Source organism: Labrus bergylta, chromosome 8, assembly GCF_963930695.1.
Source record: "Labrus bergylta chromosome 8, fLabBer1.1, whole genome shotgun sequence".
Classification (NCBI taxonomy): Eukaryota; Metazoa; Chordata; class Actinopteri; order Labriformes; family Labridae; genus Labrus; species Labrus bergylta.
Genome location: NC_089202.1, coordinates 16,329,325 through 16,615,928, shown reverse-complemented (window position 1 = coordinate 16,615,928; position 286,604 = coordinate 16,329,325). Strand labels below are relative to the sequence as shown.

Here is a 286,604-nt window from a genome sequence, read left to right as displayed (position 1 = left end):
CTTGTATTTAGCTGAATGGAAATTTTGTTGTCTGATGTGATTTTTTTTTCTTGTATAATTGATTGATCATTTAGTCTATAAAATGTATTAACAATCAGTTAGGCTGAGACAGAATTTCCAGCATGGCAGGTGACGCCCATGAGCCTCCGGAGCCCCCTGCAGTAACAGACGGTTGCTGCACTCAGGCTTTGTCCTGTCCTTAGACTAGCTTTGTTCACACACACTTATTCCATCCAACACTCAGACTAAATAAACAACAACACATAAGCTCTGCGATTCTACAAAAAGCAGAAAGAAATGTCGGTTCCTCTGCTGTCCTTGTCGCTCTTATTTACTGTATCTGTACTGAAGTGACACCTTGAGCAGTCTGCACTGTGTGTGTGTCTGCATATTACAAATGCAACTAAACACAAAGGTATCCACCCACTCAGTATACGCTTTTGAAATACACAAGATCAAATCTACAGAGAAGTTACACTGATTGACAAGCAAGTTCAAAAGGAGCATTTTATCACTCTGCTTCAAATGGAATATGTGGCTCTGTCCTACATTCAGGCAACGCGTGTCTCTTTTAACTCAAAATTAATTTTAGTCTGGCAGGGAGGGAAACATTTTAGTGTACAATAATAAGCCACCTTCTATCAATCATGCAGGAGATCCTATCAGGATCCTTGTAAAGGAACTGGAGATCTAATCCAGGGAGAAACTCTGGTGTTAACAGTGATTTCAAACTCACAGCAGAGGCACCTCGCTGAGACAAATCCTCTTAGCCACTAAAGACGAGGCTATAACGCCGCTCCCTCCACAACAGACGACAAAACAGAGTTTTGTGTTTCATTCTTGAATAGTCTCAACCGTGCTTGTTCGGGTGAATTAGCCTTGAGAAGCGTGGTAAAGCTGCTGCATCAAGAGCAGACGGTCGGTCACTTGTCAGTTGGAAAGCTCAGCAGTGAAAGATGTATTCAGACAGTTTATTGAAAGGTCAGGAGTGTAACATGAGGGGGGAATGGAATATGGTGATGTGTATGTTTTTACTTCTCACCTGGAAATACAGACTATGTTTTTCCTCAACCTCAGTTTTTACCAAACCTCTTCATGTCAACGATCTTTGAAGTGAAAAAATTATATTTTTATTTTTGATCTTTGATCTTTGATAATAAACCCATAACTAGAGTAGTCATATCATTGTGTTTGTTGGAATTATAGTAAAATATTAATGTTTTCAACCCCTTGGAACCAATACCAGCACCATCCTTTGAGAACAACTGCTTTATATTTGCAAAAACAGACAGTTGGTCTGGAGCCTTTTGAATTTTTGAAAGTTTCATGTCTTTGTAGTTTCTTATTCATTATAAGAGTAGGAGCAGTTATCAAGCTATTTTCAGTCTGCAACCTCTGAGTGAAGCAGGGTACACACTACAAGATCATCAGGACGGTTAGGAATTTTTTGGGGGGAATTTTTTACTAACCTCAAGTTCGCATGCCCCCCTCTTCACGTCTTTATCCAAAGTGTAACTTTATACTTTTAGCTTTATGAAGTTTAAATTAAACGTAGTCCAAAAACACAAATTATTCTTGCCTGTCGTCCACAATGTTTGTTTACTCCAAAGTCACATCTGACACATGATACAAACACTGACGCATTAAAGTCGAACAAGAGAAACATACTTGAAGAAGAGAATATGTTTACCGCCGATGTATATAATTATAATTTACCTGACGTTTTTAATCACAGCAGCACATACAGCAAGCGGCTCGTCATGGCGGCCGCCTCGACAACACACGTCCCGTTACAACTATAAAATTACAGATTTATCTGTGGCTTTCATAACTGTTGGAAATGTTCATAGTCATCGTAATCAACATTGTCAACATTTGTCATCATCTTTTGGACTAATTTAGAAATGTTTTTCCCTCCTTTTGTTTAATAAATCAGCAAGCTTAGTCTCTATGTGGCATTCTTCAATATTAGCCACCAGTCCTAACACCCAAAAGGCTTAATTAAAGCGTCCTCCTGTGTCAAGTCGCTGCATTAGTGTTGGCTCGAGAGGTCACGAGTTCAAGGACACGGTGAGGATGCTGGAGAGGAAAATGATTTCTTACATTCCTTGACATGCCACACCTTGAGAGCACTTTTCAATTACAGCTGTACAGTGTCTGCATGTGTGTATGTGAGTTTACTGTAAATATGTGTTTATTTTTGTATGGGCCAATGTCCCTGTGTATTGTATGAGTGTGTGTGTGTGTGTGTAGGAGGGGCAGTTCAGCATGCATCCTGGCACGAGGGGTTCCTGCCCATCAGGACTTGACGAAGGGAACAGATGGAGCTCTCTGAGGTGTGCTCTCAGCCCGGAGTCCCCTGCTTCAGCCCTGCCAGTCTACCACCCCCATCATCATCCCTTCAAACACTCCATCCTGTCCGTCCATCCAGCCCAGCTGCGAACAGCCTCTGCAATTTCATCAGAGCACCTGGTCATTCTTTTATGGTAAAGCCACAGTTGACGATCCCATGAGAATATGGCTTTCATGAAATGTATAGCCTGCAGTAATACAATACAAAATAATAAAACCGGCTGATCATCTGAGTAATATGCAATATTGGTGGTTGGCCAGCCCCACTGTGCCTAGTGCTACAGCTGCTGTAATTGTACTAAATTAAATGAGTGTTGTAAAATGATATGAGAGCTGCTTGGCCTTGGAACGAGTGAGTGCCAGTTTCACTTCTTAGTATTGATTCAGACTTGTTTTATTTTTTTCTTACAGGATCGTTTAGTCTACCATACTTTAGATTTATGAAAGTTTATTAAAAGGTTTTCTAAAAAACACCCCTTAAATCTGCACTTATGAATTTTATTTTTGTAAAAAAAACATTAGACCTTAAGGCTGTATGCACAGAGAATGAAGTGTTCTGTTTTCCTCTATTTATTCATTTTCCTAAAGCTCTTCATTGACTCTTCAAGTTTTGTTCTATAGATACTAGATACAATACTCACCTTATTTGATTCTAGATACTAGATACAATACTCACCTTATTTGATTATAGATACTAGATACAATACTCACTTTATTTGATTATAGATACTAGATACAATACTCACTTTATTTGATTATAGATACTACATACAATACTCACCGTATTTGATTATAGATACTAGATACAATACTCACCTTATTTGATTCTAGATACTAGATACAATACTCACCTTATTTGATTATAGATACTAGATACAATACTCACCTTATTTGATTATAGATACTAGATACAATACTCACCTTATTTGAACCCTTTTTTACATTTTTGCTAAACTAGTTTATGCTCTGTGGATAGTAAAACAAAGCTCAGGCCAGCCTGCATGGACAGGAGGGGATACAGGGGTTGCCTGAACCCTCCTTTGAAATCTTATTGACCACCCCCAAAAAAATAAGATCAGTACCCCAGCTGGTCAAAAAAATAATAATTCTGGATCCAACCCTGCACATGGGCTCCACCACCTGCTTTGGTATCATGTCTAATGTTTCTTTGCCCTGCATGTTTTTTACAAGGCATTTAAATATGAATGACAATTATCAAAGGCAAATCCAGTGTAAAAACACAGGGCTGGCAATTAAGTGAGGTAGCTGTCACACACAGGTTGTGGTAGGCATGGCAACATGAGCTTTAACTTTGGATTCATCAGATGAACAAAAACACAACACCCCCCGAGGATACTAAAGGTCTGTTTGAGCTTGTTAATAAACTGTTGTTTGCAAAGTTTGCCATGTCCATTTTTAGATTCATATCGTATCAAATCTTTACAGTTTGTTTTGCAGCCTATAAGTGTAAAAAAACACTTTATTTCAACATATCTTTTACGAGAAGAAAAACAGGAAAACAACTATTTAGTATAAGATTATTACGTTTTTTAGCCTCTGCCTGTATATGATTTATGTAAGTTACTAATGTAAAGCACCGAGCAAACAGTTTTGGAAACACACTCATATTTGCAGCATCATATTTTCTTCTTGCAGTGGGTGTGGATGTGTGTGTGTGTGTGTGTGTGTGTGTGTGTGTGTGTGTGTGTGTGTGTGTGTGTGTGTGTGTGTGTGTGTGTGTGTGTGTGTGTGTGGTGAACAGAAAGATTATGATTGCAAGCACACATCCACTAAACACCCGTGTAGTTCCTCTTACGGCTGTTACATGAAGATTAATTTTCTTTTCTTTTTCTTTTTCTTTTTTTTAGCTTTATCTCTGTTTTCACCTGCCTGTTAAAAAAAAACTCTCAGTTTGTTTTTCTTAAGCGTGAGAAATAACTTGTAAGGCACCATCTGTCTGTTTATTTGTCAGTTTTCTTCCACAGGCATATTCAAATCAATACACTATATAAGGTTTTAATTAATCTGCAGACAGCTCCTGTATGTTCTCTTACAGATAAAGAAAGGCAAAAGCAGCGCCTGCTTTTTTTAATTTCCCACCATTGTTTGTGTCTATGATTGCATTTCTACTGAAGTATTGTGGTGCTGCTGTTGTTTCCTTCAAATGTATTTATCCAGGAAAGATTGAGCGCTGCTTTTTAACATCACACCTCGGAGACGCTCCACACGGTGCACCCTTGAGTAAAGCTGCGATGGTGCAGTTGGGGGTTGAAGACCTTGCTCAAGGGCACCTAATGAGTAGTTGGGGGCAGGAGATTATTCGCTCCCCTCCTGCTCCCTGAGAAGTTCAATCTGGTGACCTTCGGCTCACAATCTTCCTTTGCTAACCTTGAGGCTACAGCCACCCTCTGTTGTAGGAAAAGACGCAGAGAGCGACCTAGTATAGTAAATGCAACCCAGCGTACAAACATTAAGGGGTTTTCCAGGCTTCAGTCTCCCGCCGAACCCTCGTGTGAACCGAAAGGACAAAGCCAGTCTTTTTTCCACATCCTAATAACCTCCATAATCTGCCCAGTTGTTTCTCATTTATTATTCTTTATCGATTTTCATCACCATCCCTAAACCTCCCCCCGGCCCGTTCCCCAATGAATCATTCTCATTCTCCTCCGTCTCTCTCTTTCTGTGTCTCTTACACACACACACACACACGTACACACACATACACACACACACACACACACACACACACACACACACACACACTGGAGCTGATGTTGCAACTCCCAATCGATTCAGTGCCCCGAGCATATGAAGTACGGTGCTATTTTATTTTCAGTATAATACATCACAATCATGCATGCTAATGGTTTATTGTTTTGCAGACTGGGCTTGTACAGAATTCATTCTTTGGCTGGTTTATTGTCAAAAGTATTAATTGCAGTTTGCTCTGCTGAGATAACTCACAGTTTTTAACAGCTAAGTTTTAGTTGACAAAAAATGAAACTTAAACAATATGGGAAAGGAGACGAGTAATAGTGGATCAACCCGTCTTCTCCGGCGAGGTATCTTTTTGTGGAATCTGTTCAAGAAAGAAGCTGAAATGCTTAAAAAGGGAAACTTCTTCAAACAGGTGTTACTCCCTCTGTTAGCCATAAACTGTAAGAAACAGAATAATTAATTGTAGAAACTTACATTCTGGGACACCAGTGGACTAGTGGTTAATTCCAAGGTCCAAACTACAGTAAAAACAAATAAAGTAGGGTACAATCTAGGGCATGGCTACCTGTGGTTGACAGGTTCCTACCACAGTGGCCTATCAACCAGAAGATGTAACAATATGTTTCATCTTGAAATGTGTCTTGAAATGGGGAAAAGGAGTTTCTGGTACGCTGCTCCGGCGGCCTGGAGTCTCCTGCAGGATGATCTGTGTCTGGGGGAGCTGGTCTCTTTAAATCATTTTAAAAGTAGATTGAAGGTGTTGGAGGAAGATGCTTCAGGTTGTAGATTATTTGACGAATGCTCTGTGACTCAGAACATGTTAAACTGTGTTTGTAATTACTCTGTGTTTCATATCTGTAACTTTTTGTTGTTGCTGCTGCCCCTCTTGGCCAGGACACTCTTGCAAATGAGATTCTTAATCTCAGTGAGGTTCTCCTGGTTAAATACATTTAAAATCAAAGATCAAAAATTCAAATGTTCATTTATTCAACCTTAAAGCTCAATGAGTCATTCAGGAATGCCCTCATTTTTAATGATGTCCAAAGTACAATTAAACAGAATTAATATTCACAAAATAGAACAAACACAAAAACTGGCAACAAAACAATTAAAAACAGTTTCATAAAAGGCAGCGTATTTAGGTTTAAATGGACCCATTGGTAGAACATGTGTGAACATTTAATGTCAAAGTGTCCCCTGTGAATGCAGCAGAGAAGCGAATAACAGATTTCCCATGGGATAGAGCACCAGCCAGTTACTAGAACCTGTTTCGATCCTCTCATCCAAACATGATCTAGTCTGGTTCCGAAAAACTGTGATGAGGAAAACAAAGTTTTAAATCAGTGGTTGACGTCACATTGTCTACAACCTGAATTTCTTCCTTGAATTTTGCTGTGTTATTGGTGCAGCCCAACTGGTGTTATCAGTTTTTTTTTCCCACAGCGGGGTTCAGGCTTCAGTAGGTCAGGTCTTCTTCCTGAACTTCCCACCACTGTGTCATTTCTAATTTCCTTTGACCAGACTCTTGTATCGTGGTGATCTCTATCTGTAGATACAACGCCTTTAAGGGATTAATAACTCTGGAGATGGAGGCGGTGATAAATGACGCCTTGATGGTCCCTTGTCTGAGATGGAACATAATAACTTCAGTTCCCTTGTTGCCATCATTTCTCTCGCTTCTCTATGATTCTATTAAAAGCTCTGTTACCTTTCCTTAATACTAACACACATTTTAAAACTGTACACATTCTGAAATATTAGTGCCTTTTTGTGAATAACTCATATCCTTTATAAACATCGCACAAAAAGTAAGCCTCTCTTCATTATAAGTATCAGTTTCAAACATTGTGCACTGTCCCATGCTTTGATCACACTATTGTCTGATTCCTCCAAGAGCTGCAACAAACTTACACGGATTGACTTATTCTGGCTGATTATATAATGCATTCCTAAACTGTGAGGCAGAACATATTCCTGAAAGCAAACATATTTGTCAAGGCAATGATATTATCCAACTCCATCTCCCTCATACTTGTATTTCTCATGTCGTTTTTTTCGTTTGTTTTACGTGACACACATTGCAAACTGACAATAAAACACTTGAAATACAATCTGAGCTGTCAGGTTGAGTCGAATTTTTAGAGATGAATCAGATTTCAAGACTCCTACGGATATGGTTTATCTCAGTGAAGATCAATTCTTTGTCTTTCAGCCTTTTATAAACCAGGAATGTGAGTGTGCAAGCCAAAAACATAATTGACTCTGCACTCCAATGAAATCCTAAAATACAGCTGAAGAGGAAGAAATAAGTGAGTGAGTCAAAAATTAACCGGTGGCTTTATGTAACATGCAGTGACACTGACATGTAAAAATACAGTAGAGGCATCAGGATTGGGATAACACACATTTTAAGAATGACGTTATGAGAATAACAAGGAGGGCCTTATGAAACATCCAACTCATCAATTGAATTATTCATAAATGCATAAAACCGTACCATAAGCTTGATGATTGCATTTCAGATTAACTTAATTCAAATAGTTGTAAAATCAAATGCAGACCAAAGTCAAGTAAGGAAGAGCTTTTGGTTACACATCTTTCTGTGAATATCGTTTCCAAAGTGTGTTACAGGTGTAATATGGACTAAAACTAGCCTATGTTATATTTTTGGTTGTTAAGTACTTGCATCACCCCAAATTCCAACAGTTATCACAGCCAGAGATATCCTTCATTTCAAACTTGTAACAGGTTGTATCTTGTTGCGGTGGCCACCATGACAGAGTCGCCATGACAGACATGACATGTGTATTGTTGCCATGGAAACAGCAAATGTTACGTCAAATGCCGCTGCATGTGGAAGCAGGAACTGCTACTGTAGGCTGCCGTACTGTTGCTGTATGTGCTGCTGTGATTTTAAAAAAACAGTCACGTAAATGATTCTTGGATATACAACGTATTAAACATATTCTCTTCCACAGTTTCGCCCGTTCATTTTGACTGCGGTCAACTCAGAGGTCGTTTTCATCAGGGTTGGGAGTGGAGTAGCAGAGAGAATCACTCCCATGATTCCTCGCCAGCCTCGATGTCATCTTTTTTGGGGGGTGGTTTTATGAGATCCCCCTAGCTGCGGGAATTCATACAAACAATAATGCATTCATAATGAGCTATGATTACACGCACAGACACATAATCCTTTCTTATGCACTATACTGTATAAACAGTCAAAAACATTTCGGATGTAGATATAATGAATTACTGGTATTACATGGCTTTGTGAAATATTAGATTCTGATTGGTCATTTGCCTCAGTCTGAGGTCTGATTTTCCTCAAGCTATGAAGAACAGACCTTTAGAAAGGATGAAGCTCTTATCACAGACTTTAGGACTAACTATATTCATATCAATCTGCAGGAAGAAGTTTTGATTCACTTAATGTCAGTCTGTCTGTTGTGGTATAAAAAAAGAATTAGAAGACTGTATGGGAAGATGGGAAAAAAAGAACTGAAGGCAAAGACAGATGTCATGGCACAAGAAGTACAAACCTGACAGGATACAGTACTGTCTAAAAATTGGTGACTGGAAAAATAATGTCAACAGACTCTCAAAGCAGCGAGGCAGAGAAACTCAATCAGGTGCTGCGATTATTCATGCAGTCCTGTTTACCTTGTCTCACTTCACCATCAGTGGAAATGTTCTGTTAATATGAGTAATAACTGCAAAGTTAGGTTTGTTGTTTCAATGGAAGAAAATGGTCTTAATGTCCTCTGGATGCTTTTTACTCATAAAACCTCAACAGTCAACTATGGTTTGAACACACGGTAACTAAAAAATGTCCTTGTTGTAGTTTGGCATCATACATAATATTCACTACAAAGTATTTACAATTATTTTAAATACTTAAGAATGCATGACACTTTACTCAATACACTAAAATGTTACGATGTGGCATGTTACTGTATAGATTCATCAACTCGCACACCATTTAATTTCATTTTGTCTGCATGGACTGTAACAGCTTACTACAGTATGGTTGATTGTTGAGATGTGTATAGCTAATCAATATTCATTATGAGCTCCATCATGGAAGTCAACTTGTCAAGAGCACCCGTAGGACACTTGAAATTATAATACATTATTTTTCACATCTACAGTGTTTTATGACTGTTGGTGTGTAGCATCAGAAATAATTATGTGTGTTTATGAGTGTGGTCATAAAGCGTTATGAATACATTATTACAAGCTCTGAATGACCTCATAATTCACTATATATATGGGCCTGATACATTCTTTACCATGATGCCATCTCTATTAGAAAAGGTGATTTGTGACATGTGTTTTCCTCCCAGAAGATTTTGGGGAATGTGGAGAAAGGAGGAAAACTTTTAAATATGTTAAACAGGAAAGAATAAACATCTGGCCTGAAACCTGACCAATAAGGATTTATTAAAACATGCAGATTTATTTTACTTAAAGGTCACATATTATCTAGTCTATTAAAGAGCACATATTACGATCTTTTTGGGGTTCGTATATTTAATCTATGTACCTACTTTTGTACGTTCACAATAGCTAAAGTCTGAAAAAAGTGTCTGTTTTCATGTACTGCTCCTCCTGGCTTCCTCTACGCTCTGAGTCCGTCAGCTACGCTCTGCTGAGCCCACACTGTTAGACCCCACGTGGGCCAAGTCTGCTCTGCCGATCCGCTTGGTCAGTTGCTCAGCACGCTTCGCGGAAATTGAGCTGCAGGGCTTGCCACAACGAGCCAATGGACTTAGATCAGTGATCTCACACTGACAATGACGCCGCACTGACAATTTTTTATCGAGGGGGGCTAGAACCGAGCGTTACGTGCGGCTAATGCTACAGCTAACAGGAGGACGTAGGAGAAGCCGCGTTTCCGCGTACTTTGAATTTTTGCACATAGATGTGCCTAAACATGCACAGAACACTTGGAGAACACACTAAAGGGCATATAAAACCAGAAAAAGCATAATATGAGACCTTTAGCTAGTGTCAGAGCTCCCCAAAACATGACTGTGAAGTTTCTTGACAAAAATCCACTCTGATCGTGTATTTGATCATGCCTATAAACCCCTCTATTTCAGCCCTGCTCAGAACAGACTGTTACTGTGTCTGTAGCTTTAAATGTAAATAAGCTGTCTTTGACCACGCCCCTCTAGGTGGGCTTGGGTGGCTTGGGCTTTCATTCACTACGCCCTTTTGTTTGTGGTGAAGGCAGACTAAGAGGGCAGAACAAACACCTAGCTGAGGGAGTGTCACCCACCTGGGGGAGGGCTATACTGCCCTTTGTGATGTCATGAAGGGAAAATACAGCTCCATACAGCCTGTTTGAGCACATATTTTCTGAAAAGTGGACCAGGCAAAACATGGAGAGGAGGGACTTTTCTCATAATTATGGGATTTGTTGACAGGCTAGGGACACATAATAGAGATAAAGAACATGGTAAAGTGTATTTTGTATAATATGTGACCTTTAACAAAAACATGTTTTATATGACATGGGAATACATACCTGAGCCTGTTTGTACTTTGTACATGCAAACAGGTTAATCAGTGGTTTGTTTGCCCTATAGACCGTCTCCTGGCTCAGTCCCCTTACACCCATACAAACAGAGAAAACAGCCTGGAGTACTTATTAATCCCCCCTCCCCTTGGTGTATCATACTTTTTAAACAGCCAAAATGTTTAAAGCACTTACAGCCGCTCTAATGTGTTTGGAAAACATCCATTAATGGCCTTAAAAGTTGCTGAGTTGGGATCTGAAAAGCACACAGAGCTGTGCACGGTTGAGACGATAAGCTCAGTGAACATTGCAGTGCACTACTACTAGACATATGCATGATTTATCAAAGATCAAATAATGATATTTACCCAGGAGTAGTCAGCAGATTATGGAGCCCGAGTGTGTGGGAATGACTCATGATGGGGTTGTAAAACTGCAGCAGAGTACTTACTCGCCACACAGTTTAGAGGATTAAGGAGTGCCACAGACACACTCGCTTAGACGGCTGTGTCAACAAGGGAAGCGTCTCCCAAGCCACTGGCTAAATCAATGCATCGCACGCTCTCCAGGACGCTTTAGAGGTTATGTAAATGAACGAGGCCGGGATGTGACATTTTGAAAGCCCTGGATGGATCACCCCTATTAGCGAAGGCTTTGACGGATCTTAAAAGGTACTTTCCTGTGCCGTGATGGAGGTTTATTCTACTCTCTCACTCCTCTTTCAACGTGATTTGTGGTCAGCGGGGTCAGCGGTGAGTACATATAAAACAAACACAGATCCCTGCTGTAAGGGAGTCTACCTGTGAAATGGATGCACAGAGCGAAGAAGCTGTCAGGATTCTGCAGGCAGAGGGAGCGAATAACTGATTCTGCGAAGCATCAGAGTGAACAAATGTGTAGAAAAAAAAAAACGGGGTCACTGAAGCAAAGCCCTCTCCAGGTTTGTTACACAGTAGTAGTTCATAAAAATAAAGCCTGTTGTTCAACAAGCTGTTAATATTAGGAGTCTATCCAGTTGGAATTTCCCCCCCAAACAATAATTGGTTGTATGCAAAATGATTCTGATGCAAGCCAACATCATGAAATGATAAAATGTCACAATAACTTTCCCCATTAAAGGGTGAATATTGTTTGCACAGAGCGAGTGACACATTAACCTTCGTATAAATTGGTTGCAGCACTTAACTGATGAGATGACAATAGCTTTAAAAAAAAAAACACATTATAGTGGATGAGGCTGCAATTATCTGGTTAAAAGTCCTTTAACAGAATGATTGAGGGAATAATGGGGAGGTTGATTGAATTCTGACAAACACCAGCACTCAATTAGGGCTGGAATGTAAAATCACTGATGCTGCCGGGGCATACCGCTGTGATTTCCTGCAAATGATTACTTTTTTTTCTTTTAAACAGACAGTGCAGGTCTGGGACATGGGTCCACTTTCATTCAAAATGTTGTGCTGGATTTAAAGACTGAGAAATTGTACAATACATGTTGCTTACACCTACATATTATAAGTAACCTCTGCATTGATAATTTCATTTTTTACTAATATTTATAATATAATGTGTGACATTCTGAATATTAAGATAGCAAATCAGATATACCCTATTTCTATGTGCTATGTATTTGTGATTTACCATAAGGAAAAAAAAAAGTGGGAAAAATCAGCATGATACGATACGAAATGACATGTCACAACATGATATGATATGTTACAAGACAATAAGAAACAATGTGATGCGATTCAATTCAACACATCAAGACATGTTCCAGTGAATTTTTCCCATACGCTGTATGCAGTTACCTGTCTTCACCTTTGTACTATTAACATAGAAAAGATACAAAATGTTAAAAGAGCTGCAAATAATATGCACATTGTACAGAAGAGGTACAGCACAGGAAAAAAAGTCTATCTGCACGACAACTTGATTTATTACTTCAAATAAATAGCCTTGGAAAGGAATCCCACCTGTGTAGAGACTTTTGATATTGTGAGAAAATACCTCTTGGCAGGGATGTGAAAGATACCATTGTGCTCATTTAAGAAGAAAATCTGATATTTTGAGGTTTTAACAGGGCTATCAATGCCAAAGAGATGGTAGGAATTGTTACTAATTCGCAGGCAGTAGCAGACGAGCGGCACCAATGCTAACAATGCATTATTAATCCAACTGCAGATCTACCTGGGGCCATACAACGCTTATTCATTTTTTAAATATTTCATTGTTTAATCATTTTGGGTACTTAATTAGCTATTAGAGAAAAGCACACTCCTCTCCTTTATATTGATTCACTGGAGCATTCAGCAATTAATAATTCAATCTTCAAACATTTAAAACACATGAATAATTTCTTAACACGTGCTTGAAAAAGAAGTCGAGTGCATGATATCATCTATTACGGATAAATGATAAACGCTGCGTATACTGTGCAACATCCTGCACTGAATGTAACCCCTGTTATTACAATGAGGGGTTTCTGCAAACCAGCATTGTCATCAGTCCTCAAACAGCAGCAGAGCTTCATAGTAATCATTTTGAATTATAAATATAGGACAAGTCATCATTTATGAAATGCTGATTTCACAGATGCCCAAATCAAAACTATGCTGAAGCTTATGGTCTCATATATGTGCACAGAAAAATATGATTTAATTGTTGGAGTGGAAAGTTCAGCAACACAAACTACACGAGCAGTCATAAAATACCAGGGGACTTGAACATCTCTGCACACTGAACAAAGAGAGAGAGAGAGGAATCGCAGGGGATTTCCTGTTGCTTGTGACAAAGGACCTTGCTTGTGACAGAGTCATGAATATTTCAAGTGTGCACAACAGATCAAAAGTGAAAAGGTGTGGCAGGTGACATCAAAGTTAGATGTGCAAAGTTTCTATTCCTCCCAGAACACTGCTCTTTGTAGCTCACCCAACTGAACCATGTACAATATATTCTTTTTTTCCCTTTTTTTGTTTGAATCACTGCATTTCTTTGTCGCTGCAAATTCCCTTTGTGAACTCTCTTCATTTGGATCTTTGATTTTACATACTATAGACACCATTCGATGAATTATGTACACTATCACAACTATCACACAGGTGAGGATTGTAACCCTTGTTCTATGAGCAGCTGCTACCCCCCCCCCACACACACACACACACACACACACACACACACACACACACACACACACACACACACACACCATCCATCTCTATAGGCCTGAATACCTGTTCTGCTCCACAGTGAAAGTGGTCCAACCTGTACAGATCATTAGAAGTGAAATTCTGCGTGAAATAGAAAGTAGATATTCTCCTTCCCAAGGATGCACAAAGTGATGCCATCAAGCCCTTTATTATGTCGACTATTCAATGAACTCCGATCCTTGGGAGTCCTTGGCAGCACATCACACTCACTAACACAAACTCTAAATCATGGGAGGACGTTTGATAGTCAGGTAGAGACCAGCGTCTTAACAAACACCTACACCCACACCTGTTTTACCTAACACTAAATGTCCACTAACGTGGTTTGTTTCCAAACTTCATTGACTGAGTGGGACAATCACAACAGATACAGCTTGTTAATGGTAACCAATTCTTATTTTCTTTTATTTTCTCTGTGAAAATAAGCCACAGACACCCACACTGGGGGGTTTGGTCTCCAGCTCCTGCAGCCACATGTCCGATTGTCCTTGGGCAAGACACTTAACTCCAAGTTGCTCCCGCTGCTTCGTTTAGCAGCGTATGCACGTGTATGGATGGGATCAGTTACTTCTAATTGCCACTTTACAACGCAACCTCTGCCATCAGGGTGTGAATGTGTAGGTGTGAATGTGTAGGTGTGAATGTGTAGGTGTGACATGCTGCATAAAAGCGTTTTGAGTAGCCAGAAGACTAGAAAAGCGCAATACATGCTCAAGTCCATTTACCATTTTACTACAGTATGTTAAAACATTTTAACACACCAACGTACCTTTGCTTTCATTCATACAGTTTTTTGTTTTTTTCCAAACCATTGGTGGTTAAAAGTGATATCAGTTGCCAGTTTAAAAACGGTTTGGACTCATTTTCGAGGAGGCTGTACATTTGAATAATGTCGCACTGTTTTGGTAAAGACAACAAATGTTGAGTAGAAAGCTTCTTGACATATGAACTACTTCCTGTATAGACGATGAACTGTCTCATCTTTACTTTGCAAACTTGTTAGCTCACTTTCGTTGTCAACTGGAAAATAAGTTTCAAGTTTTTTTAAAAGACATATTTGGGCTTACTCAGCAGTTTAAATTGTGATTCAAGTTCACTAATTTGAACTCTTCAGCTAACACACACTTTGTCAAACCAATCTGCTGAATGTGCCAATGCCATTGGGAATAACACGTTTTCAGACCTGTTGTGTTCAGCTCTAAAGTCTGGCTCATATTCTCCCTCTACTTGTTGTCCTGGGGTAAACAAGCACCTTTGCGCTCAGTAAGACAGAGAGCTCCCTCAGGCATTTTAACAGTATTCGGCCAAATACTGACTTTAAAACTTGTGCTGTACCTCCTCTGTCACCAATGACATTTTGCATGTTCACCGGAACACAAGCAAGACAAGAATACACTGTGAGAAAGCGTCCATTATGACTCTTAGATTTCAGCACCACGGACAGTACCACAACAGGCAACATTTCTTTTCAACTTAGAACAACTTTCCTTCTCATAGTGTTAAGTTGGGTACACACAACAAGATATTGTGGCCGATGTTGGTCCCGATTCCCCCCTTTCAAACAATCTTAAACAAAGTCTTGATTTTATAATGGTTCTGAGGATTACCTTGAGAGATGTTCTTGTGATGTGAGGTGTGTTAAGTGTTGTCTGAGTTGCTTGTAAGGACGTCTGGGCCACCCGGTATGTAAATCATAAATATTAAACATGTTCAATAATTAGGGTCTGATCTCCTGTTGTGTGGGGAGGGAAACCCCAGGACAGCCAAGCTTTGAACAAAATGATAGCCAATTGGGAAGCAAGCTGACTGAAATGGGAAATGTCCCGCTCATGTGTGCATCATTCCCACCTTTTTATGTTTTGCTTTCTAACTCTGTTGATCACTTTGAATTTCTTTATGGTGTGCTATAAATAAATAAAATAAATACATCTGCCTAGCCTTGCATTGCCTATCCAGAATTTAACTTCTTTTGAATACATTTTTAGTTAAAAGTAGTACAATCACACTTCCTGCCGGTTTTCCAACACGTTTGTTTACTCTTAAGTCGCAATTGACCAAAAGAAGTCCAGCTTCGAGAGTAAGTGAATGGAATCTGACCAAAATAGCACAACCCACACTATCTGTCTTCTGTATACTGTCTTCATGTGTGGGGTCTTTAACATAGTGTGTTGTTGTTGTTGTTGTTGTTTAGTTAGACCAATATTTGCCACACTGACCAAAGAGAAGCAGCCTTCACTCCAGAGAGTTAAACTTGCACGTTACCTCTGCTTGGCCTTTTATAACCCTTTCTTATGAGTGCTTTAATTGTGGCAGTTGGAGGCTTTTCTTGGATCAAGGGCAGCTCAAAGGCAGCTATCAAGACATCTGAAAGCTTTCCTTATCATACTCCAAAACCTTATTTTCTGTTCTGCCTGAATTCCAACTAATGCCTTTGTTAATTGTTCCTTTCTGTATCCATTTGGGCTTCCACTGTACGAAAAAAACAAGAGAGCTTCACAACCACTCCTTTTTTTAGTTTTCTAACATTATGAGCCCTGTTGTGAAAAACTGAGCATTCCTCTTTGCAGACCCCATTCATAAATACACCCTCATATCTCAATTACACATTTCTCTGGAGGACAATGGAGTCATATCAAGGCATATCACACAAATCTCTATTGGCGACGTCTGACATCTAATCTAATCTCGTCCTCCCTCCATTTCTTTTCACTGCTGGTTTAACAGACTATTATGCTTTTAGCATTTGTGGCTTCCTGTGCACGGACCCTCCTGTATCTTATTGAGTGACCTCCCATCCAGGCAGGATACTTTTCACGGAAACGGATGTCAAGATACCTCATAAACCTTGTATGAGTAATTTATAGTGTCGGTCCAGCATCTCTAACAGATCAGAGCTTTGCAATGACGCCAGTGGACTCATACTTTGTTTGAAGGAGAGACATTTTGTCCTTAAAAAAAGAGATGCAATTAAAGGAGATAAGGGAGGAGACAGAAACATAACCATAAATCCATAATACAGTAGTAGCCTGGAAATATTGATCATCATGTACATAGCAAGTGAAGTAGTTTTCTGCATTTGGATGTGTTGAGATTCATTTTTGTGTTGGGGAATCTTTCAGTGTTCAATCCAAAAAAAAAAAAAAAAATGTTCTGAGACGTCTCTTTACTGCGATGTTCTCATCTCTTGCTGCAGGCGAAGACAGCAATACACCACGTGTACACCCACATGCATCATCTCAACAGCATCCCCTTTGGTGACAAGTCTATTCCCACAAGCCTTATCCAACATAACGCTTCCCCTCGAAATAGCAAGACTGTTAAAGGAGGGGAGTACTATTAATATGTAAAACCACACATTTTAATCGCTTATTTTCAGATTAAGCTAATCACATTAGCAGAATCTATTCTTCTTTTTTTCTCCTCCTAAAAGGGCTCCTTTAGGATCTATTAACGTGAAGCCATGTTTTTTCCTCAAGGCTAAAAATTTGAGAATTATTTATTGATTTCAGTCGAGGGGCCCTTTGGGTCGGGATGACATATGAGTCTGTGCAACCTGCGCTGCACAGTAATACCTGTGCTACACACAGATGATGAAGTCATGCGTTCAAAACTACATTAGCATGGCTTTGACCAGTTTTACATAACGTATCCCATGATACTGCTGCTCCCAGAGGGACGTGAATAAAGCTTCTGCAGTATCTTCCCGTGTTCTAAATATCCCCTCTCAACTTTTTTTTATAAATGTGCAGTATTTATCATTTGGAATTCCACCACATAAAGCCTCTGTGTTTCACTGGGGGGAGGGAGAGGGAAATGGCAAAGGGAGCACTGGAATAAATTATTCGCAGACAAATCTTTTATTCCAACACCGAGCGCAGAAAACAAGTGTGCCAGCTCCCCCAGTAATTCAAGAGGTACTTTTCTTTTGTTCTTCCCTTTGTTTTTCTGTGCGAATGTGGAAATAGAAGTTGCTAAATAAGGCCCCTCCCATTTCCCAACTCCCCGACGAGCTTTGTCAGTCTTTCTCTTTCACTTTGGCAGCCTCTCTAATGCAATAGATCATTACCTGTTGTCTGCTCTCACTAACTTCTACGTCCAGGTCAGTTCCATTATTTAAATTATAAGTGACAGAGTCCACACTGGAAGCTGGCAGCAGCTTCCCCTCTGGTGTTTATTAAGTTTGCCAATTGAATAAATTAGCTTGTTGTGGCCACATAATTGAATTGACCTTCTGAAATAACAAGAGGGATGATTCTGAAGTGGCACACTGGGCGTCACACCTTGTTCCACCCGTGTGACCCTCTCTTTCATTGTTTGGACTGGATGCCTCTTATTAAGGCTTCATTACTGCCACACTATCAATATTTCATCCTCCATTCTCTCCAGCTGCTTTGGTTGCTGGGAAGATGACAGGAAGAGAGCAGGAAGGACTGGGTCAAAGGAACGAGATCGCAAGAAAGGGATGCAACATGCGTCACTGTGAAGAACTGTTGAAGCAAAACACGCGGCTCATGGATCGGGTTACCTTTAATGACTCACACAGCTTTATTAATGTGTATCATTACGGGATCATTTTTCCTGCATGATATGAGGAGCTTCCAAACAAAATCCAGAGCGAGATTCTGCTTATTAGGCCATTTGTTGCAATGGAGGCAAAAAGTGTCAACTACACACCTTTAAACAGTTCACATATTACTCCATAGAAAAACCTTTAGTTATGTATGTATCAGCAGATGAGTGTAACATTTTCTTGTAGCTACGACAAAGTAATTTTAGTTCAAACACTAATTCTAAAACATTTTATTTAAATATTCAACTTTATTTTTCAAAATGCACACATCATATTGAAATCTAACTGTCAAGTTGAGGCATTCTGGGACCCAAAAAAACCAGAAACAGTTATAAAGTTATTTACTGAATGATAGTTGAGGTGAAGGCAGAGATGTTGATTTGAAGTGGTGGTGGATAGGAGCTGAGAGCACGTTAGGGTGAGGCATAAGACTTGAGATTCCAGATAATAAGATGATCCTGAGACAAGGAGAGCAAAAGTTAGTTCGAAGGTCAAAAAATTCAGAATTAGGTTTGGCACAGCACAGAACCACGAGGTGAACTGAACCTTGTTTTTAATGGTGGTTTCTTTTCATCCAACTATCCATGCAGCTGTCACAGTAAGCATGGGACGCCACCGCCAGTCATGGAGAGACCACAAGATGGCAGCGCCCAGAAAGCGGCAGTAGGAATTAGTTAACTAAATACACACATCACTGAATGAGACCTGGGACCCATCCACTCATCAAGTTCCTGCGGTATATATATATATACCCGGCTATACACACCAGTCTTCACCTGATTGTTCAAATGTGACGTGTATCGTTTGAACCATCATCAAAATAATCAATCAAGATTGTTTCCATAAGCTTGATTTAATGAGAAGGAAAACTAAGAGTTTGTTATATATGATGAAAATCCAGAGTATAAAAGTAATCCATAAACAAATTCTAAAATAAAATGAACTAAGATGTTGTTAGTGATTTGTTTCCCTTGTTTGGAAATGTATGAAAGAGGACATATTGAATCAAGCACCAGAGGAGGATTGTGACCCTGTAAAAACCTGTTCTCTCAGAACGGATGGGGGGAGTCCATGGGTGGAGATACCAGGGGAGGGGAGGGGATTTATTTTACCAGAATGAGCAAATTTAAAACGGAGCGCTTTTCTCTGTGTTGAAAGACTTTATTTTTACTATTTGTATTTCACATTTTGTGTGTCGGTAGACACTCGGGTTACCCAAATATATGTTCAAAAACACTATAAAAGTGGATTTTTCACAATATATGTTTTGAAAATTCATCTTGAACATTCATCTTGTGAAGAAAAATGCCTGATGAACCGAAAACAAGTATGAAGAATGAAGTATTAAACACATAGACCAGGGGAAACCTTGGATTGGGACAAAGACTGTGGGCTGAATGGAGCAAAGGCTAGCCCATAAAGTCCAGTCCAGACATTCATTTAACCAATCCACTGCTTTTGGATAAATAGATATCATTGAGGTTAAACACATTTGTAGAGTTGGAATAAACTTTATTTTTTTCCATTACCACCAAATTGATTCACACTTGAGCTTTTTGCACACAAACCCACCAGGTCTAACCTTTAACTGGAAATATTATTTCCGGTGAATGCCAAAAAAGCTCAATAATAGTTAAAAGCAGAGAAGCAGCTTTTGGGTAAAACTCCTCAACTCATAGAATAAAAATCTGTTCTTTTCTGCAGTGTGTTCACTCTCCCTGCTCAGTGTCTTGATCGTGTCGAGTCTTGCGTCAATCTGAGCAGTACCGCAGTTTCTTCAGGTACGTTTCGAGGCCTGTCTTGTTCTTACACCTGAGGTTTAAGTGCATGCTTGAATTATTGAAGACCCACGGGTGCGTACAGTACAGTACGGTAAATGATGCATAACCTGCATCATCCACTCCAAGTTAAGTATTTAGAAAGTTATATTCACAGCTAGAACATTGTACTGACTCTAGACAGGAACACTTAATTCTAAAGAATGACCTCTTTAGCTTGTTTAATCAGAACATAAAGACTTGAGAAATAATCCTCCGCGTGTGCTGTGATGAGGAGCCAAAGTATGTTTTGTACAACATCAAAATGTGCATGGTTGTGTGTATGCGCCTGTGTTTGCTCCACCCTATAGTGTGTGTCTATCTTCTGTATAGTGCTTTCTTGTACATGCATGTGTACGTGTGAGCGTGCATGCACAAGATAGAGAGAGAGAGAGAGAGAGAGAGAGAGAGAGAGAGTGAAAGATCTGGAGATACCTGGCATCGCTGCTGCTGCTGCCTCTGTTTGTTTGGCTCCGGGCTTTCAGACTGTCAGCGCGAGGGCTGTGTAGTGAAACAAAACATCCTGTCATCTCTGTAACAAGTCTAGCCGCCGGGACTCAACACACACACACCTCGGTGAGACAAGATGCTATGGCACAGCCTCGAACTCTCCTCGTTCTGGCTCCAGCAGTTGACACTTTGGACCACAGCCGCTCTGGGGGTAATGAAAAGCTATGAAACACTCTCCAGTTGCAGTGGTTTTATTTTTTTGAGTGTGTTTATTTTAAGCTTTCTGCAGCTCCAGCCATTTTTTGCATAAGTGGGTTACATGAGGCACATGTGAGCAGATTGTTTATCATGTCTCGTACACTTCAGCTTTGAGATAAAGAATCAAACAGAGGAGGAGGTGAAAATGCCTTTACACTTGGAGTTGTTTTTTTTTCCCTACTCCTCCAATTCCGAGCCAACTTTCATGTTGTTTGTCTTCCCCCATCTGTTTTCTAAACGCTGTGCTCCTGGAGGCACATCAGCCCCGGTCTGTAAGCTGTTACAGACGGGAAGTCAAGCGCCTCTTTCAATTACTCTCTTATTGGCTTAGACCTCCCTCCGGACAGGCCAGGCCCAGTGTCAATCCTGCTCGTAATGAGAGGAGATCTCTCCCCACGGAGGAAGTGTCTCTTCGGGTTTACGTTATGTGTCCTCCTGCTCTAACACGACAAATAGGAAGTGCATGGGGTTTTGTGTGTGCAGTGTATGTTTTTTGAGAGTCTCCTTTCTTCTGCAATTGTCTTTTCCATATTCACAAAAAGTGCACTCTTTTTCCAATCATTTATCAGAATCAAATTCATGACTGTGCTTGTTTTTAGAGCAAAAGCTTTGACCCTTTTACCTGCAAGCCAGCTGCTACTTCAGCTAACTGCTGTAATAACACATTTATTGCACCAAAACCTTTCTCCCAACTAAACTTTATGCTCTTCCCCAGGGGTTGCAAAAGTGTGTAATGTGCATGTGTGTATGTTAGTGTGTGTCCGGGGTGCTAGCGTGTGTCTAGCATTTCCCTGCCAGACAGCTGTACACCAGCCCAGTGTGAAGGTCAGAGTACAGCCCGGCTAGCAGCAGGAGATGTCACACCAGGACAGGCCACGGCAGCCATGCACAAAATTGCCTCAACAGATCACAGCCCTCCGCCCATCTGCCGTGACGCCAGATTGGGGGGTTGCAGAAGGTTGAATCCTGTGGTCGAGCTAATAGCCCTCAGTGAGATTCACCACTGTGGCATGGAGCGATTTGTAAATGAAGTGTTTGTGCCCTCAGAGATTTGTGCATTAATGGAATACTGTCGAAATGGCCTGTGATGGTTATTGAGTCTCCACCAGCAGCATAGAGCAATTACATGACGGCGCAATGATCACTAATAACTCTTTATTTATTCATGGATGTTCACGTTTTGTTTATAATCATAGTTAATTACTCTAGCAGTTAATGTCCACTGGGTCACATTACATATTGATGTCATGCCAACTTTGACAACATTAAAAAGCCACTGAAAAAACACAACAGCATTGTGTGATACAGGTTCAAATCAATCATTGTGTGCAGCTTCAAAGTTTGAGGGATGTGTTTTTATGACCAAGAAATATTGTTATATCGGTTTTTGTAAACCTTCCTGATATCAGGCTCAAATGAGTATGGATACACACAGATATTTACAAAATTAGTTCAACGACAAACCCCCCCCCAATTATGAGGAAAGTCCATCTTCTCCGTCTTTTGCCTGCTCCACAAAAATGTGTGCTCAAACAGGCCGTTTGGAGATTTTCTCTTCATGACATCACAAAGGGCAGAAACCCCTCCCCCAGGTGGGTGACACTCCCACAGCTAGGAGTTTGTTCTGCCCTCTGAGTCTGCCTTCTCACTGTAAACAATTTAACATGGTGGAAGAAAGCCCAAGCCACCCAAGCTCTTCAAGGGGGGCGTGGTCAGACACAGCTCATTTGCATTTAAAACCTGTGCGTGAGCAGGGGTTGTATCTACAGCATTGTACTGGGTTTTTTGTAAGGAACTTTATAGGCATGTTTTGGGGACCTCTGAGACTTATTTAAACTTGTCTAAAAGGTGTATATTATGTGACCTTTAAAGATAGTCTCTTGCTAGCCTGTATGGGCTGAGCATATCAAATATGCATGACGTAACAACAAAATGAAGTCAATCACTCAATCGATCTTTGCACTAGCTAATACTACAGAGCTACCATTAAGTATAGCATGCATAGCTTGGAGAACTAATAGGGGCATCATTGCCAATGTGGCATGTGTGCTAAATGCTAAGTATGATATGTATTGCAAATAATTGAGTGACTCACCACTCAGAAACCAGCTGAAGTCAATATTTTCAGGAGTAAGAGCTTCTGCTTCCTCCACTGATCCTGACTCAGACAACTCAAACTGTTCAGGGCTGCACTTCGCTGATACTCACACGGGCCATTGCTGTGCAGATGAGCCAGGCAGATGTCAATCACAGTGTGATCCTCCATGCCTACAATCTGGTGGAAAGGTTTACATGGCAAAATAAGTAGTTTTTAAACTAGGTTTTCTAATAGTTTTGATGGTTTTGGCTCAGATTTTCTTGGTTTCTATTTGATGTATGTATGTATGTATGAATTGTTAGCTTTTCATAGCAATATTTCTGAAGGCTTTCAATCAATGCATCAAACTAAATTTCTATAGCGCCAATTCATAGCAAATGTTATCTAAAGACACTTTTATAAAAGAGCAGATAAAAGACCTTACTCTTTGCTTTAAATTCAACAGCACTGCATCCACAACGTACCACCTACTGTGACAGCACAAAAGCCAGATCTGCCAAAAGTGAAGAAAAAATATTTCATATCCATCAGTTTCAAGGAATAGTGTTCAAGAAATTCAACCACATAAAGAGGTGGTAATAGTTTTGGGACTTCTGTAGTGCAAAAACATGACAAAAAAAAAAAAAAAGGAGGGCTTTAGTCTCAAAGTGTTTCAACCGAAGTTGAGTGAAATTTTAATTCAGCAGCACATCATTCACTTTCAAGAAACATGATTTGAATGTGTAATCATAAAACTCTTACTGCACATGCAGAATGACTCAACTGGACTGACGACATGGAGAAAGAACTGATGTGTGCAGTGCGGGGGACTAAGTTTCTGCGTCAAAGTTTAATTACATTCCTATAGTGTGGAAATTACGAAAGTGCTGACCTGTGGGAGAAAGTGATGGCTTGCAGTCACACTGCATAGAATATGTATTATTATTATATACAGCTTTGAGATTGGTTGTTGGGGGGGGGGGGGGGGGGGGGGGGGGGGGGCTGAAGAGAAAGTCTGTGAGCGAGCGCCTTCTCTGTCGGCAGTTTCTATTTCTGTTTCCGTTGCTTGTGGCTGATGTGTCCCATCTTGGAGGAGTCAATCTTCCTCACAAAGGAGGAGCCTGCCTTCCCCGGGGACATCGTTTATTCATGTATCAGATTTATTTTTTGCTGCCATGGCCTCCCAGGATTCACACCGCATTTATTACAGGGGGGGGGGTAATGAAAATTGAATTCATATGGCGAAGCCCCACATGCATTGTGTGACTCGGGTGCAATGTGAAGGTCTCCTCCCTCCACTGCAGCGGGCTGTATTCAGAGCTTGGAAGTTAAAATAAGAAATCTCTGATTGAAAACAAAACTCCAAAGTAACTGGAAAATGGTGTCAGATTTGGAGTTAAAAATGATTATTTAAGGATGCAAAGTTTGTCTTTATGTTGTTTTCCTTTGCAGCTTGCCGAGTGGGAGAAACTGATGGAATTGCGGGAAAAACCTCAGCTCCAAACAAGAAATTCAACCTTTCCCAAATCTATACTATATTGTCATTCGTGAAGTTTAATATGTTCTGAGTGAGAATCAAGAATCACAAATTATACTACGAATTGTTTTGTCATGTCACTTTTAAAATGTGCTTTAGTCTTTTCTTGTGCTACGTAATGCACAACAGAGAGACAGAGGAGCTAAAAGAGATACAACAAATAGTTGAAAGCAGTGTGATAGCAGAAGAAACATCTCTGAGAGCACGAGCTAATGTTCTACATCTGAGGAAACATTCTTTTCTCTTTTGTTTAGGTTTGACTGGCAGCAGCTTTCTTGAATAATGGTTTGATTGACACCCGTCTGTGGATGTTTTGTTCTGTTTCTTGTTTGAACATAATGATACAAATTTAATTAATTTCCTTTGAATTAAAAATTAGTTGTCCTTTATTATCAAGGTCATTACACTAATGTGTGCAGATTGTATACAGTCATTTGTACTCAGTGTGGGTTTACTCAATGTTATTTTCTTGCCATCTAAAGAAAAGAAAAGATCTGCAATATTACTCATCAGCCTTGGTTGTAGATGTTGGTTTGCAGTCTGTGTTAAACCACCACAAGCAGCTAATTAGTAATCTGACGCTAATTTAGCTAGCAAGCAACCATCCCATTATGATTGGTGCATTCTTGTGTGTGTGTGTGTGTGTGTGTGTGTGTGTGTGTGTGTGTGTGTGTGTGTGTGTGTGTGTGTGTGTGTGTGTGTTTTTGTGCTGCAGCTCAGCCTCTGACTGAACTCAGAACTCACAAACTGACTCTTTTTTTTCCTCAACTCTTTCTTATATTTCCTCACATCCCTTTTCTTTTTGAAGCAGATTCATAAGGCCTCGGGATAAGCAGCAACATTTCAGTCGATCGACACATCTTTGACTCAGTTTGTGCAGACCCCTGAGACTTTGCAAGTTTGCACCCTTCCATTGACTTAAAATGACATTAGCGTAAAAATGTTAACTGCAATCCGACCGAGTGCACCTTCATGCTAGTCTAACTCACATGGTAAGTAGACTTTAAGTTGGTTGGCCATGAACTTATCACAAAAAAACTACAAATCACAAAACAGCCCAATCACAAGAGACCTAGTGTAACAAGGGTATCTGGGACATGGATCAAATACTATACAGACATATGCAGGTAGTCATGTACAATACTTTGATATATGAATGCCAGTTCAACCCAAGCAACCACCTCCAGTGATTAAAAATTAAGCCAATGAGGAAGTCCAAAAAACTGTAGTTCCTTAAGTGTCCACTTGAGGCTGACTACAAAAGCCTCAGAAAGTCACATGCACACCCATTCTAAAATGCATTCTAATATTGCTGCCTGTTTAAAAAATTAACTAGGTCTGATTGGGGTGTTGGTGGCGCAGTGGTTAGTGTTCGCGCCCCATGTAAGGAGGCTATATTCCTCCAGGCAGGCGGCCCAGGTTCAAATCCAACCTGTGGTTTCTATTCCACATGTCTTTCCCCACTCTCTCTCATGATTTCCGACTCTATCCACTGTCCTGTCTCTTCAATAAAGGCAGAAAATGCCCAGAAATAAATCTGTAAAAAAACTAAGTCTGATTGACTCGTTTCTGTATCGACACACACTGTGAGGGGGGTGTTATTTTTCTAACTCATCTGTTTAGATTTTATTAAGGATTAAAGATTTTTTCATTAGAGGGGTTGATGCTGATGTGAATGTTGCAGCTGTTTGTGGAGATGCTTCAGGCCCACCTCAGCTCAAGCTCTTTGCCTTTGATAAGGTTGACTTAAAGTTAGTTTGAGACAGCATTTCCAGAATGATGACTGCCATTGATGGCTTTCAGAAGACCTTTTCAAAAACAAGTGGGTGACATCACTGAAACTACGTCCATGTTTTATACACTGTATGATCCAACAGTGGTCGTGTGCTCTATGACTCCCCCTTTTTCTCTTTCCCCTCCATCCTAAAAAAAATAACAGCTGCTGTTGCTGAACAGATTTTTTTTTTGCTTCCAGCTCTTTATCTGTGAATATAAAAATAAACAAGAATTTCAAAATGAAATGAACACCAATTTAAAAAGCACATGATAGATGAAAAAGACATTGTAAGCCTTTAAAAGGAGCCCGCCTTACACAGTTAATCATTTAATCTACAACAATTCAGAAAATGCCAAACTCATTCTTAGTTTTATTTTTGTGAAGAAAAAAATATATCAAAGCATAAAATCGAGAATTGTTGTTAAATTGTCAGATTATGGAGTATCAGAAAGTAATGGGGAGCAACCAGCATGCTCAACTTAACACATCTACATACTCCCGGATTTGAAGTCAGCAGGATTCATAGATTCATATAAAGTGACTGAAAATATAGTGAGGCATCACATGGAGACGTGGAGTCAGGAACCTTCAGTCTCTTTCCTCCGAGGAGTCTTCATCTCTCCTGCTTCATCGTCCTCCCTTCCTGTTCCACTCAGCCTGATCATTTGTCTCCTTTACCTTGAGTATATTTTTCCTTCATCTGTCTGTGCGATGCTTTCTCCCGCGCTGTCTGCCTGGCAGGTTGGCCTTTTTAAATGACCGTTTGTCATTGAGGGAGGCGTCAAGTTTCTTTCGCTAGCCATTTGCCCGCAAGTATGGGAGCAGAAAGGACAAGGGAAGGAGAGAGGAGGAAGAAGTGGGGGAGTGGTAGAAAGAAGAGAGAGGAGGAGATGAAGGGGGAAAAAAAGGAAGTGGGAAGGACAATTTTAAGAGAGAAAATAAATCCTGCCTTCGCTTTAAATGACTCTGCGAGGGGGCATTTTTCTGATACGACACCAAATTATGAAAGGTAATCTCTCGTGTGAGTGTGCGACACGGCGATAAGTTGGGCAGGTGGAGAGGAATCCTACATCCTTAAGAGCAGGAGTAGAGTCTGCTGATTTTATCAGACATGGCTGATGAGGCCTTTGCTGTCTATGGGGTTTTTTTTCTCTCTCTCTCTCTCTCTCTCTCTCTCTCTCTCTGCCCCCTCCTATCTCTCTCATTCTCTCATTTCTGTCTTACAAGCTCACTGGGCCTCACTGCTGACATGCTTCAGCACGACCACTAAGCACATCCCTACCGTGGGGTCTAGAGTTCACACTGCTGACAGTGCCAATTCATTAGTGTCCACTGACGCACAGCCAAACTCTAAGTCATAATGCCTCCAGGCATTACATTTGACTTTTTCTTCTTCTTCTTCTTCTTCTTCTTCTTCTTCTTCTTCTTCTTTTTCCTGCTTTGGTCTGTAAGATTAAAAAATCCATGTGCTGCATTCCCTGACATTGAGAACATAAATCAATTAGGTGGCGAATGAATGAGACTGACAGTAAAGTCGCCCGAGCATCAGAAGCCACGACGAGAAAAAGAATACCCCACACAGGCTCATTTGTGTGTGGCTGGCTTCCTCTGAGCCTTTTCAACACTTTAATTAAATTGGATCTGCCTCCTAATTATTCTAATTGATAAATTATAACTTGATTATGTCACATTACAGCTCTGTAAATCTAAAATGCTCATTTGCTTGACAAATGCAGCAATGTCTGCCGCATTTGAAGTGATCACGGGATGGCCTTGGTCGCACTGAGGGGAATACGCCGAGCATTGAGAATACACATTTATTTTCAGCCGCTGCTCAGGGTCGGGCAATTATTTGTCTCCTTTAATCACTGGAAGCCAGTTAATTAGGGCTCTTTTCATTTTATTTCAGTCACTAATCTGGGAATTGAGGGTCCAGACTTTATAATGCACATGCTGTAATTAAATCCAAAATACATTACCGCCCTTTTGTCTCTTTGTGCTCACTTCTGGCTGGGAAATGACAGAACCCATGGGTTATGTTTCCAAAAAGGCTCCTGTTGGAAAGACATCAGGTGGAGTCTGATGATGGTAGATTTGCTGAATTGAATAGAAGCTCCTTTAATTGTTTAGAGTGATACAAATATTATTAAATGTGAGAGGAAATATATTGAAGAGTGTCATTGCTCACCTAATAAACTATATTCAATAATTATAGACTATATACTGACCTTAAAAATAATTCAACACAGCCATTGTGATGTCACCCATTGGTTTGTGAAGTATTGTTCGAAGCAGCACGTTGGCGTTTTGGCCATCTTATTTTTTAAAGGTAAAATATTATACAAACTACACTTCACATATGGTTATCCAACACTAACATGTGTCCCTAGCCTGTCTACAAACCCCCCAATTATGAGATAAGTCCATCCTCTCAGTCTTTTGCTTGCTCCTATTTTCAGAAAATGTGTGCTCAAACAGGCCGTTTGGAGATTTTCCCTTTGTGACATCACGAAGGGAAGTAACCCCTCCCCCAGGTGGGTGACCCTTCCACACCTAGGTGTTTGTTCAACCCTCTGAGTCCGCCTTTTCACCATAAACATTTGGGCATGGTGTCAAACACAGCTCACCTGCATTTAAAGCTACAGACACAGAAACAGCCTGTTCTGAGCAGAGCTAAAATAGAGAAGTTTATAGGCATGTTCAAATACAGGATCAGAGTGGATTTTCGGCAATAACCTTCATAGTCATGTTTTATGTGACCTTTAAGGGCCAAAAGTGACCATATTGTTATGATGATGTGGATACAACCACATTGGAGGCATCTTGTCAATCACAAGTAGCCACGCCCTAAAGTACATACTGCCTTACCTGTATGTGGATTTAGCTCAACAGGAACAGTGTTTACAAAATGGACATCATGCTGTATTGAGAAAGACCTCAACAATTTACACAAAAAATACACATTTGTAAAATTTTAAACAACGTAGAAGTAGGTTAACTTTTACATCTGGTTTGATTATTCTGTTTAGAAAACAATGTGAAGTCTCCCCCTGGTGGAGAGAATTCAGGTTTAGAAGCATATCTGCATTGGCTTCACTTTTGAAGCCAGAGGCTACATCCACTTACACAGTCCTAATTCAGTGCTAAGCTAACAGTAGTAAATTGGATAATGAGCAATTGAGAGCCAATCAGCAGTTAAGCAAAGGGATGATGGAAGTTGTTTCCTCTGCAAACAGACATTTAAAATAATAATTCACTGAGCAAAAAAAGCTTCCCCCAAAGATGCCCGCTCGTCTTGCAGCCACCTTTGACCAACCACATGACCCTTTGCGTGACCTCTAACCGCCTGCATCCATCAGACACTGAACACAAAATGTGTGTGGGTTGCAGCTTTAAGTGTGAGTGTGTGTGTGTGTGTGTGCTGTTTGTGTGTGTAAATAACAACACTGAGAGTGACACACAGAAAGGAGCAGTATTGGGGGTTACAAACCCGCTGAGACCTCATTAACTAGGGAGCTCTAACCACTTTGTGATACTGTGCAGCAACATCTGCTGACTGATGCATGGGGGCCGGAGCGAATGGACAGGCACTCTGTTATTTAAAATGTTTTCACTTTAAATTCAGTCAGAAACAATCTCCTCTTTGAGTAGGTGCAGTTGAGTTTGTTTCTCAAAATGAAGCCCTGAAGGAAACAGAGCCAAGGAGCAACAAGGTTAGTCAAAGTGCTCTTCTTGGTGAAGATACATACACTGGAATGTAAAAGGATTAAACTGCCAGGATAGTAAATTAAACAAATAATAATTAAACTTAATGTAGGCTAAATTGGTGGGCTATATGACTGTAGCAATAAGTTAGCACTTACAATAAGAGGGCAGAAATGTGCTGTCGTTCCTTGTGTAAAGGACTGTTTGTCTGTAGGTAGATCAGCTCATTTTAGGGGTTGTCATATGTTGCATAAAGGATAATGTATTTGAATTTATTTATTTAATAGGGACAATGCAATTTAACATAATTTCAATACAAAGCATGAAATTGATGTGCTGCATAAAGAGTATATAGTTATTGCTAATTTCCAACTCGTGTCCCCAGTTGGGCCTTTGTGTAAACAAACAGATTACAATGTACAACATTCAGTTACATAAAACCCCATAACACTCTATGAGGATACATTAAAATACATGTACAACAATACAAATGCTATAAACCAGTTTAAAATAAAGTTTGAAGATGCTAATTAAAAGTGGGTACAGCTCTGGCTTGCTTTGAGCCAGCATTTCACCTGTTTTGTAAAAGATTTTAGGTCCAAGATTAATTTTATTCCAGGTGGTAATGTGTTCCAGAGTTTACAGCCTTTGATGGAGAAGGCTGATTGACCAAACGTAGATCTACGGTGTTGTATGCTACAGTTTCCATTCAGTGTTTCTCGTTACCCTGTTTCCATCCTGTTTTTGAACATATCTGGAGAGAGGTTCAGGGGCCAGATTGTTGATACATTTAAAAACAAGTTTGAGGAAACATAAATGCATGACGCTCTCAAAACTGAGTAGATTGTGTTTCTTCAGGATGTGACAATAATGGACAAAAAAACAGACAGGTTTTTTGTCCATTATTTTCAGGGCCTGGTTGTATAGTGATGAAAGGTTTCTGATTGTAGAGGGGGAAGCTTGTGACCAAACTGTCATACAGTATGAGAAATGAGAGAAAATCATTGAATGCATGAACACCTGTGCTGCTTGAGTTGGTATGTAGTGTTTTATTAATTTAAAGCAGTTCAGGTTGTTCTTGATTGTTTTTGTGATTTTATTAACATGTTTATCAAACTTGAGTTGTGGATCTAAAATGATTTCTAAGAACTTAAACTCACTAACTTCCTTTATTTCTGTATTCTGTATCTTAACGTTAAAACTTCCAAGTAAGCACTTTTTCCTAATGGAGAAACACATTGAAACTGTTTTACTCTTGTAGCGCTTCCTATGTATCAACTAGTCGGAGATACAGCGCCCTGGGTTCTTCTCTTAACTCTCGTTAATCTTATTACTATTATTGCTCCTTTAAGTTTATATGTCCTGTAATTGAACCTACCTTACCTTGCTTCCTTGTACACGAAATGAATTAAATGGCTCTAGTGTGATGACATGTTTTACCTTTAAACACTGTAAACGTTCGGTTTTTAAATATGCTTATTTATTAAACCGACCAAGAGGTGAATATGCATTTTAAAGTATTTATTGACAATTATCCATGTATTTACTTTTTAGTAAATGAAAACAAACAAAACACACTCTCAGCACTCATTTAGAGTATCAGAAAAACTACCACGAGGTAAATTAAATGATAGGTAAGTACCCTTTAGACCTGACTAATGGCACTCTTGAGCCACCATACAAACACTCGTATGATACTTATCTAGTTGGTCATCAAAATACCATGAGACTATTTAAACTGACCAGAAGAAATAACCAGCTATTACTAGTTCACTTTTAGTGCTTAAATCCGTTAGAACACACTAATACACTCTTAACACTTTAATGTGGGCCAACACAAAAATAACAAAAGCCGGCATTAAAATAAACAAAAAACCCTGTTGCAGGCCTGAATTGAGTTCGATGCAATGAACTTTGGCGGCACGCCGTACTCACTCACCCACGTCGAACAGTCAGTTCAACGTTAATCCAGAAAAGGCGATAAAGAAGAAGACTGGTCCAAACCCGGTTCAGCCGTGCTGAAGAAAAACTCCACTCTCCGTCAGTGGAGGAAGAAAAGTCCGCAGCTCATCTCAGTGGCCATGAAGCAATGTCACCAGCCGCTCTCAGCCGTGGCAATGAAGAACAGTCCAGGAACAAAACAGAAAGGCAAAGCAGGAGGGAAAACACTCCACTGTCCGTACATTCACTAGCACAGAATTAGCATTTGGGCTAACAAGCGGTAGCCGAGGAGGTTACAGTTAACTTTCAAACAAACATATACTAAATAAAACTGGTAGCTGTTTAGCACCTTACTAACGTTCACTTTATCCAACACTTACTCAGTTATTTAGCTCATGGCTACTCAGATAGGAAACACACCGCAGTGGTGTGAGGAGAGCTCACGTTCACCCCGCTTCTCTCGCTACTCTCTCTTGCTCTCGTCTTCTGTCCCGCCCCTCGACCAATCATAATTAAAGAAATGTGAGGTGTCTCTAAATTGACCCATTAGAGGAAGGTAACAAGAACACACATAAAACATACAAGATAGTCTGTCTTGCCTCGTGTTGAGGGACGTACGTTTCAAACAAACTATCCAAATGTGATTTTCTTAAAGTGACATCGCTAGTAACATTAGTGTTTCTACTAAACTATGACAACATTACTTTCTTAAAGTGACATAGCTTCTTTTGTAGTAACTGCGGGGTTTCTACTACGATGTATATTTTAACTTTAGTTTACTTGATTTTGACTCTGGGATTTATCCCTGGGTTACACTCTGATTCAAAACAAGATCGTTGCATTCCAGCCACTGATGGACATTGCAAAGGTGGTCAGTTAGGATCTCAGCTGCCTTGCTTGGTGACTTAGCAGGAGCATATATGACTGCTTCATCTGCATAAAGCTGGTAGCCGGCTACTGGACAGGATTTAGGCAAATCATTTATAAACAGACTGGAAAGCAAAGGGCCAAGAATTGACCCTTGGGGAATACCTATTTTATTGATTAAAGGAGAGGATTTTTCTTGGTCAACTTTCACACACTGCTCTCTATTCTGAAGGTAAGACTCAAACCAGTCAATTGATTTTTTCGAGAAATTGAAAGATGGTATCTTAGTCAGAAGAATGTCATGGTTGACAGTGTCAAATGCTTTCTTTAAGTCAAGGAACACAGCTCCAACAACATAACCACCGTCAAGTGAATGCTTTACATTCTCAATGAAAAAACTATTTGTAGTTTCTGTTGAATATTTTGGTCTGAAACCAGATTGTTGAGGATGTAAGAGTTGTTTTGTCTCCAGATGGTCAAAAACCTGTGCCGCCACAACCTTTTCAAGTACCTTTGACATTACAGGGAGAATAGAGATAGGGCGATAGTTGCTCACCAAATCGCAGTCACCTGTTTTAAAGATTGGTGTAATGACTGCCTTTTTCCAGTTATTCAGAAATTTACAAGTTCTAATTGATAAATTAATGAGATGAGTCAGAAGTGTAATCAGTATAGAGCTATATTTTCTAATGAATTGAGCATCCAAATTATAAACGTCATTAGCCTTAGAATTTGATAGTTTCTTGATTACTTCTGCACATTTTTTTTCAGTTATCTCTTTAATACAAAAGGAATCGGATGATGTTATAAACTCTGTGTTATTTGTGAGTGTTGAACAGTCAAAACATTTTGTTAATTCCTCAACTGATTTAGTAAAATACTTGGGCCTTTTCCACAATGGCCATTAGTTTTTAGTTCTTTGATTCCTTTTTGGCCATGTGATTTATTGGTTAAGTTGTTTAAGTGCTTCCAAAGGGATTTGCTATTGCCTTTGGCATTTCCTATAAGTTGTGTGTAATATGAAGATTTTGCTTTGCGTAACTCCAGGACTACTTTGTTTCTTAGACTCTTGTAAAGAAGATGGTCGGTGGTAAGTTTAGAAGATAGTGATGTTTTTAAAGCAAGATCTCGTTTTTCATGAGTTTATGCATGTCATTATTTAACCATGGTGGAGATGCCTTCTTTTCTTTACATTTTATTTTTTTGTAGTATTTTGAATATAGTGTCATTAGAGCTGTAGTCATGGAGTCACAGCATGCATATTTGATCCCAACTAATATTCCTAAGGTCATTTTCAAATTGTGCAGTTTTGGATTTAGGAATGACCATCTTTACCAGGTCGGGATTATTGTTACCAAAATATTAAAGACGTCTTTTTGTCAATTTCCTGACTGTGAGAGTCATATTATGGTCAGACAGACCAGTTATTAAATTATACGTTTTTGTATAATGAGCGGGTTGTTATCATAAAAAGGGAACCCCAGCCGCAAGGGAGGTCAGCCAGGGGAGACCACCGCGACCAATCTACACCGGGGCTGGATGTCGACCGGCTGCCACAACATAGCACTTGCTTAAATATCAATTATACGTTCATAAGAACATTTAAGTTGGATTTAGATTTGTCCAAATGGTGATATTTCCAGAAAATAACTATAACATGTATGTCACAGAACATGATCAGGCTTTATCATGCTCTAATTACATTCCTCATATTAACTGTGTTTGCGGTCTTTTATTTAACTTGTGACAAAAGTCCTTTCATGTGTTGAGACTCCTCAGCAGCACCGTTTATAAAACTGTGATCCAATGCCTTTGTGCTTTAACATTGAAACCCCACGGCATAGAAATGGTGGCCTAGTGTGTGATTTTCGTAACATTGCTACAGAAACAAGAGAGGGACGGCATGTGAACAAAGAGCGCAAGCTTTACATACACACGCACACACACATACATACACACACGCACATACACACACTCAGCACTGTTTTACAATGATGTCATTTCAGCCCTGTTAATCTATGTTACTACCTCCAGTGCCAGATCAGCCATCTATCTTTGTCCTTTGCACCCTCCATAATAACTGCAGTCTATAGTGGTTGCTACCTAACTTTGGACATTAGCATGGGTCATGTAGAGCTGCTTTCACTGACCTATACTGCTGTATAATTTATTTCTAAGGCTGTCTTCAACATACAAATACAAACGTATCCCAGCTTGGCTTTGTTTCAATCTCCACACTGGCCTTGGAGAGGATTCTACCTTCTTAGTATTAAATAATAAACCATTAGAGGTGGAATAATTGAGGACATATAACATTTCACTTGAAGGTTGTGTTTGTTAACAGTAACTCAGAAGAAAGCCGAATATATAAGTTTCTGCCATCAACCTTTTAAATCAAAATACAAGGATTTTGAAGTTAAATTTACTGGAAATTTTTAAACCGACACAAAAAAAGTAACCAACTGAATGCGCTGCATGAGTCATCTCTGACTTTTATTCATGCTTCTGTTTTGTGTTTGGTCGCTGATGGAAAAGTATTTCCTTTGATGGCGCAGGCTGTGATTTTCTCAGAGAGGACGGCTTTCATGTTAATTATTCTTTTTTGCATATTGACTGATCCGTCTACGCTGCTGATGACAGTGAATGAAGTGATTGCACATGGAATTCAAGTTTTTTCAGTGGGATGTCATGATTTATAATCTGCAGTGTATTGAGCTCGCAATTATGGAATTTGTCATGAATGACTTCTGAAAACGGAAGAGTGGAGAGACGTCTGGATGCAAACTCCATCAGCGAAAGAGATGAATCCAAATCAGGGAAATCAAATGCCTCCGCAGTACTCTGAGACTGGATTTCGTCTGTTCCTCCCCAAGCTCGCGCTGACAGCATAAATCTCACTCGATGGAGTTTGAGGCCAAGGACAATATTGAATAACCAACCGCGGCAGAGTGACAGATTGATCTACCGTGAACATGATACAGATGTAACCGCGCTATTCATCTTCTCACACTGTCAGTCTATTAAGATGCAAGGTGTGTTTGCCATGCCCTGGTAAATAAGCTTTTATTGCATCGAAGCCTCAGGGACTCATCTGAATATTTAAAATCTTTGGAAGAATACACTGATTTAGTGGCTTTGAACATCCCCCCCAGGGTGCTGACAAGAATTTATGAAAGTCAGATTCAGTCGGTCATCGATCATCTTTGAAATGACAGAAAAGAGATGTTGGGTGATTGGAAATATGAAGAATGGCCATTTGGATTCAATTAGATTTAATATTTAGAGACTACTATCTTCATCAAGAGTAGATGTTTTTACGTTGCAAATCAAATTGTCTTCCAAATGATGATGAAAAATGTATTATTTTTGTGGAATTCTTTGAGAATCAGAGCCGTTTTCAAAAATGGTCTCTTTTGCATTTTTTGGTTTTATATTCCAAATGAAAAGTTGATGCTTAAAACTTGTTTTGCTCTCTGGCAAAATATCAAAAAATGAATTTTACAGGCAGAGTGGGTTCAAAGCAATATCAAAAAAGAAGAACTCAATCTATCATCAGTACCTTATGTCTCTGAAAAACCCACATGAGCTGAGGTGGATATTGATCATGATAGCAGCACACACCGAAAATCTGTGTGAGGTCAAGAAAAAAAGATCCCTCCCCGGGACCTCCAATTCCCACAATCCCCGGTTAACCCGAACATCAGCACAAAGTGAAGCGTCTCTCAAGGTCAGAGGAGACGCCTCTACCTACATAAATCATGAGAGGAGTCATCACAAGAAAAACTCTAATGCCCATAAGCGTCACTCAGCTTCAGTGTGTAAGCATTTTTTTCTTGTTTTTTTTCCCCCTCACAAAAGCATCTAACAGATTTTTCTTCTTAGGATTTCTTTTGCTGTTTTTCATGAGTCATCTGTTTTTTTTTTTTTTGTCTTCATGTTTGTTGCAGGGTATCGAGTACAGGTGCATTTGCAGGCCTTTGTGTGCAGCTGTTTCTATCTTTTTTATCATCTCTGTGTGTTTGCTTTGTATTAAAAGCTCGCTGAGTGAATATTCACCTCGCCTCCAGGAGCGGGCTGCTGTCATCAAAGTGTGGGGGACTGTCTCGGAGAGGGGAAACTGAGAAAAATAAGCCAAAAATTCCATCTCTCGTTGTAGAAAGATGGTGGGTGAATTGTCTCTTGTGACGGACGATTGCAGCTTCTTCAACATAATTTCATCCCAATTCATTTATTAAGCGTGAGTTTGTACTATAAAAATTTTTTCCTATTATAAGTTAAATTCACAAACTCATGTCTGAGCTTTAAATTTGTGTCACATCTCTGAAAGGTCATCCTCAAGGACATGATCTTTTTTTTTTTTGGAGATTGGAGAGTTAATGAAGAGTTCTTACCACAACAAAGGAAACATTGTACAAAAAAAACACAACAACAACATGAAGACCAAAAACTGACTCCCTGTTAATCCCAGTCATTTTCAGTGACAGCTAGGCGTTTTAGTTTTTAGCAAACCTTACTTAAACAAAGAATATTGCAATTGTTTTCATCATTTTTTTTCACTACAGTCAATACAGTCACCATTTAAGACAGTTACCTTGTCAGAATGCAATTGTATTTATTTAGTGCATATATTGCTAAACTCTTTTGAAATGAAGAACACTGTTGATTTACAGACCTTTAGATTTCATGCTTCCTGTACAGCCCATCAAGTCTCTCTTTAGGATAAATCTTATATAATGTCTGTTAGTCACCTCTTAAATAAACCTATAAATGTACATTTTTCGTTTTGTAAGGTTTGTTCACAAACAACCTCACACATCATTTTCATTGTTTTCACTTCTGGACTGATGCACAAATGGTGCTTAGGCACATTGTTTCCCATCTTCTTTTTTTTGTCCATGTGACTCCTTCACCTAAAGCCATCTCTGATTGTGTGAAAAAGTTATAGTTTAGTAGTTATATTGAGAATCAAAAAGTCATTTTCCCTTCTCACACTGCTGAAGAGGAAACACCATATCTCATTCTTAGATATGAAGAGTAGCCTTCAAAATAAAGTGTACTTTTTTGATGAGTCTGAATTGAATGTATTTATTTAATAGGGGCAATGCAATTTAACATTGTTTCATTACGGTTTCAGAAGTGGGTACTTTCAGCACCTGCTTGTGTACGGATGCATGTGTCTGTACTTCTGCATGCTTGGATAAGGTCCCATCAAAAGAACATGCCACAGAGGTTGGACTGGGAACAACATTTCTACCTTCACAAATTAAGACTGGACAGGCCTGATCCACAGAAACAATACTCTTTCATCCTCCCCACAAGCTGGTGTTGATAGACCACTGAAGTTAAGTTTGTAGCCTTTGGTTTTTCCACTTTGATTTGATCATTTTCCACTTGACCTCTGACACTACATGGAAGGATCAACTTGAAGGAATGGGGAGAGAAGACTATGGTCAGTACAAAAGTTTTCCTAATACTGGATGTGGACTTGTGGTCTATTATGTAGACCAGCCCATTCATGTGGCATTTCCAGTCCAAGACCAACCAAGCGTGTGTGTGGCTCAATGTAGTGTTTTGATAATATCAATGGATTTGTTTGCAATTAGAAACATGTAAAACATCATCATTGTAATACAGAATCTTCATCTTCGAGAATACAAGTTGACTTCTTAAACATGATTAATTTAAGATAACTTCAAACTTCTTCTCTCAGCCTGAATAAAGCAGTCTTTCCTTATATATGTATTGCTTTAATATTCCCAACATGGCTCTTCTACTCTGTCCTGCAACCAGTATTCACTCATCTTCACGCCGAGGTCTAAGTCTCTCACAAAGGCCCATTAACGTTTCTTTATCACGAGTCTTTCATGCACCTTTTGAGAGAAATGGCTAATTAAGTAGTCGATACCTCTTGCAATTCCTGGAAATTTGCTTATTATTGATCCATCCGTGGTCTCTCCTGCTGTGAACCAGATGCATTTCTCTATTGATCCCATATCAGACTGCGCAGTGTACCGGCATAGTATTTTTTTTAAATCTCAGGCTATTACGTATTGATCCCTGAAAAACTTTCTTCATTTTTAGCTCCAAAATACATACAAGTTTAGTTTGAAGGGGGAGTCATTCTCAGCACAAAAGCAATATCAGAACCACAGGGGCTTTAATGGCAGCACTTAAAATGAGAAATGCACTTGTTTCCATTAATTCAGCACAGGTACGAGCACAGTGTTCCTGCTTTGCATTAGTATAAAGGGCATCGTTGGCTTGCTTGACTCCTTCTTAAAAAAAATCCTTTCCTCTGTCATTGCCAACATCATCACTTTTCTGAAGCCTGTTTGAAGTGTACCAAGTTTCAACAGCCACCTCAGTGCTAATTCATGCCTGATTTACAAGGTTTCTATATATGGCTCCTACTTCAAGGTGCACCCATTGCGGTTTTGATACAGGAGGTGCTTTGTTGTTAGGAAACAGAGGGGTGGGGTGGGGGGTGGGGGACCAAAAAACAAAAACAGGAGTCTATTTCCGTCGAGCGACAACCCTCTGCAGTCTTGAGGATGTCAGAAGTTGAATTTACAAGACAAAGGCGGTGAGTGCTCTGCCGACATGCTGCAGCTCTCTGCTGACAGACGGAGGAGAAATAAACGACAGCAGCTCAAAAGGGAAACGCACTCCCTGTAATCTGAAGTATGACGCTTAGCAAGATGTCCAGCGTTTCTAAATGACAGTCGCAGCTTTGTCACTTTTCTTCTTTCTGCGGTACCTATTAGCCGTGTGTTCAGTGTAGCCTTGGTGTGTTGTTTTTGTTGCATTTCTTCTTCGACTCTATCTACACTGCACCAGCATTTGTTTCACACTTAAATTCCAATTTATCAGCCGAGTAAACAGCCGCAGTGTTTGCTAAGCTCATAGTAATGAGGGGTAAGAAGCTTTCCCAAGGTTAACATGTTTAATCCGGCCTTCCTCTTGTTTTAAACACATTTGACTTCAAGTGTATTGTAATTATGTTATCTTTAAATGTAGTTTTTAAGAGTGCAATGACCTTGAACCACAGCAAGAATTCAAGTTTTCTTTGATTTCTCCCTATCCCTAATTCAGGACGCTGTGATGCACAGAGTCAACATAAAGTAGTTGAATAACTTGTGTCTATATAAGAAAAGTCCCTATGTGTGAATATGTAATGAAGTTTTACAGAACTTCAGCATATGAATATGTATATTTTGAATCTAGCAGAATTTGGGGGGATGTTGAGCACAACATTGTTCTTACACCGGGGTAACTGATGGAGTGTCGGCTCTTTATTTATTCATAAGCAAACAAGTGAAACATTGTGTGAGATACTGCAAGAACGTAAATGTGGCTTTCTGTCATCAGTATCAGCAGGTGGTCACACAGAGAGAGGGGGGGGGGGGGATTCACACATATATATGATAATTATCACACAGATCTGCAGTCTTCTGTCACATTGAGCACCACATTGTGAAGATGCAATTATACGTTCAGATGAGCAGTGAAGCTTTTTGCTGCATCTCCAGATCTGATTGTCTCTACCTCCGTGTTCATCAGGCATGCAGATGCAGAACTAAAACTCAGGATGTTCCAGATGCTGAATGAGATTGTCATTTGAAAAAATAGCAAATAAAGTTTTGCAATCATGCTTTTTGCATCATCCTTTTTGGTATGACCTTCAGTTTTTCTTGCCACAGCCATCAGCCACACTCACATTCACACCTAAGGCCAGTTTGTTTTTTTTGTCACCAATCAACCTAACAAACATGTCTTTGGATTGTTGGAGGAAGCAGGAGAACCCCGGGGAGAACCCACTAATGCACAGGGAGAACATGCAAACTCCACACAGAGAGGCCTTGTCCGATGAGGATTCGAACCTAGCTTTGAAGCAACAGCGCTAACCACAACTCCCTAGTTTATCTTATAATGATAATAATGCATTAGACTTATATAGCGCACTCAAAGACGCTTAACAAAGAAACACAACAAAACAAAACATTTAGAACAATTCAAATAAGAAATAATCTCAGAGAAGGAGGATGAGAACAGAGTTTGTTAGTGGTTTTAGGCGATGTTGAAGAGGTGAGCTTTTAGGGATTTCTTGAAGGTGGAGAGTGAGGGGGAGTCTCTGATGCTTTTTAAGGAGTTAGTTCCAGAGGGTGGGAGAAACAATGGAGAAGGCACTGTCCCCCATGGATCGATGGTTAGTCCTGCGGGAGGGGCGGGGGGTTAGTGTCAGGAGACCTGAGAGTGCAGGTGGGAGTGTACCGATGGAGGAGCTCAGGGGGGAGCCGGTTTATGGAGGGCTTTGTAGGTGATAATAATAAGTCTGGAGTGGATACACGCTGGGGGATGGGGAGCAAGTGGAGGTTATGAAGGACGGGGGTGATGTCATCTGATGAAAGATGCTATATAAATTAAGTTGAGCTTAATGATGTTTGGCACCAAAACATAAATAGTATTTCTAGAATGTATCTTCTTTTAAAGTGCCAGTACACTCAAATGTCAAATCATAAACTTACTTGGTTAGAATAAAGCCGTACAGTTTATGTTAGATGAGACAACTTTTGGAGATTGATTGTTTTCATCAGAACAACTTTACCTGAGAAGTACTTCCTATGAGAAGGTTAATTTAGGGCTGTGTCTGAAATCAAGCCTTCATTCACACATTCACTTGTCCCTTTGCAAACTTGCAAATTTGTATGTCTGACACTTATCAGTCGTCAATCAGCTTTAACACTGGCAGACGTGGTGTTTTAAAACTTTTTAAAAAACATTTTCGCAGTGTGGTGTTGTAACCGTCTGTCAGGTTCTGTTTTATGTCTTAATTTAGACACAAAATAAAGTCAACAGTAAATGTAGAGTGGGGGGTGTTTCACACAAACCCACTGTGCTCTGTGAATTTTCCTCAGCAATAGGATTAATGAAGCTTTCATAATTCTGGATATAAATGGTGAGGTGCAAAAAATGAGCTTTAACATTTTTCAATTTCAATAAAAAACATTAATTTAAAACCCAATTTATGTGTACGGAGTAAAAAAGATTGTCATGACTACGTACCACTAACGGTGAATTAAGTTTCACTTTTTCCTTCAATGTTGGGCCGATCTGACCCTCAAAAAAAAAAAACTTTAATAAACAGATTTCAATTCAAGTCAAGTTATTGAAATTTCAGTTTCTTATAAGAAAAAAAAGCTTTACTTGTGTTTAACCCAGTCAAATACAGTATGCACTTGTATCTTTCCCTTTTTTTGTTATATTTACTCGACATCACTTGGAAATTGTTGTGAGGACTTAGGGACTCCATTCTCCACTCCTGTTTTAGTTTTGAGCCCTTTTTTCCACTTCCTGTGTTGGACTTGTATGATTCCTTATGAGAGATGTAAGTGCCTTTTTTGTTTTGCCTAAGTTTTATCTTTATCCATCCTATGATGTCCATTTATCATACTTTTAGATACTGTATGTTTGTTCTCCACAATGTTTAAGTGTTTTTCTTACTATATATATATATCAATTTAATTCCCCGTATATATTTTGTCACAATTAGTCTTTGCAGTCATCGCTTGTCATGCACAGCAAATTAAGGTATCTGACATGCTGTACTTTTAGAATCTGGAGCTCACTGGGAAATGAACATGGACGTAAAGTCTGTGTTATTCTTTGCCAGGTATACGCATTCTTATTGAATGTAGTCATTTTTATTCCACTGGACTGTTACGCCAGCCCTTTTGCAGAATTCACTGTGGGAGAGGATCTGGAGCAGGGATGGGCGGTTACAGAGAGGTTTTTGACTGTCTATTGCTATGCCAGAGAAGAAGACATGGTCAATGAAAAGAATCCCAGTGTCACAGCATCATTCAAAACTATAACATACCATCTTAATATCATTAAGAAAGGACCTTTGCTCACAGAAATACACTTTATGTGGCTTTCTGGCCCCTCTCTCTCTTTATCTATCTCTCTCTCTGCATAAGTGACTGAGAGTCTGCAGTCCATACTGTGCCCAGGTGATGAATGGCCAACAGTGGATAAAGTACACAGCAATAACCTCCAGGCGATCCAGAGTACACTCGAGTACGGGCCGGCAAATTTATCATTCAATTGTCAGAGGATTCTATCAAGTGTGTTTTCTCCCGTGTCTTTTGATTTATTTTACAATTTATAAAAGTCACTCCGAGTCAGCTTTAGACAAGTGTCATTGCAGCCGATACACAGTAAACATATCCTGGGAAAGACATGTAGTGAGCCATGAGCAACAATAGAACCTGACATTTTGAAAAATTTCAATTAATAAGGCAAAATGTACAATCCATGCATACTGTAACAAAGGAGCATGAGTGCTGCTTAGGCCAACAGTGTGCTACAAACTCAACACATGACCTCGCTCCCTCTCCTCTTTCGGCTCAGACAAGTGAAATGCGTGGGTTTGGGCGCCGTGGTGTAGGAGGCACAAACCCTGCTGAGCCCTGTGGGCTACGAACACTCATCAACACATGGAGTGCACTTCACTCTCTCCACCAGAATACACATGCTTTCCCCTCCCCACCATTACACAAATGAGTGTACAGCGGTGGAAAAGTTGTCTCTGCAAACCACTTGTTTATTTCTCTCTAGCATACTAATTGTTAATCATTTTCTTTTTAATTGTGGTGGTGGACCCGGCCTCTCAATCTTGCGATGGAAGGCCTCCCAAGGCTTGCCTCAGCGTTAATGTGATGTTCAGTCTCATGGGTTTAGTCTTCCTGTGGCAGTCTGTTCCCCCAGCAGCCACTGAGCACAGCATGAGGGCGGCCCATGAGGGACATTACCAGGCAGGCCAGCCTCTCGGATGCGTGATGTGTAAGCTGCCTCTCGCTTGGAGGCAGGGAGCACTGGTTCTCAGTCTTCGCCCGGCTCTTGCATCTCTCTCTGGGGGCTTGGCAGTGCCCGTGTGGGGGTGGAATTGATTGATGATGCCCACTTCGTTTAACACACTGTGGAAACCCAGCAGCAGATGGGGATCTACATGTTTCGTTGAAATGCTAAACAAACCCGGGTCTTGAGGAAGTAAGCAATGCTGCAGTGTTTCAGTGTTCTGTTTTACATTAAACAAGTACCATCCAATACGGCTCACGTCAGGAGAAGATTAAATAATTGTATAATCAAGAAATATCACACAAGAGGGAGTGAGGTTGGACTCAATATCAGAACGGCTGTGATTCAGTCACAGTGAAGATTATCACCACCTTGCTGATATTTAGTACAACACCCTGAACTTGTGATATTTCCTACTTTCTCCAAGCTGCATAAGGTAATTTAACATAACAAGTATGTTCTTAAAGGAAGTGTTCACACATCCAACTATTTCATTTAGTAGGTACGTAGGTTATTAAACTATCACATTGACAAGAAAAAAGATTCTTCACACTACTCTTGCTCGGCAGCACCAATTTCTTTTAGAAAAAATCCCAACGTTTCATTCCCTCTGAACCTTTGTCGAACGTGTTCTCAAAACTTGACAAGGATTCAGCAGTACCAAAATATTGTGATTTTTTTCTAAAAAACATTGCTGATGCAAGAGTAGTGTGCGCATTTTTGCCTTTTGTCCAATCAGTCAAAATTAAGTGTCGTAGAATGGTAAGTATTTCATTAGAATTTGGCTTGATTGTTTTTTATATTAATAGGATGTCAATAACAATATCACATTGAAAGGTGTCTCATCTGTGTCTGCCCGACCCTTTGTTTTATTTTTTCTAAAAGAATATAATATATATATTATTATTAGTATTATTATTATTATTATTATATATATATATAATAAAATATAATTTATAATCTGGTCTGAATCAAACATCCAATCAGGGTTAGCTTGCACGTGACTAGCCAATCACAGCGACTCTGTACAAACCTTGGATCGTATGGCTTCAACGTGCATTGGCGGTTTTTACAGTGCTCCTGTAACCCTGAGCTTGGTCCCCCCTGTGGCCCCTTCTCAAAAATGAGGATCATGGGGATAAAATTCATTTTGATGATTTGCACTGATGCAAAAGTGAAAAGTGAAACAATTGAGGCTCAACCCCAGATAAATTAATAGAATGGTCACCCCTTTCAATCCAACAACCATCAGACATTTTTTTAAAGCACAATCTCAATAAAGTGGTCTAGAACCGCCACGGTCTACGCATCAGCTCTTTCTCTTTGCTTCCCTCATTCATTCCCTATATCTCCTTCCCTCAGTGAATCTAAGAGTACAACAGCTTGTGCGGCACATATAAGTTGCTCCTTTTTAACCTTTTTTCGGATGTACATTGACCGGCTGTCAGTGTTCCTGTCCAACATAACCAGCTGAGTGGAACAGACAGTTACAGTGATAACGGTTGGCGTGCATGTTTGGTCCGTCATTTGGCGGGATGGACTTGGCAGAGTGATACGAGGTAGCATAGGGAGAGGCGGAACATTTTTTTTTCTATTGGGTCATGTTGCTTACAGCCACTTTGACTGTATTCAGACCTTCAAGGGCGGAGTGATACTCAAAGTTAAAAGTACTGGAGATGTTGTACTCTATAAGCACTCATGGAATGCCTCTTGTCCAATCAGATAGCTTGGTTGTAACTAACTCCTACATATAGTAGCCTACACTTTCATTTTTGAAGGCATGCAGACCAAGCTTCGGTGTTTTAAATTGAGGCCAATGCGGAAGTGCATAAACTTGCAGTTCCTTGAGTGTCCACTTGAGGCTGGCTACAAAAGCCCATGAAGTCAGATTTAAGAAAAACATACTTTTACATCAGAAAATAAACAGCCTGTTTTTTTTTGTTTTTTTTAAATAAGGCTGAATAGCCCATTTCTTGATCAGCACATACTGTATACAGGGGTAAATGTTTTATAACTCATCAATGATATATGATATCATTGATGGCTGATCTGACTGACAGGCAGGCTCGTTGTAGCTGTTTGTCAGGGGGCTTATCAGAATCAGAATCGAGTTTTATTGCCAAGTACATTTATGGCCCTCCTCAGCTCCAGCGTTTTACTGGGTTGACTGAGGAATTCCCAGGAAAACGACAACCAACAATGGGCTTCATCAGTCCGCTTCAGAAACCAATGGGTGACATCACTGAGACTACATCCATATTTATACAGTCAAGATAAAGTCATGCAGCCTCAGGTGACTTTTCCCACACATTTCAAATGCATTAAGCATAATATAATGCATGAGTATTTACATGCAGGAGTATTCTTATAATGCAGTAACATGAATATTATCACTCTGTCGTCATGTCATGTACAGTATTATACAGTACTTCTGCAGAAATTGCATTTGTGTTGTAGGTCACAACCTGTTAATTCTGTAGAAATTTGAACCCCAATTTCCTCCGCCGGTTCAATTTGATGCATTAATCTGATTGGCTTTACACGAGTGCAAAATGTGAATGACTTAAACATCCAGTAGTTATTTTCATGCAAAGGGGGAGAGGAAGGGTAGAAGGAAGTTATTTGTCGGTCTGGTGAAGTGGGAGGAAGTTCCATTTAATTGGATTTTGATGTGGCCAGTTGTCATGGCACCCAGATCCCATCCTTACACATGAACTTATGTGCATGTGCCGGGCGGTATATGTATGTGTGTGTGGATCTAAGATGGTCGAGTGAGTGAGAGACAACATGGTGAATAAATAAAGACAAAAAGACAGCCAGTTGGGGACCCAAAAAAAAGGAAAGAATTATCCTACAAAATGAGGAAATGAGCTTAAATAAAACTGTTAAGCATTGGAGGTATAGCCCATAGTATCGATTGAGAGGAATAAATGTGCTGGCCATTTGTCACAACCAGCTAAGGCTACAGCTGGTTAAGTGGCCACAGATCCCTTCACCAGTGGCAAGTGAAATCACAGCCAAGTGGTTTAGTGCATGTGTAATGAAGGGACACAAAGTCCATCTGCATCTCAGTCTGCTTTGATGCTTTGATGTGGCATGTGCTCCATCTCCATTCATCTCCAAAGGCGACTCTATAAAACCTGAGATTAGCAAGACACACATCATTTGTCTGTGCCGGATGTGGAGTGAAAAGCACAAAAATCCTGAGCTTTTTTTGTTTTAACCCTTGATTAGCTGGTGACGAAAACATTCCTATTTAAAGTGACAATTTGTAGAAGTAACCACCTAGAAAGTTACACAACTGCTGCCCAGTGTGTCGCCTCAATCCAATGGAAGTGTTTTGCTCTGTAGATCAAGTTCAATTTCAGCATTAACATTATCATTACAATGGGCCATGGCTGACCTCTTAACACTGTGTGTGAGGAGCTCTATAGCCAGTTATGAATAAGACTGACATTTTCCCAGATGCCTCAACATGAACTAAGAAGAGCAAACAAGACCGAGCTCCCCTAACCTTCAGCGAGGTGATCTGGCACTACTACCGCCCGACGTCCCTGACGCCCAGCCACTACCATCGGACCATGTCGTCCCTCAACCACCGCATAGACACAACTTGACTGGTTGGAACACCAAGGGAGGTGTGGAGGTGGAGGGGAAACAGTGCATCCAGGGACAGCTTTGCCTTGCATGGTTTGAGAGACTGGCGCTAAAGTGAGACACATACAGGATATCTCCTCTGAAAGTCTCATATCATACCTTTAAATTCTGACACATGGCATCTTATTAGGTGGACTAGTTAAGGTTCTTACAGCTCCTGATAAAAAAAAAACGTAGCTTTTTCCAACACTAATGAGATCTCTATATTATAAGTTGTAGTCAGTTCAACCAAAACAATAAGCTAAAAAACACTAAACCATTCAATACAGCCAAGGCATGAGGCAGAGTTGGGTGTTGGAAGGTATCATAATTAATTCACAAATTAAAAAAATTTAAAAACAATATTGCTCTGTATGAAATATCAGTTGTTTCACAGCTCAGATTCTACTTGTGAAATCAAATGTATACGTTTCATGTTACCAGCTTTATTTTCACATTTTTTGCTCGTCTAATCGTCACGCAACAGATGTATTAGATGCCAAGACTAGGCTCCTTATGTTTAACCCTAACAGCTGCATTAGCTTATATCATTCCTTTCTTTGATGGGTCATTTGTGATCTGAAATGACTCAAACCCTGACGAGCCCAAACACTGAAGTTAATTAAGCTCCGAGCAGAGGGGTGAGGTAAAGTCTATCATCACTTGAGCAGAAAAAAATACTAGAAGTAAGTGACTTCCTCCAACAAGCACTGTGTTGAATTAATTGGTGGTCCCAGTGGACACAAACAGTCATTAGTCTATAAACCCAGCCAGTTGCAAAGGGTTTTAGGAGTGACACGAGGCCAGATTAAGCATCAATCCTGTGAAGTACCAAAGTGAGTCACAGCTGAGTGTGAATGTAAACACTAATATTGACATGGGGAGCTCTTGTAGCTTAACTGTGCAAAAGAGAGCTCTAGCCAATCCGGTCGCATACACAGGCACTTCTTTTGAGGACACCTAACATCTTTCAAACAAGTACCTGATGCTTTTTTTTGAGAGTGAGGTGTTTGATTATGAGAGATGTTTCCAAAACAGAGAGCATAGGCCCTCCTAAAATAATTCGGATGAATCATAATTTAACAAGGTGGAGGAGGTTTTTGAAAAAAAATAAAGAGGTTTTCTGCATTTAATAATGGACCATGACTGTGTTCATGGAGCTAGCTTGCTGTACCCCATATCTTTTAAAAAAAAAAAATTCAGATCTGATCATTTCTGTGACTGACAGAAATCAAAAATAGATAAGGAAGCACCTCAGTGCTGCACGCTAACACTTAGATCCCACGACAGTGCTGACGAGATTCTGGAGCATCCAAATTTAGTCGAATGAAATCCGGGGTTAATTACCCAGGATGCAACGCAGACACTCAAACATCTGCCGGAGAAAAAAAAAAAAAGGAGACTGCACGGTGGCTTGCATGGAGAATTCATTTGCTCCTCGAATAAATAGACGGGAACAGTGAAATGAGTTCCCGACGTCTGAGTGGAGAAGGAGCATTAATTTGTTTTCTGACCAGGCTAAAAATAATGTGGAATGGAGAAAAAAAAGGAGGAACAATTATAGGCTGTCTGCCTTTACACAGAATGAAGTGTTTCATAAAAATCTTTGGCTTTTTTATCACTTATTTGCATCAGTGAAATGCTAATAATGGTTTACAGTACTTTTTACTGTATTTGTTGTGGATAAACATTAACAAGGGTATGCAGCTAGGCTAACACACATACTGTAGGTTAGGCTACTATTAAGCTATGAGCTGTGCAAATATTGAAGGTATTAACACACAGAAAAGAGGCTTGGAGCCTTTTATAATCACATGTTCTTTATGCAACCAACTCAATTTGTCATGTATTTTGTCACTCCTTTTTATTCTAATTGATATCATTGCTTACCGTAAAAGTTTAAATTGGCGCTCTTTTTAAAAAAACACTGATGTTTTAAGTTCCAGGGGTACAAGTCAAAAGCCCCCAATGCTGCCAAAGCAGCATTATCACCTGATACTATTTATTGAGTTTAGACTTGTCATGGTGCGTTCTTAAAATGAGCACACATTGTTGAGGGGATTGGGAGCACTCTGTCAGTCATTTTGAGAGACAAGACAAGTTTTGTGGGATAGGATTCCCAATTCCCAATTCATTATCAGGTTTCAGAGGCGAGTGAGCCACCTTACTCCATATAACTTCAATAAGCTGATGTTTTGAAAATACATTTGTTAATATTCTATTTATTATCTATTTATTTTTCTCAGCCCTGTCTAATAGAAATTGCTTTTGTGTCAAACTCATGTATACCAGTAAATATGTTTTGGGAAAATTCAGTGTATCAGTATGTAGGCTAACGAAGATATTTTTCATCTTTCATCAATTTTGCAATTTACTATCCCTATATCCATGTAAATAATCATGACTTCAGTCATATTGAAGTATATTGTTTTCATATTGAAAAAATAAGAACATTAGCTGTAACCTAGAGACACTAGGTTTCATTAAAGTCTATTTAAAACCATTTGTTCCTAACTTATACTTATACCAAACTGCCCAGGACTGATGTTTGATCATCCTGCAATTTGTACACTTTGTAACCACCACACCCATGACCTTCCAACTGCAGCACAGTTCATTTATGTGGCGTTTTATTCAAACTAATAAAATTGTAAACATTATCCATTATACAAAATGTTCTGTAAAAAGGAATACCAATATGAATCTACAAATTAGATTTTCCATGAAGGAAGTGTATTCTTGTCCTTCCTTGTTTGTTTATATAAGTATGGAAAGGTTTCAATGTTGCATACAAATTTAAAAGTCTGTACTTCAAAATCTATAGCATGTTCTGCGAATGTGGTTCCCCGTTAATTGCAAGGCCATTGCTCTGTAGGCAACCCTGCACCATCTTTCAAGGCTAATCAAAGCCCTGCACTCTCCTCTAGTCTTCTCCACAAACCTGAATATGGGCTGTAAACAGGTACAGTACATGAAAGTGAAATCCTCTAATGAGGAGTTTTCCCGGCTGTTAAACTGTGAGTAAAATCATTTGGCTGGATGCCTGATAAGCTGCTGTTAATTGTCGGGGTGGAGGGTTACCTTGAAAACACTCTTCAACTCTCACTTCACATTAGTCCAAATAACGCAGAAAGAACGAAACCAACTTCACTCCAAAAAACTTAAAGACAGGATCCTATGGGAGGATCTGTGCACCATTCATCTTTAATGTATCTCAACTAGTGCTCCGAGGCTCTGAGGAGCATCGATGGAGAACAGACCAACAGAAAGGAGAATGGGAACGGGAAAAAGGAGAATATGGAAGGAGAAGAGAAAAGGACAAGGGGGCAGCTTACTGGGGAATAAGAGGATACTGTGAATGATTGATGAGCAGACAGGGCTGTTGGGTGTGTTCGCCGAGCAATAAAAATGGACTAATCCATCCTTTTCACTTCCTGAGGATCATAGCGGCATAGCCATCACGAAGCTGGAGGGATTTTGGGAACTTTCCTGTCTGTTCACTGACCAGTTTTCAAGAAGCAAAAACAGTCGACGAGTTCAAGCCAAATGGTATCCATCCACTGGAGTCCCTCCATCACTTTTTTCAATCACATTTCTTTTTTCATCCTTTTCTTTTCTTTCCCCCTGCTGTCTGTCTGCCGATCTCTTTGTCTTACCGTACCTGTCCATCTGACTGCCCTTTGGTTAATTTGCCTGGATCAATCTGTTCTCCTCCCAAAAAGTCCACACTCATCTCTTGTGTCATTTCCCCCTTGACCACCCACTCTCACCAGTGTAATTTTCTCTCCAAACTCACCTCCATTCATGCTGCATCCTGATTACCCATCTCTCCCTCCACTCACTATTTCTCCATCAGCTGCCTGTTGTGTGTTCTTTGCTGAACACAGAGTGACCCCTATTGGTGGAGGGCGGACCTGCAGGCAGTAATGGCACATCTTTCTCTTCTCTAGGGGACATCAAGCGTGAAATCAGCCTGGCATTGGCTACACTCTGACAGAACCTCTGTCTCGGGGCCATATTTGCCCCCTTCTCTCCCTCCTCTCACTCGGGAAGTAGCACCAGTCTGCAGGTGGGGTTAGTCTCCTTGCTTTTTAGGAATCCACAGTGTTTCCTACTTTTCTTTTATAGCTTCTGGACAGCTGACCCAGTCATTAAAAGATCTATAAATCTGAAGCTGGCAATCAGTGATCACTTGAGTAAATCTTTTAGACACAGTAAAATACATGTACTGTTTCAGACTCTTTTCTTGAGTTGGGTTGGTAGGCTTTGTAATAATATTACAACATTCTGAAACATGTTGAAATCATCCATTGTCAATTATTTCTTGTGTAAATCTATTTGCCAAATACACAATACATTATACTAGCATAGCATTACTATTCACCCATTAGCCTATTTTACCTGGTTAAAGGACTAATATGCGACTTTTTGATCCAGTAGCTTTCGCTCTTGGGCACAGCATGAAATCAAAACAACTCGTGCTGCATTGTTGTGTTAGCATGCTAATGCTAGCGCTCTTTAGTTTGCTCCTAGCTTCACACTGCATGTAAATTTACACGAAAAGTCTGTGATCTAAAAACGCTTATGTGACATTCAAATAAGCAGTGAGTACAGTATGTTATTCTTCTTTTCTCTAGTCCCTCAATTAAACAACATTTATACTCGAGGGGATGAGCCGGCCGACAGTCCCGTCCACGTAAACACGGTGTAGATACGGCTCGGAAAACATCACAGACAGCGGGACTCGGGTGTCACACCCATTGTAGACAGTCATGACTCACAGAGTTATTTTCAGAGGATATACTTGATTTCTGCTACATTTAAGTGTGAAAAAGCACATATTCTTCCTTTAATAAACTTTTTGTTGGTTTTATCTAAAACAATGCACTGTGTCTCTTGATCTGCAAAAACTGTGACTACTGAGGTTAAGAGTGTAATACTCTCCACTGGATTCAAAAAGGAGTCTAAACTAGCTTAAAATGCTGCTAGCCAAAACACACAAAGCTACAGCTAGCAGCCTCATTGTTTATCATTCCACAAAGGAAGTAAACTTAGGAAGCATTCAGTCTGGCTCTGTCCAACAAAAATGATTCAGGATGACATTTTTGTTTGTTGGTTTTTGTGATCAGAATCTTAATGCCTTTATTGCCCTTGCACAGCTGCACAGTGACAGTAGTTGCTTCCACTTAGTGGTTCGTACATACAATATAAAAGCAGCATCATTCAGTACAAGATGTAGATAAATAAAGATTTAAATACAATAAAAAATAGTCAATATTTTACTATGCTTAGGTCTATCTACTGTACGTAGTCACTTGTTATTTTGCACTCTGAATAAAGAGCATTGCGGGACCGGTGGCCTATAGAAGTTAGATCAAGCCCCATACGAAGGCTGCAGTCCTCTAGGCAGCCGGGGTTTAAGTGCAACTTCTGACTATCTTCCGGCATGTCCTTCACCAATCTCTCTCCCCGATTTCCTACTCTACCCACTGTCCTCTGAAGTAAAGTCCTCGAAACATCCAGAAAAAATCTTACAAAAAGAAAACAGCATTACACAGCGTCAATATTAATCATCAAACTTTTGGAGATGAGTTTATTTCATCTCAAACACCCTCATTGACAAAACTGTAAGAAGTGCTATTTGGCAGATCAGAACAGAGCCTAGCTGTTTCCAGTATTAATGCTAAGCTAAGCTAAGCAAATGCTGGCTTTATTTTCATATTAACTGTACAGACAATGGAGTGATATTGATCATTTATCGCAGGGGGATCATTTTAAAACTTCAATGAGAAACTGTACTCTATTGTTTTCTGTGGATCTAAAAAAATGTCGGTCTTTCTTCACCATTTTTTTTCCAATCCATCTCTCATCCTCCACTCCTAGATCAATTTCTCACCTCTATTGCACTATAATTTAATTATTATTCAAACTTTAATTCACAGTAATTACATGAGACCCTACTTTATAATGTCATATATTTGTTTCATCTATTAGTTACACTTAAAGTACTAAAGAAATAAAACCAAAAAATGACCAAATAGTAAAATGATATGTCATTCTTTTTTTTCTACTTCATGCTTTCTTTATTTCACCTTATACCGCAGAACATTTCACAGTATCAATGCAGAAATCTAGTGTTATGCCCTTCACACATGCTGTTGAAACAAGTGAGTGAGTCATCTGAAGACATAAAGTTAATATCACCGTATTTATCTGCTGATGCTCTTGAAAGTCAAAACAGAGAGGAGTGAATCATCTTAAATTTACTAAACGCTTAAGTTATGTCACAGCCGACAGAGATCTTTTTCTTTGAGATGTGGAGCGCGGATGTGCTGGTAGAAAAATGTCCTGAGTTCGACTTCAAGTTTAATTTGCTGCACAGCGAAAGTAACGAGTAAGACATATGCAGATAGGATGTCAATATGAACTCTTTGTCTTTGCTTTCATCATCCTCTAAAGGCATCGTGACATTGCCGATTTTGTTGAGGGGATTCAGTACAAGGAGGTTTTTCTTCAAACGTTGAAAAGAGGTGTGGGAAGCACCTGGTTTTGTTTGATGAAATCATGTACAACAGTCCTTGTATAAGGGAGGAATAACTAAAGTATCACACAGTAAACCATGAGATATTTCACCTTTTAAAGTTTACAAGATTGACTCTGCAACAGATCAACACTGGGATTTAGGGATACGAGTGAGACAACAAAATAAAAAACTCACAAGCTACCATGAATTTCCACCCACAGGTCTCAAGCGTCACTGACATGATTTGAAAAGAATGTTCCTATTTTCAAAGCATAGTGTTGTTGATGCATAAGATACCTTAATAAAGACAAGAACCAAAATAATAGTTTTTTCACTTTCCACTGCAGGGGCGCGTACATTTTTTTTGGGACAGGTGGCCAAACAGTATCACTGACTTATGTAGGGGGGCATGAGGTTTTGTGTGCAAACACAAGTCTGAGTGGCACTCAATTACCATTTCTTTCTTGATTAATCACATTTACTTTAACCACTATCATTAAGGAATAAGACGGCAATGACATTCTTGTATACGTTTTTCCTTGGTTTAATAGGAAACACAAGGTGGTGACATTTAAATCTTCAATGCTTTTTCTTCAAGGACTCAAAGAGAAGATATTTCTCCAAAGTCTCCAACAAAAGAAAATGTGCTACATTGAAATGCCACAGAATCTACTCATAGACTGTTGAAACAAAATCCAATGATTTGAACGTAAGTCCCCCCTGACTGCACAGATAGCCAGTGAGTGGTAACTGAGGAAGCCAATCAGAAATCAGGGGTTGAAGGGGTCTATTCCACACCACGCCACCTCTTGAAAGTTGTACACCTCTTGTAGTTTTTCTTTTTTTTTTCTTTTTTTTTTGTGCTCAGGACTGAAAAAACACTTTTACATATTGCCTTTCAAATAAATTGTCAAATTGGTCTTACACTTCCCAACAGGCTTTTATATCTGTGGAGGCCAGTTATCTTACATGAAGACAGATTCTGTAAAGTAAAGTAAAAATAACACCTCAGACATCACTATTTTAAATACCTGACTCTGCAACAGCCAATCATGATCTGCTCAGAGAGTGTATTTGGTCATCAGAAAAAGACTGCCCCCCCCCCCCTTTCACACTCTCAATTACCTCCCATGATTTATTTCAGATTTCATTTGATGAGACTGACCCTCTGCCCCTGCCACACAGGAGACTGAGTCATAAACGTCAGCCCTGAGATTCTGATTTAGGGAGATCCGAGCGATTAAAAGTTAATTGTTGAAATGTGTCAAGGTGGCTTGTTTAATTATGGCGAACGAGGCATTTCATTTTCAGCCCGACTTAAAATAGCTCGGCTAGGGGGGAGGCTAACACTGGCTGCAAGGCTTGTCTGTTTGGATGCAGCGCTGCTTTATTTACTTTGCAGAAGAAGTCACTTGGATGACCCCTGGGGAAGATAATTAAGGTGGAATCAACATTTCATGCCGTACGTGATGAGCGTATCAAGACAATTATGCTCTCCAGAAAAGAGACGGGGGGGCTTGAAGTAGGAGAAAATGCTGATAACCAATGTTATGCGGGTTTAAATTGTGAGGTATAACCGACAGTTTTGAGTACTGAGATGCAGCTTATCCCCGGGCTGCTGCTTATACAGGATAATTAGGTGCAACGCAAAAGCTGGAGGAGGTAGCTGGTGGAGTGGGAGTGCACGGATTCAATCAGCCTGTATTTTTTTTAACGTATTGTTAAGCACTTGAGCTATTTCCCACTTAGTTAGTTCCCCCACAGTCACAGGGGAGCTAACAATATGCTCTACCCATCTCCTTTAGATTTGTCGGGCACATATTCATTGCCATTGATTTATGTGTCAGGTCAGAGTCCTCCACTGGCTTTAATGTATTCCATCATTTCCACTGTATTCAAGCAGAGGAGAAGCCGTGAAATGCTTTCTTGCCTCCCGCAAAGTTTGAACTGGGTCGCAGTAAAGACCCCGCGGGCCATTTCTCTTTGCATAAGTGCTGCTTTCATGGCATGCCAGTTACACAGCAGATCCTTGAGCATGGATCATTTTCATATAAACTGGTGCCCCTTTTCCCCCCCGTGAATAGCAGAAGAACATGTTTTACTATGAGACGACAACGACACACACAGAGTCATTGAAGAGTGAGATACTGGACTCAACCAATAACACCTGTCGCAGAGATATAGTCACAGCAATGACATGATAGTTATTTTCCATACAGACATAGTAATGTTAGTTTTATCCCATTTTTGAAGTGACAAATTTTAAAATAAATGGCTTTGTGGATAAACAAAAACCTGGGATAATTAATGTATTGATGATCAGATCATTTCATGGATAATTTTTGGTCTACAAAATGTCAAAAAACAGAAATGTCCATCTTGGTTTGCCAAAGTCAAAATCTTCAAATGCCTTGTTTTTTCAAACCACTATCCAGACCTCTGTGAATATAATGCCATAAAACAAAGGGAAGATGCATTATTGTAGAAGTTTGAACCAGGGTCTGGTTGTTTCAGACAGATCCAATAGGATTAAACCGAACGGATAAGACACAAATCTTCAAATGAGGTTATCAGATAAAATCAGGTAATCCAATCCTGGCGTTTATCTGGTTAAAAATCTCCAGTTTGTGATGCTGAAAACTTTTGAGTACGATTAGGATTACTTTGACCCAAAAATATGGATTATACTGATCCCATCAGAGAACTGGATCCAGTCTGGGTTAGAGGGAAAATGCAAGAAAACTATTAAATTGGTTTCAAACATTGTTTTTTTCAATTATATTATTTGAACTACAGTGCTGTGTTGCTTCAGAGCTAAAGAAGTTGTACTGTAGGTAAGCATTAGTATTGTAAGAACTATTATGTATTTTGTCCCCATTAAATAATTCAAATAGCATCAGTGGGGAACTTCAAATACTTCATTCCAAGTAACAGTGAGGATCTCAGTTTGTGTGGAGTTTGGATTTGGTAATTTTTCAAATGTATTATGTAAATATTATATGTTTCTATATCAAGTTGATCCAATCTAGTTTCTTATAAAAGTAAGCTGAATTTCATGGTAGAGGAAAATAGTAAATTTCCTAATCGGGCCCCTTTTTATCCAGATGAAACCCTTTTTGAATAATCAGGCCCAAAGAATGTTTTGCATAATTTATATAATTATCATCTATCAAAGAGCTAATTTAACAACATCAGTTTTTGTCTTGTCATTACAGCTTTAAAAAAAAAAGATCCTCTGCTGAATCCTGGTCCTTTGTGACTTTCTGACCTTGTTCAATATATTTGCAACATGCAAGTGCATGTACATGCAGGTATTCATTAAATAAATGAATTCAAATTCAGAATAGGAGAACAAATACGAGACAAATACGAGTCTATTTGGGCCCTATAGCAAAAATCAACCCTCCAACCAGTATTCATCAGGGCAAGAGTCAGTTCTGTCACATGGGAACCCCTTAGGGCATACTGTCATTGCAAAATGTGCACATTTTCGGCTGCTGCTTTGGCAGTTTGCAATTTGAAGTTTTTTATTTTATCATTGTGTCATACATACATTTATATGCCCAGCCCGCATGGGCTCACCATAAATAAAAATGTTCCAGGATCAGAGTGCATTAAGTAGACTATATGTCATTGTCAAGAAACAAAAAGAGAAAGCAAAAGCAAGTCAAACTAATTAAACAGAATATCCTGTCTTGTTTTTCAAGCTTTTGAAACAAAAGCCTGCCTTCCTGTTGACAATCAGCACCTCTGCTTGCATTATCCAATCCAATCCAACTTTATTTGTTAAGCACTATAAAACAACCACAGTTAACCAAAGTGCTTCACAGAAGAATAAATAAAATACATAACAGCTCACATGAGATAAAAGAAAACTACATGTGAAATACAGAATCAATTTAAAAGACATAAAACATAAATGAATAGGCACGCAAAAAAGAAAGAAATCAAATAAATAAATAAGTCGACGTCTTACTGTGTGTCAAAGGCCAGGGAAAAGAGATGGGTCTTAAGAAGAGATTTGAAAACAGGCAGAGAAGAGGCCTGTTTTAACGTCCTGAGGTATATTGTTCCATAGTTTTGGAGCAGCAAACGCACGGCCCCCTCTGAGCTTCCGCTTGGTTTTAGGCACCCTCAGGAGCAGCTGATCAGCTGACCTGAGAGAGCGGGTGTACGGGTGTATAAGCTCAGAGAGGTAGAGCGGGGCAAGACCATTGAGAGATTTAAAAGCAAATAAAATCATTTAAAAATTGATCCTAAATTGTATGGGCAACCAGTGGAGTGAGGCTAAAAATGGGGGAAATGTGGTCATATTTACGTATGGCATTTAAATACGTGCAGCTGCATTCTGTACCATCTGGAGACAAGCGATTGAAGGACCCACTAACCTCCACATACCATTACATAAATAAGAGTGGCTATAGGACTCCCAAAGTGTACAATGACACACTTAGTGAAGCGTATGTACCTGATTGTGACCCGCATGTAAGCAATGCTTTTAACCCTCTTGAAATTGAGAAGTTTGGAAGTTTGGAAAGCAAAAAAAATGAATGTTTTTCTTGTGCATCTCTTCTTTTGAAATATAAATGTTCAAGTCTCTTTCAAGTATCACTCCAACTCCTCTTGTTTGGGCCTTAATGCTTCATATCATTCTTTAGTATAAATAGTCCTGAAAATAGACTCACCATAAAAGTCCTATTTGGCATGTATAATGGCATTAAAACATGAACACACCCACACTTACACACAATCAATATAATTGCTAAACAAAATTACGGGGGCCATGGGGAAATACGTATTACTTTATGCGTGCTGTAGTCATTTCACGCCTGATGGACTCTCACCTTTAACCGCGTGTGTGTGCGTGTCTTTGGGTGCCGTTTCAGGCGAGGGTATTCTAATAAAAGAATAATGGAAGCATTCTCCCTTTTTAATTGGACATTGTTAGAATGACATATCAATCCTGCTGCAGAGATGCCCTTTCCATGTATGCTGTAATTGAAACGTTCCCTATTTCCTTCCTCTCAGTAACGTTATATACAGTACAGGCGATGGAGCCTGCTTTTGTCATGTGAATCTGCACCCCCTGCATGGATGTTTATTGTTGACTCTGCTTTTCCTGAGCATCGTATCAGTTCGTTGGTTTTTTTTTTATTCGTCTTCCTGCTAATATCTTGATTTTCATGTGATTCACTCCCTCTGTCTTCTGGATCATTTACGCGTTGTGCATATAAACACGCTAATGTGCAATTTTCTTTGTGTTCTCATTGATATTAGCAATACTATTACCATTAGTGATTCATCCGCCTTCATCGTCATTGTTGTCTGCAATTTTACATTCTGAAAGCTCTGATTTCCATTAGCATTTTTGCAATTATCCGGAAATTCTATTAAAGTTTCTTGGCAATAAAATGACAAGAAATGATCACCCTATTAAGCCCCTGGAGCTAAAAAAAAAAAAAAACATAATGTGCACAGTATTGTATGGTAATAATTTTCATTAGAGGGAGAAAAGAAACAATGAATTACTACCTGTGTTTAACCACTCAAAATTCCATTTCAGGTATTCATGGCATGAGGCTGACGAGCCAACTGAAGCCGAGCAAATAAAAGCTGGCAGCAGCTGGATGAATGGCTGCATGTTTGGGTCATGATAAGGAAGAATTACATTTTTACACATCACTGAGGAGAGGAAAACAAACGCCTGGTGTGGGGTTAAAAGCTCCTCAAACTGCTGGAAAAACCAACCCAGGGAGGGGATGTATGGGGGGGGCGGGGGAATAAAAATGAAGCATCGTTCCCGCTTAGTGGTGCAAGCCTTGTCCTCAGTGGAAGATGTAAGTGATTTACAGCTCATCAAAATCACACAATATTGTTCCCAATGCACACATAAGTAAAACATAGGTGTGAAAGGTACTGTTTCAGTCTTTTGTGGCGTTCTTAATGGAGCAATAACAGTCTGCTGGCACATTCAGAGGACTTCATTCATCATGAAGAGAGGGATAATATGCTGTAGCTTTATAGTACAACTTGTGATTATCCATATGATCTAATTCAACAACTCAAAATGATTTACAGATTCACATCTATTAATTTAATCAGGCTGTCTGACACACATGACCTCAAAAAGTCAACGTGTTTAATTTCTGTATCTCTTAAACCAATCATAAAGCAGCAAGGCCAAGATGGCGGTAAGTTACATTCTAGTAACAGATAAGGCTGATAACATTAATGAAAATATTTATATCTCTTTTTACCGCACCTTGGAAGAGCAAAATGCCTGCAGAACATGGAAAAATGTTACGCTCCTGCGGGAATAGTTTTAAGACTTGTCTTTGAGAGAGATGATGCCTGATTTTGCTGAATGATTCAATTAACAGATGCAAATTTTCTCATTTTTTTCAGTGTTCACTGTGTCTTGATTTTATTTCGCTCTCTGTTTGCCCTCGATGATTTACAGTAAGAGTTTGTCTTGTTTCAATCCCATAGGCAAACAAAAATTTGAATAAAGCATTCTACTCATATATATCTATATGTATTGCAAATGTAAAAACTTGGAAACTGACATGTTATGTATGTAATGGTAATTTTTAGAACATGGTTCTTTTTTTATTATAATTTTACAGCATAACCAGTAAGTCAAGTATTTCAATAGTCACATTTATTCAAGTCACATTCATTTATAAAGCACATTTACAAACAGCAGCAGCTGGCCAAAGTGCTGTACAATGCATTAAAGAAACAATAAACAGGAGTTTGCCACATTTATTAGAATAAAGAAATAAGAATAAAGAAAGCAACAGGTAGAAATGACATATTCAGGACCAGATGGCTCAAATAACTTTATTTATTTATATAGCACCTTTAAAAACACAAGTTTACAGGGTGCCTTGACATCATGCCAATGTATAAAAATACAATTTGAGGCAGGACTTAAAAGAGTCAACAGAGGGTGGCAGACCTGACGGAAGGGGGGAGGCTGTCCCACAGTTTAGAAGCTTTGACTGCAAAGGCACGATCACCCTTTGAGCTTGAGCCGTGAGAGAGGGACAGCCAGGAGGCACATGTCGGACGATCAAAGAATAAGGGCTAAGGAGGTTGGTAACGTACAGGGGACCAAGCCAAGTTCATTAGAAGACAGCATCTTAGGCTCTGAATAACTGTGATGAGATGAAGCATGGATGCAGAGATAGTTGCAGAAGAGGGCAAATCAGGGGCACAAGGCCTGCTGCACATTATCTGAGCCAGTTGGCAGCTGTGGCTCCTGCAAGAGAGCCCACACCCACTGGGTGTGAATCAGAAATCTAACAGCTAATGGCAACAGTCGCCCCATGGTAGCACTACTGACAGCAAACTAATGCCCACACACACATAGTGGAACACAGGAGCTGTCAACACCCCACCATGACCCTGTGGGGATTCACTGGCGAGAAGAAAAAAAAGAAAAAGGAAAAAAAAAAGTATTTATTTTTCCATAAACCTCATAGATACACTCAAGCGTTTGTTACTTAAAAAGGGTTTTCCTTTTTTTTGTCCTGTGATATTCAAAATGTTCAATCACATTTAGAAGTGAAAATGGGAGCATATCTAATAAGTCTGGGAAGACGGAGTTAATATAAATTATTATTTCCGGTTCTGACATGACTTTTTAGTGAGTGGTTTAGAATGGTTTAGTGAATGGCTGACAAATTAGAGGATTCATATCGTTTACATACTCTCATGACCTCATTACGGGAATGTGCTTTTATGTTTTCTCTTTTTTATTCATGTTTAATCTTTTTATCTTTTCACCCATTCATAATAAAGGGACAGACGTTGTATTCACATGACCGTTTAAATCTTACTTCAACATCTCATCTCCAAATCTGTTTGCGTAAAAAGACCACAAGGAGTTTCATCATGTAGTGTACACTCTGGGCCACTAGAGGGCCACAAGCACTTGTGCTTTTATAATTAATTGCAAGATGATTTATTTGTGTATGATTTATATCTATTGTCTTTAAATACATCAAAGCTTGGTGATTCAGACATGTTTGAGTTGTGTTGCTTCTGCTAAGTGTGAGGATGATGTCACTGTGGAAGATTTGATTGTCATAGAAGGATGGGTCAAATGAACTTAAAGGCTATTGTAGGCATTTTAGGAAACAGTAGTCAGTGTTTGACCCTAAATCCTGCATCCTAGACTTTTCAAATTTCAACACTTGTCTATTGTAAGTCCGGAAGGGTTTCATTATCATGTAGATACAGGAAATCTTTCCTACCGAAGGCCATAACTCTGTACAACAGCTCACCTCTTGCGAGCAGAGAACTGTCATCATATCTGTCTCTCCATACTGTAATCTGTTATGTACATGTACAATTTACAAATTATCCCTGCACTCAAATTCACTTCATTTGTCTGTCTTCTCGCCATTATATTGAATAGTTTGAGCTGATAACATGTCTACACTCCTGCACTTAAACATATGTATCACTGATTGCACAGCTCTGGACAGCTCCCTACTTCAATACTGTTCATTTACAAATCTGTTTTTGCACATTTATATCTACCTCCAGCAAAAGTATGTTGTATTTCATTTGTCATATTTAAGAATAGAAGTAATGTTAAGTTAAATCCTGGATGTATATATTGTCATTCTTAGTTTTTATATTTTTAGTGCTTATTTACTTTGTATTTAATATTATATTGTTTTTATTTGCTAATATTGTGTGTTTGATAACCTGCTGCTGTAACGCCACAATTTCCCAGTTTGGAATCAATAAAGTAATTCTATTCTATTCTATAATATATACGTTTGTAGAAAATCAAAAATCAAACCCAGAACTATTTATTTACTCATCTTCATTGGTTCCCAACCTGTGGTCTGGGACCCCCTATGAGGCAGGCGTGAGATTCTGTCTGCTCTGAGGTTGTCAAGATTAGATTTAAAAATTGAAACTAAAATCATGATCACATTTAATAGTTTATATAAATGCCATACGGGTGTAGGCCTCTTCCACTGGGATGTTAAAGGAAAAACTTGTTAAGATTTCACAAAAAAACAAAAACATTCATCAATTGTAAAGGTTCTAATGAAAACATAAAATTGCTGTTCATTTTTAACAGAAATGTATCTCTTGTAATCGTGTGGATCCACATAAGATGCAAGTAGAGGGGGCTCCAAAGAACAAAGGATGAGAACCACTGTCTTACTGCATATCTTGAGTTTCTACTAATCTATTAAATTGTCATTTAATCAACAACAACAAAACCACTGACCCTGCAGGCTGTCATGAGACAAACACTGACTACAGTGAAGAGATAACTGAACAGCAGCCCACGCAGATCTACGCAGTATCTCCAGCATTCAGCCCCACAACCAATTGTCTCTTATCGGCAGGTTAAACATCAACACTAGGCACGACGTCCTGAGGGAAACCAACATCAGAGCAATCAAGCAATGAAAGCAAGAGAAGCAGTCAACAAACAATTTCACCCATTTCACTCAATGAAATGGAAAAACCTGCATGATAAATGAATAAAAAGGAAAAACATTTTATGCTTTAGCTTCTTCTAGCTGTAACTTTTTTTGATTTATTGAAGTACAGAAGCTGAAATAAGAAGACCAAACTGAAAAATTCCTCACAGTACTCAGAGGAAACAGGCATCCCAGTAATCTATCTTGAAAAACCCAGTAGCACCCATACTTCAACACAAGACCATCAAGATTTTCAGTTTTGACAGTGTTGTTGCACAGTGTAGATATTGTGAGACCGAATCTCCACAATATGAGCGAAACACTTTGGCAGAAACTTGAGCTTCTTTCCAAGAGATCCCAGCCGAGTGCATTAATCATCACAGTCTCCCCTCCAAAGTGAAGACAGGGAGCAACAGCTGGGGGAGAGGAGCTCAGCTTTAAACAGTACAGGCTGCAGGAGGTTCAGCCATCACTTCTTGTTGTGGATTCTGACATCAATAGTAATGAACACCTTGGAGCGTTGCCTGAATGCCTGAGCATGAATTGTATGAGGCTGGGCATTGGAAGCCCTTCTTTGTGTGTGTGTCTTTGTGTGTCCTATGGGCCATATTTGTGGGTCTGTTGGTGACCACTTGTAACATGCGCATTATACCTGTTTGTCCTCTTATGTGACTGTGAGTGTGTCCCTTTGTTAGGGCACATATGAGTAATATGCAGAATAACAGGTAGACCTAAATGACCTGGGCTGACGGGAACAATTAATCAGAACATTGTTGTTGCACTTGTTTGAGGTCGGGGCTTCATGCTGAGGTTACACCTGCAAGGGCTGGAGCGCTACATTTTCACACAATGATTTTTCAATGATGTACGGCTGGCTGGACAACAGGATGTGTTTTTTTTATAGGTTGTTAGTTAAAGGCAAGGTTTACTCAAAGTACTGAAGAGAACGCTTAATGTGTGCAACAATTAAGTCCAAGACAAATCCCCCCCGACAGAACTAATGAAACGACATTGCATTGTATCACATCACACTGCATTATATTATACTGTACTGTAATGTAATGTATTGAATCATATATTGTCGTGCAACGTCGTACCATATTAAAACGTATCATAGCATATCTTTAAGTAGCATGTTGTATTGTATCATATATTATCATATCCTATTTTAGTGTATCAAATCATGTCATAGTATCACATTGTGATGCACCATAGTGTATGATACAATATCATGTATCATATATGAACAATTTGTAATATAGAGTATAATCAGGTAAGGTATGGTATCAAGTTGTTTCATATCTTACTGATTGCACCATATGACACTGTAACGTACTGTGTTGTATCACTGCGTATTGCAGTGTATTGATTTTATTTTATTTTATATACTTTATTAATCCCCAAGGGGAAATTAAAGGTTTTTCATGAGCGACATACTACTCACACACATAAAGGCCCGAAATATATTGATATGTGCACATACAGCACTAATGGAGAATGTCTCATTTGTTGAAACTAAACAAAAGTACCTGCGTGGCTGGATGCCAGAAAGGTCAGTAAGAAAATCTGCCTTTTTTTTACCAAACGACCAATCGTTTACAGACGGGATACATGCCAATTCCCTTATTTGATCACTCCATGCTTGACCTGAAATCATTCCAGCATTATGTAATCTGCTCCTGTGCTATTATATCTGCTCAGGGGAGCGAGAAACAAGAAGGAATACGAGCGAGGCAGATGTGAGGATGCATGGGACCTGTCTTTGAAGAGGACATACACTACTGGAAATCTGTAAGTGCTCTGTTCTGACACAACCGACTGATCATTGAAGTTAACAGATACAAAACAAAACCAACTGAAATACAAAAAGGTTTTAGATTTTGAACTGGTCAGTATTTTCTTCAGACGTCTTCATTGTAATCTTAACCTGTATTATTGAATTATCACATTCTAAACACAATACTGGTAAATGCAAAAGCAGATAAAAATATTATTTAATCAAAAATGTCTTCATTTAGTTAGGTCGACTCTTTTCCTTCAAGATGTGTTTCCTCGTCTTCTCTCTCCTTGCATCACTACCTATTGTAATGTGGAGGCAATAAAGGGAATTTACATGAACCCATGAACTGATTTGCATTAACTTAATATTTTTTCTTAGGCTACTTCAGGGCAGCAAGGGAAAAAAAACAAGCACAAGTATATTTTCTTATCATTATGAGCTAATACAACCTGTTGAACTCAAGTCCAAATGTAACTTTTCCTCGGTTACGTTTGGGTCTTCACTTATTCCGGAGAAATATATCTCTTTAGCCAATAACTTGACGTCAAAAGGCTAAGGTTGCTGTATGATGTTACAACTACAGAGTCATTGTATTTAAGCTAGCACACTGCATAGCCCAACCAAACTCACAGTGCACTTTTTTTTTTTTGTTGTTCTCACTTTCATTTCACCACTTGATCAATATGTAGCTGTGGTATTCATCTACCAAACAGAAACAGAGAGAAAAATGTGGAGGAAAGGTTTCACAATCATTTGATGTCAGGAAACTGTTGTATGAGGCGCCGGTAGCCTAGCGGTTACTGCACGCCCCATGTACAGAGGCTTAAGTCTTCGAGAGCGGATAGACTGGGATCAAATCCTACTTCTCCTTTCCTGTATGTCGTTCCCTACTCTCTCTCGCCCCAGTTTCTAACTCTATCCACTGTCCTATCCCAACATTAAAGGCACAAAAAGCCAAAAGATAAATCTTAAAAAAGACAGAAAGAAAACAACTGCATGATTGCACAACCTTAATACATAAATCTTCAGAGCTATTTTAGTGTATTCTATTCTTAATCACCTGAGCATTGTTGTCTAAATTTGATTTTCAGATTGCCTTGTATTTTTGACAGTTTTTATTGTTCAGACACATAAAGCATGTTGTATTTTTTTAAACACATCCGATCTCATCAAAACACCCGGTACTTGCCATCGAGCCCCAGAAAGAAGAGAAAAAAAAGATGTTAGACCAAACTGGGATAATAGTCTGAACTTTAAACCACAATCACGTCTTTTAATTCATCTGAATCATTTAAAATAAAGCAACAAAAGAGTCAAATATGGGAACTTTAAATCCTTTTCTAGTAAGGTAGTGAGGTGAGCAGTCACTACATTGCCATGCAATACTCACATCTTGCTCGGGGAATTCAGTTGTCACCAATCAAAGTACATTTGATTAAACACTGTGTCAGAATCTTGGCCCTCTCTATTCCACTGCTCTTTTGTCAAATCTGATATCAATGCTTTCGCCACCCAGTCACTTTTAATGCCCTACCTCCTCTGTACTCACACAATGTCGAGGTCTTTGCCTGCTGATCTATGTAGGACAAGCAGCGGGGTGTCTGAAGTAATAAATGAACAAGATGAATGTGGGGGATATGTTCATTTTGAAGCCTCCTGTCACTGAGAGTTTGTCGTCCGGCTGCACAAAGGGTGGAGCCGTCCTGCCTGATTTACTTTAGATTCAAACCATGGCTAAATTGGAAATCGTGAATCACTCTGACACCATTGGTCCAAGATGGATTACTCCAGTTAAAGGCTGCCTTTTCTTTCCCGTTGGTTCTTTTTAAAGAAATCATAACAAAAAAATTTAATTCTCTGACAGACGGCTGACCCGAGCAGTAGACGAAAGGAATTACAAAAGGGGAGGCCAGGGCTGAGGCACTACAAAGCCGGTTTTATCAGCACAGCACTGCCCCGACCACATCCAAAAAGCTCTCAGCAGTACAATGAGCCTGGCTGAATATTTGATCAACTGTCGCAGGTTTAACAAGCCCTGCCAAACTACACCTGCCTGGAGGAAAAAGATATGCCTTTGAGAAGGGTAATGCCTCCCCGCAAGCTGTTAAGGAAGTAAGCGTTTGATGTTCACAATAGCCAATCTGCACTAATCTCATCCAATCTTGGGCACTTGGATTCTCAGCGAGGTTTAAGATTTGCATTAGGGAACAATAGCTTCAGTGGATGCCAGTAATGCTTTCCAATATAATCGAGCCGTAAATTAAAAACAATACACTCCACCGCAGTCCACTGTAGGCTAAAAGGAGTGTTTACAAATGAAATTCAGTAAAATAACTATAAAACTGTCTATCTAGCCAGTTGTGATGTAATAAAATGCATTTTTTACACATAAAAGATTTGGATGGCTCACTCGTACAACGATGAGAATTTTGCAGGTTTTTGTCTCGTTCTTGTCTTTCAATCGAAGCTCCAATATGTGTTTGTGGATGTGGATGTTTGTGTGGAGGGGTTCACCTCCAACTCATCGTTGCTGGCTGCAGCTCATTGCCCCGCAGTAATATCAGGCCTTGCAGACACCTGGGACCGTCGGTGTGGGCCCTCAGAGGAGGCAACCGCCTGGCAACTGGCCCTGATTACTTTCTCCACTCTCCGGAACTCAACCCTGTATATGCCATTAACCAGCTGCACGCAGTGTGAACCCAGCTCGACCGTGCCATTAACCCTGTACACAAGGGTTGTTTACACACACACACACACACACGCACACACACGCACGCACACGCACACGCACGAACGCACACACACGCACGCACACACACACACACACAAACACACACAACACATAAAACACATAATACCTCACAACTTAACCACCTGCTTACTGAAGCCACAACTAACATTTTCCACTATCCCTTGGTGGGAGCAGTCCAGTGGGGGAAAATGGAGGTAGGGTGACATCTAGTGGACAAAACCAGTATAACCAGCCATAAGGAAAATTCAAAGGTGCAGATGCATTTGCAGTCATTATTTGAGAAATCCTATGTGGGAAAATGGGGAAGATGACTCACACTGAAAAGTTTTTTTTTGTGTGATTTCAGTAGTTGTCAAAATCTCGTACTACCAAACGATAGGGATATTGTGTTGGTATTAATCTTTGAGTGTCTATGAAACTAGCTTTATTTACTTTTGGTATATGGCCCCAGAGACCCCTCTGTTACATGTGCTACAGTAGACACTAGATTTTTATTTTTCTAAAAGTCCTCTATTTAACATGTTAGTTGTTCTCCCTTATTTTTTCCACAAACTACACATTTTATGAAGGAAACAAAATATAGGAAATTATCTTGTCTAGTGTTTTTTTATTGCTCATTTTGTTGCTCATTTTGAAGGCGGTCGCACCAGAAAATCCTCCGCTATTAAAGAGGACTTTCAAATATAGAGTGTTGGCTCTTACAAGAATTCTTATTTACAACAAGTAAACGAATATAACTAAATAAAAAGCTGAACAGTTAAATATAGTTAAACTGTCTTATTTAATTAGATTAAGCCTTTTAATGTTGAATTCTTTATCAAGAGTTGACAGAAGTAACTCAATTATTATAACCCATTTAGGTCAGTTTATTAATGCTTGTCCAGAACTCTTATCTTGTAAATATCTGAAACTATGACTACCAAAATGAGTGGTTCCACATTTACTGCACTTTATTTTACAGATGTACGTGTTTGTGTAATTATTGTATTTTTTTTTTTTTTTTACTAAATATTTCATATGCTATTTGTCAGATTTTTGTATTTTGCCCTCAAGCACTAGAGGGCGTCCTGTCCCTGTTGTGTTGTTTTTTTCTGTGTTAGGTATTTCTAGTATAACCTTCAATGAGAGGGGAGGGGAGATTGAGTAAGAGTCGACACATCGAGATCACATTACAAAATAACAAAGCTCTCCTTACTGTCTCACCATTTCTACTGTAGCCTCCTTCAAATCCAGTATTTTACGTTTTTCTACAATCCATTAGGTTACATGCAGGTCCTTGATAATAATAATCATGTTTTAGATCATTTTGTAGCCTACGCCAAAAATATACAGATCCCTAAAAACCAGCCAGGATTAACATAACAAAGATATGCCTACCTCAATTTCTGTTACACACCTGCAAATGAAAATAAAAAGTTGCGTCTAGTTGACAGCTGTTAGAAAAAGACTAGATTCAGATTGGCATTATGATTTGCATCGCTCCCTTACAAAGGTGTAGCCTAAACATTACATGATTCTTTTTGTTTTTAGTTCATTTCAATAATATTTTTACAGTAAATTGTAATGATAGCCTTATGTGAATAAAAATATTTCATGTTTTGACGCTCTTTTTTTTAGCTGTGATCTGATGCATTAACCTCACAGCAAATCAACATTATATTACCATGCTTGTATTGTGTCAAGTATTCTGAAATTTGCCTGGAGGGACAACAACAAAGAAAAAACAGGAGTCACACCCACCAACATAAAAAAAAAAAAAAGAAAGAACAAGCAAAGCAGCGTGGCTGAGTGACAGCCGAAGGAAAAGGGAACACTTATAATCTGATCTCTGATATGCAAATTCTTCAAAGCTCAGCGTGTGTCCGGCAGGCAGGAGGAGGAAGAGAAGGAGGGAAGAAACCTTTTCTCTCTCTCTCTCTCTCTCTCTCTCTCTCTCTCTCTCTCTCCAGGAGGGAGGTGCTTACTCAAGTCGAAACTGTGACAAAGTTACTGTAACCCACTTGGAGACGTGAACAGGAGCTGTGGATGATTTCTGATGACAGATGGACCGAGAAGAGAAAGAGACAGACAGTGAAGGTAAACTGTCGGTGGGATTTGTTTAGGAGGAATGAGCTGTGAACTTACCTGAGCGCGAGCGGCAGAAGCTCCATTTGTAAACATGTACCTGTCACCTGTATCACGAAGGCTACTGTAGATTTAGCTCAGGTGAGATTTAGCCTGTGGCTCAAATATTTTCATACTAACACGTATAGCCTTTCTACAGCCTACCGTGTGAAAAGCAGTGCGTTTCTTCAAGTTGAGTTCAGTTATGTTTATGTTTAGAGGATGACAGTACAGCTGAATAGAGGAGCAAACTTTACTTAAAACAGGCCTAGTAATGGGATAGGCCTACGTTGGTAGACGAATAACTTTTATTTGAATTGTTACTCCTAGTCATAAAACTAATGGAATGACTTTTGACAACAATCCGCAGTTGAAAATGTCAACATGGTTACAAGCTCCAGCTGTACAACTCGTATAGGATAGTGACCTTAAAGTCTGTGGATCTGTTTGAGTATTCAAAGACTACAACAATAGACCTATATGCCAGGGTAAATTTGAAGACATGTGTCTATTACAGTCTTTTTAACAATCTTAAGGCAGCAAAACAGAAACAAAAAGTGAAATTTCATTCTTTGAAATATTATTTTCCCTCAGTCAGTCAGTGAATATCAGCTGCATAGCACCTCTTAAAAGATGCCCATTTGCTCCAGGATGGATCAGGCACTTCCCAGCCGGGGCTCCGGAGCTTCAGACCAACACGAACCAGACAGCGAGGAGCTGCAGCTCCGAGTGGACTTCTTCAGGAAGCTGGGTTACTCTTCAGAGGGGGTGAAGGCTGCTCTGAGAAAGCTGGGCCTGAACACAGACACTAACTCGGTGCTGGGAGAGCTGGTTCAAAGCGGGACCAGCGCCGCTGACAGCGAAGAGCGGAGCACGGGCCAAAGCGACCCTCTGATGCCTCCCAGTTGGGCCCCCGGACCCGGCAGAAACACACCACAAGTCCAGGACTGGAAGACTGCAGATGCAATATTGAGGCCAATTGTTATTGACGGCAGCAATGTTGCAATGAGGTAATTAAAAAAATATTATTGGAAAATGAATTGACAATTTTAGTCCTGAGTCATTGTTATCAAAGCTGCTACTTTTTCTACTCAAAAAGCCATCCCATTACCCGCACAAGAAGCTACACAATAAACACAATAGACAAAACACTCTTTCTGTGCCTGTGAACAGTAAAGCACCTGTTAAAATAACATGTTTTAAGCTGTCATCACTCATTGTCATGTGGATATTCAACTCTGACCCTTAAACATGCATTTTCCTCCTTGGCCGTGTTTAAAAAGGGCGTTCACCACCCTGCCTGTGCATGTTTTTGTAAAGGCCACTGCTACAATATGCAAATTCTAGGCACACACCTCCAAATCTCCACCTCGCATTAGATATCAGGTGTAATACATGAAGTTCAGAGTAAGTTATAGCCCAAGGGAGAACATTCAAAGGCTTGCAGTGTTTGCACAGATCAACTGAATTTTCACCGCTCCCTGTATCATATGTGTATATCATATATGTATTCTAATGACTTAGTAGTGCTTACTTTTTTTAATCCTCTCTCACCTGTCTCTTTATACAGTCATGGCAACAAGGAAGTGTTCTCATGTCGAGGCCTCCAACTGGCGGTTAACTTCTTCCTGGACAGGGGTCATAAAAACATCACTGTGTTTGTTCCCACCTGGCGTAAAGAGCAGCCCCGACCTGATGCACCCATAACAGGTGAGGGTCCAAGAAATGCACAACCAATGAGAGACATGCGTCAGGTTATTTTAGCCGCACCAACCTTTCCCAGTCTTTGCAGAAATTATCTTATCGGCTAAAACATAAGCAATATGAGACCAAGACCTCTTATCAGGTGGTCCACTTGAAACGGCATTGACCTGTTCTTTATTTCCATTTGTCCATTTACCCTTACTATAATAAAAAAAAAGAGTAGGGCTGGAAATCTTCCCTGTCAACTAAATGAATACCTAAAAGCCTTAGCCTACTCTAAAGTTAAGAAAACACTCATTAAACAGTCCAAATTGAGCACAATTTATTTAACATGGCTAAACACTAGCTAGGTCAGTATAAAACGCTATTTAGTTGTTATTTGAAACCTTTAATCATGTTCTTCAATGAGGAAACTGATGGCTATTTAAAATGCTTCTGAAATGTGTAGCTCTTTTCAATGTGCATAACTCTGCAGGTAAATGATGTTGGTTTGCCAAGTGTAGCCAACGTTAGCATAGCTAGCACCACCAGCCTTCAGTTGTCTTTGCAGCTTAACTTCCACATGTCTGTGTTGAATGTGTTCACGCATTGCTCTCGTTGAGTAGTTATATGCAAGTTTAATCTGACACAACACATGCCAAACTTTATTTCCACTTGTAATTCTGGTGCAGACTAGTGAGGGTGATATCGCATATCCCTGAGTCTGACATTCAATGCTGACTCTGACTGGATTCATTTCAGATGTGCATTCAATTTAATGCAAATCCAAGCTATCACCTTCAGTTTATTATAAATCAAGTCTATACAAACACTTCATATCAGGTGAATTACTTTACACCCTACTGTTTTTAATCCAGCTAACTGATAATGATGTTATCAGTTGATGCTCTTTCGGTCTCAGTTCATTGGATGTATACCATTGCTGCCTACTTCTTCTGTGGTTGTGTGTAAGGTGTTCATGATCACATTTTTTCAGCGCCCTGAATATATCCTATCTCATTGCACATTTGCTAAATTGCCAATTCTGTCATTTTTTTATTTCTTAGCTGGGAGCAAAATTGACAGTTCTCCCCAGAAGCAACTGGTACCATCAAAAATAAGTCCATCACAATCCTCAGTGGATTTTACTTTTTTTTTAAATTATTATTATTATTATTATTAAAGGTGCACTATGTAGATTTGGTAGTGAAAATTGGAGTAGTGAAACAATTCTATGCTATATTTTCTGAAATAAAGACACAAACTTTATTCAAAGGGAAAAATGGATCCCTGGAACGCTGTTTGGAGCTAAAAAAGCTACCAGGAGAGTTACGGTTTCACTGGTGCGGGCCCACCATAACTTCTCGCTTAGCATTTTAGCTTCAAAAAGTGTTCCAGGGACCAAATTTTCCCCTGAGGACAGTTTGTGTATAGAGTTATGAACATTAACCACAGAATCTGTACACTTCTCCAACTTTCACATTTCTCTACCAAAACTCCATAGTGCACCTTTAAACAACGATATATATCAGATAATAATTACAGACATGCTTTATTTGTTAACTTTACAAGAGTTGGCAGAGAGCATACTTTGCAAAATGTTGACCTGTTCCTTTAATTCGCCAGGAATCAGTGCTCTATTCCCATAAGTTATCATTTCTCCTTCAGAGCTCCTCTTTTACCATGAAACGTGATACGACTGCTGCTTGAATGTCCTCTATAACTGGAGGTATGCAAAGTCCTGTATACGTAATTCATTCTTGTGAAAGACATGAGATAATATTTCCCTTCTGTCAGATGAAGAAGTACAGAACTGGTGCCAAACCTATGGGGCAATACAGTTAAGATTGTGAAACTGAGGTTTACCCAATTGACCACTGAGTTAGGTTTCAGTATTAAGCTAAGACAGCGTCAAGTGTAGGTATTCAGTGTAATGATGGTGTAACTGATAGTAGTAGAAAACAATAAAGAGCTCCACATTTCTGGCAGCTGAGTCACATGTTTTTGGCTGTATCTGAACAATCTAGATTGATATCATTCCCAGACTTCATAGTCTCTTGGAGAAACAGAAGCTGTCTTTCATTCAGCCTTAGCGTCATGTTTTCATGCTTAACTAACCTCTGACAGCTCCAACAACAAATATATAATGAAGGGTGGAGCGTGGGTTTACAAAGTGATGCATCATTCCTTTTAGTTACTGTGCAACCTGGGTGGAGCTATCCATAGGTTCTATTTTCATTCTGCAAACAAGGAAGTAAAAAAAAAGAAAAGAAAATCAGCCTCCAGTAGATTGTTGGAAAGCCCCACCAGGAAGTGAAGCTGTGGGGTTTTTTTTTCTTCCACACCTAGTTTACTTGAAGTGTGTGGTTAAGTGCTGACAATCATCTACAGGAGGAGATCATCTAGAGCCAGGGGCGAAGTGAGGACAGAGCAGACAAACAGAAGCACTTGAATGGAAAAGTGCTTGTAAGTGTTGAAAGTTGATTTTCAAAGGAACGGCTCTACAACATGTTGTGATAAACAAACACAAACATACTGTATGTCTGTGTCTCTAAACTTAAACACTATGACAAATCACAGTTAAACAACAAAAGTCTTACTCGTGTGTGTTTGCACTTTCAGATCAACACATCCTTGCGGAGCTCGAAAAACGTAAAATAGTGGTCTTCACTCCATCACGGCGTGTTGGCGGTAAGCGAGTGGTTTGCTATGACGACCGCTTTATCGTCAAGTTGGCGTACGAGTCAGAGGGAGTGATCGTATCCAATGACACCTACCGTGACCTCCAAGGAGAACGACCAGAGTGGAAGAGATGCATCGAGGAGAGGCTCCTCATGTATTCCTTCGTCAATGACAAGTAAGCAATCTGTTCTTCTGTTTGAGGCTGTGATTGTGGTGAAGTTGTTGCATAACGTGTCTTAAGGTTGTAATCATGGAAACAACGTTGTAGAGTTCACATCTGTTTCCTTTTTGTCCAGGTTCATGCCCCCAGATGACCCTCTTGGCCGCCATGGCCCCAGTCTTGAAAACTTTCTGAGGACAAAGCCACTGCCTACAGAGCAAAAGAGGCAGCTCTGCCCTTATGGTAAGATATGACTAACACATAGCTCTAGAAGAGGAACCATTCTGCTTTCATTCTGTCAGTGATTTTGGTCGGTGAACTAATGTGGTTTCCCACATGAGATGACCTATAACGTTTGTGTGTGTGTCCATTTTTTTGTTTTCAGACAAAAAGTGCACTTACGGCATCAAATGTAAGTTCTACCATCCTGAGCGAAATAACCAGTCGTACCTGTCCTTGGCTGATCAACTGAGAGAAAAAGCCCAGATTTCTACTGTCAAAGAAGAGAGAAATGCCAGGTCATCACCCAAGCAAGTTCAGGCTGATCCTAAACCTACCAATAATGCCTGTTCCTATCTTCAAGACTCAGAGTTCATAAAAGGGAGAGACCAGCAAAGTTCTTCATATCCCAGTCTGGTTAGTGAAAATGCGCTGCTGTACTGGAAGGACCCTAGAAAGAGTCCAAATCATAAGCCATGTCCGGTAACAGGAAGCCAGTGTCAGAATGACTGGTCAGGGATGCACCAACTGGCCAATCCTTACTACACCAACATCTCTCAGGAGTACCTGGATTCTGGCCTTGGCTCTTTAGAGAGCCAGTATTCGGACTTTTCACATTGCAACAATACCTCCCAAAGGCTCAGGGCCCAGCAGCAGAGTGCCCTCACTGGATCCTGGCATACCTCTGTGCCTTTAGAGAAAAAAAACAGCAGCCAATGCAACAGGTGCTGTTCCCATGTAGGGTCCTCAGCTCTTCAGCAACATCATGGGAACCTGGAGTCAAAGGGTCAAACCAAATACCACACCTACCCTTCTCACATGTTCCAGCATGGTGTACCACACCAGCAAAGCCTCCCAAACCATCACAATTACCATGGGACCCCAAATCATCAGGAAAACTACTGGTCAGATCCATTTCAGGGGCTGCCCCAAGCCAGGTCATCATGTAGCCTGCCGCCCTCGATCCACTTCTCAAACTCCCACAACTCCTGCTGCTCCTACAAAGACCATCAGCACCCATCCTGGGGCCAACAACAAGCTTCTTCTGCTGTGTTTGACCCGCAGAGGTTGGAACTCCGAAAGAATCTGCAAGCCATCTTCAACCCAAATCAGGTGGATGCAGTCATGGAGATGTTTCCACATCTGATGGATGCTGAGAAACTGGCTGCAGAGATCCTCAACCTGAAGGCTCAGAGAGGGATATTCTGATGATTTCTCTGAAAAAATTATGTCTTGAGCCTCCTTGTTTAGTTGGATCTAAAATGATATTTGTGTTGAAACAAAAAGCAAAAAGACACTCTCATAGTATGTACCATTGGTTGGTTCCAAAGCCAATCATTACTCTGTAATATGCCATTATAGAATTGTTATTTGTTTGGCTTGAGCTATATGCATTTGTATGACATTGTCGTCAGTTGTGGCCATGTCATCCATTTTTTGGATGAAAAAAGCCTCTAGACCAGAAGTAATCACTTGGTTAATGGTTTTCTAGAGTTTTGACAGTTGATGCATATTGTGTCAAATTTTGTATATTTTAATCCTTGTCCTAAAATTAGTTCTCAAGCAAACATGATTCTCCGTGTATATAGTATATAAGTTTTACTTTTGCTTTCCCTGTAGTTCTCCTGAACTTTCTGCTGTTCATTGTAAACTCTGAGAGGTGCACTTACATTCCCATCACATGGGATTTAGAGTAAATCCTAACCGAACCAGGAAACTCACAAAAGACTTAGACACAAACCAAGAGTATTATTGATAGTAATTCAGTTTTTGTTTTGTTAAAAATTATCCATACAAACATTATGTAACTCTCTATAAACTTGTTACTGTTCAATGAATGATTATTCAAATGTACCCAGAACTAAGTTCTCATGAACACTGGTAATTTATGGGGTTGTAGAAAATCCCTTGTAAACATACACTGTAAAAAGTCATGTTCAACCTGTAAAGAAGAAAAAGTCACTAAAAATTAAAAAACTTTTAGAAATGTTAAATGTGTGTTAGTTCTACTGATATTTGAGGTCAGTGTTGTGATCTGTCTTGTGAATGTCTTAGTCATATGTCTCCAAAGTTTATCTGGAAATGAGCAACATGACATTTACACTCATTCATTTTTTTTCTGGTAAAACTGGGGCAAGCCCAAGGGTGTAAAAGACATTTTTACCCTCCATCTCATGTTGCAAGCACAAACATTTTTTTCTGGGGAGGGGAAAGGTCAGTCTGTGCACGTGTCTGTGTGCTGTTGTTTGGAATTCATGGCTTATCATTTTGTACAGATATCTGGAGTCCATAAGATGACCTAAGTGAGTCCTGACTTATCTTCTAGCGCCACCATTAGCTTTGCTCTAGAATTCAGTGATCCATAATAAATACAACCATGGTATTATAGAAGAGCTATTCTGGTTGGTGAATAGCAAATTACCTGAAAAACTAACAACACTGCCATCAGCTCCCAATGTTGGAAACGTCTATCATGGTGCTATAAAACATGTTTTGGTTCGACCTGTTTTTTTATTCCCATGGTTATCATCATAAGTTTTTTTTTGCTTTTTTTTTTTACCAAGGCTGACCGTGTGCTGGAAATTAAGCATTTCCCTTAGTCTAAGACATGTTAGCTTGTTTTGGGAGCAGACTTACGTATATACCATCTAAGTTGACAAAAGAACATCAGATAGTTTCTGCATCTCTTACATAAGATCCCACTTGAAGCAAAGGAACTGATTTTTTATTGTATTTTATTGTGATTATCAGATAAGTCATATGTTGGGAGCCCCTGAAGGCCAAGGTTAGAAAAAATGTAAAAGCCATTTTTCAATCCATTACCACAGTTTGTAAATCTGTGCACATAGATTTTGGGTAACCTCTCAGAACCCATACCCAGGGTGTTTTTCAACAGTGCACACAGCTTTGCAAACTTCAGTCATGAATTTACAAGCTGTGGGCACAGATTTGGTGTGGAACTGATTTACAAACAGCTTTTTATTTTTTCTTATCTTAGCCTTCATGGGCTCAGTACAAATGGCATACATAACTTTGTATGTACAGTATGTCAATACAAAGATGTGTTGCATTACAATAAGGTAACTGTAACTCATGTTTTACACTCAGTTTTCTGGTGCAACCAGTTGCCAAGCTCGGTTGTCTGTCATTCTGTTATTCCCAGGCCATCAGTAGTTTGTGGAATGGTACAAATGCCCCATAACCAGGTTTGCTGCAAAGGGAAGAAACAGAAAAAGCAAACGTTAAAAAAGTGGTCGTGTTTGGAGTTGGCTTTCAAATCAAATCTTCTGAGATGTAATGAGCTAAACTCTTAACGGAAACTCAACAAAAAGCTTTTGTATTTTTTACGGTCAAACCATTTGAAGGCTGCATTAGTTCTGTGTTCATGGAGAATCCTGTTTTTTTTTCTACAGGAAGTCAGATCTGTCATTGCTGCAGGCAAATGAGTTCACACCTCAAGTGCACACACACACACCACTTCTTAAAAGCTGTAGCCTGTCAAGTTTACCTCAACCTGTGTTTTGCATATTTCACCTCAATCACTAAGTGCACAGGATTTGCGTAGGTATGTCTGGAGGCATAGTTATAGGGACTGTGATGTAATGTGTTCATTCTCAAAGTGACTTGTATGTAATGGTATGTTTTTAACCCAGGCACTGGAAGTCATACTTTTTTTTAAACAGATGAGCCTGGACAGACCTCATTCAGACACTGTATAGTAATATCTTAAAATTCAGCTTCTGTCTAATGAGCTCAGGGTTACATGTGGCTTCTATTCACACAGTAAGAAAATGAGATCAGTCACCATTCAAAGTAGCAGTGCCCCCTGTGGCTGCCGTCATTCATTCCGTGATGAGCTGTCTGCAGCTCCACCCCAAGGTGGAGATCTGCCTCCCCCTGCAGGTGGCCCAGGAAACGGATAGTTCCTGTGCTGATCCTTCCATTTGGCAGCATGATCCTGACACGGTGACCCAACTCCAGGTCCATGGGGGAGTGTGGTACAAAAACCCGGTGAGGCGGTTTCGATGCCCTCCATGATCTACTGGAGGAAGAGAAAAGATTCAGTCAGTTACGATAGAAAGATAGAGAAGATGACAGTACATTTTATAGAGCTTTAATCAGAATCAGAATCAGAAATACTTTATTAATCCCAGGGGGAAATTTGTTAGTTGCTCATAACACCAAAAATCAGTAGGAATTATAGATAAGTTTACAATATAAAATAAAAATAGAAATAACAATATAATAAACAAGAAGTACCAAGTGAGAGCAATAATAAAAGTGGTAATAATGATAATAAGCTATGTTCAAGCAGGTAATTGCAAGTATAAACAATATTTATAAATATAAATATACACTGATGCATTAACAGTGTAGATATTACACAGTTCATGTATAGATATTGACCAGTTTTCAGCAGAATGCAGATTTAATTGGCTGCTTTTAAAATATAAGTGACGATACATGATATGTTGAAGATTTAAAACATCTGAAGGGAAATAAGAATGAAATAAGATGTCTTAAAAAATCTTTAACCTGTGCAGTGTAGTTTGACATATTTGGCGTATTTATGTTTTCCGATGGAGATTTGGATCAAGAACGTCACTGCACTTTTACAACTTTCCAGTGTGGCCTGGCCCTCTCTGAAAGGTTATACAGTAGGTAACATGCACTGCTCTGTGTGTGTTTCAGTACTAGACGGTCTAGTACCGAAACCTTGCTAATAAATGTTTGATTACAAGTTAGACAGTGTGCAGGAGTTTACTTTTAAGTTTGTCTTGTGAAATGGCTGCGCAAAGGTGTTTTATATTTCTCTATCTAAGGTAGCAAAATCCAACTAGGTAGCAAGACTTATTACATTTCAGATCCCATGTGTCCGCACAAATCAGTAGACGTAGGTTTTTCTTACCAGTTGTTGTACTAGCTCTTGTAAGTCAATTTTTTGTCTTGCTCCTTGGTTTTTTGTTCATAATAAACATCTAAGATAAAACATGATCAGGGAGCTTTGGTGGAGCAAGACTAACGTTTTCTCATGTTTCCTGTCCTTATGCTAAGCTAACGATCTTTGCGATGTAGTTTGTATTTGCTTTACTGATACAAGAATGGTTTCCTCGTACGATTCCCTTGCAAACCTTTCCTTCAAGGGCTGTACCTGGCGCCAGAAGACGAGGAGGAGGCAGGTCTGGAGCTCATCGTTGAATATGTGGAGAAGTGGCTGCCTGTCAAACTGCTGGCGTACGTGAGGCCTCTCGTTGACAAATCAGATCCTCTGCGCTGGTACGTAATTCTTGGGAGATTCCCTGTTCATCGGAGAGTCGTTAGTACATGTCATTATTTAATTCAGCAGCATTGTTCAGTTAAAAACTGTAGTTTTTTGCGTCATTTACTTGGACACTCCTGATATACTTCGCCATTGTCCACTCCTGACCCCCCCTGATCGTCAAAACTGCCCACTTTCACCAACACTCCACCCTGAGAGGCCACCTTAGGAAAAAGCCATCAGTTATTCACTGTATACACACAACTTTGTCTCTCACTAACACATTTGAAAGCACACCTGATTGTGTAGCTCTTCCTGTTTTCTCTGCAGATAAGCAAACCTCCTTTCCCATGATGCTCTCTCACAGGCAAACCTGGTCTTGAGCGACAGTATCTCCTTCTCGGTTTTGGTGAGCCGTTTATGAAGGGCTGTAGTGCGGTCGGGACTTCCTGGTATGGATATAATCCCTTTACTCCCAGGACCTGACAAAGAAAGACAAATGAGGTAATCACATCGTATCTCTGCTTACACGTGCTGGGATGGAACAGCAGATAGAGCAGATAGACCTTTGGCTCCATAAACAAGATAAGATTACACAGATTGTTGTTGGTTTACATTCAAACCTGATACTTGTGATAAATAGACTTTCTTTTAAAGTATTATGCGAGGCAGGTGTCCATGATCAGGAATTTATGGATGGCATGGATGCACCTCATCAGGCGTTATCCTGTTTATAACACCATTACTGGTTTAAGATCAAAATTAACTTTATTGTCCCACAAAGTGAGAAATTTGTATTTGGCTTTTCACCCATGCTGATGCTATAAAAAGACAACCTTCCACATTATATATGAAAAAAATAAGACCATTACAAAGTGTGTTTCATATGATTTTTGCGATTGAATATAGGGATTTTAAAAGGTTGTAACTGTTTCTCTGGTAAATTCTGAGGGTTTGACAAAAATCTGAGATTGTCACTATTATCCAATAAGGCATGTGATTCCCCAAACCTTTTTCTTTTTTTTTCTCCCAAATAATTTCAAGCCCTCCCAAAACACATCAACATAGAACAATATACACTAAACACACCGTCAGTCACAATCTAATCCTTGCTAATAAATTCAGATATTTTTAGAATTTATTTCAAACAATGGCTGCAAAAATTACAGAGGAGCAACTTCAGTGTGTGACAACAAACGGATCAAACTTACGAGCAGCTTTAAAAGAGGAAGCAATTCAAATTGATACTGAAACGTGGAGCTGCCAAATTTGTGACATCTGGTGCAGATTCATTTTCAGCTATTAGTTTACCTGGAAGTCACAAAATTGGCCATGCTTTGCAGGCAGAGAAAAATGGAGTGCATTATTTTTGTAAAGCCTTTAACAGTTTATCAGTTTCTCTCTCTCATCAGCTTCATCCTAATCATCAAAGTTGTCATATTCTCCAAACAATCTAAAGAAATATTAAAGCCTCTAATCTTCTTTATGAGACATTTGCTTGTAAAAAGTTGCATAAATTGTAGAGAGGCTTTTGCTACAAGCTAATACGTACCATTTAGAATGGTGAACAGACAGTTTAACTGGAACGACCTCATTGGTATCCAATTGTCAGGATTTAATTGAAACCTTACAGCCAATCAGAGTTGAGTATTTGCCCTGACCATAGTATAATTTATAATAACAGGTCATTTTTAGGGTAATTGAATTGTCATCTTTTTTTGATGTCCCCACAAAACCAAAAGGACAAAAGCACATTTGAGGCTCATGAAGGTAGGACACACAAGCCTGTCTAAACACATTTAATCCAATTAAATAAAGTCGTATTAGCTGCATGCTTGTAGAGGTTTTACTGGGTAATGTTTATCACTGACTTTTTATCATCCTTACCCACAAGCTTTCTCGGCCGTCGGCTCGCTCCCTCAGTAATGAATTGTTGCCTTGGCAAGAATTTGATTGCATTATATGGACAGACCTGCAATGCAAATAAACATGGCGTACATTCACCATGAATAAAACAACCCTCAGAAAAAGCTTTACATGGATGAGTTACCAGAATTTAAATACAAATGATGAAATGTCCCAAAGCATACACTCACCCACAGGTACCTGCAGGTGCACAGGAGCCCCTTGAATGTCCATGTGAACACACTCCAGAGGATGTATGCCGTCATGTTGAAGCATGTTCACCTCACATTGTGGTATGTCTTAATGTCAGCATATAAAGGAGTGAATGGTTGTAGCTGAAAATATATTAGATGGAAACGCTGGAGTGGATTGTTGACCAAAGAAAAGGATGCTGCCACATATAAAAAGACAGATTTAAGAAATCTATGGAAACAAGGATGAAAGCTTACTATTAGAGAATGTGCAGAAGGAGGTGAACACTGACATTCACCAGGAGCTCAGATGAAGGATGGGAGGAGGCGATCCAAGGTCTTAAGGAAATGATAACTTCCATTTCGGCCCGATTGGTCCATGTCCTAGTCCATAGTGAATGCTAACGTGGTGCACAGGGCTCACCTGTTGCTATGCATCAAGGTCTGAGTGAACACTGCAGCTGACGAATGCTGGGTTGGTAAATCTCATCTAATCTTCTTATCGTGTATTAACACAGTTCAGGTACGTCCAGGCTACTTAATTTGGTCTACTGAGCCTTATCTATAAACAATGTGAATACGATTCCACATAGAGTTCGACTGTTAGCCTTGTTAAAGGAAGGAGGTTTCAGTGTCAGTATCCATCTGTCTGTCTGTCCTGGGACACATTGAGCTGAAGTAACACACAAATGTAAGGCTGAAGATGTGCTTCTATAAACATGTGTTTTGAAACAGTGATAACAAGACTTCAGTGTAGACTCTGAATTCTACCCAACTAACTCTTTACTGATCTTAAGAACCGATTGTGATGCAATTTTTTTTATACTATCCTCAAATGCCTAATGTCCTTAGAATGTATTTAACTTAATGTTATTTAAGCCGGCCATCATGTTCCATGATATATTGACTTTTAACATTTATTTAAGTCTTTTTAATATTTCTTTCCATCAAACTTTGGTAAATAAACATATCATACATTGATTCAAAACTATTTAGACTGTCGAAACATTAACAAAATATTCCATTCTGTATGTTTTATTAAGATTTGTTTTTCTTTTTGGGGGGGTGGGATTTGTTTTCATTTGTTAAGCAACATTATTGAGGAATTTGGTTTACTGCAGTTTGGCTGCAGTATTTGCTAGTGTAAACAAGGGAAATATACTGCAACAAGAGGACACAGTTTACTGATGCAACATTCAGTCTTATTTTCCTCCTTGTTCATCAACCAAGCTCGACTCTGCTCCCACCTCAGTGAGATTGTTTTATTTTATTTAAACAGACTGATTCTTTTCCTTGCCCCGTCTCTGAGTGCAACTGCAGTGCACCTCTTGGACAACTTGCATTGGTTGACAAGCAGAGATTGGATGGCTTTTCAACACTGAAAATGCAGCAAGTAGTAGTACAAGAACAATCTTATTCCCAAAACTGACTCTGAAGAGGCCAATATTTCAGTTTATGTTGATTTTGGCGCCCCCTGCGGACAAAGTAGCACATCTCTTTGCTCCTCTTGCTCTGGACATATATAAGCGTCATAAGAATAGAAAATCCTTAATTCTTTTAACAGTCAGAATTGTAATTTGCCATTAATCTTTGCTGTGGAAAATGTAAAACAGAAAAAATACATTTTAAAAAAGACTGTTTCTTCAGTGCGCTGTAACTCACTTTTTCTGACACCTTCCCTGCAGCAGCATTAAAAGGCATGTAGAATGATGTACAGAAAGTTTCGATCTTGGCACTTATGGTCTTGGTTGCTTTAGCATCAATCTAAATTTCAGTCTGTTTTATAAGCAGTCTCAAAACTTCTCACTGGAGCTTTAAACAATCATAGCCAGATTGGTTAACTTTTTTAGAGGGGAATCTTTGACAATTTTCAGTTTGATGGCTTCAAATAATTTAAATGTTTTCTTCATTTTTAGAGCAGTAACTGTCATGATTTGGTATTATTTAGTTTTGTATTTTTAGTGTTTAGTGTTTCTCTATGTTCTAGTGGGTTTGGTTCATTCTTGAGTTCTGTGTGTCTTCAGTGTTTCATGTATTTATTTTGTAGTTGTCCTCAGTGTTTCTTGTGTCCATTCATTCCTCTCAGTGTTTCTTGTGTCCATTCCTTCCTCTGTGTGTTTCCCTCCATTGTGATTGCCCTCATTGTCTTCACCTGTGTTATTAGTCTCATCTGTGTTTAATTACCCCATATCTATTTAGTCTCTGTGTTTCTTCGCTTTTGTGTGAGTTCATTGTATGTGTTTGTCGGTGTCAGTTGTTGGTTTATCTGTGGCTCCTTGTTTTCTCCTGTTTGGATTTTTGGAAGTGAGTTTTTGTTTGATTAAATATTTTTGTTGATTCTGCATCTGGGTCCTCCTCTTGGTTTTCCCAATCTGTGACAGTAACAAGCTGTGATGGAGGACTCCATTTGTTTTCTTATTCTCCAAAGGACCTCTTTCGTTGGTTTAGTATTTACAAGACAAAACATTCAGCTGATGCAAATGATTTCATTCCAAGTCTTACAGAATGTTTCTTATGATGTGGTTTTTCACATTATTGAGAAGATCCGATGAGCTGAAACAAAGGCGTACACACACTTAGGACTCTGGACTGTCTGTAACAAACATCGATTGTACTGTTTTGAATACACAAAGTTCTGAGATTTAAATCAACTTTTGTCTTGATTGAACTGATTGTGAAGAAACTTGTTTACTTCACCTTCCTATGTTAGTTGCTGGCCACAGACAGGATTACTAAGGACATTTTTTTTTTTATCTTTCAATCATTGTATCACCCAGGAGAACAAGTTTGAAAAACATAAGTCTTTAGTTTCAAAGTAAAGCTGAGAATTTAAGTGAAACGTGAGCCTATACAGGAACCATTAAATGGGTGTGGAAATTCAGCCTTTACATGTGTAGTTTCTGTCCAGGCTTTGCTGTATATATCTGATGTCTGCAATCAGTCTCAAGACCTCACACAAATATACAAACAGACAATCAAACAGTCATAAAGAATTCAAGCTTCAGGTAATGAAAAGGATGTCTCTGTTATGTGCACTTTATAGTCTCTTATTTGTGATGTGAAAACATGTTTTCATTGTTTTGGACTCATAGACAAGAGTGTCAGTGTAAGGGACTTTTTGAAATGCAAATGATGAGACTATAAACATGAAGATACTTCTGCAATCTCATGCATACTCTAGTTTGGTAAACACACATTACTTACAGTGTACAGTAGTAGTTTGATTTTCTAATATTATCGGTTTATTCCATCTATTCTGTGATGCACCTGTGCGTAACTGATTTCTGTAACATACATTTCCTCGCCAAAGGAAAATCAGAAGGTTCCTCTATAACCTGTCTCGTATTGTGACCATGAATTTCATCAACATGTACAAGCTTAGAATACTGACTTCAAGGTTTAGTTCATTATGAATACGTGTGTCTGTATGCACATGTATAGCTTGAAATGTTTCTACAAAACTTGGACATTTTACCCTGTCTTTAAATAATACTTAAATGTGTGTGTTGAAAGAGTTCATTTAAAAAAAAAAAGCAACTTCACACCCATCAGAAGATGCAGAGATTCTGTGAGCCCTTAACTGCCAACCATTCACACACACATGTATATGAAGAGATTACAGTATTTCTTTAACTTTTAAGACACGTGATTGATAAGAAACATGTATACCTGTGTTCAGCTCCACTGGCTGCCTAAAGAAAACGAGACAAAAATAGACAGGGCATCTCTGTGCTAAATATAAGGCATGAATATGTGATGAAAACCAGAAATGTGACCCAAGGGGATCTTTCTCAGAAAAGAGGACCAATGGATCACCCTCAATGCAATCAATGTCACATCTGGATCTGTAAAAAAAAATCAGAGGAAAGTCGAGACATGCACAGCACACTCTGCTCCCTGTCGGGGTTTTTTTTTTTCACTTTTGCTTAAAAAAATAATTTAAACCAAAAAAAAAAAAAAAAAAGGAAGGTTGCATAGTCGGTAAGTAACTGGCTACACACTTGGCGAATTTAGAAAATGTTGCTGACCACTACAACAGGACGGTTTCAACTGATTTTTAACCTAATCCTCCTAATGCACAGATGATACGGCCAGACCGCGAGACCACACACATGCCGTTTGTAGTAAAGAGTTCACAGTGGCGATTCCACTGACACGAGATCCCACAGGACCTTGATCAAAAGCTTAGTAAATAAAATGTGTTTTATGAATGATTTAGTACTGAGTTACTACCCAGTATGAGGCCCCACTTGGTTCTCTATTAAGTTTTATCATACTCTATAGAATTGGACGACAAGTAACTCACTATCTACCCATTAATGACTGGTTAACTATGAGTTAGTTCCTCATTCTTTCCCCAGTTATTATGCAAAAGTCGAGCCAAAAATCATGTAGTGTGTAACCAGCCTAAGTAGGTGTTAATATGAAATGTCCTCTTTGTGTTATTGTAATATCTCTTCACAAGTGAGGAAGCAGAAACAGTTGATAAGGACTTACAAGGAGATTGTCCCCGTCTGTTAAACTGGGAAAGGGTTTTCTTCATAACCGGTATTCAGCACTAATAACTCTTTTAACACTCAGTTTGGTTAAAGGACACAATTGACATTTTTTAAAACTCTGATTAAAGCTCTCAGCTGCTTTTTGATTTTGTTTTACACCTGATATAATATTCACCCCTCCAGGGAAAGCAAAGATGTCCAGACGAGAAGACCAAGTCTTATATAGTACATATACTTTACACCATTATTATGTATTATCCTAACATGTAGAGCTTACATTGTGTCTTTAGAGAGTTCAACAAGTCAGTAAAATATCTCATTGTAGGCACTGTTTAAAGCCATGGTTGATTTACCAGGATTATAATTTTAGAAACTAACGTTTAATTTGTGTTTACTGGCAAAACTTAAAATGAGCCATATCCAGCAGATAAACTGTGTTTCATTTTATTTCTAGGCAGCTTGGACAGAAAGAAAAAAAAAAAGGAAGGACTTCTGTCACCTGAATTGTGCAAGTGCCTTTTGTGTTGTGCCCAAGAATTCTACGTTCTTTTTGGCCACAAAGAGCTAATTGTAGTCTTTCGGGGGCTTTATGGCCAGCAGCGAGAGGGGGTCTGATTTCACATTGTGCTGAACAGAAACCAGGAGTTTCCCTATACAATCAGCCCCCACAGCGCACTGAAATCTCAACCTGAGCTCTTATAGGCCAGCGAAGGCTTAATCCACTGAGCTATTTTAGTAAACCTGTGATTGCTGGGTGCACAGTTTGAGTTTGCTTTCATCAAAGCGACACAAGTCGTGAGTTTTAACGTAATACATTCTTTTACACAGAGTTTATGCACATTTGCATGGTATTTAAGAATATGTGGATAGCTCTGGGTCAAAAAGGTTAGAATTTTATTCATTATTTTATCTGGCATAGTTTTACAAACTTTAGGAGTTCTTGAACATTCAGTACACTTTTACTGAATTACTGTGCTCATGATAACCATGTTATTTGATCATCTCTTTTGGGTTGACCAGATTCAGGTCCAAATCACATTTCTTACCAGTAAAAATGGGATATTCATAAAAACTAATAGTTCTCAGCATTGATGAAATGCTCTGATTTTTCCTCTCTAAACCCATTTTTCTGAAAATGATTGTCACAGGAGTTCTGCAGCATCTTTTAGACGCACCCAGCAACAGCAGCTTTTAGCCTCCTCCTCCTCCTCCTCTCACTGGTAAAGCGGAGCAGGTGAGAGTTTCCACTTATTAGGTTGTCACTACAGGGCTGTGGGTAGGAGGCGGATGGGGGGAGGTGACAGCGAGCACTAGAGAAAGGGGACGCCAGACAGAGAGAGCTCATTCACTTCAACCACAGCTGACTAAAAAGCCCAACGAAGAGCCGCACAGGTAAGTGGACTTTAGTCGAAACATTGCTGATTTCAAACGTTTGATTTTGATAGCAGGATGTAAATTCAGCTAAATGGAGATTCAATATTATTGCACGGAGAATCAGAGGAAGATGTCGGTCATTAACAGAGGTACTATTGTAGGCTGGATGATATGGCAGATAAAGGCTTTGGTATCTGTTATAGGTCTCTGACTGTCGTTCATCACTAACAGATGTTTTAGTGAATGTTGAAATTGGCCTAATCAAAAGTAAAGCCAAGTATTTCTTCTATTTTCAAACAGGCTGATCATTCTTCTTATTTCTCTTTAAAGATATAACTTAGAACTGAGCTCTTTTTCAGTCAGAAGTCAGACTCAGGGTGGTCCTATGTTGGCTGATTACACATTTATTCCCAAAACATAACTCTCGTATCATATCCACAAAACATAGACACCGTGTATTCATATCAAATTGATTTTAAAAGATCAATAGACAATAACTTTTCTTAAATTTCTACCTTTTTCACACCTGGTGTTGTTGTCAAGGGTTCTGTGTCATATCATGTCACAAGTCCTGTAATTAAATCTTGAGCATGACTCATCAGTTCCACATGATGCAAAATGTTCATAGAGAGTTTAGGTAACAGGCTCGACAGGAACATGTGCAGTTTGCACTACGATGATTTCACACTTTTTTTTTTATGTTATTGTCCATTGAATTAAATATTCTCTATGGAATCCATTTTTTCCAAAGAAACTCTGCATTTTGACCTGGAACCCAAAATGGCTACTGTTGTCACTCAGTTTCCAGGGTGTAGAGCCCAAAGGACCCCGGGCTGGGATCCAAGGGAGAGGGGGAAAAACAACCTGTGCTGCTCAGCGGTCCTCCCAAGGGGACTGAACGAGGAACAAACACTTTTTAATTGAGAGCGCTGATAGACCCTCAGCACACAGAGACACTAGTCATATAATCCTAGGTCACTTCAGAGGACTTATTTTAGTACGAGTGACCTCACTAGGGAGTGACCATTGCTGGAAATTTGCTTATCCTGCTTTAGAAAGTTTTCACAAAGAGTAAAAAAAAAAAAATCCAAAGAAGGGTCGAATTTCATCTTTAAAGCTAAAATGTGTCAACCTTCTGTAGTGAGTGAGTCATCCAAACAATTATGAGATCAGTTTCACCAGAACAGTTGGAGAATTGTTAAAAAGAGGAGACCTCAAATGACTCTCACAGATCACAGGAACTGCCAGGCGTGTTACAATGAGTGGGCACAGCTGTAATTCAGGGACCAGTTCTGAAACTGTTCTGAATTGTGCCCGCAGCAACTTCCATCACAAAGGTATTTTGTCACCACTTAAATGCACGGAGATATTTCTCTCTGGGTCTATTTAATGTTTGTTGGTATTACAAACAGAGCATCTGTCTGCAGTCTAATTAACAGTGACTGTGTTTGACTCTTGTCTTTCCCTCTTGTCATTTTTAGAAATTGTCTCAGGCTGGAAAAAGAGCTCCCTCTGTTTCTGCTAATGTGATGATGGCCTCCACCTCTTTGATAAAAGAAATCGGTATGACTGTTTTTGTTCATTTGAAATCACTTTCCATCTTTTTTTTTCCTCCATCGCCTGCCAATCCAACCCAACAGTATTTCTATTGCGTCTCTAAGATTAACAGTATATACAGCATATTTCCTTCTTTTTGCCAAAAAGCTCCAGCAACACTTGTAGTATGAAGATCAACTTTATTAACAAATTAGACCGACGCGTTTTGGCTTGCCTGGGACCACATTGAAAAAAAGGTTTTAATTGGAATAACAACTGGAGGGTGGACTGACTGGCAAAATATGTCATATGTACAAAGTAGACAGAGGTTATAGTTAACTGTTATAGTAAAACATTAAGACAAATTTGGGTCTGTTTAAGCACAGTCAGATTTATATATTGGGAATTTGCTGTTCTCTTTTGCAGGATGACTTTGCTATTGCTTCAGGTCTCTCTCAAACACATTTAAACAGGCCAGTTGGCTGTTGTAGGGTTGAAACCAGAAATCACCTGTTTTATTTTTCACCCAGTGATTAACATTTTTATTCAACATATATCAGCCTGTATATTTTAACAATGTAGGTCACAGTGCACAGTGGAAACTTTCATAAAGTGCAGTACATAACAAGTGAGTAATAAATGAAAGCAGAACCATTGACACTCTGGGACTTCATTGTCAGTGTCCCAAAAGTAAAGATGAAATACTGGAGCTCTCTCATGAATACATGAGTCACAAACGTTGGCATTGATACTGGGCTGCACATGGGCTTCACTGGCCTGCAAGAGAAAAGGTGAGGGATCATCAAAGATTTAAGCGCTCATTGTGTTTGGAGAATTTAATATCTGTCACAGAATTCATGATAATCCAATAGCTAGGCATTCAGAAATGTAAACATCATTGTGATGCTAGAGACTCAGACTCAGACAACTTTATTTATCTTAAAGGCCGATTTGGTATGTTGGTCTTCCCAGACCTAGATACATTTACAAATAAACATCAGGCAGGCGTGTAAGAGAAATAAATCAGTATTAAAGGCTGCAACCAGGCAAAGTGCAGTGTCTCACAATAAGTCTTCATACTACAAGCACAGCTGGAATTTCTTCTTCTTCTTGACTTTCTGAGAATCTTGGGATAACCAAACTTAACTTGCATTGTCTGAAACCTTGAGTGCAAAATTCAATGGCAAATAATCCAATATTCGATATATATCATTGTCTTTATCAGGCTGACCATCATTGCAATCTCTGACTGGAGCCATGCCACTAGTGTGGCTGAAGATAAGAATATTGGTCTACCTGTTCACTCAGAAGCAACACATTGCAGTTTTAATTTGAAGACCTTTAGCTAAGACACAAAAATGGCATGGTTGCATTAGAGGAAGAGAAAATTGTTGAAGTCGGTTGGCTTTATCCTGGGAGAAACATGGATTTCTGTTCAAAATGTAATGGCAATTCATTCATAATCTGTAAAGTGTTTGTATTAGACTCCAAATTCCCTCATAAGCGACACACTGGTACTTGAGTATAATCTAAAAGTAACATTTATCAGGAAATGATTCCATTAATTATTTTTATGTTAACCAATGCAAGGCAGATGGCATTCCCTTATTTACTAAGAAATACCCAATTTGGTTAAAATTAAATGTAATGAAATTCCCATTTTTGGGTTTCATAATACATGTTCCTCTTGTGTTTCCCACAATGCCAGGCTGCAATGGTATTCTGCGCCTCCTCATTTTTGGAATACTTCTTCCATCAGTATTAGTATCAGGCCAATCTTCCACCGTTATGATGTCCACTTCTTCCACTGGTGCCTCCACCGCCATGCCTTCCACCACTATGACCTCTGGAGACACGACCTCTGGAGGCACAACCTCAAAGCCTGCCCCGTCTGCTATGATGTCCACCACCACCAGCCCCGCAGCTACATCCTCAGGAAGCCAAACAGCCTCGACCAATCAGCCTACCAACTCTGGAGGTACAAAAATGATCACCACCACCCAGTCCGCTCAAACCACAAGCACCTCCAGAGACTCACAATCTACCAACACAGTCTCTATTTCCTCTGTAGGCTCAGCATCCACCTCCATCCAGTCTCCCACCACCACCGCCTCCTCAACAGGCTCAGCATCCACCACACAGTCCCTCCCAAGCCAAACTTCTTCTGCCAATTCTGCATCATCATCACCTGTCACCTCTAGTTCAATCAGTGCTACTAATTCAGGAACCGATTCTGCCTCCTCTACAGCTGGTTCAATGACCATGGCCCAGTCCAGCACTACCATGATGGCGTCAGGCTGGACCAGTTCAACCAACTCTATGACTTCAGGCTCTGGATCCTCAAACACAATGATGCCCACCAGTCAGCCATCAACCTCCATTGGTATGGTTTGGTTCAACAAATAAAAACATGTTTCAGCTTACTTTTTAGACTTTTTGTCCCCCATGAAAATAAAATAAAATGATTTTCTTCTTTGGGCTTTCCTTCTGTCTTTCTGCTGCAGGTGGCACATCTGGTACGAATTCTTCAATGGGCATGGCAAGTCTACCTTATTAGATGGAAGAATATTTCTTTGCATTTACCATTCCATTCTCTTGTTTTCTCTTGTGCAATCTTTTGAAATCTCTCTTCAAACACAGATCAACTGCCCCTCATTCGCCTGTAACTATTCAGACTGCTACTCCATGTACATGAGTCAGAACACCACTTCATGCACTCCTGGTTACTGCTGCGAGGTGAGAGAAGGCAAATGACTACAGCAAAACCTTTTGAACCAACTCAACGTTTTAATGTTTTACTCCTAAAATCTATAATATATGTGCAAAACTGTATTACATGGTAACATCTCAGAGCCAATGGATTTAGTCCTAATAAGATTCAGCTCAGGGGAGTGAAGTTGAAGCTGCACTTGGCCAAAAATAATCGCCGGCTCATCGGTGCCAGACTGTTTTTTCATGCTTAACTCAATGTTTATAGTCCAGCTAGTAAGTAGAATTTTGAGAGGCTACACCTGAAATCAAGTAAGAGACCACTTCTACCATATCATTGTTAGTTACACTTCCACGCTAGTAGGCTATAATAATAATAATAATAATAATAAATTAGATTTATATAGCGCTTTTCTAAATACTCAAAGACGCAATGTTTTCCCTGTTTGCTACACGGCCGATTGGTCCCTCTCCCATCCCTTTTCCTCTGGAACCAGAGCCCGCAGACATTAACAAATGTTAACCACTCATGTCAAAACCTCTGACGCCAAAAATCTTGACCCAGTCCAATAGATTCTAAATTCATATGCAATCTGTGTATTGTTCATATACATACATTAGCATGTTACAGATACACAGACTAATAACCAAATGTTGTAGTGTGTTAGTGATCTATATGATTGGTATTTGCAAGTAGGCCTTACTATCCTTATATATCAGACTTTTGATGTCTGCTTGTATGGAAAGCTCTTTGAACATGTATAAAACGCTCAAAAGTGTTTCTGTAGATTAATCTTGTTGTGTAGTGCAATGTCTTGTGATGAGGTCATTTACAGTTTGAAGGATTGAAGTTTTTATTTTATTATTGTGTCATACTTAAATGCCCCGCATGGACTTAGATGACACCATGAGTTAAAACCTTCCAGGATCAGAGTGCATAGTAGGTCTATTCATTGTCTGGCAACAAAAAGAAAGACAAACCCTAATTAAACAAAATATCTTGTCTTTCTTTTCCAAGCTTTTAAGACAAAATTAGCAAGCACATTAGCATACATCAAACTTAAATAGCCATTCCGGTTTTTGCACATCTGCCCACGCCAATATTTCAGGTTTTTGACAAACTATTTCATGAAACAATAATTCTCTTAAATCATCACATTTTGTACAATGCAATTACATTTATTCGTATGTGTCTTTCTGCGAATGATCAGCTGATAAGGCAGACGGACATGTACTACACTGTCGGCTGCAGCGCCTCCTGCTCTTACAGCTGCTTCAACTCCTCGCAGACTAACTGTACTGTGAGCTGCTGCAACTCCACAGGCTGTCTCAATGGCACTTTTGCATCCATGATGATGACCACAACCCCAGGTGAACAGACTCCTCTTACAAATCTTTTCACAGCTCTCGTAACTGTTTATAGAAATGCACATTTAGTCTTCGGTTTGCACGTTTTTCGACATTTGACTTTTCTGTTGTTTGACTTCAGCAATGACAACCACACAGAAGGCAACACCAATGGTTACGACCACAGCCAGGCCCCAAACAACAGCAAACAAAGTAAGGATGAAAAGATGCATGTGTGAGTCTGTGCTGGCTTTTGTCTAACTGCTGCTGTCAATCTCCATTAATTGTATCTATTCTGTATACAATGTTGACTTTGAACCATTTCTCAGTGGTCACGATAACCTTCAAATGATTTGATATTGTGATGGAATAATAATTTGCCTATGTGTAAGTCAGCTCTGATGTAAGTTACATGTCATCCTTCCTTTGTGTGTGTGTGTTTTTTTTTCTTCAGGGAAACAAATGCAGTCAGGGTAAATGCACAGGTACAGACTGCTACAAAACTTTCAAAAACCTACAAACGTGCTCCTCTTCAGAGCCACACTGTCAGGTGAGAACTGCTGTAAACAAAATATGAAAACTTAACAAAAATGTCATGTACATTTCGGCTGACAACACAATACAGTTCTAACAACATTAATATCAACATATACGAATGATTAAAATGTATAAACCTTTGGAGACCAGGTGCACTTTTTTATATACCTGCTTTCTTTTTCATTGTTCATTACATCTACGCAGTCATTAACCCCCATGCATGGTCACTTTTTGTATCAGAACACTCTGAGCCATAAGTCAGACTAATAATTTGTCATTTTAGCAAAGTGTAAAGCTACCACAAATTGGAAATAAATTGAAAGTTTGCACAAGCAGCAGATTCTATACATTTCTAGTTGTAACTCCCTATTCTAAAACACTATTCTGTGACATACATGGGTTTTTAGTCCTACTCATTTGTTTTTATTGATTTATGAAAGTTGTCTCACTTTTTTAAAATCAAAAACATTTATTTTGACTCCTGTCATTGATGAGCAAAAAAAAAAGACCCAATTCTGTACTTTCACTAAGGTTTCTTAACTTGTTCTCTGCACTTTATTATTTAAAAAGCATAAGAATAGCCTGACTGAGAAAGGCTTCCTACAACATGGAATATCATATTTAGCTTTTACTAACCACTTGCAGGTCGGTAACTGTTCTATCTCACTCACTGTTGCTTTTGCAGCTGAAAAAGGAGACTGTGGGTACCTCGCTACAGTGGACCGCAGGTTGCACCACCAACTGTTCAGCCCAAACCCCATGCAAGACCTCCACAACACCTCCTTGTCACCTGGAGTGCTGCAATGCCACGATGACCCCCTGCCTCATGTTGAACGGCACGCTGAATGTCCCCAACTTTGCCACAAGAGGGCCTCATCTAAACACAGAATTGATTGCTTCCTTGCTTTGCCTGCTCGCCCTCACTTTGCTGCTTTAAGTGAATGAGTTGACGCTTGCTCAGCAGCTGTGTGGGTCATTAGGTAAACAGAGCTTTGTGTAACTCAGTCTATCCGGGAAAATAAAAGCTTTTTCAGTGCAGAGGATTAACACTACTTCATTTACAACCATTTATCTCACTGTCCTTCAAATATGATATTATTGTATATATAAGGGAATATGGCGAATCGTCTTTTAGAATGTTGATTTAGGTTCTCGATTTTTTTTTACTTCCCAAAACATTTTGATATTTGGTTCAAGGACCAGTAAAAAAAAATGGCTTTGAACAGTATTTATAAATGAAATCAACATAGAAGTTAAAACAAGCCAGAGGCAACTCAGTCTTTACACCACATCATATTTAGGGAGACTATAACAGTCGTAATTAAAAGAGTCACAATCTAAAGAATCGTTTTATATTGCTTAACAACTTGTAATTTGTTCTAGCCATGACCTTGCCCATTGCTTTGATTGAATTCTGAAAGAAAGCCAAACACTGTTTCAGTGCCTTGCCGTTTTGAACAGATTTGTACACTCTTTTCTTTTTTGATGGGTGAGTGAGCCTAAACAACACATTTATATTATCAAAATGTCTCCATAGAATGACCTTTCTTAAAGCCATTGTGAGAGTGACGCCGATGTGACTCTATATGCACTTTATGAAACACAAACGTTGAGCTGTTACAGGGTGTTATGAAGGTTTGCTGTAGCATTTCTGTAGATGCAGTCAGAATTACATGTGCAATTTAATACATTTAACGACAAATATTTTTTTGTGAATTGTGATTTGGTTGCAGGTCTATATTGTGTGGTTTACAAAGTGCGTTTTAATGTATAATAGTGTCGTGTAAATGTTGAATGAAATCAGATTTGTTACAAGCTGTTCTAGTTTTGTGTACTGTATGAATACAATGAGTGTCTTTAAATGAAATACAGCTAATAAAAATATATAAGTATGAAGGGTAGGGATTTTATCGAGTCATATATTTATATTAGAGTTGGGATAGAAAGTGGTCATGAGGAGAGAATATTTCTAAAGGCCTAGCAAATGTTTCTATAATCTTCAGCTAACTGAACTAAGTGAATAAGTCAGTTCTTCCTCATATTTTCAAGACTTTTTAGGAAGGGAAATAAACACATGGACTCAACTCTACTCAAGATTTATTTAACATGAGTATTTTAAAATGTACTTTGTCTTAAATTCACAACATTTTACGGGGGGAAATACAATTTTTAACTCTACTGCATTCATTTCATTGGCAGTAGCAGACCATTTAAAAAATAGAAAATGACTTAACATAAGATAAGGTTATTTGATATCAATACATCGTGGCTAAACCAGTTGTTCCCTAATTGTTTGGCTTTGTGACCCCTTGTGAAAAAAGCCTTCCGTATTTCAGATGTATACCACCAAGAGAAATTTTATCCTTGAAACATTACAGAGTTAAAACATCTATAATTTTTTACACAAAAACCCCCATGGAAAATTACACCAAGGTTGACAAAAGAACATGATGATGACTTTAAATGTTTATGTCACATTGTCGTACTTTCTCATGCCTATTCATAACTATTACAGATTCATTTTGGGGTCCTTTTGAGAGGCCCTCTAAAGGGTCATTTCCAGCTGTACGGTCCAAATTAGCTTAACTACTCTCAGAAAAAAATGCAATGTGTTCACTGATTTATTAATATTGACAATTTAACGTCATTATAGGATAATAGATTAACTACATGCGACACAAGAACTTTAACTCAAACCTTTAAGGTAAGCTATATTTGGCTATTGGCAGCCTCTTAGTATATGTGGTTCTACTTTAGTGTGCGGCTTTTACTTTTGACAGACCTTTTTTTAACTGCTCTAAAAAAAAGCATATTATCATTAGCCTGTATAAATAAATAAAAAACTCCCAAATCTCCTCGTCAAATCTGGCCTCAACAGAAATGGTAGGGCCAGAGGTGCTGCTTGTCCCTAGGCAAGGCAGGCAACTGCTTGGGGCCCCAGGTCATAGGGGGACCCCAAGGGCTGACAAACTTTCAGCCACAGAATCGAGGAGCAAAATGTGTGCGCAATGACAGTAGGAAACCTCCCTAAGGGGGCCCCATCTGACGGCACACACTCTAGTTGTGCTGCTAAGCATTGCATGCATTATCTCTGGGAAAACCAAAGTTTGTTTATGAAAATTGAGGTTTTTAATGGGTTTTTTTATATCAATATTTAGAAAATATATCTTTTTTCACATTTCACACTTTTTAATCAGAGTCAGATTATTTGTCACATACTGTAATGGTAATGAATGCTGGTTGGAGGGGCCCCCTGTGAATAGTTTGCCTATAGGGCCCCAACAGACTCTAGAATCAGGCACTCTGACTATTATAACCTACTTCAGTTCATCTGGGTCAAAGTGTCCTTGAGCTTTTTAGGTTAATGCCAAAATAAATCTAGGCTAAAATGTGTCAATATCTATGTCAGTTCCTCTATTTTGGTCTGTCGCAAATGAGCAAAGGTTACTGGGCTACAGAACAACATAACTGACCAATGAATGCAAAGTGCCACATTTAGGCTATTCGGCTCCACTCTTGACAGCCAATAGAAAAATAACGTCCTGTTGCTATAAAACACCCCTGAAACCATTTGACCTCATCAAACTTCCCCGAAAGCGTCTATAAAATTGTGTAATTAGTACGGATACTGCCCTTTTGTAGGCGCTAATCCTCCTTGGAGCACTGGCCTAAAGCCTAATCCAAACAAAACCGAGCTGATGATGACAGCCCAGGTGTGACGTCACTCAGGCAGCACGCAACGATTCTGAATCAGTGCGTGGCAGTCAGACTGGGTCGGGCGGAGGAAGAAGAAGAAAACATCTGGACCGAAAAGGGAATAAAATGTCGGATTACAAGGGACTCTCTCCTCCTGCTGTACGTTCAACTTTTACTTGAGCTAGATATCATTGTCCTGTACTCAAAAACTCCTCCGGGTACTTTCGTGTGGGAACCGAAGTTGTCACTTAGCCGTATACGAGCTGTCATCGCCATGGATCAATCCGTCGCAATTCAAGAAACTTTGGAAAGGGAAGAAAACTGCGTCATAGTATCCTTTGAGACCGTCATGCATTTGGTTTGAATCAACGTCACATCAAAAGGAGAATTGCCTGATTCAAACTACACTGAAATGCGACTGTGTTGAAGACTGTCAAAGTGCTGAGACAGGCCTGTATGATTAAATCCTCCTGCCACATGGTTTACTAATCTGTAAATGTGTTGTAGCCTTCAACCTCACTAGGATTGTCATTTCAATCCAGGTGATACATTTCTTTCCAGTTCGTGTTTTCACAGCAGTAGTTTGGTGCTCAGGATAGTCGGGTGTGACTTCCCAAAAAAACATGGTCCAACATTTGTAGGAAGACCTTTCATCCGCAAGATGGCAACTTTGTTCCACCAGCTGCTGCAGCTGCTCTCTCGTTACACACAGTGGAGAAGGATGCAAAACTATTTTATTCTCATGAGTAAAAGTCACAACACACATGTGTTTGTTCACTTATGCATAACAGTAGGCTAAAAGTCCTGATTGATATATCCTTAACATAGCTGTGAACATGCTGTCCAATGTGATGTCCTCTTTGATGACGCTGAAGAGAGCCGGCTGCTGGGATTGGTGGAGTCTACAAAAGAAAATGCGTACGTTTTTTTTTTTTTTATAAATTGTATAAATCAGCCCCCCTTTTTTTGTAGCACTATGTTTGTGTTCTAACTTTTATAATGAGGTCAGTGTCAGTCACATCTTCTACAGACAGGATATCATCACAAACTGCCATGAAAATGACTACAGAGTTGCAGCAACCTGTGTGACACAGTCACCAAAATGGCATGCTGTGTAGAAACTGTACTGCAGAGCTGCAAGGCTTTAAAACTGCAGCAGGTCTTTAGTGTTTACAGTCCTGCAAGTGCCTTAAAATTGAAGATAAAAACAGTTGAGTCAGAGTGCCAAGAAAATCAGGTAGAACATTATTTCCGAAATGTTTGAATTTAACATACAAAAATATTTTGTAGAATCTTTATTTACACCCATCGGAGGATGGCTATTACTGCTGACGACGTGTCACTGGAGGACATCCTACCCATCTCCCTTGAGTTTTCTGTTGTGGAGGGTGAGCTGCCTTCTTTTCTTTTCTTATGATTAAAAACAGACTGACAGTTAAATCACCACATAATATCATGTTCCTTGAGTTAAATATAGTTTCCAGTAATAACAGCATGTCAGTCATTTCTCTGAAGTGCTTTCACACATTTCTCATGCTTCTCCCTTTGTAGTCTCTTCCCCAGAGGAGCTTGCAGTTGTGGGTGAGTTGCCCTCATTTCCAGAAAAGCTCAGTCATACTGTGATGCGTAACTATATTCAACAGAAGGGACTGAAATAAGCGCCCTTTTTTTCTTTTTCTTGTCTTGTGTTCTTTAATCCGATTCTAGGTGGTGATACCAGGGTGAGGGTTAGCTTCCAGGACGAGGAGCTGGAGCTCAGACTTCCTTTTGGGTCTCACTCGCGGCTCTTCCTCAGTGAGGTCAACAGAGCGTGGAGTGGTAGGTCAGCCCTCAGAGACATGACGCCCAGCTGTCATCGCCTTTATTTGGGATTCTTGCAGCCTTGCAGAAAAATCCGAGAGAAAGTTTGTGGGGGGAGAAATATATTTGGTTGTGTTGCATTTTACTGACAAATATAGCACTCTTCAAACTGCAAATAAGCAGTAAAGGAACACAAACATGGACAGTATTTCATCATAGTAAAGGATTAAAAGTAACATTACAAAAGTCACATCTGTACATGTTAGTGTAGTAGTGTATTTAGTGTCTTAATACACTTTTTTTTTAGGTGTGGAAGTTTTATATCTGGGGATTTCCTTTTCTCTGAACGTAGCAGGAGGGAAATTTTGTCTGAACAACCACAAAATATTCTCGTCCAACAACCCATTTGGAAGAAACCTGCTCAGCCAGTCTTAAGTGTCCTTGAGGTCACATTATGTTGCAAATAATATCATACTTTCATTCTTGTAAGTTTGCCCTCCGTTAAAAGGGAAGATGAGTTTATAAGCTGAAATAAAAACACAAATATGTTTGTGATACTCTTGTATCTGTAGCTGTTGGGATTCAAAAGTTGAATCAGTTTTAAAACTTACAAACGAGTAGCATCACTTCACCTGTCAATGACTGGCTGTGCGTGACACATGGCTGCTGAAAAAAAAGGGAGGGGCGGAGAGAATGGGTGGAGTTTGGATGTGTTTGTTGAGTTTGTCTTTGTCACAGAAATTAAAAACAGGCTTAAAAAGCACGAGTAACTTCCTCTTCAGTTCTTCTCCTGAAGTTCCCACTGTATCCTGTTCTTCTGAATGGAGCTGTTCACTGAAAGGTTAGAAGAGCATCGGCTTTGTTAGGAATGTGTCATTTTCGCCTCTGGCTCGCTATTCTTTTTTTTTTTACATGGGAAACCCCACGTGAGCATGGACGAAGACAGATGTGCTTTATTTTTTTTTCAACGGCACTCTAAGATTAGCCACAAATGTCTTTAACTAGTGATGGAAAGATTAAAGGAAGTGGCACCTGCTGTTGTCAAAAAGAGGAGTGTGAAAAAAGGTAAAGGTAAGCAAGCACATGTGAGCTCTCTTTACTGCACTGCATCTGGAACTTTTTGTTTAAACTAAGAGTGTAATACGAAGTGTAAAGGTGGTATTACGAGTGAACAGTACAGATGTTTATACAAACAAGACTCCTTTATAAACAGGCAGAATGAAACTGTTGCCGGAAATGTTTTTACTATAAACTATCCTGATATATTGTAATTTCCTCGCTCTCCCTCTGTCTGCCTTTCTTCAGATGTGTGCAAGTCTCCAACACAGCAACCCAAATTTGAATGGATCAGCAAGTACCGAAGAGCCTCCAGAGGCCAGGGAGTTGTCAAACAAACCCTTACTCCCCTCGGCAACACCATTACCAAATTAAACCAGCACCGGAAAACAGGTTTGACATCTTATTTCTATTTGTAGACTTTCACAATCACTGTGTCCATATCCACAAACTTGACTGCATTGGAATAGGTTCATGCAGTGTGTAACAGGAAATGCTCCTCGTTGCTTTAGTGTTTGCTCTGTTCTGGCATAGATACCACCACCCTGATAAAAGTCGACTACAAAGGATTGCATAATGAAACTGGGTGGTTTTGCAAGTGCCACTTCCTTTGAATGCAGTTTGCCAAACTTGCATACGAATTGTTACAAATTTCCCCTACAAGTCTTCACGACACCAGTGACATCTGAGCAGAGCTGACAGAACAGGAGCATGTCTAGAGGTGTGTCCAGGGGTGGCCCCCCTTGAAATCTCATGGTTACCCCATGTGCCACCCCAAAATCCTAGACTAGGCTATTTGCCTTGCCAGAGGTGGGACTTATGTTGAAATCCACTATTCAGGCTGTGTTTTTTTCTCCATTTTTAAAATCCTTTAAATTGTGAATTTTGAGTCATTGAAGAACTAAGCTTCAAAGATGTACTCCTATATGTGTTGCCATTATCTTGTACTTAAAAGTCGATGTGATTAGTGCATACAAAAGTGGTGAATAATTGCTCTTCATTCATGTTTGTGCACAAACTTGAGTTCACCCCTGCTCAAGTCAGTGCCCCAGTTGGGCAAAAGTCTGGCCACGCCCCTGCGACACAGGGATAACATTTGTTATGGCTCCTTTGAATTAGATTCAAGATTCAAGATTCAAAATGTTTATTGTCATGTGCACAGTAGGAAACATGTTTCCCTGTACAATGAAATTATGTCTTTGCTGTCCACAATGAATGCCAACAATAAAATATTAAAATTAAACATAAACAGTCAAATAATAATAATAACAATAATAATATATACAATGTAAGTGTGGCATTTAGCCGTGCAAGCCAACATGGCTGCCAAGTCAGCCAGCAAGCCCGACAGTAGGTGGCAGAACTAAACTGAGCAGTCTTAGCCGTCTCTGTGAGCATTAGTAATAACATAAGAGCTTTGCCAGCGAACGCATGTGTAACAATGCCTGCAAGGAAAGAAGATAAGTGAACTTTGCTTTGTTCAACACCGTTTAAGGTGCAGCCCAGGGGCACATAAAATGCAAAACCAACAAGCAATGTCAGGAAATGGTCAAACTTGGAGGATTAAAACAGAATACACAGCAAATCAATGGAAATGTAGCCTATACAGGGATTTTATCATTATTTTTATGGAAAGTGTAATGCAGTTTAACAATTCTACAATTCACTTAGCAGACACTTTTATCCAAAGCAATGTACATCAGAGATTATCCATTCATACACCACCACCAAAGCAGAGGGAGCAATGCAGGGTTAAGCGTCTTGCCCAAGGACACATCGGACATGTTGCTCAGCTGGGGATTGAACCCTTGACCGACTGATTGAGAGGTGACAACTCAACCAACTGAGCCATAGCCTCCCAATTTAACTGCTTTGATAGGCTACTGCTGGACAAAAGTAAGATCCCCTTTATTTTGATCCTGGACTGCGTGACTTTTAACAATACTTGGTCAACCTGCTGCTTCTTGGTGCAGAATAAGAAGTGAACAATCAAACAAGAGCCAAAATATTAAGGACTTTAAAAAAAAAAGCCCAGTAAATGAATCAAGCTGTCGGCTAGTCCAAGAACAGGCAACATGATTATGTATGGAGTTATGGTGTAAATGCACAATTTGTATGCATTTTATGTCAGCATGATCTCTGTGTAATTAGTCCATCATGTTGATGGATCATTTCAAACAGATTTCATGCAGTTTATCATCAAATTAGACATGACGAAGGCTTGCACGAAGCAATAAGGGACACTGCCTGCCACCTTTTTTTTCAAAGTTACATAAGATCAAGGCTGTTTCCTTTTTCTTTTTTTGTCTGTCAGTGAGCTTCATTTCCTGATTCCTGATTGTTAATACTGATGTGATGAAGCATTTTCCGGGTGTGTTTTTCTGCACAGTTAGTGTCGTTGTGTTGGTTCAGCCTTCCTGTCTGCAGCAGAGCAAAGTAAACTCCTCCTCCGGTTAGCATGGGCTGGTCTCAAACCGGACTGGACATTGCTCTTGTGCACAGAATGCGTGGGAGCGGTGCAGGGAGATGTCTGGGGTGATGAGAGACTCTGGTATGTGAAATACTCAAACATTAGTTGATTTTCGAGGTGGTGACAGAGAGCGCCATTGCGTCACTATTTAGCATCCAGTCCAATTATTATTATTTTTTGTTAGCTTCCAAGCTAAGGCTAGTAAGTAGTGGTTGTTCACATTTTAAAGAAGCTGACTTTAGCCAAAATTAGCAAGAGAGTCGGTGACCGTGGGGCGGAATAATGGTTCCGCCTGAGATATATATATATATTTTTCTTATTTGTGTGTCTTCTGTTGCCTTTAAAGTCAAGCTCCAGCTGATGTTAGCCTACGTATGCTAACATTAGAGAGGCTGCTCATGATGGGAAGTGTCCGCTATGTGACAGAAAACGACACACCTGTTGTGTCGGTGTCGTTACAACGATTGTTTTTGACACCCATTTGTTTCCCCGTTTATTAAATTCCTGTTTTTTTTTGTTGTTGTTGTTTTGCACTTGAGGCAATGTGCTGTTTAGTTATCTGCCTGTTCCCCCTCCCTACTTAGCATGTTAGCTTTAAATCAGCTGTCAATGAAAAACTTTCTTCCGCCCGCAAAGTGACAGAGAGGAGCTAAAGTGTGCTCTGCTTTAAGAGAAACCTCTCTGTTATTTATGAACTTCAAACCCAGACACGGGTTTTTTATTATGATGATGCAGTTTTAAATCTACATGTAAGACAGAACTTAAAACAATCGTCCCCCCCTCATGCAGTTTTATCACCTGTAGTTTTATATCATCATCATCATCATCATCGGGGGAAGTTGTGCAATGTTGACCTCTGTGCAAAGTAACCCCTGTTTTAGTTTTAATTCAGTAGTGCATGAATCCTGATATAACAGGCGTTTGTGCTGACTTGCGATCAACCACAGATAGAAAGATATATTGGTGTGTGAAACTGAAGATAGTAAGTGCAACTTCCCCCAGCTGTGGTGTTGTAAGTGAGTTAAGCTCATAAGCTGTAAAAGTAAAAGTAAAGCATGTGTTGGAATGTAACATACTCCATAAGTAATGTTGAATAATACACACAGGACCCTCATGTGGTCAGGACCCAGGATCAATAACAGATGCTGGTTAGGTGCAGTTTGAGATATTAATATTTTCTTATTAAGCAGGGCTTAAGTCACCACCAGTCTGTGTGTTTATTTAATTGATTTTCATTGTGAATGCACTTAAAGACTCTTTGCATTGTAAAGTACAACGTGTGTTTGATTACTGTTGTTCCACCTTTACCGATGCGGTGTTGTTCACTCTAAAATGGGCTTAAACTTAAAACCCAAATGTATTCCTTGTTTTGTAGGTTAGGTTGGATAACTCTGGAGACAATTTGACAGTTACATGTGGAGTTTTTTTTTCTGTGGGCAGTGAAGCTTTCACAGTTTGGTGTCGGTTTTATCGGTCAAACAAAGAGCCATCTCCCTTTGTCAGTTTCCTGTTCAAACAAAAAAAAACAGTCACTGCAATAGAAATGCAACATCATTTCATGATAGTTAAAGTAGATGCTGTGTAGCCTAACCTTTTATGCGTTGTTATTCTTTTTTTTGTTTTATCAAAGCCGACATTTTGACATTTTCTGAGAGTTTGTTACACAAGTTGCACAGTTAAAGTTTGAGTGATAAGAACATTCCTTTTTTAAAGCGAAGAGGCTGCAATAATGTTGACATATTTACTCATGATATCTGTGTTTAGATCAGTAGATGTCAGCAGCATATTCGAGCCATGGGTTGATAAGTTGAAAGCTCCATACATTTCAGACTAAATCTGTCACACGTGTGATCGCATTTTAAGTGATGAAGTGGAAATCAAACTAACAAAGAGAGGTCATGAAAGTAAAAACAATTACAAGCAGTCTTGCTAGCTTGTAAAAAAAAATAATCTAATGGGACATTAAGCACTACTGTTGCTCAGGTGCACTCGTAATAATGTATCCTGATTCCTGCTTTAACTTGAAGGAGTTTTAGTTCCTGCTCATAGAGCCTGGCTTTGCCTTTCAGAGGAGCCAGCTGTGTTGCCTGCCAAGCTCCAGGAGACAGGGGCCATGCTGTCTCATACCTCACACTCGCCCATTAAATCCAGCTACTTAGGATGCAATAACTGTAACCAGCTGCAAAACACCGCTTCAGGCAATTAGACACAACAACTGAGACCTGACTTTGCACTTTTTATTGACTTGTGTGTTACTGTGCTTTTTTGTTATTGTTCTATGTCATCATTCATTTATTATCTATTATAATAATTTGAGAGTTGGAAAGGGGTTGTTCAGGGCTGGGTTTTCTCAGTAGCCTGTCATTACTAAGGGCAGATTTTCAAAAATGTTGATGCCACTATCTCCCATCAGTAAAACTAGCTTCCTTCAAACATGATATTTATCATTCAGAGTGCACGCAGCTCTGACGCACATGGCATCAGATCTGTGTTATAATATTTACCAGTTAACTCTCTGTGATGAATATTAATAACACTTTGTTGTTATTCCTTTTCTCTCCTGCTGTTCTCAAACAGAAAAATCCTCGGACAAAAAGGGAAATATAGACAAGGAGAAAGCTTCTAACAGCGTCACACAGAAGTCCAAAGCATATTCCAGCACAGAGAGGTAAGGCCGCTTGTTAAATTTCACTCCTGGGAGCTTTCAAAACCAGAACTCTTTATTCAGGCTGAATGCATGAACTTCTTTTAATTCATTTTTGGCCCATTAGCAAATAATGTGGTACGCAACGATTGGTGAGAAGAAGTGTCATGTCTTGTGTTCATGTTGAAACGTGAAAGAAAATGACAGCAGTGTGTGGAGTCTTACACCGTCTCTGGGAAAGTTGTTCTATTTGTTGAGGTGTTCCAGTGACATTTCAAGAAGAGAGGCTAAGAGCAATCTTTTTAATATATCAAATCTCATAGCTCCTTTGAGAACAGGCATGAATAATTACCAACAAATAACGAAAAACCGCGGGCATCAAAATCTGCAATTTGCTAAATTGTTAGTTGTTGTTTTGGTATTGGCCCTTATTTTCACTATTGATGCATTTCTATATAATAATAATAGTCTTTATTTATAGAGCACTTTTCAAAATCAACTTACAAAGTGCTCTACAAAGACAACAAATATATTACTACCTCATCCTAACATTGAGCGTTGAACTTTTATCTTCTTTCTGTTGCAATCGCTAGCACATCTGCATATGTTCTTCCTGTGGCTTAATCAGTGTTAACATCTCCGTGCTGCGCAAAGGATTGTTGGTCAAAACTGGCTTGTTGCTCTTATTGCACCATGCTGCAGATGTATCGAGGCACCCTGATAGCTTTAGCATATTGTATTTGACATGTATGCATTGTTACATAGATCTTTATCTAGCATTCTTAACAGTATTATATGAGCAGTAGATGTACCCTACTTGCTGGGTGCATGTATGTATTTTTGATGCAATCACTTTACATTAAGATCAGTGAAATAGTGTGAAACTACTGGTAGAAATCTGAACATTAAAGCAGGGTTACACTTTCAAAAATATTGCTCCTTAGGGCTTAAAAATATCACAGGTTAGCTCACAAGTTAAAATAAAATATATTTCAGTATTACTGAGTATCATTGGGTTATTTTTGAGATTGCACTGGGTAAAGCCAAAAACATTTGCTATGTATTTAGTGAGTAAAGTAAAAGTGCACCACAAGATAAAACACAATTAAGATCAATTGTGTACCCTTCTCATCCAGTTTTATAATTATACTGTGTACATATCTGGAAGCAGCTCGGTGATGAGGGTTGATTTAAAATGCATATTTGTTCAGTTGTTTAACCTGGAAGCCACTGCTGCCTCTCTTGGAATAGAGCCTATACTCTGACATGGACGTTAGTTACAGCATATTCCTGGACGATTACAGGCTCCAGGGGTATTACATTTCGTACTCTCCTCTTAGCCGCATTCCATATTGACGGCATAGATATTGAGCTTCTTTGCAAAGCCAGAGTTTGTCACTGTAGTGATCTACTACTGTACATTAGGCTGTTAGTCTGAAGCCGAGTGTGATGTCTCTTTAATGCCATGTTTTTATTATTAGCTTCTTGCAGCTGCATGGTTGGATGCAGATGGAGCTCAGTATCCTAAATGTCAACAAGGATTTCTACATGTCGACACAAATAGAAAAATCTATCAAATGCTCAACCTACTGATCATTTTTTCCCTCTGAAATTGCACAAGCGTGACCCCGTTTCTATCTTTGTCTGTCTCCTCTCCCCCCGCGTCTAACTGTTACTTCTTCTCTCCCGTGTTCAGCCAAGCCATCTCCAGTCGAGAAGACCGGGATGACCTGGTGCGCTCCTCCAGCCACACCCCGTCTAACAAATCTCAGATACTGGCCATGCCGCAGTTTGGCCTGCGAGACAACCTCATCAAGTGTGAGCTGCTGAAGAATGAGGACCTCTACACGTACTTGGAGGATTTCAGGTATTTTATTCTAAAATGTTTGTTTTGCCCATTTTCTATTTATTTATTTTTTTGTGCATGTTTGGCACATTGTTTCAAAAGTCACAGATTTTTCAAACACTCATAAAGAAACAAAACATATTGATTCCCAGTCTTGTAAGCTGATAGTTTTTCTCAATATGAAACAAAGTTAAAAGTGTTTAGGAAAAGGAATGAGAAAGCATTTAACCCAAACCAAAAAAAGGCCTCTGACCAGTGCTTTATAACTGCATTATAGGGATTATTCTGTTCACAGTACTTTGCAAATAAATCTTAGGCTTTAAGTTTAGAAGGCGATTCAGGATATTTCCTACGACATAGTAATGTCTCTGCTGTCCAGTTCCAAATATGGAACCGAGTCTAAAACTTTTTTTTTGAAGACATTTTGTGCAGGAGAAGTGTGTGAGCCCACAGTGTTACTGTGAGTGCTGTTTGTTTCATAGACGTGTTATGTAAAAAGAATGAGTCAACATCTGTGGGTTTGTATTTCTGTGTACTTAGCTCTTCTCTATATCAAGCACCACTACCTCAGATGCCTTAAAAAAAAACCCAGGGGCACTATCATGCTGTGCCTCAGATCTTCAGCTCAGTTTTTATTGTTGTCCAAATTTAATATAAAAGGATGCATTTTTATGAGTCAGCATCATGAACCACACTGCCTCCTGCTGGTAGATCTGTGCCTTGATATGTACACCCTTGCTTAGAGTAAAGAAAATAATTAAAATGAATATTGATATGAAGGTGAATGGAATCAGTCATACAGTGTACAATAGAAAAACATGTCTACACAAACACTTGAAGGCCGCCCCCCCAATATAATGGTAGGGGAAACACTGTATACTATATATGTACCATTAGTATACACAAAAGCTCATCCAGAATTTGTGCAGGTACTTACCTTTTCATATGTGTAAATACCTTTTTTAAATGTAGGAGGTGATGACTGTATTATAAGCTGGAGTAGCGGATAAACCAAAACGGCACATTTTGCTTGGGCACATGCATTCCCTGCTTTCATCTCATATTACAGTCAATTCCAAGAATGTGAAAATGAAAATCCCTGCTGACCTGCACATATGGGGGAAAAAGGCCTAGATAAGCAACTCTCTAAGATATTTGTTGTAAGAGAGCTTCAGCATCTTTCTAGTGCAGAGTGAAAGTCAGCACACACACAGAAGAGCTCCTGTGAGGCAGCTCTATGGAGGTCAGAGAGGAGGGCTTCCTGCTCATTTCTGAAATGCCAGAATAAATCTCAATGACCCTCTTACCATTTTCTCACAATTATGACGCTCTTCAACGAGCATTAAAGCTCCAGAGGGGCTGCTGGATGGTCAACTAATACCTCTTTAGAGCCTCTTTGCATTGTGTACTCCTCTTGCAGGCAGGGGAGTTCTGAAGCTGTTCTGACAGAGTATACCAGCTCTTTAGATGAATAGTCACATCGCTGCAAAAAGGTTGTGCTTTTCAACCTACATGTAACAAAATGTCTGCATAGGAGCTAATAGGTACTGCAGTGAAGCATTAATATCTTTTTTTTTATATATATAGAAATGGAGGTCATTGATTCATTATTTTAATTCCCACTGGTGTGAATTTAAAGTTCTTGAAAAGGCATGTTTGCTGCAGACCCTCACAGTCAGCAGGATAAACTCAAAATAGTAACCACTTGTTCAAACAATCTGTGACCCTGTATTCCTTTCCTGTACGCCCAGTCCTGATCTCTCCCTGTTCCATCTAGCATTTTCCTCGGCACGTATAATGTGAATGGACAGATTCCGAAGGAAAGTCTCCGTCCTTGGCTGAGCTGCACCCTCAACCCCCCGGACATCTACTGCGTGGGGTAAGTCACAATCACCTTGTTGGGGAATAGCCTTGCCTAATCCCATTACAATGAAAGAGATATACTACTAGAACCTTTGAGAGGTGTACGCATCATTGATCCTGTTTTAAGTAGGAGAACAAGCCCACCCACAGATTCAGCTGCAAGTGTTAACTAATCCTGCCTACATTTCAGATTGCTACTTTTGGAACAGTTTGACAATACCATGAAAGAACTGGGGTAAAGCTTGAACATGTGAGTCAACCTCTCAAATAAGTTTCATTGTTTGTCCTTCTGGGCAGTTTTCAGGAGCTCGACCTCAGCAAAGAGGCTTTTTTCTTCAATGACACCCCAAAAGAGCTGGAGTGGACGAAGGCTGTGACTGAGGCTTTGCATCCAGATGTCAAGTATGCCTTAGTAAGGAAGTCTTTTTTTTTTTTTTTTTTTTTTATATTTACAGCACTTCTTGACAAATAATGAGTATTTTTGACTGTCAATGTTATTGCACAGACTGCCAGTGAATGCTTCAGGGCACTGTCTTTTTTCTTGTCCAACTCGTTACTCAGTATCACCCCGATTCTTCATACAAAAAGCAAACAAGATATTTTAGGAATGAATGCATAACATTTTCCCAGTGGCAAATATACGTTTTTTGAGATGTACATGGTTGTGTTCAGCAGTTTAACCTTCACAGATTAAATTAAAAAAAGATCCAATGACTTAAAGGAAGCAACTGGCATTGCAATAAAATGTATACTCTTCTTGTTTGTATACCCCGTACTCTGTGTAAAGGACGTGTGAATTGTTGTTAGCACAAAGGCTGGTACCATATTCAGTTCTGATCAGTTAAAATATATATGTATACTATATTTGAAACTGCAGGCAAATTATATGTTTAGGAATATGTTCATGTTACAGTGAAGTAGCAGGTACCTCCAACAGGTTCTGTCTATGATCCATAATAACTGTCTACTTCAATCTATATCATCAAATTACAAGGATTATTTCACAGCATCATCCTATGGAACGGTCATGATAGCCCTGCATATTTCAGGAGCCATGTTCGTAATCACATTTATCTTTCTTTCTCTTTTTCTTCTCCTTACTTGCTTTCGTCTTCTTCTTTTTTTTTCTGAGAGTGCTGACTCGGGCTTAGTAGCTTCTTCATTTCATGGCGAGGCTGTTTTCTTCAAGTCTTCGAAAGGATTAGACGATTTCTGTAATTTAAGGAGCCAGTATTATGACGTGTCACCTCTTCATCCGCAATTGTTGCTGACTAAAGCACACTCTGTTGATCTGCAACTGACACTTATTTTCCTAATAACTGAGTGTTAGCTCGTGTAGAACTGTCAGAGAGGCTTCTCAGACTCTTTCCCCCCCTCCCCCACGCCCAACAGCTTCATATTTAGTATATTATTTTGCTTCTGTTTGTCTTGAAGATAAGACAGGCTCTGCAACGTCTTGAAATTGAAATAATTCCGTTGTTCATACTGCAGTTAAAACTCAGTAAAAATGCTGATGGAAGAAGCACAGCACATTATGCCTTCTTTATGTGGCTACAGGGGTATTGGTACCCCTCTTTGCTACCAATCAAATAAAAATACCCAGCATATTTGAAGGTTCAATAACTACTGTGTCTCTTTCTTCTTCCTCATATGTCAAGACATTTGTTAATTCAATCCTCCTCTGTTCCAGGTAAAGCTGGTGCGACTGGTGGGCATCATGCTGATCTTCTATGTGAAGAAGGAGCATGCAGAGTTCATCTCTGACGTGGAGGTTGAGACTGTGGGAACTGGCATCATGGGAAGGATGGTAAGGGCTGATAATGCAGGTCTTGTTTGTTCATGCCCAGCTCATGGATATGCTGTTGTTTTCTAATGATGTTTTCTTCTAAACAGCACTGAAGTGTTGTGCTGTTGAATTCTATTGTCATAGTTAAAATATCCAGTGTGACACATTGTGTACATTTTAGCTGTGTGTTCGTTCACAGCAGTGCAGGAGCAGCAGCATGCCTGGGGGTAAAAACACTTTATTGATATAATAATAGGACTCAGTAGTCAAAGACTGTCAGACATTGGCGATGGACAACAATATTGTGGATCCACTAACACCTCCACCTCCATCAGAGAAGCAATGATCAACCTCCATGCTAAAAAACGAGCTGCACAGCGCAGTAACACTACGGAGAAGATGTCATTCGTCCACGTCTTTTCCTCTTTGTCATAGCACACACAAAAAAAATTATGTTTTTAACTACTTCCCTTCTGTGGTGTTATATGAAATGTCTTTTGTTTCTGCAAACTTAAAGATGCCTTGCATTCATTGGGAGCACCTCTCCTGAGGTAAGACGTGATGTAGAAAGAACGACGCCGACGCAGCAACTGTCCGCTATACGACGCTATGAGAATATTTGCCTTTATATCAATGCTATGTGTAGTTTGATGTATTAACAATATCGACAAAAGAGTGGAGAACAACATACTGAAGAACAGAAAACGTAACGCACCTGGTGAATTACTTGCACTGAGATCGTAGCGGTAGCATGCATACACACTATTCAAAAATGTGGCTGTTTGTGTTCACACATACAGCTCCTCCGGCAAATATCAAAAGTGAAAGGTGCGAAAGCCCTATATGACTGTAATGTGCACAAAAGTGTTGTTCAAAGTCTTGTTCATCCTTCAGTTTTCTCTTGAATTTAGAACGCATTCATTCATGAGGCTCTGTTTCCCGTAACTCCCAACTCCATTCCTCATGCAGTGTAGCATAATAAGTTATTCTTGTCTAGTTTTCTGGCCTTGCTTACTTAGCAGTCCCTGCAGCACAGAGCAGATGGCTGGCTGTGACCAGTGGGGCCTTTTGTAAGGTTGCTCTATCCTTTCCTGCTTGAAAGAGAGACTGGTTTTATGGAATGCACCAACGATCCTCTGAAACATGCAGAGTATTAAAGGTCTTGGTTAATATCTGATTACTGTCGGGCAAAGGAGCATATAGGTTTCATAGTTGTGCCGTTTCAATGTTTCTCACTTCATCACTTTCTCCCTTTTATCTTTTCAATCACTCATTTATTCACAGGGAAACAAGGGTGCTGTTGCAATCCGTTTTCGCTTCCACAACTCTGATATCTGCGTAGTCAACTCTCATTTAGCCGCCCACATCGAAGAATATGAGAGACGCAATCAGGACTACAGGGACATTTGCAGTCGTCTCCTGTTTCGCCAGCTTGACCCTACCCAGCCTCCACTCACCATCATGAAGCATGAGTATGAAACCTGTTGTGTCATCATTTACATTAAAAGTCATGTCCCAGCAACTCAATGGAAGATTAAGGCCCCGTGTCCACCTAGTGTTTTTTATGAGCGTCAGCGTCTTTTTTTCAATGGTTTTCAAAATGTATGATATTCCCTGTAGTTTTGCCGTCTTACATACATTTAAAAGTCACTGAGTCGTGTCGGCCTTAGAGCGGCGTTGGTCAACAGACTGTTGTCATCGAGACAGAACGGATGTGCAGCGCTTTTCTTTCTCAGCACACAAATGCTTCAATCTATCGCTCCTGAGCGGACAGCCAACGCTTTTCTGCCAGGGAAAACTCCTCAGGTGGACACGGGGCCTAAGACTTTCTGAAGAAGCAGAGTAGGGTTTTTTTGGCGCAACCTCACCAACTCCCAAGGTGCAGGCAGAATGAAAAGGCTTGAAGAGGTCAAAAAGCTCCAGCTGCTCTTGTTCTTTAAAGCTTTGAAAGACTGACACGTTTCAGCTTGTGGCCTTCATCAGGGACATCCAACAAGCCGAAACGCGTTGGTCTAATTAAGGTTGTTCTTTAAACCAAGTGTTGCTGGAGCTTTTCGACCAGATTAAGACTTTGTCAAAAAAAAAACCTTGAATTATAAATCTGCTTTGGCCTCCATTGTTTATTTGGATTTATGTTTAGGATTAGTTTGCTTTGTTGTGGCCGAAAATGATATTACAAAACATTGTTCGATTTCAGCCTTGAACTATTTGATCACATTCAATTTATATCTTTATTTTTTCTTACTTAATTTGTCTTTGCTTCCTTCATTAGTGTGGTATTGTGGATTGGGGACCTGAACTACAGGCTCAGTGACGTTGAAGTCGAATATGTGAAGGAGCTAATCAGCAAGAAGAACTTTGAAACACTGCACAATTACGATCAGGTGATATCAACGGTCCCTTCTCTTCTGCTGTTAAATTAGTCTTTACTCATAATTCATGTTGATGAGTGACGCTTACCTGCTACATGTTGTCCTCAGCTCAAGAGGCAGATCAATGAGAAGGCTGTGTTTGTTGGCTTTGTTGAAGGAGAGATTACTTTTCAGCCAACCTACAAATATGACACCGGCTCTGACATGTGGGACACAAGGTAACTTCGTCTTATGACAGTGTGACTGTGGAAATCATGGTGGGACCTCATGTTAGGGGATTATGCTTCAATGATACTAGTATATTCATGTTTAAGAGGAGATCATTTACTAAGGTTATATTTAACTACACCTGTTGTTTTTTTTGTTGTTTTTTTTTGTGACACACACAAAGTAAATCCTCCTCATCCTTCACTCTGCCCCCTCCTTACCATATTTAATGTCAATGAAAGCTTTCTAGTCTACAAACAGTCCTCTCACTATTTACATGCTGGTCTTATACGAGAGGGTCATCTTTCTACATGCTCTGCTACCCTAAAATAACTTCCTTTTAATGGAGAGTGTATTACAATATGAAATCTGACATTGTCACGAGAAAGTTCCCTTCATTTTATTTTGTTTAACCATGCACAGACATGTTGTAAAACATCTGTCATTTTGCCCCATTGCTGATAAAAGACATTATATAGTACAATATGTAATACACATACTTTACGACTATTCTTCTGCTTTTAGTGAGAAATGCCGCGTACCTGCCTGGTGTGACCGTATCCTGTGGAGAGGGAAGAATATCAAGCAGCAACATTATCAGAGTCACATGGCTCTGAAGACCAGTGACCACAAACCAGTCAGCTCTGTGCTGGTCACAGGGGTAAGCACTTTAGCCTCTATCCTTAGTATCACTTTGTTGTTGTTTTGTGTTTAGATTCAGTGGTAAGCCTTTTGAAACTCAAGTAAACATTTTTTGAAGTATGTGAGGGAAGAAGAGATGATCAGTAAATGAAACGTGCATTGAAATTGAACTTAGTCATCATTTTTATCTAGAGTTATTATTTAATAGTTTTACAGCACAGATGCCTTGACACATTTCTTGTCTATCCCTGCAGATTAAGAGAGTTAATGCTGACGACTATAAGAAGACCTTTGAAGAGATTGTTCGCAATATAGATAAAATGGAGAATGAGTGTATCCCATCTGTAACCCTGTCCAAGCAAGAGGTAACGATTCCTATCACTTTCTGTCACATGCAGTGTAACAAGATCTTTAAAATCTCTGTCGAATAACGTGCAGTAAATATTCCTCTGATAATGTTACTCATGTCATTCAGTAAGTAAACCACCACTAATGAATCTGTGTATTGATCTGGGGCTCTGAGTCTAATCTAGCGCTTTACAGGATACATTTACCGGTCCATGAAACAGAGAAGCGTCCTCCTCATCCAGCCTAATGAAACTTTTTTCTATCCTTTCAGTTTCACTTTAAGGACCTGAAGTTCATGCAGCACCAGGCAGAGACACTGAGCCTCTTCAATGACGGGCAGGTCCCGTGCCAGTTTGAGTTTATCCAGAAGCCGAATGAGCCAACGTACTGCAAGCCTTGGCTCACAGCCAACCCCCCAAAAGGCTTTATCGCTCAGGGTGAGTAGGAGATTAAGTAGAAAGAAGCACAACGCAAGCTATGGGGCCTGATCTTTTTGACTCTGACTTGAAATGAGAAGATGACATTTCAGCACAGATTAGAGATGTCTTGATGCTGTCCTCAAACAGCACTACCTCACGAAGTCAGCAGTAACCCTGTCACAGTTTTACAACTCACTGGTGATGTAGCTAGTACATCATGGGATATGACTGTCCAGCCACCTGTTTACTTTGTGTGTTCATCTTTCTCTACACCTAGGTGGCTCTGTGGACATTGAGCTTGAGGTGTTTGTTAACCGCTCAACAGCGCCTGACCTTAACTCTGGAAAGGAGCAGATAGAAGACATCCTGGTGCTCCACCTGGAGCGTGGCAAAGACTACTTTATCTCTGTGGCAGGCAACTACATGCCCAGCTGCTACGGCACATCCATTCGCTCTTTGTGTCAGCTAAGGGAGCCCATCCAAGACATGCCGCCGGAGGTCCTCCGTGAACTGGTGAGTGCTTGAACGTGGATGGCGGCAACGGTGTCCTTGAAATATCTCCTCTCTATTAAGGATTGGCTCTTCTCTTTTTGTTTTCTGCGTCAGGTGGAAATGTCTGGAGATAAGAATGCAGCAAAAACTGAAAAGCCTCTTGACATTCCTAAAGAACTGTGGATGATGGTGGATCACTTGTTCCGCAATGCAATCAAACAGGTCAGGAAATATGATGCTGAAATTTCTCATTGGGTGTTATTATAAAATCTATAAACACTGTTCTTCTATTTAGTTTTTTATTGGTGCCCTTGTTCTCAGTACATGTCGTGAAAGTCATTATTTAAAGCTGTTGTAATCTTTCCGACTGCACAAATAAACACAAGTTGAAGAACACTGCAGGAATTAAACTAAATAAACGTTTTCAGATTGAGGAAACCAACTTACTGGTGAGACTCTGCAGTTGAGACTGCAAGCCAAATAACTCTTAGGAGGTTTGTTGAGACTTAGAGGAATTAATATTTTTAAAAGCCTTGATTCAGGTAATTCTCACACAGGATTGTGCTTTTTAATTTTAATTGAGTTCATCTCAGCTGAACTGTGGATGAAACCATAAGAGCATTTTTCTGTAGGCCAAGTGAGCCTGTTTTTTGATGTAGCTAATCATACTGCGTTTGTTTTTGTTTTTTTAACTGACTGAAATTAATACTAATGCTTCTTCACGATCTTCAAATTCAAACTAGTTAATTAGAATGTTGAATCACCATTTTCTATATAGTCATTTTTTTACTGTCCTTTTATTTGCAGGAAGACATTTTTCAGCAACCTGGGCTCCGGACTGAGTTTGCAGAAATAAGGGATTGTCTCGACACTGGCATGCCAGATTCTCTCCGTATCCTTCTTTACGTTTGAATAACCATGAGTGAAAAAATATGTTGAGCTCTAAGGAAAATGTTGTTAATTATTACATTGCCGTCCATGTTTTTTTTCTGCTGGTTTGTCATTGAACTCTTCTACAGTTGGTTTTATACAAAACAGTAATGAGTGGAACAGAGGTGAGATTTTTCAGACACAGAGGGAATAATCATCCATATCAATCATAATCTGCCCTTTGTTTCCCCTCTTGTTTTGAACAATGCAGCAGGAGAAAGACACAGGACCATTTGCTACAATTATCAGATGATGGAGATATAAACTGTTGAATTAAAGCTGACTGTTGGCACTTTGCCCTTTTATTTCTGTGAATTCTACTCTGTATCTGTCAGTCTCATGGTTAAACTTTTAAAAGTGTGTAAGAGTATATTTCAGTCTTATTTTGCACCGACTACATTTAAAAAAGAAGCAGTTTCTGCTCCAGAGTCAGTTCCTTGACTTTTGTTGACCTGCAGCTGGAAGCAACCACTCAGTGGCCGAGGCCTTGCTTCTCTTTCTTGATGCTCTACCAGAGCCGGTGGTTCCCTTCACCTTTTACCAGCAATGCCTAGAAAGCTGTTCCAGTGCCAGTCTGTGTGAGAAAGTGAGTTTAATAGCCCACAGCTGATAACCATTAGTCTTCTTGCAAACGTGTCAAATTACACAATTAAATCTTTGGATTTTGTCATATTAAGGTGATGCATTTTGTCTTCAGGTTATTTCTATGCTACCTCAGTGCCATCAAAATGTGTTCAACTACTTAGCTGCCTTTCTGCGTGAGCTGTTGAAGAATTCGGCCAGCAATCGGTTAGATATCAACATCTTGGGTAAGAAATCAAAGTAGTTGCACTTCCTAATTGTATTTTGTTGCTTTGTGCTTGAGTCAGCATGATGAGTAAGTGAGGAGTCACTAATAAATAAAGCAAAAAAAAAAATGAAATGAATGAAAATCATGTTAATTATGCGGTTATGTTTGTGACTCATGGACAGTTTGAACTGGCTCCCTTTGTAATACTTTGTGTAAATAAGATAGTTTTTGTAAGCATTGGAAAATGTTTACCCCACATAGATGACTAATTGTTTTCATTATTGAATGTGTTGCTAATGCTAATAGAAAAAGTACAATTAAGAAGAAGAACAAATTGGTAACTTGTTGATAAAAATTATTTCCCTTTTTTTCTGTTTAGCAACCATTTTTGCCTCCTTGCTCCTGAGGTCACCTACAAAACAGGATCTTGCAGAGAAGAGGAAGACTCAGGAGTTTTTTCAGCACTTCCTGACACAAGGCTCCTCTTAGACAGAGGACTTCTCCCTCATTTTCTCCACGCTGAAGCTGAACACTAAAACTGTACAGTCCAGTATTTGAAATAAACTGTTATAATTTCATAAATTCTTATTTGGCTCTTTGTATAGATATAGAACAGCATTATTGTAAGGGACATTTCTTATCTGATATTAGTTTGTTTCAAAGAAATGTTTGTAATCTGTTGATGCACAGAGTTTATTGTATATTGTTGAACATCTGTAGAGTCCTAACAAGATTTTAATGTATGTATATTTTATTTAAAAAAAAAAAAAAAAAGGATAATTTGTACATTAATGTTCAGATTGCAACAGAATATCACTTTTCTACATAAAGCTGTTGGGAAGAAAAAAGGTTGTGTGTCTGTTTTTATTTACACTATTCTCCTTATTTGCAGATTATCCAGAAACATTATAAACAAATAAATAAAAAGGAAAAGAATAACATCTTGAAATATGATTTTTTTTTGTTTGTTTCATTAAGCGTAAGAATAATAAGTTTCCCATAATTCATCACGAATGACGTTGTCTGGTATTCTAGGGAGGGGATATAAAGAAAGTGCTAAACATCAGAGCATAGGGATAAGGCTAAAAAAAAAATTACACGCAGGTAAATATAATTTAATGTCATTTCCTTGAATTTGGTAAACGCAAGCGTTAGAATGTATTTTTTTATTGCGACATGAAACACGCTTTCATCGCAAGGGAGAGAGGTAAAGCCAATTGTCGACATAAACGCTGTAACGTTACAGGCTAACTCACTAGCTTAGCGGTGAGCTACATTGTTGCTAACTAGCGAAGCTATGCATGAGAAGTGAAATAAGGGGGGGAGAGAGAAGAGTTGACAAGCAGCCGACGTTCAAGCTTCAGACAACGATGGTTACTGTAATGTCGACTTTGCTATCAAGACGGAACACGTTCGGAAGTGTGAGTAACGACAGACGGCACAGTTTGTATTCAACATGAGAAAAGGAAATGTGATATCTGTGTAGTAACGCGAAGCTAGCGACTTTTATCACTGAGGCTAGTGAAACGATTTGACCAATTCTGTGACTTAACATCAGGCCAGTAAACACAGCTTTTTTTTAAATCAGATTTACAGATACTGCTACTACAGGTGCATGGACAGCGGTTTTTGTTTTGTAAACTGACTTGTGTATGGTCAGCTAACGAAAGCCTTGTTACATCAACATTATGTAGAAGTTACCTCGGCATTGTCGTGTTACCGTGACATGTATTCATCATTACGGTGTTTTAAACAAAGCTAGCCTGGTGAGTATAATGTTCTGGTTGATCAAAACGCATATCCGTCAACACAGCACTGTTTAGTCGGCTCTCCAGACTGCTGTCATAAAATCAGAAAGTTCTAGATGTGCTCCTCTGTGCTGTCCTCTAGCCATGTTTTTAGACATCAAGCGGCTACATTAACAAACATTGCTGGGCACGATTACGTTTTGCAATACAGGAAATGATCAACTTCACTGGATTGACATATCAAAGCCTCTTTTATAGACATCTACCCCAAATCATTTGAGCCCCCCCCCCCCCCCTCTCCTGCAGGTATTGATCATTATCCGAGCTGTAAAGAACATGCCTTGACATGCAGTGCTTGATAGAAATATATGTGTAAATGGACTTGAGCTTATATGGCGCTTTTCTAGTCTTCTGACTACTCAAAGTGCTTTTACACCGCAGGTCACACCCACCCATTCACACACTGATGGTAGTGATCGCTATATAGTATCATCCATCAGAAGTAACTAATCCCATTCATACACCGCCACTGAAGCAGTGGGAGCAATGCAGGGTTAAGACTGAAGCAGTGGGAGCAATGCAGGGTTAAGTGTCTTGCCCAAGGACACATCGGACATGGGGATCGAACCCCTCGACCTTCCGGTTGAGAGGCAACGACTCTACCAACTGAGCCACAGCCGCCCATGTGTAAAACATTTTGCCCAGTGTCTGAGCCTATCTCTTTTAACTAGATAACATGTCTATACCATATCTACTATATTACCATATCTACTATATTAGTAATTGGGCTGGAAGGTATAGATGGATGTTAACTGTATGTGGGTGTGGATGTGTATACGCATTTGTGTGGGGTTTGTTTTTGTATATGTGCATGCTGACAAGCCTTGAAACTTTTTAGAACTGTCAACCCAATATTAGTTATCTCTTATTTTATATTGAAGGCCTTTTTCGGGGACAGGCGTGGGAAATTAGCGGTCGCTATAAATGCTGTGTTGCAGTGCATTGGAAAATAGCTTTTCAGTTCTCCATGTATACTGCATCTGTGCCTGCCAGATATACCAGAGAAAAATCATTGACTGTCCGAACTCTATTGCTCACTTGGGACTGGTTTGCGCCCTGTCCCAGGAGTCAAACGCATGTAGAGAAGCAGCATTTAGGTTTTAAACATCACATATCTTGAACCACCACCCTGAAAATGTGAGCTCTGCTGCCTCATCTCTCAGCTCTTTAAATTCAGGCTTAAAATCTTTCTGTTTGCCATCACTTATATTTAATTAAACCTAGGACTTATAATGCAAATACTTTACTGCACTCTAACTGCTTTTTCATTTTCCTCCTTCTGTTATGTTTTTGTAACCCACATTTTAGCTCGTTTCTGTCTCCTTTTTTATTTTTTACTTTAAACTATAAAATGCTCCTTTTAGTCTCTTGTCTTCAAGCGCATAAAGCTGATGCGAACTAGTTTTAATGTTAAGCAAAGGTAGAAAAGGAAATAAATCATTTATGCTTTACCACCTATTTTTCAGGCTGTAACGTTTACAGTGTGAGTGTGCAGTCCTCCTTGCCAAGGAAGGAGAGGCACCAGGGACCATGAGTGAGAATGGCCCTCGTTCAGAGGCCACTATGTATTTCGAGGTGGAGGTGGATTCTCTAACGCGGGATGACGATGAAGAGGAAGACAAGATCCACTATGACAAAGACGATGACCTGATTCCTGAGCCTTCATCGTCTTCCGGGCGTGTTTATGACCGCACAACAGTGCTCATTGAGCGGGACCCCATACGCCTGGATGAGGAGGGTGAAGAGGAGGGTCACTGTGGAGGGGATGAAGATGGGGTCACCTTCCTCACCGAAGGGGAAGGTGATGGAGATGAGGAGGAGGGCTCTCTGGCATTTATGCATGACCCTGATGGAATGTCACAGGGTTATGTGCATCACACCATTTCACCGGACCAGATCCAGTTCACAATAAATCCAGGCTCCACCCCCATGCCCCGTAATATAGAGGGGGCGACCCTGACGCTGCACTCTGAGTGCCCTGAGACCAAGCAGAGAGAGGTGAGCCTGCAGATACCTTTCACACTCAATGTTTAGTGTTTACATGGTTACAGAATGAAACACAGATTAAAGTAGAATGTGGTGAACTATATTTGTTCCTTGATGCTTGGTTTGGTCTTTGTTAAAGTAAATGCTTTGTTTAGTTTGTAGAAGCTCTTCAAGTTTTACCAGTTAGTTGCTTTAAATACCAGCTGCTGGTTTGGAGATTATTCTAACATGTAGTGGTTTTACACTTTGACACATCTACTAACAAACAATATGTTAAAGCCTTCTAAGGACTAAGTCAAAGATGTTGATGTGCTGTAGGTCTTTTAAAATGAGCTTCCCCTGCAGCTTAAGTTGTCGCCTCACTGCAGCAAGCAGTTCAGCCCTCCATGTCTGATGTTTCCACAGCATTTTCATTCAGTTCTAGACCTTGGCTTAACCCTCTCACGGTTTAATCCGCCTCCTTTTCACATTCACATGGTGAATGCCATATTTTGACACCTGTCCCATCCTCATAAGTAGAACTGGACTATTAAACTATCTGACACAAGGTGTGCTCTGGAAAAGCAGCTAGTGGTTTTTCTTTGTGAGAGGCAGGGTGTTGAACGACTGCTGGGAAGTACTGAGTAAACAGCTCAGACGTGTGTTTATTCAGTTGTTTTAAATGTCAGACGATACACACTTTATTAACATTAAGCATAATGGCACAGAGGGTCTGAGCAAAACACAAACAATAATTTAATAATTGAACAACATCAATTTCCTTTATGTTCATGTTAGCAAAGAAAATACACTGGCCCCATTACAGAGGAGAAAAGGTAGAAGAATAGAAGTACCGTAACTGTCTTGTGTTTGCAGCATGTAAACTACTGCCATCGTATAGACTGAAGCCATAAGCCCAGTTCATTCTGTTGGTATTTCACTTATATGGCTTCTATGGATAGATGTTCATAGTAGAAGCATCAAGGTTTGAGTGCTGTAATGAAGTGTGGTGATTTTTTTCTTGGATGTTGATAACAGAGGCTCCACAAGAGAGCAATTTCTCATCAGTGCTGTTTTTAATCCCAAAGTCAGTGTTTGTGACTGAAAATAAAACAAGCTCTATTCTAGATGAACCGATCACTTTTGTTAGTTTGTGTCCGCCCACTTTTCAAACACTGGGAATATGTTCTCTAGTGGTTATCTAACAACCAAAAACGTGAAAACAAACTTGTGCGAAGCATGACACTAAACATGACAGGACTCCAAAAAACATTATCACGTTAAATGTGTGGCTTCCTCTGACTCCTAGTTCCCTGTCCTCATTTGCCTATGACTCCCTTATCTGGCTGCCTGTGGCTGTGATTACTGCCTATACCCAGGTGTGAAGTAGCAGCAGCAATGTTTACATACATGTGCACAGACGCATCAAATTGGTGACAACATTTCCTATTTCACAAAGAAAATGATTTGATTTTGATTGTTCACCCCTCTTAATTAGAGGAATAGAAGAGATTGTTAAATAATGGAACAGCTGTAGAAATAAACATTGTTAGATTTTAAAGTGAGAGGATAAAATCCAGCAACATTAGAACAACCAAATGTTGCAACACTATTATGGTGACTGTGAGTCACAAGGAAAGGAAAGGCAGTTCTCTGCGATGTATCACATCCTTTTTTTAGTGAAAGGTCTTTGATTACAAGAGGTTGGGATGCATGGTGCTGTCTTGAATTGAAGTAATGTGCCTGCAAGTGTAAACAAAACAAAGAATGGTATGGGGAATGAAATGGAAATGAAATGGAAATGATATGTAAGTGTGTTTGTGTGATTTCTTTGAAGTTGGCTAGTATTTGTTAGTGTTAGTGCTCAACAAGAAGCTCAGTATGAGTTTAATCTGTATGTTATGTTGGAAAGATTTTCATTTGATATTTAATTGTTGTGCCTTCTTTGACACTCTTGTATTTTTATGGCTGAATTTGGGATGCTAGTGTTTTGATGGTTGCATAAGGCTCAGGATGGACATCTAAAAGTACAACAAACTGCACCATTCACAAACGTTATACTGGATTGTCAAATAATATCACAGATTATGTAGTAAATGATGACTGTCAGTTGCTTTTGATGTTAGTTTGAGCACACTATGATGTGCAAACATGAATGGCATTTGCATTCATTCAGTGTGTACTACGTAAAAACAATTGTAGCCACCCTGCCTTCTGAAGAGCATAAGAGAATTAAGAGAATTCAAGAGTTGCTATTTTCTGTTAGCAACAAAAAGGTGTGTGGAAAAAGCATGCTCCTCCTAGAGATACAACAGTATGTACCCTCACATGACCATCTAATTTAAAAAATATATAGTGGGCTTTTTCACTATGCTTGCTGGAGAGCGATGCGTACATAGCTGTCTTATAATAATCTAGCTAATGGGGAGAAGAGTCACGATGGTGTGGGAGATAAATACAGTACCACGCTACAAGCTTTAGCAGACTTCCCACTGTGGCTTTGTGCGAATGTTTTCTTAACAAGTGACATCTCCCACATCCTTAAACGTCAAAATGAATGGCATTTGATTACCCATCACTCAGATCACTGTTTGTTGTTGTCGTCTGCTTTGTATCAGCCTTCCTATCAAACAGATGCATAAAAGCTAAGCGGTTTATTTATGATATGATACAAATTGAAGTTTGTGTCCTGAGTGAAGCACTGAGGCTGCTTGGTTGTATGAACAATGTAGGGTGTTCAGTCATGTGTCATTATGTCATTATTTTTTAGGGGTGCATTAAATAATAATCAGTTACAATTTTTTTTAAATCGATAATCGTTTTGTAGTCCACATTTTTGTAAATGTTTCTTGTTGCATGGTGGGTTCTAGGACAGGCCTAATTCAAAACAGAAAAAAGTAGCACGAGCGCAAAAAGAAAATAGATGACAAACAAAGCGCTGATAAAGGCTCTGTGCTGAAACGCGTCCGTTGTTGATCCATACGCTATATCCACAAAAATATCCCTTTAATTAACCCCCCTATGAATTCACAATGAACAAAAAGTCCCAAACAAACAAAATATGCATTATGATCTACTGAAGTTCAGTTCAAATTGTCTTTTTAGTCCACAGAAAAAGAAGGACTTTCCCTTTGCGATTACCGCTTTACCCCGCTAAACTAATTACGTTTGATCATCCAGGACAGAGCAGCATAACTAGATGTTTTCCTATATTTTGGATGATTATTTTTTTAATAACTACAAAATGGAACAACCTTATAGGGAGAAATAGCTCATAGCGGACGGACGAGCGAGATTGAGCGAGTGTGTCATTACGTACAGAGGAGAAAGATGAAACAGACAGACACTTAAATTGTTCACCTGTTCTATTGTAACTTAATTTACCAGAGTAAAGTGTGCTCTACACTGCAGACTGTAGTGTTTGTTAACACAATGTTGCTGTCAAAACAGCTTCAACGTGCGATGAGTGCACATTGATGTCTGCATGTCCGCTCGCCACACTCACTGCTCTAATTATAATTAAGTGTTAAAACGGTCATAACACGTCTGTGTGAATTTTTATTTGAGGTTTGCTGTCTGTTGAAGTAAGAAATGTCATATTTGACTGTTAATACAAAGGCATCTTACTAACAATTAGTAAAATTCCAAAGATTCAAATTAATCAATAGATACAGTCGGCATCGTGTCATAGTTGGGGGCGGGGCCTCCCGTGGGGGAAAAGAATCACAGAAAAAAAAAGAACTACAAAACGATTACTCGAGTACTCGCTTTAACAATGGGAAGTGTAATCGATTAGAGAAAATTTTGCATTTCTGCACCCCTATTAATTATGTTTAATCATGCTTTGCTGAGTATATTACGATTCAGAAAATTTAAGACAAATGGTTCAAAACTGTGACAAGACCTGATACCATTAGCAGTAAATATACAGTCTTATCTTGATTGGCAAATTGATGGGTAATTTGGGGGATTCGCTTGTAGAGCTTGCGAAACACAAATGTCCTCCTCCTGATTTTGTGTTCAATCACAACAGGTCTTTTTAAAGAGGAGAAAGGACCCTTTTTATTCCCAATGTCCTGGGGCTTTTGTGTGAGAAAAAGAGCAGGAGACTGACACACTGCACTGGAGATTGCTGTTGTGAAACAGAAATGGATGGGAGGTATTGCATGGTGGGTTAGTCATCACTATTGTCCTCTGTGCTCATGCTTCATCTGCTGACGGTTGGCTGACTCACTGAGTTAAAGTTCACTGAAAGGTTACACTGACTCAGATGGTCACTTCTTTGTATGGCAAATTACTGCATTTAATTAACTGACTTCCTCACTGGCTTTTAGAGTACTTACAGTGAGAGATTATAACATTCATGATTATGTGACTGACATTGTTATTGTTTTCCTTCAGCCATGTTGTGATGCTGTTTTCCGCCTCCCCGTCTTTCTCCATCAGGTGAAGCGCTATCAGTGCATGTTCGAGGGCTGCACGAGGACTTACAGCACGGCGGGAAACCTGCGGACGCACCAGAAGACTCACCGGGGAGAGTACACGTTTGTGTGCAATCAACAAGGCTGTGGAAAAGCCTTCCTCACATCATACAGCCTCAAGATCCATGTCCGCGTTCACACCAAGGAGAAGCCGTTTGAGTGTGACGTACAAGGCTGTGAGAAGGCCTTCAACACATTATACAGGTAGGCTTTCTCTCAGCCTTGTTGCTGTTTCTTTCTCCTTATGATACTGTTTCTGTCACTATTATCTCCACTGATGGTTCTTTTACAAATCTCCAGTTACCTAAATATGAATCGCAAAATGTAGCACATAAAGCAGCTCAGGCTATTTGATGAAGTTGATGTTGCAGCAAGTTTTCACATGGTTGAAGGATCTTCTTTTTGGTGCTCTTTGGATAAAAGTGTTAGTATAATCGATGTGGTCACCCTTGAAGCCACCTAGAAATATTGTCACAGACTAAAAACAGCTAGAAAACTTGAGTACGAGTGTGTTGGTGAGTGCCCTTGCGATGCTCCATCTGCCGACAGCAAAGGAGCAGGGAAAAGTAGCTGCAGCTACATCAAACGTGCTTAATACTCAGAAATAACACATAAAAAGGAAAGATATCAGAGAAGCATAATGTTTTATCTGATTCTGCTGCGTCCTATAGCTCTTTCTCTGCTCACCCATTCTCCCCAAACTAAAAATCTTGGGTAACATAGCGCCAGTAAGAAAGAATTGACTTAATCGTGTACTTTTCATTTACCACAGCAGCTGTTTGGTTCCTTTTACTTTGACATTTTGCGGATTTAGGGAGTTTTGTAATTAAGCATGTTGAGATCGATAGCTCAAATTAGCTATATTGCTGGCCGCTGCCAGCTCAGCAGCCGAGGCATAAGGCCTGCCCGTCAGCGGCGGTGAGGACGAGGAGTCCAGGCCGCTCAAGCTGGGGTGGACTGGTAGTGTCGGTGCTCTCACTGTTTGCCTATGGACACAGACATAGAGTCGGTTTACTGCAAGGAATTTCCAAGATCAATTCTGGAAGAAATCTCAGAATCAGTTGGGGAAATGGCCTTAAGTGTTGAAGTAAATATGTCTGTAAATGTTTTTATTACTATACTATACTATTTCTACTGCTATATTGTATATTTTGGAGAAACTGTAACGATCGAATTTCTCTCTGGGATTAATTAAGTATTTCTGATTCTGAACTAGAGGACCTTAGTGGGAGTGGCCTGTGGTGCTGTGTATTCTTGGATTTGGTGTCTTTCATCCACATGAGCCAAAAAGACACTTTCTGCCTTTTCTCGGCCAAGAAGGCATCAACTTCAAGATTTATTTCACATTTCTATTACACATATGACCCAATGTCAGTACAGATTCATGTTTCAACGGGTGAAGTATCCCTTTAAGTTTATTTGGACTAAAGCATGGCATGGTCTTTGGTGCAACATAGTCACATTTGAATGTGGTTGTGATCTCAAGCAGTCCACATCCGAGCCCTCTGGCCTGTTTTGGTTCAGTTGCTATGACAACTTGTCTGGGGCTTCATGAAGCTGTGCCACTGCCATCAACTTCCTGTCAAAGGCTGTTACTCAGAGCACCCAGCTGATGCCACACATGGGTGCATTCTCTCCTTCCCTTTCTACTCTCCCAATCTTCACTGCCATCCAGAGAGAGAGAGAGAGAGAGAGAGAGAATTAGAAGAAAAACAGGGAAATTACCAAAGTGCACACTCTCTGTTTTCATCTAAAATTAGATTAAACCACCATTTTCATATTCCTTTTTGTCTTCTTTTAAGACAATTGCAACAGGAATAAAACCATGCTGTTGAATGCCAGAGTACTTAGTTTGTTTCTCTCTGCATGTGTGTAATAAAAACATATTTTATTGCCTCCACAGGCTGAAAGCACACCAGAGACTTCACACAGGCAAGACGTTCAACTGTGAATCAGAGGGCTGCACAAAGTACTTTACCACACTCAGCGACCTGAGGAAGCACATTCGCACACACACGGGGGAGAAGCCATTCCGGTGAGCATTTCATCAATGATAATGTTTTATTGTTTGCTTGACTACAAAAATATTGTTTTAGTTGGATTTTTTCTTTCAAACTGTATCCAACTGTTTTGTTACAGAGGCCAAGTAAATCAGTGAGATGAACTATGAAGCTAGTAGTCACCTATCTGCTGCTTTTATACTCGTTGGCTTAATGTCTAAGGCTCTGGTTGTTATTACTGTAGAGTAATTCTTGTTTTATGACATGTTTTGTGTTTCACTTTTGCCTGCAGGTGTGACCACGACGGTTGTGGTAAAGCGTTTGCTGCAAGTCATCACCTTAAAACACATGTACGGACACACACAGGTACTTCTCGTTAATATCCCTTTTTTATGTAACATTCATTCATTTAGGGAAGCTTGAATGGAGACATCATTCTTCCTTGACGCCTTCAACATTATGTGGGTTTTTAAGATGTAGTGAATATAGTTGTTGGGAAGCTCTTATGTGTTTGCTGTCAATTTGTGTTTTATATTATTATGATCGATTCATTTTACTGTTAATGTCATTTTTTAATGTGTTTACTTATTAGTTTCTGCTGCAGTTTGCCATTGAAATATTGCTTAAATGTAAATGATTCATCTAGCCGAATGCCAAGCTCACTTCTTTCTTTCTGTTTGCACTTGTTCTGTAGGGGAGAAGCCATTCAACTGTCCGAGTGACGGCTGCGAGAAGACTTTCAGCAGCCAGTACAGTCTGAAGAGTCACATCCGGGGCCACGACAAAGGACAGACCTTCAGCGTCACTCTCACCCATCCGCTCTCTGAAGTGAGTCACAGCTCCAGTAACAGCAAGTTCTCAATGTGTGCAGGACACTTCAGCTCGCTATGTTGGCACAGTTGTCAGAGTCTCTCTGCGATCCTCATATCATTCACACTTTCCAAACGTGTGAATATTTTATGTGAGATATGTTCCAAGGGGGTACAATGTTCCCAGTGATGTTGGCAGGATTTCTTAGATAATTTAATTTACATGTGATGTGCTGTCAAAATAACAACATATCAAATTATGTTACAAAAAATTGGCCAGCTGTATGTCTACACTGTAATAGCCTCAGCAATGCTGGGAGTTGTTTGAAGTGTCTTTCAAAATGACCCACATCAGAACAAATGTATTTTATACATATAAAATCTTAATTTGAATAACAACATACTGTAAATTTCACATCATTTGCCCATTTTGTTTCTTTGTGTTTGAGTTGCATGACTTGGCTTGATTCAATAGAAGTGGCTAGTTCAATAAACTCATGTTCATCTCTTAAATTCAGGATGCAAATCACTCGCTGTGCCTCAGTGACTTGAGTCTCATTTCTACGGACTCAGAGCTTCGAGAAAACATCAATAACGTAAGTCTGACCATATTCCTTTTCCAAACAGGAAGTAGACATCAGAATGAACTAGCGCTGGGTGAATTTTTATCAGTAAATCAAGTTTGTGAAAAATCAGGATTAAAAAAAAAAAAAACATTTTAAAATTGAGATTTGCTCTTCAATTTACTCTGCCGCTCTCCTTGGGTTCCCAAAGTTCACAATCTCGCCACTAGTTAACTTCCTACAGAGTGGCCCCAGGTATGTGCCACCCAGCCACAAGTATTTTCCTGAAGATGCTGTGCCCTAAAATTGCACAATGCACTTTTAAGTTTACGGCTTGAATTTTAACCCTTCAAGAGAAAAACATGGTCCTTTATTAATCCTCAAAGGGAACTTCAGTTTTAAATGTTATTGATAAAATAAAAGCATAACTTGTTTTTAGTCATATCTTTGTCATTTATAATTTGTATGTTTTATTCTGAGGTGAAAATATCTGCCATATCACCCAGCACTATGTTGGACTGTCAAGACAGTAGAGATGTCAATGAACAGGCAGCTTTTTCGACTCTTCTGTTTAATTGTTTTAGTAGGTAATAAAGATGTGAGGTAGAAAGATAGTTTCGTGCTTTTATTAATTGTTGGTTTTGTTACAGGCTCAAAATCTGGACTTCAACACTCCTGTGAAAATCTTTGAGCTCATGTTCCAGAGTCCTGAGAACAGCGTCAGCCAAGATGATGCCCATACACATGGTCAGTACATTTCCCATCGTAACAGTCAATATACTTTGAAATATATCCGTTAAAACCATATCAAATATCCCTGTTTTTTTTTGTTTTTCATTTCCTCAGAGGGCCTTTGTGAACATTTCAGCCTTGAAGCTTCTACCCATCCTGGAGTGACTGATGCCTCATCCATCATCTCTTTCACTTTTAGTCCTACATCCTCGACTCACTGTTCCAACACAACTGCAGTCAAGGAGGCTCCTTCCCAGCTCAGTCAGAGCTCTCCTCCTGAGGCCTCCCCCCCTGCTTCAGTCACAGCCACTGTCAGCTCCAAACAGCCTTCACCTTTCATGACACTAACCGGGCCCCAGCAGATCTCTGATATGCCGGCTCAGGCTTCTGTCCAAGCATCAAAACATGCCACCCCCCAGCAATTTGTTGCACTTCAACCCACATTCCTGCAGCCAAACAGTGCCACCCAGACCACTCCTCTACCGCAATCCATCCCTGCTCCTCCTCCAGTGACTCCAGTACCGACCACCACAGCACCAGGAGCTGCTCCTGGGCCTGTTGTTGTTGCTGCAACAGATGCTCTGGCAGTTGTGGCTCAACCCGTGCCTTTGGCCAACAACCCTGTCCCCAACTCTGGCCCTTGTTTGCCATCTACCCCTGCCACCATCACCATCGCTCCCACCCAGAACCTGCCCGGCCTGGTTATGTCTGACCAGAACCTGCAGTGGATTCTCAGCAGTGCTGCCAGCAGCCAGCAGAACCCAGAGCAAGCAGTGAGTAATGCTCCCACAAAGTGTTAGCATAAGGATGTAGTACTAGTCCGTTTAAAAGCACATTCCTATTTCATGTGTTTATTCTCCTAATCATAAGCATGTTCATGTGAGAGGATTAGAAACGTGTTGTGTCTTGCACTTAGATTGTTTATGTAAAGTAAAACGTGTTCAGCGTGGACTCAATATTTGCAGTTTGTGTGGCAAAGGAATTAGTGTTTGGTTTTTATCAGTATTCACTTTAATTATAGAATGTATTAGTGTTGTTGTCAAGACCACACTAACCGAGACCGGAGTGCTCTGAGACCAAAAGAAGACCAAGATATTTAGGGTTTGAGACCGAGTCAAGACCAAGAATGAGGCAGGGCGAGACGGAGACTGAGCCAAATATAACTGAAAAATCATCATCTTGTGTGCAGTGGCCGTGTCACTCATTAAGACAGTAATACCGGGAGGGGTGCAGCAGTAACGGTGGAAAACATTCTAACTACAAATGGATTGAAGTTATTTTCGTTGTTTTAGACTGGGGCTTTATCCTTCTAATCACAGTGATGACATGGAGAAATAGCCTATCAGAGGTGGTCTTGAGTCTGCCCAGTCTGAGACCGAGACAAGGCAGAGTAAAAATGCTTTCAGTTCTGAGGCGAGACAGAGTCTTTCAAAAAAGTGGTCTCGAGACCAGTCTTGAGACCAATACCCATCACGAGTACTACAACACTAGAATGTACTACAACACTAGAAAATAAAAGTCTATGAAGCCATTTGATTAAAATTGAGTGCTAAGCAGGAGCTTTAAACTTGCATTCTTTCTAATGCCCAGCAGGGGGTGACTTCACTTACGTCAAAACTAAGCCAGAAACTTGATGAAATGACACTCTTGTTAGTTGATTAATACCTCAGGAAGGATTTCCATGGCATCTCAATCACTTCAGCTTTAAGTCTTCTTCAACACAGCGCCCTCATTTAAAATCAACAATAGAGCTGGGTATGCATTCATGCTGGGATTATGATTGACAAAGCAGTACCACAGAGACCTTTCAGCCACAACACAGAGCAACAATGCTTATCCATCCATTTATCTAAACTGGTTAACATCTGGTTTAAGGAGAGAAAAAAAGCATGGAAACTACAAAAATATCAAATTGTAAGCAACAAAACACAAGTTGACAAACCAATAGTTGATATCTCTGTGGCTACCTTCATTTCCGTTTTACAGTATATTTTGTCTATAGACCGGTCTCGAGACCATTTTGAGTATATCAATCTTATAATATTACCCATTTTTATAGTGCTTGAACTGTGGTGTTTAATGTTCACAGGCCCATCAAGGAGCTCCGAAAGTGGAGAAGGTTTTCTTCACTACAGCCATACCAGTGGGAGGAAACGTTGGTAAGTGAATCAGTAGTGAGTTGTTGGGTTTTTCTTCATGTTGAGGAAATTGGCCAAAAGGCTGTAATGAAGATATACAAATTTTCTTGCCAAAAACATAATTAATTTACAAAGTTTTCATTATTCTAAAATCCTGTTAGAATTGATAAAAAATCTAATCTATAATTGCTAGAGCCTTCGCCACAAGCCTTACAAGCAATAAAATGTGTGAAGCTGAAAATTTTACCCAGTATTTAAAAAATGTCTAAGAAATGACCTCACACTAAGCAAAAGCACAACAGCACTGACAAACCACTTTATGTTTAAGAGATCTAAGGGTTAAGGAGCTTAAATCAGAAAAAATCTTGTATTTTTTTTTTTTTTTGCTTTAACTTGATCTATCCGTCACATTCTCCACATTATTAACTCTCATCCACTTTTTGACAGTATTTAATTTTCTTGTGAAATGCTTGCAGGTCGGTGTCACGGTAACTGATTAATTCGACCAACTTAACCGCTTTTGTTTCCTTTTTTTCTTTCCAGGAAACTCGGTCCAACAGATCGGCCTCAGCCTGCCTGTCATCATCATCAAACAGGAGGAATCCTGTCAGTGCCAGTGTGCCTGCAGGGACTCTGCTAAGGACAACAGTTCAAAGAGTGCCTCCTCCATAGTTTCCGCCACAGCACAGCCTCCGTCACAACCCCCTCCTCCCCCACCATCAGAGCCCACAGAGCCTCCACAACGTCCCTCCACCTCCTCTTCCTGCCTCCCGGAGTCTTCCTCCAAGGTGGGTGAGGTGAGGCTGGACCCCCCTTCTTCATCTCCTTCTCCTTCATCCTCCTCAGCTCAGACTCTCTCCACAATAGTGAGCAGCACTGCTGCCAACCCTCCCTCGTCTGACGGGTTATCCAATATGGATGTCTCGGACTTCCTCTCTCTGCAGAGCCCTGACACGGCTGCCAACATCGAGGCTCTGCTGCTGGTGGCTGAGGACTTCAGCATGGCCACTGACGGCAATCCTTAGAAGAGACGCCTTCTGAGTCTGGTACCATGTGTTTGTCTGTTGTAACCATGCAACCACAGGCATTAAATCCACCCACACCTCCAGTCCTTCTCCACAGTGACAAATCTTCTTTCTCCCTATATGGTGTGTGCATTAAAGCCCTTATACCTGCAGTGCATTCTGTTCTGTATCACCTTGTGCAACATGCACAAACATGAATAACTTTTCTGTTTAGTCTCATTGCAGTGGTTGAGTTTTTAAAAACAGGATTAGTTTGCTCATTGAGATTTAGCAAAGTTGATGCTATTTCAAGCAAGGAAAAGGCAGTAGATCCTTTTGTAGAAACAAAATCAATCTGTATATATATTAACCCAGGATATCCACTCTGAATTTATCAACAGAAACGAAGGAGTGTTGACCAAGCACTGATCACTTAAGAGTTCCATTTTCCTGGCTTGAAGGTCGCACACACCTGAGCAGGAAAACACAAGAGTGTCTATATATCCTTGTACTGTACTACAGGTCGTAACAAATGCTCAAAGCTGGTATGCAGATGACCAGATTGCACTGTATATGAGAGGAATTTGCTATGATCTTAACAAGAATCTCTCCCAGTAGGAAATTGAAGAGGATAGCCTCATGGCCCCTCATGACGATCATACAGTATGAAGTGATTTCCTCCTTATTTTTATTTCCTAGGAAGTAGTTGGTCCAGAAAATGTGATGACTCTTTTATACTTTGACAGTTATTTACTAATTAAGAGAATAACCTGTGACCAGATCTGCCTGTCTTTTAAAGTGAAATTAAGTTGAGACATCAATAAGTTGCCTATAACTTAAACTAATTTAAAATTGTACATGTTAATTTATTTAATGCTTGATTCTTTCATTTATACTGGTAATATTATCGTCAAGATAACAGAGAAATCTATGATTAATTTATTCCAATCACTTGTATTTTTTAGTTGCGTGTTTTATGTTACTGAATTTGCTCTCATTTTGTAAGAACGGAAAAGCAAGTTGGAGGAAAAAAAAGGCACCTTTAGTCGACTGCACAGTGAAGAAATTTATCCTTTAGGATCTGCTTGTTTGTATTAATCGCCCACAACAAACCGGCGAGGAACTACTGTCATCATCCCATGTTTTAAAGGGTTTTGACCCCTCTCAGGGATGCATCGAGTCATAACTGTTCCTGATTCCTTTAATTTGTTACTCAGACAGAAGGTTTCCTTACTGGATGCCCCACACTGGCAGTAGCCCTACGTTTTGCTGCACTCTTCCCCGTTTATTGCACACAAACTTGAGTAATCCGACAGCATATTAGCTGAGGTGCGGCACCACTACAGACTATTGTATACAACTGCTGTAAAGTAGCATTTAAAGATGGTGTCCTGGCGACAGTGTAAATACATTTTTGTGTAAAGAAATGTGTAGATTATTCTAGAATTTGTATTTTTGTATAGACTTTTGAATTACTAACTCTCAGAGTTTGGAGCTAATGTATCCTTGCATTCTTCCCCCGGTCACATGTATGCAGATGAGTTTTTGCTGTGTTTAGTGGAATAGTTCTTCTAGCAGCTGGGCTTTTGTACAGTCTATTGTTACGAAATATGTAACACATAGCCTCCCTCTAAGAGTATAATTTAGCAGTATTGTTTTCACAAGGGACACAATGCAATGATGATAGAGTGAAGGCACCATGCCCTGTATGCTAGAGTGTAGAGCGACTTGGCCTTACAACACAACTTTTTCTGTGAGCCTCCTTGCCTTGACAGTCTCTGCTTCAGACTTGCCATTGACATGATAACATGCTCATCTTCATCCAGTTGCATGCAATCACTTCAGCAGATTACTTAAAGAAAAACTAACAGAGACTGAAAAGCTTATGGTTAAACTTGTTTTTTTTCTGCTTGGATATGGATATGCAGCTATGCTACAGATATAATCAACCACATAACAGATGCAGGTGATGTGATCAAAACCAAACTCATGTCTCGCTTTTTTTTTTTTTTTTGTACTTGTTCTTTATGCCATTATTTCAGGGGGGCATTCCCTTGGTTCATGGGTGCCAAGATGGCAGATAACTATGTTGTGAAAGGCTCGGGTCATGCATTTTGTGTTCTAGATCATTCCACTTATGCGGTATAGGAAGCTACCAACAATCACCTTGGTAAGGCATTCAGTTAAACTACTGCCACGAGTCAAGCTCATTCATGTCTAACATCGAACATGCATACTGTCACTGAACACAACTATGCAATTTTAAGTGTGGCATTCATGTGTATAAATACTGACTTCAGGACAGACAGATTATTTATTCCCCCCCCCCCCCCCTCCATTTAACTGTATTCTGCTAAAAATGTGTATGCAGAACTCCAAAAGCAAATGTGGCTTTTTCCAATGCATTTACGTTAATCAAGTTTTCTTAAATTTCACAATCCGATGTCTGGACCGATGTTATTTGAAAGTTGTATCGTAGTAACCCCTTTCATGTGCTGTTTAAGACTGGATGTGTTTGAAGGAGTACTTACTGAATGAATGATTCTGTTTTAAGAATTATTTTGGTCAAATGTATGCAGCTTCTTTTTTTTTTCTGTTATGCTTTGTACATCAACATGTTTCATTGGGGTTCACTCCACTTATGTAATGATCTCAGCCTTTCACATATTCTAATTAGTCATGTGGGTAATTTGTTGGCTCATCTTCACCAATGAAAGTCAAACTTGCAGACGCTGATATTTTTTTATTTGCGTTAACAGGCAGAGAAATGGTTCTTGGACCCGTATCCCAGCGTTGTGTTTTTTTAACTTGACCTGGAAAGGTAGTCAGTGAAACACTGATGGTGACATTTGTTTGGAAGCACATTGAACAAAAACGTACAGCTGGAATTATTTTTTGGGGGGAAAATGGAGAGTCAGAGTTTTTGCCAACATTTTTCCAAATGGGCGATATGGAAAATGTAGAGAAGAAATGGGGGGACTATATGCTTCCAAAGGAATGTCTTTACACCCAAAGAGTGAGGAATTGTAAAGGATTTGTATTTTTTAAAAGAATGTATAATGTGAAAATGTTTGCTTATGCTTGTTTCATATAAAGTATTATAAGAAATAACTTTCTGAATTGAGAGCAATATAATACTAATAAAACCTTATCCTTGTCACTGAAACACTTGTTCACTCTTAATTTTTCATCAAACTTCATTAAATTTATTTAATTATAAAACATAAAAAAGGAAACAATAAAAGAAGCTCGTGTCTTTCTGGTCACTTCTGAGGTGGTATGGACACATCCAGGGATGATTTCCTCTGTGGAATAAAACCCAAGATTAACTTTCAGAAATCAGCACCAAGTCCCAACTGTGCTGTAGTGAGTAAACGAGCTCACCGCTAGAACATCAGTGAGATCCTTCAGGTCGATCAGGACTGTGTTACAGAGATGGATCTTCTCAGACAGGGTCGCCAGTCTGCTCTCCACGTCCTCCAGGTTCTGTGGAGGACAAGAAAACATGTCGCTTACCCTTCAGTTTGGGCACTCGGTAAAATGTTCAAGCTTCAGATGTTGGCTGACCTGTGTGACCTGTGAAACGTCCTCGTCTGTCCGCAGAGTCAGACTGTCTTCAGTACAATCTGTAACTTCAGAAACAGAATTAGAAAAGTGGAAGCTTGACCACTATGCTGTAAATGCTCATGTGATGTGTGTTTTTACCTGAGTCTGAGGCCATGACCATAGACATATTTCTTCCTGTTAACGCTGTATTTCCAAAGTTGATTTGTCTAACTGCGTTTTAACGTCGGGGTTCACAGGTGATTTAAATTCCACTAATTAATGTGACGTCAGAAGGGTAGACAGGTGACGTAAACGACTATTTGCGTGTATGTTTTTACTGAATGAGAGAGATGGCAGAAAAATGCTTTCCCGTACATGAGGTTTTATAACGTGAAATAATGTATTTAATAGGAAAACTATTTTACACTAAACTTGATAAATATGATAGAGCATTTAAAACGCCTCGAGGGTTTATTGATAAACAAGAAAACACTTGGGTTCTGTTATTGACAGGGTCTCACCAAAAATATCAACTTTTGTGTTATTTGTATGTACTTTCTATTAGTTTCAGAGTTTCAATGTGCGGTTTTACTTCATTAAAAACTCCAGGGTCGTTTGGTGTGCATTGTAATGTTAGGCCTATATTTCTTATGTTTAGACGAAGCAGTGTATGGCTGCTGGCCCTTTAAGAAAGTTGGCGTCATTGTTTGGGGGCGTAACCCGGAAGACTCCTGTTATTTCAGCAGGCTACAGCCAAACATGCTCCAGCCCCGGCTCTGAAATGACGAGCCAGCTTCGGTTTCATGAGGTCTGTCTTTAGTATTGCAGTTAAATTGGTCAAATCGAGAGGAGCTCACGGTTCAGTGTCAGCCCAGCGCCTCGGAGGAGAGATGTGTAAAGAGCTGAAGACCAAAGTGCTGCGTTTACTGCCGCCGACCTCCAATGGGCCGTCTGTTCATCAGGGCAGCCAAACAGGTCAGAAACTACACGTGGGTGCCTGATGTAGCCTGTATTGTTGAATTTGGCTGATGGACTGTGGTGGATTTTACCTGGTGAGGGAATATTGTCATGAACTGTTTGGCTGCCGGTAGTGACACAGACAATACTCATTGCTCAGTGTTACATCAGATTCCTGTTTTTCCTGCCGTCATGTGTGACATGGACCTGCCCCACTGAAAGGCAACACCTACACAACACCTGTAAAGAACTCAGTTCAGTGTCCAATGAGACAGTGAAACTCATCAAGCTACTAACAGCTGTCATCAGTGCATCCAATTAGCATTTATAAGTCAAAGTCAACTTTATTGTCAATTTAAAAAAAATATGCCAGACATAAAGTTGAATCGAAATTGCGTTTGTCTCCGTCCCGCGGTGCAATACAACCAAAATAAGGTAAAATAGATAAATAAAATGAGGTACAAATAAGATAAATAATATTTACAGCAATAAATTCTAAATTGGGCAAAAGGTACAAAATGGTAAATAAAATGAAATTTAAAGAAAACGTGAACTTGTGCAATGTGCAGTAAACTGATTGTACTTTTGAGATGTTAGCTTCAGAGAAAGCTAAAGTTTTCAGTCTGCACTTCATATAGATTATAGATGCTTGGCCAAGCTTCGGGCAGATTAACCATATCCTTTAAAGAACAGAATAAAGATGTAATATAGAAGACAACTGTGTAAAATACTCCTCTCAGTGAAAGGGACTGAAATATATGTGCGCTTCACAGCAGCTGAAGTATTTGAATCATGAAAATAGACACTATTTCTATTTCTAACACTTAAAATGTTATCTTTACCCTTTATTCTCTAAGGTTACTGATGGAGAAATCCCAGGGATTAGATGATTGTCTTTGAGGAGACAGCATAGTTGATTGGAATAGACTAAAGGCTGCACAGTTCATCATGATATTGTATTTTGTTATAGCAGATGCTGCAGGAATTTTATATACCGTGCAGCCATTGACTTGATGTAGAAGTGATCACAATCAATCAATCAATTTTAGCGTCAACTCATAACAAGTGTTATCTCGAGACACTTTACAAAAAGCAGGTGAAATACCTTACTCTTTGTCTGTTAACATTACAAAAGAGCAGGTAAAAAGACCTTACTCATTGTTATGTTACAAAGATCCGGCCTATCCATCATGAGCACTTTTAGCAAAGCAGCAAAAGTTACAGTGGTAAGGAAAAACTGCCTTATTAAAAGGCAGAAATCTTCGGCCGGATCCCCGGCTCATGACGAAACAGCCTTCACAGGCCTAGACTGCGCCGGGCTTGGAAAGGGATAGGGGGAGAGATGGGATAAGATGCAGGAAGAGGGATACGGAGCAATGGGGTGGGGGGAGGCAAGCCATCCATGAACAATCCGGTCGGGACAAGAAGCGTTAACAATTCTGATGCATTTATCTTCAAAAGTAATGGACAAGCGATTACTAGGTCAAACTAGTTAACAAGAAGCAGCTTTTTAGGAGAGTGGCCTAAATGATGTGAAATATTGCGACTTTTAATGCCTTGAATTGGGTTAACTTCGACATCTCCTACACTTCTCTCAATGCAGCTCAGATGTTGCCACCATCTACTGATTTCACAGGAAAAGTAGTACTCTCCATCAAGAGGTAACAGACTGTACATGTAAAACTGGTTGAGGGCCCTTTAGTGAGCATTTATAGAGCCATTGATGTCGAGTGTTAGTATCCACCTCTGCTAGATCATCTCCTTCAGCCCTCACTCACTACCCTCAAATCCTACAATATAAAACTCACCAGTCTGAGGCAGTGTTATGGATTATTATATATGTTTATGAAGCCTTGATGTTTTATCGTCATGTCTGTTGCGATGCATGATGCCTCACTGAACTTTGTCGTGTTTGACCTGCAGACAGTGCTGAAATCTTGAGCTGCACAGTGAAGGCTCTGAAGGAGGGTCACGTGGTCGCTGTGCCCACCGACACCATCTACGGCCTGGCGTGTCTGGCCCAGAACTCTGAAGCCATCAGCAAAACCTACGACGTCAAAGGCAGGAATGGACACAAGCCGCTGGCCATCTGTGTGGGAGAGATTGAGGATTTCTATAAGTAAGCACACGTGTGGGTGTCTGCTGGTTTACCTGCCGAGCGAGAGGACGGGATGCTTTTTGATGTGGATTCTTTCTTTTAGGGGTTTTGAAAAGTGACTTCTAGAAGCTCATATAACAGAGCAAAATATCGTGTTATACGTGTTGTGTTTAGGTGTCAGTCCCTCAGACGTGTGATGGATTTGCTGTAGGCCTTCCGTGTTGCAGAGATATGAGTCATAAGAAGAGGAGTCACACTGAGAAGAGGCTGACTTCCTTTTTTCACACCAACAAGACACAAATCTGCATTTTGAGTGACAAGCACACCTCCTGTCGCACAAATGCCCATCTTTACATACATTATTCTGACTTATTCAAATAAAGCTCCTTATTGAGGAAAGTGTTGATTCATAGATTAGTCTTTTTAGTCTATAAAAATTCATGAGGGAGAGTGCCCAAAGTGATGACATAACATTGCATTTAATATTAAATAGTCTACTAATCCAACGACTGTTCAATGACTCTCTTAATTGACAATGTTAAATAGAAAATCCTGACATAAAAGTAGCTGGACCTTTTACTAACAGGACTTTTTTTCGGATTTCTGCTATGATTTTTTTTTTTTTTTTTTTTTAAACATGTAATCAAATATCAGAAAACGTACCCTTTTTGATCCACTTATATATAAAAGTTGTAGACACATTTTAGGACTTGTGGTGATCGTGTGTTTGAGGCCATAGCACCAATCCTCTGGGACTCCCTGCCCATGTCATTACGACTTTTTGACTCTGTTGAGTTTTTTAAAAAGCAGTTAAAAACATTGATGATTAGACAGGCCTATGGGTAATCAGGTCCACCCAGTCCACTCATTGATCGTGTTTTTATGATATGTATGTTGTTTTTTGTTGATGTAAAGCACTTTGTGACCTTTGTCTGTGAAAAGAGCTATATAAATTAACTTTACTTAACTAAAGTATTTCTGAGTAGGTCACAAAATTATACAAAAAGGAGAGAAAAACTTTCAAATGAAAAGATTACAGTGCATGCGCCACAAACTCAGAAACGCAGTTTCTTACCACCAGTGTTGGGTAATGTTACTTTAAAAATGAACTGGTTACATAACAAGATTACTGCGATTAAAAAGTAACTTCTTATGCTACTGTGCTACCCACAAAAATGAAAGCCCCTCTTAACCCACGCTGTGACGGCACGTAGCCGACTGTACGCCTTTGCCGTCATTGCACGGCCTCTCTTCCAGTCAATAATCTTGAACTCTGCTGCCCAATAACAGGAATGACAGACACAATATAAAAGTCAAAATAATGGGAATATTTCCACTAAGTAAAAGCTGCCCTCTCTGCATGCGCGCTGACACATCAGATTGCTGACTTTCTGCTCATGCCCAGAGGACGAGAAACAGAACATTGAGATGCTTTTAAATTTTTCTTTTCTTTTGAGGCGACAAAGGAAGAGGGAAATGCAGCAAATATTTCACTAACTGATTACCCTTCTATTAACAGAATACTTTACTTGCTGAACTATCGTGTTACGTTACTCGTTACAGCAATCTAAGTATTCTTAAAGGATTACTTTGTAACCTGTTACCTCTTAACACTGTTTACCGCACATGATAATGACTTCCTCTACTTTACCAGAATGTTTGAAAGCACTGCTCTACATGACCTTGTTTCCCTGCTCAGGTACTGTAAGGTGACAGTGAAGACGGCGCTGTTAGGGGACCTGCTCCCGGGTCCTGTCACTCTGGTGTTTGAAAGATCGGAGGTCCTGAACACCGATCTCAACCCCTTCACCTCAGTAAGCAACACCCACATTAAAGGACATATTGTTGAGTGAATGTCGATCACATGTTCTTTACGTGTCCATGTGTGTGTTTATCAGCTTGTAGGCGTCCGTATCCCTGATCACGCCTTCATGAGACGCCTCTGCCAGATGTGTGGGGAACCACTCGCCCTCACCAGCGCAAACATCAGCTCACACACCAGCACTGTGGCCGTACATGTAAGTGTGTGGGAGGAAAAATAATTTAGGCAATGTTAGGATAGGGTTTTCCAATGTTATTTAGTCCCCTTCCTAGCTCGTAGATTCAGTTTGGAAGCGTGTTTCTCTTCCTTGTATCTCTTTCTCAATAAAGTCAAACTAGTTGTAATTTTACTCTTTAATGCTGCTGTTTCTTTCTGTGAAGGAGTTCCAGGAGCTCTGGCCGAAGCTAGCAGTGGTTGTGGATGGAGGACCAATAGGAGACGAGAGCCGCCTCGGATCAACAGTGGTCGACCTGTCAGTACTCGGCAAATACCGCATCATCAGACCCGGCTGGTGAGTTCATGATGTTCAGCTTTCACTTACTGTAGAGACATGTGACATTGTCATAATAGTTCTATCCATGCAAATCATTCAGGCTAATTATATTTGAAATTATATCATTTGTAAGCAACTTTTTAATCTATCGTTTAACATGAATGTCATTTAGGTCAGATTGTACTTCCATGTAACAAAGCTGCACCACACTGTCCCTACAGAGTGAAGGTTCAGATGTCAGTCATCAATAGGTATTGATCAGAACGATCTGTGTTGACAGTGATGCAGCACTGATGATATCTGATGCAGTCACCATGGCACATCAATAGAATAATTATTTCTACATTTCCAAACATTTGCCTTCTCCTAGTTCCGCACACTACACACTGATTATAAATAAGTGTTAAGTATGTGTGAAAGGAAAAAAAAAATCAACTGAACTAAGTTCCTCCAAGGCCTAGAGTATGCTATCAGCAGTTTGGAGAGTGATAGTTGATGCCAGGCAGCAACCTCCGGGGTTGGAAGAGCAAAATCCTGCAGTCCGTCGAGTGTCGGCTTGAGGCTGGCTCCATGAAGTCGCATAAACACCACATTAAAAAAAAGCCTGTTTTTCTTACAGCAGACATTAACACTTTTAAAGCCTGGTACAAAAACGATTGTGTTCTGATTAGTTATTGACCTCATGGGCACACATGACCTTCGTCGCATTTTTCGATCCCAACTTTCTATGTCCCTGAATTCCGACTCTTAACTGCTGTCCTGTCTCTACAATAAAGAAATCAAAAGTAGAGCCCGGCCGTGTATCGGATGATATTAGCATATCCACTGACTATAGGTATCAGCTAAATTTCGCAGATATGCGCCGATATTTAGATTTTTTTTCACCAGTCAAATAGCATTTCATTTGAGCATCGCTTTATTACACTAGCATTTCTCTTCCTGGCTGTCTCCAGCAGAGGGTGCTATACGGATTACAACAAGCATTATCACTCTCCAAAGTGTCAAGTGGTGATGCATGTACATGCGCAGTTATTTTCCAGTTTGTGACGCTCTTTGCTTTGTTATATATCTATTCCACACGTGCTTGATATCTGCAATTGATGGATCAATACAATAAATGTGTATATATCTAAATCTAAAGATTGAAATAGATCTAAGAAAGATATCGGCTATTATATATAAATCGGTATCTGAGTTTTTCTCCCTACTATCGGTGTCCGCCCTACTGTTAATACAGTGTGTGGATCCTTTCTTGATTTTTTTTTCCTTCAGTTTGATTTTTGATCCATCTCCTGTGAAAGTTTTTTTTTGGGTATGTGTACCTTAAACCTTATTCTGTCTTCAGCCAAAAGATCACACAGATTCTCACATTTTGCCATTGTCCAGACTTCAAATTAATTTAATGTAAGACGAGCGAATAAACCCAAGACTGAAGAGTGGTGCGACCGTTCCTCCAGGTTTTTCTCATCTCCTGCATGGCTCAGTCATTTCTGTGCCAAAGGTTAATTTCTCAGAAAGATCCACCTGCGTTCAGCACCTGCCAGTGTTACGGCTTTCTGCTGTGTCATTAAAAAAAACACAGTCGTCCATCAGTGGCAGGATGATCCGTCTTCTGTGCCTGCTGAGATGAATCATGTGCAGACTTGCGATTTGAATATCATGACCACAGAAAGCAGGAAAGGTTTTTTTACAGTAACTGCTTAACCAAAAAATAGCCACAGTTAATGTCATGTTCTCTCCACAAACGATGCGCCGCCCCAACCTTCAAACCTCTCACATCTGAAGTGTGCAGGAGAGTCGCTACATTAAACAAGAAATGACTGTATGTTCTCTTTCCAGTGCCCTTTCCTCTACGGTTGACGTGCTGGAGCATAAATATGGACTGTCAGAGGACCCAGGGGAAGCATGATCTTTGAACTTTGCGCACTCCACAACGCACACTGAGACGCACAGCCGACTTCCATCCCCGGGGTTCCTCTGAAATGATGTGTCCCTTTTTCATGCACACATGGAAGAATGATTGTCCCGGGAAAGAACTGAACTCAGGGAAAGTCGAAGCGTTAAAACTTCTGATGGTCGATGGTGGCTGCTCTGAGGTTTGGACTCTCTTCTCTATTTTCCGCCTCGATGTCTCTACTGTCATGGGATGAATAAAGCTTTTTTATCTTAACCATTTCTTCAGAAACATAGAACTAGTAAAGCTATTCGGTTAGGGAATTGTTTGCATTAAAGTTAAACTGTAAGAATGTGGCAAACCTGAGTTAACGATGTTTTGAGTGTTTAATTGGATGTAATATTTCTGCAAAGGTTTGAGTTGTAGTGGTCACACATATTTCTATAGCCTGAATAAGTCTTGGGAGATGGGAGTGTCATCAATAATATATATATATAACCTATTTTGTGCCCAGAAGTATCTATTCAATTATCAATCCCTTGTTTTATTTTACCTAAGTCATGTAAAGTCGGTTGCTTAATCTAGAGAACATAACATCTACAAGATGCAAAACAATGTAATATTTCAGGGTAGGTTTGGATGAATTGTCAACAAAAGTGTTGTGTTCAAATGTTCAAAGCTGTAACATTTGTTTTTAAATTCTGGTCTCCTGGTGTAACTTTGTTTTATGGCTTTTACAACCTTGGCCCCGCCACAATAAAAGTTTTTCCCGCCTTTTCACGGGCACATCAAACTATCTGAAACGTTCTTCTGTTTAATTTCTGAAATCATCATTGGTTTTCCAGCAGTGTGTGAAATACAGAAAACTAGCTAAAACTACTCTGAAGCCCCCTTCACACCCAGAGAAACACCAAAGAGCAAAAACAAAAAATGTCTGTCTTTTACTCAAATGGACAGCAGGATTTCTTCAAATCTTTTAAGCAGAGAGCCACAGTCAGAGGAACCTTTTTGTTCATGCAGTCACATCTTAAGCTTTTAATATCTGATTCATTCCTTTATTATTATTTTTTTCCTTTGAAGAAGAAGGTAAGATGCCCCTCCTCCTCCTTATATGGTTTATTTCCATTGAAACAATCACCCCGACATTCAGATGAATTAGGTCCGGATTTATTTGGAGCATTTTAGCCAATTCTGACTTTTATGTTCTATCAAGTTTAAGTGTTAAGTTTATTGTTACTGTGTTTCCACTACATGTCAGATGGATTGACATCCTCTGATGCTGAACACCTGTGTTATTAAAAAAAATAATAATAATTTAAATTTCCCCCCAAAAAAATTAATTCACAGATGAAATTTTCACAATAAAACAGCAGTTTCATTTTGAGACAAAAATAGACTTTCTCGTACTTGTAAAGAAAGAAACCAAAATATAACAAATCCACTTGGTGTTTCCCTGTTTCCAGACTTTATGCTAAGCTAAGCCAACAGGCTGTGGCTGTAGCGTCATATCAAAGAGAAATAGTATCTATCGGGATCTTTTTTGTCAGCCAGAATTTTTTTTTTTTTCCTCAACTGTTAGTCTGTTTCTCTAATTTCATCCTACTCATGACTAAAACACACTGTAATAAAACCTCTCCTCGCTCGCGTGGTCAAAGCTATTTATTGCTTTTAAACATCATTTGATCACCATTTCTGAAGAGCTCTCTGAGCAGAAAGACCAACATAAGTGTCTTACACATGAGAGAGCCGGCTATGTGTGAAAGCAGAACCACTAAAGATTTGCAGAATTGAAATAATTTCCATTTTCCCATGTTTAACTGCACAGAGGGAAATGAGGCTCTCACATGGTGACATAGTATTTATGAATATGACAGGAACTTCTTAGATAGCGGATGTGTTTGAGATGAGTAAGTCACATTAAATCAAAAGAGATCAAAGTCAGTCCTACGGAACATTTCAGAGGTCTTGACTGTCAATAGAAAATAGAAATATAATTCAGAGGACTCCTTCTCTCAGGCAGAATCCCTAAAAGAGTACTGGAGCACTGGGCACCAATGGCCAAGTGGTTAGGGCGCACGCCCCACGTACAGTGTACTGTAGTCCTCGCAGCGGGCGGCTTGGGTTCAAATCCAACCTGTGGTTCCTTTCCCGCAATTCGTTCCCAACTCTCTCTGTTCCTCAATTCCGACTATCTGCTGTCCTGTCTTTACAATAAAGACAAAAGTAGAGCCCGACCAATTAATTGGCAAGACCATAATATCGGCCAATAATAGACTGACTATCGGTTAATTTTATTGCAGATATTCTCCGATATGACTAGATTTATTCCCTAGTCAAATGGCATTTCATTTGAGTTTCATTGTATTAAACTAGCAGTTCTCTTTCGCCGACTGAGTGTGCTATATGTGCCACAACAAGCATTATCACCAGAGTGTCAAGCAGCCATCTTGTCTACGTTATATTGAATAGCTTTTCCACAAGTGTTTGATACCTGCATTTGAGGGATCAACAGAATAAATGTCTATAACTATCTATATCTACAGATTGAACATAGATCTAAGAAAGATATCGGACGATATATCGGTTTTGTATTTTTTTCTCTCCCCAATATCGATATCGGCCCCAAAAATCCCACATTGGGCCCTAGTAAAAAGCCCATGAATCACTTAAAGCAAATTTATTTGCACGTTAATACATTAGTCACAAGTGATTTGTGTGCTCCAGTACTCTCTTTGGATCCTGTCTGAGAGAAGGAGTCCACTGAAATATATCCTGAACGTGTAAGTTCCGTCTCTAAAAGCACCCACACCCATTTATGGAGTGGCTCAAGTGAAAGAGTGTCCTTTTCTTTTTTTTCTTTTTTTTTAGAAAATGGAACAATTCTGCAGAATTCAGCTTTACCTGAAAACAAACTTTGTGTCACCAACACAGAGTCGTGTTCTCTCAGATCAGCATGTGTGCAGATTTAAACACGCCTGCAGAAACTCTCCCATAGTCAAGTCATTCAAAGTTAAAAGCATGTCCTTATGCACTCACATCCATACAGATCAATCTCTACATTCACTTGACTCTTTCACGTAAACACACTTCCACTAAAGCATGCTGTGTTAAGTCACTTTGATGAGCGCTCACATGAGCCACTGCTCCTTCTCCTTGTTGAACTGCTCAGCCCAGTTCCGAGTCAGCTCAAGGTAGTGATCGGGTCCATGAGGCTGATAGTCCAGGTACACACGGGTCACTGTTTTTTTAGGCACCGCCCTCTCTATCTGCGTCCCCTCGTGCCATTCATTAAAAGACGTGATGGCGACCATATCGGGCCTCGCGTTCAGCGCCGCCTGCAGGGCCGTCTCATAGTAGCGCCCGTTCACCCTGTTGCGCATGTTGTGGTTGTTCCACGGCCGGATGCTGGTGTCGATGTAACCCGGTCCGACGCTGGGGATGAAGAGCAGGTTGTTGCCGTCACAAAAAGCCTTGATGGCCTTCCAGTTCTGATGAGAGGAGCCGAAGGAGAAACCGTTGGAGGCGAAGTACGAGTACATGCCGTCGAAGCCGCCCGCGAGGATGTCGTGCTTGTGCCGCTCCTCCACAATCAGGGCGATGAAGATGGAGTCGTAGGCTGAGCCGCGCACACTGTGTGAGCCGGTGGGAGTCAAGAACTCAGACCAGGACTCTGGTGGAGTCAGGTAGGAGTCGTAGACGTAAAAGAGAGGAAGACTCTTTCCTGTGCTGGTAGTAAACTTGTAAAAGGCTCCATGGTCACCGTACCTGTAGAAATAAGATTGAAGAGAAATGATTGGACCATTTTTGTGCGAAAGCGATCAGTGGATTTATTTTGACTTCATTAAACTCAGAGGCTGTGTTGTTCTTCACTCATGAGCAGCAGGTAGATGGTTTTTAAGCCTTGATAGTGAAAAAGTGGGAGCAGTAAATGTAAAAACTTCTAGACGAGTCTGACAATAGAGAAGCGAGCAATTATCAGAGAATAATTTGTTGAGGTGTAATCTCTTAGGAATGAAGATTTCTTGTGTTACAAGATGACCGTACACAACGAGGACCAAGAGGTGAGCATGCGTCAGGAAGGAAAGATATTCTGGAAAATTAAATTTGTGACAATCAAACTATCTGAAACATTCTTCTGTGTGATTTCTAAAGGGTTTCTAAGGTTTCATTTAATTTCAACAAGTAGAGGTTTTGGTCTGATGGCTTTAAAAACAAATTATTGTGATCATTTCCGCCGATTCAAGCTACATTGTGCAAAACAGAAGCAGTGAAGGTCAAATTCCTCCTATTACAAATAAAAGTATCATTAAAATGACTGAAGCTGAAATTTTAGGGGGAAATGAATGGACAATATTACATGAAACCAGAACCAGTACTTTCAGGAACATTGCATAAACAATCATATCTCGTGAAAGCTTTGACTGTGAAGTGTTTATTTTGTTAAAATGTTTATTTGTGTGGATTTTTGTGCATTTATTGGAAAGACAGGACATGTGGAGTTAGAATTGGGGAGAGAGAGTGAGGAATGACATGCGGGAAAGGAGCCAGAGATTAGATTTGAACCCAGGCCGTCCGCTTTAAGGACTACGGCCTCTGTACATGGAGCACGCGAGCTAACCATTAGACCACCGGCGCCCCTGTAAAATGTTTCTGATGAAAGGGTCAGAGAGTAACTGACTCAATTTCTGCAAATTGAAAAGGACATGCACATTCTTTTGGTGTGCATCAAAAAGAGAAGAAAATGTGTCAGTCTTCCACTTTTCTTGGCAAAATAAGACTTTATTTGGTGTTTTTAAGCACTTTAAAATGTAATGTCTTTGAGGGGTTTGGGGAGTGGAGTATGTATGTACTCCACAGCTGCCTACTTTTCAAACCAGAAAAGTATTTTTTGCCTCAAAAACCTTTTCATAAGTCATGACAAAACTGTCATTACATAATCAGAAAAGCTTTTATCTGAAAGTGTCTCGGCTTTGAAACCACACTTTTTTTTTTTCCAACTGTGTATGAAATCTTGATTTGATTCTGTTTGACTGAGAGATAGAGTGTGCAGCCCGACAGCCAGACAGACCTACCTGTCGATGATATATTTGATGTTGTCATGCACAGTCTGGTCGTTTCGTCCTCTGTACGGTTGGAGGTGAAATGCAACCTGGGAAAACATGCAGAAAGAAACACACCTTATTGGTTTCCATTAACTGTGTTACAGCTAATTAAAAAGAAAAGAGAGACGACGGTCAGCACTCACAGAGGATCAACATTTAATCTCTAAAGTAGGCCTCTCAGAAAGAGGGAAACAATAGGTCAACTAGATGCATATTATTTTAGAGTTTTAACTTTTCAAAAGTGCAAAACCAGCTAGTCACGCATTGCATGACATCAGGCGTCTCTTTTCTCTACACTTGTACCTTGTTCCAGATACTTGTTTACAAGTTTTAAAACAAACCTATGAATAAAAGAGTGCAAACACTGACTTTGGTCGCCAGTAAACACGGTTAGACATTCAGACAGATCCTTTTGGACAGGATGTGACTGTGAAGGACTAGTATTCAATGGTTAATGACAAATTCGTTGACATTGTTTGAGATGGGTTTTCTTTTTCACACATAGTGGTTCTCCTCTGGAGATAATAAACGGCTCAGTTAGAGGCGTACAAATGTGTAATTGATGAACAGCAGCAGCAGCAAAGGAACAAGGGACCTGAAGTGACATGTACACAAAAAGTGCTTAAGGTGAATATTTTAAGGCCCGGCCAGAGAGTTCAGTGAGTGTGAATTATGTATGATCAAAGTGAAACACTTTCCTTCTCAAGCAGTGGAAACCCAAGGGAAACAATGTGAAGGAACAGTGCCTTTTTTTTTTTAAACATGATGCAGGCCAACAGCAACTTAATGGATGTAAGATGTCACAGAGTAGACTACATGAGGCGCACCTAAAGTATTTTTGTGCGATTTTGTCTTATTCAGGACAAAAACTTGAAACGTGAAAGTCTGCATTATTCAGATGATTGAGCGAAGTGCTTACTTCCCTCCTGCTAACAAGCTCACTATGACTTATGTTAAGATTTGACTTTTACCATCTAAACCATATCAGCATGCTAAAATGTGCTACTCAGCACTAAGCACTATAGCTGGGCTGATGGGAATACCATTTGTTTTTGTTTTTTTATTTAAGGTATAAACCAAAGGCTCAAATAATCATGATGTTGAACTGATTATGACCATGAAACATGAAACTGTCAGATATTTAAAAATTCATCCACAAGGAAACCGGAATGTTTGTATAATTTGCCTGAAAATTAGAAAATTGATACATTACTATTGTGCATTGTGTTGAACTAGACTTTGGTTTGTCTTTCTTTGCAGCCTTTTGCTCGACTTGTTCTTAGATTAGCTACATCATCATTTATTTACCACTGATACAGTATATAACACAATGGATGCTATATCTTCTCTAGAAAGAGAAAAAAACAGATGCACTTTGACCTTTTGTTGAGGATGTTTTCCTCATACATGATTTATTTACTGTCCAGCTAGCTGAGGTCAGCGCTACTGCACGTTCTTGTTGTTGCTTTGACTGGTTTTGAGTCTACCAGTTGCACGCAAAGGCATTTTGGTCTGCATGCGGGGATAACGTCTTGCAAAAACAAAAACAGAATTGAGCTTCCAGACAAATTCCCATTCATGTCAGGCTAGCATTTTATACTAGTGGAGACTTGTCATTGACAACAACCAAAGCCTTCTGGAAACACAGTGAGGGTCAGGGCAGCTCTGAAGTCATTAGGAGTTTCCCTATAGGTATCTTGAAAGTCTGAGCAGCTCCCAAAAACTTTTTTTTCGATCCGTTTTACAGCTCAATTGAAGATATTTCTCTCTGAATGTGTGTGGCTGACAGACTTGAGTATGCAATCCCTAGAGCCTTGCAACCAACAAGGCTGAGAATGATCTTAAATCAAGTGAAAACCTGCAGGATTAGAGAGCATAACTCACTATCCTAAACAAGGACTTTGCGAAGACGAATGATCTATGTGAAATATTCTGGATTAGGGGCAATGTTTAGGAGGCGAATGATGCACAGCACTCTAAAGTTGTTGTTTTTTTGTTTTTTTATGAAAAAAATGCTTTGGGCAGCTTTGAGCTTGTCACTGTGACATTGACTATAAGTGTGCTAATGGGTGAAAGTGATGTTTGGAATAAACTAAAGCCTGAAAAAATGTTTAACAATGAAGATGTCAAGGGAAAAACAAGCCTGAAAAACAGCATTACTTATTCCACTAATGGATATTTTGAGTGTTTTTAAGTGTAACATACATTTTGATAGTCTAAGATGCACTGGGCTGGAAAATCAAAAAATCAATAAGCAAAAGACAGAGAGAGAAATATCCTGGCAATCTAATCATATCTTGGCCTGAAAACAGTGTTTATGAAGCCCTAACTCTCTGGCCTCTCGTAATGTCTTGCTTCTCGTAATAAGATGAAAAATATGAACTTATTCTGGAAAACTGAGTTGGTATGAGACTAGTCATCTGGCATACTGGGCATTTTCCTGTTGGGCTGACGCAGTATAATTTATAACTCATCTGTTTTGATTTTATGAAGGATAAGCGTTCATCACAATAAGGCGCAGACATGTTTTGGGGAGCCCGCATACACAAGAATCACATTTTTTACGCTTTCTTACAACCACTAATCTAATCTACTTTTATGTAACCCAAGAGCTGAACATTAACCATCTCAGCCTTTTTTTTAAGAACTCTGAAACAAAGATGTTCAAAGTGACTATTTAAGCTGATGAAAAACTTGCAAATGCACTTAAAGACGATGTTTCAGTACCCAAACAATAGCTTTTTAGTTTATTACAATACAGTGATATGCACCTATCTTATAAAATTGATGTGCAGGGTATTTATTAAAGATATATAGAACATAATATAATATGCTACATTTACAAGTAAAGAAAACTACTTTACTTGTTCTAGAAGAAGCTAGAACCGTTGTGTTAACAAACGACCCACCTCTGACAAGGCAGAGAGCCGATCATAGTTTAGGATTTTTGGGGTGGCACCTGTGGTGGCCAATCAGATTTCAAGGGGGGCCAATGCCACTCCTGGCCGCCCTTCTAGACACGCACTATGGGAATTGCTTCTCAGCTTGGTAATGCTTTAGGGAAATAATGTAATAGACCTTTTAAAAATCAACATGGATAGTGATAACTTGATGATGTTTTTGCAAATTGTCAGGGGCCGGTTTGAACAACACCAGAATCAAATTTTGTTCGCAGTCCAGCCCTGACTCATTGTCATAAAAGCTGTTATTGTCTCCTGCTCAATGCAGCAGATCACAGGCCACAAGAAAACTCAGCTCATTTTGCAAACACACCGGCCCATTGCTCTGTGGTAATTTGTAGGTAAATGAGACAGAGTCGACGCACTTTAATACCTCATAAACATCGACAGCAAGAGCCTGGAACACCTCCAGCATGATTTATGCTGAGCAGACTGGAATTTAGTGCCATGTTATGCAGAAACACTGAGGGAGGATGATGAGCCAACACGGAGAGAAAAGGTCCAGACCTTCATAACAATGAGATCAATTTGAACTAAGTTGAGAACATTTTCTTATGCAGGAGTGTCAGCATCAATTCTATGGTCCACACTGGTGGAAACTCATAATAACAGAAGGTCATGTAAGTGTAAAGGAAGCTACACGGTACATTTGGGAATAAGAAAGAGTGGCTGATCATGGGGCACCCCTGGGTCTTATTCCCCTGTGTACATGCAGCTACATGGCCTACTTACTTGATAGAACTTTTACAGCCCCTCAGGGTGCAGATTGTTCAGGGAGGCAAACTGAGTCATGGGACCAATGATGCACATTTCCCCTCTACTCCCACCCCTCCTGCACCCAGCTTCCAATACCCCCCACACTGTCCCCATCAAACCGCCCCCATCCTCCCCTAGGCAGAAAGACTATTCTAGCTCCTCTTCAAGCTAAGGTCGAGCAGCAGCACTACTGTGGAGGCTCCATGTGATCTGCTCTCCGACTACAAAAATACAAACTACACGAGCTGTGTGTGGGTGCTGCTGGAGAACTTATATAATAAAGAGTACATTGCTTTTCTTGTACACCTTAACCCAGAGAGGGGCCGGTGTGTTTTTAGCAGTGTGGTGTGGGATTGTTAGTATGAAAGTTGGATTTGTTTCTGGTGAGCTACTTCTGCTCACGTTCACATTTATCTCGCTTTGAGCTTATCAAATATGTGTTTAACTGGAAAGTTTCCTGTCTAGAGTTGCATATGCCACTATCAGTAAATACAGCCTCCCCAATATTGGAAAAGCCTCTCTATGATAAGAGGTAGTGAAAAAATACATTTACCAAAGCTGAACTCCATCTTCCTCTGCTACATGGTCAGATATCTCTTATGTTTTATACCTAACATGTTTTAAAGCTAAATCCCCCTTTTTCTTTCCCTGTGAAATATTCACATTTTTGAAACTCAGAGCATAAACAAAACGTTATCCAAATCCTAAACCTATCCATACTTAATTAACTTCAAGCTTTTAGTAGCCAGCAAAGCAATATTTCAATAGAAATTGTACTTTTAGAGCTCAATTCATTACAGGCAAGCTCAATGTGCTTTACAAGGAGGGTTAAAACATAGGAATATGGAGCAGCGATTTTGATCAGTAACGAGTTCCTTTTTCTGCAGTTATCTAAATGTCTTAAACCTTCAATCTACTAGAAGGTCCTTACTTTATTTCAAAACAAAAGCAGGTTTGAATTCAAAGAGTAAGTCAAGAACTCTCTGTTTGTAAGACATTACAAAATTTCAAAATCAAAGCCCATTTTATTTTTAAATGCAAATAATTAAATACATGATTAATCACGATTAAAAATGTAAATCGTTTGACAGTCCTCATGGAATACAAGGGAGCAAAATTATGAATAAGTTACAGAAATCAAATCAATAAACCAACAGGAATCAGATACACCACATAGAAGTCAAACATTCAATCACACAAAAAAACAAATTAATGATAAAAACATAGCCGTACAGCCAACCACGTGGTCATATATACACACAGTGACTTATTGGTATGCTTGGACAATAGAAGGGTTTAGAGTCTAGCTTAAAGTAGAGACAGATGTGATGGACCTCAAAAGGACCCCCCCCCCCCCCCCCCCCCCCCCACCAGGCTTAGATCTAATTCTATGGGTACGACTAAAAGACCAGAAATTTACTCCTAAAATGAACCATGAGTCTTTGTTGTAATCTGTCCATTGAAGAAGTGCTCTTTTTCTAAATAAGCATGATTATGTTCCACTTTAAAGATTTCTCTCATCCTCCTCCAGATAACAAATCGAGTGAATGAGGTGTTAGTGGAGGCCAACAGACCTCTACACCTCCATAACTCACTCCCACTTAAACCTGTGCTGGCTTCACTATACACACTTCTGAGGTCTCAGGGAAATGGTTAACAAATACACTTTGAACAAAACCATGTAACATATACTGACTCATTTGGACAAACATCACATCAATTAAACTTTAAATTCTGCTTCACTTTATTTTAATAACAGAGCTGCGATGATTAGCCTTGACATTTGTTAGAAAAGAGAAAAAAGATAAATAACTACAGCAAATACATTTATTGAATGTATGTATGTCCGGCTCCAGCTTCTCCCATTAACCTAGGAATGTCATACAGTGATATTTAGGGTACTATGTTCACATTTTTGTATGTGTACATGTTAATAAAGAAAGTTACAGTACAATTCTATTATTTATAGAAAACAGGTGCTTTGACTGAAGTGCTTAGGCAAACGCACAAGATATATTCTACAATTCACTTGGCAGATATATACATATATTTTTTTTTTACTTTTCAGGACTTCCTTAGAGTGCTCATTTTTCGGCAAGTTATTTGAGGCTGAAAACATGATTTTCTTCATATTTGACGAGGATTGACAGCTGCCACTCTTGAGTAGTTCTCTTTGTGAAAAAGCAAAGCTACGAAGAGAAGAAAAGCTTATCCTATCTTATCTTATAACGTAAAAATGCTTTGGTGTAATGACAGACTCAAAAAAAGCTATTGCTTTAAAAAATCTGCTCTTTAAATGACAGAAGTGTAGCCACTTTGCCTTTAAAGTATTGCAAATAGGTGTATTTCCTGAATTCAAGTCTTATTTATATATTTATTTGTTGGCTGTTTCCACTTCTCCTGTGGGACCATCTGTCCTCCTCACTTGGGTTTCCCTCCCTCCTTTAGGCCTGCCTTTCAGCAGAAAAGAGCAAAGACATTTTTCAAGATTGTATCTTAGGCAACGTTTGCATCAGAGTTCCAAATGACCAGAGCCAAAGCTCTTTAACTTGTCAGCGTTTTTCTGAATAAAAAAATACAAAAAATATGCAAGAAGAAGCACAGCAAGATAAATGTCCATCTGTGCAGAGGGAGTGGGAGGAGTTCATCAAGAAAAAGGAGAACCTGGAAGCAAACATTACTCTAAGAGGATGCTCGGTATATGCTGCACTTAACATGCTGCTTTGGTTTTCCTCGCTCTGCTGTCTGATTAATATACTTTAAATGCTCTCATAAGATGAAGAAAAGAACCTTCTCGTGTTTCTGAAATGCTCGGTTGATTTAGAGACAGAGTGCGTCACAGTCTGTTTGACTACACATGTTTCCTTTACACTTGTTATGAAAATGTCATGCTTGCTGGCTCACTGATGACAATAAAACATAGCATTAAGTTCAGTCTATAAGATCTTGTCCTGACACCATCATGTGTAAAACATTATCAGCTCAGCTATGCATGGCTAATCTGAGGGTTCTTGATTTGCCGGCGGAGAGGTTCATTATTTCTTCGCCTGCAGCCACACAACAAATTAAACAAATGTGGTTTCAATGCTGACAGACTGGCCTGACAAACCTTCTGTCTCCAATCAGATTTGTTTATACGGAGGAGGACGGCAATGTGTATCACATCTCTGCCGGAAAACAAATCATCTTTATCTTTACATCAGGAAACACATACTGGCATAGTATTGAATTTATTATATGAAACGTCTTTGATTCAAGATTAACTTTATTGTCTCCCAATGTTATAAATTTGTCTTGGGCTGTTCACCCATGCTGCAGCCATTTAAAGACAACAATCAACATCATTCACATTAAACATAAAACAATGGATTTAAGGGCCCGACCGATTTTTGGGGCCAATACAGATATGGATTATTGGGGTGAAAGAAATCCGATACCGATATATATATCGGCCGATATCTTTCTGAGATCTTTTTTTTTTTTTTTATCTGTAGAGAAAGATAAAGATGTACACATTTTTTTGTTGATCCCTCAAATGCAGTTATAAAACACTCGTGGAAACACTATAATGTGGAAAACAGTATAATGGAGATGAGATGATCACTCAACTGGAAAGTAACTGCACATATACTTGAATCACCGCTTGACACTCTGGAGAGTGATAACGCTTGTTGTAATCCGTATAGCACAGAAACGGAACTGCTATTGTAATAACAATGTTACTCAAATGTATATATATATATATATATATATATATATATATATATATATACATATTTGACAGGTGAATAAATCTAGTAATATCGGCACATATCTGTGATAAAATTTGCCAACACAGATAGTTACTGGATATGCTAATATTGGCCGATGTTATCGGCTTGTCAATTAATCTGTTGGGCTCTAATGGACATTATGAAATAATGTCCAGAAAAAATATAAAAATATAAAAAACATCAGGTTCTCAAAATACCTGTGCAAAAATACAAAGATGCATTATAGTCCAGTGCCTATCATGTTTTATTCAGCACTGTTTACAAGCCTTATAGACACAGTGATAAATTAATGTTTAAATCTGTTCAGGAACTTCTCACCAGTGGGTTGAAGCTCGAACTCTGTATGCAAACATGTGATGGGTCACTGATAATCTTACTGTCTTGCCTTAAAGTACTATGTTCAACAACAGTATGTAGGGAAGTGTGATGTTTGGCTCTCATAATTTTCCATGCTGTCCGAAAAAAAAAAAAAAAAAACTTTAAACAGTGTTGTATCTTTTAACTTTTTTTCTAGGTCAATGGAATTTAACCTGCATGAATAAACGCCTTAGAGAAATGCAAATACTCATGTATTGTGCTGACTTTAAGTTTTTTGGTAAAACTGGTGCTGCTTTTGTTACAGTAATCCCAAGAATTCCCTGTTCTCCTCCTAAAAAGCAAAAAGGGTCCAGTGTCTCTGCAGTGTTCAGGAAGTGATCTGGTACCTCTCCAGCTACCAGACCAATTTTCCAGATTTGGTCCACACCGGGACTTGAACTGCCAACCTTCCTTCCAACCCAACCCAAGTCCAGACTGAGCTACTTCCATCATTAGAGGACATGTATCTAACTGGGACTCAAATAACCAAAACATCTCAACAACATGGTCCCTGTTTGTCTATGTATTTCCTATGAACATCAATTGAACATTTTAGGATTGTTTTAACCATGTATTAGCTGATGTTTCTTTCAGTGTCTATAATTGGACAGAAAATAAAATGAAAAAAATGCTCTTTGCATGTGACGCATTCGCTTGTCCAAACACCAAATATATTCAGTTTTAAATGATATGACAAAGAAAAGCATCAATCACTTGATGTTAAAGGCTACAACTACAGCATTGTTTCACAACCTGGGGTCCTGCCCCCCCTGGTTTTCAAATGAAATATTATTATTGTAGGAGGGGTGCAAGGCTTTGTGTGCCTCGCACCTCTGCAAGAAGAAATTAAGAATGTTGTTTTTTTTATTACTATGTATCTCTTGTTTTTGTGTGGGTCCTGGGGCGCTCAGCTTATCCTCCATACAAGTAGGGGGCTTTAAAGGAAACAAGGTTAGGAACCACTGATCTAGAGAACAGTTTGGCTTTCTTTTTAATCTCTGCTTTAATGTGTTGATACTAAATGATAATAATGATCCTTTATCAATAAATCATTTCAGCTCTAAAAAGCAGATCAACTCGAACAAACCCTTAAAGTAATCCAGATGCTTTTATCTTGTTCCCCTTTCACATCAGCTAGCATATTACTCTTAACTTAAAGATATAGTGTGTTACACAAACGCTGTTGATGCATTATTAATGGCACCTGCTATAACATAGAAAAACTCTTACAAGCCTGTCCCTCTTACATGTCATTTCAAATTGATTTGGAAAGGAGGTTCACTTTTAGTTCTGAGATGCTATCTGTATGAGCATAGAGACATGAACACATTATGTATCTGTCTTATTGTTTATGTAACAGACTTTTTAGTATTTAAGGTGAAAAAAACGTTTAAACTTAAGAATCAGAAGTGATCAGTGTGTCATTCTGTTCATTTAAGACTTACACATGTCATCAAAGAATGTGTTGTAATCTCTCTCTTTTCATCGCTGTCTTTATCTAGAGAGAATCCAACATGAATAGAATAACATTACGGGTCAGCATTTCCTGTTGAAGTTAAGTAAGCTTTTGATTCAGGGGCAGGCTGCAGGGAACCAACATGGGCGGCAGTTATATCCGACAACATGCCATTTTCCAACCTAATTGGCAATTGGTCATGTGGTTCTGCTCCCCCCTCCCACCTTTATGTGCTGCTGATGATTATTCAGGCCTCACTGAACAACTGATCCAGCAGCAGCAGCAGCAGCAGCTCTTTGACCTGTTTTTGCTCTAAAGCCGGAGATGTCACTGCGGCTGTAAACATCCTGAGTCAAATCCCTAAGTAGCAAAGACATCTACATAGGAGGCAGCAGAGTGAGTTCTACAGCTCTCAATCTTACTCTCCCGTGACAAAAAGAAACTGCAGCTTCTGTGTATAACTCACCAAAGCACACTGGCCAGTTTGAGATAACTACTCTGAGCAGTGAAAAGCTCTCAGCTACAACTCAATGAAGCATTAGCAATAAGCCATGTCTGTATCAATATTATTTTAGTAAAGCAAATAGATTGTCAAAATAACAGACAGGTTTTGTGAATAAAGTAAGTATGCGCACATCAAGCGGACTCGTTGTACTTTATGGAGTGCCTCAAGGCTCTATGCTTGGACCACTTTATTATCTCTTTACATAAAACTTTTGTGTCACTCTGCCAGAAATTGAAACAATACTTATTGGTATGCAAGTGATTGTGTTTTATAGCTCTGGATTTTCTTTCCCAGGTAGATTTCATAAATGCAGACTTCCCACACAAACTAAGTAATCCATGTTTATATTTTTACAGATCGGGGGAAAACTATACAACCTATTTCCAATTGGAAAAAATACAGGTATTTATATGTTAAAAACCCTTTGAAGAAACTTGGTCTATGGTTTGATTGTTTGAAGAGAAATACATTTACACTTTTCAAAGGTTTTAGATGAATTTGTTTTGCACAAGTGCCTCCATCTGTTAAATGGTATATAATAGCACATAGCACAGAAATAGCACAGAATTGTGTAGAATTTCTAAAATGTAAAAAAATTATTTGGTTTGTATTCCAAATTGTGAAAGCTTTGTCCATTACGAGTTTCTCTGACATTTTTCATTGAAAGAGCCAAAAAAAAGTTCAACTTGCAGTCATTATCTCAGATTACAAGACATATATCATCTGTCCAGAGTTTGAACAGGGATGGCAAGAAAAGCCTTCTTGTTTCTGTTCCAGCCACTTGGAGCAATCTCCAAATGGAAATCAAATTAATGAATATGGCGTCTCTTGCTGAATTAAAGAGAACAGAGAACTTTTGACAAATGCTTATATTCTTAATTGTATCTTTTCTAATCCTGTCTCCATTATTTAAGGAAAGTAGGTTTGTTTTATCTTGGATTTTTCCTCCCATTTGTTTCAAGTCTTGCACACTTTCACACAATCAAAATGTGCTGATGCCTTTTACCTTGAGGTTGTGTCGATAAGCAGCATCCAGTACAGCTGGTACTAAATCCTCAGCGGGTTCCCCGTTATCGTCAGCCAGGCCGGGAGGATACCAGGACAGGACCAGGACCCCTTAAAACACACACAATTCATGAGTTTGATCATCTTAGCTGGACTAAATACATTACAGATTAGAATCTGTGTCTACAATGTATTAAAACCTCTGAGACTTCCCTCTTACCCATTGTTCAAAGAATACATAGATTACACAGTTTGCAAGAAATGCTGATAATCCTGCAGGGAGAAATTGGAGCTGGAAACCCTTTGCTTTCATTAATCAACAGTGAGGTTTTCATGTAGCTCTTCGGACAGTGTTACAGACTCATCTGATACCGTGAAATGAACACAGCCAGTTGCACTTTTATTGGACATATTATAAATATCTGTCCTGGGAATCCATTAGGGTAATTACCACATGTTTTGTACAGGACTCAAACAGATGGTAGGGTAGCTAGGTGTTAAATGGATGGGCAGATTATGAGACAAATAGGCCCCACATAGAGTGGGAATTTGAAACACAAAAAAACAAAAACCAGCCCTTTGTGTTGTTCTTGTGATCCTAACTGGCAATGCCTCTGGGTGGTTTGTGTTGGTTCTGTGTCTTTATGTGGTTGTTTGGGGTCTCTGTGGTCTCTCTGTGTCTTTGTTGTTGTTTTGTGTCTCCTTGCAATCTTTTTTGCATATCTTGTTCTGTTTTATTTTCTACAACTGCATCTTGTCATGTTGTTGTTTTGAGGTTCTTTGATGAATTTCAACCCTTTGTGGTGATTCTCTATCTCTAAGTGGTAATTTTTCCATGACTTTTGCACCTCTTTGATGTAATTGTATGTGTCATTTCCGTGTAATTGCATGTCTCTGTAGTTGTTTTGCTTTTGTTTCACATTGCTTTTAAGTAATTTTGTGATTTTTTTTATTTTTATCTGAAAAGTTTAAACTTGTGGTTGTTTTGGTCCCTTTCAGATTGTTTTGCTTCCTTTTTTCAATGTTTAGTAGGTCTTTGTAGACATTTCATGTACTTGTCAACAAGAAATATGTGCCCACACTCCAAAAAGAGGCTTTTCCCCTGATGCCCTCTGACTCATTTGGTCATTGGACATATGTCTGATAGGCCTGTTCAGTAATCCATGCATAGTTGTATGCACAACTGTTTTTTTGTACCCTAATATATACATTACATGCACCGATGTCCAGCACTTGACTGATGAATTTGCATCTGCATCTTTTCACCATATATTATGTCTTGTTTAAGTGGAAGTCTCTCTATGTGCAGCTCGAGTGTGTGGCAGCTCATAAATTCCAACAGTAAAATGCAACCTAATGCTCTAATGCTGGGTAAGAAATGACTTCATATAAGCCAAAGGGTGCCTGGCACCAGAGGTTCCTGGCACTTTAAGGTAGTTAATTAAACTCATGTCAGCTAGCTGTGAGGCTGTGTGGGATTACAATACCCAACTAAGTCTTTAAGAATATGGCCACAGCTCTTCATTTTATTTATGAACCCCAGTAAAGTGGAGGGGAATCAGTCGTCAAGCCAAGTGGAACTGTTTCGAGTTTGGCTGCATGGCTGGGTTTTCTAATTTAATGGATTGTTTTAACTAGAGATTGTGAGCCGGCGCTCCCATAATCCATCTGTCGCTGCGATGACCAGACTGGATGGATCGTTTGGTCATCATTCCGGATGGTGTACAATAACCTACTGAGCCGCCGGGCAGAAACATCAGGGCCTATCATGTGTTGGCTGCTGATAGCTGCATAGACCAGGCTGTTACACGATACCCAGCTACGGGATTCTGCAGCCTTTTAGGAAGGCAGTACTAGATTTTAAGAACACTAACAACATAAAGTTCAATACTTTATGAGACATCTGAAAAACTGGTTTATGACTGAAGTCCTTAGCATGGAAATTAAGGACATAAGGATGATTTATCCAAATATTTAAGTCCAAAATCAAAAGCAAATCATATCACAACTTTTTCATTTAGAGTACATTTTTCACCGTAGGGGTTTTAAATCTGGTCTGTCTTCATTCTTAAGATGTGTGGTTTCTTTAATGAGTTGAGTTGGTTTTTGACTGTAAATGGAGAGGAGATGAGAACACTGGAATAAAAATGATATTCCATTAATGTTAAATATGTTTAGATATTGCCTTTCAAGGGAAATGTAGCCTAATGACAGGTTATTATAGCTTTGATATACCTGATTTTGTTGATAAAAGTAATGATCCCAAAACAGACAACATTATGTAATACAAATTCATGTTTATTTTTTTAAATTAGGTGTCATTGAAAGATATGCTTATTGATATCCTGACACCAATTTCAAGCTGTTTAGCTAATCCTTTGGGACATCTTATGTTTGTTAAAGTACATTAAACTAAGCCACACTTTAAAAAAAAATTTGGCTGGATTCTGAAATGATGATATTCAGAAGAGTAAGTCTACTTATTTATGAAGTCTACAGACGTTGCTCTGAAGATTACTGGGGCTTTTAATCTATAGAGTTTGTCTATTTGCTGTACAGGACAGAGCGCAGCAGAGATGGAGGACTTTGGACTGAGCGTGAGGAGCTGTCCGGTGGTTGTGTGGTGCTGAAATTTTTAAGAGCGTAAGTGCAGCAGTTCTGCGTTTACAAAGGCCAACTCTCAGCTGGTTTTTCCACCTCTCAGAAACCTAGCGTGCCCGTTACATCTCTGAACTATACCTGCTGCGGAAGCCCCAATCTGCTCCATGTGGGACTCCAACACGTCCGGGTCTCTGGAGCTGTACGGACTGAGCTCGGGGTAAAAACTGGAGCCGATGTCCTCGGGGGGCATGTGCCTGCCTCTCGGATAGCTTGATGCGATTTTCGGGTCCCAGTGTGGAACCAGGATGTGGTCCCAATGAATGTATTTGCCGTCCATGTGCGGGGTGCCGTACCAGGTGTAATAAAATATATGAACATCGTAAAATATGGTCCCCTCGGGGCCGGAGTTGGACAAAACTGCTTTCGTGTTGCTGCCTGCAGGCTGTTGGGCTTGACCCGGGGGTGAGGTGGCGTCCCGGGACACGGAGCGCCTGTCCACCTTCCCTGCCATCATCGGCAGGGGGTCCAAGCCCGGCGCAAGATCCGAGAAGCCGTCAGTGGGCTTCAGAGTCCTCAGTCCCATCATGGTCCCAAAGATGAATATGGTGAAGAGAAGCAGAGCTATGCAAGCTTTTCTCCGGAGTCTTGCCATGTTTGACCGGACAGGTAAAAGCTGCAAACGGCTCGGACGAGACAAGGAGCACAAATAAACCTCACTGCCCTGGGAGTTATTGAGAGTTCTCCTCGCAGCCTCTACGAGCTGTTCTTCACCGTGTCCTGCACTGCTTCCAGAAAAGGTCAAATCCTTCTGAGTTCATAGCTCAAAGGTGGTTACATGATTGCAGTCCAGCAGCCAAACAAACTACCTGGGGCAGTTTGGGGTAAAGTTGCTAACTTTCTTCTGCATCCTCAGATCCTTTTTTTCATTGTGCTAACATTCGTATTAAAAACTGTGAGATATTACCGCAACGGAAACTAGTCTGTATGTCCTTCAGCTCAAGTAGGAAAAGCTGGAAATGTCGTCCTTATGTTGTAACAAGGCGGATAATCCCGATGTTGTTCCAATTAAGTCGTTTCCTCACTGATCCCCATATAGTCACTCTCCCCCTCCCCTCTCTCTCTGTGGATCTCTCTCCCTATTTGTCTCTCTGAGCTATTCATTCCTCCAGCCGGCTGCCTGTCCCGCCCAGAATCGGATCCGTCCACCTGACACCGGACACATGATCGGCGTCGAGACGCAGCGTAATGTTCTCCGCTGCGCTGATGGTGGTGGTGGTGGTGGTGGGGGGGGGGGGGGGGGGTCCAATTGGGTTCTTCATTACACAGTCCATTTTGGATATCAAAGGGGCGGGCTGATCTGATTTGTTTTTACTTATTTGTTGATGGCTGCGGGGAATAACGCAAACCCAATAGCCTATAGGCCTACGATCAAGAAAAAAAATACATTTTACTGTCTGCTGATAAAAAGCAAGATAATGTTTGATTACAGTTTTTTCACTCTTAAAGAAGGAACATCAAAATGACTCAAAACAGAGTCCATTAATATCTTATCTTATCTGGAGTCACACCGGTCAGTTGTATAGGCTAGCTATATATATATATATATATATATATTTTTTTTTTTTTTTTTAACTTGATAAAGTTTGCCTGGGTGGCTGGGTAACTTGCTGCCCTGCCAAGTTCAGAGTTATACTGACATCTAGCGGCAATTTAATAGAACATACGTGCACTTCACCATGCTGCATTTCACGTAGGCCTATGTTGGGAATAAGACGGCCTACCTTTTAAAATGTTGCATTTTTAATGATGCAGGGAACAAAAAAATCTTAAACAAGTGAGGCAAAAACGTATTATTATTTTATTATCATTGTCATGTGAGGCAGGTTATTATGACATTTTCTATTGGGCCCACTTCCGGCTTTGAACAAAAAGTATAGGCTACGATACAGAAGGTTTTCCTGGAAAGCCACATGTCACCAAAAGGACGTCAGCCTTTATTAGTCAATTACCGTGTTACAGCTTGGCTTGAGTCCAGCAGTGAGATCCAAACCTTTTGGCCTACTGCCAACATAATTCACCACTGTGAATGAGTTGACTTGCTGACATTAAAGTTTTCTTTGTCCACGGATTAATTTGTCTTGATAGCGGGAGATATTCAAGTTATTGTTGTTTAATTAGCCTACACTCAAAAGACAAATTCTATTTCAAAAAGAGAATGTGCTCAGCAGATAGACGTAAAGAGTTAAGAGTCTTAGTTGAGATGCGATCTGGATATTTAGCGTAAAGAAAAAAAATGTTTGCATTGGAAAAATCCGTTTCTTTAAATCCAACATCTCAGAACAAAACAGATATAAAAAAAAAGCAGGGTCATACTTTAACTTCAACGGGAAAAACATTGGTTATAGGCCTAATGTGTTTGTTTGTTTTGTAATGGTTGTGTTTGACTTCTAAGTAACACAAATTGGGGTTCCTACGTACTGAAATGTCCCCTCGTTTTCTTATTTCAGTTTTTTCATTCACCATTTCTTACAATATTTGTCTCACATTAAATTAAATCATTTTTCAGATGTTTTTTTTTTTTGTCTTGAATGCAAAACTCCACAAAAACGCTCTACTGTTTGACAAATATCTCTTTGATTTACAGTTACCGTGTATATACATTTTGTAATATTTCATGCTGCAGGTTATGTAGGCTAATCTTTAGGGTCTCAGTAGGCCTGTTTTGCGGATCCACAAGGGGTCGTTGTGGTTGTGACGAAATCGACAGGTAGGCTATCCTCCATCAGGCCTTGCACAAACTGAGGAACTGGGAGTTATGTTCAGGTTGATCTCTAAAGATGTATTTATTAAAATAACAGGCCTACACCTTCCTTCTTAATACAGGTCATGGAGGTTAAACTATTCGTTCAGATATTCAAATATGAAATTATCCTGAAATGGGCCTTTCATTCAGATGTTTGTTACAAACACAACACATTGGGTTCAATGTCTTTTTTCATTTGGCGTATTGTATCTCTTCATATTTGATTTAATGTAGGATATGTGTTCTCAAAGACGCACGTGGATGCGAGGCCTACGTGAAGTTTTTTTTACGGGTTTTTTGTTTTTTTTCAATTGAAGTTACGATCGTTTTGATTCATGGTTTAAAGACAATAGGCCTACGTCTGTTCCGTTTGGTTATTTTTCGGCTTTGGATTTGTGTTTTTTTTTTCTTCCTCTGAGCTTGGTTAAAGATCACTTTCCTCCTTCTTTCATTCATCCATCATTCGCAAGGACACGAGTCAACATCCTAACATGATGTGATCAATCACTATCGATCCATGAATTCGTTTTACCAGCTTGCTTGTTTTCACGAAGCCACCTCGTTATGTCGGATCTGCTTTTGTGTGTGCCTTTTGTCTGGTTCAACTCTGCTCGTGGTTTCTTCTTCATAGTAAGCTCGGGATTTTTTTTTTTATTTTTTTTTTATTCGGGTCAACTGTCCCTTCTCTGTTGCGTGTGAGGGAAAAAACACTTCCCCCTCCATGTTTCACGTGGATTAACATTACAATCCTTTCTCCCGCATGTTGTGGCTGCAGCAACACCGATTCCCTGATTGCATGCAAATGTTAGGAATTAAACAGGGAAAAATGAATTTAAATAGAACATAATCAAGTAAATCAAGAGGATTTCATATTGAAAAATTAAGTTGATTTGAAAAAACTCCCCATAAATCCTAAACTCACTCACCTATAGGCTATATCCTTCAAACCAGATGTTGTTAAAACAGACAATAAGGGCTCTGTCTGGTTGTTTCTTTACTACTGTAACCTTACTGCAGTGTGTTTAGATAGAAAAAAATAGATAGTAAAACCCTAGTTTCGATGTTTGTTGAGTGTAATGGTTCGGTGAGATACAAAAGAATAAAATCGGGTTTACATTAATATGCTCCATGAATAATCCCAGATCTGCTTAAACGTGCCTTATCATAACATTTTAACATTGCTACAAATTGATGACTTTATTTAGGCTACATAAAGTAAAATTCCAGAAAGCCTGGGTGGGATATTAATATTGGATTTTAAATGTGTTTAGCGTGATTGGTTACCTCAACATTTAGGCTCCTCCATCAAACAATATGCAATCTATCCTTGGGGAATACAATTGTGAGTCACGTGGACATGACCGAGAGTGAGTGGGGGGTTTGTTAGATGAGAAATAGTCATTTAGTGTTGACCAACAGAGCTGACCGCTGCAGGAGAGAGACACACACACACACACACACACAGCAGCATCAGGAGTAAACTGGCCCTCAAACATGGCAGAAGGTATGCTGGGTTGCTTCTTTAAGGGACGTATCTCTGGGAATTGTTAAAGTGCTTTCTGAAAATGGCTGGGTGTCTTTGCATTGTTTTTAGGACTTCTTTTAAAGAGGGGTGGGGGGTCTTCTGTAAAAAAAAAAAAAAAAAAAAATTCAGCCCGCTGACCCCCACCCCCCTCCCCTCATTGTTTAGGGGGAATAGGTTGCCAGCCCCCTTTTGTTTACCTCCCTCTCCCGCTTTCCCTCTTGCTGCGCAGTTTCTGCTTTTCACAGCATTTTGCATGAAAGTGGCAATCTGTGAGGATTTCCCAGTTTGAGGGTTAAAAAAAAAAAAAGGATACTGTAGCTTGGGTGCTAATTTTGACTCAAAGCAGACGTGAAGACATGGGCTCCGTTTCTAACCAGAAATTCCCAGGTTGAGTAGCAGAATTATTTGCATTACGTTTTTTTTTTTTATTTCGGGTATTTAACTTACACAGTTAGGTTGTCTTCTGAATGACTTTCTGTTCAATTGTAAGGCTTTGTTCAAACAGGTCATAGGCAATACGTGTCCATCAATGCATGAATTGTTCTTTAGAATTCTAATATCAAACAACCAACATCAATTATTTCGCAAAAAAAAAAGTCGTTCCACATGTTTAATCGAAAGGATGTATGGCTATTTTACGTTTTCTGTGGCAAGGTTTGTGACTATTTTAGTCATAACACGTCCAAAGTGCATCCCAGGTTGTTACGGTTGTTTCATTGATTCATATTGATTGATTGGTTGATGATGCAGCAGCAGCAACGCGAGAGGAAAATAAGCGAAGTTGCCCGGTTTTAAACATAACTTCAATCCCTCTTTATTTATTTAACATGATAGTCTGATTGTTTTTCTTGGGTCATTCCAACACTTTTTTCTTTTTCTTTGCAGGAGTGTGTAAGACCGAGGAGGACGAAGGACCGAGCACCGAGGAGGACTCGCAGCCTGTCCGCGGGGTCGGCGTGTGTAAATGGTTCAACGTCCGCATGGGCTTCGGGTTCCTATCCATGACCAGCCGAGAGGGAGTGCCACTGGACGAACCGGTTGATGTGTTTGTCCATCAGGTAGGACGACCTTCTGCTCAAAAGTGAAACTTGTAAAGTATATGCAAATACAAGAGCGATTTAAAGGGGGTTGACTTGTGCAAAACAAAATCCGCATTTTTTTAAAGGCCTGAACATTCGTAAATCTGGTGAGATTTCTTACCGGCATGCGTGAGCTATAGCCCACCTGTTTTCAATAGCCTAGGCTTCAACTTAATTAATTCAGGATTTTTTTTTTCCTTCAACCCAGCCATCTTTGTGGCAAGGCTAAGAGAAGGCTAGAGACAAAATCACTGCGATAAACACAACGGAAAAGGTGCATTAAACACCCCATCAGCATTTTTTTTTTGTTATGTTTGAGCAACGTTTCGATAGTATTTGATGAATTCAATAAGTTAAGGTGAGCGTTTGTTCTGCAGTGTGGTGGGTGTTTCTCCTTCAGGGAAACACGTGTTGCAGCCAGTGGAGTCTCTCGCGGGTCTCCCTCGTGGTTTCATGATAGTAAACCCAATATAATACGATGGAGATGGGTTTTTTTAAACTAATGCATGCGATATGCTGACGTTTCAAAGCCTTTAAATGGCTACAGATCACAGTGAGTGCTGTGAGCTGCTTAAAATCTGGTCTTTGAAATAGGAATAAAGTGTAGCTGATCCTGTTCTGCAGCTATTTAAGTCAATGTTTTTGTTTCTATCTGGAATATGATGATTGGATGTCACACTTTGCCATCTTTCATTGAATGTAGTGGGTGGTATGTTTACATTGATTCAAATGGTTTCAGGTCCAGATTGACCCCAGCAATTTTTCAGTTCTTTGAAAAGGTGACATATGCTTTAAAGCATTAAATATTCACAATTAGCATTTTCTGTTGGGTTTATCACAAGGCTTGTAACAAAACCGCTCAGAAAAGTGAGTATTTTTGTCAGGGTGTATATTTTTTAGGATAAATATAACCAAATAATTTGTTTTGGTTTGCTTATCATATAAGATATTCTTGTCCCACTCAAGGTTATATTGTTGCGTTCTCAGCATGAAGAGATAAAAAAAAAAACCTCCAGAGTTCATCCAGGTTTAACCCAAAACCTCCATTCACCTTTTCATATACAACGGGTGCTTTTCCCTCCCACTTCTCGTGGGAGTGAGTGCCTCCATTGCTGTCTGATAAGATAAAGGCTTAGCATGTGAATGAGAGAAGTTCCCACTAGCTGCTCATTCACCTCAAGGATCCTGTCATAAAGTGATTAAAGGCTCTTTGCTGTCTGCTCAACCTCCTCAGTGTTTGTGTATGTGTGATACTGTGCAAGCTTTAAAGAGGAAAGGAGCTCTTACGGTTCTTCTTAAAAAGAAAGAAGATAAACTTCCTTGTCTCCACTCTCCAATGCCTCATGCTGTGAAGAAAAACAAAATGCTTCTCCTTTTTAAATGTTTAACTTAATTATTATTTTTATATATAAATGCAAATAAAGTTGGTCAATCAATCAGTTTATTTTTTTTTTAATTTTCCAAATTTGGTCAAAGCCAGTTTTCAGACTTTGTTAGTTCTTACTCATTTCTGTTTTTTAGGTATCTGCTTTCTTGTTATGACACTGCATGAAGCAAGAATGGGCAGGACTTCTGTAACCGACACATTTTCTGGCTACACATAAGCTACTAGCTGCTTAGGCATATAAGAAAAGAAAAAAACACAAATTTAAGCAGGGACAGAAAAAAAGACAGGGTTATTACATGAGTAACACCAACTGCCATAAAATGTAGATTTTTAAGAAATTAAATCCACGTGAAAACCTAATGTCTTTATACCCTGGAAATACGATGGCCATTAGATAATCAAGAGAGGGTGTCTTATCCACCTTTGTTCTCATTTTATCCACAAGAAATGCATAACCAACGGCCCTTTTTCCTCTCTGTCACCAGAGAAGGTAGACACACGCGTGTCAATGATGGATGTAAAGGGCTTTTGGCAACGTAAAAGGCCTCTGTACTAAAATTAGTGGCCGCGTGTCAAGGAAAATTAACTCCCAGGGTCCACTGGCCTTTGTGCAGGTGAACAATAGAGCCATGCATCCGAATGAAGCACCCCTCGGCCGTGACCGAGCCCCTCTTTGTCTCAGCAGCAGTCCTGCTTTTGTCCCCCACTGCTCTGATGTCTTTCTCTGCTTCGCTTTGCTTCCAGACACATTCTGGGCAAAGTTTAGAGTCAATCCTGCTTATAGCTAAAACCTTAAAATCAGGTCCTTCATGGCTACACCGTGATCAGTACCTGTGTTTGTGAGTGTAACCTGGTGAAGAGCATGTGGCTAGTGAAGGTCCATTATGGGGGTTGGGGGGGGGGGGGGGAGGTCACACATGAGAGAGGAAATGGGTTAACGGTCACCAGGCCAGAGAGGGGCCTGATGGGATTTGGGGCTTTGTGACCATCCGTGTTGTCACTCGAACGTCATGGCTCACCAGTCATGTTTGGTAGATGCTCAGGACTTCACAGCAGATGCTCAACTGTGAGTGAATGTTGCATGGTTTGAGAAGATGGTGCTTTTGTTTGTTGCTTGGCTATAGGCTGTGATCGTGACAAATCCAACTGACATTTTGAAGGATGAAGTTTCCTCATTGGTTGATCTATATCAGATGTCTTTAAAGATTTAAAATGGGTACCTATTACGTGATTATCTTTCCCGACAGATTGTCCCGTTTGGTTTGAAGCTTTCAAATAAAATGAACAAAGTTCTTTGAGAGTCTGATTCCTGGTGGTTTTATCTGACATAGATTAGAGATTTTTGTTTATAATTCACAGATAAATGTCAATAAATAAATGAAAGAAACAGGGATTAATGTGTCTTAATACAAACCTGCTTCATTCATATGTCTGCCATAGTTGTGACAAGTTGATCCCCAAATCCCACCAAGGATTTAGAGAGAGGGGTTCTCCATGTTTCTTCTATCTTCAAAAACGTACCTTCCTTCATCTCTATTAGTACGCTACTCTGGAATCAGATATGTTTCTGGCAAGATGCTGGTATCAGGATCAATGACCTTGAATAGTCAGCTCAGGTGATCATTGGAATAATATGTAGCTAGGCAAGAGGCTAAATTGGTGCTTACTCACAATGTTCCTCTTTTGTTGATAAATTAAGCTAGCACGCCTCTCCAGTCTTTCTGTTCATCACACAATACCAAATGAAATCACCATGTTTCTTTCACAAAAAACAATGTCACACATATCAGTCACTGATATCAAAAGGAGATATCAATCAATGGGTCTTTCTCTCCACTTTTATCTTCCACCTCTTTCTGCCAAACAAATATCTAAGGAATGTCCCCCTGACCCCCAACCTACCAGAGAAACACCGCTGCCTTCGCACCCCACCCCCAGCCATAGCACTAACCCCTGCATCCTGCAGTTTAGGGTTAGTGGTGGTGGTCAGTGTGTTAGTGGAGCTTTGTGATGTGGGTGGGACGTGAGATGTGGGTGGGGGAAGCATTGTGGAATGCTGTTCCTCTGAAAGGGGGGATGGGTTGAAGGTTATCCTCATCAGATTTACCACCCAAACACAGAAAAATGACAAGGCAGTTTTAAGGTAGAGGTGCCTTTTATGGAGGGCATTATGTGTAATAACTGATTGAAAGAGTGGGGACAGCAAGCTTTGTTGGCCTTGTTGTGTATCATGTGAGACATTATGGTGCCAAGAAATACCAGATACCTGATAAGTGCTATCAGGCTCTGATGGTATCATGTAGTGGATAACTTGTTAGGGGTTGCTTTTCAGGGTCAAAGTGTCCATAGGTTTAATAAAGAGGTGGCTTAGGCACCTGATATGTATGAGGGCAGGTTTAAAAAAAATTAATTGCTACCATTATTATGCCACCACCCTTTGTGATTTGATTCTTTGTGTGTTTTACATATTTAGGCAAACCAAGTATGTTCTATATCTGGAGCTACCAACACTGTAAACAATAATTCTTAATGATGAATCATCTTCCTATGCCCTCTTTCAGAGCAAGTTGCACATGGAAGGCTTCCGCAGCCTGAAGGAAGGCGAGGCAGTCGAGTTTACCTTCAAGAAGTCATCAAAGGGCCTGGAGTCACAGCAGGTGTCTGGACCAGGTGGCATCCACTGTGTGGGCAGTGAACGGAGACCCAAAGGCAAGAAGGTCCAGAAGCGACGTTCAAAGGGAGATCGGTAAGTAGTGATGAACTGGGAAAGAATGCAAAGTCTTTAATATCGTTGGTTCCTTACGATAGGGGTATTTTTTAAACAGGAGTACAAAATAACTGAAACAAGATTCATCAAATGAAATGACCCCTAGACTTTAATTTATCAATGCTAGCTGTGCAGCAACTTGCTATTCTACAAACCATAAAATGGTTTTGTAATATTTAACTATTAATATATTGAAGTTGTTTACTTGAACCATGCCTCTCCAAAAGATCAAATGTCCATACATTTCTTGAAGTACTTCAATTGGACAACACATTTTTATCGTAAAATTTTAGTAAAATTAGCTTTAGAAGTACAAGAACTATATAAAATATTACAATTCTGGGTCAACAAAAAAAAAGACACAAATTCAATATGCCAAGTATTCATAGGAAAGCAAATGGGTATGCACCTTACAGTAGGGACTTAAAAAAGCAGAATTTCTCTGCAGTGCAATGAGTCATTGTTCTATCCATTTTAGATCCGATATTGAAGGGATTTTTAGTTTCTCTCCATTTTCCTTCCTCTTCCTCCACCCCAACCCCCATCTCCTGCCCTAGCAAGGGTCACTCCAGCAGGCTTGACGTGTGACCTGGATCAATAACTGTTTAAATCTGCTGGCCCCCAGTGAATTCACACCCACTGATTCTTCCTCTCTTCCTAAATGTGATTGGGAATTCCAAAAACAAAACTTGTAGCAAAAAAGTAATATTTGAGTATTAATATATTGTGTAGGTGAGTCCTGTTGGTCATACAAAAAATAGGGAATTATACTTAAGATGCTGTGTCTTAAGCACACAATTCCTTGTTACTGCTGAAGTGGTTTCAATATTTTCTCTTTGTATCGGTTCATAAAAACACGAGTAGTATGAGTTTAGGCTCCGCGAAAAAAGACTAAGAACAAAAAAACGTATAGACCTATCTTCATATATGGTTTTATTAATTGAACAGTTTTTTTTTGCATATTCAAGGGTTTCATGCAAAGGAAAGAATGTCCCTCCAAGGGAAAGACAGAAGAGCAAAGGGGGGCCTCTATTTAGACGTTACTCTTTGAATATAGCAAGGGGTTAAAAGTGTATCAACTTCACCCTCCTGTCAGTTGTGATTAGAGCCAGAGAGTAGCCAGTGTGAGAAAACAGATCATTACTGCCTCAAAGAGTCCTGGGAGGCCCGCTGTGGCTCAATAAGTCTCAGAAGATCACACTGATCCATTGATAAGGTATCGTTTCCCTCTAGCGTATTTCATTATGCAGCTCTGGTTGGTGTTTCATTGGTTGATATGACTGATTGATGATATTTGTAACCGATAGTCAGATATAACTGGGACAGGAGTTACATTGTCATTCCACCTATTACTTGTGGGTTAATACTGCCAGCAGCTGCTTTTTAAGTCTACCTCTTTTTTTTTTTTTTAGACCACCTTTGTAAAGTAAGTGTGTGTTGATATGATCGAAGGTAAGGGGAAAAGCTCCTGTCCATTTAATTGATAACAGATGTAAGAGCTCTGGCAAGGGGGTGAAAGGTCGCTGTTGTCATGGCAACAGCGTATGAGTAAATGCAAGAGGGCTGGGATGGGATTGGGGTCGGAGGGAAAGGGTGGGGTGGGTCAAGGGGGCAGGGTTCAGAGGTCATTACTGCAGCTTTTTGAGACAAAGGGACCACTTCCCCTTCCCTCCTTTTGCCTCCTGATGAAGGGAGGTGTTGTGATGTGGCAGTATAGACCTTGACACCACCCCAACAGCCACAGCTACAAAGCCACACTGACCTCTAGGCAGCCGTTCTGACCAAACCTCATCTGCTGCTTCAGTGGTGGCAGGGGGTCTTGCTGTGGCACAGGCCGAGCACCGCACGCCTACACCCATCTGTCTTCCGCCCCTACACGCGTGGCCATTTTATAGATTGTCTCCGAACAGTTGTGGATGAAGGCACCCCCAATGGCTCTCGCTTGACCCCTTGCATGGTGTTCATTTCTAAAGTTCACTGCCAATGAAACAAATGTCTTACTCTGATACAATAGAGCCCAACAAGTCCAACTGGAAGCTTTTGGCAGTGACAATCTGACAAATAACACAAGCTGTTCAAGATACTTAATAAAATACCAGCCATTGTGACCATAAAAAGTCAATAGATACAAGTCCCTGGTACTTCTTGCAATTTGTTCCCCAAATTGAATATTAGATTGTCCAGAAACCATTGTTGCTTTAAAGGAGATTGCATGCGTTTTGGGTGTAAGTTTTAAACATCTAAAAACACTTTGTGACCTGTTTAGATGTTCCAATCTGTGACCCACCAAAGAGCAATGTGGTGTGACCTGGAATGCCCTAGTAAGATTGATGGCCATAGGTAACTCAGGTTAATCCTGGGAAATTGTTGCCATCAAGTGGCAACCAGGTGCAACCAATATCTCCCCCTACACTTAGTAAAAGCTTTAGATATTTTTACTTCCTTTGGCTTTCTTACTCTCACAATGCAGAATGACAGACAATGATAAACATTGCACTGACAATCATCAGTTGCAGGGAGAGAGAGAGAGAGTTTCCATTTAACCGGAGGGACATACAATATGTTGTACAATGGACTTTTCAGTGAGAAAGCATGTCTTGGCCGTAGTGTAAGGCATTCATAGGTTCTTGCTTTTTTAAGAAGTCATAATAATTTAAATCAGAACAGTTTTTATTTGTCCTCAAACATTTCTGAAGGGGACCTTCAAGCTAAAATGGACCTTTTTTTAGCAACATTCAGATCATTGTTCTAGCTTTCAGGCCTCCTACTGCATCGTTTTTTTAATTCATCATTGCTAGTTTAGAGGTTGTGATTTTGCCACAGTATGAACATATTTCACATTGATCTGATTAAATCTTCTCTTTTAGGTGCTACAACTGTGGAGGCCTGGACCACCATGCCAAAGAGTGCAAGTTACCACCACAGCCCAAAAAGTGCCATTTCTGCCAGAGCATTGACCACATGGTTGCCAACTGTCCATTAAAAGCACAACAGTCCTCACCAGGTTCTCAGGGAAAACCATCACCCTCAAAAGAAGATGAGGAGGAGCAAACCCACATGGTAACGGCTCCTGAGACCTCTGATTAAATGAGAAGTCGGGCATCATCAAAACCGGGGAAGCACAGAGGCTAATCAAACTACTTTGATGGTAGAGATGGGACACAAGACCCCAGTTCATCTGTCGAGGCTGCTTTTGGAACTACCTCAGGTTAAAAAAAAAATGCTGATGAAGAATGTTGCTGAAGTTTTTTTTTATTGTTTTCATTTGGTGTTACACTCAGGAATACTGCTGTATTATTGCACTCAGGACGCTTTCTAAATGTTCGAATCACTGCTGTGTTTTTGAGGGGATTAAGATTGTAGTTAGCAATGCCATACAACGGATTATGTTGATTAGTTTTTCTAGAACCTGATTTGTCTTTTTACGAGCCACTTTGTCTCTCCTATGGGCATTATACCTCTTCTGTTTTTGCAGAATACTTGGTCAGTTTGCAAAGTATAGAGCTAAACTTTTGCTGCCTTACCATATAGTCTTATATCACACTGTTACACCTCACCTTCTGTTAAGGCAGAGTGTAACAGTTAATACCTCTTAAATGAATGTTATGGTGTCTATTGTATGTGGAATGGGAGGGCTTGCAAAAACAAATGGGATGTGTTTTAGGGTATAAATGCAGGCTATTGTCATCTGCCCACATGGCAATTGACCATCCAGTAATCCTCGGGCCAAGTGAATGTCAGACCAGAATTGGTTTTAGCTTTTGGTCAGTTATTTTTCTTTGAAACAATACTTTTATCCAGCATCTTGCTGGCTGTCTAAAAGTGCAGTCTACCTTATTGGTGCATCTTTACTCTACTACTTAAACCTCCATTTCTACTGATGATGGTAAACCAGATACTCTCAAATTACAGTTTTAGAGATCGGGATTTAATTTGAGGTAAAATCACATTCTTTTTGCATTACAGTTTTAACATAGCCTTGCCACTAAAACATTGGTGTGGTCAGAGGTTAGAATCTCTTGAACCTATTATGACATCAAGTATGGATGTGATCTGGTACCTTCTGCAAAACTCAAGTATGTAATGTACTGTGGTATAATTGGACCACACTACATCACATACTCAGTATGTCAGAATATATGCTGTAGGTACCATTTTAACCAGGTAAAGCAAGATTGTATAACTCACATCTACTAACATGATCTAGCTTGTGCTTGTGCTGTTGCAGATGTGTTTGGCCCATTATCTATCAGACATATTCTTACCAGATTTAGGGTCAGGTCAATCACCAATTGTTTAGCTTCAAAGAGAAATGTTTTGCAGCCAAGATGGCTGCTCCTTAAGTGGAATGTTCTAGATTTGTGGATCAATATAAGGCAAACTGGGCAAATGAAAAGTGATGGCGAATTTGACATTGGAAACAGTTACCAAGTCCAACAGACCTATGAAAATTGTGTTGTTGCTCTGAATGACATCAAAAATGAACTGAAAGGTTGCAGACTATTTTAATATAAAGAACACGTCTGGGGCTTCCAGGCTAAGTCTTAACCAGAGAAGGCAGCATGATAAACTAACTTAGCTTTTAACACTCTAACAGTTTTCCCTTTCTTTATTGGCTATTGTGTGAAATGCTGCTGCTTTACAATTAACTCAATTTTGTTTTTAATGAATTCCTAACAATGTGATAGAAAACACAACACACATACCTCATCACTTCAAATAAGATACTTGACCTGGACTGAGTCTCTGAGGGTCCAGCTAGCTCTCCTCTTGATACTTGAATAAAATGAGGCAGAATCAGTTATGAAGTTACCAGCGAGAAGGCCGGTGTTTTTGTTTGTATCCAGTTTGACCCATAACTAGGTAGTTATTTAAGACATTACCTCCCTATGACTCTTAGTAGAGTTATAGATCAGGAACACCTAGCCTGCCCGGAGGAGCATGTAGAACTAGCTAGCTAATCAGCATTTTACTCCCGTTTTACAGGAGAAGCTGACAAACTTTGACACCCAATTAATATATATATATTATTATTCTAAAGCCTTTTTTAAAAGAATAATACTTCTTATTTATTTTCATCCAAGAGTGCTGCAGCTTGTCCTCCTGCTCACGTTGAAGCCTCTCGGCAATGAATGTTCTTCTAGACATCAAATAACTGACAAATGTGATTCAAAGCTCCATATGACTTGAGACTATGAATATATTTGGGTGAACCTATTTTAACATCAAGGTACTTCTCCGTATTTCTTTGTACATATGTGCTTGATAAATCATTTTCATTGTCCTCGATGGTAATTCAATGCAGTTTAAATAGAGTGAACTCACATAACCCATGTTACGAACAATACACACTTTGCAAGTGCATAGTATTACGAGGACTGATGTAAACTGTTAGGTTGTTTTTTTTTTTGTTTTTTTTTTACTTTTATGGGTTTTTTTTGTTTTTGTTTGCATGGGGTCTCAGAAGGGATTCACATTGTTTTTTCTATCTATGCCAAACCCAATGCAATGTTACTCTGCACTAATCATGTGTAAGATGCATTACTTTTTTTTTTTTTTTTTTTTTTAGATTTATTTCTTCTGAATATATGTTCCATATCGTAGATTATTTTTTTATATATTTTCATTTGTCACAAACAGTTGGTTGCTGGTAGGAAAAATATTTCTCCACTCTAAGGCTCATCTCAGGAATTGCCAATCTGAAAGCTCAGGGAATACTTCAGATTGATAAGGAGTTGAGGAGTGTTTACTCAAGACGAAGCAGGGACTGAATGCACATCTGAACCATGTGAAGCATAGATTTTTGCCAAAAGAAAAAAAAAAAAAAGATAAATGATTGTAAACAGTTAAATTGAGATTCATGTGCTTTTTGACTTTGTCAACTTTCAATGCACACGGCGTGGTGATGACCTTGATATGTTGGTCTCCTTTACATGACTTGCCATGATATATGATATGAAGAAAATGTTCCGCTATAAATGTATTTTTTCCTCTTTAATCGTTGTAGATGGGGATGTAGTAGAATGTTATTAAGGGGATTGGGGCTAGTAGCATATAATCTGGGGTTGTCTCATCTCAAGACATGGCCAATTAGTGTTTCAGACTATCAATGCTTTTTGACAAAAAGAATGTGTCATGGATGATTTCACATTCAAATGTTTTTGGATTTATACTTCACTTTTAGGTGGTGTTTGTGTTCATGTTTCAAGTTTGAATGTTGCTGAAGCGAACACTGTTTCTACTATTAAACTCAGGACATGTAATGCTGAAACGAATGTTAAAGTAAGTGCTCTGGTAACATAAAATGAAAACCATGTCTATCTATTTTCATTCTTAATCTATTGATTGCAAGTGTATCCCTGTCTTAAATTTTTTCCTTTCTCAACAAAAGGATCTTTCTGACTTACTCTTTAACATGACCTAAAATCATAAACAATTTAATTGACCAAATTCTTTACTGGACACCCACTACTTAGATAAAGGTAGATAGGTCATGTTTGCAACATTCTGCTGTTACTAACGATGTTTTCAAAGTATTATTTGGAAACTCAAGTCCAATAAGACATTTTTATTACAACCACCCAGTTTAACCCCTGAGTGATGCGTTATTGTGATATGATTGTCGGGTTTTAGATGGGTTAGATATTCCTTGAATATTCAAGGCCATGTAAGACTTAAGCTTACTCAGGGTAACATGTGAAGCACATAAAAGAATTCTGTATCACAGGTAACTGAATGTGTGATTTATATGATACATCTCGTTTGTGACCATCAGCCAGTTTATTCGTGGTGCTGAATGTTTAAGGATAAATGGCTTGATCAACTTCCGAAAGAATGCATTTATTACTGATGAATGTCTCGATTGTTTACTGCCATAAAACTACAACTATCTTGATCTATCTTATCTTGATTTTAATGGCTAGATTATCAATGATGAGCAGCATGTAGGCTTTTCAAAGTGTTACTGTGATTATGTTTCTATATGTAAAGATCTGCTCCATTTCCTAGTAAATATTTCAATATCCATGTGTCTCCTTTGCCTTTTTTTTCCTTATAACAGATACAAAATACTAACATTATAACTAAATATTCTGCATTCAATAATAACTGGTATATGCTTACTTAATATCAAGGTGTATACCTCTTGTAATATTAGTAAAATGACTGGTTATGTGGATAAAAGGAAGCTAAAAAAAGATCTTTGTAAAACTTGGCAAATAATTTAAATGAATCTATGAAATAATAAAGTGAACATAATGAACTTTCATTATGCATTGAAAGCAATTTATTTTGGAGGCCTTTAAAGAAAGTGGAGTGGAACCCAGCATTTTATATCAAACAAAGTTAATGTAGAGTTACTTACTGTACCTTTTTCTTTAATATATAGTTACTTACATCCTTCTTCACATAACTGTTTTCTTCTAGTCATAGTATGCCGTTTTGTTACCAGGTTTTTGAATAAATATAATTTAAGTTTATATATAATATATTGCCAAACACTCAGACAGCCTGAATGTTTAAGTAGGCTACTGAAGGCCGTTGTCACCAAAAATGAAAAAAAAAAAAAAAAAACAGGACATAAAGATGTAATTAATGAAGGTGATATTTTGATTGGTGATCAAATCTCATTGAGACATTTTACAAAATAAGCAATATTTAAGAAATGGACATAACAATCCTGCACACACAAGAAAGCTATCTTGTTCCTGTTTCATTCCCTGGCAGGAGATTATTGGGCAATACTGTACCATACAAGGTTAGAGGGAGCGAACATCCGGGTTTGTCCACTTGGGGCGCTGTTCTCTGTTTATATTTTCAATGAGACAACCCCCATGCTTGAAATCCAAACATGGCCGCACAGTAAGAGCTATGCAAGCAAACCCACATTTCAAATGAAAACCATTACCAGCCAGTTGTGTTGTCCTTTGACGATAATTCCCGAGTCGTGATGTGGCTGCCACTTCAAGCAGTCTGCTGGAGGAGCAAGACATTCTGCAGAAGAAGTTTCGTCGTTGTCCGTCATAAATGTTCAAGGCACAGGGCTAATGCTTCCGTCTGTCTCTACACTCAGTCAGCTGGACTTGCGACACAAACATGCAAGGCTCTTCTTTACAGGAAACACGGAGATCCTTCTCAAGTTGTTCAGTAAGAGTTCCTGTCTTGTACAATTATGAAACATGTGTTTTATTCGTCCACATTGTCAGGTGAGGTGAGCAGCGCTTAGGGAAGCTGCTGTCAGAAGCTCTTTGACGGGGCTTTGAGGGTTAACAAGTTGGAAGGTTTGAATGTAGAGTTGTGAAGATGTATTTATTAGCTCACCTTCGTGTGTCTTTTGATACATTTTCCAAGTGTTGCTTCTTTTTCGCCTTATTTTGTTGTAGGCCTGCACATTAGTACAGAGCTCAGTGCTGCCCCCTGAAGTCGGAGGACGGAAAACACTAACTGAGACTTGACCCTGTGGCAAGAGCCTATATTTACTGTAGAGGTCAAAAGCTCCAGCAACACTTATAATATGAACATTAACTTAATTAGACAAATGAGTTTCAACTTAAGGCTAGAAGTCGAAACATATTTTTGTTGTTTAATTCTTGATTCAATGAGCAGGTTGTTTAAACAGGTGTGTTTGGGGTTTCTAGGTTGGAGGACATAGATCTTCCCCCCTTAGGTTCAAATGATGTCCTGGTTAAAATTCTGGCTGCTCCAATCAACCCATCTGACATCAACATGATCCAAGGTTCGTTGCTCATTTTAAAACAGCCCTACTGACAGGAACAACAAAAATAAAAACAGTGCAACGCAATATTTGTTTTTGCTGTGCTAAGATCTGCTACCTGTCTGAGTGTGTTTTTAAGGTGCTTGTGCTATTTATTTTTTTTTAAATGTATGAAGATCTATAAGTTATCTGATGGTGTTTTTTTTTTTAAGGTACTTATGCCATCCTGCCAGACCTCCCAGCTATTGGGGGTAACGAGGGAGTGGCACAGGTTTCAGAGGTGGGCAGCCAGGTAAAGTCCCTGAAAGCCGGAGACTGGGTTATCCCAAGAGATGCTGGTCTAGGTAAAATAAAGCTTTAAATACAATACTTGTAACAAATGCCTCCAACATTTTAATTTCAATGTTCATTACCTTTGTGTGAGCAGGAATGTGGAGGACAGAGGCAGTATTAGCCGAGGACGACGTCATCTCACTGCCCAGTAACGTTCCTTTGTTGAGTGCTGCTACACTGGGAGTGAATCCCTGCACTGCCTTCAGGATGCTGTCGGACTTTGAAGATCTTAGGCCAGGTAATTATTGCCACACACGGGGTCATGTTATTATTGTTCTTACAAAGACTACAAAGCTATAGGTTACCTATACAGGAAGTTGATTTATTTTGCTGATGTTTGTTTATTTGTTTCTTTAGCAACCAGATTGATTCAACCATTAAGCCCCCTGATGGTGGAACCACTTATGAATAGCATTAAAACGCATATTTTGAAAGAATAGGAATATTTATTTTTATCGATTTTGCTTCAATAGACCATTTAAAAACAAAGTTGTCCTTATTATAGTGAATGAATTCAAATGCTCTGCCTTGATAAGTTTTATTGGCCGGTGTGTTGCACTTATAGTATTCACTTAATATCAAGCAAACTCGTGGACATGGTTTGTATAGAAGATATATTTAAACATAAGTGCATTTTCTACACAGACATGGAAAGAAAAGCGAGAAAATAGAAAGAAAAGCAACGGAGCAGACTGACTTAACAAAAATGTAATAAAGTAAAAATAAATGAATAAATAGTGAGCCTTGGTTTGTTCTACTCTAATAGCGTTTATGTATTTATTTTTGTCTTTGTGGTCTCAACCATCTGCTTCTGGCTTCAGTTCAGCTCAAGTACACGCACATCTTCGCTCTTTGTTGATCTACATTTTCCCCTTTATTAAATCTGTGTCTTCCATTGTGACTAAAAGACGTCACCTAAATTCCTTATCCTATGTGCTATTCTCTCCATATTATACATTTCATTAATTGTTCCTTTCAAACTCGTAGACCCATGCTGGGACGACATATCTGAGTATACTGATGGAAAATCTCCAAAAACATGCCGTCTTTCCCATCATGTTACATTTTCCCTCATCTGGCTGTCCTTTCAGGTGACTCTGTGATCCAGAATGCAGCCAACAGTGGAGTCGGACAGGCTGTTATACAGATCGCTGCTGCAAGGGGAATAAACACTATCAACGTTATCAGAGACAGGTGAACCCAGTCATTTTAGATTAACCCTTTAATGACTCACCTTTTTTTTTTTTTTTTTTTTTTTTTTTCTACAAATTGTGGTTGAATCACTGGTTACATTCCACTTTTCTTTTCTGACAAAATATATTACCGGTTGCGTGTTTTCCATTAGCTCTGGTTTTCAGTGTTTCTGTAAGACGCACTTCATGTCATTTTGAGTTTCTTTATGTGCAAGAAATCATAGCTGCAATCAACTTCCTCATTGTGTCTCTCCTTTTAAAAAGGCCAGAGTTCACCCAGCTCAGTGATAGGCTGAAGGCCATGGGTGCAACTCATGTGATCAAAGAAGAAGCACTTAGGCGGCCTGAGATTAAGGAACTGTTCAAGGTCTGTGGTTCTTGAAGACAAGTTAAAAGATACAGTCATGCCACTATGGCTATTGGTTATTAGACACAGTCCCAGTGTCATTGTGTTGTGTTTGTCTTTCAAATAGATCTGCCCAAAGCCGAAACTGGCTCTAAATGGAGTCGGAGGCAAAAGTGCAACAGAACTGCTCCGTCATCTCAAGTGAGGCTGCTGAGTTGTTCCTGTTTACAAGATATAACATTTATACTTAAGAGAAGTCTGATAATGATATCTGATTTTTCTATGTATTCAAGATTAGGAGGATCTATGGTGACGTATGGCGGGATGGCCAGACAGCCAGTTACTGTCCCTGTGGTAAAATGAAAACCTCATACATCCTCCCAGATTTATTATGTCACATAGAAGCTTGTTTTCAGATTCCACAGTACACTGAACATCTTTCCCCCCCCCCCCAGAGTGCCCTTATATTCAAGGATGTGAAGGTTCGAGGATTTTGGGTCACACAGTGGAAGAGAGACCACTCAAAAGGTGAGACTGTACGAAGCGTCCTCTCTAACAGCTCAAGTTCACAAGAAACGTCTATTCAATTAATTGAATGATTTTTCCTTCGTAGATGGAAGTGCATTTAGAGCCATGCTGGATGAACTGTGCAGCCTCATACAGCATGGAAAGCTGACAGCGCCCGCCTGCACCGAGGTGAACCTGCAAGACTACAGCAGCGCTCTGAACACAGCCATGCAGCCTTTCACTTCAGCTAAACAGGTCCTGATCATGTGAAGTAACCGACTGCCTCTTTATCTAATACACTGCTAAAGCACATGTTCAATAAATGTGACCTGAAGCAGGCTCAAAGTCCAGTAAGCATGATTTTATTTACTGACAGTTGAAGCTCATTACATTTTCATATAGTTTTACAAGATAACAGAAAGCGTTACAGAACCCAGATAATTCAGCTTTGTCTGAGATATTTAGTGACAGGTTGAATTGTTTCTAAGTTACATGAACATGAGTCGGTGTTGAGGATATGTATCAACAGATTGACTGTTGTGATTATGCTAATAAGGCAATAAATAACTGTTTATACTAAACTCTGGTTAGGGGAACAAAAAAAAGTCCAGATTTAAAGCAGAATATCACTTTTGAATGTACTTTAGCGTCTTGAGCTCATAATATTCAATCACTTCCCGTAAACCAAGGGGAAGAGGCCACACTACAGATTTCTGGAGGCAAAGGTTGCTTCCTCCTAACTCAAGTACATGACTCACTTCACCATATATGTCGTGATTTAAACATTACAATTAAAAATGCTCTTTTAATGTTCTTTATTATGAATTTAAGTGTATCTTCCCATAGTCTCCATGATGCTTCAATAATAACCTTCAAAAGAAAAAAGAAAATCATCAGTGATTTGCTAACAGCAGACTTACAGCCACTGAGAGGACCGACAGTAACCCCCCATAAATGGCAGCTGCCCCTTCTTTTACCACACAGCCTTCATAGCTTTCAAAGTTTACCTCTCGGGCTGCACACACGTGGTCAACACGGCAGTCGCTGTCACACTCTGTCAGGTCATAGCTGACAGAGTTAAAGTCATAGTACTTCTGTAGGTAGCAGCGGTCGTTAGCGATGCGCTCCAGAGCCTTATGCATGGAGGACGGTGAAGCGTCTGGCACTCTGAAGCTCTCTGTAAAGCGATACTCCTTCTCCCAGCGTCCCCCGGCCGCATTAGCATAAGTCAGGTTCAGGTAGTAGGTCACCACATCCTGAGTGTTTTTTGTACAAAACGGAAACCAAAACAATAAAATGGTTAGGCATGTTTGTTGAGCAGCATAAAAAGGGTTTCTAAAGATTCTGAAAAGAAGTTACAAAGACTATCTTTGACTTACTTTGACCAGGAGTGTTTGGGTGTCATATTCAAAGACACGAATCCCAGGGTTATTGGCTCCATCCACCACTCCAGGAAGTGTTGTCTTCCAGGGCGTGACGCCGGGGCTGAGGAACATGGTACTGACAGGAGAGCCTACAGAGACAAGAAGGCCATTTCCTCTTATTACCAACATTTCATGAACCAAAATGTAATCCGGACTCCTAATTCAAGAGTTTTTGTGCATCACAGACACGAGACTGAAAAGCCAACCTCAGACATTTGTAGAAGATGTAGAAATTAAAGTCTGAGCATACCCGCTGAGTCGTAGAACATCCTGAAGCTATCAGTGTGATGATGGCCGAAGAACTGTCCAAGTATAACCGAATGATGTTTCTGAATTAAATCCAAGTACTGTTTGTTGAATTTAGGTGTGAACCAGGGCTTACTTCTCTTCTTCTCAAAGAAACCGGGGGGAACGTGGCCAATGATGTACACCTGTGCAGACAAACGGTTGATAATTTAGCCAACAGTATTGCAATTGATCTTGTAGCAAAGCTGGATGCAGATTTAGGGAGTGTCTGGTTATGAAAGTTACAATTGTTTCCATGACATTATTGCTATTAAAGGGGATGTAAATTGAAAGTGTTCTTCCTGTTTACCCTGGTAACCAGTCAAAAGAGGAATAGTTAGTCATTACACACAAAAAGATTCACTGCCCATCTTGCAGTAATTCAGAGATGGACAGACAAGATGCTTTGCCTTTTCTTTGTTGGTGGCAGCTTCTGTAAGAACTTGGTCCGCCCAGCTAAACTGGTCCGCTGGGTCTTCCATGTTCTCAGTCACTTTGTTCTGGTCATAGTAGAGATTAGTGTTGAGGACCAGCATCCTAAATCCTGTTCGTTGCAGAAGCTTTTCGGTATAATATCCACCTTTGGAAAGCAAAAAAATAAACAAGTAAAGGCATGAAAGAAGTAGTGGGGTCTGTTGACTTGATAAAAATCAAAAGAAGAAATTTTGGAGTACCAAAGGAGTCTCTGCTGACCTTTTTTAAATGTATTTTGGGACTCTGGATGCAGCCAGTCCTTCCACATTTCTGCTATTCGGTCATACATTTGGTTTGGGCCTACGGGAAGTTGGCTCTTTGGGTGGTAGTCATGGTTACCCAGTGCGGAATACACTTTAGTACCTAAGGAATGCAGTTATTCAAAGATTGTATCTTTTATATTAGTTAATCAGCTCATTTCTGATGTCCTTTTCCCTCAAGCATTAATGTATCTGGACCTCTTACTTACTTGGAAACACCTGGTTTAGGATGTGGGTAAGGTTGCTGATAATTTCGAGCACTGCTTCTTTTCCCAGGTCCTCATTGGGTACATGTGGTGTATCATCTCTGACAAAAAAAAAAATACAAAAATGAGTACTACAAAGCATGGTGCCTTGTACAAAACAAATAAACTTGGGGCAGTTAGATCTGGATCTCTTAATTCAATCAATTAATCTTATGCGCCAACCCACCCTGTCCATACGATGAAGTCAGGGTCTGGAAGAATATCCTTCATGGCATACACAGACGAGTTGATAAGGTGCCATGGTGAGTCACAAACAAAGTCTCCAAATGCCCCAGCATTGGTTGCAGGACGTTTACCACTTGATGCGCACACAAGTTCAGGATTATCTGTCAGCTTGTATGTTGGGTCCAAGTGCTGATCCGTGATGTGCCAGAAGGTTCCTGGATAAAAAAAAAAAAAACGATGCGTAATTGCGCTCATGAAGTTGCCTCTGCACTATAAGAGATGTTGTTTTTTTTCCCCCTTCTTCTTTTTTAAATGAAGTTATTTTTGGCATTTACCTGATAGCGCAAGAGTATCTTTAAACAACAGACAAGACAGGAGCAGCCTTACTATGGACATGTCAAAGTCTTTGAAGAAAGCAAACAACAGGCAAAAGTCACGTCCAGGTTTGAGAGGTAAGTCTGTAAAGGGCAAAGCAAGATAAGACACAGCACTTCATGACGCGTCTTTGGCCTAAAGGCGGTCCGTATTCCCTGTTTGGCATTGGCTACACAGGTTACAAGTTAAAACACACGAGATTTTTTTTCTGTATTAAATGAAGAAGTTGCAACTCCAATAGATTTACCAAATACCATAAAAGGCCTCACACATAAACTAATCCGGGAACTACAGTGCAGTAATACTTCTATTTTTATGTGCATGGGCTAAAGATAAAATCCCAGGCTACTGTAACAGTCGCCCTCTTAAATTTGCCTAATGCATGTTTCGATTGACTTCACATGTTTCTATTTCTATTTTTATTTTTTTTAACTTTAAATGTTTTATTTATCTGAATAAGCCTAAAGAAAATGCCAGCGGGTTGTGGCCGGTTGTGGCATTTGATAAACTTGAGACGTGTTGCCTTTGGGTGATGCTTGTAATTCCGAAACGCAAAGGTTGTTCTTGGAATAGACTGTAGCGAGGGGGTTTCTTTTTAACTGCTGTTAAATTACAACGAAATATTTTAAGTAAGACGTTTACCGTTGAATAGCATAGATATGTTAGATTAAAATATTTTAAACCTATAAAATAATGCCTATCGTTATCTTTGTAAAGATGACTGAACGTTTTTGCAACTTGGTGTTCATAAACGGATACGTTTATTGAAATGTTTAACCTAATTATTTAGAACCCGGGTGTGTTTTTCCTTGCTGTCGTACATGTTCACTCAGCATTTGACAAGATAACGATAGTAGATTAAGTGAGCACACCACAGACTGTCAACAGGTTGAGAGCGTTAAATGAGTGAGAAGAACCATAGGTGAGAACCACAACGCAGCACTTCGTTGTTATGTGTGCCCCGAGTAATGTCTGTCAGGTTGTCCTTTTCCAAATGGTGGGAGACTAGAACCAACCAGAGCACTACATGTAAACCAAATGTGGGCTATAAAGACGCTTATTGTCTATTTGGGGCATCACTCAAAAATTTGTGTACGGATGTTTGCGATAAAGGCGCTATTTCAATTCATCATGAGAGAAACCACTGCCTGACAAGCATAAAGTAGGGCTGAAAGTCGATCCCCAAATCCGCGTAGACTTCGCGGGACTTCTACCACGCGCATGCGTTGTATATTGAGTTTGGCGCGCGGGACTATCCAAGAAAGACGTCAACAGAAACAACGTGCGGCTGTTATCCCTGCTTCACTGTCATAAAACGTTTTAGATTTTATTTAACTAAATTATTTACGAGCTGCCATGATGTGGAATCAGGGTGAGTCTAGTGCCCTCACTGTTTTGTTCTAAACTTGGTTATGCAAGCGGCTAACATTAGCTTGGCTGCAGAGTTTGAGTAGCTCTGTTACTGCTAGGAGTAACAATGAGTCTTAAATGGGATGTCGACGAAAGGTTTGGTCGTCTGTTAAATACCCTTTTGCTCTTTCAGGAGGGTACACCGCAACGAGTACGGTCGGAGGGTACACACAGTCTCCTGGAGGCTTTGCGTCACCGTCCCTATCCCAGGGAGGAGACAAGAAAGGGGTTTGTAATGAAGTCTAACACACAAGAGCTTCATAATAAACAAGAAAGTTAAAACACAGTGAGCAATAACATTGTGCTTATTATTAATCAGTTAACAGTATCATACCTTCTAGTATATTCACATTTGAGTAGATTAAGTATCAATCTGTTTTTTTGCTTAGCCCTCACACCCATTTACCTAATTTTGCACATATCCTTTGAGTCCTCAATCTTTTGTGTGTTTGTGTGTGTGTTTATTTTGCAGAGAACTCGTGCCAACCAGATTATCCCCTGCACAGTATCACAGCTGATGTCTGCTGCTCAGGCTGACGAGGCTTTCCGAGTAGGAGATGTGGAGGTTGCCCAGGTAATCTGTAGAAAAGCAGGAACTGCTGCAGATCATGACGTGACCTCCAAAACCTTAAAGGCCAAACATTGCAAAAGTCAAATATGAGTGTTTGGCGGTAGGACATTTTGATACACAATCGAGAGCGCTGGGAAAATATTCACGATGGTGTTGTGTTGAGAATAAGAATCATCCACTGGTGTTTTACTGAATCGGACTTTACAAGCGAGTAGGAATGTAACGATTCACTCAACTCACCATACGATACGATTCACAGTACTGGGTTCACGATACGATTCCTTCAAGATTTATTTTACAAACTGACACTAAAGACAAATGATGAGATTACTGAAAACGATTCCTTTAATTCTGTCATGAGATCGCCGATGCACCTCGTCATCTCTTTGGCTCTTGCACTCATTTAGGGCGAGCAGGGCTGTAAACCCGCTTGTCAGTGTTGTTTGGCCTTTTAATGGCCTTCATACTATATTTCTAGCAACAAATGAAATGACTGGAGATTCTCATTGTCGTGTCAGGTTTAATGCTGCATCATGCTCGGTGTGCTATTTGTGTAGTACCCCATCTTCTTTGTCTTGTCTGTTATCTTTTCACCGCTTTCACTTCCTGTCTCGGGGATGCTGTGCCTGCCTCGCAGTTAATCTTTACATCCCCACCACTCTCGTGCATTTTTGCATATTTCGTGCAGAATAATGTTGCGGCTCCACATTAGGCCTAATTGAAGGAGATGTGCATTTACACAAAACGTGATACATTGCATATAAGTCGTTGTCATAAGAATTTGTTGATTTCACCATTAACGTTTACATTTTTTTCATTCAAAGGTGACCATTGTGGGTGTTATCCGGAGCACAGACAAATCCATGACCAACATCCAGTACAAGGTGGATGACATGACCGGTGCTCCCATGGATGTGAAGCAGTGGGTGGACACAGAGGTCAGTGAGGGGGGGCTTTTACCCGTGCACATAATCTAAACATAAGTTTCAGGGTTGTTGTTTTTTTTTTTTTTTTTTTTTTTTTAAATTATGAAGCACAGTCAAGCAAGCAAGCAAGATGGATGGCTCATTAGTCTTCTAAAAATATAAACCTGTGACTGACTAAATGAATACTTATAAGGCTGCGCTGTAGGTTAGGGGGTTCATTTTCAGATGATGTGATGATTGACAGTGTCAAGAATAACTCCTTCTCTCCACTTTGGTCGAGCAATGAATTTCACTTCTCAGTTTTTAGCTTCAGTATTAACGGAATGAGGTTTGCATGCTTCATATTAATGGTAAATGCTGATAATAAATAAATCTACACAAAGACAGCAAGTTTACTACTATCAATAAGACTGTAAGATCAAGCCCAAGGCCCACTGTGTAATGTTGATAATTCGTCATGAGAATGTGCTTGATCTACACTTAAAAAAAAAAGCCAAATGGCGCTTTGTTATGCCTTTCTTTAAAATTGTAGCATATGTTGTGTTTCTCTTTCAATTTTACAAATGAAGTCTTCTGGTTTGTATAGGACCCCAGTGTGGACAGCACTGTCCTGCCCCCAGGCACATATGTCAAAGTCTCCGGCAATCTGCGCTCCTTTCAGGTGAGTTTTCTGACCTTGACTCCTCTTCTAAGTACCCAGGAACGACAAAGAACTTAACTTTACGCTCCCCTGTGAGGTTGTTTAACCATTTCCATTTTGATTTGCTTTCAGATTTCAACTTTCCACATGAATGTTTTATGTTTTGCAAGTTGTTTCCTCCCCCTAAATTATAGCTTTTCTTAATATTATATTTACAAGTTTTACAAGAAGACAAGTCCTGCTGACAAACATGCCATTTGTTTTTTTTTGTTTTTTAAATGTTGTTTATACATTAACGTTTCCGTCTTGGGAGGATGTGCAGAGAAGTCATGTGGTACTTCTTTGTTTAAAATTCTGTGTGAATTCAGTTTCTTCAGACTTTCTGAGGGTGTGAGTAAGTGTCTCTGACTTCCTGTCTCAACAGAACCACAGATCTGTTGTGGCGTTTGGTGTCAGGCCCCTGGAGGATATGAATGAAATCACCTCACACATGCTAGAGGTGGTGCAAGCTCACATGGCGCTCAACAAATCCCAAACCATGGTGAGAAATGTTTAGCAGCATTAATCACTTGTTTTAAATGCAGAATGTGAGGTCAGGTCACACACCAGCTCTTTTTTTTTAATACTACCTTTGTAAGGGTCCTTTTTTGAAGTACTGACCAAATAAGTAGCGGTGGAAACATGGCATCATTCTGACAATGTTGATAAACTGACGTGAAGCTGAAGGTTATCACATTCAAGTTCAAATCTGTTGTGTCAGCTTCTTTGAAACCTGACGTGAAGCAGTCTTTTTCCATTCAGTTGACGCATTGTAGTCTAATTGACGTTTGTCACATTTCTAAATAATGATGTAACCGAAAACATTTCAACAGCATTTGGTTTACCTTTCAGCCCGCAGCAGGAGGAATGAACAGCAATGTCACACCCATGTCACGACCTGACACAGGAAGCATGGGAGGTAGCTATGTGGGTGCTATGGAGATGAACAACGGGCTAAGCGGTAATCAGAATCAGGTGGGTCTATAGTTAAAGTATAAAATGTGTACACTAAAGAAAGCAATACTTTTGGAGAGGTAAACTCCAATGATTTATGTACCCAAATTCATGTGAAAGTTTACAACAGACATAACAAAGCTAAGTTCAAGAAATGAATGGACATGATGTTAAATAAGAACAAGACTATTTGAACTGTTTAAATATCAGGGGTGTGTGTCTTCCTGAATTCCTGACTTAGCGCCCTGAAAAGTGAACTCACACGACTTGAATTATACTTAAATTAATCATCGTGTGAAAATGTGCTTGATGAACACTAAACAAGAAAAAAGCCTTGATCATAATTATAAAATGATGCGTTTCTTTTTTAACAAGTCACGTCCCTGGATCGTGAGAATTGACACAGAACAAATGAACCGGCACTTCATGTTGCGTACTGTGTCTAACTTCCTCTTTCCCATACTGAGGTGAATTACTAGAAAATAACTGGCTAAGAAAAAGAAGAAACGCTTTCAGAAAAGAAAAAAAGTAACTGTGTTGAATGATGCCCTTTTTGTTTGACGCAGTCTGTTTTTGTTTTTTTTACTACTTCAACATTTTTTGTCTCTCAAGGTGTTGTGTTTGATAAAGAGCTGTCCGGACGCACAGGGCATCAGCATCCAGGAGCTCAAGCAGAGACTGAGTGGCATCAGTCTGGCTGTCATCAAGTAAGATGTGTTCTGCTTCACCATGATAACCCTTTCATGGTGTTTTCAGTTTAGACAGTAAAGTCGGTAAATATATAAAAAAAACAGATCAGATCATCTTTGTCAATTCAGCTTCCTCTCAAAGTAACATATTCACTTTTGTTTCATTTCTCTTTTACATATGACTCTTAGTCACATTTGCTCTCTTGAGCTGCTTTAACCACAGATGTCATGAAGGCACCGTTCAGCACCATCAGAGTTTGTTTATCTAAAAGCACTCAATCAAATATTAACCTGTAGTATGAAAGGAAGACTCATCACTATTTAAATTTGTAAAGGGTAACAGTTCCACGGGGGAGAAACCCAAGAATCCTTTCCAGGAAACAAATCAGCCTCTCTGTGAGTTGTGTCAGGATGACCACTGTGAGGTTCTGTCAGGCCTGTAGTCTGTGGCAAATGTTAAACACATGAGGGGAACGTAGTTCTGCTGGTAAACCTCACAAAGCAAAGAGTTTTAGTTGTTCAGTGAGTATTTTCTTGTTTTATTTCACACGTTATCCTAATCTTTTTTTTTTTTTTTTTTTTTTTAAGGTTTTACAGCCATCTAACTAGAGAGACAGATTCATTCTTTGTCTCAAACAATAGTCAGGTGTCTACATGTATTTTAAACCAGTTTTCTCAGTGTAATAATTCCTTATATATCAGTGTTTCCCACACATAGACAAGAGAGCAGAGAAGAGAAAGAGTGCAGGCACGTGTGGAACCTCAGAGCGCACAGAATATTAAACTGAGCATGAGCCCTCGTCGGCTCCATGCAACATGAGAAACCTAATGAACTTCCTCAATGTTAACCTCACAGACTTATCTCTGCAGAAGAACAAGAACAGCAGGGTTTGAGAATCGTCTTATCCCAGTTTGAAACTTAGAAATATCAGTTTTACTTTTTTGCAAAACGGATGATTCTCTGAAGCCGTTAATTATTCTAAAAAAAAAAAAAAAAAAAAAAATCTGGATGAACTGTCCATTGGACATGTGATTAGAAGGTACATTAACAGTAGAAATTTAATTTTTTGATTGAATTGAATGAGAAAAATTTGAATTAGCATGACTTGAAATGAAAAAAAAAGTATTTTGTTCTCTTTCAGGCAAGCAGTGGAATTCCTAAGCAATGAAGGACACATCTTTTCCACCATCGATGAAGACCACTACAAATCAACAGACAACGATGAATAGATCTCCTTAGCACCTGTTGGGTTACTTTTTTTTGGATTAAATAGTATAGATTTTATAGCACAAAGCTAACAGCTAAATATAAACCTCTGGTGCAACCTTATAGGTCTCTCTTACTGTTCTGTGGTTGGTGTTAGTTGAAGATCACATGGTTAAGGTTTGGTGGGGTTAACACATCCTGCATCCCTGAAGACGCTTCTGCTACTCTGTGAAATCTCCCCCTTTTCTTTGTAAAGCTTTTTGTACTTTTAAAGACTTGGAACACAAGCACTCAGTTTATTATTGTCTCTGTAACGAACCTTTTGCCAGAATAAAAAGACTTCACGGAAACCTTCAGGACATCTTCTGTTTCAAATACACTTAACACTTTGAATAAATATCCCTTCATCATGAAGTCCATGCAGTGAGTATGGAAATATACAAGCCAATCGTCTGATGGTTTCTAATTTTTTGTAAATCACCGCCTTTCACCAACACCTACAATGATGTAAAAATAAACCTGCAAATGTATTCAGCTCTGAAAAAACAGGAATTGCTGACTTGCGTTTACAGTTTAAGTTGTGGAACCACAAACTGAATTTGTGTATGACCAACTGTGTCTTGTGTAGTGTTTTTTTTTTTTTTTTTTTTAAATGTATTTAGTTCAAAATATACTCAAGAAAAATACATATTTTTTTCTATTAATTTAAACTTACCACAAATGGCAATATTAAATATGAGTGTTATCTCTATATGCCCCCATATCAAAATTCTCTAAAACCTTTATTTAATGTAAGTAAACTAACTCAACATACTGCAAGTCAACAGCATGTTTACGTTGGGCAGTCCCAACAACACACCTTTTCAGCGACCAAATAAACAGGATTTGAGACAACCTGTAACATCATTGTGTGCTCTCAGTTCATTAATTTGTTGTGACACCTGGTGAAACTTCTGCTATTCCTAGCCAGAGCTGGGTGCAGAAGTGGCAGAGCTGGCAATTTGCTGTGTTTGTGGTAAGAACTGCTGCCTGTGCAAAAAAAAGAAACCGTATTTGATCCCTTTCTGTTCGAGTTTGCATGTATACTGTATGAGTTTGAAAAAATCCACTAAGTGCTTATACATAGAATCCAATACAACCAGTTTGACGTTTATACAAGTGCCTTTTTTTTTATTCATTCTCAGGTCATTGTTAACTCTACTTCGTCTTCTTAACAAAAATATATCCATATGCAAAGCTACAAGCTGCAGCCGCCAAAACTACAATAATGTTCAACACACTACTTTCTGACAAGTTTAAATACAAACGTCCTACATCTGTCACATTCTAACACAGCCATAAATAGTACAGCAGAAGCTTCTGTGTGAAGTACATGGCACAGCTACAGCCGCCTAATGCCTAAAAAGGACTGGTGTGACTCGGAGCAGAGAGAGATACACGGTTAGCACGGAATGAAGACCAAAGATGACCACATGAGAAGCAGGGGGGTGTGGCCTCGATATGAAATCATTGTGTGATTGAGTGAACTTTTCCCAAGTATTTCCCCTTAACTGAATTATGTCACCCTCGTTCATCTGCCTTGTGTCCTTCTAGTTTAACCAAGTCACCAGTGCATTAAAAACTGTTCTCTACTTTGTTTCCAGTCATCAAAACCTCTACAGATATCAACATGCAAAAGAATGATGTGCTCACATGTGCAGTTAGGCAGATGAATGTAAACTTAAATATCAAGGCTTAACAAAACCCTTAAAAATAATTACACACACGACATTCAAACCATTATCTTTACAACAATATTTAGGATTCCATGTATAGTTTGATCGGTCAGACTGTAGAGTCTCAACATAAAACGATGCCTATGTAAGAATAACATTACTCAACATAGAAAAGCTTAAAAAACTGCAATATAAAATGTTCCTGAATTCTTTCCTCACTTGTCCCGATGAGATAAGCTACTTGGCTGTTGCAGCTTGGCACAATGTGTTAGAAGAATACGACACTCTCCTGCGCCGTCTTCATCATTGCTAACAGAGACTCATCCACGATTTCATAGTCGTGGTCGCTGTCCACGTCTGCTTCCACGTCTGCTTCCACGTCACACAGCGGCACTGAGGGAGGGAGGGAGGAAGGGAGGGAGGGAGGGGGGGGGGGGGGGTGAAGAGAGAGATCTTATGGTTTATTGAGCAGTAAAACTCAAAACTAAACTATTCCATCAGAAGACAAAAATCAATAGGCTATTGAATGGAGACAAAGCCTGACATAGAGCTCGGAAAACGTGTGATAAAGCATCAATTTGCTTGGGATAATGCACACCAAGTGTATCATTATAGAAGAAATAAACCCTCCTGGATATGAAACTGTCACAAAACATAAGGATTTTGTAATTTCCTTAAGTTGTAATGGTTTAACTATAACATTGATTTCATCAGCTAAAGAAAATAGTAAATTCTAAAGTTGGAACTGTGTCCAAAATATCTGTAGCCTTTCTTAAAAGTAGCCTCCTTAGCTGTTGTGGTTCACCTTCGACTCAACATTTACACTGATGCTTTTATTTTGTACTAAAGTCTACAGTGCTCTTTCTCTTTTCAAGAATGACCACTGGTAGAAAAACATTGGGCTTGGGCTGAGTGCCACAGCGGTAGTCGGGTAGCTTTGTTGCTTAGGCCCTTTCACGAGGAAAATGTGAAGATAAATCCAGAGTTTTCTGGGGAATGTTGCAACTCGAGTATGACTGACACCTGAGGGATGCAGTCTGCAGAGAAAGCCTCACCCTTTTTCCTCCCCTCCTCCCTTTGCACGTAAGTGTTTGGCAGCGCCTTGGCTGTTGTCATTTCAGGCCCAGAGTGCTTTCGGCGTGCGATTGGAGGAGGCTGATCGTCTGAGAGAGCCTGCATGGGAAAATAAGGAAACAAACATATTTATGACCCAGATGACTTATTTTTACCACGACTTAAAGAGGAAGCATCGCATATTTGCATACCCTGAGGTTTCTGACCATTTTGAGATTTCGTAGAAGTCACACTGTGAGAAAATACCTACATTTTGACTGTGGTCTTACAGAGAAACATGAGACTAGATTTTAAGGAGCTGTGTGGTTGCAAAACACACACAAGAAGCCAAACTTACTGGAGGCGGGGGCGCTGGGGGCCTTCTTTTGCTATTCAAAGTCAAATCAGCAAACTCTTTGGATGGGACGCTTTTGTCTGGTCGATGTTTGGCTTTGTCGCCCTTGGATGACTTCTTGGACGGTTTCGATTTTTTGCAAGCCTCTGAAGAAGACAGATTCCGCTTTGGTGGTCGAGGTGGAGGTGCTGCATCTGAGCCCCCCTGTTTTTGAAATTCATAAAAGAACCTGTCCGTCACCTCTGTGACTCTATCCACACAGCATTTGGGTGGTTGACCGCGGGGCCATGGAAGGGGATCTTTGGTGAAAGAGACAGACATATTAAGCCACGTGGTTGGGATTTCAAAACAGTGGTCCGGCCTGTCTAGAAGGCTGACCTGGATGACGGGCTCTAACATAGCCCCCTCTATTCGGAGACACTGAAACCCAACTAGTGGATCGGTCTCAAGTTCAGTGTCACGGCTCACCACCTTGACATCCAGCGGCAAACGAAACTCCTTCCCCAGGTCCCTGAGTTTGTACTTCTTATTTTCAGCGAGCACTTCCACAAAGTGACCCTGCATGTACAGAGGCAGAAAAACCTCCTCTCTCTCATCCTCCTGCTTGACGTTCTCTTCATCATCCTCATCGTCGTCATCTGGCTCTTGAAGGCGCAGGCACAGAAGAGCCTCAACTGACTGCTTCTGTCCCTTGTTTTCAGTAGGCAGCTCCATCCTCTCGCAGCGAACGACCTCCAGCTGTTCTCCCACACTGAGAGAAGGCAGCCCCTCCTCCTCCACCTCGTCGCAGTTCCTTGTCACACTGACTTTCAGACCCGGGGTCTGGAGCGAAGCAACGTAAAGCTGGTACACAGACTCAAACTCCCTCGGCCTTCTCCTTAATCGTCCGCCATATTGCTGAGAAACCAAAAAGTACTGCTGCATCTTTCGGCTTTTCATGCTGGATAATAAAACATAGGCTGAGGTTCCCGTCTTGTGGAAAACCAGGCTCTTACGCCGGCTGAGCTCTGGCAGCCAGCTGCTCTTGAACAGAGAGACGTTATCAGGGCTTTCCAATATCTCCACCACTACAGGGAAAGATTCAGGTGGCTGGGATAAGACTTCTGTGAGAGTGAGCGGGGTCACGAAATTCACATCCAAACTCAGCTCGGTGACGTCGACCACATCCACTTCTAAGCTGGAAGGAAACTTCAACACATTCTTCCTCACTGTCGAGAAATGAGAGAGATTACGTAAGAATTATTAATCGAAGAATTCTGATTTTACTGCTGGTTTTGAAAGCCAGACTTCAGCCTACTTCAGTGAGCTGCTCATCCCCCATGAGCCTGACCGCTGCGGGCTTACGGGCTGCCTTTTTCCTTTTTTGCTGACTTTGTTGTACTTTTTTTTTTTACCATGTTTTTCTTTTAGTTTGAGTTTCACAAGCTGTTATTGATACTTGCATGGAGTCTAATTATCTTTATATTGGTTGTGTTAATTGTAAAGAACTGCTACAAATTGCTATAATGAAAAATAAATTATTTTCAAGCTGATACTACTGACTATTTTTGCTCTTTATTTTTGCTCCATTCAATCGATTAATGCAATTGTTAAAAGATATTTGCCTCTTAAATGTAGTGGGGTGACAAAACCTGAAAACTCTGAAGTTAAGTGCAAGTACTACATATTCATGTTCAATGCAATATTTGAATGGTAAATGGACTTATCGAGCGCTTTTCTAGTCTTCTGACCAATTAAGTTGCTTTTACACTACACATCACCTTCACCCATTCACACAGACATTCATACACTGATGGCAGAGGGTGCTATACAAAGTTCCCATTAGTATATTCACAAATTCATACATTTGCATGCTGCTGGCAATGCATCTTGGTGCAATTTGGGGTTCAGTGCCTTGCCCAGAGACACTTTGACATGTGACTACAGGAGCTGGGTATCAGACCGCTAACCTTCTCATCGATGGATAACCAAATCTACCAATGAGCCACGGCTGCCCCTTGATTAAATAACTCTTTTACACACACAACATCAATCAATTCTATTCAACAGGTCAAGTCTATGTAAATCTTATGAAAATAAAGTAGTGTATTCTTACAGTTCATGATGGCGTGGACTTGATATATCGGACTGAGGATAAGTGGCTGTTCACACTTGGTGGCGTTGATGAAACGAAACTTTCGACTTCTCAGGCACGGCGAAGCCATGATCTCCTGCACAGTGAAGCACTCCTTGCTCTCACACTCCCTGAACTCCCCTTGGACAGAGAAGGGGATACACACTTCTGCAGAGGCTTCCTGTTGCCCTTGAACATGGCAGCGCACCTGATCCTCCGTGCCCTCCCGTTGCTCAATGGAGAGCACTGTCAGAGCTCTCCCGGCCCCCAGTGTGAAGTTTCCTAGGGTCATCTTGGAGCTGCAGGTGAAAGTGAAGGGAAGGCAGGATTCAAGGCCCACAGGCCTCAGGCTCAACATCTCCTCCACTGAACTGTACGGCATCTCCTCCGGAACAACTTTGAACAACCCTGAGAAACAGCAACAAGTGTCAGCGCTCAGCTATAAATATACATCTCTTCTCATGAGAATCTTATTTACAGCTCAGACCGACCTGTGTGGTTGATGGGGAGCTCAAACTTCTCTTTGTTGCTGATGTCTTCACAGCAAACTGATAAGGGCTCAATGTCAATGACTTTTATTAGATCCCCGGTAGAAAAGCACACTTCACTCCCAGAAAGTTCATATATAGACCCTAAAACAAAAGTGAGCAATAAAGAGAAAAAAAAAAAAAAACACAAGGATAAAACATCATTAATGAGCTGATAAATGAAGCATACATGTATTTCCTTTCGCTTTTCAAAACTGTGACACAATCTTATGTACCCTATTGTGACTTGTTTCTCTATTCTAACGGTATAACTGAACTTTTAAACTAACTACCTTAAATGTCATCTTTGAGGAAGAGAAGAACACAAAAACAAACACTACTGTATATAACTAGATAGAAATGGATCACACAGACAGAAACTATAAAAGCTGACATAAACGTTTTCAGAGTCACCTGAACTCAAGTAATCTCTTATCCTCTTTGTCCTCATGTACACTCACAGCTTCGGTTCAAAGTGAACGGGACAATAAAAATCCTACCTTGGAAATACACTCCAGAGCAAACTTGTAGAATTTTTGGCAGACAAGTGTTGTCCAACGAAGCAATGAGCTGCTGAAGTGGCAAAGCAGTCATGTCTGCCATCACTGCTGCCTCGGTGAGCTGTGAGCAAAAAAGAAGGCAAATGACAAGAGAAGCAAAAAAGGGAGACGTGTTCTCTGTCTAAAACCACAAAAGCAAATGAGGAAGTCACGGAAGCTTTTTGCACAATGCTTGCATTCACAGACTGAGGACAAAGATATGACTTAAGCTATATGTTATATTGTGGAGTTGTTGAAAATGTTGAGTTCTTAACCTGCAGGTAGCAGCTGGTGGCTGACAATGTGAAATTATACATACATTAAGATGTATGGCATACCTTTATATGTAATTAAGTACAAAATTTGTGTGCATTTGTGTAAATGCTGGATAGGCCAGATCTTTGTAACATAACAATGAGTAAGGTCTTTTTACCTGCTCTTTTGTAATGTTAACAGACAAAGAGTAAGGTCTTTTACCTGCTTTTTGTAAAGTGTCTCGAGATAACACTTGTTATGAGTTGACGCTATACAAATAAAAATTGATTGATTGATTGATATTTGGATTGCAAATATTAAATGTGCAAACACAACATTCTTAGAGATAATCATATTTCAAAAGGATATAATCAGTTATCCTTTCAAAACCAACAGCCTCCATTTAGTTTTTCACATGAAACTGGTCAAAAACAAAGTTACAACTGTGAAGACAGATTTTACCAGGCAAAATAGAGAATGTCCTCCTTTCTATTACTTAATAATATTGGTTGATAATTGACATAGAGGACGTTTTTCACCCTGAGGTAGTGGGTAATAACATTTTAGTCAGTGTACCTTCTTTATTCTCCAAATAAATCCAACCCCTTCTTACAGGAAATCACCCCTTGGGTTCTCTCACTATCTCATACTACATCACAATAGAAAAGACATCTCCCCTCACTTCCTTCTGTAGATCAGCACTGTGAAGAACCGTCCCACCTCTGTGGCATTACGCGGCACCCCCTCACAGCTACTGACTTTCCGTATGAAGCATACAGCAGCATTCATAACCACCAGTCTGGTCTGTTGATGTAGCCTCTTGAGGGGTTTCCCCAGCTTTTCCATGATCCACCTTGGTTTATGCCCAATTTCCTTTTAAAACATTACACATATAATCAGATAGGCTACACAAACAAACACATAGGCTACTGTAAGTAGAGGAAATGGGATTATACTATTCTTCACTATTCAAAGTCAACAGAGGCAAGAAACCACAACTGTGTAAGATCCTTGCAACACAAATCTAATTTCTTCACATTCAAAACCATATCAAAACCACTAATTTATTCCAGGACACCACTTTGTTGAATCTGAGGACCTCTAGTGTTTCTTTCAGGAACTAAAAGTATTTTTTGTTCAGTGTGAGTTATAATATAATATAATATAAATATAAATAAATATAATATATAATTAACCCAATGAAAGAAGTCTTTATCAAATTTGCCTCTTCAGCTATGGACTTATGCTGCTACATTATTTAAGTGGTGTGGTTTGGAGTTTTACCATAGTTTTACGTGAAAGGATTACAGGACTACAACTCCCAAATACCCAGAGGGACCTTTACCCAGCATGCAGCTCGGCGCCGATAAGAAACGGCAAGATGGCGACTAAAATAAGCAAAGAGGGTCCCCCTCCTTTTGATTGTCCAACATGGTGAGAAAATTCACATGTCAAAGTTACAATATTTATTTTTCATGCAACATTATGCAACAATTGAGCAGAACAACGTTCCTGCATTTGTTAAAAAAAAACAAAAAACACCTTTTAGTGAGAGAGCAGCCTGTAGTCACCGCAGCTAATATTAGCCACATAGCTACCTAGCATGCTAACCATTTAACGCTTGCATTAACTTACAAATGAGATTTCTTTCAAAGTAGATGCTTCGTATGTTATATTTTTTTAAATATTTTACAATATGAAGGCAGGTGGTGATATATAAAGGACACACTGTATAGTATTTGTTCTATGTTGTAGTTTTGACATGTGTTAGATTAGCATTTCTCCTGCAGGTGATGACGACCATAACGAGAGGTTGTTTTTACGAAACAGACTAAACAACGTTATAAACTTGTTTATTAACCACATTTAAAGTATATTCTTTAATGAGGACTGCGTGACTATCTAACTCCTTCACCAACTTGTTGTGTTTTAGGGCAGGCAAGCCTCCCCAGGGTCTCCATCTAGATGTGATGAAGGGAGACAAACTGATGGAGGTAACCGGGAGCTCATCTTCTATTAGTCAGTGTGTTATTGTAATGGATGGCATAGTTGGAGGTTGAATGCACCAGATACTAGCCTGACAGTCCAGCTTGTCCCAGGTGTTTTGCACACTGGGGTCGTCCATGGCTGCACGGCTTCACACGGTGCGAGAGCAGCATCAGCCCTGAGATTTAAGCTTTTCAGTGGGGAGCAGCACTGTTAAGTTATGGCTCCAAGGCACAGACTGTTTGCAGACTGTATCATCGGTTGATTTTTAAGGACATTGTTTAACTGAAGTTGTCTCTCCCTTTTTAGAAACTGATCATAGATGAAAAGAAGTACTATCTGTTTGGGAGGAACCCAGACTGGTGTGACTTCACTATCGACCATCAGTCATGTTCACGTGTCCACGCAGCCTTGGTCTATCACAAACATCTGAAGAGGGTCTTTCTTATTGACCTCAACAGCAGTAAGACTTCCTTTCAAAAGCGATATTTCAACCACTTCAGAAATGTTTTACAGATTTATAAGTCTTGCGAATAACGAGTCCTGATCACGACATCATATTCAAGAGAAGCTGTCTGCCCGATTGTGTTGTCACAACAATGCCATTTTTATTATTTATGTGCCATTTTAGCTCATGGTACTTTCCTTGGACACATCCGTCTGGAGGCGCACAAGCCTCAACAAGTTCCCATAGACTCCACGATATCTTTTGGGGCTTCGACACGGACCTACACCATCAGAGAGAAACCCCAAACCCAAGGCACAGCTGGTACAGGAGACAGTAAGACGGGAGAAGACGAAGAGCTGAAAGGACTGCTTGGGCTTCCAGAGGAAGAGACAGAGCTGGAGGTACATCTAATATTTTTATTTATTTATACATATAGATAGATATATTCTCATGCTCTGAAACAGAAACTGATGAAAATGTCAGAATTTTGTGTCTTTACCTGTTTAGCTGGCATAGAAGGAGAACACTGTCTTAAATGCATTTAGATCCATTCAAGTGATTTCTTTTTTTTTGATCTTTATGAAGTACAAATGAAAATGCAAAGTACAAAATGTTTCCAGAAATGATTTAGTGATAATGTGATGTGACCAGCTAATGCATGGTGTCTATTAATTAACACATAGTCATTTTAAATTGACCATCAGCTTTATAATGCTGCTGAATCTCTGCTCTAGTGTAAAGTAGGGGTTCAAAAGTATCACAGATTGTGCATCATGGGTCGGATATGTTTTGTATCCTTATTTCTTGTTCATTATAGGCCTACATACTGCTACAATTTAAATCATAATGCAAGCAGACAGATGAACCTGAACTCTTTCTCTTTTTTTGAAAATGCTGTAAAGACAATCTGAGGACAACAGTCTGTAACATAAAAAGTTGCGTTATTATTTGTACTATTTTACTGATTGTGAAGTTAATCAACATAACAAACACAATACAGAACGCCTATAAATTTGCCACTCTGGAGAGGGATAATGCTTGCGTCCATATAGCGCCCTCTGCTGGTGAAAGAGAATTGCTGCGTATCAATGCACTGGCTGAATCACAATAATTCAACCACATTACACTATGTTTTGCATTTTTGCTTTCTGCAACCTTCCAGAACCTGACAGAGTTCAACACGGCCCACAACAAGCGCATCTCCCTGCTGACCATAGAGGAGGGCAACCTAGAAATCCAGAGGCCTAAGAGGAAACGGAGGAACTCTAGAGTAACCTTCAATGAGGAGGACTCCGTCATTAACCCAGGTACAAACCCAAGTGAAACCAGAAAATGTAAAAGAAGCACATGGACCATAAACAACTCTAATCTATTACTGACATTTTTCGTTGTTATAAATTGGAGGAATATGTGTTTCTAACATGTAATCTAAAAGGCAAACTCACCAATTTAATTTCACTATTTGGGTCATCTCTTGAATCTTGTTTACTCTCGACTTGAATATCTATCTTAATTCTTAATAACTTTTCCTAGTTTGTGATTTGAAGATAGTAAATGTTATTCCGCTGAATGTGATTGGAAGGGTTCTGCAGCGAGTAGCCGCATGTCATGCTGTAACTGTTAAACAACAGTTTGTCACTGATGAGACATGTGCACTTCTACTTGTAAAGAGGTGAACTGCACCCTGCAATAAAGTATTAAACCTTTTTTTTTTTTTTTTACCTTGCAGAGGACATTGACCCCTCGGTGGGACGCTTTAGAAATATGGTGCAGACAGCTGTCGTCCCAATAAAGGTAAGCCTTTGTTTTTGTCGTTTAATAATGTCTAGATCAGTTGCTTAACATTTGAGATATGATGAACTGCTTTGTCATGAAGGGTTTTAAAAACATGTATACATTGATATGATATACATTACCAAATTTATATTACCTAAGGTGAGTTTAATAAACCTATTTACCTGCTTACTATTAGGTCATTTTATATATAAAATCTGCTTTTTTCTCTCCAACTTATTATAAACTTTGTTACTTACTTATAAGTGGCTGCTCACAACCAACTTTAATTTGCTCATCTTTGTTCATTCCTGTTCTATTACATGCACACGCACCGACACACACAGTCACCTCCCCCTCTTCTCTCTTAATGCACACAGCTCACTCCGCCTCTATGCCTGCATGTGTCTGATCTTTAGACACAAATCTTCCCATCAGTAATACGTTTACATCAGGAGTACTGCACGTGATGGACGTGTGCACAGGGCTTGTAGCATGTCCATCCAAAACTAAGAGTGCAGAATGACAAAGACAAGAAACAAGTGCACAGACTTATTGAAACAGAGGACAGTTCATATTAAACACGACATATCACACCTCAATTAAAACATTGACAGGAGAGACATGCTAGAAGACGATTCTCTCTCACTTATCACCTGCAGAGCACGTGTAAGACAGAAGGGGAGCGAGAGAGGAGAGTTTGCCCACTAGCTCACCGATCCCGGATGGCGATCTTACACAGATTAAAAAGCAAAAATGGTTGGCAAATATACTTTGGCGGCCACATACATACTAAAAAATCTAGGCTGTCTAAAAATGGCAGTTTGGAAGCGATGTAGTGTGCCAAGCTGATTAAGTTTTAATTAATAGAACATGTATGACACATTTACTTTATTACACCTTCTGCAGAAACGGAGATCAGAGGGCCTTAACAGTCTTGGTCTTGATGACATTGGTTCAAAGCGTATCCACGCCTACAGCTTGGGTGGTGGTCTCTATGGCGACCTGCCTCCCACCAGTCATGAGAACCAGCCTACAGGAGCCCCAGGAGGCGCTGCTATGCAGGGAGGGCTCCCTCTGCCCTTCCCCAATCCAGCACCAGAGGTGGACCTGGCCCCAGATGCTCCCCAGCCCCCCGTCACTCTCAACCCCACCCCTGTCACAGCCCCCTACCTACCAGAGACCCTCAACGAGCCCCGCAAAAAGAAGTATGCCAAAGAGGCTTGGCCAGGAAAGAAACCCACCCCCTCACTACTCATCTAACCAGTTTGTTCAAGCTGCTGACTCTCAGGTTACCAGCGGCTACATCAGGGACTGTGACCTGGCAGGGGCGGAGTCATACGCTTCCAAATGTTTTCTTTTTCTATTTTTTATCAGTTGTGCTTCTCGTTGTCATCACAGGAAAACACCACAGCATTCCCTGTGGTCTGTCACTGTGCCCCGTGGACATTACAAAGTCGGCAGATGGCTACAGCAGAATCTTGTCTTTTTTCTTTATTGCAAAGAAAACGTATCAAACTTTTAAGACCTACTGTTAGCATTGACATTATCAGTGAGTCAGAGACTACATGGATGTGATGGCCCCCTTTTTTTTTTGGTTGTGTTGGGTGTAAAGTTGGATTTTTTTTGTACTAAACATGTTTCAACAGTTAGTTTTTGTCACTCCAGTATTTTGATAATGCTGTCTAAAGACTGACAAAAAAGTACTTTTTATAAGAGATTTTACTGTGAGAGGGGAGGAGAGTCAGAGACATGAAGTAAGTTTCTATCGACACACAGGGCTGCTTTTCATTTTTTTTCAAACCTGTTGATAAAATGTGATGAAGTGTTTGACTCACTTAAACATTTCCATGTATGTATTAGACCAACATGACGTCAACCAAAGTGTCTTTTATTTGTCCTATAAGCCATTAGATGGTGACTTGAGCACAGAACATTTGGCTGCAGACTTGCAGGTACCGTTGCAATGACCAGTTGAACTAACCTTAACATTGTTGGGGAAAAAAAAACATGTTGCACCCCATGAAATAGTCTCACAAGCTTATAGTATATTGTTCTGCATATAAAAAGCCATTTCCCCTAAACAAACGGTATATGGATCCTATTTTTCTTTGGCTTTTGATGAAATGTTGGGCACCAGTAGACTGTAAATACAAGGACCTTACAGTTGTCTATGTTGTCAAATACATTGTCTCTCATTAGTAATAACAGTAAAGACAGCATATTAACAAATACCAACTTTGCTGCACAATAAAGAGCTAGTTTAAAAAAGAAAGTTCTTGATTTTCGTAAGTATAATTTAATGGTCAAGTAGCATGTTAGCTTATCCACTTGCAATAGAGTGCAGGGCAGCTTGAACGGTGTCCTTATAATTTGTTTTGTTTCACCCTGGACTGATTTGTGACATAGGTGTCACCTGTGTTTGCACAGAAGCAGAAAACATAGTAAGATAAGTATGAATGGAGAAACCAGGACAGTCATTAAAAGTCCTCAGCCGGAGCGCGCTGTGGTCTTGTGTGAAATGTTGTCAAACCAAGAGGCCACCACAGAAACAACTTTCTTCTTTTAAGAGGTTGTCTTGGTAGTTCAGCTCTCAACCTTGATGTGAATTATAGGGCTGGTATTTATCTGGAGAAAGTTAAGTTGATACTAAATGCATACATAAATATTTTCTGTGAAGTTTAACTCTTTAATGCAGTGTGACATCATCACAGAAAATGCACAGCTCATTTGGCCATTTCATAGAATCTTAAGATGAGTTGTAAAAGGGTGGAGATCAAGGAACATGGAGGACTTTTACTTTTACAATCTGCTGATGACTTTTTGCCCTTGTGGGAGTGTGAATTTTGTATTCCTATAACTGTAAATAAAAAATGAACTACTTTTGACTCATAAGCCTTTACACTTAATTCAGCCATTTAAACCCTGAAAGCTCTCTGAGAATTTTGAACAAACATCACAGACTGAGAACGAATGTGATCCAATGTGAATTAACTGCTATACTGCACACTTATCTACGACATAAATCTGCGGATTGATTCGACACAATATACCTCTTTGTGTGTGTGTCCAGGTATACTTTGGACCTCATTTAAAAAAAAAAGGAAACTTTAACAACCTTCTTCCAGAGATGAATCTTTAACACTTGGATAGTAAACTTGGTTAATGTTTAAGTCTTCATAGAAATTAAATAACTGAACCGACAAAATGTCAGTGAGCTTTATAAAAATGCTGAGTTATCATAAAATGAAGTATATTGAATTCCTGCATTTTGAATTTTAAGAACGTACAGTAAATTATCTATTATAGTGCATTTTCAAATGAAGCATTTAAAGGTTTACTTTCAAAGATGTATTTCTATTTCTATATTTATTTATGTCATAGCACAATATACTGAAGCTTAATTCCTTTTTCCAAAAATAAAGTGCAACCTTAAAACCTTCTGTGGTATGATAAATGATCATTAGTGCAACTACAAAGTAAATTTCCCTCTTAATGTCTATGAAAATAAAATCAGTTAGTGATTCGATATCAGCGTAAAGCTTTTCAAATATCAGAAATTATAAAAGCTTCACAAAGTGTCCCCTTCTCTGACTCGGGTCCAGTGTTTCCTGTGGTCATCTCTCTTTACTCTCCTGGCTCTACTGGTTTGATCTTGATGTAGATGCCGTTGAGAGAGCGCATAACCAGTCTGGGAAAGATCTTGGGTTTCCTTGTGGGGTCTTCTATCAGATGGTATCTCTTCAGTGCCAGTGCTGTCACCACTTTTATCTCATTCATGGCAAAGTTCTGACCGATGCAGTTTCTGAGGGAGAAAAAATAAAATAAAATTCAACACTAAGGGAAATGATAATAAAAGGTTTCACGAGATTGGTGGCTTTCATCCTCTCTTTTATGGAGCCAACAGCAGCCCTAAACCAGCAAGGCTGTACGAGATTATCAGTTTGAATGTGAATTTAAGTAACCCCAAACAGTCCTGTATTTTTTTATATGATGAAGCTCAAGATGTTTGTTTTCCTAAATTAATCAATACATACAACTGAGCAACTGATGAATAAGAAACATTTACTTGTTCTAATAAGTCTGACTACAGGACCATTGTATTGTGAAACAACAAGGTGGTCAAAATGTGATTTGTTTGGGGACACTGGTAGCCTAGTGGTTAGTGTGCACGCCCCATGTACAAAGGCTATAGTCCTCCAAGTGGGGAACCAGGGTTCAAATCTGATCTGTGGCTCCTTTCCTGCAAGTCAATCCCCACTCTCTCTTTCCCCCTGATTTCTGACTCTATCCACTTTCCTGTCTCAAAATAAAAGGCATAAAAGCCTGAAAATAAACATTTTAAAAATGTAATTTGCTATATTTAGCTACAGTAACAGAAAAAAGTAACACTGCTGAAAATCATTTGGTACTCTATCCCTGTCTGATTGGGCACATCCGACTGTATATATCTGTTTACCATGCAGATATGACAGCCTCTCTGTATCAATGCAGATTAAGACATTAGATCAACAAGTCTTCTTATGATTACTTTCTCAAATAAATCATTTTAAGACATTTCTGAGCGTACACTTTTAAGCTGAGAAAAACAAGAGACATGAACAACGAAGAACTGTTCAAATAGTGCAAGATTAAGCTAATGTGCTCAGACGTTTACAAAAGTTAGAGAGAATGAAAAATGCTCATTCTTAATATAAACTCCCTGTAGGATCAATCAAACACTTCTGATACTGTTATGCATAAATTAAAGTGTTTTTTGACCACTGGGTTGGTTGAAGGCCTTTAGCCAGTCAAGTTGACATTCGATCAAGCTTCTCATTGACCATGACCTGGATAACTGAGTGCCTACACAGACTTCTTTTAACCACCTTAACAGCCATTCCTGCGTCACACTGGAGTCCAATACAGTCTTTCCTCACCCTGTTAACCAATAAAACCCAACACCAGTTTTTTTTATTATATTTGGGTTAAACATCCACACACTGCAGACCTCGGCAAGGTAAAGGATTAGACAGCAAAAAGCTTTAAGCTATCACATGGTGTCAGGCGAGAACAAACCTTGGACCAGCTGAGAAAGGCACAAAAGCATGAGGGGACCTCTTTCTAACATTCTCGGGTAGGAAACGCAGCGGGTCAAAGACCTGTGTCGAAACATGGTGGGAGAAAAATGTCGGGTGTTAATCATCATAGCAAAGAGGAGGCATCAAATCTTGGACATGTTTCACTGATTATCTTCAGTGTCCACTTACATCAGGGTTTTCCCAAACTGTTGCATTCCTGTGAATCGCGAACACACTCGTTCCGATCTGTGTCCCTTTAACACAAACATATCCAAGGTTAATACGGTTAAGTAGAATGACAATTTAACACCTAAACAAACAGCAGCCTGACAGAGGATCATGCATTGTCAAACCCGGTGAATTTTGGAAAACCGTTCAATCTTAGGTTACATTTTTCTGTTTAGCACTGAGCTAGCTGAAACACTTCCAGACCCTGTGAACTAATATGGAGAACATGTAGGTTTAAGGGGAGATAAGTGATGTAAGTTACATAACACAACAAGTCAAAAGACAAAGCCGATGCAAGTTAACAATTCAACTTGTCACAAGAGAGTAAAAGTAATGAAGTCTTATCTAAACAACTTAACAACAAACCTGCAGGCAAAGTCCTTCCATCAAAGAAAGTCAAAGGTTTGGTGATTTTTCTGGACATTCCCGGTACAGGAGGGAAGAGACGGAGGGATTCCTTTATGCACATCGTCGTGTATGGGATTTTACTGAGATCCTCCCTTAAAATAAGACAGACATGCAGCGTTCGTCATTGATGCTCTTAATGGTAATGTGACTGCTTTAAGCTCACTTCAAGCAGCCGTTGCAACTTGCATTGCGTTTGGCATGCTTTTTTCCCCAACACAGACGCCTACCACTCCATGGTGTCCTTGCCGTCCAGGACTTGATTGATCTCCTCCCTGCACATCTTCTGGTGCTCTGGGTTGCAGGCCAGACTGTAGAGGATAAAAGTGATGCCACTGGCTGTGGTGTCGTGGCCCTCGAACATGAAGGTGTCCACCTCTGCACGCATATCTTCATCTGACAAACCCTGCTGGTTCTCATCCTGAGGGTAATGAGGAAATATTTAAACAAACCAGTTCAAAAGTGCCAATTAAAGTCACTCATTTATTTAACAAGCCATTCTTAAAGAAAGAACTGGAAAACACAAAATCATCAAATGAAGGGTCACCGATAGCTTAGCGGATTTTGTCGCACGCCCCATTTACGGAGACTATATTCCTTATAGGAGCGAATCCGACCTCGGCCCTTTGCATGTCTCCCCCCCCCAACATTTCCTGTCTCTTCCTATCTAATAAAGGCAGAAAGGTCCAACCTGTTGACGTAGATAACACATTTGTCTAATCCTTCACAAGGTCAAAGTAGAGACAAGGTAACTAGGACTTTTCAAAAGGAAAACAGGTTAAACCAGGAGGTGGTTATACTAAACCATGCTGTACTTGAGAGACAAAGAGGAAAATAGAAAACCTTTCTGTGCATATACTTGTCTGTTATTGATTATTTGAACCACAGCAGTTAATAGAATTTAGCTCAGTTTATTTTGTTCTGTTTATTTTCTAAAATATGCTCAATGTTAGAAGACCTCAAATGACCTGAGAGGTGTTACTTTGCCTTTATAGTGACTGTTATTAAAGGTCAGAAAATCAGGTTGCTGGACCTCCATATTAATCAATCATCAAGAAACAGATCAGAGATATTATCTCAACATTTAAGCGACATTTCTTCCTGATTCAAAATGTGATGTTATATTTGATAACATTGTAAACCTGTTGTCTGGTTACAAAATAAGAGCATAGGTATGCATTTGAGTTTCTGTCTCAGTACTGAAAGGAGCCTCATAAGGGGACAAAAAGCCTGACTGTCGTCTTTGTACCATTGTCCATTAATTGGACCATTCTGCACCTGAACAGCAGCTTTTTGTTCCCTGTTTCCCTGAGACTCGGCCACCTGCACATGATAACTGCAAATGATGTAGATAAAATAAAAAAATATTCTTAGGTTGAATATGTGAATTATTGTTTTGTGCGGCTCTCCTTTCTCCCTAATTTGGTGGCAAGGTATGTGTTGCTGTACATCAAACCTCCTTCAGTTATTAATATTATAATGCATTAATACCTTAGTTAATGTACATAAGGTATTAGGCTTTTCATTACACGGAAACAAACAAAATAGATGATACAACTTAATCCCTCTTAAAACCTACTTTTATATAGGTAGTTATTTGTACACTGCCTTTTTGGTAAGACTATTTGTGTGCTTTAAATGCTAGATATTGTAGCATTATCACTATTTTTAAAGGATTATCTTTAGTAAATAACATACTCTTGCAAGGAGAAGAATGTCCAGAAAGTCTAAGTGTCTCTTGTGCTTTATGCTCTCGTAGTCCTTCTCGTCCTTCAGCGCTTCTTTCCTCTTTCTTATGACGTTATCTTAAAAAAGGCAAAACAATGGATGAGCTATTCTTGAAGAAGATATATCAATATAAACACAATGCATGCGTGTGTCATGTTGCAAATGCGCCAATTGAGTGAAAAGTTCAGTTTGTCATATTATGTCTTACTTGTGTGATCGTGGGCCACCTTGCATGCCTTTCTGTATTTGTAGCCAACTGGGCTCAGGTAGAAGATCAGGTTGTTGTGGTATGGAAACGTCCGTGCACGCTTGTTAGTCAGAATACTGAGCTCGTACACTGCTTTGATGTATGCATTTTTTCCACTGAAATGAGAGCACAGGCACATCACTTAAAGCTGCATTTGATCTACCCTGTGACTCAGATAGCTGAAGTTGTGAGCCACTCGAGAACCACATGAGTTAAACTTCACATGGCGGGAATTAGTTTTTGAATAGACTCACCTCTCCAGTTGACAGTTGCTGTTGTGACTGAAGGCACACTTCATAATGCTGTCTAGTGTCATAATGCTCACATGTTCAAACACCTCAAAGGACTCGTTGGTGATTGCGTAATTTTCCAATTTGTCCTGGCATCAGTGAGAGGACAGATGTGAGGCCTCAGCAGGAAATGGAAAACTCCAACCCACTCACTCACTCACTCAAAAATGTCATCTAGAGTACACAACTAAGGCCTATACATTTTCATTGTGATTAACACGTTTACCACTTAATCTTTTACATACCAACATAATCTGGGCAGAGTCTGACATCAGCTTTACGTATGGTTTTAGAACATCATAATGAAAAGCCGGGGTTATGAGCCTTCTGTGCTTAAACCACTTGTGGCCTTTTGACACCAACAGCCCGTCCCCTGAAAGAAAAACAGACAGCAGGTGTATGAGTGAGCTTGTCTAAATAAGCAACTCTGCAATCTGCACAAAATCTGCTGCAAGATAAAACCTCATGGCAGTTTTACCAATCCAGGGCTCGATAAATTTATATGCAAAATCATCCTTTGGCTCTGTTGGAGAACAAATAAAAAAAGTTACGACATTGACTTGATTGGAAAAGGTGTAGTCAATCATTATATGATCTGAAGCCTTAACTGAGCGCCAGTTGAACAAGGTTTTTCATTTCAGCAAAGACAAAAATGAATCGCTCACTCACCTGATGACGTCAGAATGGTTTTTACGTAATCTGGATGGTTAATGATGAAGGAACACACAAAGGGGCCGAACCAAAATGGGAAGATGTAAGGGTACTGCTGGGTCCATTTCAAGACTTTGTTAAACTCTTCTCCTTTTTTAAACTGAAAGAAAAAAATAAAATTACTTTTGGCTTGCAACATAACAGTGATTGAATCGTTTCAAAACATGTAGTGTCAAAAATAACTGAAGTATTTTCACATCTTTTCTGCATATTTTTACCCATTACATGAGCGCTGTAAGTAACCTCCCCGGTTCTGATAAAATTGAGTGCGTTTACATTGAGTATCCTGGTTATGAGCCTTATCCTGGCTGGTCCTAAAACCAAGGCAAACTGCAGTATCTGACACCTTCTTCATGGTGAAACCAAGGCAAACTGCAGTAAGTTTCACAGTGTATTTTACAGATACTGCGTAAATAAAAACCCCAATATCTACATAAATAAATAAAGCAGTAGAACTATGAAACTCTCACAGGTTGAAGAGCAGATACTGCACTTACGATTTGTGCAAAAAAGTGAATTTCACAAAAAGTGCAGATACTGCACTTTGGCTTTATAGGGCAGAATACTTTACACATTTTATCATGAACATATGCCACAATTTAATTCACCTGTGTGACGTCATTGTATATAATTAGAGGCGTAGTACAGAAAAAAATACATTTCTACATAAGTAACTTAGTAGTTTAGTTGTATGCTTGGAAACAATTCACACTTGAGGACGTAGGAAGTCTATGAAACTGTAGGCTACTTAATTGCTATTTGAATATAACCACAGGCACTCAGCTATGTGCATGTTTCATCCTGTTGACTCGTCCTCTCTCCCAAAGTCGAAGTTGCTACTACGTAACTGTGAGCTTGAGAGTGACTTACTTCCATTAAGTTTCCAAAAAGCCAGTGTCTCTGTGGTCCTGGAAAATTCTCGGTGAGTCGCAAAGTCGCTGCCCTCTTAGAAAGCAAGGTGCTCAACTTGTAGACGACGGCAACAATGCAGACAAGAGCAAACAAGTGATGCAAGTGCTCCAACTGGTATGTCACGAAAGCCGCCGTCAGCTCCATTCCGGCGAAGTTTGTGGAGAGAAGAGAGTCTTCTTCCACAACAAATGTGACCTTTTTTAAAGGACGAAGTTCGTTAAAAGTAAGCAATATGTCCTTGTTTATGGGTGTGACGTGATCACCGGTGGTTCCGCAGGGGGAGGAGCATCTGCCCCCGGTGTGTCAATCAAATGATAACTTCCCGTGTTGACAGAAAAAACCGATACGACGTCTCCTATGTCCCACAAAGACACAGCGGTAAACGGGACAAGATAAGCAGGCTAGATGTGCACTGCAAAAATCACACCAGTTTATTTTAGTTGGTTTGGTAGCAAAAGAGATGTAAGATTGCGATCCCTGTTGACAATAGTTTGAAACGTAAATTTAAATTAAGATTAATTAATTAAAATGTGTTACAGTAGGCCTATATAGCCTACACAAACGGTTCAGCTTTTGTTTGAACTTTTTATAGACTAACAGTTCAAACAAAAGCTGAACTTTGCTATATAAAGCTTGCTTTTTATAGCGGTGCATACAACCATCTGTGGCACAACAATTTGTTTTCTCCTTTGTAGGCTACTTGAAACTATGACTCAATTGTGTCGAGATCTTAAGTCATAATAACCTTTTATACAATAAGTATCCTAATTCCTAAAAAATAATACAATTTTAATGATTATGATTTTAATGTGATTAGCAATAAACACCGTATACTTTTATTTGCAGAGTCTTGTGGTCCCCTTCAGTGCTGTTTCTTTACAAGGCTATGATGTGTGTTATAGGCAAACTCTGGACCGTGCAGAAGTAGAATTATCTCCACCCTTTTGGGGTCAAATACATTTGTTAAAATAAATTTGAATCAATGAATATTTTTTTGTTTTGGTCATTCATTAAAAAAAGAGTCAAAAACATGTTTGTCGGCCTACATAGTCCTTACAGATACAACAAAAACAACAGTTTACATGTTTACACTGGTCCATTACACACAATACAATTCAAACAATCAGTGACCTAAAAAGGAAAAGACTAAAGTCTAAGGCTTATTTATGCCTATCCTATACAATTCTTAATATAACCCAGAACACCAGTAATACAACAAAGAAAAGGAAAAATAAAAGCAGATGAACTCTAAATTGTTTTCTAATTCTCATTTTATGGTGTTATCAGTAATTAATTTGGCCAAGGCACTAAGGCTGTTCTATTGTTTGACTCCTGAAACTGAAAATCATCAAAACCCGAAGATTTCAAGAGTGAATATGATTATTGATCAGGTCGTTTGATTATTTGACTCAGGTCTGATTTATTTTGTTCCTGCTTTATAAAATATTCCGTTGCTGCAGTTTCCAGACAATGATTTTATCAGTGTCAGCTCTTTTTCGATCTTAATAATCTCTAAACTTATACACAAATTAACCACTGGAAAAAATGACTGAAGCCCATGACCTAGATTTTATGAAGTACAGTGAGATAGTAAATTCATGAGTGATTGATGGATGAGTAATGTATATAAACAGCGCAATAACAGTTTTTATTTTACTTGAACAATTTTCTCATGATCCCATCACTGGTGTAAAAAAGCAGCAAATGACTAACCGTTTTATACCTTCACATGAGAAATGAAACATGTTGCTCACTGTATTTAAACACCTATTGTGTGCTAAAGCGTAAAGTGGAGTAAATGCGACACCACCAGAAAAAACTGTGTGGGTGACAGCCACATTAAACTTCCTCTGCGTACTGACAGACCACTTTCGATCTGTGAACTTGAATTTTGATGTAACACGCGATCAAGAAAGCGTCTGAGGTGCAGAGGAGTCTCTGCTCGGATCTGTTAAGCAATAGCTTCAGCACTTAAGGGGGGTTTTATGTACTTCAGATTGTTTGTTGATTTCTTAAGAGACGTGTTTACCTCAAACACATGATGCAAAAAAGCTTTATTTTTCTGATTATTATTTGGAACACATCTCCTTTTTCCCCAGGAAACAGTAAGTAACTGTCCAAATAATTGATATTTCACTATATCTTACAAATAATATTTGGAAGTGACTTTGTTCTTGTAATTGATTGTTCATATAACATCTCAAAAAGATTAACAGAAAGCTTATATTTTAGCAGCTACAACAAATCTTCTGGAGTACCCATTGGGATGTCGAGCTGTGATACCGTGTCAGCTTAACAGAAGTGATGCGAGCACTGCCGAATGGTTTTACAAGAAGCAAGAACATAGCAACAAAAAACGGATACTTTTTCAAGACAAAACAGGAGTGATAACCAAAGAGCAGCATTTTCGAACCAATTTGTTACTGCTAGAGAATAATTATTCCCTGGTCATTGTTTCTTTAACAGAGGAAGAGCAAGGGCTTTACTGGTGTGAAATTTGTGTTCAAAACAAATGTGTGAGTGAACAACAGACAGTCGTCAGTATAAAGAAAGGTCAGAAAAATGTAATTGTCATTATTTGTTCTCTTAAAGCTGAATACATAAGCGCTTTCTCCATCAGTTTTATACGTCTGTTGAAGCACGACCTCTGTTCAATCAAATGTTCTTCTTTTTTTTTCCAGAGATAGAAACTCAAGAGACATTCTTCATTCGAGCAGGGCACAATTTTACTCATGCATGTCCAAGTGAATTCACAAACTTAAAATGGACTTTTGAAGCCAGTGAAGTGACTGCAGACGGAAGCCCGGTTCAAAATCGACTGTCATACCTTAACCCTCTTACTTTAAACAAGTCTTTAAGGATTTTTGATGTCAAATTAGAAAATGCTGGAAAGTATACGTGCTGGACACATGGATGTAATGAATACTGGAAGAAGCTACTTACCATCAACTTGTGTGTGATAATAGGTAAGACAACACACACGCATACAATGTCCTCATTTGATTTGATAAAACTTTATTGTCAGACATGGTCTGAAATTTGTCTTGCATCACAGCGGCTCCATTTGCAACAAAAAAATTAAAAACATGATACAAAGATTTGGCATAAGAATCAGCAAATAAATATTCAGAGGCCTTAAACATGCTTTGATCTGGGATTCGGCTCTGCATTCAATCTGAGTATTGACTGGTGAACAAAAGAGTGTTCAGTCTGACCTTATCAAAACGTTGGACCCTGTATCTCCGGTTTGATGGGAATAGTTCATATTCTGTGTTCAGAGCGTGTTTAGGATAAGAGTGGATGCTGTTAGTCAGCCTTACCATGTTTTTTTATCATAAGTTGATTCGTATAGAGTCTCTGCATTGGTTGGCCTACAATCTTTGAGCAGATGTTTAACTGTTGGAGCGATTTAGACTTTAGTGGACAGAAACATAGACCATGAGGTGTTACAGTACTGTAGGACACTTAGAATCACAGAAGTAAAGAACAAAACCAGAAGATCTCAAAAGATCTCGGTCGGTGTAACTTAGAATATTTTTTCCCCATCATGTTATAGTACATCGCAATGAGGATTCATCTGTTTCTTGTGCTGTGATGTGTGACATGGAATCCAGGAACATCAAACCAAACGGCACATTCAATATGAGGGCAGGCACGTGGACGATTTCAGTGCTTGTTGGTCGAAATGGGTCTTTAATTTGCACAACAATGCCGACGTCTGGTGGAACTACCAGCACAAAGGGACCAGCATATGCTTTAAACAGCACAAGTGGTCAGTGTTTTTACTCAATCATTCTTTAAGAAAGTCATGATTTGAAGTAAAGAGTAACAAGTCCATTCTTTTAGTTTCAACAGGCACAGAGCCCATGCTGATCCCTGTTATTTCTGCAACATTAACAGCCCTAACATGCCTTCTTTTGATGGCAATTTTAATTTACTACCTCAGATCAAGACTACGAGGAGGTAGGATATAAATACCTCTGATTGAAATTGATTTTTTTTTTTTGCATGTTTAGTTGTGCCTAGACACACAAATCCACATTTGACATTGAGTTATAGTCAAGTTTATGTATCCCTCCTCATTCTGTTTTCCTCTCTCAAAAGTGTTTCCCGTTCAGCTTTGTTGCTGTGGCTTGAATAACAAGGTAGGTGTTACATTATGATATACGTATATGCCGATGCCTTTACCTGGATCTTTATTTCAGCAATGAAAGTCACACAAATAATGTCGAGATTTCTTACTGCAGGAGGAAGAGGAGACTCAAGTGACTTATTCATCCATTGTCATCAGGAGATCTGCTGACATAAGAAACGCTCCTACGACTAACAATGATTGTGTGTATAGTGAAATAAATGTGGAATTCAAAAATGAAGATGTTCCTGCCAAGACAATCCCCACTCTCACTTAAAAATAGTAATGATTTTTGTGTATAGTTTTTTTGACTTCCCCTTGTAAAACATTTTGTATTAATAGAAGTGTTACTTAAATTTTGTATTAACAGCAGCAGACAAGAAAATAGGTGGCTGAATTATCTTTGCAATAAAAAACGATTTTGTAAACCTCTTTTATTTGGTTTCTTCACCCGATGATCAAAAACTATGAATATCTAAGGAATATTGTATGATAACTTCTTGCTTCAGCACATCTCCAGGAGCCAAGCCAGAAGTCAAACCAGCCCTGTAGATAAAGCGCTTCCTCTTACAGATTTACTGATCTGGTCCTGTTCATGTGTAAGTTAAGTTAACAAAAAAACCTCATCCTGCTTTCATTAAAAGGGAAAATATCACTAATCAAGAATCTTTGCGATGGAAAGGAGGCTGTTTCTGTGGCATGCAGTGCATCACGTTGTTGGACACCTTCCACCCCGGCAGTGGTTTCAGACATTTAAAAAAACTGTATAGAAATAGTCAATTGTTCCGCTGATGGTTCCTTTACTTATAGGTCAAATAGAAGCATCAATATTAATTCCAGTAATTCTCATAAACAGACAAAACTCATCATAGGAGCTTTAACCCCAACATTGAGTTAATGTTTGATTTTGTTTGATTTGATTTGAAACTCATTTATCTTTACTGTCTTTTTTTTTTTTTTTTAGCTATGCACATATAGCCACCTTTATCTAAAAAAATAAAAAATTGGGGGGCATCGTTCTTTCCTTGATTATTTAAATTGCAAGGAATTTTCAGGAAGTTATTTTTAAACCAGTATGGGCTAAAACATCCAACAAAGCATGATAACTTAATGGATATAGGCTACTCAAACACTTTATACACTTGTGTTTGAAAATGTTTGTCCTAATGTTGGTAATGCTGTGTTTTTGCACAATAGGCAAAAAAATGTAGCCTATTTTCTTTACTGAACCTCAGATTTAAAATTGTATCTAATATAGTTACTTTTTCCTTGTAACTATAACTAACTTCTGCACATGTAGGCTTAACATTGTGGATTTTATTTTGGGGGATGCAGCACTTTTATACAGCATTTCTAAAGGATGATAATCTAGTGTCAGTAGACCTTCTTTTTAGTGTACTAGTTTAGCAGTAATGCTATTTTAAGGATAGCCTACCAAAAACTATTGCGTCCCAAAAGTCCTGCACTTTATGGTAGGCTAACCTTAACATGGCAATACTTCACTTCTTCCAACCCTTCTATTGTGTTACAGTCATTTTTGACCCGTTTTCAACTTCAGATATGTAAAAAATGCCTTTTAGTTTTTATTATTGGCACAAGATTTTATGATATCCTCAGGAAAAGGTTTATAAACACACAAAACAATTTTTTACCGTTTAAGTCCATTCTGAAGGTCTCTTAACAAAAAAGTGACACCTGTGGTGCTACGGGTCAAATATGACCCGGCAGAAAAAAGTGGCTGTTGCATGCATCCTTTAAGTTGTGGGTAGCTCTATGGATCAAATCTGGCTCAAAGAAGATTCATATTGGACTCTGCACACCTCCCCCACCCCTCCCTTCTTTGATGGGAAAAATTATTTTCCCGTAGTATGGATTTGTACTCTTAATCCACCTGGCACCCTCCCCCTGCGGGAACACAACTTTTTCCACAGAAAATGTAAACATGTTAACCAAAACTGAACCTCAGTGTTTCATGCACACACACAAACACACAAACAAATGCTGCACACACTTTCTTTTGCTCCACAATTTTTTTTTCTCGTAGCCAGGTGTCATCTTGAGAAGGAGGGGCATGAACAACATTATACAGAATTATTGTGCAATTGGTATCTATAAATAAGGCTTGTTTGAGTTATTATCAATTTCATTGTGCTGTAGCATGCAGTGTATTTCATCATGAGCAAGAGGTTGACTATCTATGAGGCCATTGACCATATCTTTGGTCATGAGAGTGATTTTAATTTGAAAACACACACACACACACACACACACACACACACACACACACACACACACACACACACACACGTACACACACACACAGAAAATGGTTCATGTTAAATTTACACCTGATTTGTTATGCAAAATAAAATATGGTTCTACTGTATATAAAATAAATGGCTTTTTACCTTCTTTCTAACATAAATCTATATGGGTCAATTTTGACCCCTAACACCACAGATGTCACTATGGTTAAAAATATAAATTTTTAAAACAATCACAAGTAATTAATTCTTGAAAGTTTGTTCTAGTATTAGTCTATTACAGTCAGATAACATACATACCTATTTACTTATATTCAATAAAATACAATGCATGAACTTATATATTTTTTTAATTGAAAATGAGTGGTTTATTGCAAGTTTAAAGTTCCATGGGACCATACAAATTCAATTTAAACCAGTCTTTGCATGGATATGATTGCATAATAACTTAGTTATACGGTAAAAAACAATATTGGATGAGAATGATTGTTTTTAGAGTATTTTAGGCTGATTTAAATCATGGGTAACATTTGACCCGCTAACGCTAAGGTGTGTGCAACTTTCTAACACATTAGAGGGGTTAAGGTATAATTTATCCAGTAGGTGGCTGTAATGCGCCTCAAAGCTGGATGGCAACCGCTGCTAAAACAGCCGAGGGAGAAAACCCCTTAATGCTTCATTTGATGTTATTCGCTGTTTGTCTCCCCGTTTCAATAGTAAATAACTTAAGAGTTGAACTATTTTTTGTATAGTCGACTCGTTTTCACAAAGATTTTTCACTCTGTTCAAGTAAAGTCACATTTAAACTCTTCGCAGGTGAAGTAATACATCTTACATAGTAGCTAGCTGAGATATCTTACTTAGCTAAGCTAGCTGCTAGCTAGTGGGGGTTGCTTTAGTTTATGTACTGCACTTTGGCTTTGTAGGGCAGAATGCTTTACACAATTTATCATGAACATATGCCACAATTTAATTCACCTGTGTGACGTCATTGTATATAATTAGAGGCGTAGTACAGAAAAAAATACATTTCTACATTAGTAACTTAGTAGTTTAGTTGTATGCTTGGAAACAATTCACACTTGAGGACGTCGTATCGGAAAAACCGATACGACGTCTCCTATGTCCCACAACGACACAGCGGTAAACCGGACAAGATAAGCAGGCTAGATGTGCACTGCAAAAATCACACCAGTTTATTTTAGTTGGTTTGGTAGCAAAAGAGATGTGAGATTGCGATCCCTGTTGACAATAGTTTGAAACGTAAATTTAAATTAAGATTAATTAATTAAAATGTGTTACAGTAGGCCTATATAGCTTACACAAACGGTTCAGCTTTTGTTTGAACTTTTTATAGACTAACAGTTCAAACAAAAGCTGAACTTTGCTATATAAAGCTTGCTTTTTATAGCGGTGCATACAACCATCTGTGGCACAACAATTTGTTTTCTCCTTTGTAGGCTACTTGAAACTATGACTCAATTGTGTCGAGACCTTAAGTCATAATAACCTTTTATACAATAAGTATCCTAATTCGCCCTGAATGATGAATGATGAATAAATAATAACATTTTAATGATTATAATTGTAATGTGATTAGCAATAAACACCCTATACTTTTATTTGCAGAGTCTTGTGGTCCCCTTCAGTGCTGTTTCTTTACAAGGCTATGATGTGTGTTATAGGCAAACTCTGGACCGTGCAGAAGTAGAATTATCTCCACCCTTTTGGGGTCAAATACATTTGTTAAATTAAATTTGAATCAATGAATATTTTTTTGTTTTGGTCATTCATTAAAAAAAGAGTCAAAAACATGTTTGTCGGCCTACATAGTCCTTACAGATACAACAAAAACAACAGTTTACATGTTTACACTGGTCCATTACACACAATACAATTCAAACAATCAGTGACCTAAAAAGGAAAAGACTAAAGTCTAAGGCTTATTTATGCCTATCCTATACAATTCTTAATATAACCCAGAACACCAGTAATACAACAAAGAAAAGGAAAAATAAAAGCAGATGAACTCTAAATTGTTTTCTAATTCTCATTTTATGGTGTTATCAGTAATTAATTTGGCCAAGGCACTAAGGCTGTTCTATTGTTTGACTCCCAAAACTGAAAATCATCAAAACCCGAAGATTTCAAGAGTGAATATGATTATTGATCAGGTCGTTTGATTATTTGACTCAGGTCTGATTTATTTTGTTCCTGCTTTATAAAATGTTCCGTTGCTGCAGTTTCCAGACAATGATTTTATCAGTGTCAGCTCTTTTTCGACCTTAGTAATCTCTAAACTTATACACAAATTAACCACTTGAAAAAATGACTGAAGCCCATAATGACCTACATTTTATGAAGTACAATGAGATAGTAACTTCATGAGTGATTGATGGATGAGTAATGTATATAAACAGCACAATAACAGTTTTTATTTTACTTGAACAATTTTCTCATGATCCCATCACTGGTGTAAAAAAGCAGCAATGACTAACCGTTTTATACCTTCACATGAGAAATGAAACATGTTGCTCACTGTATTTAAACACCTATTGTGTGCTAAAGCCTAAAGTGGAGTAAATGCAACACCACCAGAACAAACCGTGTGGGTGAAAGCCACAATAAACTTCCTCTGCATACTGACAGACCACTTTCGATCTGTGAACTTGAATTTTGATATTACACCTATTCAAGAAAGCGTCTGAGGTGCAGAGGAGTCTCTGCTCGGATCTGTTAAGCCATAGCTTCAGCACTTAAGGGGGGTTTTATGTGCTTCAGATTGTTTGTTGATTTCTTAAGAGACGTGTTTACCTCAAACACATAATGCAAAAAAGCTTTATTTTTCTGATTATTATTTGGAACACATCTCCTTTTTCCCCAGGAAACAGTAAGTAACTGTCCAAATAATTGATATTTCACTATATCTTACAAATAATATTTGGAAGTGACTTTGTTCTTGTAATTGATTGTTCATATAACATCTCAAAAAGATTAACAGAAAGCTTATATTTTAGCAGCTACAACAAATGTTCTGGAGTACCCATTGGGATGTCGAGCTGTGATACCGTGTCAGCTTCACAGAAGTGATGCGAGCACTGCCGAATGGTTTTACAGGAAGCAAGGACATAGCAACAGAGAACGGATACTTTTTCAAGACAAAACAGGAGTGATAACCACAAAGCAGCATTTTCGAACCAAAATATTACTGCTAGAGAATAATTATTCCCTGGTCATTGTTTCTTTAACAGAGGAAGAGCAAGGGCTTTACTGGTGTGAAATTTGTGTTCAAAACAAATGTGTGAGTGAACAACAGACAGTCGTCAGTATAAAGAAAGGTCAGAAAAATGTAATTGTCATTATTTGTTGTCTTAAAGCTGAATACATAAGCGCTTTCTCCATCAGTTTTATACGTCTGTTGAAGCACGACCTCTGTTCAATCAAATGTTCTTCTTTTTTTTTCCAGAGATAGAAACTCAAGAGACATTCTTCATTCGAGCAGGGCACAATTTTACTCATGCATGTCCAAGTGAATTCACAAACTTAAAATGGACTTTTGAAGCCAGTGAAGTGACTGCAGACGGAAGCCCGGTTCAAAATCGACTGTCATACCTTAACCCTCTTACTTTAAACAAGTCTTTAAGGATTTTTGATGTCAAATTAGAAAATGCTGGAAAGTATACGTGCTGGACACATGGATGTAATGAATACTGGAAGAAGCTACTTACCATCAACTTGTGTGTGATAATAGGTAAGACAACACACACGCATACAATGTCCTCATTTGATTTGATAAAACTTTATTGTCAGACATGGTCTGAAATTTGTCTTGCATCACAGCGGCTCCATTTGCAACAAAAAAATTAAAAACATGATACAAAGATTTGGCATAAGAATCAGCAAATAAATATTCAGAGGCCTTAAACATGCTTTGATCTGGGATTCGGCTCTGCATTCAATCTGAGTATTGACTGGTGAACAAAAGAGTGTTCAGTCTGACCTTATCAAAACGTTGGACCCTGTATCTCCGGTTTGATGGGAATAGTTCATATTCTGTGTTCAGAGCGTGTTTAGGATAAGAGTGGATGCTGTTAGTCAGCCTTACCATGTTTTTTTATCATAAGTTGATTCGTATAGAGTCTCTGCATTGGTTGGCCTACAATCTTTGAGCAGATGTTTAACTGTTGGAGCGATTTAGACTTTAGTGGACAGAAACATAGACCATGAGGTGTTACAGTACTGTAGGACACTTAGAATCACAGAAGTAAAGAACAAAACCAGAAGATCTCAAAAGATCTCGGTCGGTGTAACTTAGAATATTTTTTCCCCATCATGTTATAGTACATCGCAATGAGGATTCATCTGTTTCTTGTGCTGTGATGTGTGACATGGAATCCAGGAACATCAAACCAAACGGCACATTCAATATGAGGGCAGGCACGTGGACGATTTCAGTGCTTGTTGGTCGAAATGGGTCTTTAATTTGCACAACAATGCCGACGTCTGGTGGAACTACCAGCACAAAGGGACCAGCATATGCTTTAAACAGCACAAGTGGTCAGTGTTTTTACTCAATCATTCTTTAAGAAAGTCATGATTTGAAGTAAAGAGTAACAAGTCCATTCTTTTAGTTTCAACAGGCACAGAGCCCATGCTGATCCCTGTTATTTCTGCAACATTAACAGCCCTAACATGCCTTCTTTTGATGGCAATTTTAATTTACTACCTCAGATCAAGACTACGAGGAGGTAGGATATAAATACCTCTGATTGAAATTCCTGTTTGTTTTTTTTTTGCATGTTTAGTTGTGCCTAGACACACAAATCCACATTTGACATTGAGTTATAGTCAAGTTTATGTATCCCTCCTCATTCTGTTTTCCTCTCTCAAAAGTGTTTCCCGTTCAGCTTTGTTGCTGTGGCTTGAATAACAAGGTAGGTGTTACATTATGATATACGTATATGCCGATGCCTTTACCTGGATCTTTATTTCAGCAATGAAAGTCACACAAATAATGTCGAGATTTCTTACTGCAGGAGGAAGAGGAGACTCAAGTGACTTATTCATCCATTGTCATCAGGAGATCTGCTGACATAAGAAGCGCTCTTACGACTAACAATGATTGTGTGTATAGTGAAATAAATGTGGAATTCAAAAATGAAGATGTTCCTGCCAAGACAATCCCCACTCTCACTTAAAAATAGTAATGATTTTTGTGTATAGTTTTTTTGACTTCCCCTTGTAAAACATTTTGTATTAATAGAAGTGTTACTTAAATTTTGTATTAACAGCAGCAGACAAGAAAATAGGTGGCTGAATTATCTTTGCAATAAAAAACGATTTTGTAAACCTCTTTTATTTGGTTTCTTCACCCGATGATCAAAAACTATGAATATCTAAGGAATATTGTATGATAACTTCTTGCTTCAGTACATCTCCAGGAGCCAAGCCAGAAGTCAAGCCAGCCCTGTAGATAAAGCGCTTCCTCTTACAGATTTACTGATCTGGTCCTGTTCATGTGTAAGTTAAGTTAACAAAAAAAACTCATCCTGCTTTCATTAAAAGGGAAAATATCACTAATCAAGAATCTTTGCGATGGAAAGGAGGCTGTTTCTGTGGCATGCAGTGCATCACGTTGTTGGACACCTTCCACCCCGGCAGTGGTTTCAGACATAAAAAAAACCTGTATAGAAATAGTCAATTGTTCCGCTGATGGTTCCTTTACTTATAGGTCAAATATAAGCATCAATATTAATTCCAGTAATTCTCATAAACAGACAAAACTCATCATAGGAGCTTTGACCCCAACGTTGAGTTAATGTTTGATTTTGTTTGATTTGATTTGAAACACATTTATCTTTACTGTCTTTTTTTTTAGTTTTTTTTTAGCTATGCACATATAGCCAACTTTATCTAAAAAAATAAAAATTGGGGGGCATCATTCTTTCCTTGATTATTTAAATTGCAAGGAATTTTCAGGAAGTTATTTTTAAACCAGTATGGGCTAAAACATCCAACAAAGCATGATAACTTAATGGATATAGGCTACTCAAACACTTTATACACTTGTGTTTGAAAATGTTTGTCCTAATGTTGGTAATGCTGTGTTTTTGCACAATAGGCAAAAAAATGTAGCCTATTTTCTTTACTGAACCTCAGATTTAAAATTGTATCTAATATAGTTTCTTTTTCCTTGTAACTATAACTATAACCTCAGACGCTTTCTTGAATAGGTGTAATATCAAAATTCAAGTTCACAGATCGAAAGTGGTCTGTCAGTATGCAGAGGAAGTTTATTGTGGCTTTCACCCACACGGTTTGTTCTGGTGGTCTTGCATTTACTCCACTTTTGGCTTTAGCACACATTGTGGATTTTATTTGGGGGGATGCAGCACTTTTATACAGTATTTTTAAGGATGATAATCTAGTGTCAGTAGGCCTACTTTTTAGTGTACTAGTTTAGCAGTAATGCTATTTTAAGGATAGCCTACCAAAAACTATTGAGTCCCAAAAGTCCTGCACTTTATGGTACTTTGCAATACTTCACTTCTTCCATCGTTTAAGGTATAATTTATCCAGTAGGTGGCTGTAATGAGCCTCAAAGCTGGATGGCGACCGCTGCTAAAACAACCGAGGGAGAAAACCCCCTTCATGCTTCATCTGATGTTATTCGCTGTTTGTCTCCCCGTTTCAATAGTAAATAACTTAAGAGTTGAACTATTTTTTGTATAGTCGACTCGTTTTCACAAAGATTTTTCACTCCGTTCAAGTAACGTGATATTTAAACTCTTTGCAGGTGAAGTAATACATCTCACATAGTAGCTGGCTGAGATATCTCACTTAGCTAAGCTAGAAAACACCGTCAAGGCCTACCGGATCATCGGTCGTCACTGTGGAGCCTCTGGTGACGACGAACACGCCGCCCGGTTTCCTTCTGCAAGTGAACATCTGCATATTGTTGTTCTGGGTTTCTCAGGTAATAAAACAAACTACAGTCACTTGTTCACGCTCGTTGTCAGGCAAGATTAACGCCAAAAAAGTAAAGAAAATTAATGTTAGCTTGTCGTGTTTTCCTCTTCCAGAATTATTAAAGAACATTGTCGCAGGCAGAAAACATGGAAGCTCCACCTGTGACAGCGATGCCCGTCACCGGGGGTACAATAAATATGATGGAATACCTGCTTCAAGGTGGGCATGTCAACAGTCTTTCAACTAGCATAGCTATTGATATTTAAAATGGCCTGCCTTTGTATGCCTGAGTAAAATGTGAAAACGTGCGACCAGGTGCAAGTCGTACCGTGTCATCATTATTATTGTTAAGGCGGTATGAGATGAGTAAGCGTGTCGTGAAGGAGTGATGTTGTTGCCAAGCAATCCAGACATTCTATTCTACAGCACTGCTGCTACTCTGTTCGTTGCTATGGTTACCTCAGAGAAGCTACTTCAGTATGAACTAAGAAAAAAAAGACATTGAAAGTGGTGAAATTGGTGAAAAAACTAAGGTATGTAATTGATGAACTGAAGAAAACACTGTCAGCTGTAAAAGTATTCAGAACTCCTGGCGTAGGCGCAGTGATACATGTTGTGAAAAGTCCCAGTTCTACCACATCGTTACTCATGGAAAGCCTCTTGTCTAATCAGATTGCTTTGTCGGAACTAACTGTTGTATGAAATAACTTAAAATGTAGCAGCTTTGGCATGTGTGCAGGTCGTTTTTGATACTGCTTAAGCTAAATACCCCAAGCTATTGTTCTTAGGGTTAACAGGGTTAAGGTTTAAACTAACAACCACACAACCACATGGTTACTGTAAAGGAAAATGTCAACATTGATCTTCCTACCAGTTAAATTGATTTGATATTAGAATCGTTTATAATTAACAAAAGAAAAGCTCAAAGTGCCTTATTGAGGTATTGTGACAACAACAAGCTCCAATGACAGCTCAGGTGTTTTGTTTTTTTTATCCCTCAGAATTATAGTAGTGTGATGAATGTGATTATTTGAAAAAATGATAATCCATCACTCAGGGTTAAGATAAGGGTGGAGACAACAGTGCTGTCCAGCATGTTGTTACAGAGTCTCCAAAATAAAGGCCATTGTGGGAGGGGGTTTGTTTTAATCTCTTGTCTCGGCTGAAGATTTTCTGTGACATGTTAAATTTATATTCTAATGTTTTTCTAAGTTATAAATGTATGTATTACGTATAGCCCAGATCTTACAACACAATCTTAGTATCTTGTTTGGTTATTTTTTCATCTTTTTCTCTTCTGTTTATTTTTTCAGGTAGTGTGTTAGACCAGGCCTTGGAAAGCCTCCTGCACCGCCTCCGAGGTCTGTGTGACAACATGGAACCTGAAACTTTTACAGATCATGAACTGGTTTACCTTCTGAAAGGCCAACAAGGAAACCCTTTCATTCTGCGGGCCCGGCGCTCCCTCTCCCATCCCACATCTCCATGGCACCTACGCTACTTAGGCCAGCCTGAAGTCGGGGACAAGAGTCGCCATGCTTTGGTGCGCAACTGTGTTGATGTGGCTGCCTCTCACAGCCTGCCAGAGTTCCTCAATGAGATGGGATTCCGCATGGACCACGAGTTTGTGGCCAATGGGCACATTTTCCGCAAAGGGGCTATGAAAATTGTGGTCAGCAAGCTGTCACGCATCCTGGTACCGGGGAACACTGAGAACACAGAGCGTCTTTCACTTTCATACCTGGTGGAGCTGAGCCTGTTGGCCCCTGCTGGCCAGGACACTGTGTCAGAGGACATGCGCAGCTTTGCTGAGCAACTCAAACCTCTGGTGCACCTCGAGAAGATTGACCCCAGCAAACAGAGACATTGAATGACATCATTTGGAGGGTCAAATCAACAATGACTACCATGGACACCTTTTTATACTTTCAAATAAATACAGTGCAACGATTTCTAAACAGTCACACTTCTGGTCATTTTTTCCCCATGTTCCCAAAAATGAGTACAAGTTTTCACTGCGTTAAATGTATTTCTCTTCTTTCTTTTTTTTCCCCAAAGAATGGAAAAATAATTGATGGCATAGGTTTCTTATCACTCTTTAACCAGTCAAAACCATAATGTTTTCGTGAGATACATTGCTAGTTTTTAAGTTTTTAATTTGTAGTATATCCATGAAGGGTGCTTGTGCAGAAAAACAAACAAAACATCTTGCACAGTGGAAACTGATGTGTTTAATGGAAAGAAACAGGGCTTAGTTTAGGAATGAGTAGAGAAAAAAAAAATGAAATATGAAAACAAAAATTAGCTGGTGCCTTCATAAATTGTAGAGGCAGTACATGTACATTATAACTGTTTATACAATGTAATAGGTCTTTACAACTGAAAAATATAGGTCATTTTATGTTTAATTGCTGAAATTGAAATTGTAAACAAGCTTTAGGTCATATTCTTAATTTGATAAATGGATTTACTTTCTCTATTTCTAAGTAGAATAACAAAGTTTAATATCATTTTATATTCAGATCTGTTAACTATTGTGACAATTGCAGTATATGTTGAACAAACTCCTTTTTTAACTGAAGCAACTTATTTTATTTTATATGATTTCTGTTCAATGATTCAAGCTGCAAGTTCTGCTTATCAGAAAGTTTGTTTCAATAACTTGTCTTGAGCACCATCATATTATACCGCTAGGGGGCCCCCTTGCTCTTTGTGTTGCTGTTGTGTTCATGCAAACTGAAAGCTACCTCAGATCATCTACGTGAGCTGTGGTTGCCATGGAAATAATTAGCTGTGAGATCTGCACATCTTTTCCCCCCACTCTAATTAGCTTTCTCAATTGCTTAATGATACATAGACCTGTGAAAGCCTTTCTTTCTTCCCCTCTACAAAAGCATTGATTTTCCCTCTCTTCCCCTCTCATTTCTTCTGTTAACCCATTAGTGCCTCTTTCATGGGAACTTGAGCTGGGACTATTACACATGAAAGCAATAGAGCTGCCTCAGGTTCTTCACTCTTTATGCTGAAATCCAAAATGGCCCGTATACTAGTGTTGTCAACATTATGGCCAATCTGCTGCAGAGACTGAAGTAACTAATGCACATCCTGTCAGTTATGATAATAATGTGTGCAATAAGACATGAGTGCTTCTAATAATACCCCTACAGGAAGATGCATTTGCAGGGCTTGCGATGTAAAGTGACTGTGTGCATGTCTGAAGGGAGAGCTGGAGGGCAGATGGCTGTCTCTACATGTTGACCTACCTGCATATCAAGGCTGATGAGGACAAGTTCGCTGAGGTGGAAAGGTGAGATGACGTTGCTTCTGTGTACATTTTGGTGCACCTCCAAAACAATCATTTTGCAATTTGATTGCTAAAAAAAACATTTTAAATTGCATATATTTAAGGAAATCCATTCAAAACACTCAATTTGAACTTAGTTTTATGGTTGGATTTTTACAACACTAAGTTCCCCATAAATATAAGTGGATTATCTGATGGAGACAGTTTTTTGTTCCAAAAACCAGAAGCTGTCTGCCGGCCCTTAGGACTAAAGCATGATGTTTCAGCTCTGAGTGAATTATGTATTAAAGAGGCAGATGCTTCCTTGCCCAAGGCTTTATATGTCCAGCATGGATACACTACAGTCTGCTGGCTTTTTTCCACTTAAACTTGTGTTTAGCACAGTGCTCTTTGGTGATGAGCTGGACTCCCACTGCACCTCCACTCCGCATTGCCTAGAGAACAGAGGCATAGCTAGGCTAATCAGTGTCTTGGCATCAGGCCTGCTCGTCTATTGTGGATGGAGCCAACCACTGACTTGCACAAGTGAGGGACTTAACTCGTTGCCGGAAGCAATGTGGTATTCTGCATGGTTTATTTCAGGAAATGGAGACTAGAGTGACAACCTCTTCCAAAACATAAATGCTAAAACCCTGATGTGTCTACGAAGATGTTTGCACCAGGGGTAGAGGTTACAGTGTCAGATTTGTAAAGTAGGGAGGGGGGGGGTCATGTAGGTGCTTCTATTTGCATAATGCTTGCAAACTGAACTGCAGGAGGACGGCAAGTCTTTTGATGTTTGATATTTTTGTTTTATAGTTTCTAATTTCCAGAAACAGTCATACCAATTTCAACCCCTGCCCTTTCTAGGCCTGTAAAATGCGTTTTCATGAACAAACATTCACTTTAGTGTTTCACTGATTGATAATAGGCAATAAAATGTTAAGAAATAGCAATAAAACAGAACACCACTCCAAGTTTCCAATCCGCAATATAAAGTCTTCAAATTGCCTGTTGTTTTCTTAACGAGCAGTTTTACACCCAAGTTTTTATTTATTGATATTAACCAGAGAGCGGTAGCAAATATTTAGATAAGAAGTTTAAAACATGTAAATGTATCTTTTAGTTGATGGTAAATCTTGCATTTGGGCGTAGATACCTGGAGAAAATGGTGACATTTAAATAGATTATTTGCATTTTGTCACATAACTATCGCATTGGACTGCTCAATTTCAGTGAAATAAATTCCACTGTCCACTTACCCCATGCTGTCTCTAAGCATCTCTGCCATCAACAGTTTATTATAATACCATTATGCTCGCTGCACTTTGGGGTGTTAGAGCAGTTCACACTGATTTTCCTCTCTGGACCATTTGCTTGTTCTGGGTCTTTAACTGTTAAATATAATTAATTAGCTAATGCAGATAGTGTTATTTAATCATATTTTGTTAGACCTCTGAAATTGGGAGAGAAGCCATTACCTGCACATGCCTTAACTCTCCATTCCACAACACAGTCTTAATTAAAACTCTTGGCACCAATTGTCTTCGCTGCCTCTGAACATAATGTTCATAGTTGGCAGCCAATATGCCGAGATGCCATAGAAAGCTGGCTCTTGCTCTCGGTGGGAAGTTTCTAAGTCGGCCTACTTTGGGCCAACGCCACCAAGGGGTGAAAATGCAGCTTCGCCTACTCAGGAACATTCCCAATACTTGGATTTGAGCCCTCTCCTTCATGTGTCATTGGGAGCCCATATGCTTGTTAGAGAGTGTGTGGGTTGTTTGCTGAGAGGGGAGGAGAATCAGGGGAGGTGTTTTCCCAGACAGCCATCGATCTCCCAAGGGTGTTCTTGCGGCTTCTCCGGCTTCCACTCGTCCTAATCCCACTGGGCAGAATAGGGTGCAGGGATGAATTGCACAACATCATGAGGTTGTGAGGCAGGGCCGAGGAAACGAGGTTCGGGCCTTTGCAGAAAATGAGTGGAAAAAAACATGTGTCCCTCTCCATATGTGAATGAAATTTTAGAGCTTTCAGTGCAAACTGACAGGCACAAAGCTCTGCCTTGTTGTTGATGTGGTGCTCTGCCTTGCTTGTGGCTGGCTGAGGTGATTACTGTTGTGCAGAACATGCTGTTCCAGGATCAGCCACTCAGAGCCTGAAGCCAGCCACGCTGCCTCTGGAATGTCTGGTATGGGGACAGCTCTGCAGTCAGCCTGCAGGAACCAAACATATGTAGTTTGGGTCTCTCAAATCTGCCTGTCTGTCTGTTGCTCTGTCCTTCTGTGTCCTCTCCTCCTCCTCCTCCTCCCCAGAGTCTTGTTTCGCTGGAGATTCACCCCTGCTGGGAGCCTCTAGATCTGATCATTTGTCTTCTTGAAGCTCACAATTACTTTTCTTTCACTTGAAGTGTAATCAAGACACATTGTGTGATCTCATGAAATCCGGGCCCTCAGGAGAATAACTTGTTAACAAGCATCACAGTATGGACGGCTTGTCGCTCCAGCATTGGTTAGATTTTAGCACAATATCCAAGTAATCGTCCAATGTCTCAGTCTTTAGACTTTTTACAAAAACAAACTATTAGCGTCATGGCATTTTGACCATCTGATGCCACTGATGTTCAGCAGCAAGTCATTCCATGACACACTGTGACACATCCTCGTGCATTTAAGAGTGTGCTATTTTTGACACAGATTTCTCAACATTAGTAATGTCTGAGTGCACACTGTGTGGCTGTGTTGTGCAACTTTTAAGTACAGCTCCTGTCCATGAACACTTTGTATGAAGAGGGTGGGGTTCCTGAGACAAATTCCGCCACCTTGCTTCACTGGTGCCTTTTTTATGAAGGTGCTCTTAGACTGTGCTTGCCACTCTTATGAGTTTTAAAACCAAAAATAAAACCTCATAAATAGAATCCTCACTGATGAGGTTGTACAAAATATGAGTCCCAAGCTCTGCAGAGAATGCCTCCTTGTTAAGGGACAATTTATTATTCAGCTGTTGAATATTTTTCATTCATACTAATGTGCCCTTAGGTGGTTACCCATGGGTGATTAAAATGTTTGCAAGGACTGGCTTTCCAACTTCTAAACTTTATCAAAATTATAGCTGCATGTGCATGTGAGAAGGGGAAGGTAGGTCTGCCTGTCAAAGTCCATAAATAAGTAACATTTTCCCCACTTCAACTGTCGCATAGCACGTATGACTGTAAAAATATATATGAAGGTATTACATTGTTATAGAAGCATGTACATTTAGCCATTTATGTAGATTGTTTAAGGCTAAAAGTTGAAGCACAATGTTAGGATACAAAATCCTCTTTTTTAAAAACCCAAATCTATTAGTTTCTATGAGGGAAATAAATAGCCAATGGGAGTCTAGCACCTGTGACAATGTGCCCGCCCTGCTGTCAGATTTGGTGAGGGGGTGGTGGGGTGGATGAAGGGGCGGAATCCCCCTCGGTCAGAGTAGCACAATTACGCACACGGGTCTGACCAGGGCTGTCTGCCCGGAGCAGCGAGTCCGTGGCGCTCAGGCTTGGCAAACGCGATTTGAGATGATAACATGCGAGTGTTTTATGTCTCCTCACTTTGATTGAATGTGGAGTATAGAGGTGCTTTTTCTTTTTATTCTGGCCTCTGAAATGCCCCCTTTCACCTACCAGATTAAAATCTAGGGTTACCTAATCTCTCTTAATCTAAACTAAATCTTTCTAATCGCCATAGAAAATGACACTCACTGAGTTATTGCCCGAAAATAATCAGTAGAGGTGACACCTCCTCCTGCCTGCGCACCTCGAGGTCTCCCAGGAGATCATTTGGACGCTGCGCACGTTGCACGGGACAAATTATTACGCACACAAAAAAGGATTAGACACTATTTGAATAAAAAAACAAAAACAAAAAAAAAAACACAAATCCCGGTGGAGATTATGCAGGAATTTCCCCACGTGTAGACTTCACATTGTCTCGTTTCGACCTCGGCTTGACGTGAAGGCTGGTACACAAAGCGCCGTGTGACGCTCCGCCTGAAAAAAAAAAAAATCATTATACAGACTTTTGATTAAGAATTTTTGCGTTTCCCCTTGTAGTTTATAGGAGATGGTGGAGGTGGAGTGAGCGCGCGAGAGAGGGGAGAGTTTAGGGTTTCGCTGTAATCATGTTCGGAGAGTATTGATTTCGCGAGCGCACTCCAATTGGCAGCATCTCCACTACAGCGCCGGCGCGTCATCCTCGGTTCACATCGACGGAACGAGTTGTAAGCAAATGAGAACATGTGTGGGATCTGAGCGAGTGGGGAAAGGCAAGGGGGGATAGAAGGAAGCAATAGGAGGAGTGATAAAAGCCAGCTCTATCAACCTGACAAGTGGATACGACATTTGAATCCCGGACTATTTTTGTCTTCTTCATATTTTCCACACTGGGAATTTATCGATTTGTCACATGCGCACGCCTCTTCAGCATAATTGCAGACAGTTGGGTGCTGTTCGGGCTGAATGGACTTGAATGTGCCGCTGCCAGTTTAATCCGTGCAGACTGGAAGATTTAATAATTCACGGTAATCACGCATTATCGCCTCAGTGGATGCTCTCTACACAGCATTGGTGATTTTTTTTCAGCCACTCTCTCTCTCTCTCTCTCCATTCTTCCTGTTGTCTTGTGGAGGATTTATCGACGACTGCTTTTCCAATACGCTCCTTATCTGAGATATCATCTGTTGCTGCAACTGGATTGAAATGCCCCCATGACTGGCTCAGACACGCGTTTGAGTCTGGCTTACTGACTTGAGGTGATGTGAGCTGTTGAATGAGACGCATTTTAATCAACATTTGATATTATTTTCCAGGTAAAATGGACGAAAAATTACTATTACTTTTATTACTTCTCTTATCTCTCCACGCGAGGCTGTGATTTCGCTTTTATTCATCATGATCTTTTTACTCTGCTGAATTGCTTCTTATTGATCCAGACTGGGAGCTTAATAGCAGAAATACAAGGCGGTTTTCAACGTGAATTCCACGTGAAATATTCAACAAACAGTGGGATACTGGCACCGTGGAGGTATTTTCCTCCCTGGCTCTTCCTTTTATTTATTCCATTTTCAACTGAAGGGTAAATGTTGATGATGGAGGACGACGAACTAGACGCTCATCAGGTTGATTCGGATTTCGAGCCGCAAAGCCGGCCTCGCTCGTGCACCTGGCCGCTGCCTTGCCCGGAGGACTTCCCTGGTGGACATGAGGTCAGCGGGGGTCTCCCGCTGGTCAACATTAAGGTGGAACCGGAGGATGTCCCGGCTTGCAGAGCGGGACTCGTGGGTGGAACACCGGGAGAGCTGAAGCATCCAGCCGGCGCCCCGGCACCCACAGGCGCGACGCACCCATGCCTGGCTGGCGTGGCGCTCGATGTGACCGGACCGCTGCGCAAAGCCAAATCCTCGCGGCGGAACGCGTGGGGAAACCAGTCCTACGCGGATCTCATTACCCGCGCCATTGAGAGCACCCCAGAAAAGAGACTCACGCTGTCACAGATATACGACTGGATGGTCCGTTATGTGCCCTATTTCAAGGATAAGGGCGACAGTAACAGCTCAGCTGGCTGGAAGGTAAGGGATAAAACACCCAGGCCAGCAATACGTTTTATTTGACGTGTTAATCACACAGTGTCAAGAGATAATATTGAGTATTATTCCTATTCACTAAGCCATTATGCGTTTTTTCGCCCCTCGTGCCATACACATGTCACTTAGGGATTCCGTGTCTGTTACGCATGAATGGTGCCATGCGTTATCTTGTCTTAGTTCATTACTGCCGCCTGTCATTCTAATAGATCATTGATGGCAGAATGTAATAGACTGGAGTGGAGTCACTCACTGTGTGTGTGTAACAAGACTCAGGCTCATGATGGGCAGCAGCGTCCGTAGTTGTGCATGAAATCCACTCAGCAGCACTGCTTACTGATTAGTTTCCGTATCTGCTGCGAATAAACGTGGCTGCCCAAAAAGAAGAAACTAATCATTGATTTTTCTCTATTTCAAGTTTACAAATAAACGGAGTTTGAATTAGAATCAACAGACAGACACTTGTTGGAGACCACAGGTCAGCTGTCCACAATGTAAATATTCAGAGGGTTTTTCACAACTGACCACAGTCCACCACAACTGCTTGTCTGGCTGAGAGCCTAGAGTAACCTCCTGGACATCTGCCCATGTTATCAGCCGCTATTCCCAGCCTCATCTTGTTTCTATTCATTATGGCCATTTGAGGACAGGGGAGAAGGAGCAGGGAGATTAGCAGGGGCAGAAGTGCATGTCCTCATGGTGCACCTTTGCTGAACCAGAGGCTTTAGGATTAGATGTTAAATTTGCACCTCAAGAGGACCTTTCCGAAACGATGTGTGAAAAGTCAGGCTGTTTCTTGTTAGTGTATTGGCCCCACACTGGTCAATATGTCAGACCATGTTTCTTTAAAGCAATACCACAGAATGAGATTTAAAAGTATCTTTAAATTGCACAGAATAAACCCACTGTTGACAAGACCGTCAATACTTAAATACTTACAGGAAGAACTATTGACTTTGTATCACATGATTTCTGCTCACTGAGGACTATCTAAGCATGTCATTCATATAGACCACAGCATTGGCATGTGTCCAACAGCATGCTTTTGTATTTTTGTCTTCATTCTGTTGTCAGAACTTGTTGTGTGCCGTTGCATAACACAAACTCTTGAAGTCGAGTTTCCTCAGTTGGCCCCGTCCATAATCACAAGCACCTGACTGACATCTTAAGCCTGTCCCATTAAACTTAACCCTGCTAAGGTGTGTCTCCAGGTAGACTTTGCTTCATTAGCTCTGCACTTGCATCAGGAGTCTCGAACCCTTAGGCCTCTTTATCTTTAGCGCCAAAGTCTCAGTCTGCTATTTGTGAAACTGCAAATTAGGGGGGGGGGGGGGGGGGGGGGGGGGGGGGTCAGTTGACGGAGGCAGTCCCGGGCTATTTCAGGCCACAGTCGAGACATGGGGCCCATTCCAGGTAATGACTGGGCATTAGGTAAGTCTCTTAAAGCAGGCTGCCATAATGTCAGGAATAGGGCTGACCTGGTTTTCGGTCAGGGACGGAATGGTAATGTAAACATTCAGTCAGGAGTCACATGTCTCTGAAAGGAGAAAAACATATAGCAGATGGATGTAATGTCAATCTAAAGCATGGTAAAACCCTATTTCAAATGCCTACACTTTAGCAACAAACTTAAACTTGTAAATGAACTTGACTTGTCAAATGAGAATCCCATTTGACTTGGCAGGATTTTAAATCCAAAACAAAGGCCTGGAAAGTTATGTTTGTCATGACCCAGTGAGCACACAAGTTGAAAACACGACTCTGGCCATTGATGAAAAGTCGTTCAAAACTGGTTCAAAAGTGACAGTACAGTTTTTCTAATATTGCTGAAATAATTTTATCAGGAGTAGAGCTAGATTCAAGCTGACGTTTACTTGTCGGTAAGTCCAATGCACTCCACATACAGCCACCAACATTTCTATAAGACCTTACTCCGGTCAGATATCAAACAACTACATTAGGATCCATGGGGTTTTCTGTCAATAGGAAGTCAGAGCTACAAGCTTAAGTACATGCACTGTCTTATTTTAGTGAAGTGAAGTGAAGTCTCTGAACCTTCTAGTTGACAACACACACCCCATGAAATGCCTTATAACTAACGTCTTTGTGTAAACAGGATTTCACACACTGCTGCAAAATGACTGGACACATGCAGCTACAATAACCGTTGCCGTCACCCTTTCAATATTAGAATGAACAATTATGAAAAATAAGCAACACAATTATTTTCCTTACCTGTTGCTGGTACCATCATGTTTTAGCCGGTTGAGATTAGATCTTGGACAGACAGCCTCGATGTCACCCATTTTTTCAACCCATTTTTAACATTGAAATCAAGGTGATTACACACTGAAGAGTGAGGAAGAAGGTCCACAAAGCATTTTCCTTTTCTGCAATATAATGTCACACATTCAGTTTTATTCCATAAACCTATAGGAGGCAACTTCACATTACACATACAACAGGTTCACCCTCAAACTTGTAATTTGAAATACCATATCTGGTAATTATGTTTGACAGCAGCCTTACGAGAAAACCCGACTTGTATCATCCAAGATGTCTTCATCTCAATCAACAATGCTAAGCACGAGCTAATCATTTGATGCAAAACAGGCTGCTTTATTCTGTTATGACAGGGGAAGGAAAAAAAAAGAAACATAAAAGAATTGTTGGTAAGCTGCTGATGAAATAAAATGAAATGAAGTGGTATGGCTTGGCAGATTGGGTAGGAGGTGGGCTGGCGGAGGGTTGTGATTGGGGGATGTGCGGGGGATGACCAACTTAAAGCGAAGGAACCCTCTTGAGAAACTTTATCCAACCTTGAGTATATGTGGTAGTTCGAGGTTAAGATTTTTTCAAGAGCAGATTGTGTGTTGTAAATGATGCCGCTGTGAACGGGGATCAAAAGGGATGCCATACTGGCTCGATGACAGATTCCAGACAGGCCGTACATCGAGATGGTACCATTAAGCTCCTATAAATACCTAATGGCCTCTGACTTCTAGGAAGGATGCAGCATTCTGAGGTCATGGCTTCTTAATCAGCTTCTTATTGAAGCGTTGTTACGTCTTATTGTGTACTTTCGAACCCGATTACACTTTCCACTGTGGTGGGAGTCTGTGGCACATGGTCGCTGGCCTTTATCTTCCAGTGTCCTGTAACTAAGCTGATCCTACAACGCAAGGAACAGGAAGCTGGACTTGAATCAGTGATAAACTCTGAAGCACCGTGTGGTTGTTTTTCTTTATGTCTTTGTTGTAAAATATCTCAATGCCAGGATCCACGGGTGCACGTGGATGAATCCTGCATCTGTGCGTGGGAGAAGCACATGTCAATTGCAACTAAGTGTCAGGGTTGGTGGTGCTCTGTGTGTGTTTCTGTGTGTCTTTGTGGGGCCCTAATGCAGGGGGAGGGGCTGTCTACTTCTATAGGCGTGTGTGTTTGGGCCTGCTCATTGGCCTGACAGCATGTCACTGCAGAGAATGGTGCGTAGTCTTGCTCGAGACTTCATAATGCCTCTAATGGTGGGGTTTAAAGGGAACTTGGTGTTGGGATTGCCCTGTAGGCGCCCTCAAGTTTATTAACTTCAAGGGGGTTAGATAAGGCTTTTTCTTACACAAGTGTGAGCTTTTGTAGCATATATGTCAGCATGGGACGCAAAAACACAAAATATGCCCACTCTTTCTGTATATTACGCATGTAAGGACTTCAACGTGCGATATATTATAATATAATCACATTATATTGTGGGTGCATGCATCTTTGTGGAATTTCTGTGTGTTTCAATGGACAACACATAGGCTAGTTGTTCCTCTATAAACTTACAATGCAGGGCTTTTCCCAGCACTGGGGGCAATCAGAGGCCAGGGGATTTGGCAGCAGGTTGGCAAGGGTGCCAGGGAGTCACTCAGACACTTTAATCCAAAGCAACCAGACTGTTATTTATAAAGTGTTTTTACATAGTGGTCTGCACAGGGCCAGCGGGGCAAAGGGTCACGGGGCTTACTTTATTGGCAATAATGAGACAAACCAGGGAGATGGAACAAAGCACATGTGTTAAGAACTTTAAAAAAAAAAACCTGCATGTTACAAAATAGAAAAGGGAGAGATACGGGCAGGCAACCTCTGTCCCCACATTTTTGTAACAGTGCTGGATCATATCGCTGTATCTATTTGATTTATAGGTAAAGATAAAGACAGATTCTCTGAATTCTGTCACCATGCATGGGTTCCAGCAGCTGCAGAAGGGAGACACTTGTCAGATATTGGGGATATGAATGTCAAATGTGCAGCAGAGAGTATATTTGACAGAAGCTTAACATGAAGTGAAGAGACTTGAAACATTCCGAGTGTGTAGAGCGACGTGAGTGTATGTGTATGTAGGAATGCATGCTTGTGTCGCTTGATGATGGCTGGGGAGTCTGGAGAGACTGGAAACCATCCTAGACTTCAGCTGATTCATATTTTATCCTCCGCCTTGGCTCAGGGGAGCAGAGTAATTTGAGAGTGCGACACACACACACACTCACACACTCACACACTCAGAAAATGAGAGCATATGATGCATGCTGGACAGATTTACGGTGTAGGATTATGAGCACCTTACATCTCCCCTTGGCTTGTGCAGCCGGAGCCAGGTTGGGTTCAGGCAGTATATTGAGGTTGAGTCGGGTGTGTGGTGCCAAGAAGACCGCTCGAGCTGCCTTTCCCCCTGCAGCCTTCAGGCAGCCGTGGCAGTTCATTTCTCTCAGAAAATGATTAATGTACATGCAAATTACCAAAGCATGGGCATGCATTCAAATACGGGAGACAGCAATCAGGAGACAGTAATATGAAAAACAATGTAACTCTGCCTTTGATATTACTCTGCTCTCTTTTATCACTCCATCTTGAAGACACCCCACTTTATCACATCTTTAATCTCGCCACTTTTCTTTTTTTTCCCGCTCCATCCATCTATAAGACATTCTATACATTTTTTCTGTCTTTGTGGTTTCAAGGGCCAATTGAGGTGAAGAGTCTTTCTACGGCGTCAGGATTTTGAGCTTTAGCACTCTCCTGCCAGTGATCCAGACCGCCTTAAGCAGCGTGCCTCCTCTTATCTAAGAGAAATCTCATATCTCACATTATCTCAGAGATAATAGGATACCAATGCTGGATTTTCCCCAGCTCAACTCCTCTCAGCTACTTGGTCTTTTGGAGCAGAATACAAGGGGGGAATGAGACCGTCAAGTTCCCAATTCGACAGGGTTGAACTAATTTGGATGTTCTTCTCAGCTGAACTGAACTTACCGAGCCTATTACCCATGGTTCTGCAATGTTATTCCACTTTTCACAGCAGTTTGGTGACATTTCTCAGGATATTAAATACTCCATTCAGTTCCTAAACTAAAGAAGCATAGTGAAGCGTGGGGAGATAGTCATTGTTTTCCCATTGCACTTTTCTTTCGGGTGATAGTTCCCCTTCTGGCTCATGCATACTGACACACATTTGCACAAAACACACAACACACTTTTGCCTCCTCAAACCACCCATGGAGGAACACTCTGTTCTTGGGTGGGGTGAACCAAGTTAAAGGGTAGAGGAGGGGGGCTGACCTAGAAGCGGAAGCAACTTTCCGTGGTGCTGTGTTTGTTGTCCGATTTGTTTTGAAACCAGTCTGACTGTCGTGCGATTGGCTCACGCGGAAGGCGTGGCTCTGTTTGGAAAGTGACTGCTTTTTTTTTTTGGCAAAACGGTTCACAGCTACAGGGACATAATGTGGTGTGTTTTTCCCTCCGAGGCTGTGTTTCGATGTCATGGATATTCGATGGGGGGGGGTTTGCACCAATGCTGGATGATTAGAACACATCTCCGTTGATTTCCAGTGAGTGGGTTATGAAATTGGGGAAGAAGGAGAGGAGGAGAAAGAGGTCTTCTTCAGTTGAGGGGTATTTGTGTTATTTAAGAGATGCTGGATACACACTGAGCTCTAGACATAAAACCACAACACCCACATTTCAATAAAAAGGGGGTAAAAGTCACCCTCCAGCCAAATCTGCTCCCGGGGATTAAAAAAGTATCTCTGATTCTGATTCTGTTGACATCAGTATCTCCCTGACTTTTAGTTCTTCTAATAAAACTCCATGTATTTCTTATATTCTGCTAGTTTTAGTGTTTCACTACCAGAATACATTTTTCATTCATGAGCGTTAATACTTTCCAAAATGACTAATAGGCAATCAATGACTCATCATCTAATAACCAGCCTACGTCTTAGAAATTAAATACCTCAGTGTGCTGTTTTGTCAATGTATTGCAGCTAAGAAAATGCCTGGTTTTATTACTCGTGCTTGATATGTACAGGAAACTGAATGAACAGATTCCACGCACCAAAAAGGGGCTATTTCAACGGCTGAGGTAGTTGTCATTTTTTTCAAATACACTTCAGTGTTATTTGAAAGGAGCTTGTGCTAATACAGAGAGGAGTCTGTCAGTTTTGATCGGATGGCAGCCGGGTGAAGTTATTTTGTCCCGGAGAAATGTTGTTTGGGTTATAAATGTTGTAAAAGGCTTAAGATATTCACTTCAGCAAGCAGCGTGTGAATAAAATGTGTCGGCCCTTGTGGTGCAAAATATATATATTTTTTTTGTGGCAGCATGCTTGTTGCTCATCTGTGTCAATGTGCATAATGTGTGATTGTTGTGTGTGTGTGTGTCTGTGTGTGTGTCTGTGTGTCTGTGTGGATGTTTATTAGTGTGTTTCTCTTTTTTCCCTGTATTGGTGTGTGTGTGTGTGTGTGTGTGTGTGTGTGTGTGTGTGTGTGTGTGTGTGTGTGTGTGTGTGTGTGTGTGTGTGTGTGTGTGTGTGTGTGTGCGCGCGCGTGCGCGCGCGCTCGTATGTGCGCATGTGGGTGTGTTAGGAGGGGTTGATGGGCTCAGTGGGAGCCCAGGTCCCGGGGGAACAGCTCTCGTTAATAATTCAGACGAGGCTCATTATCAAGGCAGTGCAGATTTCTCCCTGATTCCACCTTAATTGCAGGCAGGCTGCTCCACTCAGGCAGGCGGTAGTCACGCTGGGTCGACTCTCTCTGTCTTTTTCTCCTCCACCACAGGGCCTGCTCTGCTCTGTTCTGCTCCGTCTACAGTACTCACCCCATCACAGCAAGACAGCCTCAGGCTAACCTATGCCGTATTAGGAGTACACCTTAATAGCTGTAACATACTGTACTATGAACATGCTATTTATTTGTACTTAAAGTTGTGCCTCATATATTCCTGATTGGAAACAGGCCGTGCACTGTCTGGGCATCGCTCTGGAATGTTTTGTTTTGTTGGCCAACAAAGGCGCAATCTGCGGGATGCTGTGGTAGAGCTGAAACAATAAGTGGATTAATTGTCATACAAAAAAATGTATCATCAATCATTTTAATGATCGATTCATGATTTCAGTCAGAGATAAAATGCAAAACATTTGCAGCAGCTCGGATTAGCAGTTTCCTCATTTTTCTTTGTTTTGTTTAATAACTAATAGAAGATTTTTCACTTTTGGACTTCTGGTTGGACAAACAAGCTACTGTGAGACGCCATCTTTACATTTTTCTGATGTTTTGAGGGACAACGATTCATTGATTATTCAAAAAGCTAACCTCATTTGACAAGGGCTATAGTCATTTCTTATTGTGTAGGTTATGATTAGATCCATCTACAACATAAACCATATAATGCCCTCTGATGATGCACCCTACACGAAGCCTAATGTGTTTTGTTTTGGTTATGTGCTTGGTGAATTATTATAATGGCGGGTTTATCCTTGAAATAGCCTATAGCATATTATCATACTGATGACACCCTACACCGTGTGTTGCCATGATTGATATCAGGCGACAATAACACTCCTCTTCATGACCATCTATAGGCTTATGTAATGCATCTTGTCCTGATTATTTACAATGACTGATGGCTTTCCTTTCAGTCCATTCAGCGGAGCCCCACCGAGAGAGCAACATAATGGGCCTGATCTTGTCATACATGTATATGAATATTTCAAATCAAGTCATTGTAACTAGATGGGGGCTTTAGATAAACAACACAGATGCTTCTTCCTCTTTTGCTCCCGTTGGAAGATGAAGTGCGCTCCAAGCTGTATTTCTCTCCCGGCCACAAAACTGGCTTCCCACAAATCACGGTGCCCATATTTCCTAATTCAATTTTTCTCTTCGTCGGATATCTCTTCCTGTATGCAAGGGGATTGATGGCCCTGTGCATGTTTGAAAATGTGTGTGTTTATGTGCACGCATATCGCCATTGCTTGTCCCTGAGAAATAGAGATGATGTACACCAAGCTAAACGGTGTATCTCACAAGTGCTCCATCTACGGACCCTTTCCCGGCAGCCATGTGCAGGGTCCCCCTCCCTCCCCTTCCCCTGTCCATCAAGCTCTTCTCGTGAGCCAAAAGGATTGTGGGAGGGGGGGAAAAGGGGAGCGTACAAGGGCCGTCGATCAGTTTACCTGAGCTTGGCGGTCCTGGCGAGTGATGGAGGGATCTGCCTCGCAAAAGGGAAATGTAGTTAACGTTGACTGATTTGGGGCAGGTGGATAGTAAAAAAAAACGCAGGGCAGCAGGGAGAAGGAGCAGTGCGAGAGTTATGTTTAAGGAAGATGCTTGTTATGCTAATGGCCGGTGGATATGTTTCACCCACAGCTGATGGATGAATCTGTGGAGGTCACCTCAGGTAGTGGCTGGTCAGGCAATCCTGCCGAACTGTAATGTCTGCACACCCAGAGCTAAAAAGAGGAAACTGACCTTGGAAGGAAACCTTCTTTGCATGTGCGGTTTTGCCTGGGTGTGTACATTTGTATGTGTTAAAATGAGCCATGTGTGAGCAAATCAGTGTGGGAGCCAGCATATGTGTGGGGAGGTTACAGGATCGGGGCGAGGTTTTTCGGCGTTGGGAGGTGACTGTGAGACCAGCTGGGATTGAAGGGGGGGAAGGGGGTAGTGTTTTTGAGTGTTTGATGGGAGGTATATGATCATACAGAGGGGGAGGAAATTCTTCCCTCCCCCGACTGGATTTGTATGTCACTGGCATGAATCTGGGTCAGGACACCGGGTCTGGCGTTTAGTATGCTGACCGTGTGAGGTCTGAACTCGGAGTCTGCTCATAGCCCTGAATGAACCCGGCACGTCTGCCTCACTCTGTCTTCTCTCCCCCTTTTCCTCTTCTTCCCTTTTTCATCTCTATCGCCCCCTTTCTCTTGGTGCCGGGAGCTTTTTTATTTCTATCCCCTCCTCTGTCTCTTTGCCTTTTTGTTTTCTTTCTGTACCCCGGGCATTTTTTTCATACCCTTTTTTTTCCTCGTGCTCTCTCTCTCTCACTGTCAGTCACTCACGGCCTTCTCGTCTCTCCTCACTTGTTCTATTTCACACTCGCAGTCCTCCCCACAAAGTAGCCCTTTTTATCACTCATTTCCCTCTTCCCTCGCTCATTTCTCCTGCTCCTTTCATGTGCTTTTGAAATCCCCTTTTCATCTTTAGCTCTCTCTTTCTCTCTCTCTCTCCCGCCTGCTCTCTCCCTCACACACACACACGCACTGGCTCATTCAGTCATTCTTTTATTATCCCAAAACTAAAGTGATAAATGGCTCTCTTTCTTCTCTGTAAATGTCACTCGGGGAATTGTCTCTGCTCATTGATTGACTTGAGTAGAGGGACGGCCACACATGCACATGTGCCAGTCGCTCTCACGTGCACACGGGCTAGAAAGAGAAAGACAGAAGAAGAAGAAGAGAGAGAGGGAAATGATTTATCATTAGAGGTACTGCTTGGTGGGGTGCTGCAGCCGTCAGGGTTAACATCTGGCCCTCACAGGTCCAGCTTTTCCCTCAGTGGCTGATGCATCATTTGAAGAACTTGTGCGGTAGGTTTATAATGAAGCATCAATTCTCTGCAGGACTTGGCATTCACAGGAGTGCTGGGAAGCTGGAGCTCAACGAGGGATCAATCACAGTTAAACAATCCGAGCTGGCAGGGCCGGGCCGGTCTTTCCATTCTTTTTCTTTCTAAAGTGACGTGACACAGAATGCATAAGTGTTTCACCCAGTTTATCTGCAACTGTCAGAATGGTGCCAGCCGAGGAAATAAGCATTAAAGCCAGAGCAGACAGTGTGCCACGTGTGTGTGTGTGTAAGTAAGTAGGGGTTAATAATGCTCAGTCATTTTCTTAATGTCTCATTCACCCTGCCTCAGGCGCCGGAGCTTGATAAAGGTCAAGACTACTGGTGGTTACATGTCATCTTCCCTTATTTCATTCTCTCCGCTGCACAGCAGGGAGGAGGAGGAGGAGGAGGAGGAGGAGGAGGAGGGGGGAACAAGTAGAAAGAAGAGTTCACATCCAGCCGGCGAAGATGCTGATCCGCGTCTTCGTTCTCAGAACCAAAATAAAGAGATTAGGGTAGACAGCGGGAAGACCAGCCGACGCAGTCAATGAAGATAGGATGAAAATATTAAATTGATAGAAAGACAGAGATAGAAGGACAACTAGAGGGAAGTGGGGAAAATGGAGAGGGAGAGAGAAGAGAGCTAGAATAGTAAGAGAGTAGATTATAGGGCTCCCAAGCAGGACTGGAAGCCAGACTTGGCTGCACTTCAGCTACACTCTGCACACTTCAGCTCAAGTGTGCGTCCATTAGTGCACTCCGGTTGCACTCAGGAAGCCGTGCACTCTGAGATGCAACACACATGCACACACCGAGAATTTCTTATATACTGTTCATACATGCAAAGCCCCACAGACATACGGTACGGTTAGCTTACAGTAGCTCTGCCTTCACACGCACATTTACCCCACAAAAGCTGCCCTGACCCAGTCTTGCCCCTTCTCCCTGTCTCCCTCACTTTCTCAAACACACACACACATACACGTGCATTCACAAGCTCTTCACTAGCCACCAGATTGCTTCCCGTCAAAATAAATAATTAAATGCACGCAATAACAGCTTCCGAAAAAAGATCCCTCAATTAGCGCAAAATGGGTAAATGGAGTGGAGTAGGGGCTGCGGCTGGAGGAGTGGTATTTCGGGAATGCACACGACACACACATAGAAAACGCATAATCTATTACATAAGGAATGTCATTCGCCAAGAAGGTTTCTAACACAGTTGTGCAACGGTAATTTACGCCCCCCCCCCTTTCAGCAATCAGCTTAGAGACGTCTTTTCTTAAATCCTCACTAGTGATCCATGCCCTAAGAGCCTGGGAGAGATCTAGATGAGTGCTGAGGAGGTGCAAGAGGTTCAGTGGATGAGATGCTGCTGGGGTCAAGGCTCGGTTTGTGTGTGTGTGTGTGTGTGTGTGTGTGTGTGTGTGTGTGTGTGTTAAGGGAACTGTCTTTGTATATATCCAAGGCTGTGTGTCTGGAATGGTGATTAGGAAAAGGTTGCAGTTCATCCAAGACAAATAGTGAGTGTAGGAGAGCGAGAGAGAGAGAGAGAGAGAGAGAGAGAGAGATACATGTCTGAGGAACTGGGCTCTTTATGCTTTATGCCAGTGGTTGAGGATGTGTGATAAAGGTGTGACATTACTTGCCTATGAGAGAGCAGAATCTATATGTTAGATGGATGTTTAATGATGAGGACTGGAGTGGTTCACTACGGAGCTTTAGTGATGTTTTAACATGCAACACTAATTACATTGGAATTGCCAAATCCCATCATGAATCATATCTTTATTGGGCTGCCAATAATAAGAATTTCCATTTTGGCTTAATCTATTGATCATTTAATTGATGTATTAACAGTGCCCTCATATTGGCCATTGTTTAAATATCTATTTTGTCTGGCTTCATTTAGTCTGACATTGCTTTACAAACTATATTGAGCCTGTAGGATACTAGCTGCAAATCATAACTTCGGTGTTGTACGAGTAAACCTTGTTGCTAACTATCAGTTGCCTAAATGTTAGCTGTGATAGAGCTTTATGACCGTGCGGTATGGCAGATGCTATCCAATGAAACTATTTTTTGATATTCTATTATTGCAGTAATATAATGATGGACCATTTTTAAAATCCAAAATCATTGCAGTAACGGGTGTATAGTTTGTAACAGTGATGCATTCCAAGATAAAAGTAAATTAAAAAAGTTGCAAATTATTGTTTGTCGTTGTTGTTCTGTACCTACTTTAGATGAAAGCTGATCAATTGCGGCAACAGTTTTATTTGACGTTTTTTTGTGAAAACAGGGGTCGCCTTTATTTGATAGGACAGCTGGAGAGAAACAGGAAATGTTGGGAGGAGAGAGTGGGGAATGACATGAAGCAAGGGCCGAGATCGGAAAACACTGCTGCTGTAACAAGGACTACAGCCTCTACACATGGGGCGCACACACTACCCACCCCAGCTACAGTTTTATTTTAAATGATTATTTAGCTATCAAAAGTGCTGTGGATTAAGTTCTCGTGCATAAAAAAAAATCAAATGATCACTAAACTGAATTGTTTCAGCTCAATATTTTGTAGTTTTGAAATAACAATGGCTTCAGTGGCCTTATTTGCCTTATAGCCGTCAAACTTCTCTGCTGCACTTCATTGGTCACACGTTCCTGTGCACATGCTTACATGCCAGTTTTTAATTTATGACTTCTTGCCATCCAAAAACCTTCAATCTTCCAACAGAGCTGGCATTAGGCCAGATTGTTCTGTTGTCATCAGCAGGACTATAATGCTTAACTACACTCACAGCAGGTGCCAAAAACTCAGCTCACAAATGTTTCACTGGGACAAATGTATTACAGAATTGGCCTAATCTGTGTGTGATGAATGCTTCTACAGCAGTGCAAACAGATGGATCCCTGAACCTGGAAAACCTTCTCTGAGTAAGCAAACTATAGGGAGATTTAGCACTTGTGCTAACACAGCTAGCTTTGTAGAAGCTGTTCTGTTTGTTTAATGTCAGGCATGTTGATTCTGGTATTAAGGCACAGGGCATTGCAGAATGGGTCACAGACCTGCAGGGATGGAAGGAGATCAGAGGGATCACTCTGAATAAAGAGAGTGAAGAAAGTGATGGTGGAGTGTTGCACAAATGGCAGCAGATGTGAAACATATGACACTCAAAGCGACACATGAATGGATGCATTGATAGGTAAATGTTCAAATGAATAAGCTGATGGTTCAAAGGAGTAAGGCGCTGGCACTAACCATGCCAAAGATGGGGTGCGAGGAAGGGGGAAAGTTGAAAGAGCTGATGTCCCACATGTGTAGAACACTTGTTTCACCTTGCTGCAGTTAAGAATAGGTCATCTATGCTTAGTGCCAGAAGAAGACGAAGAGCATTTTATGCAACGCAGAGTGGGTGAAAATGGGAGCAATGGGCTGGAGTGGCAAGATGTGAGAGAAGTAGTAGGATGGATAAATCTGGAACTGGGGAAATGAAAAGCCGCAACGCACCGCCCTTAAGTGAGGGCACGGCTCAAGAGACGGGGAGGGACAGAGAGGGTCAGAGATGCAGGGCGAAAAGGGGGAAAGATGGATGGATGGAGGAAGTGTGACAGAGGGGAGAAAAATGACAGAGGAGGGGGTCTTCTATGTGGGGCCATTGCGTGACTGAGAGGAAAGTGCACTGCTGTGTGTGTAATGCTCTCAAGACGGATATTAAGACGCACTGCCCCGACTTGCACAGTCAGTGCCCCTCTCTCCCCTTTACTCCTTTACCCTCCTCCATTCTGCTCCCTCTCTCGCTCCCTCCGTGTCCACTAATGATCCCCGCGTCCTGCCACACTGCCAGGCTGAGTGATGCCCACTGACAGCAGCATTCAGGCGGAAACGCTGCAGCCCCCCTTCCAGGAGTGCTGTGACACACACACACACACACACACACACACACACACACACACACACACACACACACACGCATGCACGCACACACATACACACACATACACACACACGCCACACAAACACACACTCATGATATACAGAGGTGTAGCACTTTTTCACATACATGTATCAGCTCATGTAAAGATGCTGACATATTGGTATGTGTCTGTGCGTGCACACACACACACACACACACACACACACACACACACACACACACACACACACACACAGAACCCATCAGTGGCTCTCACAGTCACGCACATACTGTAAATATGCCTCCATCCAGCTGCATCTGTCTTCAGGAATTTTGATGTGATGGATGGATGTGGGCCATGGAGGTAATCACAAGGCACAGCCAGCTCAGTAATGATGCTACCAGTCTCTCTTTTGACATGTGAGCTTGATGAAAAATGGATTTGTGAAAGCAAGCATTTTGAAATCGAGACTACAAATACATCGATTTTGAAGTACAGTATTACTCATAAGAGACACAAAAATGTTTGCATAAAAATAATGACAGAATTTGTTCTCTAGAGTTCCAGTATGTAGCATCAAGTATCCACTCTATTGTGCAACATAGGTAACATAATTGGACAAAAAAGTGATAAATGCATTGAAGTGTTCTGTCGTAAGTAAAGTGGAATTGTGGATCTCTCTTGAACTGCGTTTTTTTTTTCAAGTACAGTGAACACTGAAAATGCAGTTCTCTCTCAAAGGTTAATTCCTCTCTCAGTAACTGCATTGTTTTCCTATTTTTGTTTTTATTCCTAGAGTGAGTTGTAAGTCAGTTTAGGACAAGCAGCCCGTGGCGCTGCTGGTTTGCACAGGATCATCCTATTTGAGTGGCAGGTAAGACGAAGTAGTATGAAGAAATAGAGGCCTCCCTTCTTTTTATTTCACAAATATGGTGAGTCTGGTTTAAAGTTGCTTTTTAAGTGATCACTATGAAGTGTAAAATATCTCCAGAATGTGATAAAGTAAGGATACTTCTTAAAAACATCACATGCAATACTAAAAAAGAATGCATTCTTGTTGTCAGTGTGTTCACTTTATTTTGTGGAAAACTGAAAATTTGGACCCAATTTCAGAACAATTGATGGTGTCAATAATCGTGTCCTTGCAAAACAATTTGCTCTTTTTTAAAGGTTTCATGAGCAATAAGTTGAACTGTCCAAAGTACCAAAATAAAGACACAGTTAGCTTTCAAACACTGACAAGACAACATTACCAAAAATCAGATTTTATTTATCTCCGAGACAAAACAAAAAATCTTTCAAATGACAGGGTATATTTTTTGCACCAAACCTGCATATTAGTTTGACGTTGTTCAAGTTGTTCAAGAAATTGCATTTTAAAATCTACGGTTGTTACATTGCATTGTGCACATTAGTCCCACCTCAAATTGAGGTTCAGTCACATATTGTATTCTGTATCTGAATCCCCACACCACAACTCTGTCACCTACATACACAACTTATATGCAGTAATAATGTTTGCTAAATGTGTTCCTGGTTATTTCTTACATAGGGAGAAATTCACTCTGGAGAGATGGTGCTAAAGTGTGCCTCACACATATAGACTAATGATTTATGATATTTAAGAAAAGCCCTTCCCATCAGTCGACCTCAGCCCAATTTTTTCCATTCCCATACTTTCCCGCCATAATCCACCCGATCCAAGCAGAGGCCCCAGTCCCGACTGCTGAGGAGAGGTTAGGATTTAGGTCACAGCATCGTACTCCTCTAATTAGATGCAGTGAGTGTATGCATGTCTGTTTATGTGTGTGCATGTGTGCATGTGTGCCTGTATGCGTCTGTATGCTGGGTGCTCTTAATCCTTAGGTGGCCTCTATGGTAATGGAGAGTCTTGGGAAGATGCGGTTAACCCGCATTTCCTGTCTCTCCCCACATGTTGTTAAAATGTTTCTGACGTCAGTGCTTGAAACGATGCTGAGGAGAATTGTCCACGATGAAGATACTTAGGAAAAAAGCGGATTCCCAGGAGTGACAGAACAGGTCAGATTCAGCCATAAAAGATGTATGTGAAGCATTAACATTTCCCGGAGAACAAGCTCCAGTTGAGAGGGCGCTTTGGCCTACACGCCCCGGGTTGCAGGAAGGTTAGGATTGAGTTCGAGTTCAACCCTTCGGTGAGATGTAACTTTAACTCCTCTGTGGAAGTAAATGGCATTTAAGAGGGGGGAAGAGCTCTTCCTTGTGGATTTGTTCCTTTCTCTTTCTGAGATGTATCCATGCAGGGGGTGAGGAAAGACATACCTGCCTCTATAGCTTTCATGTCTACTTTCTGTTTATCTCAGGATGTTGAGAGAAATCGACATCGTCATAAAAAGCTTGCATGAGTCATTTTGAAGTTTTATACCCTGAACGCTCATGTACACTAGCTCAGTGGGGTGTGTGCAACTGGGTAAACAATTGACCTGCAGAGGGAAGAGAAATGATGCATATGAGGGATCATATCATTTTTAATGTGTGTGTATGTGGAGGCATGCAAGCTCGAGCCTGTGTGTGTGTGTGTGTGCGTGTGTGTGTGTGTGTGTGTGTGTGCGTGTGCGTGTGCGTGTGTGTGTGTGTGTGTGTGTGTGTGCGTGCGTGCGTTTGTGTGTGTAGGAGAGGGAGTAAAAGAGAGAGAGAGTAGCGCAGGGTTAGTCTTAATTAAGTTTTCAGGAGGCTCTTAAAAGGTCATGGCACGCCTCTGCAGCCCCTCACCACCCCCACCACGCCCCACCAAAATTTCCCTTTCCTCCCACCCATCTCTCCCTCCCAACCTCGCCTCCCCAGTCGCGATCTATCCAGTCATCAGCCCCCCATCTGTGCACATTAGCCATTCATGAACACACTCATTAGGGTGGGAGTTTGAAGCGATTGTGTTCACTAGTCTGCGGCTGGAGCGTGGCGATTAATATTTCAGCGTCTCCCGTCGAGGAGCTGAGAGCAAGTTTGGCCCTCTTAGGCTGGAGAGAGAGAGAGAGAGAGAGAGAGGGGAGAGTACATCAACGCTCCCTTTCTCCCCCACAAACCCCAACAAACCTTCCTCCTCCTCCTCCTCCTCCTCCTCCTTCTCCTTCTCCTCGGCCTCTCTCACACAACAACTTACAGTACGTTGCCCCCCTATTTCCATTTATTGCGTACACACTCATAGTTCGGGCACATAGTTTTGCCCCCACACACACACACACACACACACACACACACACACACACACACACACACACACACACACAGGACCTTAACTCAAACTGACTTAATTGGGCTCTTTTTGTTTCAGGAAATATAAAGAGGATGGGGGTTGGGGGCTTAATCCTGTCTTTTCTTGTCCCCCATCTCTTCATTCCTCTCACTTGATCAGAAGTGTCTTTTTCTCGCTTTTCTTCATTTTCTCTCCCTATGAGCTCGCCTTGAGTTGAGTCAAGCTTGGGTCGGGGTAGGAGAGGTTGAGTTGGGAGGTATGCTTAACTCTTTGTAACCACACAGTGTTCATTCAGACCAAATCAATAATCTCTTTCATCCGTACCATACACCCCTGCTTGGAATTTGAGGAGAACAGGAGCATCATGGGTTATTGGGCAGTCAATATTTGAAGCAGTGCACCTGCATACAGAAATCACGTTGGCCCTCATCATATTCTTGATTTCACGAGCATCCTTCTTCTCAGGTCATGTCCACTGTGACGTGGGTTGATTTAGAAACGTGTTGTTTTTCTCTGCATTTGGATTTACACTCGAGCACAGCTTTAAGCCAAATATGATACAAGAAAAATTACAAAATTGTGTTGTTGTATGAACATAGTTATTTTTTTAAACAAAGCGCTTACGTACTGTGATTTACACTCATCCATGTTATCACTATGTCCTTTGTTGTTGTAATGCCAAATGGAACTTTCTTTGTTTTTCTTCTCTTTGTACAACAAACAGAACTTAAACTGTCATGAGTGGCTAAAATTACTTCAGCATGTCCATAAAATGACATCCCAGCAATCTTTGATTTTTATCAAATTTATTCAGACTGAAGGCACAAAGTGTTGGGACACTGTGGAACAAAAAGTTAGGAACAATTCTGCTTTTCAAAATCATCAAAGTTTGTGGGGGACATTCTTAATGAATTTGAAATGATAAAAGCCTTCGTAAAATATGTATTATTTATGTTTAAGCATAACTGATGTCCTCAGTATAGGCTGTTTTAACTTTATTTAACTATTTGTTTTGTTTAGGCATGTTGTTTTAATCTTCCCACTCATGTTTATTTTATTTGTTAAAAGCCCATTGAGATGTCATTGTGCATTGTGCTAATAAATAAAGTTGCCATGCCTTATTTCTATGGGCATATAGGCTGATGAGGATCAATACAGAATCCTAGTTTCTCTGCTTTGGACTTTTGCCAAATTCAAAGTCAGATTCAGCTTATGATACTTGCTGAGATGCTGAATCCAGTTAATAGATCAAATCTAAATTTACAACCAGTTACATTTATTTGTAATTTAACATAAAAAAGGAAATAGAACAGGGGTGCTAATAGGGGTGCATAGTGGGTGGGTCACCCCCCCATGTATGGAGACTTTAGTCCTCCAAGCAGGCAGCCCAGGTTCAAGTCCGACCTGTGGCCGATCTCTCTCTACTCTATCCACTGTCCTATCAAATAAAGCCCAAAAGCCCTAAAGTGAATCTAAAAAAAAGTTAATACAAAAAAATCAATCACAAAGGTAATTGAAGGCTTCAAAAAAGTCCTTTTAGTTTCTTTGCAAAAGCTTGAAAAGTTGTCAGAAAAGCACATTAGTGTTTTTGACAGCTCCAATAACAGGTAACATTTATAGCCCTCAATCACAATTAAATCATGATTTCGTAGCTTGACAGTCTAACAACAGACACTTAAGAATATTACCATGACAACATCTATGTTGTGAGCTTTACAATGAAACACAAAATAAGGGATCACATCAACTCAGAGAATCCTGACTGAATCCTAAAGGGACATTTCCCTGCTGCCTAACTGTGTGCTGGTGTTTCTATGTCCACTGCAAACTTTTATAAAACTTAAAGGAAACAGGAACTATTGTTTTTCATTTGTGTGCTTTATAATAGGCATAGATATGAGACATGTATGGTAAAACAGCTTGCAATATTTTCCTTTTATAATAGTTCAGGCTATACAGAGAAATTTATTAGCACAATATGTTGTGTGTGTTTGGCTGTACAGTACTAGTTTATGGTTTCAAGGACAGAGGCTGTCGCTGAAGGTCAAGGTTGTTTAGGAGGAGACACAGTCAGAGAGAATTGGCTCCATACAGCCTTTAAATACATAAGCTCACATAATTCACGTCCCTGCAACTCTCTAACAAGACCCTCTCAAACTTCCCTTTGTTCCCCTGTCCTCTTTTTGTTCCTCACCCCACCTATGCCCTCTCAACCCCTCCTGTTGAATATACAATCTACACCCCCTCCAAACTCCCTACTTTTCATTCTAAGCATGCCATTCTCCATCTTCTTCTCTATATAGGTGTGCAAATAAGTGGGTGTGTGCGTGTGTAAGTGGAAGTCTGCAGCCTGGAGTGTTGCATGTGGGTAGGAATTCATGGGGAGCAGCGGTTGGTGTGGCGCACAATGACGGCTAATGAAGTTCCTCTGCACCTCATAGCCCTATTAAACCGCTGCCCCCTACCTCTACCCACTTCACCCCCCACCTCTTGCCTTGTTTCTCCCCGAGGGAGAGAGTTGGCAGGGAGCGAGCCGGCTGCTATGGCAACAACAAGGAACCCTCCCTCTCCCACAGGTCTCCTTAGCAACTGGTAGCTTGGCATTGCGGTAATGAGTGTGCCCGGTGTGCCAGGCTTTGTGTCATGTTGGCATGTGTGTGTAATATACGTGAGTTAGAGAGTGTGTGCAAATGTGTGTGTGCTTGAGCATTTCAGTGTGATTTTTTTTTGTTACAGTTTGCCAATTTAGGTGAGAGTTTAAATGTGTGATGACAAAAAGATGTGGAGCCACTGCTTGGTAATGGTCCAAAAAAATGTTTTGAAGCTCATTTTATTATAACGTAACTAAATTGGCACTTCACTGACTCTACTTTTTGATTCTGTCTCTGGATGTGTGTGCTTGTGTATTCTGCAGATGTGTGCCTGTTGTTCTGTGTATTTGCGCGTCCGTTTTCTCTTCTCTGTGATTGCGGTCATTCCTCTCTGTACTGTAAAAATTGAAGCAATTAAAAGGACGATCGAATGAATTTTGAATGCCGCGTGCATGGCTGCCTAAGAGTTTCCTGCTCTGCTGAAATTAAATTAAACGCTGAGAATGATGTTTATTAAAGTGTGATCAGAGGTGTGCACTGACCTTTAGAATGTGGGAAATGAGATTCTCATTGTTATGAATGAGATTATGTGGAGGCTGAGTGTGAAAAAGCCTGGGCCTGCATTGATTCCATTGTTGTCCGTGGTTTCTTTGTATATAGCAGAGGGAGGTTTCAATATAATCAAATCCACACTGTGCCTGTTGGCTATTAAATGGACTGATACACAAATATAAGACACACGGGCACTCACATAAATGCAGATTGACTTGAGCACACATTCACATCTTGCCGATCTTGTAAAAAGAGCTGTAAAAGCCACTCCAGAAACGTGTTGGTCTTTAACAAAAGCATGGCAAGCCCAGTGGAAAATGTTAGTTTGCTCCCTAGACGAGGTGTGAAGTGCGAGCAGGCGGCCGGCCCCACAGGTGGCCCAGCCCAAACACCTGTTGTGTGAATTCTCTGTGGGAGTGCGTGAGTGCTGCCTACCTTGCAGGTCCCAGTAGAAAAAAAAAACCACACCCAGGCTATAGTGTCACACATGCTCATTCACGTGCCCACATCCACTCTGAGGCGCCCGTGTTTTGTGCGTGGGAGTCAGACATGATGCCCAGATTGTGTCCCCTTTGTGCCCACCGGAAACACTCAGCTGTCCCTGGCATCAGGCAAGCGGATTTTCCGATCCCCTGTCCGGGTCTCAGATGCTCTACTAATCTGTCGGCATCTATTTTTATACACGAAAGCCGCGGCAAGCCCTTCCCTATCCCACACCCTGCCACCCTGATGCCAACCCTTCCCTTAGCGCCAGGGTGGGCACTGCTGATGACTTGCCAGCCACTGGATGCAATTAGTGCACAGTCAGTCAGGAATCCCCTACCAACTCCATTACACCCCTCTCCACAGCCACTTCCTGATCTAAGGCTACCAGACACACTGCAACACACTTACTTTCCATTTTAAGCCTTTTTATAAATGGCACTCCTGCAGCATTGTGGAATAATAGGGTCGACTACAGAGCACCTTTCACAGTGCTTGAATCACTCTACTGTGCAAACTCAGTCTATTTGAGTACAATGGCAGCCACGGGGATGCACATCTGAATTGCACCTGTTCAGATTTGGTGTTGAGATTAAGTGAAAGTTATGTCTGTAAAAGGACAGGTATAGGTGAAAAGCCCTTTAGTACTCAGATCCACTTTGGCCCTTTCTGTAATGATCCTATAAGAGAATGAATTTTTGCCCTTTTCCCTTTAAAAGCATTTTTATTCAACAAGAAATTACAAATGCGGCCAATCCTCACAGACCCCACAGTGATACACCGAGATAGATGCCTTTCCTAATCCCAGGTTTATTTCCTCTCCAACAAGGGCTGCAATGTGCCTCGCATGCCAATGCAGTCGTGACCACTGCTGTGGAGGCGATGATGGCATGTGGCGGAGAAGTAACTGTTTCTCACCTCCTAATAAAAGAGAGTCCTTTTTAATCTTTTCAATTTGATTGCATTCCAAAAACAGGCCTGTCTGCCCATCTGTCTCTCTTAAAGAAGCCTCCTAAAGGGATTTTAATCATCTGACTCTCGGCTTCTCAGGCAAATAGCTACATCTCTCTCTTTCTCTCTCTCTCTCTCTCTCTCTCTCACCACACAATCTCTCTGCCTTCCTCTCTGTAACACACATACACGCACAAACAATTTTCAATTTCTTTCTTGTACTCACTGTCATAGTCTCACTTGTCTTCTCTCACTCTCTGATACACCATATCGTCTTAGCTCTATTGTGCCATATCTGTGCAGCCATTAGGCCCTTCAGTCCCTCTTCAAGCCCCCCTCAGACACATAAAATTCCCGCTACCCTGCCCCCATTAATCCACATGGCTCTAAATTCTTTATTTCCCTTCAAAGGGACAACGCGAGCCGTGACATCAATCATGGAAAGCGAATATTTAGCCGGCGCTAATTTCCACCAATAGCCTGGAGACAGGCTTAGCTGACAAAACTCATTCCTGTGCTGAACAAAACTGCTTGTGTTGAAACCTCCCCTCCCCCTGATCCCTCCTGCCTTCTGCACAGGCAAAAACAGCATCACAATAAACACAGCTAGTGCTTCTGTTACTCCCCCTTGATTTAGGCTTATCAAATGAATGTGCACCATAGAGGGATACCCTTTGACAATACATAATGGCTCCATTCTGCATGAAATGGTTTGGTAATACCAGTCGAGTGTGGCAAACGGCTTTACCCGGTGCCACTACAAGAACAGCTGCTGTGTTCTTAGCTGGGCAAGCACACCACGCTGCTTCACCCTTGAGGTTGTTTGAATCGGGTGAGTGGTTTCTTTTTTGCTGGTTCCCAGACCCCACTCACAGTCCTTAGTTCCTCACTCAGTTCTGTTTGAATGAGTGCACATTCGCCACAAGATGGGTCCTATAAACCGTTTGACCTGTTTCCTCGCCCGTCTGTGTGTGTGAGCATGTGTGTGGGTGTGTGAGCGGGAAAAAAACCTTGAGTGGGTTCTGATGGGGGGGAAGGGGGGGGGGGGGGGGTAATGAAGGGGGATGGGGTGAGTGTGGGGCATTTTGAGGGCACCCCATTGTGTGGCTTGGAGGGGCCCCTTGCGGTACCTCTACAATCCCACCCCTTACTCTTCCTAGGCCTCTTCACCTCCTGCTGTACCCCCCAGCACAGCTGCCCCCATGCCAGTCAGTAAGGCTATCCCAGATAAACCATTGGATCCAACATAGTAACCTCTACCCCCATTCTACATCTAGTCCCAGTGCTAATGCCTGACTGACATCTTGGGAGTGGCAACAGAGGTTTGTGTTGGGCACTAAGCCAATTTGTGCAAGTGGGCATAGTCACTTAACTCACAAGCCTTTGGCGGTTAGACATTGTTGTGCGATCAGCGGGGATATGGTATATTGAGCACCCATATTGGCCTCATAATGGAGTTGGATTGTGTAGATAGTCAGACCTTGATGTGTGCTAAGCCTTAGCACTGATAGCCATTAAACTTCATTGATTTCCAACGCTTAATAGGCCTTTCTAGTCACTGAGCCAAGCAGAGTTAAGAAGGGAGAGTGAACATCAGACCTACTGATCAGTATTGTAAGATTTCCAAGATCCAAATTAATGGTTCTTTCAGAGGTTATTATGGATGAATGCCAAGAACACCTTAGTGCAGCAACAAATATTGAGCAACAATTTGTTGTACCACATTTAAAGAAGAAATTTCTGTCTGTAAGGTCCATACACCTTTTTTTTCAATAGATGGAAAACCCCTACTACCTACCACCAGGAAAAAAAAGTGTCAGCATGTCAGATTTTCTCAAAAAGATCCTAAGCTTTTAATCTGAGGACAAAGAGGACTATGCTGAGGCTTCGTATCTATTGTCTCTAAATCTAAATCAGCTTGCAGGAGTTTTAGGCCTTAACGAGAGTTGAACCTAAGCTGATTGTTTCCCTGCAACCAAGAGAACCTTGTTCATCTTAATTGGCTTGGATTTGTCCATAAACTACTGCCCTTATCCTATTTTACTTTATGGCCCAATTAACCCCTTTTAGTCTGATTTGTGTTTTAGACTGAGGACGAAGGTGGGTGTCCCTGATAACAGAACAAAGTCACAGTGGTACTTATGACTGTATTTTCTTTTCAGATTTATTGGCCCATGCAGTGCATCTTTCTGCATAAGCCCAGCCATGGCTTCATTCATTATTTAGAGCCCTCTCCACTAGGCCCATTGTATTAAAGGGGTATGATTTGAATAGGAAGCAGCTTCCTGGACCAAGGCGTGTGATGTGTGTGTTCCCCTCTGTCATTGTATGTTTCTGTGAGCTTCATCCGTCTGCCTCGGCAAGCCAGGGGGCTGAAAGAGAATTTCCATTTTATGAATATTTAATATATAATAAAGTTTTCAATTTTATTCTATTCAACCCGTAGGGGTAAAAATGTGGCAAAGCAAACCCTCAAGGACAGAACAAAGAGTAAAGGTAGTTGATTCAATGGAGGCACCAGAATTATGGTTAACATGCGTTTACGGCCTCTGAAAATCATACTGTAAAATTCACACAAAAGAAACAATAATAAATTGGTTAGAACTACATCTTATAAGGGTTATATAGTTTCCCTATTCCCATATTGCAAACTTCCTCTGTGCGTCAGTTCTATTGGATCATAGCATATCCGGACAACCCACTGTGTCGTGGTGACCTGGCATGGCTCTGTGTGAGACACCCAGCTGGGAGTGCCCCTGAATCAACTTGGGATTAGCCCAGGATTGTCTGGGATTACTCGGGGATGGAGAGGGATTAGCAGTGACTGCTTGTTTCAGGGGCGTGAGGGCTAAAGGCTGGCCAAATTGCCCCTGACTCAACTCAGGGAACAGGAGGGGAACAGAACCACACCTATGGAACCACCTGTAACCAGAGCTATTCTTAGATGCATGAACGCATACACAACAACACACATACACACACACACACACACTGGATGACAGAGAAAAATATGTGGCAAAACCTCCATGACAGGGCAAGCAGCTAGTCATGATGATAATGATGCCATGGCTGGCCACCATCCGAAATCTCTCAAATCTTTCTAGCAGGTGGATTCATCAGATAAAGAGGGTTTGGGATGATGACAAATCCCTCCAAGTTCAATGGGGCTGCTCTTCCCTCATACAGGGATAAAATCGTGATCTGAATCAGACAGGTCACACAGAGTTACAGCAGGAAGTGGTTGAGCTCTCTGAGAGATGCCCCATTTTCAACTGGCCATGGTGGAATGGCATGAGAGCTTACATATGTTTTAATTCGGGCATGCACAGGACTTGTTGGGCATGATTTCGAGTGGTATGATAGGTGGATGATCCAGCAAGGGTGAGACAGGGAGTTGGCGCGGCACGTAGAGAAGCCGTCAGAAGAAGGGAGTGGGCATCCCCTGCGGACCTGCACTGCCGAGATGAAAGGCTGTTTAGTGTTGGAGCAGCAGCATCAAACAACCGCCTCCTTTTGCATCCTTTCCCCATCCCCCACTCTCTCTCAATCACTGCCTCTCTCGACTCTCGCCACAATATGATATAGTTCTTCTGTTGCACGTTTACACGGTTGCTATGGTTACCCAATGCTGGAGGTGTCACAGTGAGATAACCCAAGGAGGGATTCACAGATCACCTGAATTTGGTTCGCCTCCCATTTATTGTGTTCTCAGCCACAATTTGATTTATTTGTTTCCCTGCTGTGCAATTCAGTGCAAATACAAATAATCCACAACATAATAGAGAGGGAGGTGTGTGAACACCTCAATCTGAAACCATTTATTGTACTAGTATATCCCTAAACTACAGGAGGTGCTTTTGATTTGATATTTTTCTGCTTGAGCATCAAAATGTCTCATGCATGATGAAGAGCACAATTGCAGCGACAGACTCAGTTGCACATCAGGAACCTTCAGCATTCAGCAACCCTTGAGATGTAAATGATAAAAAAAACGAAATCCAATGAATAACAGAATCAGTGACTGTACATGCCAGTGTAGAAGATAATGGGAAAGTAATTGGTGACAGAGTATAATTGAAGGCATAGAGATTGAAAGCATAAGTGGAAAATGACTTGTGTGCAAAGTAGTGTGTGAAAGAGAAAAAAGAAAATCAAGACATGAAATATTGTAGCACTCAGTGACAAAAAAGAAAGGGGGATCGTGATGAAGACAGAAAAAGGGAGGGAAAAGGAAATAGGCAGTGAAGGTGGATGTTGGAGGGTGGGATACATCTATTAGCCTTCACTGCACCCAGCTCAAACATGCGATTCATCCCCCCATACAAACTATGAGAGAGAAATAGACAGGGTTGGCACTATGCCAGACTGGCACAGACTTCAAAAATATAGTTTGCCCAACCACAGCACTTTACATCAGCCCGGCTCAAATGAGAAGTAGAGGAGGACAGATGGATTGACGGAAATGAAAGTGGGAGGATGGACATTTATAAGGAGAGGGTCTCAAGACCGAGTTGTAGGTCATTTCAGGTTAATTTGAAGCATTCCTGCTGTGGCTTCTTCAAACATGTTTGCGTTTATGAATGTGCTTTTGGTTTTCTTACATTAGGTGGCACTGATTGCATACAGGGTTGTTTATCTACTTATTTGAGTCCTGCATGTCTAATAATTGACATTGAAGTAACGTGATAATCTAGAATATATTGTCTATGACTTGAAATTTATAGAAAGATCATTTATAAACAGTTGTGACAGCTGTGGTTATGATTAGGTTTGAATGCATTTATTAATTTCTGAGTTAAGTCTTCTGAGAGAAAAATTGTATTCGTAAAAATTGTCAATTTTACTTTATATGAATTTTATGCTAATTTAACCCATTTAAACTGTTTGCCTTGGAGGAGTGATCACTGTTCAACTGATAGGTGATATGATATTTAATAAAATGTAATTTGATCTCTGACTCACCCTGTTTGTCTCTCTCATTTCTCTGCAGAACTCCATCCGACACAACCTATCCCTCCACACACGGTTCATCAGGGTGCAGAATGAGGGAACAGGGAAAAGTTCTTGGTGGATGCTGAACCCAGATGGAGGCAAAATGGGGAAGACCCCCCGACGCAGAGCTGTCTCCATGGACAACAGCACCAAATACCTAAAAAGCAAAGGCCGGATCAGAGGCAAGAGGGTTGGCCGTCCTGGGGTAGGAACAGCACCTGCTGGGGTGGGGCTCCAGGACTCCCCTGAACATGGCAGCCCACCTCGGAAATGCCTCCCAGGATCTGGAGGAGCATCTGTGACGGATGGAGAGTTTGATGCTTGGACAGACCTCCATTCCAGAGCTAGTTCTTCAGCCTCCACCCTGAGTGGGCGCCTGTCACCTATTCTTGCCGAGGGAGAGCCAGAGGAACCAGAGGAGGGTGGCCTGTCCTGTTCCACCTCCCCCCATCTGTACCCCTCACCGACCAGTGCCCGCTCTCCTTCGATGGGGACAGGGAATCGCTGTCCTCCCTTAGAGCAGCTTCCTCAGCTGGCTAACCTGACCGGTGCCATCAGTCTGGATGAGCCGCTGATGGAGGATGGTTATCATCACCATCACCCACCACAGCAGCAACACCAGCAGCATTTAGCTGTTGGGAGACACAAGCAGCAAACCCCTGTCTACCATTACAGCTCTGGAGTGAAAGGGCAAAGCCCCTACAGTCCTGGTGTCTATGGTGCAACAGGCATGGGGATACTTTGTCACCACTCACCCATGCAGACCATTCAGGAGAACAAGCCAACCAGTTTCTCTGGAACCATGCGGGCATACTCCAGCACCAATGCCCTGCAGAGTCTGCTAACTGGGGTTCCGGCAGGGCGGCAATACTGTTCCAAGGACATGATGCTGGGACAGGATAGGGACAACCATCCTCTGATGGGTCAAGCTAGTAACGGAGTAGGCTCCAACCATCACAGCCACCACCCTGCCCACCTCAATGGCCACAACCACAATGGAACTCACAGTCACACCTCAGCTCACAGTCATAACAGAACTCACAGTCATAGTCGAAATCATAACAATGTAACCAATCACAACCACAACTCACCTCACAGCCTCACCCAGAACAGTCACAACCTCGGCCAAAGCCATAACAACACACCTCCCCGGGCTGCAGCTCTGACCCCACGTTGCAACAGCAATCAGCTGCAGACCTACAACCACAAAGCCCCCTACCTGTACAGCCCCCCATCACATGCCCACCTCCCTGCCTCCACCACACTTCCCCCAAACCCAGCAGGTATGCTTGGCATGCCTCAGGACTCTTGCCATGTGGCTGCCGCCCCACAAGCGCACCCCCGTCACAATCATTACACTGACCAACAACACCAAGGCATGACAAATGGACCATACCACCATGGCCAGGTAATAGGGAATGGCAGTGTTGGTAACAACTACCATGGCTATCACCAACCTCACCTACATGAGAGACTACCAGCTGACCTGGACATTGACATGTTCCATGGTAGCTTGGACTGCGATGTGGAGTCCATCCTCCTCCATGACATCATGGACTCTGGGGAGGAGATGGACTTCAATTTTGACTGCTCCCTAGCCCAGGGGGTAGGCATTGGCATGGGTATGGGCATGGGTGTGACCATGGGCATGGGGTTGAGCGGTCTGGCTGGTCCACAGCAAGCCCATAGCAACCAGAGCTGGGTGCCTGGTTGAAGTCCAGGAAGACACATCCTAATCCTGAAAGAACTACCCTCCCCATAAAGCACTGTGCTCAACTGTGACATTCCTGACTTGACACAGAGACTAAAGGACCAACACTCCTGTCTCACTTTGTTGTCTTGACAATTCTTCTGTCACCCTATTCTCTTTTGATTTACTCCCCCCTCCCCCACCGAGAGCTCTAGCTCATGTCACATTAGGTTTTTATTCATATCAGCTATACTGTGATGACAATCTCTCAGCTGTGCTTGCCCAACATCGCTTCTCATCTACCATGAGAACTGAACTCTCAATGCACTTTATTGCAAGTGGGTCACATCTCTCAGTGCAAGGCGTTCACAGAGCAGCTCAGGCAGAAGTTGGCATGTTTTTTAAGGTGGCTGCAGGATCTGACAGAAACAAATGAGAGATTTACATGCTGTGATGATAAATTGTCAAATCTCTGCATCAAATTAATATAGACCTTCCCTTTTTGTGCGCTGACATCATCAGGGATGAGGACAATTTCTCTTCTGAAAAAAAACCCTCTGTTGCTTCTTGATTAGATTCTTTATTTAACACATTCAGTTCATTCAAAACTTTGACATGGCAAGCTACTTTACACTTGCCTTATCAAATTTAAAATATGGATTAAAGAAGTGGCATTAAATTTAACACTTACATGGCATTGGTCTTTGTGTACTTATATATTGTTTTCATAAAATCCTTACCGGTAAATTATACAACTTATTTATATAGAACTCTGATCTTCATCAGTTTATAATTTTCATGATGATGACTCCAAATTAATAATCTTACATCAACAGTCCTGGTATTTGCAGCTTTATGTATGTCGTCCTTGTTGCTTTGACCTATTGCATTATAACATTTGTCAATGCCCTCTCGTCATTGGTTACAGAGTATTTTCAATGCATCATTAAATGGATTCTATCATTACTGGCAAGCATGCAATTTGGTGAATTAAAATATCGTATCACCTTGTCTGACCTGAACCTCTCATGTCAGTTACCTTCTCTCTCTCCTTCCCAAAGTGTCTCTCTCTTTATCTCTCTCCCTTGTTCTCGCTCTCTGCCTGCCAGTGGAGACAAAGTGACCATTCCTCACACCAAACCATTAATGTGGGCTTGATTGAAATTCAGCATCTTGCTTTTAATCTCGAAAGTGATGCGGTAGCGATGCGTCATTATTGAGACTCTCACGCATTGTCCTCTCATCTCTCACTCTTGGCCGTCCGGGGCCACAGCTCACCTCACCAACCTAATGTGCCAAGAAAGCAAGACAAAGCTGTGATTTACACCACTCTGCCTGCTGTCCTGCTCTGAGAAGGGCCAATGTTACTGTCCACTTGCCTGCTCAAAAAGGGTACAAAAAGGAAAAGATAGAGACGAAAAGTCTAGTGTTGCAGTTGGATCAATCCTAGGCTGCATATTCCATGATCTTTGGTTGTGTGTCTGAAAACAGGTAGTGTATTTGTGTTGTAAATCATCTCCATTATCTGTATTTTGTGTGCCCCTGCTCCTATCTTTTACCCTGAGCTTCAAATACTGAAATAGGTGCAAAGGGAGAGGTTTAAGGAAAAAACAATCAGTTTGGGTGGCAAAAGTCAATGTCAAAAAGGATTGTAATGCCTCACAGCCATCCACATCCACTTTTGTGTGTTTATTCTGTTGTCTTGTAGTTGTTGTTGTATTGTTGAAATTCTAAGGACCAATGAGGACAGCCCTGAAACATCCATAGTGTATGGATGGATTTCAACGGTGAAAGGATGTTGGTTGTGCAGTATGACCTTCCTACGCTCCGATACTGGCACCCCTCCCACATGTCCTCTGCTCAGTTGTCTCTGTGTTTGTGAGTGGGGGAGTCTGAAGCTTGTTTCGCGCTGGCCTTGGGAGAGAAAAAAAGAGGACACCCCTATTCTTTAGTTCCCTGAAGGAGACTCTCTGTGCATGGTCTATACCAAGTTCAGCACACAAAGGAAAAGAAGGGGTGGGGGTAAGGGTAGGGTTGGGGGTTATTATTACAACCAAAGGTCAAGCACGTTACAGACTATCAGACCCATAATTGAGGTAAATACCTTTATTTCAGGGCTTTTAGCCACGCCGGTTCAAGTTAATCTCCTTGTGGAAAATGCGTGGAATTTTTTAAGCAACTGGGCCTCACAAAGCAGTTATGTTAAAACCTATATGCTAAAGACCTTTAGCAATGCCCTATCATCGGAAAGAGAGCTATATATGATGTCTAATTTTTCCTATATTTATTTATAAAAGAGATTGGTCTTTGTCACTCCTAATTGTGGTAGTTGTTTGAGTCAACTTCTATCCCCATCATCTTTTTTTTCTCTGTTTTTAAAGATGTCACTCTCCCTTTGCCCCTTTACTGACTTTTATTTTGTACAAAATCTATATATTAAGAATATTGTATAATAGTTTTTAAAATCTCAAAAATAATAATAACAGTTTTGTTGTCTATTTCTTTTTTAAGAGAATGTATCTCATCATCTGGTGACTGTTAAATAAATGATATTAAAAGAAAGACTGTCTCCGTCATTACAATTTGTGTTAACATGACCGTGATGATAGATAAGACCTTTTACATACAATTAAAACCTAACTCCCTCCACACATGCAGACAACCCCTCTTGGCAGTTTTATTTATCCAGCACACAGAGTGTCTGCGTGGGAGGCAGAAAGAGTGGGCTGTATGAATGAAAAATGGGAAAAAGAAGGTACCCTTTATGTAGAGAAGCATCTCTTCTGATACAGCATGCATGATAAAGAACAAGAGAAAGTGTATTTTTCTGGATAAGAGAGAGGGAGAAAGTTCCTCACAGTCAGAAAAAACAAGGAAAGACGGTCAGACATAGTTGGCAGGATAGGAGTAGAAGTTGTGTGTACCTGTATGTGCATGTACTGTATGTGTGTGTGCCTGCATCGTTTTTCTAAGCCTTGTTATCGCCCATGAAGCAGTTTAGGTTGGCCACAGCTGGCCTGGTCCCATTGGAGGCGTTTTCACAAGAGGAGTGTGCAGATCTGCAGCGCCATACTGCCAGGCCCCAGGGGAGCCCCCTCCTCTGCACTCAGACACAGACAAACACTATACATACGCATTCACACATATACATTTTAAAATACAAATTCACACTTTTACACAAAGAAGAACACAATGCAAGCATGAAACCAAACACACTTTCAAACAGACATTTCTCACTTAGATGTACAGGTTTAATTGACTCCACTTGGCAAACATTCTCCTTGGAGAAAAAAGTGAGAAGCAGAGGTGTGGATGGGGGAGGCCAGGCAGCATATATATTTAAAGCTGAACATGTCTGACACAAAATCAGACAATACGAAAGTGTGAGAAAAATAAATACTTGAAATGTATTTTAATTGTGTACTTTTATCCATCTGTTTACATGAAGGAGGTGGAGCATGTGACCTTCACTACAGCCAGCCAGTAGGGGAAAATTCTAAATGATTTGGCTTCACTTTAGAAGAGCTGTCATGTTGTCCATCTTTTTATATAGTCTATGTGCACTACCAATAAAAGAAAATAACAACAGTGGTGTGCTAAAAAATAGTTTATAGTTAGTCAAAGCTTGTCAGAATGTCAGAAAACAGTGTTTTAATTAAAAAATAAATGTTCATGGAAGGGACAGAGATTATCAGGGAGGGGTACTCAGTATTAACTAATGCTAAAATTTGTGTTTTCCTTAAGAACAAAATGAAAAAATAACATTTCTAGGTTTTTAAAACATTATTAGGGGTCTGATGAACTCAAACATGGTCGAGTAACTTTATATGGTGTTTTTCTCGTTTCATAATTAGACCAAACTGAGTGTGATTGAGTGAAACTAAGGCTTGGGGCCTGGCAAATGTCCAAAGTCTCACTCTTCCCTGCTTATCTCCTGAGAGAGACAGAGGTTGAGGTAGACAGGAAGGCGGACCAGTCCAGGTGCTGTGCCTCCGGGAGGGTCTGCTCTTCTGTTCCTCATTATCAGAGAGAGAGAGAGGGAGAGAGATAGAGAGAGCGAGAGAGAGAGAGAGAGGGAGATAATCTGTGTTACAGTGTCATTATTCATCCACTCAAGCATCTGGGAGCGGGTCCTTGCTAACTTGGCCCAGTGATATTGTTGTAGAGACCCACCTTGGAGCTAAAGGCCGGCTGGGGACTCTGCTAACTGCTAACAGACAGACCAACCCAGGCAAGGCTCCAGGGTTCTGATGTCCTTGAGTGCTTACGAGGATTCAGCAGTTTTCACTTACCGGCCAAGCTGCAGTGAAACACTGTTACAACTCCAAATCCAATTGTTTATTGAAATGATTAATTTGCCAAAATGGAGGAGTGGAGTTTGATCTAATGCCTCCAGAATGAGTGTTGTGACTTTTTCTTAGCTACTGCAGCCACTGTGAACATATTTGAAAAAGCAAGACAAATGAAGAAAACTTGATGGACAATTGATTTATTTGTGTTCAACTACAACTTTTGAAATGTAATTATACTCCATATTTTGGTTTGACCTTAAGACTGATGATTTAAAGGTCACATATTATCCTCCTTTTAAACAAGTTTAAATAAGTCTAAGAGCTCCTCAAAACATGTCTATAAAGTTTCTTTTCAAAAATCCACTCTGATCCTGTATTTTATCATGCCTATAAACCCCTCTATTTCAGCCCTGCTCAGAAACAGGCTATTTCTGTGTCTCTAGCTTTAAATGCAAATGAGCTGAGTCCATACCCCTCTTTAGAAGGGCTTGGGTAGCTAGGTTTTTCTTGCACCATGCCTAATTGTTTATGGTGAGAAGGCAGACTCAGAGGGCAGAACAAACACCTAGCTGTGGGAGTGTCACCCACCTGGGGGAGGGGTTACTGCCCTTTGTGATGTCACAAAGGAAAAATCTCCAAACTGCCTGTTTGAGCACACATTTTTTTTGAAAAGTGGAGCAGGCAAAAGACGGAGAGGATTGGACTATTTCTGATAATTCAGGGGGTTTGTAGACAGGCTATAGGGACATATTTTAGTTTTAAAAAAACATTGAAAAGTGTATTTTGCATAACATGTAACCTTTAATACCTCATTTCAGTCTGAAAATCATCCTCAAGATTGCCCGCAATCTTTACTTTATTGAAAAAAGAGCTCAAAAGAGCCACTGGAAGACCAAAATTAGAGTGTTTCTGCTAGTAGAGCCATTCAATTTGGGAGTTACATGTTGTACATGTAGGCCAGAGCCTAAAATATTTTGCAGCATCTCTCAAACGGTAGTAAAGAAAGAGAATGAAGGCCATAGATATTTGAAGAAAATGGAACATTGTACTTGTATCTGCTGCTAAACTATGAGGCCAAGGGCATACTTTGTGCTTTGAATCACTAAAATCATTTTGAAAGATATCATTTTAACCATAAGTGCTGTAAAAGCACTTAAGGGACAGGCACAGTTCAGAAGATCAAGGGTTTGAGTTTTGTTTTATTTTATGCATTTATGCCTCAACAAGTATTTAAAAGGGGATGTCCTGTTGAGAAAAATGACAGTAAAGCTGCATTATGGTATGTTTTTGCAAATGCCAAAAATAAAAGACACATAGGACATTGTTCTCTAGAAGTTATGACATTTGTGTGTTTGTAAAGCAGTACAAATCTTCCTGATTTAAAGGAAAGCGGTCAATCAATATATAGCATCACTCGGCTGTAGTATTTTTTATTTTTTTTGCTCTCAAAGGTGGTGACAGCATCAAGCGCACAGTCAAAGACGAGGTGTTAAAATGGTGAACCACCTCCTTGGGGTATAACCAAGGGAAACGGCTCGTGTTAGAAGAGGTTGTCAGAAAGACCCCTGAGGATTTTCTGTTGAAAGAAGAGTTAAAAGCTGTGGGACTGGAGCACAGAAACAAGCACAATCGTACCACAACAGCATATTAAAGACTAACCTCGTGGACATATTACACTTCTTTGCATGCAACAAATGCCAACTACTGCATTCCTTTGTTACTGCAACGAGGAAACTTAAGTTACAAAATAAACAAACGACAAGGTTATGCATAAACACATTACAGTATGACCTATTCTTGACAAATCATGAAAGAATGCTCCATTTAGTGTTGAGGCCTTATAAACTTCACCAGAGAGGCTTCTTCATGGTTTCACATGGCTTCCATTTTCCTCACATTGATGTAAACAAACCTTAACAGCATCAGTAAACATTAATAACTTGGATTCAGGCTTGTTGTCTGGTGCTACACTCTGTATTAAATGAACCGTCAATCTATTTGGGAGTGATACAGGTGGGTTATGAATGAACTGGCATATAGCTTATCAAGTGGAATTCTTGAACAAAGCCACCTGGTTTTCTCATAATCAATGTAAATTTGGATATTGGTACATCAACCTAGCATTCACCAGCTACAGCTAAAAAATAGAGTGAATATCTTAGCTCAATCATGGTCAGTTATTGTGAAATCTGTAGATTTGACAGATATTGCTTGATAATAACAAATGATAGATATTTTCCATCTAAAATATGATATTAAGACTTCCCTTAATTAATGCATTGCATTGTTTGGGCATACTAGTAGCACATGAAGTCTAGCAACTGTAGTTTGGATCAAATCCAACTAAGATGCACAATGAAGCCAACCCAAAGGATGGTAGAAAAAAAAATCAATAGTGGGCATTGCTGGTACAAGTATTCAGGTGAGGATGTGGCCTAGACAATCAGGAATCTGCTTTAAACCGAGAACCAATAACTCCCCAATGCTAGATTGTCCTACATGCTTGGAGGTCCCTATCCAGTGATCAATAGAAGAAACACTAAAATCAGTCACATGAAATGCCTAACAGGTACTTCCAGACTGAGATTTAGCTTTGAAATAATGCACATACACACACAAACACAGTGATATCAGCCTCAGGTGTGCACTGCACCTGTTAATCCATCAACAACTTTGTGTGGGAAGTACTTCCTGAGTTCTTGGAGACTACTACTTAGTTTCAAGATTATTGACTGCATGGATACTTTGCTCTGTCTGTTATGAATTTAATGGCTAGCCGATACTTCTTTAAATGGACTTGGCTTATTTTCAGGCTTTTACTTTAACTGTTGTTCATGGAATCTCCTCATTTTCTCACTTATTTTATTTATTATTATTGTATTTATTGTGGGGCTTTTTATTCCTTTATTACAGAGAGAGGACTTTAGATAGTCAGAAATAGGGAGAGAGAGAAAGTGTGGAATGAGGTGGGGCAAAGGAGTCACAGATCGAATTCAAACTGAGGCTGCTCGTTTTGAGGACTCTAGCCTCTGTACATGGAGGCACGCAAACTAACCACTAGGCCACTTACTTTACTTTACTTTTTATTTCCCATTGCATCTACTATAAAATACTAAGGCTAACTCCATGTCATCGGACTTCACTGAAAATATATTTAAATTGCTCCATAGCTGCGCAGGCAACAGCAGGATCAGAGTCAGAACCAGAATTTACTTTTATTGTCACTTTACCAAGGGATGATGAAAATTTGTAAAGCATCTCTCTCTCTAGAAATAAATAGAAACAAAAGAAAATGTTAGTAAACAGTAGAGTGAATAAGGTTGAACATTAGCTATACAATGACATTAAAAACCGACTGTACCGACATACAGTACAAGAGGAACAAAGGTGCTTTAAAGCAACAATAGCTTATAGATTTCACAGCTTTAAATTAACAGATGGGCATTTGTGATACTGCACATAACAGAGCAGAAGACTAAGATTACAGTTTGGACTCAAGAACAGTTTGTGCAACCTGCAAAAATATTAACCAGGGAAACTGCAGAATTGACTCTCATGTCATTAGTTATTTCTCACAAGCAATAAGAAAATCATTAAATCATTTAAACCCCTCTAAAATAAAACAGATTACACAATCAAGTCAAAGGTCCCTGCGGTGTCCGGGGCTACTGAGTTTTCCCTGATTAAAAGAAAATGACCTACCAGGAAATCCTCCTAGCTGCCGCTCTCCTTCCCGCCTTATTAAACCAATCACTGTCCTTAATGACTCCAAGCCTCAACCCTCCCTACCTCTTCTCTCCTGTCCCCGTTTCACCCTCTCACAGTACAGACTGAGAAGACAGATCTAATCAGATCTTTTCTCTTCTCATCCGCCGATGATCCACTCATCAGGGGTGGGAGAGGAAAAGAGGTGTGTGTGCAGGGGAGGTGGAGGCGGGGGTGAACTAAAGCAGCAATGACACAATTAATGTCAAATTAATGCTCTTTTAGTGCAGCGACATCACCTCACCTCCCTCTTGTATTCCTCCCCGCTCTCACCTCTCTACCTCTGTCTTCACCTCCTCTCTCCCTCCTTCATTTCCTCCCAACACACATCGCCCCTGCCTCCCCCTCCCTCCTTCTTGTCCTGCTCCTCTCTAACAGCACGCCGCCTAATCTCACACATGGGGGAGCTCATCTTGGCATTGTGCTACTGTGCAACTACTAGCTTAGCCCGCTAGCACGCAGAGTTCGGTGTGGAGTGCTAATAGGGACGTGGAGGTGGGAGTGGAGAGGGGGAGGTAGAGCGGGGGCCTGATTGGTGTCTCTAATTACGGCTTGATACTAAAGAGTAATTAATGAGTTTGTGGCTGATGGCAGCAGCTTCGGAGCGTCAGACTCAATCGCAGGAGATAAGAGCTGTTTGTGCCGAGGCCATGCAGGATCCCATGGGACGGGCGTATACAGTCACATAGACACACACACATAAATACAGTGAATGTGATAACCATAATAAACAGATACATTTTTCATTAAGGACACTGTCGAGGTAAATTCAGATGAACGAATATCTGCTTTTTTTGCTTTATTTACCCAATCACACACACACACACACACACACACACAACATATCTTGTCAACATATCTTCACATACACTTGAAATCACACTTATTCATTTTAAATCCATATGTAGCCTACATACTCATAGACGTACAATAAATAAATGAATAGATCAAGAGAGCCGATGCAGTGTTGATTTAAAGCGCTAGTAAAGGAGGAGAGCAGGGGGACGTTTCTGAAGTTTGTCCTCAGTGGGAAAAAAAACGTTCCCACTAAGTAATTATGATCTATATCTTGCACGGCAGTGAAAAGGAGACCTGTTCATATGCCACTACTCTAGCAAGTAGGTAATGCCACTCAGTTATGGTGTGTGAGCCATCGTCTATTTTTGGACAAGCAGCCTTCAACCAAACATGATGGCTGTCTAGACCCATTGAATGGATAGAAGAAACAGTGTCTTAGTAGTCAAATACAGAAGGGGACTGCCTCATGTGATTCTCTGGATGCATTCATATAGGGCTTTCACACTGGTAGAAATCTCCTGAAAAACTCCTATTTCCAGGAAAAGCTGTATATGTGAACGCAAACTTTTTACTCTGACTTCACCCAGGGTTTCGCTTTTTGGTGGGAAACCGCAAGCACAATAGTTAATGTCTTATAGTCTTCCACCTGTATGAGAGAAAAATAGTTATACTAATAGAGAGAAAGAGAAGTTAGCAAAGACACATGTGAAGGTTGAAGGACAATATGTGTTCCTCTGGCTGTGTATGAGTGTGTTTTGCTACCTGAGACAGAGAGAAGAAGCTGTGTGTAGAAGGACAGAGAAAGAAATAAAGTGAGAAAGAAAGAAAGAAAGAGAAAGAGAGAGAGAGAGAGAGAGAGAGAGAGAGAGAGAGAGAGAGAGAGAGAGAGACAGCGTGCTGAGGGGAGTCTCTAAAACAGGGGCAGCTGTAGTGTAGTTAATGAGGCCTGCAGTCGAAAGCCCAGTGTGCACACACCATGAGTGTGTGTGTGTGTGTGTCAGTGTGTGTGCGTCTGAGAGAGAGTTCCGGAGACGGTAAATGTGTGTGTTTCTGTGTGAGCTAGGTGAGTTACCCAGCGTGCAGTCTTGCTTGACCCTCAGTAAGCCTGTCACCTGGAACCAACGAGCCTCAGAGAGGAGAGAGCAGAAGGGAGGGCGTGGGGATGAAACAGAGACAGTGAGGAAGAGTTTTTTTTGTTGAAAAAGGCGGCGCCTCTCACTCAAGCGAATAACTGGAGCAGACTTTCAGCATGGCTGCTAACAAGCTCTCTGTCTCTCTTTCACACTCTCTCTGCTTCCTTTCATTCGCTTCTCTCTCTCGCTCTCTCTCGTTACCCCTCCATTTCTTAGCCCTCTCCGGAGTGGCTCTCTAATGAACAGAGTGTGTGCGTGCAGCAGCCAGGTTACCATAAGAGATGCCTCACAAGGGCTTCTGATTATAAAACCCATGTAAAGAGACAAAGAGACAGGAGGAGAAAGGCCTCTAGTGAGAGAAGCTCAAGCTTTTCACAGCTCATCCCTACAGGGAGTAGAGCTGACAGGAGATATGAAGTCCAAAGTCTTGGCAGTAGCATTCTAGGCTAGCTGCTAAATTCTGCCCCCTCAGTGACTCCTTAATGGACTTCTTTTTTTTTTTTTTTTTTTTTTTGTCAAAGGTGGTCGTCATAACAGCAAACATAGAATGGACAATACCTTGCAGGGAGTCTTGGTTGGCTCAAATTTGTCCTCAAAGTCCTTCTCTTCTTTGAGGATTTAATTTGTTTTTCTGTAACTAAAATGAAAATTAAAAGATTAAAGTCAATATCATGTCTCTGAAATTCTCGGGTAGCATGTAGCTAACACGTGCTACAATCCCCAAAGCCACCCTCCACAGTTTTTGAGGGATGGATATAGGTGTCTTCAACCTTGGACACAATAGTGCTCTTTATGCTAAGCTAGGCTAGTCTTTATGCTAACCTAGGTAATACTTTAAATAAGATTTAAAAAGTTACATTTCAGAAAATTTCAACTTCTTTCTAAAGTAATATTTTTTTTCTCAGTGGAACAGACATTCAGTAAATATCATTCAAGCTTCCTTGGTGGATTTAGTGGCAGCAGGTTTTTTTGTATTTGTGAAATATTGAGGCAGCCTCGTGGGCTAACAGTGGAGACGGATGCTGGGGAACATGTGTAACTGAGTACTTTGATGACTTTGCCAGTGGAGAGGTCTGTCCAGAACAACCAACGCCCCCCCCCCCCTGATGTTAGCAGAGGTCCCTGTGGTGGAGCTCCACCATAGGCCTGCCTCTCAGGAAATAAACGGGGGGTCTCTGCAGGCGGAGTCTGCATGATGGTGGGATTTGGAGGGCAGATTTTTGTGTCAGCCTCTGCGACTGGAGCCCTAACAGGCAATCACAGAGGAGGAGGGTGTGTGTGAGGGCATCCATCATAATATTGTGTGCCCAAGGGCCGGTTTCTCACACACTCGAATTATAGAGATAGCAGTGACAGTAACACACACACTGTCACTCAGACAAGATACACACAAACAAGTCACACACACCCCACAAAATACAACTCTGCCAGTATACCCCTCAGACACACACACACACACCAGCCATTCCAATGCCTTCAGATACTGCCTCTACACACCTCCTACAGCCACACACACACACACACACACACACACACACACACACACTTTCATCCCTCCATACACACACTCGAACCTTGCCTCTTGCTATTCCCTCAGCAGCAGCAGCAGCAGTATGCAGGCAGACAGGGTACAGTGTGTAGTACAGTGCAGTGTGTTGTGGTGATGATACTGTGCTGAGAGGAGCGGTCCAGTCTAGACGGAGGCGATAGACATCTCATTAGGGCTCTCGCTTGCTCTCCCTCCTCTACAGCACCCGCCGGCTAGCAGCCTGTCCTCACTCTTAGGGGCCGGATTTGAGAAACGAAAAGGAGGGGGAAAAAAAAGACGATGGAGAAGAGGAGAAGGTGGGAGAGAAGGTGAGAGACGAGGAGGAGGAGGAGGACAAATCAGAGAGGAAAAGAAAAAAGGGGAGGACAATGAAATTAGAATAAAAGGATGAGGAAGTTAAGGAGAGGAAATTAGACAATGATGATCGCAATAATAGTCTTGATCCTGCAGGAGGCCGTCTCCCAAAGGCTTCCTCTCACTCTTTCTCTTTCTCTCACTCACCCTCTCTCTCCTTCAGTCCCTCTGCTGCCCTCCCTCCTATCTCCCCTCCTGCTGCTGTTTCACTCTTAATTAATTTCTCACCACTCACCAGAGCCCAAAGCTGCAGCTCTCCTCAGCCGGCCTCCGAGACTGCTCCCAGATCAGCGCTGCCTCACAGCCACAGAAAGCTCATCTCAGCCGGTATTTGCCAGTGCTGAAGGTAGCTCTTCACCGTGACATTGCCAAAAGGTTTGGATCTGCGCTTAGATCAGTTTCATTTTCTTAATCACTGTTAGGCGATCTGCTCTGTCAGTGATTTATTCCATGCAAGGGTCAGATGATGTGCACTTGAGTGTGAGGCAAAGTCAAATGTCCTGAGCTCACACCAGATTGTTTTCCTCCATAACCGCAAACCACTATGTGACTTTTATAAACTGCCCCTGTCATCTGAATGTCTATTTGAGTGCTCATGTGGAGAAAAACAAACAAATTAAACCTCAGAAACAAACACCTACAACTGCTTCTCAAATCAACGTCGTTACAATTGAAAACATTTCAAAATGGTGGAGTATAAATCTGCTGTGTTACAACTTGGAACTAATTTATGTATTCGACAATTACTTATATCAATTATAGAAACATTTTTACTTACCGGTACATTTTTGGCTACAGTCTGGAAGTGTGTTACAAATTGGAGTTAATCTAGAGAAATATATCTCTTTGTGAGTCAGAATTACAGGTCGTGACCTTTAAAGGGACATGACTCTTGAGCATGCTGTTCAAGCACAGATAATTTTCCTTCTCAGTTTGTTTGATTTGAATGACTTTAACAGGTCCTATAGAGCAAGAGTGTCTTCTCTTCACTCCTCAAATGTATCTATTACAGGGACCACTGACTACAAGATACTGAACATATATCTCAAGGGAGTCAAACTCATATTAGGTAATTGGGCAGATATGTCACACGAGACCTCAAAGGGGGCCGGACTAATTTTTAGGCGGATGGTGGATTTGTTATCTAGAATCAATGGTGTCAAACACAATCAATTAGGGCGTAAAAAATGAAATCTGGGTTTTACTCGAGGCCCTAACAAGGGTCAACAATGAAAACATACTTTAATGTATCCTGTTTCCATCAAAGGTAATATGACAAACTTTTCTTACTATAATATGAAGTTCACTGCTCCAGAATATCCGAGAGTTCACAACAAACCAAGAATATCCAAAAATAAATGAAAGCAGAGATTAATATTTTAAATAAAAGACGAATCAGCAACATTAATTGTTACCGCTCCCTCTCACATTTAAAGTGCAGCCTATATTAATATAATGTGCCTTTCCTTCATATACAAACACTTTTATGCAGCTATGAGGAACTTTCATATTGAGTCGATTTTGGTTCCTCCAGTGTAAAAAGCTTTACCTTTTAGCTGACCCTGTCCTGCACATGAAGGGAAATATTTTTCTGTAATAAAAATTGGCCTCTAGCTTCTCTCAAACATCCTTACATACTACTTACTTTGCAACTTTGCCGGTGATGAATATAAAGTGTCTTTCAGGCTGTTACTCTGATGAACAGTCACAGAGTGTAAGAATAAAACATAAAACCTAAATATTATCCTTTCATCTTACATGACTCTAACCACACTGTTATTACTGGTAATACTGAAGCTATATCTGACATCAATCTGTTACTTAATTACTTATATTTATAGTTGCTTCAGCAGCCTTTTCGTCTATCGACATGAATTGTGTCACTTAGACTTGTACATAAAACTTGTACGTAAAAGGTTAAAATTCAATTAATGTTTAATGTCTGTACATGGCATGGAGAGCCAAGTTAAACCTCAGTCATATTCCTTGTATGTTAATACAGACCACACCAAGAGACCACATTCACACGGTTGCCATGTTCCTGTGATGTCAGGCTCACAATGGGGAGCTCAAATGTTGTTATCCAATGCTTGTTTCCAGTCATATAACTATTGACTATCTCACTGAATATTATTATTTAACCACTTCTCAATGATAAGAAACTGAAAAGACAATGGATTGTGAAAATCTGGAGAGACTTTGGGCAATATTTTAAGTTAAAAATTATGTTTGATAGCCCATTGGCTATTAGAGAAATGGTACATGACAATTTAATAAACTGATTGCAAAGGCATCACAATTCCTGTAACAAGCTCAATCCGTTTGTTTCGGGGCTTTATCCATTCTTATGACCAAATGTACCTCATCTCTGTTGTCATCAGCAACACCTGAGCACACACACACACACACACACACACACACACACACACACACACACAATACTCACACCCCAACACGCACGTATAGACCTCTGACCTTTGCCTTCGTTCCTAATTCTCAGCCCACAATAATCGTAGCCCAGGGCATACCCTACAGTGCTCACTGGAGCTCTTTGTGCAAGCCACCTAGTGCATCAAGAAATAAGGGAAGGGGCCCTGACCCGAGGTTTACCACCACCCACACACCCACAAACACACACATACACACACAGCATCTCTTATACCCCTGAGCACAGGGTCTCTTCCCTTAGCAGAAATTGAGATTCCTTTATTTTCTGAGCTTCCTATGGCAGTAATTGTTCGGTGAGTTAGAGGAAGGATGGGAGGACGAGAAAAAAGGAAAACGCACAAAACTGAGCAGACATTCTCAAGGTCGCTCTGCTGAGTGTGTGTGTGTGTGTGTGTGTGTGTGTGTGTGTGTGTGTGTGTGTGTGTATGACTATGTGTGTAGAGGCAGAGGAAGGTAGGAAGAAAATGCATGGATGAGCTCAGGGCCAGATGTGTATTGTGACCTTCCTCAGGGGAACCAATCACTGCTGGCCTTTAGGTTTGGCCTTTAACCCCCATGACCACCAATTTAACTAAGAGTAAATCCCATGTAGCACTGCACTCTCTATTCCCTTCTCCGAGCACCACAACTCAAATATGTTTATCTCTCCCTTTAGAGACCGCTTGGCCTCTCTCTGTTATTCACTGCACTTCAGTTACCTGGATCTGTTTGGAATGTCTGGAAGTACCCGATTTTCATGAAGGCCACGTAACGAGAAACCATGTTTGCTAAGTAGAAAGACAAGAAGAAAACTGATCACGGTCACAAGCTCCGCCATGTTAACAGATGGGAATTGTATGAAACTAGAACATCAAAATACACATCTATATTTCTTTCTTCCTGTATTTGTAATTCGTTTTTTATCGTGCTGATTCATGCTCAAGTTTTTGAGTTCAGTTTTTATTAGTTATTTGATGCTTTAAAGGGGTATAATGCCATGAATTCAAGCTTTTTTGACAAATGCTGCTCCTGCATTGCTGTGTGCAATAAGTGCGAGAAGAGAAGAGGAGGAGCAGTGAAAGAAAATGTAATGAACACAAACACATCTTCTTAATCATGAGTGTCCACTTCAAGCCGAAGCAACTAAATGTGTGACGTCAAAACAGCATCAGAGTGTACAGTGCAACAAATGATGTCACCAGTGCAAAATGGAGCGCCTGATACATGGACTATTGTGGCTTTACTTTTGTATAACAGAGAGGTGGAGATTTATCATCCATTTTCTTTAATTAAAAAAAAATAAAGTTATTCTCTCTTTTAGTAAACGTCTTGCTCCTCTCCTCTCCTCTCCTCTCCTCTCCTCTCCTCTCCTCTCCTCTCCTCTCCTGGTTAAATGAGCCACATGGGAGCATCAGACAAGCCATAACTGAGCAGCTGGAGCATCCAGCTGGGTTAAGAAGGAGGAGGCAAGGGAAAGGGGTCGAGTAGACATAGTATAGATTCTCTTCATGGAAACGGTAAAAAGCAGAGCTTACATGGATAGAGCCTGGTGCTTAAAGTCAAATGTGGAGAGTAAACATTTTTTAGCATATCGCAAAAAACGTTATTTTTTTCCTGCTGTCTATATCTGTTTTTCTTTCCCATCTTCTTTTTTTTCCCCTTTGCCAACCCCTTGTTTTCTGGTTTTCTATATCAATATGCACTCTTATACCTCAGAGAAGATCAGATGTTTGGGAAATGCTGTTAATGTGCTGTTTATTTGTATCATATCATAGCCTCAGAGACAGGGATAAAAACGTATATATATATATATATATATATATATATAAACAGGGATGCTGTGAAATGTAAACACCTTATCTATAGGTTGCTGATCAATATCTGCTCACAGCACAGACGAGTTATCAAGGCAAGCAACGTAGCATTTAAATTTTTTATGTTAGGTGTCATATGCATGAATGATCATCGTTCAGAAGTTATATTAAAGCTGTAAAAAGATGTTGGAGAAGTTGGGTATGACATGTAACTTCCATTTTCCATTTTTAGGTGATAAGATAGCGAAGCAAAATATAGACTTAACATACAGTGGAAATTTTTCAGGTGCTGAAAAATGAAGCCTATGCGGTAGTGCAAAAAAAAGGGAAAACTGCAGTTCCTTGAGTGTCCACTTGAGGCTGGCTGCAAAAGCATTGGAATCCCCATTCAGAAAATGGTGCTTGGCGCTTGCTTTTCTCCGCACAGTGACCAATCATGAGTGAGGGTAAATTGGATCAAGAGATTGACAGACAGATTGGTGCAGCATCAGCAGTAATGCGTGCATTGTATCAAACCGTCTTGGTAGAGAGGGATTTCGATTAACCAGTCGATATACAGTCCAACCCATATGAGCTTTGGTTAATGACCGAAAGAATAAGATTGCAGATTCATGCGGCCGAATGAGGTTTCCTTCGAAGGATGGCTGGGCTTAACCTCAGAGATTGGGAAAGGAGCTCGGACATCCAGAGGAAGTTTGGAGTAGAGCCGCTGCTCCTTCATCAAAAGGAGCCAGTTAAGGGGGCATCTGATAAGGATGCCTTCTAGATGCCCCCCTTTGGAGGTCTTTTGAGCAGAAACCCCAGGGTACATTTTTACCCCACCTCAGTTCACAATTCATCCATTTGAGATCCAAATTTGAAGGCGCTTATTACCCACAGAAATCGTACAGAGACCTGTGGGGCAAATACGCAAAAAATCCCATAACCAAGAAAAAAACTTTGAGTCTTACTCTAATCTCCACTCCAGTGTCACAAAATCTGTGACATGCAAATTGTGTATATCCTCCCTATCCCTGTCCATATCCAAGCTCTAAAAGTAAGGTCTTGCACTTTGGATCACCGTCAGTGTGTGCAGGCACATGATGCCTAAAAATAGAATTCTCTCTAACCCAAATACAGCCTCTGCCAACTTTGTGCTTGTGTTGGTTACCTAATTTTATTTAATCAAGTTTGTTCTTGTGTCTCCAAACCTGATGGAAATCAGCTTGACCTGATGAGGACATGTCTGAGCAAGGAAACGTCTGGAGAGTAACATATGATCTTAGTCATTTTTAATTACCACTTTAATCTGATAGACATCACGCACGGTTGGATTTAAAATCACAAAATGCTGTTAACTTCATTATTACAGTGTTTAAATGCATGCCACTGTAGCCTAAAGCTGTCACTTGCAATAAATAATTGTTTGCCAGTCTTTTTAAATCTGATAATCAGTAGAATATGTTATTCATAGGGTCTAATAGGATCAGGAGTGATTGAACAGGTGAATGAGTCGAGCAGTCTGGCTTCGGTAGTAAAATTATGTAACTATTCTCACAGTCTTATATGGGAATTGGACACAGGAGGTATACTTGGAAATATAGCGGTGGGGGGTACTAATCCACATAATTTAGACTGTTCTTCATGACCCAAAAATGTGCAGCTTCTGGTACCTTGAACTATAAATTTACGCATTGCTAAAGTCTTAAGGTAATGTGATTTGCAATGAATAATAAGATTTAAAAAACATGCAGAGGGGCTAATCTGGGATTGTTATTTTTTGATACACATTTGTGCAACCATTTAATGTTTTATGACAAGCCTACCTCACCATCTGTGCACCATGAAAAATGTGAATGTCTGACTCCAATGTGTCATCCCGTGGGATTTTATTTATCCTTTGTGTTCTCACATTTAGAATAACACTATTATCACGTTTAGGAAATTATATCAGATCAAACTGCTGTCAGGAATCCCCACTGGCATCCTGTTCATTATGACTTAAAAAGGCCCAGAGTGAACCTAAATCAGACCTCCTATTGTGTACAGGGGAAGTGGGGGAGGGAAAAGGTAAAGGTGGTGGTGGTGGGGGGGGGGTAGTTGGTGCGGGCCAAGCATGAGCAGACGAGCAGGCCAAGTAAATGGGGAATGCCCCCCACCCATCCTCCCACCCGTGAACACTGACACTAATTGAGAGGTCTATGAAATATAGATGATCTCTGTGGCCCCCCCTCCCTCATTCTCCCTCTCCTCTTCGCTGCTCCTCACGTCCCCTGTCTGCCTGCCTGAGTGACTCCAGATCAAGATTGCATGCAGACACTGTGTTGGCATGCGCATGCCCCGCTGCACACCAGGTATATCAGGGATGGTCCAATGGACATGATAGGTGGGCCCAGTCACTCAGTGTGTGTGTGTGTTGGTGTGTGTTTAGGACAAAGAGAGCACAGAAAGAGAGAGAAGGTATATGTGAATGTGTAAAATTGTTGTAATCCCTCATAAAATATAAATAAACAGAAATATTAAGTACATTATATTACTTTTTAATGCATGTGTGAGGTTTTCTTGCAACCACATGATATGCTGACATGCAACAAGAAGTGATTTTTAGAAACCATTTGGGGCTGGGCTATTTTAATGCTACTTCTTTCTTTTAATGTAATATTGTGCACATCAGAAACTATGAGTTAATGCTTTCACACTTGCAGAAAACTCCTGAAATACTCCTGATATGTACCAGAGGAGTGTGTGAACGCAAACAGCCACATTTTTTCGCCCAGACATCACCCAGAGTTTCTCCTGACAGACCCCGAGTATTTATTCTGCAGCAAGTCCGAGTGAGCTGATGTGAGAATGCAGCAGGATATGATCTGGAGTGTACCTCTACAATGGGAGAGGGGAGTGAAGTTTGTATACTGACTGCTGTATGGTGCATAGAGTGTATGCATGCATCCACAATGATCTCCGTGTACGTAATTAAAGGGCTGTATTACGTTTCTGTTCATTAGTATGTTGTTCTCCGCTCTTTTGTTGAAATTGTCAGTCCAATGAAGTACACATAGCATTGCTCATTGCTCATTGCTCATTATAGAGGTCTTATAGTGGGCTCTGTTGACAGGGATAGTGTCCCGCTGTGAGGTGTATATGTGAACAGCCAGGTCAGGAGAATATCCGGAGCAGTCCTCCTGAAATTATTTTGTTATTTTCAGGATTGCATAGTGGAAACAGCTTCTCCTTCAAATTAAAATTGTATGTTTAACATTTAACCAGCAGCCTTAAGCATGATTTTTTGTAGCAAAAAAAAATGTATATACTATTAATTAATTGGAGAACATTTACTTTTTCAGAAAGTTACTATCTCAACTTGGCTATAATAATATTCAATTAAATTAGAACAACATAAACATGGCTTTCCAAACTAGAAATAGAAACACAATGACCTTGGATCAAAGAGGCTCTATGCTACCTGCTATACTCTGAAAACTTGTGTTCAGTCAGTTATCTGGCGTCATTATTTATTGTGTGTAGTTTAGTGAGTGGAGGTGGGGGTTAGAGGTTGATCCGGGAAGGTCTTTATAAGCCTAGTAATACCTTGTGAGCAGTGTTTTCATGTGAGTGTGTGTATGTGTGTCTTTGTGGGGAGAAAGAGGATGAATAGGTCACTTAACTTGCCCTTCAGCTGTAGAGATGTTTAAAGGTCAAGGGTGGAGGATGGATGGAGGCTTGTTCCTATTGTGATTATTCTTTGGAGACCCAAACCAAACTCTCACATTACAGTATCAGCTTTTCATAAAAAATACTTCCTTTCAACGTTAAGTCTCGCTGTCTCTCTTTTTCTAGACTTGTGCTCTTTCCCTGACCCTTTGGACTCCCTCATGTTGTATAAACTCAGGTTATTACCCTTCAATTCACCTTATTTCAACACAAAGATATTTGGCTTCATTCAAATGGAGCAGCTATTCTGTCATAAATTTCATTGAACTGGTTCCAAATAAATAGTTAAAAAGAAAAATACTGGGACATTTTTCTTATAGTAGCAGAATAGGAAACATTCTCCTCGTTAGTGTACACCTGGAACACACACACACACAAACACGCACACACACACTGGCTTTCGAGAATTTCTGGTGAATGTTGCTTACCATCAGCACTTTGCCTTGGCTGTCGGTCGTCTCCCTGCTCCCTCCAATGGCTCACATACAAGTGGGAAATCATGCCTCTTTGCTAACGTATGTGAGCCTGTGTGTGTGTGTGTGTGTGTGTGCGTGCGTGCGTGTGTAAACGCTCTCTTGCAGATGCACTTGACTGTTTGAGTGCACGTGTGTTTGTGCATGATCAGCTGAATAGCTTGGCGTCATTCTCCAACCGCAATGTGGAACAACCCAGGGTGAATCTCAGGGAACGATCCAGTGTGTCTGGAAATAAAATAATAAAAGATCTCACTTTGAATGTTGAAACCAGAAGCTCAATTTTGCCCTTTCAGATGATAAGTGACACACACTGACACAAGGGTCAGCCATGCAGTCAGTTGTAGAGCTTTTGAAAGCCGTTCTGGTCCTCTCCAAAGGTGTTATGACCCTTTTAAATCTATTAACCTAAACACCCTATCAGGATCTGTGATGCATTTTGTCCCAAGTGTCACATTCTAATTTGGGACAGTCCAAATCAGCCATACTTTTCTTTTTGCAATGTGTGAATATCTTTGAATGCAGCTACAGGAGAAAGTGAGGGCACAGGGGGGAAGCAGACAGAGAGTGAATTAGAATTGTGTACTGTAGCTGCAGTGGATGTGCTTTCATTCAGAGAATCCATTATTTGCCTCTCTTTGTATCTTTCCTTTTTTTTTTGTTCCACCCTCATCATTTTTATTTTATTTGTATGTTACCACAGTTCGAATGCCTTTGAATGTCACATTTTATATTTCAGCTGAAACCGCCACAGTTGAAAAATGAAGCCAATACTGAAGTGCAAAAGAATTGCAGTTCCTTGAGTGTCCACTTGAGGCTGGCTTCAGAAACCAAGGAGCCTATTTTTACAGTGTAAAAAAAAAAAAAAGAATGTTCCCTGCATACAGTATATTTATCCATTTATTTGCCCGCTTCTCTTTTAGCCGTGAATTAGTCTGGGTAGCATTTCCAATGTTGCCAAAACCATCAGTGGACTTTTTAACTCCTCAGAAACTAATGGGTGACATCATTGAGGCTATAGGGTCTTATTTCACATGGACTATGCTTATATTCAAATATCCTATACCCATATGATTCCTCAACATATATACCTTAACATATGTGGCAAACTTTTATATTCGTAATCCATAAACATGCTCAGGTTGGAAAATTTCCCACAGTATCTGTTTTAAAGACCCTACACATCCACACAGGTGTCTTTAATAACCATGGGTGAAAAGAGCTCCAATCAGAGGGCTATTCTAGTTTTTACATGTGTCCCTACTTGTCTCCTCTCTCCTTCGTTCCCAGAAATTGATCTCTCGTTTTTTTCTTGAAGGATGTCATAATTCCCATAATCCACCTTGAGGAGTGAGGACAGAGGAGTCATCCCAGAGGAGCGGTGAGAAAAGATGCACAGGTGTATCCTTTACGTTGTATAATATAGGCATGACACACATGCTGTTACATGAAAAAAAAAAACCATTTACACATTTGAAAATCTTCGCTGCCATGCACACTGTTGAGCCAGACTCCAAATTGATCATATTAATGAAAGGTAGAGCCCGCAATAACACAATGGACGGATGAGGCAGCTGTGCCAGATGCCATGAATAGTTGACATAATCTGGTTAAAATGCTTGTTGCCTCAGCGCCTCTCTCCTTGTGTCTCTAACTCGTCTCCTCTGCTTACATCTCAGGTCGGAGGGAACTGAGATACAAGAAGAGGCAAGAAAAGTAACAATGCCGTACAAAGAGAGAGTCTTCAAGGGCAGTTGCAAACACCAACATAGTCTAGACCACTAATGAAGCTTTCATGTGTGTTAGCTACATGTGTGCAAGGGCTTTAACACTCAGTGCAGCTGTGAAGACATTTTCATAAGACCATAGCCTGATTCATGAAGAATGGATTGCAGCCAGTAATAGCTCCAAAAATTGTACATCATTTGCTCCATCTCGAGGTCTAATTCACAAAGCATATAAAGGCAATGATATTCAGGCACAAAGATGCCCCAAAATGCTCGACATGCTCGGTGTAGTTTGGCTCTTTTTTTTGCTTCTGAATGTTGAGAAAAGCTACCCTGTCCCCTTTCCTCAGCGCAGAGATGAGCTCCACATGAAGTGGGTGAGCAAGGAGGGAAGAGGAAACTTTTCAGGGTTTATTTTGATGCCTTTATAAACGTTAAACGAGTTTCCATGTTTAGAAAAGAGATTCTTCTCTGAATGGAACAAGCAAGGACAACTTGGAAAAAAAATAAAAAAATCTCTTGTGTGTAACGGCTCCAAACCTCTCTACAGATGTGGGTGAAGTGTTGAGTTGCTGACAGCCACAAACTGATTCAAACCGTAGTTATATGAATAATTGTAATGTCAACGTAAAAATTGACAGACTTCAACATAAATATTATAAATAAATAAATATTATTTTAAAAAATGTGTGTGTAAAATCTCTATAAAAACTGCACTGCAGAGAGAGATAGAGAGAGAGAGAGAGAGAGAGAGAGAGAGGAAGAAATTGCGCCAATTCCCGGGTCTCCATGGCGTTAAATAGCACCGCTGTAGCAGCCTGTTGCAATTATGGCCGGTCGTCGTCAATAAGATGGTATTTGCATCAAGTCTTATTTGATTAGGACGGGGGTAATGCAACACATTTTTGAATATTCCCTCATTTACATATGTGCAAATGGGACAGGCAGGCCCAGGATGCTGTCTGCTTTGCTGAACAGTTTTCATGAATTTCACTCTTTTTTTGGCGTATCGTGGGTTGCTTTTTTGTCCAATATGCACCAGTTTAGCGGCCGCAAAAGCAGCACGATCCTTTCGGGAAATATGCCCAAAATGTATTAAATTCAAGAACT

The 286,604-nt window shown here is 40.2% G+C and overlaps 16 protein-coding genes and 2 long non-coding RNA genes across 27 annotated transcripts; 13 read left to right on the top strand and 5 right to left on the bottom strand.

The window, feature by feature from the left end:
* Positions 1-69,704: 69,704 nt before the first annotated feature.
* Positions 69,705-76,646, top strand: LOC109999113 (endoribonuclease ZC3H12A). 4 transcript variants are annotated; one of them, XM_020654039.3, is made up of 6 exons: positions 69,705-69,881; positions 70,503-70,918; positions 71,479-71,618; positions 74,214-74,448; positions 74,570-74,676; positions 74,819-76,646. In XM_020654039.3, exons 2-6 carry the CDS (start codon positions 70,542-70,544, stop codon positions 75,859-75,861), a joined length of 1,902 nt encoding a protein of 633 aa, XP_020509695.2. In that variant the 5' UTR covers positions 69,705-69,881; positions 70,503-70,541; the 3' UTR covers positions 75,862-76,646. The 4 variants fall into 4 exon arrangements, with proteins under 4 accessions (XP_020509695.2, XP_020509697.2, XP_020509698.2 ...); XM_020654041.3 differs by having other exon boundaries at positions 69,706-69,881; positions 70,559-70,918; XM_020654042.3 differs by having other exon boundaries at positions 69,871-70,010; positions 70,559-70,918.
* Positions 76,647-77,370: 724 nt separating this feature from the next.
* Positions 77,371-82,457, bottom strand: LOC109999125 (uncharacterized). Its single transcript, XM_065958362.1, has 8 exons — positions 82,267-82,457; positions 82,009-82,152; positions 81,800-81,884; positions 80,210-80,394; positions 80,040-80,136; positions 79,805-79,952; positions 78,458-78,694; positions 77,371-77,863 (listed from the first exon to the last, which is right to left on the bottom strand). The coding sequence occupies exons 2-8, from the start codon at positions 82,081-82,083 to the stop codon at positions 77,806-77,808; spliced, it is 885 nt and encodes a 294-aa protein (XP_065814434.1). The 5' UTR covers positions 82,084-82,152; positions 82,267-82,457; the 3' UTR covers positions 77,371-77,805.
* Positions 82,458-87,746: 5,289 nt separating this feature from the next.
* On the top strand, positions 87,747-96,099 carry LOC114921315 (uncharacterized). Of its 4 annotated transcripts, none has more exons than XM_065958161.1 (11): positions 87,829-87,899; positions 89,363-89,444; positions 90,643-90,859; positions 91,126-91,395; positions 91,471-91,800; positions 91,922-91,956; positions 92,058-92,153; positions 93,338-93,497; positions 93,616-93,686; positions 93,928-94,023; positions 94,696-96,099. In XM_065958161.1, the coding sequence occupies exons 3-11, from the start codon at positions 90,781-90,783 to the stop codon at positions 94,945-94,947; spliced, it is 1,389 nt and encodes a 462-aa protein (XP_065814233.1). In that variant the 5' UTR covers positions 87,829-87,899; positions 89,363-89,444; positions 90,643-90,780; the 3' UTR covers positions 94,948-96,099. The 4 variants fall into 4 exon arrangements, with proteins under 4 accessions (XP_029137063.2, XP_065814233.1, XP_065814235.1 ...); XM_065958163.1 differs by having other exon boundaries at positions 87,830-87,899; positions 91,666-91,800; positions 94,696-96,098; XM_065958162.1 differs by having other exon boundaries at positions 87,831-87,899; positions 91,489-91,800; positions 94,696-96,098.
* A 1,655-nt stretch (positions 96,100-97,754) lies between these two features.
* inpp5b (inositol polyphosphate-5-phosphatase B) lies at positions 97,755-118,220 on the top strand. The gene is made up of 23 exons (XM_065958160.1): positions 97,755-98,038; positions 98,546-98,624; positions 98,997-99,094; positions 99,258-99,287; positions 99,414-99,524; positions 100,812-100,955; positions 105,610-105,700; positions 107,373-107,543; positions 109,300-109,401; positions 109,683-109,797; positions 111,076-111,192; positions 112,456-112,643; positions 113,444-113,555; positions 113,652-113,761; positions 114,276-114,411; positions 114,647-114,757; positions 115,012-115,177; positions 115,437-115,672; positions 115,766-115,873; positions 116,459-116,543; positions 117,040-117,167; positions 117,279-117,390; positions 117,751-118,220. Exons 1-23 carry the CDS (start codon positions 97,981-97,983, stop codon positions 117,858-117,860), a joined length of 2,718 nt encoding a protein of 905 aa, XP_065814232.1. The 5' UTR covers positions 97,755-97,980; the 3' UTR covers positions 117,861-118,220.
* A 138-nt stretch (positions 118,221-118,358) lies between these two features.
* mtf1 (metal-regulatory transcription factor 1) lies at positions 118,359-136,037 on the top strand. 2 transcript variants are annotated; one of them, XM_020654052.3, is made up of 11 exons: positions 118,359-118,792; positions 120,646-121,177; positions 125,591-125,829; positions 127,529-127,660; positions 127,918-127,991; positions 128,320-128,453; positions 128,953-129,030; positions 129,648-129,744; positions 129,844-130,502; positions 131,819-131,888; positions 132,411-136,037. In XM_020654052.3, the coding sequence occupies exons 2-11, from the start codon at positions 120,710-120,712 to the stop codon at positions 132,890-132,892; spliced, it is 2,433 nt and encodes an 810-aa protein (XP_020509708.1). In that variant the 5' UTR covers positions 118,359-118,792; positions 120,646-120,709; the 3' UTR covers positions 132,893-136,037. The 2 variants fall into 2 exon arrangements, with proteins under 2 accessions (XP_020509708.1, XP_020509709.1); XM_020654053.3 differs by having other exon boundaries at positions 118,376-118,475.
* A 1,094-nt stretch (positions 136,038-137,131) lies between these two features.
* yrdc (yrdC N(6)-threonylcarbamoyltransferase domain containing) lies at positions 137,132-144,477 on the top strand. The gene is made up of 6 exons (XM_020654038.3): positions 137,132-137,392; positions 139,298-139,493; positions 141,172-141,286; positions 141,371-141,490; positions 141,675-141,805; positions 143,627-144,477. The coding sequence occupies exons 1-6, from the start codon at positions 137,221-137,223 to the stop codon at positions 143,694-143,696; spliced, it is 804 nt and encodes a 267-aa protein (XP_020509694.1). The 5' UTR covers positions 137,132-137,220; the 3' UTR covers positions 143,697-144,477.
* A 2,047-nt stretch (positions 144,478-146,524) lies between these two features.
* On the bottom strand, positions 146,525-163,370 carry LOC109999123 (glycoprotein endo-alpha-1,2-mannosidase-like protein). The gene is made up of 4 exons (XM_020654056.3): positions 162,335-163,370; positions 159,597-159,706; positions 148,754-148,830; positions 146,525-147,446 (listed from the first exon to the last, which is right to left on the bottom strand). Exons 1-4 carry the CDS (start codon positions 162,846-162,848, stop codon positions 146,810-146,812), a joined length of 1,338 nt encoding a protein of 445 aa, XP_020509712.1. The 5' UTR covers positions 162,849-163,370; the 3' UTR covers positions 146,525-146,809.
* Positions 163,371-167,283: 3,913 nt separating this feature from the next.
* On the top strand, positions 167,284-178,934 carry lin28aa (lin-28 homolog Aa). The gene is made up of 3 exons (XM_029281227.2): positions 167,284-167,582; positions 171,552-171,736; positions 174,625-178,934. Exons 1-3 carry the CDS (start codon positions 167,505-167,507, stop codon positions 174,842-174,844), a joined length of 483 nt encoding a protein of 160 aa, XP_029137060.2. The 5' UTR covers positions 167,284-167,504; the 3' UTR covers positions 174,845-178,934.
* Positions 178,935-179,574: 640 nt separating this feature from the next.
* Positions 179,575-183,199, top strand: mecr (mitochondrial trans-2-enoyl-CoA reductase). 2 transcript variants are annotated; one of them, XM_020654049.3, is made up of 10 exons: positions 179,575-179,902; positions 180,394-180,491; positions 180,683-180,814; positions 180,898-181,041; positions 181,895-181,997; positions 182,261-182,363; positions 182,470-182,543; positions 182,641-182,696; positions 182,798-182,870; positions 182,956-183,199. In XM_020654049.3, the coding sequence occupies exons 1-10, from the start codon at positions 179,706-179,708 to the stop codon at positions 182,969-182,971; spliced, it is 996 nt and encodes a 331-aa protein (XP_020509705.2). In that variant the 5' UTR covers positions 179,575-179,705; the 3' UTR covers positions 182,972-183,199. The 2 variants fall into 2 exon arrangements, with proteins under 2 accessions (XP_020509705.2, XP_020509704.2); XM_020654048.3 differs by having other exon boundaries at positions 179,576-179,902; positions 182,636-182,696.
* On the bottom strand, positions 183,190-186,191 carry smpdl3b (sphingomyelin phosphodiesterase acid like 3B). The gene is made up of 8 exons (XM_065957790.1): positions 186,059-186,191; positions 185,725-185,938; positions 185,502-185,599; positions 185,252-185,395; positions 184,969-185,138; positions 184,524-184,704; positions 184,229-184,362; positions 183,190-184,105 (listed from the first exon to the last, which is right to left on the bottom strand). The coding sequence occupies exons 1-8, from the start codon at positions 186,117-186,119 to the stop codon at positions 183,743-183,745; spliced, it is 1,365 nt and encodes a 454-aa protein (XP_065813862.1). The 5' UTR covers positions 186,120-186,191; the 3' UTR covers positions 183,190-183,742.
* rpa2 (replication protein A2) lies at positions 186,046-192,884 on the top strand. 2 transcript variants are annotated; one of them, XM_029281228.2, is made up of 9 exons: positions 186,046-186,175; positions 187,642-187,736; positions 187,981-188,082; positions 188,904-189,017; positions 189,592-189,666; positions 190,070-190,186; positions 190,537-190,659; positions 191,251-191,345; positions 192,470-192,884. In XM_029281228.2, exons 1-9 carry the CDS (start codon positions 186,112-186,114, stop codon positions 192,555-192,557), a joined length of 873 nt encoding a protein of 290 aa, XP_029137061.1. In that variant the 5' UTR covers positions 186,046-186,111; the 3' UTR covers positions 192,558-192,884. The 2 variants fall into 2 exon arrangements, with proteins under 2 accessions (XP_029137061.1, XP_020509706.1); XM_020654050.3 differs by lacking the exon at positions 186,046-186,175 and adding an exon at positions 187,312-187,470.
* Positions 192,885-193,676: 792 nt separating this feature from the next.
* themis2 (thymocyte selection associated family member 2) lies at positions 193,677-198,952 on the bottom strand. The gene is made up of 6 exons (XM_020654043.3): positions 198,798-198,952; positions 198,262-198,402; positions 197,753-198,178; positions 195,661-196,865; positions 195,305-195,422; positions 193,677-194,642 (listed from the first exon to the last, which is right to left on the bottom strand). The coding sequence occupies exons 1-6, from the start codon at positions 198,898-198,900 to the stop codon at positions 194,518-194,520; spliced, it is 2,118 nt and encodes a 705-aa protein (XP_020509699.2). The 5' UTR covers positions 198,901-198,952; the 3' UTR covers positions 193,677-194,517.
* A 1,479-nt stretch (positions 198,953-200,431) lies between these two features.
* ppp1r8b (protein phosphatase 1, regulatory subunit 8b) lies at positions 200,432-206,193 on the top strand. Its single transcript, XM_020654045.3, has 7 exons — positions 200,432-200,525; positions 201,025-201,085; positions 201,387-201,540; positions 201,709-201,926; positions 202,688-202,832; positions 203,255-203,319; positions 204,208-206,193. Exons 1-7 carry the CDS (start codon positions 200,473-200,475, stop codon positions 204,559-204,561), a joined length of 1,050 nt encoding a protein of 349 aa, XP_020509701.1. The 5' UTR covers positions 200,432-200,472; the 3' UTR covers positions 204,562-206,193.
* cyp4t8 (cytochrome P450, family 4, subfamily T, polypeptide 8) lies at positions 205,169-213,140 on the bottom strand. Its single transcript, XM_020654044.3, has 12 exons — positions 212,838-213,140; positions 211,926-212,067; positions 211,735-211,779; positions 211,502-211,629; positions 211,221-211,345; positions 210,928-211,082; positions 210,690-210,796; positions 209,222-209,412; positions 208,953-209,086; positions 208,548-208,612; positions 208,357-208,439; positions 205,169-207,103 (listed from the first exon to the last, which is right to left on the bottom strand). The coding sequence occupies exons 1-12, from the start codon at positions 213,021-213,023 to the stop codon at positions 206,926-206,928; spliced, it is 1,539 nt and encodes a 512-aa protein (XP_020509700.1). The 5' UTR covers positions 213,024-213,140; the 3' UTR covers positions 205,169-206,925.
* Positions 213,141-214,672: 1,532 nt separating this feature from the next.
* Positions 214,673-217,443, top strand: LOC109999129 (uncharacterized). Its single transcript, XR_010666833.1, has 7 exons — positions 214,673-214,984; positions 215,112-215,432; positions 215,561-215,845; positions 216,436-216,651; positions 216,726-216,842; positions 216,984-217,024; positions 217,127-217,443. It is a non-coding gene; the product is annotated as an uncharacterized lncRNA (long non-coding RNA).
* Positions 217,444-221,980: 4,537 nt separating this feature from the next.
* LOC109999130 (uncharacterized) lies at positions 221,981-224,628 on the top strand. Its single transcript, XR_010666729.1, has 7 exons — positions 221,981-222,165; positions 222,293-222,613; positions 222,742-223,026; positions 223,617-223,832; positions 223,907-224,023; positions 224,169-224,209; positions 224,312-224,628. It is a non-coding gene; the product is annotated as an uncharacterized lncRNA (long non-coding RNA).
* A 1,262-nt stretch (positions 224,629-225,890) lies between these two features.
* On the top strand, positions 225,891-228,208 carry med18 (mediator of RNA polymerase II transcription, subunit 18 homolog (yeast)). Its single transcript, XM_020654059.3, has 3 exons — positions 225,891-226,251; positions 226,358-226,463; positions 227,558-228,208. The coding sequence occupies exons 2-3, from the start codon at positions 226,391-226,393 to the stop codon at positions 228,112-228,114; spliced, it is 630 nt and encodes a 209-aa protein (XP_020509715.1). The 5' UTR covers positions 225,891-226,251; positions 226,358-226,390; the 3' UTR covers positions 228,115-228,208.
* Positions 228,209-233,520: 5,312 nt separating this feature from the next.
* On the top strand, positions 233,521-267,103 carry LOC109999111 (forkhead box protein O6). The gene is made up of 2 exons (XM_020654037.2): positions 233,521-235,131; positions 261,781-267,103. Exons 1-2 carry the CDS (start codon positions 234,643-234,645, stop codon positions 263,494-263,496), a joined length of 2,205 nt encoding a protein of 734 aa, XP_020509693.1. The 5' UTR covers positions 233,521-234,642; the 3' UTR covers positions 263,497-267,103.
* Positions 267,104-286,604: the final 19,501 nt, after the last annotated feature.

What these genes read in the sequence shown, in the direction of transcription:
- LOC109999113 (XM_020654039.3), top strand. Translation starts at nt 70,542, where the DNA reads ATGCCCATTTGCTCCAGGATGGATCAGGCACTTCCCAGCCGGGGCTCC. An exon ending in GGCAGCAATGTTGCAATGAG is followed by an intron (nt 70,919 to 71,478) that starts GTAATTAAAAAA and finishes CTCTTTATACAG; the next exon opens with TCATGGCAACAAGGAAGTGT. An exon ending in ACCTGATGCACCCATAACAG is followed by an intron (nt 71,619 to 74,213) that starts GTGAGGGTCCAA and finishes TTGCACTTTCAG; the next exon opens with ATCAACACATCCTTGCGGAG.
- LOC109999125 (XM_065958362.1), bottom strand. Translation starts at nt 82,083, where the DNA reads ATGACGGCATACATCCTCTGGAGTGTGTTCACATGGACATTCAAGGGG. An exon ending in ACGGCCGAGAAAGCTTGTGG is followed by an intron (nt 80,395 to 81,799) that starts GTAAGGATGATA and finishes TTTCTTTGTCAG; the next exon opens with GTCCTGGGAGTAAAGGGATT. An exon ending in AGTATATCAGGAGTGTCCAA is followed by an intron (nt 79,953 to 80,039) that starts GTAAATGACGCA and finishes TCCGATGAACAG; the next exon opens with GGAATCTCCCAAGAATTACG.
- LOC114921315 (XM_065958161.1), top strand. Translation starts at nt 90,781, where the DNA reads ATGGTTGCATTAGAGGAAGAGAAAATTGTTGAAGTCGGTTGGCTTTAT. An exon ending in CGAATTCTTCAATGGGCATG is followed by an intron (nt 91,957 to 92,057) that starts GCAAGTCTACCT and finishes CTTCAAACACAG; the next exon opens with ATCAACTGCCCCTCATTCGC. An exon ending in GATGATGACCACAACCCCAG is followed by an intron (nt 93,498 to 93,615) that starts GTGAACAGACTC and finishes GTTTGACTTCAG; the next exon opens with CAATGACAACCACACAGAAG.
- inpp5b (XM_065958160.1), top strand. Translation starts at nt 97,981, where the DNA reads ATGGATCAATCCGTCGCAATTCAAGAAACTTTGGAAAGGGAAGAAAAC. An exon ending in TCTGACATGTGGGACACAAG is followed by an intron (nt 113,762 to 114,275) that starts GTAACTTCGTCT and finishes TTCTGCTTTTAG; the next exon opens with TGAGAAATGCCGCGTACCTG. An exon ending in AAAAGGCTTTATCGCTCAGG is followed by an intron (nt 115,178 to 115,436) that starts GTGAGTAGGAGA and finishes CTCTACACCTAG; the next exon opens with GTGGCTCTGTGGACATTGAG.
- mtf1 (XM_020654052.3), top strand. Translation starts at nt 120,710, where the DNA reads ATGAGTGAGAATGGCCCTCGTTCAGAGGCCACTATGTATTTCGAGGTG. An exon ending in ACATGTACGGACACACACAG is followed by an intron (nt 127,992 to 128,319) that starts GTACTTCTCGTT and finishes CTTGTTCTGTAG; the next exon opens with GGGAGAAGCCATTCAACTGT. An exon ending in AGCAGAACCCAGAGCAAGCA is followed by an intron (nt 130,503 to 131,818) that starts GTGAGTAATGCT and finishes TAATGTTCACAG; the next exon opens with GCCCATCAAGGAGCTCCGAA.
- yrdc (XM_020654038.3), top strand. Translation starts at nt 137,221, where the DNA reads ATGAGGTCTGTCTTTAGTATTGCAGTTAAATTGGTCAAATCGAGAGGA. An exon ending in ATCTCAACCCCTTCACCTCA is followed by an intron (nt 141,287 to 141,370) that starts GTAAGCAACACC and finishes TGTGTTTATCAG; the next exon opens with CTTGTAGGCGTCCGTATCCC. An exon ending in CGCATCATCAGACCCGGCTG is followed by an intron (nt 141,806 to 143,626) that starts GTGAGTTCATGA and finishes TTCTCTTTCCAG; the next exon opens with TGCCCTTTCCTCTACGGTTG.
- LOC109999123 (XM_020654056.3), bottom strand. Translation starts at nt 162,848, where the DNA reads ATGGCAAGACTCCGGAGAAAAGCTTGCATAGCTCTGCTTCTCTTCACC. An exon ending in GATTGGGGCTTCCGCAGCAG is followed by an intron (nt 159,707 to 162,334) that starts GTATAGTTCAGA and finishes GTGTGTTTTAAG; the next exon opens with GGGTCCTGGTCCTGTCCTGG. An exon ending in ATCAAATATATCATCGACAG is followed by an intron (nt 147,447 to 148,753) that starts GTAGGTCTGTCT and finishes TTATTTCTACAG; the next exon opens with GTACGGTGACCATGGAGCCT.
- lin28aa (XM_029281227.2), top strand. Translation starts at nt 167,505, where the DNA reads ATGGGCTTCGGGTTCCTATCCATGACCAGCCGAGAGGGAGTGCCACTG. An exon ending in TTGATGTGTTTGTCCATCAG is followed by an intron (nt 167,583 to 171,551) that starts GTAGGACGACCT and finishes GCCCTCTTTCAG; the next exon opens with AGCAAGTTGCACATGGAAGG. An exon ending in CGACGTTCAAAGGGAGATCG is followed by an intron (nt 171,737 to 174,624) that starts GTAAGTAGTGAT and finishes CTTCTCTTTTAG; the next exon opens with GTGCTACAACTGTGGAGGCC.
- mecr (XM_020654048.3), top strand. Translation starts at nt 179,706, where the DNA reads ATGTGGCTGCCACTTCAAGCAGTCTGCTGGAGGAGCAAGACATTCTGC. An exon ending in CTTTGAAGATCTTAGGCCAG is followed by an intron (nt 181,042 to 181,894) that starts GTAATTATTGCC and finishes CTGTCCTTTCAG; the next exon opens with GTGACTCTGTGATCCAGAAT. An exon ending in ATCAACGTTATCAGAGACAG is followed by an intron (nt 181,998 to 182,260) that starts GTGAACCCAGTC and finishes CCTTTTAAAAAG; the next exon opens with GCCAGAGTTCACCCAGCTCA.
- rpa2 (XM_029281228.2), top strand. Translation starts at nt 186,112, where the DNA reads ATGGACATGTCAAAGTCTTTGAAGAAAGCAAACAACAGGCAAAAGTCA. An exon ending in AGCAGTGGGTGGACACAGAG is followed by an intron (nt 189,018 to 189,591) that starts GTCAGTGAGGGG and finishes TGGTTTGTATAG; the next exon opens with GACCCCAGTGTGGACAGCAC. An exon ending in ATCAGTCTGGCTGTCATCAA is followed by an intron (nt 191,346 to 192,469) that starts GTAAGATGTGTT and finishes GTTCTCTTTCAG; the next exon opens with GCAAGCAGTGGAATTCCTAA.
- smpdl3b (XM_065957790.1), bottom strand. Translation starts at nt 186,119, where the DNA reads ATGTCCATAGTAAGGCTGCTCCTGTCTTGTCTGTTGTTTAAAGATACT. An exon ending in CCTAAACCAGGTGTTTCCAA is followed by an intron (nt 185,396 to 185,501) that starts GTAAGTAAGAGG and finishes TGCATTCCTTAG; the next exon opens with GTACTAAAGTGTATTCCGCA. An exon ending in CCAAAATACATTTAAAAAAG is followed by an intron (nt 185,139 to 185,251) that starts GTCAGCAGAGAC and finishes TGCTTTCCAAAG; the next exon opens with GTGGATATTATACCGAAAAG.
- themis2 (XM_020654043.3), bottom strand. Translation starts at nt 198,900, where the DNA reads ATGGCAGACATGACTGCTTTGCCACTTCAGCAGCTCATTGCTTCGTTG. An exon ending in CTCTGGAGTGTATTTCCAAG is followed by an intron (nt 198,403 to 198,797) that starts GTAGGATTTTTA and finishes CTTTTGTTTTAG; the next exon opens with GGTCTATATATGAACTTTCT. An exon ending in GCTCCCCATCAACCACACAG is followed by an intron (nt 198,179 to 198,261) that starts GTCGGTCTGAGC and finishes GCTGTTTCTCAG; the next exon opens with GGTTGTTCAAAGTTGTTCCG.
- ppp1r8b (XM_020654045.3), top strand. Translation starts at nt 200,473, where the DNA reads ATGGCGACTAAAATAAGCAAAGAGGGTCCCCCTCCTTTTGATTGTCCA. An exon ending in TCTTATTGACCTCAACAGCA is followed by an intron (nt 201,541 to 201,708) that starts GTAAGACTTCCT and finishes GTGCCATTTTAG; the next exon opens with CTCATGGTACTTTCCTTGGA. An exon ending in GGACTCCGTCATTAACCCAG is followed by an intron (nt 202,833 to 203,254) that starts GTACAAACCCAA and finishes TTTACCTTGCAG; the next exon opens with AGGACATTGACCCCTCGGTG.
- cyp4t8 (XM_020654044.3), bottom strand. Translation starts at nt 213,023, where the DNA reads ATGGAGCTGACGGCGGCTTTCGTGACATACCAGTTGGAGCACTTGCAT. An exon ending in TTTTTGGAAACTTAATGGAA is followed by an intron (nt 212,068 to 212,837) that starts GTAAGTCACTCT and finishes TTTTTCTTTCAG; the next exon opens with TTTAAAAAAGGAGAAGAGTT. An exon ending in ACTCTGCCCAGATTATGTTG is followed by an intron (nt 211,346 to 211,501) that starts GTATGTAAAAGA and finishes CACTGATGCCAG; the next exon opens with GACAAATTGGAAAATTACGC.
- med18 (XM_020654059.3), top strand. Translation starts at nt 226,391, where the DNA reads ATGGAAGCTCCACCTGTGACAGCGATGCCCGTCACCGGGGGTACAATA. An exon ending in GATGGAATACCTGCTTCAAG is followed by an intron (nt 226,464 to 227,557) that starts GTGGGCATGTCA and finishes TTATTTTTTCAG; the next exon opens with GTAGTGTGTTAGACCAGGCC.
- LOC109999111 (XM_020654037.2), top strand. Translation starts at nt 234,643, where the DNA reads ATGTTGATGATGGAGGACGACGAACTAGACGCTCATCAGGTTGATTCG. An exon ending in ACAGCTCAGCTGGCTGGAAG is followed by an intron (nt 235,132 to 261,780) that starts GTAAGGGATAAA and finishes ATTTCTCTGCAG; the next exon opens with AACTCCATCCGACACAACCT.